This window comes from Delphinus delphis, chromosome 3 (assembly GCF_949987515.2).
Source record: "Delphinus delphis chromosome 3, mDelDel1.2, whole genome shotgun sequence".
In the NCBI taxonomy this organism is placed as follows: Eukaryota; Metazoa; Chordata; class Mammalia; order Artiodactyla; family Delphinidae; genus Delphinus; species Delphinus delphis.
The window spans coordinates 40,553,860-40,842,217 of NC_082685.1; the positions used below are offsets into that span (position 1 = coordinate 40,553,860).

Genomic DNA, 288,358 nt, shown 5'->3' on the forward strand with positions numbered 1-288,358 from the left:
GTGCTCAATAAAGGGCGATACATATATGTGGAATGAATGGGTGATACAAGCTTGGTAAATTGAATGAAAGAAGGAAATGAAGTAACTGGAGACCAAAATGAATCAAACATATTCCCTGTCCCCCAAGAACCTTATATATATTATTAATAGGGGAAACAAAATGGGATCAACTATCTAGAGACTGGTGTTTTCCAAATCACCATCAAAAAGAAAAATGGTGGTGGGGCTTCCCTGGTGGCGCAGTGGTTGAGAGTCCGCCTGCCGATGCAGGGGACACGGGTTCGTGCCCCGGTCCGGGAGGATCCCACGTGCCGCGGAGCGGCTGGGCCCGTGAGCCATGGCCGCTGAGCCTGCACGTCCGGAGCCTGTGCTCCGCAATGCGAGAGGCTACAACAGTGAGAGGCCCACGTACCGCAAAAAAAAAAAAAAAAATGGTGGTGATGGAAAGTATATTGGTTACTGTGGGTGCTAGTAAAACGAGTTCGAGAAACACTGAGCTGGACCTTAAAAACACTTGTGTATTGCTTGCTATAGGCCAGGCACAGCTGTTAGTGCTGAAAACTCCCAGTTCACTTAAACCTCATGACAAACTTACTTGTAGCTTTATGATTTATAGAAAGGAAACTGAGGCACAGAGTGATCTAGTAACTTGCCCCGGGGTCCTAGCTAGGAAGCAGAAGAGCCAAGATGAAATGCATGCTCCCAGCAACCACACCAAGCCTGGCATTTTAGGCTGAAATAACTCTGCTCCCAAGGAGTGAGGACTGCCAAGAAAGTAGTGGTGGGTGCCGAGAGGTCACTGGCCTTCTGGAGCAAGTAGCTTTTAAAAGTGGTTATTTACTGAGTCTTCACTCGGGGACAGATACTGTACTAAAGGCTTACAGGCATTATCTCATTTAAGCCTTCTGTGAGGCAGGTGCTAATCTCCATGGTACAGATGAGGGAAAACGGTATTAAAATTTTTTTGATTACGAAGTAATTTTGAATTTACAGAAGAGTTACAAAAATATTTCACAGAGTTCCCATATACCTGTCACCAGCTTCCCCTAATAACATTTTGTATAGGAATAGAAAAAGCCATATTTTAAATACTGATAAACTACCCCCGCCCCATCCCCACAAGGTCCCATAGCCAATAACTGAGGGCGCCAGGAGTAAACAGAGCTGCTATATCCTCACCCTGTCTCCCAAGCCACCACCCTCCACCCTCTGCTGGTGGCCTTCTAGCTGGGCCTCAAAGAGAGGGTCCTCGCAGCATGTGGCTTCCCTTAACTTGCTGGATGACTTTAAAAAGTCACCTTCTCTCCAGAAGGATCAGTTTCCTTATCTGTCAAATAAGACAGCCCTTCCTGCTCGTGTGTGTGTGTGTGTGTGTGTGTGTGTGTGTGTTCGTGTGTGTGTGTGTGTGTGTGTGTGTGTGTGTGTTCGTGTGTGTGTGTGTGTGTGTGTGTGTGTGTGTGTGTGTGTGTCTGTGAACCACCATGGGGTCCAGGGCGGGGTGGGTAGGGCAGAGGTTAGAAAGGAAAGGGAAGCCACAGGTCTTGCCCACATACCAGATCCAAGTTCATGTATCTTTACCCCTAACACTCAGGCCTGTCCCTAACCTTGGAGGGATGTGGCACCAGAGTTCAAATGGAGGTGAATACTTCCAAGACCAGCATGAGTTCTTTCAAGACACAAAGGAGCCAGAAACCGGAGATTGGCCCTACTGGGAAATGATACTTCGTTAGAGAAAAATGAATGTATCCATGCCACCAGGGAGGGACGACTTGACAAGGAATTTAGTTTGTCTTTTCTCTTACCTAAGCATTTCTGCTGCTCAGATCCCACTTGTGCTATAAAAGAGTGTCCACCTCTGAGGCTGGCCAAGGTACAACCCTCAAACTCTCACTGCATTCAAACTCCATCGCTTTTGTTCCAAGGACATAGGATGAGAGAGATGGAGCGCTTTGCTTTGGCCTGGGCTTTTTAAGTCACAAGAGAAGATGTTCGGTTATAGTTGCCTTGTGCCAGAGATGGGCCTGGATCTTGGGAGACTTTAATACATTAATTGTGTATGTGTTTGTGATCTGTGGAGCTGCTAAAGTTCAGGGTAGGGGGCAGGGGCCTCTTTGCCCAGGTTAAGGACAATACTGAGTTCACCCTGTGACTTGAGACAGGGCTTTTCAGAGTTAGGTGGATTTCATGTTTCAGGGCAGTGGGCTGAGGTGGAGGGAACTGGGATCTACTGGAGGGCCTTCTACACCTTCTCTGGGCCTCAGGGTCCCCATTTGTTCTAGGAGGGGGCGGGGCCTCCCCAGGGCTGGCATCGAGCATCCCAGCATCCCGGGAGTGCAGACATAAAGGGCCCCATTGAACTGCAGGCTCCTCGGCTGCTGTCCTGACAAAGCCCTTTTCTCCCTGAGCCACAAAAGCCCTGTCAGGTAGGCAGCAGGGCCTGCAGCATTGTCTCCCCAGAAAAGAACAACAGGGTTCACTGTCCACCCCGGGCTCAGTCTCCCAGGGGAGGGCGGATAGCTTTGGAAGAGTCTAACTAGCCAGAGACAGATGGGATCTGTCCTTAGCCAGCCAGGGACGGGTGAACCAGCCACATCTCATTTGGTCACTTATTCAGGGATGAGCAGGAAAACAAATTGACCAAAACCCAAATTCCTAAAAATTTGGCTTTTAAGTGCGTGTCCAAATGTTTTATGTTCTAGAGCTGCACTGTCCAATATGGTAGCCACCAGCTCCATGTGGCTACTGAGAACTTGGAAAGTGGCGAATCTGAACTGTGCCGTATGTGTAAAATAGGTACTGTTGACGTTTGGGGCCAGATAATCCTCTGTGGGGGGCTTTCCTGTGCACTGCAGGATGTTTAGCATCATCCCTGGTCTCTGCCCTCTAGACGCCGATAGTACACAAATACCTCTACCTGCCATCCTCTACCCCTCTTGGGTGTGATGACCAAAAACATCCCAGACAATTGCCCGAATCACCCCAGATCAAGAATCATCCAGATTTCAAACCTTAATAAGAAAAAAGCCGTAAAATATCTCATTAAATAATTTTCTAGTTTTGATTACATGTTGACGTGATTATTTCTTGGATACACTGGGTTAAGTAAAATATATTATTAAAATTAACTTTCTCTACTTCTTTTTACTTTTTATAAAGTGGCTGCTGAACAACTTACAACTACATATAGACTGTGGCTCACATTCTATTTATATTGGACAGTGCTCTTGTAGAGGAAGAGACTGAGGGCCAGAGAGGGAAGATGACCAGTGGCGGGTCACAGAGCAACAGAGAGGCAGAGTCAGGGTTCCAATCAGGTTTCCAGACTGGTACTCCAGACCAATGCTACTACTCTCACACACCTTCACAGCTGAAAAGAAATCCCAAAATCAGTGCACTGGGTGTTTCCAGGGTGGTATGGCCGAAAAGCACTGGGGGAGGAATATAGAGTAGAGACGTGAGTAACAGGAATGCTATTTATAGAGGGCTTGCTATATATTATATGCATGCTTGTTTCATCTTTGCAACAACCCTAGAAAGCAAAGGTTTATTATTATCCCCTTTTCCAGTCCAGTGAGGACACAGCCTGTTCCATGAGAAGCCAAGAATCAAATGCAGACACTCTCTTCAATACCACACAAACTACTTAGAATCCCAAGTCTAGAAACATCCCATGAGATTTGGGTAGGCCACTTCTCCTGGCATCCTACACCAGGTAAAAGGGCTGAAAAAGATGTAGCTTATGGTCCTTTCCAGTCCTAGAGAGCTGGTCTTCTGGGCAGGGAGGGGAAGGACAGAGGGCTCTCTCCTCCTTCAAGCCAACCATGGGATCTGGTCAGTATGAAGAGGCCAGCCTACTCTTCTCTTCCATGTGGTTCCCCAGGATGGCTGCTGTCCTCAAAAAGAACTTTACTGTCTTATGCTCATAAAGAGCGTTAAGAAATAATGCTTGGAATGGACACAAGTGCACTCAGACCGGCCCTAAGAAGAGCACCGTGCCCAGAGATGAGGTCTACACGCAACTGGCATCAATCATGATTATTAAAACAGCACACTGAGTCCTTCCTCTGTATGCTAAGAACTTTGCAGGCATTGGCTCACCTGGTCATTACAATCCCTTACTCTGGGTACCATTTTAAGTCCCAATTTATAGATGAAGGAACTGAGGTTCAGAGAAGTGAAGTGACTTTACCAAGGTCACACACAGTGGTAGGGACAGAATTCCAAGCTGGGCTTGAGCATCCCCAGAGTAGTGCTCTTAACCAAGGCACTGGTTTGAGGAGGCCAGGGTCTTCTTCCCAGACCTGCTCCTCATCCTCCTCTGTATGGGGTAGCTGGGAAGACTGGGACCATCCAGAAACTACATGGAGCGGCCATACGATCTTCTCATCAGCCATCCTTCAGAGTTAGAGCTGGAAGGGCTCAAGGAATCCAACCCTCTTAGTTGGCAGATGGGGAAACTGAGGCACAGACAGGGGTGAGTTCATGCCCAACATCACTCTGCTAATTTGTGGCAGAATCGGTACTTCACTCAAAGTCACTGGAATCCCAATCCAGCACTTTTATCTACTACTATGCTTTCTTTCTAGGCAGAAAGGGGCAACCTTAGGGCAAATAAGAGGTATTACTTTTCGGTCACTTTTTAAGGCTGAGCCAGTGCACTGAGAATTTTACACACATTATCCCACTTACTCCTCACAGTAAGCCTATGAGTTAGGTACTGCTATGATTCCTATTTCAGAGATGAGAAAACTGAGGCTCAGGAAGGTTAAGTAACTAGTCTGCAATTAAATAGTGGGACCATGATGAAATTCAGCAGCCTGATTCTGGGGCCATTTTTTGACCGCTCTTCTCAAGCTGATCATACCGTGTTTATGGGATCCTCCATCAGAATATCTGCCTACAGGTGGAAGGAGTTTCACATTACAACGGAGAGCAGAGCTCAATGAGGAATGTATGTGGAAGAGCAGCACTGCTTGGCCTTGGTGTGGGTGTGCAGAGAGCGTAAGGCACTTTGTGTATGGAAAAGAACTTCAGATCTTATCTAAAACCAGCTGGAGTTAAAATAATAATACTGATATGAACTCTTACTTGCTGCACAACTTCTGTGCTGCAGGTTCTTTGTGCGTATGAACCTCTAATCCTTACAGCAATCTCATGAGGTACATGAAGTTATCCTAGTTTTACAACTGATGACAGTGACTCTGACAAGTCTGGTGACTTGCTCAAGGTCACTCAGATAAGAAGTGGCTAAGCTGGGACTTGAGCGGGTTCTCAAAGCACTGATGCAGTCTCATCCTCATTCCTGCCTCTCGCTGGTCAGCAGCTGCAGGGTGGGGGACCGTGGGGATGCTGGTCCTCTACACCTCTTTGGATCTGCAGCATCTGGTATGTAGGAACAGGGAGGGGGCACAGTGAGCTTCACGGCCAGAGGGAAGACTGATCCTAAGATGGGAAGAGTCAACTAAAAAATGGAGGACAAATGTAGGCTGTTTTCCCTTTTGGATTTTAAAAAATAAGCCCATCTTGGACTCTGATGTCTGAGAGGCTGGTATTAAAAAGAGTCAGGCCTGACTTCCCTGGTGGTGCTGTGGTTAAGAATCAGTCTGCAAATGCAGGGGACATGGGTTCGAGCCCTGGTCCAGGAAGATCCCACATGCCGTGGAGCAATTAAGTCCATGAGCCACAACTACTGAGCCCACGTGCCACAACTACTGAAGCCCACGCACCTAACGCCGGTGCTCCACAACAAGAGAAGCCACTGCAATGAGAAGCCCGTGCACCTCAACGAAGAGGAGCCCCCGCTCTCCACAACTAGAGAAAGCCCGCACACAGCAATGAAGACCCAACGCGCAGTCAAAAAAAAAAAAAAAAAAAAGGAGAGTCAGGGCCATGTGAGTTGTGGGCCCCATTCTATCACTAACACTCTGGACCTGAGGCAGGTCTTTCTCACATAGGTCTCAGTTTCCTCACTATGTGCTGTGAAAATAAAGGATTTTTAATGATTTTTTTTCTATTTGATGGTGGGAGGGGGTAGGCATCAAAACCTTTTTTCCAAAGTTACATCAAAGGACAACACATAAACCTCTTTAAAAAGGAGCTTCTTTCATTGATTCAGGGAAAGAGCCTAGAAACTTGTGCCTCAGCCTCCACGCTGTCTCCCTGCTGGGGAGGGATGCCCGTGCGCTCAGGACCTTGTCAGTTCTCCAGGGCCAGCTGTCAGAGCCCTGGAACACAGGCATGATGCTGCCAAGTGGGTCTGAACACTTCTATGTAAGTGGACCCTCTGGGTCTCAGGGGCAGTGCCCACACACTCCGAAGTGGCATGCAATGAGCAGTGTGAGGTGGGAGAGGCATTTCACTTTCAAGCTTGGAACTAGCTCAGCCTCCTTTGGAGAGGAAGAGTAGGCTTGGGGTGGTGTATGGGCCTCACCTCAGCCACACACAGTAGCTGTGTGGCCTTAGGCAAGTGATTACCTTTCCTGGGCCTGAGTTGTCTTATCTGTAAAATAGAGATGATGATCAAGATAATGATAGTAATAAAGTTACCTCTTACTGAATACTTGCTCTATGCAAGTGCTTCTTAGGTATTATATCAGCAAACCCTCACAATACCCTTTTGAAGTAGGTGTCATATTATCCATTTTGTACATATGGAAACTGAGGCACAGAGAAGTTAGGGGGCTTGCACAAGTTCACATAGTTCCAGCTATCAAATGGCAGAGCTAAGAGGCAAACCAAACCCATTTTTGTTTGACTCCAAAGACAGCATTTTCACCTGCAGTATACCACCTTCTTAAATTAAACCTGCCCCAAAGGGCTGTTCTGAGAATCATGAAAGACAACCTAGGTCACAGTCACAGAACTGGCTTAGTAAATGTGTTTCCTTTCCTGTCTCCACACGAAATGCCCCAAAGGTCCCCTACAGGCCGGAAGGGGGTCCACGAATGTCTACACGTTCCTCTCTTCCCAGAAAATGAAAGTAAGGAAAGGGAAGAGAATTCTCTCTGATCTCAGGAAAAACTGCCTTTTCCTTTAAATAAGCATCTCTAATGAGTGCTTCCCAAATTGTATGCCATGAAACACTTCTCTACATTGTTCTGTGTTCAAAAAAGTTTGGGAAATGCTAATCCTCAAACTGCCTCTTAGAGATGCAAATTGCTTATTAGCATATTAAAGTCCCCGAGAAGTCCTGCTATAAAGTATTCTGCTTAACTTGGTTCAACCCAGAGTGTTCCAAATTCCACTGATCATGGAATCCACCCCTCACCCACACAGAACCCACATAATACTATTAACATCTGGTTCTAAGGAACACACTTGGGAAAGAAGCTGATTCTTGTCTGTTTATGCGGATAATACAACTAAGGGGCAGAGAGCCTGCATGGGTTGTCTAGGGTCACACAGCTACCTGGTGGTGGATTCTTTTGTAAATGAAGCCTTCTTCTCAAACTCACCACTGAGATGCAGGACGGAGTCGTGGTTAAAAGCAGGAACCTGGAGTTGGACAGGCTGGGCTTCTATCCTGCTCTACCATTCTCTAGCCAGGTGCTCTCGAGCAGGTTACTGAACCTCCTTGGGCCTTGATGATATGGGGACAATGTGGCATATATCTCATCAGGCTAATTGGGGGTGTCAGTGGGTTAATATATGGAACAGCACTTGGCATTAAGAAGTCAGTTAATTACCACTGTCCCTGCTGGAGTTTGTGCAAAACGAAGTTCACCCGAATGACGATGGCACTGCAGGTGAGGTCTGCTCCTTGAGAGAGCCTGCTGCAGGGGGTGGGGGGCAGGGATTGGTTGGTGGCTCTGAGGAGCCCTTTCTCCAGCCAAAGCTCCAGCCAAAGGAGAGGGGTGTTCCTACCACCTGCCCCTGGGGCCAGGCCTCTTGATGCCGCCAGACCAGACAGTGTCCACATGTCTGCCTCCCTGCCCTCTTGTCTAAGCTCAGAGAAAGTCTTGGAACAGCCAGTCTGTGACTCAGGAGCTGGAGTAAGCAGTATGCTTCATACAAGAGGCACCGGCTTTGATCCAGACAGTCCTGGCCTCAGACCCAGGCTCTGGACTTCCTACTTGTAGGAGTTTGGCCAAGTCACTTAACTTCTCTGAGTCTCAGTTCCTTCATTTGTAACATGAGGATAATAGTAGGACCTACTGCCTAAGTTTGCTCTGAGGTACCAAATAATGATCACTAATGGTTTTTTTTTTTTTAAAGAAGATGTTGGGGGTAGGAGTTTATTAATTAATTATTTTTTTGCTGTGTTGGGTCTTCGTTTCTGTGCGAGGGCTTTCTCTAGTTGGGGCAAGCGGGGGCCACTCTTCATCGCGGTGCGTGGGCCTCTCACTATCGCGGCCTCTCTTGTTGCGGAGCACAGGCTCCAGATGCGCAGGCCCAGGAGTTGTGGCTCACGGGCCTAGTTGCTCCGCAGCATGTGGGATCTTCCCAGACCACGGCTCTAACCCGTGTCCCCTGCATTAGCAGGCAGATTCTCAACCACCACGCCACCAGGGAAGCCCGATCACTAATGTTTAATAGATGCTTACTGCATGTCAGGCACTGTTCAAGCAACCGGGGATAGCTAGTGTCATGGTGGACAAGATCCTACTCTTCCTGGAGCTTACCTTCTAGACACGATAGATGTCCTACAAATATGCAAATAAATTTAAAAGTATTAAATCAGAATGTAATAATAGGTACAAAGAAAATGAAATAGGGTAAGAGGCAGGGAATGACTGATAAAATGGTCTGGGAAGGGCTTACTGAGGTGGTGATGTTTAAAGTGAGATGTGACTGACAAGGAGTGAACCATGGGACTATCTGGGGGGAGAGCCTTCCAGACAGAGGGGATAGCTAATACAAAGGCCCTGAGGTACAAGCAAGCTTGGTTTGTTTGAGGGATAGAAGGAAGGCCCTTTTGACAAGGAGCAGGAGAGTGATACAGGATAAAATCATTCACTCCTAGCACATACCCAAGAGAAGTGAAAACATACGTGCACGTAAAAACTTGTACACAAATGTTCATAGCAGCATTATTCACAATAGCCCCAAAGTGGAAAGACCCTAAATGTTCATCAACTGATAAATGGATAAACAAGGTGTGGTACATCCATTCAGTGGAATATTATTTGGCCATAAAAAGGAATGAGGGCCTGATACCTCCTGGTACAACATGCATGAATCCTGAAAACATTATGCAAGAGGTCACACACTAAAGGCCACATAGTACATGATTCCATTTATATGGAAGGTCCAGAAAAGGTCAATCCATAGAGACGAAAAGTAGATGAATGGCTTCCAGGGCTGGGGGCAGAGGGGGAGTCGGGAGTGACTGCCCATGTGTATGGGGTTTCTTTTTGGGGATGATGTAAATGTTTTGGAATTAGATATAGGCGATTGTTGCACAACTTTGTGAACATAAGAAAAACCACTGAATTGTACACTGGAAAGGATAAACTATGGTAAGTGGATTGTATCTCAATCAAAAAAAGGGGGAAAAAGTGAGAGGGCCAGGCGGGAGCCAGCCTAGAAGCTATGTGGAAAAGTTTAGGGTAGATACTCCTGTAACACCCATATTACAGAGGAGGGTCCAAGCACACAGACTGAGTAAGCGACTGGCCCTGGGGCCACACAGCTACAAAGTGACTGAGTTGGGATTCACCCCTAGGCTGTCAGGATCAGAGTCCATTCTTTTATGTAAAGTCTTTATATAGCACAGAGCCTGGCACTCATCCACTAAGCACTCAATACATTCAGTTTCTGCATTCCCACCCCATGCGGCTTTTACTCTCATTGCTGGCCTCCGTTCTCTGAGCTACACCCCTCCCATTTGCCTCTTATCACGGAGAGAGACAGAGGACCAGATGCCTTGCCCTGCCCCTTTGGATACATCCACTGAGGGGAGCACCCAGTCCTTGTGGGCTGCTTAATTAACGTACTGCCAACACAGTCACACTGGAAATTCTGGTTTGCAAGCTGGGCCTGGAAGAGAGGTTCCAACGGAATCCAGAGAGTGGGTTAAGGTTTCCTCATGGCTTGTCAGGTGGGGCAGGGGGCCAAGCCGCCATTCCACCTTGGAGGACCTCCGCCCTGATGGAGATGGGGATGCGAGGCAGTGGGGGGAAGGAGTGGGGACAGAGCTGTCCAACTCTGGATTGGCTGCAGCCTTTTTAAAACGGAGCTAAAAATCTACTGGAGATAATTATCTGCTTTTTGCTGCCCAAAGAAAAATGTCACTGTTTGTTTTGTGATAGGTCCAATAAATATATTTATGCCTCTCCAATTCCATCCTGCATTTCCAGAATGCCTGGTCTGTACAGAGTGGTCTGACCTTGAGTCAAACCCCAGCAGAGCCATGAGCGAGTGGTCCCCATCTTAGGGAAAGGCTTCACTGGTAATTTTTAACTTTTTAGGGGCCCCACATTGCTTTAAGAACCTAACACAAATTGTGCAACGCTTGACACAGAAAGATGCACACACCTACATACACACACCACTGTGCACTGAATTTCAGGGGGACTCAGGTTAACAATTCTTGGCTTTTGGCCACACAAAAAAAATCCTGAATTTTTAAATGTACATTTTTACTGAGGCAAGACTTCATAAAGAATAGTGCACAAATGTTAAAATGATGTGTGAAGATCGATGTAATTTTACATATGTATACGCCCTTGTAACTGCCATCCTCATAAGAATATAGAACATTTCCAGCCCTCACAATGACTCAAGGAAATTGTGACACCTTGATTTTAGCCTAGTGATTAAATCGGATGACTTTGGTGTTCTGATGTCCATAACTGTAAGAATAAATCTGTGCTGCTGTAAGCCACTAAATTCATGGTAGTTTTTTAAAGCAGCAATAACACAGGGCTATATACCCTCTTTCATTTGCACCGAGAGTAGGAAGGTGCTTGATTCCCCAAAACCCTGTGCTAAGGTAACGCATGCAGACTGTCATTTGATTATTGCAGTAACAGCAGAAATAGGTATTATCCCTACTATTACTCTTATCCATAAGGAACCTGACATGAAGAGAGATTAAGAATTTGCTAGTTCCTGGCAGAGCTGGGTTTTCAAGAACCCAACTTTTAATCAGTTACTCCTTTTTGCCCCCTTTCTTGGCTAAGGAGGATCCCAAGAGAGAGAAAACGAACACCACCATGAACTACTCCCAGCAGGCTCTGCCTCCATGCCTGCCCCCAGACTTCACGCCCATCCCTTACTCTGCTCCATTCTGGAGTTTGCCCCAGTCCCTCCTGCCTCTATCCCAACTCCAGGCCTCCCTACCACCCTATATAGTACAACCATCATGGCCGCAGTCAACGCCTGACAATTAGTCCTTTATTCTCTTCTCTTTTATGACAGCTGCTGTTTTAAGGCAGGCTAACTTGACACCAATTACATGGCAAACTTTTTCGAGGAGACAGGGAGATTGATGCCATCAGCAGACACAGATGGAACACTTTCGGTGTGTTACCTGCTGTGTAAGGCACAGGCTCTATGGTGGGTGAGCAAGACAGATGCAATCTCTATAGTCATGGACTGTATTCATGAAATAGTCACACAATGAACGTTGAATTATAATTCTGATAAACGGCAGGAAGGTCAAGTAGAGAATGCACAGAGAGTATTTGAACAGAGCAACTGGGACCTAGGTTTCCAGGAGGAAGGGTGTTTTAAGTGAAGCTTGAAGGATGATGGAAGGCCTGAGTCTGTGAAGGTAGGGAGGTGGAGGTGAGGTAGGGGCGCATTCCTGGCAGACAGGGGCAGGTGTGAGCATCTCGGAAGGGACAAGGGGGCCTGGGACCCCAGGATGAACTGAAAAGAGCCCTTGGTGTGGCTGTTTAACCTGTATTGCTTTCTGAGCCTGGATCTTTGAGTATAGGATGGGAATGTTGATGACAGGGGGAGCAAATTAAAGGAGACTACATGGCAGCTGCGGATGGGCTGAACCCAGGAGATCAGTCCCTTCCCCACTGCAGCCCCGATGAGTCCAGCGAGCTTTCAGCAGCTCAGGGCTGGGCTCCTTGCCAGAAGTGTCTAAGAAATGCCCCAACCAGGGGCTCTTTGATTTCCCCCTTTCCTGTTGGTCTGAAACACCAGAAGGCAGAAATCCCTGGGTTTTATTCTAACTAATGAGGGTGGAGCTTAGGGACCGTATATTTTTAGCTCTGATAGCATCTCACAGCATATTTTCCCAGGGAAACCCTCTGCCTTCCCCATTCTGCCGGAAGCTCCGGGCTGCCCAGACGAGCAGCATCTGGGAAGGTGGGGAACAGGCTGAGAGGGGAGCACAGACTGAGGAAATCAGAGTAAATCAAACCAGATGGGGAAGTGGGGACTGGCTTTGGGGGCTGGTTACTCTCCTCTCACCCAGAGGGAAGTGTGTCTTTGTCCCTTCCCACCTCTTGTTTATTCACTTTAGGGGAATTGAAGGCAGGATCTGAGCAGCCCCCTCCCAACGTCTGCAGGGTCAGGGGCAAAAGTACCACATACCAGATGTCTTTAAATAAGTAAGAGTTCTAAATCACACTATTAAACTGTTATGAAATACAATCTGTCTTCCTAAAGACAAAACACACTTTTAAAACACAAAATAAGGTATATATAAAGTCATGGGTTTTATATGGACTATAAGTTGGAAAAAATTCCAAAGATGACTGAATTTAATTACCATTGTGTATTTCTGGGTGTTCTGCTCTTGGGGCAGTGGTATTTGCTTGGCTAAAATAAAGAGATATATAATTCATACGTTAGTATGTATTTATTCTATAAAATTTATTTTTCTTGCCTTCATTTTAACATTATTATGGTTTTATAATCAAGATTTCCACACCCATGCACCTATGGTCAATTAATCTAAACAAAGGAGGTAAGAATACACAACGGAGAAAAGCCAGTCTCTTCAATAAGTGGTGCTGGGAAAACTGGACAATTCCATGTAAAACAGTGAGATTAGAACATTTCCTCACACCATATACAAAAATAAACTCAAAATGGATTAAAGACCTAAATATATATATTTAAGACCTGAAACCATAAAACCTCCTAGAAGAGAACAAAGGCAGAACACTCTTTGACATAAGTTGTAGCAGTATCTTTTTGGATCAGCCTCCTAAGGCAAAAGAAACAAAACCAAAAATAAATAAATGGGGCCTAATTAAACTTAAAAGCTTTTGTATAGCACATAAAACTGTCGACAAAACGAAAATATAACCTATGGAACAGAGAAAATATGTGCAAACAATATGACCGACAAGGGGTTAATATCCAAAATATATAAACAGCTCATACGAGTCAATATAAACAAACAAACAACCCAATCAAAAAATGAGCAGAAGACCTGAATAGACATGTTTCCAAAGAAGACATAACAGGTGACTAACAGGCACATTAAAAGATGCTCAACATCAATAATTATTGGAGAAATGCAAATCAAAACCACAGTGAGATATCACCTCACACCTGTCAGAATGGCTATCATCAAAAAGTCTACAAATAACAAAAGCTGGTGAGGATGTGGAGAAAAGGGAACCCTTGTACATTGTAGGTGGGAATGTACATTGGTGCAGCGACTACAGAAAACAGTACGCAGGTTCCTCAAAAAACTGAAAATAGAACTACCAGCAATTCCATTTCTGGGTATATATCCAGAAAAAAATGAAAACATCGAAAAGATATATGCACCCCAATGTTCACAGCAGCACTATTTACAATAGCCAAGATATGGAAGGAACACAAGTGTCCATCAACAGATGAATGGATAAAGATGTGGTACATACATACAATGGACCACTAAAAAAGAATGAAATTCTGCCATTTCCAGCAACATGGATAGACCTACAGAATATTATGCTTAGTGAAGTAAGTCAGACAGAGAAAGACAGCACTGTATGATATCACTTATATGTGGAATCTAGTAATGAAAACAAACAAATGTATATAGCAAAACAGAAAGAGACTCACAGATACAGAAAAAAAAACCCAAAAAACGGTAGTTACCAATGGGGAGAAGGAAGCAAGGAAGGGCAAAATAGGGTATGCGATTAAGACATATAAAGTACTATGTATAAAATAGATAAGCAACAAGGATATATTGTATAGCATAGGGAATTACAGCCATTAACTTGTAACAACTTTTAATGGAGTATAATGTAAAAATACTGAATCACTATGCTGTAAACCTGAAACTAATATAATATTGTTAATCAACTATACTTCAATTAAAAAAAAAAGATTCCCTCTGCTCCTGCCTTTATTGAGGTACAACTGAAAATAAAATTTTACATATTCAAGGTGTACAAAATGTTTTGATATATGAATGTACTGTGAAATGATCATCACGGTCAAGTTAATTAACACATCCATTACCTCACATAGTTACCTTTTTTGGGGGGGTGGGTGAGGTAAGAACACTTAAAATCTACTCTCTATCATCAAGATTTTTATATAATTTGTATTCTATTGCCAGTAATGTCAAATTAGACAACCTTCCTTGAGTCATTAAAACTCAGACTTTTTAAATTGATTTCAATATGAAGAAATTCTGTTCTGATAAGGGGTAGCACCTGAAATTATCAATAAGGTTTTTAAAGCAACACTTAGATTCAGAAAACGAACTATGCATTTTATACACATTCAACTACTCTTGGGGTCATGTATAATTATTATTACAGAAAATATTACACAACATTCGCATCTTATTAAATAAATTTATTATATAAATAATCCCTTACATTACAGTTTTCATTGCCTTTTAAAGCAGTATCTAGAGGGTACAGTATTTCCTGAATTGTTCTTTCAAATCTTTCAATTCTGGAATATTATGAGTAAACCTTCCTAAAAGCAGTACATGGCTCAGTTTGTTCCAACCTCCCTCAATCAAGACGATACTTTGACCTATAGTGGCCAAAAAGTAGTTTGTAAACAGGTTAGTTTGGAATTATTTGTATGTGAATCATCTTCTTCCTAGTCATGCAAAATATTTTTCTTTCATTGTTTGTGTATCTTTATATTTCATTGGAAGGCCATTCCTGTTGCATATTTCACATGCATTTTCATTTGGGAAAGCCAGCTTCTCTAAAATTTATAAAAATATGTTTTGACCCTCTTAGACAAATTTAGATGCCCTTGATTTTTTGTGATGTTAATAATAGTAAGCAATAGTTCACAGTGAGTGTATAGTGACTGTAAATTCAAAGTTAATTTTACTTCCCCCCAAGACCACAGCTCACTCTTTGAGGACTTCCGTGATCTTACTGAACTCTTTTAGTGCATTTTTTTTTACCTTGTCTAAACTAAATCTAATTACTTTAACAGTATTTTGTCAGCAATTTCATCGAGTGTGTAAAAGCGGTTTTAATGAAAAATCTGATATGTGTTTCATCAAATGTTCTATCTCTGAACAGCTCCATAAAATATTGTACACGACCTTTTTTGTTCCCCCCAAAACTGACATTAGAGACACAGTTGTAACCAAGTTTCCTAGTCACAAATTCAAACTATGTGCTGGATGAGGCACAAAAAAACGTTCATGGGTTTTCAGCTAAAAATGCCAATTCGGGGACTTCCCTGGTGGCGCAGTGGTTAAGCATCCGCCTGCCAACACAGGGGACACGGGTTTGAGCCCTGGCCTGGGTAGATCCCACATGCCGCAGAGCAACTAAGCCCGTGCGCCACAACTACTGAGCCTGCACTCTTGAGCCCGCGAGCCACAACTACTGAAGCCCATGCGCGGAGAGCCCGTGCTCCACAACAAGAGAAGCCACCGCAATGCGAAGCCCGTGCACCACAGCAAAGAGTAGCCCCTGATCGCCGCAACTAAAAGAAAGCCTGTGCACAGCAACGAAGACCCAACACAGCCAAAAATAAATAAATAAATAAATACATAAATTTATTAAAAAAAAAAAAGACAAATCGTAGGCTAGCCGTCTTTTCTCTTCCTACAAGCCTCTATGTGGAGGCTTGAAAATAGTTAGCATTCAAGAAGTGTTTCTCAAGCAATGGCATCCCAGCCTTCAAACAGTCCAGGGCCCCAGACACAGCACCTTTCCCAGATCTATTCTCTTCTCCATTGTTATGGGTTGAATTTCTCTCCCAACTCAACTCATATGTTGAAGCCCTAAATCCCAGTACCTCAGAATGGGATTCTATTTGGAGATAGAGTCTTTAATGAGGAAATTAAGGTAAAAGGAGGTCATATAAATGGGCCCTAATTCAATGTAACTGGTGTCCTTAGGAAATTATGACACAGACACAGAGGAAAGACCATGTAAAGACACAGGGAGAAGACAGCCATCTGTAAGCCAAGGAGAGAGATCTTAAAAGAGACTAACCCTGCTGACACCTTGATCTTGGACTTCTAGCCTCCAGAATGGTAAGAAAATAAATTTCTGTTGTTTCAGCCACCTGGTCTGTGGTATTTCGTTATGGCAACCCTAGCAAGCGAATCCACTCAACTACCCTATGCTCTCCTGTCATGAAAATGCTTCCTCTTTCCACCTGAATTCCTTCAGTACTTTGCCAAGTCCCTGCTTTCCCTAATTGTGCCCAAAGGTCAGGACTGCCCATGTGTAAGTGGTTCTTCTCCTGTGGGAATTTAAAAAACTATCTTAACATGGATTTCCACATCCTCAGTCCAAGAGTTTTCAAAGAATGTTTCATGAGGGAATCATTAGTGGTGCAGAGAAAGGAGTGTCCCAGGTCATAGCCATCTGGGAGACGTGGTGTTAATCCAGGCTGATTAAGCTCTGCAGGACGTCACAGCACTGCTGACCTTCAAGAGGGGAGAGAGCACAATGCATTCCCGCAATTTATTTGAACATGGAATCTTCTTTTCACTGTGCATTTCTCCAGACTCACAGTGCTCAATGGCACTAGATCAAATATACCAGCCCTAATGATGAGAACCCTTTGAGGTGGTGACACATGGCTGAGAAAGATTTTGAGCTTGTGAAGTAGTCAGCCTCCTCAAGGTACACCAGTAGGAAATGACCTAGAATTGGGAAACCAGAGCTTGAAGGGACCTTGGATTATTTTGTCCACCTTGAAGATGAGGAACCTGAGGCCCCAAGAGATTTGAGGGCTTCCCAGGCTGCAGCAGTGGGGGCCACTAATGCCCTAGAACTCATCTCTGTTGGCAGTCTTCAGGAAAGCAGGCGCTGTGTAACACAGGAGGCTCCAAGCACTGGTGCTGGTCTTAAACATATCCTTCTAGTGATCTTCTACTGCCATCCTTTCCGATGAGTGTGAGAGGTCTCCAGGTGCCTTCAGCCTGGGAACTTCCTTGCCACTATGCTGGGTCTCTCCTAATACCAGGCTTAGCTCAATCTTACTGACCCAAAGCCCCCCAGAAGTCCAGTAATCAAATTCCTAAGTCTAGTTTTGGGGTCCAGACTGGCAGATCAATTTACTATAGTGTAACAGCAAAAGCCCATCCTTTGGAACTGGGTTCATATTCCAGCTTTCACTTAGTAACTGTGTGAAAATAAACACACTGTATAGCCCCTTTGTCAAAGGTGGGATATAACACAAAAAGTGATGGTGGTTGATTCAAAGGAATGGATGGATGAATGGGATTTAGCATGGTGCCCACACACATTAGGCCTCATTAAATATTAGTTCCCATGCTTCCTCTTAAAACTAGGGATATATTGATAAATGATATATATGGAACAGGACAGAAAGCCCAGAAATAAACCCATGCACTTATGGTCAATTCATCTATGACAAAGGAGGCAAGAATATACAATGGAGAAAAGACAGTCTCTTCAGTAAGTGGTGCTGGGAAAACTGGACAGCTACAGGTAAAACGATGAAGTTACAACATTCTCTAACACCATATACAGACATAAACTCAAAATGGATTAAAGACCTAAATGTAAGACCAATAAACTGCTAGAGGAAAACACAGGCAGGACATTCTTTGACAGAAACTGCAGCAATATTTTTTTTGGCTCCGTCTCCTAAAGCAAAGGAAACAAAACCAAAAGTAGACAAATGGGACCTAATTAAACTTATAAGCTTTTGCACAGCAAAGGAAATCATCGACAAAACAAAAAGACAACGTACTGAATGGGAGAAGATATTTGCAAATGATACGACTCATAAGGGGTTAATATCCAACACACCTAAACAGCTCATACAACTCAACATCAAAAAAACAAACAACCCAATTAAAAAATGGGCAGAAGAACTGAACAGACATTTTTCCAAAGAGGACATGCCGATGGCCAACAGGCACATGAAGAGATGCTCAATATCGCTAATCATCAGGGAAATGCAAATCAAAGCCACAATGAGCTATCACCTCACACCTGTCAGAATGGTTATCATCAAAAAGAACACAAATAACATGTTGGCAAGGATGTGGAGAGAAGGGAACCCTCCTATGCTGTTGGTGGAAATGTAAATTGGTGCAGCCAATAAGGAAAACAGTATGGAGTTTCCTTAAAAAACTAAAAATAGAGTTACCATATGATCCAGCAATCCCACTTCTGGGCATATATCCGGAAAAGACAAAAACTCTAATTCGAAAAGACACATGCACCCCAATGTTCACAGCAGCACTATTTATAATCGCCAAGACATGGAAGCAACCTAAATGTCCATCAACAGATGAATGGATAAAAAAGATATTATATGTGTGTGTGTATATATATTGGGTTGGCCAAAAAGTTCGTTTGGGTTTTTCACATGATCTGATGGAAAAACCCGAATGAACTTTTTGGCCAACCTTACGCTCACCACCCCCCGCCCCCACACACAAAATGGAATATTACTCAACCGTAAAAAGAACAAAATAGTGCAATTTGCAGCAACATGGATGAACCAAGATATTTTCATACTAAGTGAAGTCAGAGAAAGACAAATATCATATGATTTCACTTATATGTGAAATCTAAAAAAAAGATACAAATGAACTTATTTACAAAACAGAAACAGACTCATAGACATAGAAAACAAATTTATGATTACCAATGTGGGGAGGGAGGAAGGAATAAATTAGGAGTTTGGGATTAACAGATACACACTACCATATATAAAACAGAAAAATAACAAACACCTGTATAGCACAGGGAACTATATTCAATACCTTGTAACACTCTATAATGGAAAAGAATCTGAAAAAGGATATATATGTATAACTGAATCACTTTGCTGTACACCTAAAACTAACACATTGTAAATCAACTACACTTCAATTAAAAAAATAGAAAACAAATAACAACAACAACAACAAAAAACCCAAAAAACAAAACTAGGGATATAGTTTGTAGAGTTACACTGTCAGACTATGAATCCCCTAGGCTCAGGCACCATCTCCGATATCTTGCCCAGTGCAAGTCAATTTGTAAAGATTTAATTCCTCCAGTGAGAAAGGAAAACAAGCCATTAGTTTAGGGCGCAATGTGCTTTGTCTTCTTTATCTTTATCTTCCTCCATTCTCTTTCAGGTTGTATCCTTAGTCATCAGTTTTCATGTGGCCTTCCACAGATCAACGACGACTAGAATATGACCCAGAATCAAGACAAGATGCTCATTTCACTAGTTTGGAAGCAGTTTTAATGGAGATGGAAATGTTTATCAACTCAACACAGGTACCCCAAAATACAAAGCAAAATATCATCTTCAGCTGCATAGCAAATATGATTTAAGAATTTAACATCATTATTTGATCACAAGCGTAAATATAAGTCACCATAAATAAATGTAAATTCATTGTACAAAAATCCCCAACAACTCTTAATACAAATATGGTACATTTGACAGTTTCTGAAACAGAATTTATTTTAACCTTTTAAAACCTAAGTTTTTATTTTTCCTGGTTCTTAGATACACAAAAAATCAAAAGTGGGGGTGGGCAGTAACACCAGGAAGGAAAGAATTATTAAACCCTTTCGGTGTTCGTAAATCGATGCTGCTGGTGAGCCAGGGAAATGAACCGTCTCTCTTAAAGGTGAAGACCTCAATTTACTGGGATCAAATCTCTTGAGGATAATAGGATTCTACCCAGAGGGTCAAATTCAGGGCTATGGATGCAGGGTGGGAGGGGTGAACTGTTGAAATAGCAATCTCATCCAACCGGTGATCCAAATCTCCGCAAAGCAATGGTCAAGGATTTAGAATGATCTCCAGGACTTAATAGCCAGACTTAATCTGAGAGAGTGAGCCAGCTACTGTTCCCAGACAGGAGTGAAGACTCGGAAGGCTCTGGAGCTTAGAAATTTTATGTGGGTTTTGAAGGTGAGTTTTACCTGGTGGTTCTCCCATGTCGTGTAATGCCTCACTTTTGCCTTTGGGATACATCTATGGTCATCAAGAAGAAAAAAATGAGAAATCAGAATAGGAAGTGGCAGCTCCAGACAGGAGGATCTGACAGCTTCCACCCTGACTCACTTTCCTTCCCAACAAATATTTTCTTTCATGGCTCAGAGGGAGCTCAAAGCCCAAGGGTAGCAGTGCAGGGGGCCTCTACAGCAGTGGTCCTCAGACTTTCATGTGCAACAGAACAATCCAGCTTGTGGCAAGTGCAGATTTCTTGACCCTGCTCCCAGAGCTGTAGAATCAATGGGTGTGAGATGGGGCCCAGGAATCTGCATTAAACGTGCTAATCTCAGGAGGTCCTGATGTATGTGGCCTTTGGACCATACTTTGGCGAGCCCCACCTCTCCTCCCTGGTGAGCATGAGTGGGTAACACAAACCTCTTGCTATGGACATTTCTTTGCTCTTGCCATGGGGTTGAAGTGGGCCATCTGGTTAATGGCAACCATTTCCATTCATCTGCCCTGAGGGAGGAGATCATTACTGTTCTATTTTCTCTCTTTCTTTTCCTTCCTGGGCCAGGGGAGAAATATTCAATGTCTCACTTTATATGTTCTTACAAGCTCAGGGTCACAGATTCCCTTTGATGATGAGGTGCTCTGCAATGAGAAATTCACTTCCCAAAGGCTTCCATCCTTCTAAACAGTCTCCCCATGCTTGGTAGGAGATTCTGCAGGGAACTTTGGTTCAGGGAAAAGGAAGTAGACACATCCCTTTGAGATATACCCCATACCTCAAAATCTAAGTTAAGGAACATCAAGGAAGTTGACAGCCAAAGATAAAATGTCTCCGGAATCTTTCAGCTTCTAGGACAACAAAAGTCCTGATTCACTAGAACAGGATTCCTCTTTGGGGTATATTTTGGTATTAAAAGCTCGTTGACAAGTATTATTTATATTCCTTACCTCCTTGACCCCAAGATGTTTCTGGCTTCTATTAAAATAACCCTTTAATATTTTCTTTCTTGTGACAGTTTTCCTTGATGAGAGATTCTGTGCCAAGAAGTGGCCCCTAATTTGGTCGCTGGCTAATGCTGTGGGCAGTGCATGCCTGGCCTGTTCAAAGCTGTAGCCCCAGTGTCCATTACCCTGTGCAACTTGGTGCTCACTGAGCATTTGCTCAATGAATAAAGGACCCTCTCACCATCAAGCAGATGAGGTGGTCTAATAGCTTTCTGTTTTGAACTATGGAATCCCTGGCTGTGTTCTTAAATACTGCTTCTACATAGCGGTTCTGACCATCTTCTTACCCCAATTCTACTCACCCATTCCAGTTGTGAATGCATTTCTGAATTCTCTCTAGGAGTGCCCTGAGAGGGGAGTCAGAATGTGGTTTTGGGAGTCCATGGAAGGTCAAAGGCAACACCACAACACCATCTACCATGGTACCAATACCAGGAACCTCGTCTCCCATTCACCATGGCTCTCAGCGCCTGGTCCAGGAGTATTCTTGGTGGTAGAATCCCTGGCGTCCAGAGCAGAAGAAGATGCCATCTTGGGAAGTGGAGGGAGGGAACCAGAGGAGGTGAAGATGCTAGGAAGTGGAAGCATGGCCAGGCTGACATCTTGGGGCATCACCACACTCTTTTCTCCATCTCTAAGACTTCAGTCCTGGGGTGGCACGTGGGCATTGGGTTGGAGGTCTCCATCTGAGGAGGAGGTCTTGGGAAGCAACCACAGATGTAGGGGACCACGAGATGGAGAAAGGGTAAAACTAGGGCTCTTAACACAGCTGAGGGAAAAAAAAGTAAAAAAGAAAAAAGCATACACTGCCCTGTTTCTTTTCTTTTCTTTTTTTTTTTTCCATTTACACTATGGAGAAACCACCATGGAGATGTTGTGGGAGAGCATGCACAGGTCCAGCCCTCAGGAGGTGCAGATGTGTTTGGGGAGGTTCTTGTTTCCTTCCAGGTCCATCCCACACACTGTCCAGTCAGACCCTGTTGCAGGCTGGTTGTGGCTTTCTCTCTCCTGCTTCTCCTCAAGGTCGAGGGTTTGCAGGACCTTCCGCCTAGCAGGTGGTGGCCAGGGACTGGTGGATGGGTGGTTGGAAGCAGCGCACATGCTCCACAGTGGAACTGTCCGTCTCCACGGACTTCATGTACTTATTCAGGATGGCAAAAACCTCATTGTTCAAGATCTGGTACTTCCTGATCCTGTCTGCCATCTTCTTCAGGGGCTGTAGAAGGACAGGGACGTGCAGGTTAGGGATGGGCGGAGGGGACAGAGAAATCAAGAGAAAGGGAAGAATTCAGTTGAGGGTGGGGTCCAGGGTCCTGATGCTTCAATGATCATGCCACTCTCTTGCTTAAAGGCCTTCTATGGGTGCCCAGAGCTTGACAGTGAAATGTGAACTTGACCATAAAACGCTTTGAGTTTCAAAACTTACCACAAAGCTGCAGTAATCAAAACATGTGGTTCTAGCATGAAGACAGACAAATGGACCAATGAAACAGACAGCCCAGATATAAACCCTTTCATATATGGTCAAATGATTTCTGACAAGGGTGCCCACAACATTCAATGGAAAAAGAATGGTCTTCTCAATAGACGGTGCTGGGAAAACTGGATATCCACACACAGAAGAAGTTGGATTCTTACTTTACACCATATACAAAACATTAGCTCAAAATGGATTAAAGACCTAAACATGAGAGTGAAAACTTTAAAACTCTTAGAAGAAAACAGAGGAAAAGCGTTACGACATTGAGTTTGGCAATGATTTCTTGGATATGACACCAAAGCACAGGTAATAAATAATAAATTGGAATACATCAAAATTAAAAACTTATTTGCATTAAAGGACACTATCAACAGAGTGAAAAGGTGACCCAAAGAATGAAAGAAAACATTTTCAAATCATATATCTGATAAGGGATTAATACCCAGAATATAGAAAGAACACCTGCAATTAAATAACAGCAAAACAAACAGACAAAAAAAAACAAGCCAAATGACCCAACTAAAAAGTGAGCAAAACACTTGAATAGACATTCCTCCAAAGAAGATAAACACATAGCCAATAAGCACATGAAAAGATGCTAATATCACTAATTGCTAAGGAAATGTGAATCAAAACCACAATGAGATACCACTTCACACACATTAAAATGGCTATTTCCAAAGATACACAGAAAATAACAAGTGCTGGGGAAGATACAGAGAAATTGGAACTCCTGTGCATTGCTGGTGGGAATGTAAAATGGTGTGGTCACTATGGAAAACAGTATGGTGGTCCTCAAAACATTAAAATCAGAATTACCACATGATCCAGCAATTCCAATTTTAGGTATATACCCCAAAGCAATGAAAGCAGGGTCTTGAACAGTTATTTGTACACTCATGATCACAGCAGCACGATTCACAACAGCCAAAATGCGGGAGCAACTCAAGCGTCCATCGACAGACGAATGGATAAACAAAATGCGGTGTATACGTACAATGGAATATTATTCAGCCTTTAAAGGAAGGAAATACTGACATGCTACAACAGGGTGAGCCTTGAACACATTATGCCGAGTGAGAATTCCACTTATACGAAGTACCTCTAGAGCAGTCAAACTCACAGAGAAAGAAGGTGGAAGGGTGGTTACCAGAGGCTGAGGGGAGGGAGAATGGCGAGTTACTGTTTCCTAGGCACAGAGTTTCAGCTGGGGAAGATGAAAAGTTCTGAAGATGGAGGTGGTGATGGTTGCGTAACAAGGTGAGTGAATTTAATGCAGTAAACAGTTAAAGATAGCTAAAACAGCAAATTTTATGTTACGTATGTTCTACCTCAAAGCAAACAAAAAACCTTTGAGGTGGCTCCTGCCTCTTTCTCCTCTCAGCAGGTCCTGCAGACCCACCCTCTGTTCCAGCCATACATCTTCATGCCTCTGTGCCTTTGCTCTAGCTGTTCCCTCTGCCTAGAACATTCTCCCCATCCCGCACCCCATTTTCTGCCTGGCTATTTGCAGCGGGTCATTCTGGACTTTGCCCAAGCATCGCCTCTAGGGGGAGCCTTCTGAGGCCCCTGCCCAGCCCCTCAGCCTGCTTTAGACAGCCCTTCTTGATGCTCCCGCAGCAGCCTTGCCTACCCGACACACGACAGCGGCGCTCATCCCATCCCCGTGGCTGCACAACTTTCGTGTTCAGTCAGAGTTTGTGCAGATGACGAAGCAGCATTAGCAGAGTCTGACTGGCACAGGGAAGGTGTGTTTCAGGTCTGGAGGCTGGCCCTGCCCTGCGGGGTGACGTGATTCATCCCAGTGGGTTACGAGCCAGTGACTCACGGCTTCTTACGAGAAGGTCACCAGCTGCTGAATGTCTCCGTACCTACCTGCTGCGGTGTGGGGAGCTGGCCTCCATAAGCAGCTCCCCCTCCTCTGCCGATGAAAGACCTGCTGGTCAGGCCTGGCCCCCACTCCCAGGACCCAGCCACGAGCTGCTTACCACATTCTTAATGATTTCATCCTTCCCGTCCTGCCTCTGTACTTTCAGCAGGTGGTAGCAGAAGTCGAACAGGTCGAAGCGACGCTGCTGGCCCAGCAGGACGATGATGGAGCAGCCAGCCCAGTTCAGGCCATCTCCGAAACACTGCCTGGGAGTGGGAGAGGAAGCAGCTGGAGTGAGAAGCAGGAGGCAGAGGGGGAAGGGACCCTCATCTTGGACCAGCAGTACAGCTAGTGAGCTGGCTCACCTCTGGGCCAATTCTCTTAATCTGTAGAAGGGGTACAAGGGAAGCTGTGAGTGTAGACTCATTTGTTCCTGGGACTGTGGTTATATTATGAGCCCTGCTAGCCATAAAGAGGTGTCAGTCTGTCACTCCACTAATGTAAGAAAAATCAGCTTTGAAGAAGACAAATTTGCAAGAAAAAAAATCCAACCAGTCTTTGAGATATATGTAGCCAGTTAGAATTCTGATGAAGCTCTGTCTTGGCTCTGGAAAGGAACCAGAGAACACCTGGGAGGGGAAGGGTGGTTTCAAACCAGGAGACCAGCTGGCCAGTGTAGGTGGAGAGGGCAGGGACTGGGGGTGGGGGAGGGACACGATGGGGCATGAACAGACGCTGCTGGTGTGCAGGGCTGCCAGTCCTCTTGGGTCTGGTGAAGCCCAGCCTGCACGCCCCCAACTCTCAACAGCCACCTGGGCAATCTGGGAGGCCGTGGGGCATCTCTTGGCTGGATCGCTCGCCCCTGAATGCAGCGCAGCCCACTGGGAAGGTTTCCCAGCTTCCCCACCGCTGTCGCGGAAAGTGCAGCTGCTCTGGAAACAGCCTTCCCGTCCCACTCCCAGCACCACTCTCTCGGGGAGGCCTCTCTGGCCCCTGTGCGTGTTTCCTCCAGAGCTCCTGGCTCCTGGAGGGCAGGCCTTGTCTGCCCTCTTCACCACTCTGCTCTTGCTGTGTAGCTGGGTGAGTGACGGGAGAATGGGGCTCTGCTTCTGTCTTCTCTGAGAACAGGACTGGGTTCCTCTCAAAGGCACCCCTGCTTTTTAGGAGCAGAGGCCTCATGAGCAAGGTGGGGCCCACCTTCTGCCAGGGGAGCCTGTCTCTGTTCTACGACCCCTGGAGCTCTGCTGGGGTGGGCGGTGAGATCTTAATACCAAGCCCTCGCCAGAGCTCCCCCCCCACCGCCCCTTCCATAGGCCCAGCTTCTAGTCCCGTGAAGACAGGCCCTGAGAGGTCCAAGGCCCCGATGTGCACACACTCCATGTCTGTCTTCAACCACTTGGAGCCTTCCCTGTGGGGTCCCCTTCTCCCCTCTAAGAGCTGAATCCTAAGCAGTGTTCCAGCTCAGCTGTCGTCTGTGAATTAAATTCCTATAATCCACTTGTCTCTCTTCATGGGCATCTGTTGTCCTTCCTGCCCTCGCTGCCAAGGGACCTCATTCGATGCACCTTATATCTATTTTCTAGTCTTCTCTTGGCCCTGTCAACCCCACATACCAGGAACTGTCTACTTTTGCTCTGCACAGATGCATGTCCGGCACCTAGAACCCTGATCGACATACAGCACGTGCTCAACAAACCGTTGTTGGACAACCCCGCCCCTGCCCTCCTTTCTGGTTGAGCTCTGGCTGCCTGATGGCTCTTCGGGTGGGGGATGAGCAGGTTGGAGGGGCGACCCCACCTTCCCTGGGGCTACTCACTCAGCTGTGAACTCGTTGGTCCCCACGGGGATGCAGTAGACGAACTGCATGGCACTCCACAGCCGGTGGAACTCCACGCACTCGTCGACGTGCATGACGCCGTTGGTGGGCGGGGGGCCCCGCCAGATGGGGTCCTGCAGGTAGCTCCGGATGCGGGTCAGGATGACCTCGAACATGGACAGGCCGCAGCACAGCCGCTCCTTGGTCAGGAGGTCACCCTCCCGAGCGATGGCGATTTGCTGGGAACGGGAGAGTACATACACCTGCCAGTCACACCTCAGACCCCATTTTCTACCTCTCACCCGATATTCCCAAACCCCAGAGCTGGCTGCATCTGTAATTCATTCACCAGAACTGAGGTCTTGCCCAGAGCAGGGCACTAACTTTATAAACCTGAGTTCAATCGCAGGGGGAAGTCTTGGGGTAAGTAAAATCGAGGAGCCATTGCTAGAGGAATAGTATAAAAAAATTTCAATCCACCTATATAATGAAATGCTAGGTAGCCTTTGAAAAGACTGAGATGATGCTACTACTAGTACTATTGCTACTACTGTACTGTTACGACTACTAGCACACACTCACTGTGTGTGTAACACACCAGGCCCTGTTCTATGCATTCGTTAAGTACTTACCTTATTTACTCCTTACATAAACCCCATGAAGAAGATGCCATTATTATCCCCATTTTATTGAAGAAGAAACTGAGGTTCAGAGAGGCAGTCAGTGAGTGGAAAAGTTGGGATTTGAATCCTAGTAGTCTAGAGCTGTGGATTAAATTGTTAAGTGAATAGAGCAAGTTGCAGAAGAGGACGTGTACTACAATCCTATTAAAAGACATCAGTAACACAATCCCACAGACAGACACACAAAACTGTACGCATGTATGTGTGTGGGGGGGTGAGAGTGTAAAACATTCTAGAAGGATTAACATCAGTTGTGGGAACAGATGGGCTTGGAGAAGCAGGTGGGGTTTTCACTTTTTACTATAAATACTTCTGTACAGTTGAATGTGCTACAATAAGCATATGTTACTCTTAAAAATTTGTCGCTGATTTTACAGGTTATTCCTCCAAGTTCTCTGACCACTGTTAACAATCTTCCTTAATAATTTAAACTGGCTTCTCATATGGCATCTGGTTACTACATCTCTAATAATCAGCCAGCTAGACTAGTACTTCAAAACACATTACTGTCTGCAGGAGCAGAAAATATCTAGGGGTAGAGGTCTCAAAGCCATGTGCAAGGATAACAGATATTAACATCTAAGGTCCAAGTACAATCTCCAAATCTAGGGACAAAGCTTAAGAGGGCCGGCTTCAGAGACAGGTTCACAGGGCACTCCTGGGATCAGTTCCCCAGAGGGCGGGCCCGCCCGAGAGCTCAGTGTACAGTGTGGCTGGGTGGAGTCTGCCTGCCTGCTCCCTGCACGCTCCCCACACCCTACAGCCCCTAGAAAGAGGGCGGCCTCAATTAAATTAATCCATGAAGGGAAGTAAATCAGGAAACACCAGCGCTGGAGCCCTGTAGGAATGTGGGTCAGGAGTGTAGCTGTCATGACAGCTATAAACCGAAAGAAGTCTAGGACGAAAAACGTGAATTGGGGAAGAAGAGCTTACGACCTGTGTTTCGAACACAAGAGGGAACCCTGATTCACGGTGACTCATCTTGATTCTGGTGGCAGAGAAAGATCGCTCCAGTGCAGAGAAGCTGCCACAGTTAGCTAGAAATACTTCTTTTCAAAAACCCTGACCCCAGTGCTTGACTCTGTTCTCACCAGGCAACTCCCTGTGGTAGTATCTGGATCCTGACAGGGCTCTCCACTTTAGAAAGAGAGTGCCTGGTACAGCGAAGATGCTCAGTAAATAAAGAACCCACGTCTGTTCTCGAGCCATGATTATTCTCCTTCAGAAATTAATACAGAGAGTTCTGGCTTACTAGTTAACCTGTGCATTTAGTTAGTCTGTATCAGTCCTCAGGGCCTGACAACTGTGGGAGGACCTAAAGAATTAGCAACAGGGTTTATAAACCTGCAGACAGATTTTGAACTCTAATGACCCCCCCCCCCAATCAGAGCCAACCAAAGGGCCTTGACTGAAATGGTTAGGGGCTTTGCCCCTTTCCTGAAAAACTGTTTACCTTTATGGGTTTTCCTATGAGCTACAAGAGTAAAATCTGGAAAAAAAATTGTAAAAATGTTATAAGAAAATAAAAATCTCCCATAAATCCCATCACCCACAGATGAGCTTTCTTAAAATACTTATGTATGATTTATTTGTGTTTATGTATGTGAGCGTGTATATGTATCTATTTTAACACAGTTTGGGTCACACTATCTACATTGTTTTTTTCTCTTAAGATACTGGTACTAAAAATAAATTTCCTTTAGTATATTCAGTAATATGGTTTTTTAATGGCTACATAAAATGGCCATTGACATACGTCATTTACTTAGTTCTCTATTCCTGTTGGTTATTTTAAATTGCTCGCAAGTTTTCATCATTATAGACAACTCGTAAGTAATTATCCTTATATATTACACTTTTTGAGCTTCTCTCTGGTTATCTTCTTAGGATAAAATCCTAGAACTGTTCAGTCAAAGAGTATAAGCAGTTTTAAAAGGCTTTTGTTACATAGTGACAAATTAGTCCCAAGAAAAGCTGAACCACTGTACACCTGTCTGTGTCAAGTCTGTTCCTTGTGCCTTTAGCAGTTACTTCATTATCATGAAGAAAAGTTCTTAGCCAACTTGCGAAATGAAGAGCTATATCCTTCCCTTTCACGTTTCATTGATCACTGGTAAAGCGGAACACTTTTTCTCCTGTTTGTTGGCATTTATATTTCTTAGGCTGTGAGTTTTCTTTCATGCCCTTTTTTCTTTCTTTTTGCTTTTAATTAATTATTTATTTATTTTTGGCTGCACTGGGTCTTCGTTGCTGCACGTGGGCTTTCTCTAGTTGCGGTGAGCGGGGGCTACTCTTCGTTGCGGTGCGTGGGCTTCTCATTGCAGTGGCTTCTCTTGTTGCAGAGCACGGGCTCTAGGCACTCAGGCTTCAGTAGCTGTGGCACACGGACTCAGTAGTTGTGGCTTAAGGGCTCTAGAGCGCTGGGTCAGTAGTTGCGGCACGCGGGCTTAGTTGCTCCATGGCATATGGGATCTTCCTGGACCAGGGCTCAAACCCGTGTCCCCTGCACTGGCAGGCGTATTCTTAACCACCGCGCCACCAGGGAAGCCCTCTTTTTTCTTTTGATATGAGTGTCCTTCTAATCTGAAAAAGTGCACTAAAGATTGTTTGTTGCATATACCCTCAATCTGTGACTTTGTGTTTCTCATATATATATATATATATATATATATATATATATATATATATACACACACACTATGTGTGTATGTTTAACATAAATTTTAGCCATTTCTGTTCCACTCAGTGGGGAATTTTTTTCTCTCTCTTCCTGCCATTCTTTTCTGAGTTAACAAGGGTATAGAAAAAGCGTCTGTGAAATCATGTGGAAACATATTTCTGCATGGAGTACTTTGATTACATTTAGGTTACTTTGGAGAAAAATATCTCCATGCTCGCTCTTTCCTTTCTGTTTTTTAGAAGCTTTTTACTTATTTGTTTATCACAGTGATTGTGAAAGGCAGCTCAGCTAAAAAGACAAAACAGCTATTCGCCCATTTTATAGATGGGAAAACAAAGACCAAGATATTAAATGTCTAGCACTAGATTATGCAACAATTCAGGGGTAAAGCTGGAAAGAGGAGTCCTTCAACTCCCTGACAGAACGTTAATTCATGATAGCACTGGGCAACAAACCAGGTCACCTCAATTTTTCCTAGAAACAAATACAAGCAATGCAATACAGTTAAACTCTCCCAACATTAAACATGTAGCAGAATTTCCCTGTCACCGACCTAGAAGTTATGTGAGTTCCCTGAACCCCAGCAAGCTTGGACGTTCATATTTTAAAAATGTTTCTCTGGTCTCCAGGAGGACTAAGTTTTGGACTATTTCTTAAGGGCTGGGAGACTTATAAAACGGGCATTTCCTCTCCGGCAGAATGTCTAGGCTTTTGTTTGTTAAACATCAGCATTTGACAAATTGAGATTTCTATCAGTCCCAAGGAAATAGTGTTCATCAGAACAGGGAAGGAATTCACAGACTTCTAAGTGGAAACACATGCCGAAGCCTGGGTGTGAGAGGCCAGATTCTTGTAGGATGACACCAACAGTGGAGCAGACACATTTATATGTCGCTGGCTTGGGGGATTTCTCCCTAGAAGGCAATCTTTAGAGGATCTCCTGTGTTCAGCCCCGGAAGGCCAAAAAAGAAAATGTGCACATTTTACAGTATCTACATTCTCTCTGTGGTGACTAAACAACCCAAATGTCACTAAGTGTTTAGTCACTGTTTTCAGTAGGAGGTGGGTGGCCTGCAGGGGGTGTGGCTGGGGCTGCTCATCAGTGTGACACCTGGGCAGACGGGGCCCTGTCATGGGCTCCAACACTTGCCACGTTTTTCGAGAGAAGAGGCCGCCTTCCGCCCTCTGCGGAGGATGAGAATTCTTCTGATTCATGAGCTTTTGTGATGATAGGAGAGAGGACCTTAGGGATGCTAGTCCAAGAGCGGATCTGAATCCTAAACCTTTTAAACAGTCGGTTTTGGGTTTTGTGGAACAGAACAAGCCATACTGGCTTGTCTCGCTGCAGTGCCCTGTTTTCTCTCCTTCCTGAATTCCTACCCTGATCCGTGCCCTGCCCCACCACCAAATGCTTGATTCAACTTGAATCAACTTGAAAGGAGACAGCACATGCTGTTTGTTTCATCCCTTTCCCCCTCCAAAGTGTCTTCTTTCCTGACTGCCTGCACGGTTTGTGAGTTCTCCAAAGGCAGGGGTCCTGTTTTACTCATCTCCAGGTTCAGGTTTGTAAAAATGAGCTTTAATTACAGATTTAACACCTGAGCTCATTCACCTTCAAAAATATTAGAACATTACAGATAAAGCTGCCTTCTTTGATCTCCCCACCCATCTCTGTCCCTTTCATCTTTCTTCAGAGGTTGCCACCATTATGAACTGGGTGTTTTTCATTTCCTAGGAAAAGTTTTACTTAATATGGTTTTTTGATATGTGTTTAAAAAAAATACAAATAGCATCACACTCCATGACCTGTAGTGCAACTTGCTTTATTCACCTAACCATGTGTTTATGGTCTGTCCACACTGATGCATCTAGATCTGATTTTTTTCTTTTCATTATTATGTAGCAGGTATTCATCATTTGAATGATTTTACCACATTTTATTTAGTCAACGCTCTACTGACTGACATTTAGGTTGTTTCCAGTTTTTTGCTTTAACAAACAATGCCGTGGTAAACATCTTGTGTTCCTGTAAGAGTTTTTTTTTAGCAAAGATACCCAGAGATGAACTGCCGGTTCACAGGGCGTGCGGTTCTAATTCTGAGAGATAACTCAGCAGAATTCTTCGTACCTAACGGGGAGTGACAGATACTTGTCTGACTTCCTTCTTTCTTGGCAGGATAGATGATACTGGGTGCAGGCCTGAGAGTCAGCAAAACTCATTCGAGACCTGCCCTTGCCACTAACAGGCTGTGTGCTGTTAGACTTTCTGTTTCTCTCTCTGGGCCTCAGTTTCCCCATCTGTACAATGAGGAGGTTGGACCAAATGCTCTCTCTCCCTCTAAAGTTCCTTTTGGTTCTCCGAGTCCGTGACAGGAGGATCGTACCTGAGGGGTCCCCAGCCGCTCTATCAGAGGGACCAGGTGAAGTGGCGCGTACTTGGCTTCCAGGCGTTTCATCCGGACCTCCAAACGCTCCCCCTCTGCAAAAGGAACAGTAGGCAGAAAATGAGATTCAGGGCACACCGGGGGAAATGGGGAAGGAAGAGCTCTCAGAGGACCTGGTGACGTATTTGTATTCCAACACTTGGATGGAGCGTGTAGAACTGTTTTCCCTGGTTCTGGCAAGTGTGATCAGGACTCACTACAAGGAAAATGTTCTATTATCTGTGCCCAACAGTGGAATCATCTACCTCATAGGGTGGTGAGTTCCCCATCACTTGAAGGATTTAGACCAACCAAGCTAGACAGCAACTTACTAGGGATGTTCTAGAAGGACCAAGGCCTGGAGCATTATTTCCAATTCTGTGACTGCCCAATAGCTGTCCAAAGCTCTCACCTTCTCCATTTCTGACCGCACATCTGAGTTTATTGGGATTAAGTGAGCATGAGGTGCAAATTCAGACCGGCCATTTAGCTGCTGTCAGTGGTTTCTTACCTTTGATGTAGACTCTAGGCAAGATGTTTTGGAAGGGTGCAGCATGGAGCAAATCACAGACTTCCTCCTGAGACTGAAAACAGAGAAGGAGGGAAAGAAAGAGAAAACCAGTTTTACTTTAAACCAGGAAGAATTTTCATTACTAAAAGCTTGAACACTGGAGTCAGCCAGACCTGGGTTCAAGTCCTAACACTTCTACTTAACTAGCTGTGGGATCTTATGCATGTTGCTTAACCTCTCTGAGCCTATTCATTTATCTGCAAAATGAGGATGAGAACAGTACCTATTTTAATGGGTTACTGTGAGGATGAAGTGAGAGAACGTATAGCCTCATAGCACAGACCCTGGACATAATGAGTGTGCAGTACATTTTCATTACAATCTTATAAGGAATTTGTTGAAAGAATTCAAAGTGGCAGTGGGATCAAATAGAGATGATGGACCCAGACTATGTTCATCTGGTTGGCTGTGAGGCCTATGGGCTCAAAGCAGGTAGCTAGACCAATCCTCCAATCCAGTAATACAGGATGCCTCTGTGTGAAGGCCTGGGTCTGGTTGCTTTTCTCCACCCCAGACTCCAACTGGTGAGGGAAGAGGGACTAGGACCCAGACAGGTTTTGATGGGGACTCTTTATGCATAAAAGTAAAGGCTAAAAGCAAACGTGTACTACAAAGCCTGGAGGAGAAAGTTTGGGGGAGGACAGGCCTGGAAGATATGGTCAAATGGGCTTACTGTACCAGGACCAGCTCATGATCACTGGATTTCAGTGACGGGGAAGGGGACCTACACGAGCCACCCTCCACGGGTCTTGGTTTCTCTTCTTTAAACTGTGTGGGGATCTGGATTAGGTAAGATCCAGCCTTCATTCAACTCTGATACTCTTGGCTTCTAAAGAATCTTGAGAAAATCAGGATTGTGAGGGCCCTTGGCTTCCTTAACCAGGCATGGGTAGAACATGGCCATCCTGGAAATCTAGCAGGCCAGCTGCTCAAGAAAGAAACCCCTAAACTCCCTCAGTCTTTGAAGTCAGGATGACAGAAGGAGGACAACTGAACTCTCCAGAGAGACCTGCTTGATCTGACTGTCATTCTCAGTTTCTTAGCCAGAGGGGAAATTTCCTCACTTTCTTAATTAATCTGTTCCTCCCCAAACCAGTAAATTAAGTAACTTGGTCTTTACTGCTATGTCTAAGCTTAGATCCTTTGATTCATCATATAATCTGAAAACTTGCCTATTGATTATTCAGGCTACTCTTCATTCATTAACATGGTGAATTACATGGATTGATTTTTTTTTTAATTTTTTAAATTTATTTTTGGCTGCATTGGGTCTTCATTGCTGCACGTGGGCTTGCTCTAGTTGCGGCGAGCAGGGGCTACTCTTCATTGTGGTGTGCAGGATTCTCATTGCCGTGGCTTCTCTTGTTGTGCAACACAGGCTCTAGGCACGCGGGCTTCAGTAGTTGTGGTGCGCTGGCTCAGTAGTGTGGCACACAGGCTTAGCTGCTCCGCGGCATGTGGGATCTTCCCGGACCAGGGCTCGAACCTGTGTCCCCTGCATTGGCAGGTGGATTCTTAATCACTGCACCACCAGGGAAGTCCCTATATGGATTGATTTTTGAATGATGAACCAGCCTTGCATTCTTGGGGTAAACTTCACTTGGTTGTGATGCATTATCCTTCTTATGTATTGGTGGATTTTATTTGCTAATAATTTTTTGGGGATTTTTACTCTATATCCATTAGAGACACTGATTTGGAGTTTTCAAGTGTCGTCGGTGTTGGCATTAGGGGGAAATGCCGACCTCATAAGTTGGAAAGAGTTCTATTTTTTCTATTTTCTGGAATTGTTATTATTTCTTCCTTAAATTTTTGGTATTCTACTTTCTGGAATTTCTATTTTCTGGAATTGTTATTATTTCTTCCTTAAATTTTTGGTAGAATTCACAAGTGAAACCAGCTGTATCTGGAGTTTTCTTTGTTGGAAGTCTTTTTTTTTTTTTTTTTTTAACTAGGTATACAATTTCTTTAGCACATATAGTACTGTTCAAGTTATCGATTTTTTTTTAAGTGAGTTTTGGGGTTTTCTGTGACTCAAAGACTTAATTCCTTTCATCTAAGTTTAATTTATGGGCTTAGGGTTGCTTGTAGTATGCCTTTATTATCCTTGTGATGTCTGTGAGATCTATAGTGATATCCCTATTTCATAACTGATACTGGTAATTTGTCTCTTCTCTTTTTTTTTCTTGGTCTGGCTAGAGGTTTATGAATTTTATCGATTTTTTTTTCCCAAAGAATCATCTTTTAGTTTCATTTATATTTCCCTATAGTGTTTCTGCTTTCAGTGTTGCTGATTTCTGTTCTTATCTTTATTATGTCCATTCTTCTGATTGCTTTGGGTTTAATTTGCTTTTCTTTCTCCAGTTTCTTATGGTGGAAGCCTAGACTACTGATTGAACACCTTACTCTTTGTTAATATACTATAACATTTAGGCTATTCTTCGATACCTCTAGTAATCAAGAGCTCAGTACTTCTGGAGGCAGCCCAACCCATTTTTGAACAATTCTAATGGTTACAAAGTTTTAAACCAAGGCAGCCTCCCAGTAGTTTCCATTCAAGATCCTTGTTCTGCTCTTTAGAGTATTACTGAATGTGTTTTTCTAGCCAGATTCTTCAGCTACCCTTCCATCTTTCTCCTCCTTTCAGGGCCGAGCACCTTACAAGAGCTTTCTACCTCTCTCTCCATTTCCCAGTCTTCACTTCCCTTCACAGCAAACAAAAATATCACGCCCAGCTATAACACGCCATGGCAATGGCTATGGAAAAGATTACTGAAGGCTGCTCTGTCACCAAGTTCAATGGATACCTTTCAGTCCTCGTACTATGGCATCTCTAATGTATCAGGCACTGTCTTCCCTTGGTTACTATGACAATGAGTTCTGTGGTTTCCATTATTTTGATTTCTCCTTTTTAGATTCTTTTGCAGGTTTGGCTTCTAACCACCCTTTGAATGTTGGTTTTCTCCAAGGTCCCTCTTTCTTTTTTTCTCCTCACTTCATTTTACCTACTTTGTCTCACCTACTCCCATGTCTACAAGCCCTGCCTTTGATTCACCAGCTCTGTATTTCCAGCCAGGCTTCTCTTTCAAGCTCAAGACTTGGATATCTACCTCCTTACTGGATATTTCCACTGGATATTCCACAGCTCCACATTTCTAAAGCTGACCTTCTTCTCCCCTTCTTATCTGAGGTTCCTTTGCTCCCAGAATGGCACAATAATCTCCTCACCTGCCCAAGTCTAAAACCCGGGGTTCATTTTTCGTCTCTCTTCCTCACGTCCCATGACCAGTAAGTCCTCATGTCTTGGATCCTCTCCACATTTCTCCACATTGACCACAACACTATGAGCTCCTTAAGGGTAGGGATGCCGCCTCTATTTTTACCTTTTATCCCCAGTGCCTAGGACATGATAGTCTCTCAATAATTATTTATTAATGAATGAATATGTGTTATCTCACGTTTCTTAGATGAATAAATGAATTTTTTTATCCACATGACTATCCTCCATATATGAGAATACTATTACATCCATTCATCCAACAAACATTTACTGAGTACCAGGCATTGTTCTAGGCTTTGCAGATATAATGTTGAACGAGATCGCTGTACTCACGTAAATTACATTGTAGTTGAGAGAGATAAAAACAAGTAAAACACACCAGAAAATTTCAGATAGCGGTAAGACACAATAGGGTACCAGGCTAGAGTGACTGGGAGTGGGGAAGGGACTACTTCAGAGAGCGTGGTTAGGGGAAACCCTTTTGAGGGGGTAGATATTTAAGTAGAGAACGGAATAAAGAAGGAGCCAACCATGCAGATAGGAGGTGAGTGCAATGGTGCTGAGGCAGAGAGTAAGCTGGAGTATAGTGACGCAGGTAGTCATAGTACAGTCTTAGTTCCTAACAGAAGGGAGGGGCCAGATCATGCGAGGTCTTGTAGTATGGTAGGAAGTCTGGAATTTAAGTGCAATGAGGAATTACGCAAGTATTCCAAGAAGAGGATTGGTACACATAGCCCTACTGCCAAGTTTTCTTATCTTTCTTGTTTACTTTTCTTCCAAAATTTTCAGTTGCACCTAGAAACGTCTTCTTACTAGGAAAGTTGCCCCCTTGCATGAATATCAACTTTCTATTTTGTTAATAAAACTGACCTTAGAAGCCACCTTAGGGGATGGAGAAAGGGGAAGAAGGTTCTGGGCCCCCTACAACAAGACCAATGTTGTTGCTTTATTCAGTTTACATGATGAGCTTCCACTTCAGATTTCCTTGGGGGAGACAGGAGTGTTCCATTTAGCCCCCCTCTGCACCCTGCGCCTCCCACTAGAGTTTGCAACCTGCAGGACCAGAGGTTCTTTGGGGGTGCTTCCTGTTGGCATGCTTCCTGTGTATTCTCTACCTTGTAATGCCATTTGTTACTGAAGGTGAAGAAAGAGAAGGATGTGGTTTCCTCATAGAGGTGGGAAAGCATTTGCCTGGAAGGTCCCCAAGGATGAGCTATGTGGCCATTTGCATGATGAGGTGTTTACATACCCTGCAACGCCTTTTGTGGAAGGTGCTTGTTTGGCATTCATGAGCTGAGGCCATGGCGGCTGATAAAAATGTCCAGTTCAGAGCACACAAAAGCCTGTGTCAGGGATCTGAACAGACTTCTCTGTGGGCACTCAGGCTAATGCACACCACCTTCTCATCCAACCTCTATCCTAAAGGATGGCATCTGGCCTTCCACTCTGCTAGGAACCCACCCAGCCCCTAGACTGTGAAGGCCACCTAGAGCGGGTTTCTTCCCCACTCCCTGTCAGCTCTTTCTGCTCCAGCCACAACAGCTTTCTGTTACTTGAATTCACCGTCTGCATATTCATCACGGAATTTCTGCCTTCTCTCTGGAATGCTCCCTAACCTATCTCTCCCACCCCGCCTCCTCTGCTTAGTAAATTCCCACTTTTTTTTTTTAATTAATTTATTTATTTTTGGCTGCATTGAGTCTTCGTTGCTGCACGTGGGCTTTTCTCTAGTTGCGGAGAGCGGGGGCTGCTCTTTATTGTGGTGTGCGGTCTTCTCATTGCAGTGGCTTCTCTTGTTGCGGAGCACGGGCTTTAGGCGCACAGGCTTCAGTAATTGTGGCACGCGGGCTTCAGTAGTTGTGGCGCACGGGCTTAGTTGCTCCATGGCATGTGGGATCTTCCTGGACCAGGGCTTGAACCCATGTCCCCTGCATTAGCAGGCGGATTCTTAACCACTGCACCACCAGGGAAGTCCTCCCACTCTTCTTTCAGATCTCAATTCAAGCATCATTCCTTCCAGGGAAACTTCCTGGACCACTGCAATACCTCCCTGTCCATGCGGTTCCTTTGTTATATGTCCTCAAAGAACCAAGCTCTTTTCCTTTCAGCATCTGAACTCAATTTGTATTATACATGCCCACATGTGACTATTTGATTAATATCTACCTCTCCCTACTGGAATGTAACCTTCAGGAAGGCAGGGACAATGATTATTTTTGACCATATTTTACTCGCAAGAGTAAGCACAGTGCCTGGCAGATAGCAAATGCTCAATAAGTATGTGGAATAAAAGTTGAAAGTCTGTGGCACATAAGGGAATTTTGACTTAGGACAGAATCCTTCCTATTTTCGGTTTGCTTATGTAGGCATAGATGTTTCCCCTTATCAATAAAGGAAGTATTTTCTCTTCAATGTACTGATTGCCCTGTATGAACACTATGTGAAGTATTTCTAGTAAATGCTCCATAAAGTTGGATTTTCAGGTGTCTTTTCATTTTCTATTCCTCTCCCTCTTCCTTCCTGTTTTTTCCTACTCGTATGTATTTACTACATTTTCTACATTAAATATATATATTACTTCAAAAAATTAATCTGGGAAAAAAATCTGAAAGTAATTCTTCTTAACTTTAAAGTAAGGAGCTTTTGGGGTCTTGATGCTGGAATCAGAGGGAAGGAAACAAAATCCTTGGTCATGACACTTGGCCCAGCAAGGAACAATATTTGCATAGGATTAATAACATGAAAAATACTGTTGTCTTTTCTCTCTTTTTTTTTTTAGGCTACACTTAAGGAACAAATCACAGATGCAGAACAAAATACAAATGTTACAAAAAAATACAGCTGTGCCAGTATAAAGGTAAAAGGGTAGCTGACAGGAGGTCGGAGGTAAAAGTCTAGGAGTGGAAACTAGGACTGTTAATTTCGAGTCAAAATACTAAATAATGTTACTGAAAGAAGCAACAGAGGTGTAAGTAGATTATCTCTGATTACAAGGGAAAACAACAGAAGTAATAGAATGTAACATGATCAAATACTGAGAGGAAGAGAGGGAACAGATGTAAATGAGCTAAAAGTCTTATCTTTCCAACTAGGGAGAAAATAAGTATTGTTTAAAGTTGCTCATGAAGAAATAGAGGTTAGCCTCATATTACGAAGCGTTATGGAGATAACAACTAAAAGAACTAGAAACAGAAAGGATTAAAGCAGGTTTCCCTGGGGATTGAGATGCAGGCAGGGAGATGCCCAGCGGAGGCAAGAATGATCTTTTTCACCATAAGCTCATCTGTACTATTTGATTTATTGTGTGCAATTACGAACAGTTTAAAAATGAAGAGGCTGGATTAAATGGTCGGTAAGGGTCCCTCCCCTAGACTCTGTGCCAGGTGCTTTGTACCCGTTACCTGCTTCACAGCTCTGAGCACCCTGTGACATAAGTCTTACAATTCCCATCCTACCTGTGAGGACGCTGAGACTCTTGGGGAGATGGAGTGTCCCAACCAGGTCCACAAAGTGATAAGGAAGCAGCAGGGCTGACACCGAGACCCAGGGCCACCTCACTTCCACACCCACTGCTTTCCCATAGTCGCCTATGCAGCCAAAGCCTTGGGAAGCTTGAAATATACCCCCCGCCCCCATTATATATACACACTTTATGAAAAACACATTCACTTATTAAAAATAGAGACAGGAGGAAATTACTTTAAAATCTCACTACATGCGAAATGTTTTAGCCTCACTCCTGTCTGATAGGATCACATCATTTGTTGCTTTATTTACTAGGCTTTTGGTCTTATCAACTAACATTCTTTAAACTTAAAAATTGTGACATACATATGCAGTTTGAAGAAGAAAGAAAAGAGTCTTGTGCCATCTTCTAGCTGAAAAACAGGCAATTACTGAAACCTCTGCTCCCCAAACTCCAGAGGTAATTTCTATCCTGAATTTGTGTAGACAATTTCTTCACAAGCAACTAATTTTTGAAGTTCTACTGGTGTGATTGCAAGGTAAATAACCAGACCACTCATGTGGTCAACCTATCCCTATAAATTCCTTCTTCCTCAACCCTCCCAAACCACATCATTCTTGTCCATCCTGCAAAGCCCCATTCGAGATTCACCTTCTAGGACTCTTCCAAGACCCTTCAGTCTACAGTAGTTTTCTTTTAAAAAACTGATCAGAGCCCTTATTCATTCAGGTCCCTCACCAAGCCGGTTGAGCTCTCTAATCCAGCCCCAGCCCAGGGTGCTTCATCCCATGCAAACACTGATCAAGAGTCTTTTCGGAGGGACTAGCCATACTCAGGACCTGCATTTTACCTGCTATGAAAGGCCAATAAGAGGAATATAGAGAACATGGGTATAATACTATGTAGAGACCAAACAAGGACGTCCCAAATTCTCAACACTTTCATTCTGACTAGGATATAGCCTGAGCAGAAATTAAACCGTTCATTTATTCATTCAGCAAATAGTACGCATCTGTCATACCAAGTCTCTCTGCAAGGTGCTGGAGATACAGCAGTAAGTGAGGCAGACCTAATGCATGGTCCTTACCAAGATGAGGAGGAAAACAGGTAAAATGGGTAGTTCTAGTTAAGTGCTACAATTGGGGTACTACAGGAATATATAATAGGGGTAATCATTCCAGACTTCTGGGGAGAATGATAGGGAAGACTTTCTGGAGAAGGAAATGCTAAGCTGAGACCTGAACAAGGGCTAAGTGTTGGACAGGTGAGGGTGAACAGCACCTGTCAAAGGCCCCAAAGCAGGAGGGACCACAGTGGGTGAGTGGGTGACAGCTGAATAAGACTGAAGCTTTCAGTGCTGGGGGAAGGTGGCATGAGGTGAGGAAGGAGGCGTGAACAGGAGGCAACAGCAGGATCTTGTAAGCCTTGCGCAGGTGTTTGGACTCTATCCTGATGGTTTTAATCAGGGAAGTGGCATGATCACATCTGCAGTTTCACCTTTTGGCTACAAGAGAGAAAGCACTGGGGAGGGCAAAAGGGGTGTTGGAATAGGCCAAGCGAGAGTTCGCAGGGCCTGAAGCAGTGGCAAAGGAGACAGAGAGCTGGGAGCAGATATCAAAGACCCAACTACAGACTGGATATGACAGCAGAGGGAGGGAAAGGACACCCATGCTGAGCTGTTCACAGGGTCAGAAGACACAGTGAGTTTGCAGGCAGGAGGAAGCTGAGATCAGATCCTGGCAAGGTGAATTTCTGTGGACATTCAAGAGAAGATGTCTAAAAGGCAACGAGACATAAGGCCTAGGGCCCCACAGGGTCCACAGAGTAGATCTGAACTTGGGGATCGTCAGCACGAGGATGGAAACTGACTCCAGGAAAAAGGAATACACAAGTGCGAGGGTAGATGTGAGTAGGTGCTTCTCCAGGTGACCAGACCTTTCCAGATATTTCAATTCCTCTGACTCTATGAGACCAAAGAAAGACAAGGTGCAAAGTGGTACCTGAGATGAAGGGGAGACTGATAAATTCTGGGCACGTCCATGTCTACCCATACACACCTGAACGGGGGTGGCAGGCCACCTTTCCAGCCAGGTGTGAGGCAGAATGCTACCCCTATGCACTTGATGCTCCCTCTTCCTTCCTTCCCTCAGCTCACCAAACATCCACTGAGTGCTTACTGTTTTCTGACTGGAGTGGGGCCTGGATGCTGCAGGAAACATGATGACAGATAAGACTGGAAAAACTAGTTTTTAATGAAGTTTATAATATAGCAGGGGAAGAGGTTAAAGATACCTGTGACTGGGAAATAAACAGAATCGCTAGGCGCAAAAGAAGTCTGCAACCAAGGGCTCTACAGACTTGTAGGAGGGAGAAATAACACCAGGTGTCTTGCAGAGAACAGGCATTCGATAAAATGTGTGCTGAACATGAGAACTGGGGGGAATGAGGTACTGATGGCCCTGAGATGGGCCTGGGAGGATGGGCAGGAAATGTGCAATCACAGACAGAGGGAAGATAAGATCGGAGATGAGATGGCTGGTGTGTAGAGAGCAGGAAATCATTTGCTCAGCGGGCGAGTAACGGAGGGGTGGGCTGACGGGGCTGTAGGCAGTCAGACCCCTCAGCTTTAGGCGACTTCCAGGGAAGGCGAGTCAAAGCATCCTTGCTGGGCTGTGGGAAGAGGAGGGAGGGGTCTCTGGTAACCTCATTTCACACAAAGGCTCTGGGAAGTAGGGACCTAGCCCCAGCATTTTGGGGCTATAGAAACTAAGGCTCAGGGATTCAATCATTTCCCCAGAGGCTCATAGCTGTCAAGCACGGAGGTAAGACCTGAATCCAGGATTTCTGAGTCCAAAGATATACCCTTTCCAGGAGAGTACCTGGGAATCGACCTGAAATTGGGCTGAGAGAGCCTGATGTAACACACCCTGGCCTTCCCCTCTGCCTCTTCATGCCTTTTTGGTCTTATTCTGTGTCATCGTCCCTAGACTCAGCAAAACAATTTCTTTAAGTATGAGGCACTGCATATTCTTTTGGATATAGGCAGGGTATACGGTAATACTTATCTAATAAAGAAACGTGTGATAAGCTGTAGCTGAGACCTCTCAGAATTCTCTTGCTGATCTAGGTCTGGCTGACCTGCACTGGGGCTATAGGACAATCATCTTTTCTAAAACCAACCTTACCCTGTTCTTTCATCCTGCTCTGCTGAATGGACATAGGTCTTTCTTGAGAGGGACAAAAGCACGAGGACTTCCGTGTGCCTGTACCAAGTCTCAAGTTGGGAATGCTGATTTAAAAACTCTAAGTGACCAGTTAGAACCTGCTGGGTGGAAGATGTCCTCATCATCTGAGTTCCCCTTACTCGTCATGAAGCCCAGCGGACTGTGCCACCCAGAACACCTCTTCAGAACCACTGGACTGCACACCTCAAATGCTGGGTGTTGGGAGGGAGAGGCTGGGCCTGCCATACGGCCAATGCAACAGCAAAGGCCCCAGGGAACTATGTTCATTGCAAATCACTGGAATGTGAAATTAGCAAATTCATGGACTGGGAAAAACATGGAATTAAGTCTGAGTTTTAATTGGAACAAAGACCCACAGTCTTCCTTCCATCTTACTGCCCTGAAACGGAAACAGCTGACTGGTTAATAATACCTCGTTAGCGTCCTATGTCTTGCCATATTGCCTTGCTATATGGACTGTACATCTGACCAAGAGGAAGTGGGTACTTTAGTTGCCTCCCAGATACCAAAGTAGGACAAACTCCAGTGCCAGAATGTCAGGACAACGAAGCAGTCTCCAGGGGTCTCAGACCACTCTTCTTTTTTGGGAGATAAGGATTTATTTTTTGGGGGGAGATAAGGATTTATTTTTGGGGGGGGGGGAAATCTCTAGCAGAGATGACAAAAAAGTATCACCCAGGGCTGCTGTGAATGGTTTATGCAGACAGTGTATTGTTCAAGGGTATCCCATCCTAGGGGGTGCCAAACATATCGTAGACATCAGAGATCGATTGTTTATAATGATTTTCCAGCAGATGTATTTTGTTCCATAAAAACATCAATATATTATGAAAATAATCAAAAGAAGGAGGTGGAAGATCTTGAGAAAGGATGATTTGCCTGAAGGCAACATATGTGCTAATGATGGCCCCGGGGTCATCTCACGTACCAACCATGACCAAGAGGCAGTGGCTGCTTCTAAGGTCCATCAACAACAACAACATTTTAATCTAACATTTTAATCACTTTACATGTGTTATTTGACTTGACATTTGTCATTTTCTTCTGGAAATGCACCCAATATTTAATTCACCCTCTAGGAAAAGACTATCCTTTGAAAAACTATTAATTTAGTGGACACAGCTTTTTTTCCCAGATATACTGAGATCATTGACATATAATATTGCCTAAGTTTAAGGTGTATGATGTGATGATTGATACCCGTACATACTGCTAAATGACTGCCGCGATAGGTTAGTTGATACATTCTTCACCTCACACAACTGCCATCTTTGTTCTTATCGTTGCGGTGAGAACATTTAAGATTTACTCTCCTAGCATCTTTCAAGTATATAATACAGTGCTGTTAAATACAGTCACTGTGCAATGTGTTAGATATATTTTTAAAACTGTCACTCTAGCCCCTTTCTTTCTGGCTATTTTTGAAAAAATAGAAGATGCAGATACATTTTTGTTTATAAAAGGAAAAATGTATAACCCCATCATCCAGGGGTCACCACTGATAACCTTTTGGGGTTTATCCTGCCAGGTTCTTCCATGCATAAAACATTTAAGCATATATTTTAAATAAGAATGGAATATAAAATATTATTCTTCTGTAATCTATTTCTATCACTTAGTGTATACTATCAACATCTCACCAAGCACAGTACAGAGTTTCTACTTCCGTGTTCTCCTTTGGTTTGTTTTTGTTTTTGCCTGGAGGTCTTTTAGTTCCCCCACACCTTTTCCTGAGTGATCTTCCTACTCCTCAAAACTATTTGACGGACTTCCCTGGTGGTGCAGTGGTTAAGAATCCGCCTGCTACTGCAGGGGACATGGGTTCCAGCCCTGGTCCGGGAGGATCCCACGTGCCGCGGAGCAACTAAGCCCTTGCACCACAACTACTGAGCCTGCGCTCTAGAGTCCGTGAGCCACAACTACTGAGCCCGTGAGCCATAACTACTGAAGCCCGCGCGCCTAGAGCCCGTGCTCCGCAATGAGAAGCCACCGCAATGAGAAGACCGTGCACCACAATGGAGAGTAGCTTCCCACTCGCCACAACTAGAGAAAGCCCGCACGCAGCAATGAAGACCCAATGCAGCCAAATATAAATAAATAAAATAAATAAAAATTTAAAAAAACACAATTATTTGATAAATGAATACCCACCAATGAACTGGCTTGCACAGCATTATCTTTCTCCCAAACAGTCTCAGCAGACTTTGTATTTTAGCGGGGCTTCTAAAGATCAGATAATATTTCAAATCAACAAATTAAGTCTCTAATAGGAGAATTTCATGTACTGTGATAGAAAGCAGAAGAGATGCTTTTGTTTTGGGGGTGCTCTTGGTGCCCCTTGAATTATAATGCCAAGGGGGTAAATGTGAGCAAGCAATAGGGTAGAAGCCAAGGATAGTAAGATTCAGCCTTGGTCCTGGTGCAGATCTTCAGGGTACCGCGGATTCCTTATCTCTAGCCTGACCTTCAAAGTCGGCCGTGTGCTTGATGTGGTTGGACCGTGCAGCCAGGGAGAGAGTGCTAATAAGAGATGAAGTCGGAGGAGAAGGTACAGCTGAATAATCTGGGCCTCACAGGCCAAAGCTGGGAGTTAGAATTTTAAGTACAATGACAGCAGAAATTAACAAAACATTATACATCAACTATACTTGAATGAAATAAATTAAAAGAAAAGATTTTTAAGTACACTGAGAAGCCACCTGTCAGTTTTAAGCTGGAGAGTTGCATGATCTGATTCACAATGGTATGAAGATCCTTTTTGCTGCTACATGGGCAAATCAGCTGTCTTTTATCCCCTAATGCTTTACCTACTAGTAAATTCCACCCAGAGCAAGAATGGAAAGGCAGTGACCCTCAGAGAAGCTCGATGGAAACATGTCTCTTAAGTTGAGCACAGGGAGAAGGCATTACTGTTTTCTTTTCTCTCAAAGACCTAGAAGCAGAGGGAAAGTCTCCCTACCACGGGCCCCTGGGAGGAGGGCAGCCGACAGTGGTGTCCTGCGTGCTCTCCCAGCAGTGCTCAGAAACCCGAGTGGCCTCCTTCTAATTTGGGCTGGCCAGCTTCCCCAGCTTTGGTTTTCTGTGATCTTGAACTGCTATTTCCTGCTCACAAATAAAACAGATGGGCAGCATGAGAGTCGTGGCTGAGTTCAGCACTAGCAGATGCCTCTATAAATTACAAAAATGAGGTCAGGGCTTCCCTGGTGGTGCACTGGTTGAGAGTCCACCTGCTGATGCAGGGGACACGGGTTCGTGCCCCGGTCCGGGAAGATCCCACATGCCGCGGAGCGGCTGGGCCCATGAGCCATAGCCGCTGAGCCTGCGTGTCCGGAGCCTGTGCTCCGCAACGGGAGAGGCCACAACAGTGAGAGGCCCGCGTACCGCAAAAAAAAAAAAAAAAAAAAAAAAAAATGAGGTCAGAAGTAGCTCTGGGGCATATGTTACCAAGAGTAAATCCCACCAACTAGCGCAAGTAGCTGAAAAAAAACAAAAGCCCTCATAACTTTTCTTCCTCTTTATACATCATGTGACCCTTTTTCATCTTAGCTTTCCAGATTCCATGATTCAGTTTCCTTCACACACCCCTCAAGTTTGTGTGATGAAAAATGTTAGACGTACAAAATATTTGAAAGAACAGTACTCTTGATGTAGAGTCCCAGTGAACATTTTGCCATATCTGCTTTGACTCTCTCTGATTTACTGAATCATCTGAAAGTAAGTTGAAGCCATTGCATCACTCAGCCTTAAATACTTCAGCATGCAATTCCTGAAAACAAGGACATCCTCCTACGTAACCTCAATGTTATGATCACCTATATTAAAAAGTTCTTGATATCATATAATACTAACATTTCCTGGTTGCTCTTAAGCTGTTTCTTTCATAGCCTTTTTTGGGGGATCTAGGATCCAACCACGATGAGTTTTCTAAAGTGTGAAGACGAAGCAATTTCTCTACCAAAAAAGTATTCCAGTGATTCCCTCCTTTGGGAACCTCTGTGTGTTCCTGCTTCAGTACAGGGTCCTCCCTGGGAGAAGCTAATGAGTGACAATTGCTACACTTACCAAGTGCCATTTACTATTACTATGGCTTAGGACAACCCCTAACATATTACGATTCTGAGAGTACTAGTCGTTAGAGGATTAGTAAGAGCTAAAATTGCTCTCTGTCAACAGAGCAGGTAAAAATGAAGAGATTTTTGAAGTCAGGATGCAAAAATACTGTATTGTAAGGAACCCACGTAAAAATTCAAGGAATGAGTATTTTATTTTTGTATTGCTTTCAGTCTTAAAATTTTCCTTTTCTATCTTACTTAATTTAAAACTGATGAACTATTAGGGATTTCCATGAAATACCACAAAACTTCATGTTCCCAACTCACTCACTCTAGGGGGCTAACTGGGCATCTGACTTCTCTTGGTTAACAGATAGATTCAGGATACATATTTAAAAAAACAGGGTCGGTGTGATCCTACGCGTGTCAGATTCCTGTAAAACAGCATTAGACTCTACCTTTAGGCTCTGTTTCTGGGTGAATGACTACATACCAGTTTTAGCTGATTTCCTAAGGGGAATCATGAAACCATTCTCAAAAACAGTATTTTCTTAAATAACATTCTGAGTCTTGAGGCAACAAAGACAATAACACTAACACTTCTTTTTTTTTTCTTGTCTTCGTCGAGTGAGTGTGGAGAAATGAGCTGGAAAACTAGAGGTGGGGCACCCCACAGGAATCCCCACCCTGGCTTTCCCGCAGGAAGGGGGTGGCGGGGGACAGGGCCTGACCAGAGAGCCCAGCGGTCTAAACATTCCCTTATATGGACGCACATAGATGTCAGTGTTTCCTGCGTACTGATGTTAAGCCCCAAGGATACAGGGCGTGTGGAACAGCCGTGAAATGAGGCTTCCCACATCCACCACGACCCTCCTTTGCACACAGGGTACGAGCTGCAGCTTCCAGCCCCTCAGTGGGGACTCCAGGTGCAGTGGAAAGTTCACCGAGGCATGCTCCATCTGGTCCTGCTCCGTGGGCCCCTCACTTCCAGGAGCTCTCTGTAGCCCTGGCTCAATAAATCAGTACTTTAATTTCGCGCGTGTGTGTGTGTGTGTGTGTGTGTGTGTGTGTGTGTGTGTGTGTGTGTGTGTGTGTGTGTGTGTGTCTGTCTGTCTTTCCCCACCGATCTGTGCCTCACTTGAATAACGCTATATATTACTTACTATGTCTCACCTCCACCCCCCGAATTGTCAAGGGGAAAATGAATTATTATTCTGGATCAGAATCATGTCTGGTCAACTAGGAAAGATCTACAGCCAAGAAACTGACCTCGATAGTAGCTTTTCCTTCCCTCAAATGCATGTCTATGTCAACTAAGGTGGGCATTTTCCAAAGGGTGGGAAATGCGGGTACAGTGCAATGGAATTTCATAATAGTGAGTCACAGCGAGAACATTTTTTCCTTTTCAGTTTCCTAGTAATCTTTCTCACAAGTTTAATGAGAAAGTCTCCACTTGGAACCAGCATGTCTTACTACTTCTGTAACATTTGCTGATCTCTGTTTTTAACAGACAGAGAGAGAGTGCAGGCCTCAAGCTCAGGGCCTAGGCACACAGCAACTGGAATTATATCATCGTGTTTTGTTTTCATGGAATTTATTATTCTGGTTGCTTTCTAATGACAGCAAGAGAATATTGTGTTTTAAATGGAAGTGATATGAAGTTTCCTTTTAAAATAAGTTTAAGGTAAAAAGTTACTTTAAATACCAATAGGACCAGTGGTCTGCAGATATGGCAAGAACTGTGCCGACAACACGTCAACGACGAAGCTTTGGCAATACTAGTTAAGAAGACGCCTTCTAGAACAGGGGTTCTCCACCCCGGCTGCACATTACAGTCAAGTGTGGAGCTTTTAGGCATTTCAGCCAGGGCCCCACTGGCGAAAATTTTGTTTTCCTTGGAGTGGGATGGGGCTCAGACATCAGGATATTTTAGGAGTTTGAGTGATTTTAACGAGACCATTACACTACCTCCTGGGTGTTTGAAGATCTGTAACACTTAGTAGAGCAAACTGTACCAAACGACCCCTGAACCCTCAGCTTCTAGGCATTCTGTCCACTGGGGTCTCGTCATAGAAAAGTCATCAATACAGAAGTGAGTAACCAAGGCCCTGATTTTGTGGCAACTACCGGCAAGGTTAATGACATCAGCATAGCATATTCCAAGGACAGAGGTGGCTTTGGACGAAGGTGACTGACCGCCTCTGTTGCCCATTGAATAGCGGTATCTTGAAGATTTTAGAGGACCAACAGGCATGTCTCTACTCATCATCTAGGACAGAGATGACATGTTCCTGCCCCCATTCATTGAGACTATAATTAATGAGCTCTGTATTTGGGGCTGAGGATGCAATAGGGACCCTCACCTGGGAAATCTTTCCTATCACCCCCACCCCTCCTCTGTGTTCCACAGATCAGTGCTTGTTTGATGCCACTTTTCACTCAGTTGTTCTGAAATAGGCTGGTCACTCTCCAAACTTATTTGACCACACACTTTCATTAGTAAAATTTGAGCAAACACTTCAACTAGCACGTATTTATTTGATCAACTCTAGACAGCTGTCACTGTTGAGCGCTGTGTTAATAAACAGGAGGGCTGAATTTATTTCCTGTTTTTTTAGTAAGTCAATAGTTAAAGGCCCTGAGATCATCCTGCCCACCCCGCAGAGGGCTAGCCCTCCATATTGAAAGGCAGAGGGTGTAGACGGTGAACAGTGCCGTCCAGGAAGTGATGGTGTCCAGTGATCGGTGAGCCCCGGAGTCCCACACGCTGCCTGGCCTGTTGGGGGGTCTCAGTCATGTCTGAAGAACCAAAGACTCTTACTGACAGACCATTTTTGCCAGGAATCTGATGAACCTAACAGGTGTGTTTCCCAGATTATGACAGGTCTGAAAGGATGTAAATATATTTAAAAACTGTAAAGCCACGGAAAGGAAAGGTATTACTGGGAGTCAAGATGCCTCCTTCCCACAAATCCTGGCTCGTCTCCAGTTGAGAAAAACACTGTGTTCTGGGTTTGGGCTGGAGGAACCACTCATACAGTCAGGCGGAGGGGAGCCACCTGATGGTGCCTGGGTGTGGGGACAGAATTCGTGTTCTGCGTAACTGGGGGCATCTTTTCTCAGGGTGAGGAGCAAAATAACCCTGGATCAAGTATAGGTGGAATATGGAGTGACAGTCTGAGGTGGGTGGTAGAGGGTGGGCTTTTGCTTTAACTTCCCATGCATCAGGGAGCGTGAACATTTGTTCAGCGTGGGAGTATTTCCTCTTAAAGGAAAAAAAAAAAAAAGCAATAAAGGCTTACTGCACTAAATTCAAACAATAATTGAGAGTGCAGAGTAAAAGTAGAAGATTCCTAACCCCTGTCTGTCCCGGTCTCCCTCAGACCCCACAGAGGTAATCATTCTTCTCAGCTTCCAACTAAACAAAGTAAAACACACACACACACACACACACACACACACGTATGTATACGTGGAAAATTAATATGTTGGAACATAAACACACTGGAATGTGAACAGTGGTTATCTTGGTGCGGCACTGTGCTTTTTGTTTTCTTCTTTCTGCACCTCTCTGTCTTCTAGCGAAGAATTTATTTCAGTGATGCAATAAGAAAAGCAAAATGAAAGAAAAGGGACTATAAAGTGGAAGCAGGAGTTAGAGGGGTCAGACATGGAGCTGGAACTAAAACAAAAATAGAAACAAAAGCCAACAGAGCAATCTGCAAAGCTCAGGAGAGCAGCTCTCTGGCCCTGAGTATGTGAACCGTGAGGATCTTGGGTTCTTGTTTCAACTCCTGTACTAGCTGAGTAGCTGTAGCTCTGAGAAGGTTATCTCCCTCGGCGGGACTCAGTTTCCTATCTGCTAAATGTGGAACTGGGATTGCACCAGATCAGTGGTACTCAACGGGGGAGGTTTTTATTAGGCAATATCTGGAGACATTTTTGGCTATCATAACTGGGGAGGTACTACTGGTATCTATGGGGCAGAGCCCAGAGATGCTGCTCAGCACCTTGCCACGCACACGACATGCCCCCCCCCCCCCACTACGGAGCATCTGGCCCCAAATGTCAGTGGTGGTGATGTAGACACACCTGCCCTGGATGGCCTCCGATAGCTCTCCCAAATCTGACCAGCATTCAGTTCTGTGAGTTTGGGCCTGAACCGTCCTCACGTCCTGTAAAGATAAGTAATTCTCTCATGACCGACCACTATAGCCATGGCTCACTCTGCTATACGGAGGAGAAAATAAATAAACAACAGGCCCAAAGGCAGGGAACACTCTCAAGCCCTGCGTGGGAGGCTCTGCAGACTGAAGGGCTGTCTCCACAGGGACTCAGGCCCTCCCTCGCTCCCATGAAAGAATAGGGCCCTCTCCTGGTGTGAGTTGGCATAACAAACAATGGGCCGATGGCTTGAAAACCACACAAAATTTGAACAAAAACCTGGTGATTGTGGAATAGTTCCCTTATGATTTCTCAGGGTAAAAGATACTAGAGGAAATTCTAGTCATTAGGAACAGAATTTCCTTTAAAAACACAACAGCCTTATAAATAGATACCTAACAAATATGGTCCATTTCAGATTCGATTCAACAAGTGTCTATTAAAAGCCTGCCATGACCAGCCCTTTGTGGACACTTGATAAATGACAGACACAGCACTACCACTGTGCACAGTGGGGAGAAAGAGGGCTTTTCAATCAGACGTGTGGAGACAACTTGGAAAGAAATGAAATTGAATTTCTACCTCTCACTCAACACAAACATCAATTCCAGGTGAATAATAGACTTAAAGGTCTGTTACGCCTGGAAAGGCTGAACTCTAAAACTCTGAGAAGATAACACATCTTCATGACTTAAGAGTAGGGGACACTTGTTTGAACAAGTCACAAGAGCATCAATCATACAGGAAAAAGAAAAGGTAAATACAATAAACCTGAAGAACTTCTGCTCATCAGAAGACATGCCACAGAAATATATTTGTAATACATGTATCTATAATATATAAATCATGTCTACCAATCAATAAGGAAAAGATAACTCAGTAATAAATAGGCAAAAATACTGAACAACATTTCACAAGAGAGGCTGTCCAAAGGGGAATGCCACATGGAAAGAGGCTCAGCATTATTAGCCATCAGGGAAATCAAAACTAGAGTGAGATATCGCAACATATCCACCAGAACGGCTATGACTGAAAAGACAGACAAATCCAACCGGTCATGAGCGTGTGACGATAAAACACTCTCATGCATTGCTGAACGGGAGTATGTACTGGTACAACCGCCTCGTATAGCTGTTTGGTAGTATCCACTGAAGCTAAACATATGTCTACACATTGATCCAACCATTCCACTACTAGGTATTGACCCAATAAAAATGAGAGCATACATCCACCAAAAGAAATGTGTAAGAACATTCATAGTATCTTTATTCATAATGGTATCAAGCTGTAAACAATCCAAACATACATCCACAGTAAGATGGATGACTCAACTAGTCTATGTAGTGGGAATACTGCATACTGCATACGCAGTTGGCCCTTGAACACATGGGTTTGAACTGTGTGGGTCCACTTATTCATGGATATTTTTCAATAGTAAATACTGCGGTACTACAAGACCCGTGGCTGGTTGAATCTGCAGATTGGAACCATGGATATGGAACGGCAGATATGGAGGGCCGACTGTAAAGTTACACACAGATTTTCAGCTATGCAGAGGGTAGGTACCTCTAACCCCCATGTTGTTCAAGGGTCAACTGTATTACTGTACGCTTGTTAGACCATCATTAAAAACACCAAGCAAACAAACAACCCATCCCATAGGGATATACATGTTCTTCTGTACTGCTATTGCACCCTGAATTTTTTATAAACACCAAACTTAAAGAAGAAAATATATCTTTGTCCAATCAATCTTTTCAATTTATATTCTCTCCATCCACAAATCAATGATATATTAATAATCTGTTAAAAAAAAAAAGGCAAGCCACAGAGTAAGAGAAGGTATTTGTAGCATATATACTGATATGGAACCCACAACAGGACAGAACCCTGCAAACATTAGACAAAGGCAACACGAGTGGGCAAAAGGCTTCTTACTTTGTACTTTTCAGAGTCCTTCCAGTTTTTCTGAAACTATGATATACTACTCATTTTTTTAAATTAATTTTTAGTTCAATGATAATCATGAATTTATTTCCCTTGTAAAAAATTCGACATTCCAGATACGGCGAAAGTTCCTGTTGACCTCTAATCCTAGCTCCCTCCCTGATACCTAGAGAAAAATGACTGAATTATTTGCGATGATTTTCCTAGATTTTTTTTCCAATGCAGGGTTATTTTGTGAGCTTTATTTTGTTTATTTTACTTTATGGCATCATAATGTGTGCCTTGTGTTGGAACTCACTTTTTTTTCCACTCAGTATTATGTCTTTCACCATTTTCTATGTTGTATGTGCAAAGCCACTTTCATTGACTGTTACGCAGCCCTCCAGAGCACAGATGTTCCAGTTTAAATCGCCCTTCCTCTACAGACATATATTAAGAGTATCTCCTTCCTCCCTCTCTCCCCTCTTCCTATCGTTTTTTTATTAGTCCTCCTATTTAATGAGATCAATATGTCATTTGAATATTTAATTCCAGCTTCATAAATTAAAAAGCTCCTGTCTCATTCTAATCTTGGAAAGCACTGTCTTAGCTTGGGGATTTCCCCAGATGTCTAAGTAGAAAGCAGAGCGCACAGCTTTGGGGAGTCCTGATTCTCTCTATGTCCCCTCCCCACCCCCATCCCCCCAAGGACTGGGATCAGTACCAGAAACCTTCGCTTTTGTTCTTTCACCTCTGCTGCTGATGTGCTGTGTGACCTCAGGCAAGTTGTGCCCTCTCTGGTTCTCCACTTCCTCACTTATGCATAGAGGGGGTTGGGACACATATACTGTTGGAGTCTCTCTCAGCTCTGAAGGTCTTTGATGTGAGTGTCCTGTTGTCCTCCGCGGTATATGCAACTGACCACCTAGGCAGGGATGCCTGAGACAGAATTTTCCTTTCCTTGTAGCCTCATCCACAGTCTGCCTCTTGGGGTCTATACAGGGGACGCTAACTGATGCTCCGCATGAAAGGCGGCGCTGACGAGAGACACTAGGAAGTGAGGCCTCAGACACCCGCCCTCCCCCACCTCCACGTCTCTTGGTGCTCCTCTTCCTGTGGCCTTGAGCGTTTTCGCCTTTGTATCCTTTTTATTTTTTATTTTTTTTGCGGTACGCGGGCCTCTCCCTGTTGTGGCCTCTCCCGTTGCGGAGCACAGGGTCCGGACGCGCAGGCTCAGCGGCCATGGCTCACGGGCCCAGCCGCTCCGCGGCATGTGGGATCTTCCCGGACCGGGGCACAAACCCGTGTCCCCTGCATCGGCAGGCGTACTCTCAACCACTGCGCCACCAGGGAAGCCCTCGCCTATGTATCTTATCCCTGTGACTTCTGACTGGCTACGTTGCCATAGCAACCAGGCCCACTGAACCATGTTAAAAACCAGTTAGCAGGAAGAGGAATACTTAGCTGTCTCGAGAGTCCATCTAAAGGGGCACAGAGAGGCTATTACTCCCCACAGAAGAAAAGCAAATCAGGCTGTGTTTCAGAGACCGTCAGGTGGGAAGGGTCTGAGAGAGCAGCGGGTCCACATCCCTGGCTGCAGAGCTCACTCGGTTCGAGGCAGGAATCCTCTTGGACTCTTATTCTAAGATCTTGCCCTTACTGCTTCCTTCCCACCTCTACCTTTGTTCCACCTCCTTCCGAATTCCTTCCTTCTCCTGCCCTTCTCCCTGTGCCTCCTGCCTCCAAGACGACCCCTGGACAGAACAGCTACAAATAGCCCTGCCCTTCACTCACCTTCCAGCTGCTGCTTCTCCCAACAGCCAAAGGGCCTTTAAGAAAGTAAATCAGACCCCCCCACTCTCCATCTCACAGCATCCTAAGGTTTCCCGCGGGGCCCACGCGGCCCAGGACTGAGGCCATCCACCTCTCTCACCTCAGCCCCCACCTGGGCGACATTACCTCTCCACTCCAGCTCACTCCAGGTTTCTCTCCATTTCTGAAAGACCTCAAGCTCCATCCTCTCCAAAAACAACACAGCCTTCCTGGCACCTGTGACTCTCTCTCTGTCCTGTTTCTCTGTTTATTCTTTCACAGCACGTACCATCTGCATTCACATCTCTGGTTGTTTACTGCTTCAGTCGCCACCCTCTCCAGAATAAAAATGGTAATAATTTGTCTCTCTCATTCATAGCCATTTACGCACCACTTAGGACTGCACCTGGCAACGAGCAGGCTCTCAATACCCTTTTGCTGAATGTGTGTGCGGACAGAGGAAGGCAGGAATGGATGCTGAAAGATGCTCCTGCTGCGTCCTGAGGATCAAGCAACACCCCTCTGCATTACCTTCCACTGCGCCGGCTGTACCAGTCACCCCGCGCCTGGAGGGCTGGGCCCACCTGTGGACGCCTCACGGGACCAGAGCCAAGTGGAGAGCGCTGGGAGTGTGTGAAGAACGCAGCCTCTGTGAATAAGCCATGAGGGCTGGCCCGGTGGAAGAGAGCGCGCTGGTTCCGTGTGGTCCCGAGAGGTGGAAGCACAGGGACTCGTGCTTTTGCCCATTACGCTAACTCTGACCAATTATGTGGTTCTTACTGTACTCACTTTATATGCCTTATCTCCTTTCAGCCTTTAAACTGCGCTGCAGGGTAGAATCACTGTCTTCCATCACAACAAAAGGAGACAACACTACATGCCCTTCCCTTAGCCTGAAACAGCTGTCTCTAGTTCTCCACCAGGCCAATTCCTGGTCATTTTCCAAGTCATCTCCTCAGAGAAGTCCTCCCTCACCCTCAAGACCACACCAGGTTTTAGGTTCCCAGCAGACCGGACCTGGCACTCATCCCTCGCAGCACTTGCTGTGACAGTAAACACACTGTTTCTGTGTAAACACTTGTTCAGTGCAGGTCTGCCCTCCACCATCCAGGACACGAGGTGGGGCCAGCTACCGCTGCATCCCCCAGTGCAGTGCCCAGACTGTGGCAGCCAGGAGTTAACCATGTGTCTAGGGAGTGAATGGAAAACCCAGGCTCCGAAGGACTGCTGAGGCCCTGCCGCTAGCGGAGGGGGTCTGGGATGGAACCCAGGCCTGTCTGACTCCCGGGCCTGCTTCCCCTCAGTGTCCGAATGGTCGGAGTGGTCTGAATGGAATGGAGAGGAGCGTGTGCCCGCCCTGGAAGAGCACAGAACTAAGCTGCAGGGCTCCTGGGCGGGGTGGCTAGAGGGGCCTCGGGCATCTGTTGAGGCGGCGGAAGGGGCGGGGGGGGTCCCTTCCATCCTCAAGACATGACAGTCCCTCGGGGTTCAGGACTCACCAGAGCTTGCTCGATAAGCAGGCAGAACAGGATGGCGTTTCCCACCTCCCTCAGACTCTGGAACACGTCGGTTTTGAGCTCTGCATACTCGATGATGTCCTTCAGCTGGTGGTGGAAGAACTCCAGGATCCCTGGGAGATGCAGGGGGATGGTCAGCTGGAGGTTCGTGCTAATCACTATCTGCAGGATCTCACGTAATACTCATAACAATACCATGGACTAGGCACAGTTACCCCCATTTTCAAATGCGGCTCAGAGAGGGTAAGTGGCGCGTCCACACTCACACAGCTAAGTGGCGCAGCTATGAACGAAAACTAGAGCTTTCGGCCCCAGCCCTTTCCTACTCTGATTCACACTGACCCAGGGCCGGACATCTTGGTATTCAGAAAAAACCCCTGGGGCCAAACTCATAGTCTCCACCTTTCCCCACCCCTCAGGCCCTAAATTCAGTCCACGTGCTTTCACTATTAGGAAAGGAAAGACTTATTTCTCTGCGCAGAGGTGGAGTGGCAAAAACTCCTATTTCCTGACTTACCTTAGAAATGTCACTTTATGCCACACCTGGGGCACCGGCCTCTTTCAAATAGACACATATGGAGGAAGGAATGTAGACGTGCTGAGCTAAGGAAGGCCTTTACAGCTATACCTCGCTATTCATGATTTAACTGTTCTCTCACTTGTGGACCTCTTCCAGCTTCCGGGCAGTGCTGTGAAGCAGGCCCAGTGGGCATCATTTACTTTCACTGATGGAAGATGATACTATTACTCAGGGGGATTAAAAATGGTCCAAGGTGATTCAGTGGCAGAGGTAGGGTGCAAACCCAGTGCTCTGACAGCTTGCTGCCATGTTAGAGAAGCAAATACTTCAAGGTAGATGGCCAGACTCTCCTTCCACAGTGGGATGGGTCTGGACTATTTTCCTATCACCGCACCCGGCCCCTGGTTCCCCTGGTCACCAACCTGGGGAGCCGTACTCATGCCGGGGCAGGCGGCATATCTTGGGCATGACCTCGATCAGTGTTTTCACATATTGGAGAATGGTCCCTTGGAGCTGACAAAAGAAGAGGACAAGATGAGTGAAATAATCCACCGCTGCTGCATATGTGTATCTTGGGGCTGAACACTGGGCTCCTGGGGCATATGGAGGTTCTGTTGAGACCCGTGGGTAAGTGCTACGGACTGAATATTTGTATTCCCCCCAAATTCATATGTTGAAACCCTAATCCCCAGTGTGATGGTATTTGGAGATGGGGCCTTTGGGAAGTAATTAGGTCATGAGGGTGGAGTCCCCATGATGGGATTAATGCCCTTATAAGAAGAGAGGGGAGAGAGAGACATCTCTCTCGCTCTGCCATGTGAGGACACAGGAGAAGGCAGCTGGCTGTGAAGTAGGAGGACGGTCCTCACATGTTGCCACTGTGATCTTGGACTTCCAGCCTCCGGAACTGTGGACAATAAACATTTGTGGATGAAGCCAAATGGTATATTTGTCACAGCAGCCCGAGCTGCCTAAGACAGCAGGGCACTGCTCCCTGAGAGGAGAGACAGGCTCTCTCCCAAAGGTGGGGGGCAGCCTCCTTGCCCTTTGTAAGGAAACATGGGCCTTTGTAAGACAGAAAAGGGAATGCTCTCAGTGTTACCTTGGGCTTATAGACTTCAAGGAGGGCAATTTCTAGGCATGGGGTCCCTTCTGGGGTTGGAGTACTTACATGAGATCCAAACTAAGATCTAAAATGAAATGGGGCCAGGGAGCTATGAAGACTGAGACAATATCTAATTTAAGCATGGAAAATTCATGGCACATTCATCCCTCCTGTTTCCCAGGCAGACATCGTTAATCAATTACCACATCTTCCTTCTTAAATTTAGCTTCACAACCTGGAACAATCCCTGGTTATACACAGCTGCTACCAGAGGACTGAGGTTAAGAGGTGAATCCTGTTTGCTATTCCTGACATGGATATGCATTAATCTGTTTCTCTTTTGTCATCTCAAAATTTTAAGAAAATTTGTTGAAATGTTTCAGCCTTGCTGCAGCAGTGTCCTGGGGAATTAAATGAAGGTTCAGATGGTCATACTTGGGGTGGGCATAGAATAGTGGCAAAGGTCTATGGAATTCCCTCGAGGCCAGTGGAGTATTGGTAGCACCAGTCATCAAGAAATTCCAAGGGGGAGAAGCGTGGTGCTTTATTAGAGATGTCTGCCATGGGCATAGGAGGGAAAATGGCAGCACATGTGTCATGGATTTGTCAAGCTCAAATTAGATAATGCAGCACAGGAGATGGGAATGAGCAGTCATTAGTAGGCCTTCAAGTCAAAATCAAGATTGCTGAGTTCAGTTAGTAAGTACTGGGAGTGAGCTCAGCGTCAGAAAAGGAGAGGCAAAGCCACAGGTCAGAAGATGCCCTGAAATGTTACACAGTGATAGGTAAGAGGAATCAGGGGATAAGGGCAAAGGATTCCCTGGGTGATTCCTATAGACAGAGCTGAAGAGCCTGTGACTCGATTTTCCAGGCCAGGTAAAAAGTGAAAGCAAGCCTCATTCCTCTCAACCCTAATGGCCTGTCCCAGGCCCCCTTCCTTACCAAGCTCTTGACGATCTTCAGCAGTTCCTCCATGACCACAGCAATGCCCTGGTAACCCAGGAGTCTGCAGATGGTCTTGAAATGAGGGGGTCCCACGAAGTTCCTATAGGAGCTGTAGATGTGGCTGTAGGCAATGTTGAGAGGCTGGAAAACAGAGGATGTGGCCAAGTCAGTGGCAGAGAACTGTGAGTCCTAGCAGGAGGTGTTTCAATCATAGAAAGGATAGAAACTTGATATCCTTGTTCTCTCACTGGGGACCCCTATGAATACATTTTGCAAGCTGCTCATAGAGAATGGTGGTCAGTGACCACAGGATCCAGCGAAGGTCATCAGATGGGGCAGCAGTTCCCTGACAGAAGAGGAGAAAAGGCCTCCAGGTAAATATGTTTTTAATAGGACTCATGCTACCCACAACCGTCCACACACAAACCAGGACTTTCACAATTGAGCTATGGGATGAGGGTGAAACAAATGACTTCCTTTCTCTAGGGGCATTTTCAGTACTAGGAACTGGCTGGAAAGACCATGTGAGAACTCAACAGCTGCTTCAACATTGCCTTCTTTCTACTCTGAGGCGCCTCCACCTATCACAGGGAGGCGTCTTGGGGACCAAGAGGCCTGGGAGGCAGGAGACCCTGCTGAGTGCATGGGAAAATCACGTCGGCTTTTTGAGCCTCAGTTTCTTCATCTGCGAAATAAGGGGGTTGGATTACAACAGTGGTTCTGTAGCTTTTCGATTAGCAATTAAAACAAAAAAGATGCCACGGAAGCAAGTACATGAAACAGACAGAAGCAGAGTTGTTCTGATTGGGTGCTGGTTGGGGGCCACCCTCATTGTCCTCTGGACCCCATGAGACACCATCGCTGAATGAGTGGAATCTCTTTAAGATCTTTCTGTCTGAGAATACAGGGCCAAAATAAAGGGCTCTGAATTGGTCTCACCTAGCTGGTGATGCACTAAGTTATCACTGACTTTGTTTTGAAATGCTGCCACTTACGGAGCACCTCACGCCAGGCTTCATGACGCCCTCCAAGTGCATTTTCATTTAATCCACACAACCAATGTATGTGATCCGTGACCCATACAATTCCTGGCCCTAATTCACAGATGAGGGAACTGAGGCTCAGGGTGGTAAGTAGCTTGCGCAAGGCCACACAGTTCATAGGTAACTGAGCCCTGATCTGAACCCAGGTGGCTGTGATTCCAAAGGCCATGTTCTTAACCTCTACCTACAATGGTGAACTTTGGAAGCTGAATTATTACGTAAACCATAACCTTTTTTTTTTTTTAAGAAAAAAACTTCACTTCTAACCTTAGTTCTGAGTATAGTTTTCCTATCAGGAATTGTAAAAATCTTGTACCCAGAACATGCAAATATGGAAAGACCACATCTGATATTCTATTAGCCGAAATTCTCTGTAAGCTGGCTAATTAGAAATCCTACATGAATTAAATAGGAACTGTAATGATGCTTTTGGAGTTCTGCAAGATTCTCAACTCTGGAGCCATCAAGGGAAGATTTAATTACGTTCAGTCTAGGTTTTGCATTAAGTACGTTTTACTCTACACGAATTATTCTAAACTTTACGAAACAAGCATCACAATTATAGTACCCTTGAATAATGAGGGTACACGAGGAACACAATTAGAGTGCCCACTAACAACAAGAATTCGTGAGGAATCAGAACACCCACTCATCCAGCAGGTTGAATAACAGTTCTCTTGGTAAGCTAATGCCTATATATGGGGAGGCCTGGAATGTGAGAAAGCAGCCTTCTGCACTCAACACTGGTGTGCTGTCACAGCAAAACTTTGCCTGAGCCTGGGGGAGGGATCCCTTGCAGGTAGTTACTAAAGATTTCTAAATGGTATGGGGCAGCAGTGGTTTATGTAAGGAGGGAAAATATAACTGATTACAAGCATGATGTTCACTGAGTTGATGGTCAGCAAATCCTGGAGTATATGAATTGTTGAGTTTGATTTAGTCAACCATGGGGCCAGCCCATGTAATTTTCTGTGTATGGAGCCAACCATTTTACTGTCTCTGTAACAGGCCACCCTGCCAAATAGGGCTGGGACCAGGGAGAGGTGAGTGAGGTGGCGCTAGGGCACACGTGGTACAAGGGGCTCACCCTCCCAAGTGAATGCATCTTAGTTCTGGCCCTGTAATCAAAGGCCCACTCTGTAGTCTCCTGTTTCCTCTCCAAGGATGAGGCGGGTATAAAACAAACACCAGATACACCATGGCTTACCTCTGGTCGGGGAAGGAGAGTGACTAGAAAGGGGCATGAGAGAACTTTCTAGATGATGGAAATGCCCTACATGTTGACTGGGTTCTTGACTACACACATGTATACATTTTTCAAAATTCATGAAAGTATATGTACACTTAAGATCTGTGCATGTTATTGACTGAATGGTTGTGTCCCTCCCAAATTCTTATGTTGAAATCTTAACCCCCTATTGTGATGGTATTAGGAGGTGGGACTTTTGGGAGGTAATTAAGTCATGAGGGTGGAGTAGTCATCAATGGGATTAGTGCCCTTGTAGGAAGACACATGAGAGAACTCTACGGCTCTCTTTTCTCCATCACGTGGAATACGATGAGTAGAAGGCTGTCTGTAAACCAGGAAGTAGGCTCTCAACAGACACTGGATCTGCTGGCACCTTGATCCTGGACTTCCCACCCTCTAGAACTGTGAGAGATCATTGCTGTTTAAGCCACCTAGTTACTGTATTCTTGTTATAGCAGCCTGAACTAGGACAGTGCATTTTATTGCTTACGATTATACATCAATAACAAAAGTAAATTAAGAAGCCCACTGGGCTATATCATAGCCTAATTTACTTCCCAACATTTGCTTTCAAAGATAAAAAAACATGATTTGAGTTTCATCCAAAAGAGGGCTGCAGCTTAAGCCTGCACAGGCATGTGAGAAGGATGACTGGGCTGTGCTCACAGCCCAAGGGGCCCCTCATGGACTCGTTCCCCCAAGAGAGCTGCCTCCTCACTCCCCACCCACACCAGGTGCTGCAGCCTCTCCTCTGAACCCAGTAAAGCTCTGGGCATGTTCAGTCTTCTTTCAAATATCCTGTGAAAGGAACTTTTGAGCAGCAGGCAGCTTTCAATGGATATCCCTGGAGGGGACGAAAAGCAATCAGCTACTTTTTTCCCCCTGTGTGATTCTCTGACTTATTTTCTTGCTTTGTCTGAGTCCAGAGTTATTTACTGGGGTGGGCACACCTGATTTCAAATTCCAGTTCCATCAGTTTACTAGCTAGATGAGCAAATTACTTAAACTCTCTTAGCCTTGGTCTTCCCTAAGTAAAGATAATAATACCAACTCCTGTAGGGTTGTTGGAGGTTTAAATGAGATGACATACATACAGCACTTGGCATGGTGCCTGGCACGCTGGAAGCACCCACTGAAATAACAGCCCTTCATATTCCTTCGTTTTGGTAATTTGGTAAGTAAAGACTACGAAAGTACAGCTTCCTGGTCAAATTTCCCCCAGCAGCTTTGGCTACAGTCATGATCCCCTGAATGTGGACAGTACATCTGTGGGGTACAATTTCATACAACACGGTGTATCCTACACAGTGATGTGACAGAGGGCAGAGCTGAGACCAGCTGACGGAACATACCCCAAAATGCAGATTTTGCTCAATATTTAGAACTTTATAAAAATAGGAGCTGTCCAACAACAGACTGTGCTGGGTAAGGACGGAGACACATGACATAGGGGTGTTAGAAGGGAGACCTGCCTGGAACAGAGGGTTGGAATAGTGTGTTATTAACTCCCCTCTGAAGTGCAAGCTCCAGTGTGGTCCTCCGGGTGCTCATCTTTCTTAGCGGTCTTCTTAACCCCCACTCCCACCCAAGGAGTTTCTAATATAAGTCTCCCTTAGCACTTCCTGGCAAGCACAAATAAAAATATATTTGGGTAGGTGGAAACTGTTCAGCAGCTCTCCCCAGTTCTAGGCAGAGAAGAAGAATTGTGGAATTGTTGTATCACACACAGGGCTTAAAAAAAAATCCCCCTTACAGACCCGCTCAATGCACATAGGAGGCCTCTTGTTGACATTCCTCCATCAGTCCTGGATTCTGGTCTGGACCATTCAGGCCTCAGTGGATGGCCCAAGGACCAGCACGAAATGAGCAGAATTCAAATCCTCCTTCTAAGTGAGCAAGCTCCCCTTATTCCCAACTCCCCCCACCAAAAACACACCACACCCATGCAGGAGGAAACACATACACATGCTGGAAAGTGCATGCACACACACCCACGCAGGGCACCCATCTGACCTGCTGGCTCAATAGGAGGCTGGGCCCTATTGAGAAAATGTGGGAATGTGGGAGCCGGGGCATTTTCTGAGGTTTGGCAAAGAAAAACAGGAATGCGACATGACTTCAGACATTGGACACTTGCTACAAATCTCTTAGACTGAACCAACCCTGCTAGCTGACTCAGGCTACAATCAATGTCTGCCTTTCGAAACTAATTATGTACCCTGTTTAGGATGTCTCACTTAAAATCAAGCTTGGTTAAATCGATCCTGCACAAAATAGATACCTTTATGAGATCTCAAGAAATCATCCTGATTCAGGAATTGGAGCATATTATTAATGTGTGACACTGATGCACATTTTTTTAAAGGCGAAACAGTGTGTGTGTGTGTGTGTGTGTGTGTGTGTGTGTGTGTTTTGGGTTTTTTTCCTGGCTGCACCATGAGATGTGTGGGATCTTAGTTCCCTGACCAGGGATTGAACCCGTGCCCCTTGCATTGGAAGTGCAGAGTCTTAACCACTGGACACCAGGGAAGTGCTGGTGTGTATGATGAATACCCCTGAGGTCGAATCAAGGCTCATACTAGGGCAATGTTTAGATACCGATGATGACACTAAACAAAAGACCAAACCCACAATCTCTAAAGACCAAAACATTACTGGGAAGTTATTGGTAAAATTTAAGGAATGATTTGTGCCACAATCTATATCACTTGCAAGGCTGTTTTATGATAGACTCTCTACAAGTTAATTACTCAGAGATATTTTTAAAGTTTCCACTCATATACTAATTTCAGTTACTAGACCAGTTGCTAAAGGCTTTTTACATTTAATATTAACCCTAAGTGACAGAGCTCTTAGGCAGGGGTACTTGGACTCCAAACTCCGGAAGAGGAAACACTTGCTGACTGAATTTCTCCAAAGGTAGTTGATGTTTTCACTGCTTCTGCTGGCTACCTTCGGGTGGCTGGGTGTTTCCTCTGAGGTCTTTTAATTCCTTGCCTGTTCCTGTCACCCTGGAACCCACCAAATTGCGAAGTCCTGCCTCTAGCTCTCTGACAAGTCAACCACAAGGCAAAGAGCTACTGCTGACCACCTATGACTGAAGGTCGACCCAGCAGCACGGCAGTGCATCGAAGAGGCTGGCCAGGAGGTTGGGCTCTGGACCGACAGACCTCAGCGTAGGGCCCTGCTCTGCCACAGCCTAGCTTTGTGATACTGGTCGAGTTACTTAATCCCTCTGAGCCTCAGTTTCTCCCTTTGTACAATGGTGATAAGACGGCCTACCTCAAAGAGCTCCCCCTGGGTAAAATGAGAAAACACTTTTTCTCACGCACTGAAATGTTCCCAGTGGTTATTTCTGAGTCATGGGATTTTGACTGCTGTCTTTGAACTTTCTGATACTCTTTATGTACAACGAGCGTGTACATTAAAAAAAAATAAAGCTGTTTTAAGGGGAGAGAAAAGGAAGGAAGCATCATGCAGAGTGCAAACCCTGTCCATTACAGTCTCTGGATGAAGCTATGACCAACTCAGGAAATGGCTCTGACCCACGGACATTTTCTTCTTAATAATAATGGCTACTATTCCTAAGCTCAGCACTACAGAGATGGGTTCGTCTCACTGCTACAACATTATCAGGTGGGTAGTATTGATATTTGCCTTTTACGGAAGAGTCAACCAAGGCCTAGGAAAGTCAGAAAATTTGTCCACAGAGTCAGGATTTGAACCTAGCCTGGGGACTTCAGCCCCTGGGTGCCAATCAGCTTTGGGACCAAGGTATGCTCTCTCACTGCCCCTTCACTGCCACCTTCAGGGAGGGAGCAGGGATCCCGCTCTTGGCTCGTTTCCTCTGGCAATGATTTACTACTGGTGTAAACCAACCAGGGACCACCTGGCCTGACAGCTGAAGAGGCTGCCACTCAGGTGACTGCAGAAGGGTCCTGCCTGAAGGTGAAGACAGTGAGCCTGGCTGGGGTGCGATCTCCTGAGCCAAGTGTCCCCAGATGATCCGTCTCATCCACAAGGGCTCACTGGCTTCTCTGGGTGCTGCTGGGGAACGGTGATGGCCCAAAGGAGCAGGATAAGCCCTGGACTTGGAGGCAGGGACCCGGGTTCCGCTCCTGGCTCTGCCACTAATCAGTCACCCGGCCTGAGGAAAGACATCCCTTCTCTCCGGATCTGCGAACCAGGAGGACTTCTAGGCCTTACATCCTCCAAGTGTCTCAACTTCTCAAATAAAAAGCTCAGGGTGAAAAATGGCATCCAGGAGCATTAAAAATAAATTCTTGTTTTCAGTGGCAAAGGCTTGAGCTCCATCTCGTCACTCCACAGGCCTCCTAACGCTGGTATTTTTATTCCCCTCAAAATAACCTTTTCAAAAGGCATCTGCAAACTACTGCATTGGCCTTTCTGTGGAGAGGACGCTTTCATGCTCTGCAGGGAGTCGCCATTAGCATGCATTACAGCAGATTCTAGACAGACCCCTGGGAAAACTGAATGCCACAGGAGGGAAGCACAGAGCAAGTGTCTAATTGAGGGACACCGGGCATTCCGAGACCCCACGCCCTCACAGAGACCCTTGGCCCAGGGAGGGTCTGTGACTCACCGGGCAACTCTATAACTTTTTGATTATCACTGATGTGAATCAAAAGGAGACCTTCCTGGGTCCACTTGGATACTTTGGCCAAGAACCAAGAAGAAAAAAGATGACTTTTAAAAATGCCTAATTTGTGTTATATGATTCAGGTCTAAATCCATCGGAGCTAGGGCTGCTGTAACAAATTACCACAAACATGGTGGCTTCAAATATTCGAATCTCTCACAGTTCTGGAGGCCTGAAATCAAGGTGCTGGAAGGGCCACGCTCCCTCCAAAGGCTCTAGGAGAGAATCCTTCCTTGCATCTTCCAGCTCCTGCAGGTCCCTGGCATTCCTTGGCTTATGGCAGCATCACTCCAATCTCTGCTTCTGTCTTCACATGGCTTCTACCCTTTGCATCTCTCTGTGTATGAACCTCCCTCTCCTTTCTCTTATAAAGACACCAGTCATTGGATTTAGGGCTCCCCCTAAATCCAGGATGATAACATTTCCAGATCCTTACCTAATTAAATTCACAAACTCCCTACCTCCAATTAAGGTCACATTCTGAGGTTCTGGGTGGACCTGAATTTGGTGAGGGGTAGGGCTGGGGAATGCTCAGACCAACTCAGTACGAGTGTCCTGGCGGTTCAGCAAGCCTCACATGGGTTCAGGCCTGGCCAGGGGGGTAGCACTCATGTTTTCTACCTGACATCCTGATCTAGCCCAAGCGATCAGCTTTACAGATGATGGAACTGAGGCCCAGAGAATAGAAGTGTCTTGACCAGTGGCATACAACTAGGTAATGCCACAGGAGGCAAGAATAAAGAAAGAAGAGGGTGTAGAGGTGGCTAAGGAGGTGCGGTGGCAGTGGGGTGGGAGGGGATGAGGATGTAATTACTGTTTTACTTGTGGGAAAACAAGAACGGCAGCTTTGCATTTGCAACCATTGTCCAAAGAAGGTCTAGATGGGGAAAAAAATGATAACTAGCTTATTAGAGACACAATTTAGGAGACTTTGAAGAATTAGTACCACTCTGAGGATCAGTGTGCAGGGGACTGTTTGCCTCTTTTTTCTGGCCCAAGGAATGAGAGCTCCTCTCACTGGGCAAAAGCCTTTCCAGACTGGTCCCTGAAACATCATGCGTACAGATGCCTGCTGGTTGCCATGGTGAATGATACTGATCTGAAGAAATGAATAATGTGAGCGTTGGGGGCGACAGTGGAATTACTCACACAGTGGTGAGAGAGACATCAAGTAGAGCCCAGAGCAGAGGAGGGAGAAGGCAACATCCTTCAGCTTTGGTCCACTCTGCCTCTGAGGGCTGCGTTCTAACCGGATCCACTGTGAGCATCAGGTAAGGGACACAAATGGCTCTTCTTGGAAATGGAAATGGCTTTTCCTTTCACACTGCTTGGAGGAGGGCCAGGCAATGGTAATACGAACAGCTAAAAATAGGGGGGATTTAAAAACAGAAGCAGTGGAAGAAAAATAAATAATGGGAGACATTTAGTCGTAAAAGCTGTGAATGCTGCATCTTGACAGAAAGCTCTTCAAAATGTCTGCTGTAGAAAACTCAGTCTGCAAAGACAGACAGCACAGATGTGAGGCAAACAGAAGAGATTCATGACAAGAAACAGCATTCCTGATCACTCCTGATGGGTTTATGAGGGCTATTGCCTCTGTATCGTAAGTAATGAATTAAGCTCTTTTCATTGTGGTCCCTATTTATACGGGTGTGGCGGGGTGGACGGGTGTGTATGAGAAGGAGACCCATGGAGGGAGCGCAGATACTCAGTGTCTCTGCAAAGACTCTCGCTGGAGGGATCTGAGCACACCTGCCTTGTCCCTTTCATCCCCCATTTTTCTGGGAGAAAATTTCCAGCCAAACGGAAAGGAACTCCCCTTCCTGAGCATTTTAGTTCATTGTCATCCATAGAGAAGAAAAACAAGGCCTGAAAAATCATTCACTGCTGGGCATCTTCCTGTAGCTCACTTCCTCTAGGAGCACGGGCACGAACACAGGTGGTTGGAGGGAAGCAGGGAGGAGAGAAAGCAGCTCGTAATCGAAATCCGTGTGGCTTAATGTCCAATTCAGGTTAAAATCTGATCGACTGTTTTTTACTCTGTCATTGCAATCTGAAATGAAACCTTCTGCATTTCGTGTGAGAGAGGAGGGGCAGAGAACTGAGCTGGGTGAGATCTATCCGTGAACATACACAGGTTGACTATGGCTGTCTCTGAATTTTAGCTCAGGGGAAATTCAGTAGAGGAGAACAATATCTCTCAAACACATAGAATTAAAAAGAAACGAAAAAGCTTGAAGATGGCGCACTTTTAGCAAAGCGAGAGGGCTGGCAATCTGAAGAGGGCTCATTTCACGTGTCAGGAAAAACGGCAACCCAGTCTTGGTACCAGCACCTCATTTTGCAATAACCTTCTACGACTAAACCCGGCAGCCTTGTCTTTGTAAATCCAGTGGTTACGTGGCTTTGGGTCTTGTACCTGTTAGCTGATGGCTCCTCTCAGATTGCTCATCTGTAGAATGGGAATCTAGTTCGGAGGGTGTGATGAACAAAGGATATTTACTCTTATATGTTGAGCTTCTAGTGACCTGTGACATAGCAACTGCTCGCTATTGCTGGTTATTACCATCATTAACAGTCACAGGACCAGCAGTTATCAAACAGCAGCAGTGATGCTTGGTATTCGGAGCTGATTATCTTGACCTGTGAAACTAATTTTCTGGGTAGTTCGGCTTTGAAAAAAGCTAACGAATGGACAAAACATGAGCAGAGACTTTGGGGAGAAATCAGCTCCTGCTGAGTGATGATGCAAATCTCCTCCGGCTACGGGCAACAGCACTTGGAAGCTAAAAACAGTGGCCAGAATGTTCTAGATGAATGAGCTCACAGCACTTGGGGCAGAAACAGGAGTTCCAGAGGGAAATTTTAGGTGAAACAACTGCCTGACCTGGAGGTCACAGGCCCGTGGGGACTCACGTGGGGACTCTGAGGCTGTGCTGCTTTGTCCTTTCACTGCCTTTTTTCCCCTTCTTTTTTTAAGGTTTGGGAACAATGTTGTATTTAAAGAATCTGAGCCGCGGCAGGATGAGGCTGGGGGATGTGCGTGCATCTCTTTGGGGCCTGACGGCCCCCAGCTTTGGCATGAGACAGCCCTGATTTGAACTGTGGTTCTGCCGTTTCTCGGCGCTGCCTAGCTGAGCACTGTCACCTCTTGGCCTCCATCTCTTTGTCTGTAAATCGGGGTCAATATTAGTCCCCATCTCGAATGCTCAATGAATGGTGGCTATGACTATCATAAATAAACACTTAAATGAGGAGATGACACTCTTCACTTTGATTCTGGTTTCAGAATCGAGATGAACATCGAGGTTGGGAACGTTTCTTATACGGGAGCCATCATTTCCTGGTCGTCCTCGGAGCCCTGCCTGGAGGACTATTACCATATTATGTATAGGCCCAATTGGAACAGCATCTTCTCTGGCTATCTTCGCTACAGCTTCCACCACGAGGAGAAGGTGCCTCGAACAATCAGCTCTGTGGTGCTGGAACACCTCACCCCTTCCACTCTCTACTTCCTGTGCATCAGCTGCAAGAAGATCCTCTTCCCCTACAGGCACTACTGCACCATGTTCCACACCCTGGATAAGAGTCCACTGGCTGCGGGAAGTTCCCTGGTGGACCCCCAGATCTCCCTTTGGGTGCTGATGGCCATTCTGCTGGCCTGCTTCACAGCAGTCTTAGCCTTCATCTGCCTCCAGTTCTGGTGTATCCGTTGCCATGAGCCTCGATGGTCCTACAGAGCCGGCCTCATGGAGGAAGCCAATGGCCTGGTGAGATGGCCAGAGGAGGCCCCGGGTCTGGGTCAGGGGGAGGAAGACCTGCAGGGGCTCCCCCTGGTGGAAGTGCCACGCAAGAACTCCAGAGCTGACGCGGAACCAGAAGCCGCAGTCGAAGTGGCCAAACAGGATGCCCCCGACGTGGGTGCCCTGAAGAGGGAGGGCGGTGTTCATCCTGCCGCACTGCCTCATTTTGGGGAGTGAGAGGTGGAGGGGAGGCAGCCCACATCAGGTAGCTTAAAGCCCTCCACGCAGCAGGTCTCTGGTAAAAACGCATCTGTAGACTACCCATTCGCCTCCCCTCAAATGTCAGAGCTCTGACACATGGACCACCTGGTTGGATGAATGCCCTTTGGCAAAGCTTCTCTAGCTGGAAAACATATAACCCCCTGGTGTGCAAAGGGAGTAACACGGCATCTCTTAGGAGTGTCCATTTAGGGTAGGGTGTCTCAGGAATTAAAAGCATTATTTCAATATTAAAACAAACATGAATATATTATGGTATAGAAAGTGAAATCTGCATGACTTAAATAAAATGCAAAACTTCCAGGAAATTTTTGAGTTGAAGATGGGCTCTTGAGTTATGCTTTCAGTCAGCTGAGGCAAACGTCCAGTCTCCTCTGCTGTTGAGGGGGATTATTTTGGAAAGATGTAAGAAGCCTTGCTCTAGAGTGTTTTCCACCTTTCAGCCAATCGCACACCATTTTGTACCCCATCTTCACCTTTTTTTAAACCACAGACTATCTTTACGATTATTAACAATACCTTTTCTTTAAATTGACTCAGTTTTTAAACTTATTTTAAAACATAGGCTTATGCTACTCCCCAAATGAAAAACCAGCACCCTCCTGCTATAAATAGAAGGGAAGATACATAATAAATAGAATGAAAACAAAACAATACTAAATTTGACTTGGATACTATTGCCTACTAAGGACTCTGAGCTCAGGGCCTGCTCTCTCATCTCTGACCTAAAGGGAGATTAGGGCTTCCCTGGTGGCGCAGTGGTTGCGAGTCCACCTGCTGATGCAGGGGATACGGGTTCATGCCCTGGTCCGGGAGGATCCCACGTGCCGTGGAGCGGCTGGGCCCGTGAGCCATGGCCGCTGGGCCTGCGCATCCGGAGCCTGTGCTCCGCAACGGGAGAGGCCACAACAGTGAGAGGCCCGCGTACCGCAAACATAAGACTTGCTCCTTGGTATAATCAGCAAGGTTTGAAAGAGTATTGCAAAGGGAGTTACTTTGTGAGTGACTGTTAATTCATGCCATGACTGTGACTGTCTACAGTGCTGTCTGTAAGGGTTCCCTGATTTGAGAGAGTTGCCTTGACCAGACTGGCTGCTCTGGAGAAGACACCTGGACTCTCTCAGCATCATCCTAAGACTTTCTAAGCCCCACATTCAGGCCCAAGTGAAGGGCACTCATCTTGGTTCCTCACACTTCCCAACCTAGGGCTCCCGGCCTAGAGAAGCACCTTTTCTAACCATGCTATATTTATCCAGTCACTTCTTCTTCTAAGTCCCTCTGTGCTTACTTTGTGAAAATGGGGTCAAAGGTGGCCATTTTTCATGCATCACACACACAAAAATCTTGGCTTTTTTGCCGTTGTTGAGCTATTGCACCCTTTCTGTAGCGTTCTCCCACACAAACCCGCAGGGTAAGAAACGATCTCCTACATATGTCATGGTGATGGTAAGACTTTGTGAAGGGTGTCCCCCAGTGCCCACCCCGGGTGTGGAAATGGAGCTGGAGGAGGGGGGAGATGCGTCTGTTTCAACCTCTGCTAAATCCCCAGCATGGAGAACCTGCCCAGCACCTGGCCTACAGTGGCGGCTTAAGGAATGTCTGTTTAACGAATGGCAAAGGACTGAAAGTTCAGAACAGGCACCACCTGGGAAGCTTTGTTAGTGTCAGGACTGGCACTGTGAACAAAGCAGCAAAGAGACAGGAGGAGACCCCTCAGCGCTAACTCCGGCCATCTGGGATTTCCTTCAAAGCTCCACCTTCCCAACTGCTTCCTATCTGCAAATCCCTCATCTTCACGGAGCACAAAATCCCAGAATCGCAGGATGATACCACAATGAATCAACCGAGAACAGGAGGCGATGGGACGCCGAGACAAGGAGACCCACAGGCCTATTTCCCTGCTTGCCTCATAAAGTCCTCCCCAGACTGTTCCTGCCCAGAATCCAGCCCCACCAGGTCTGCGCTCACCCTCACCCCTGCTAGTTGTGAACAAATAAAGATGAATATACGTGCAGTTGTTTCTGCCTGGATTTCACTGCTGCCTCTGTATCTCCATGCTTCTTGCTTTTCTGATTTGGGGAACACTCTTCTACCTGCTTTTGCTCACTAGTCCTCTTAGAAGTAGGACACAGGCAAGACCACTCACCTTGGACCCATAGAGGTAATAAGGCTGGACGTTGGCGGGTTTATCTCTTTGCGGTTCTTGGGTGAAAGGAATGGCAGTTCGGACAAAACTAGTAGAAGAAAAGAGATGGGGCAGGAGTTAACTGGGTCCCAATATTATTCTTCACGGGACTTGATATAGCGGGAGCCCTCCCTGATCAGGCACACCCACACTGTTTCTTAGGCCGTGGCCTATACAGGTACTTCTGACAGACTCCCGTTTAACTGTCTCCTTTTCATAGATGGGAACACTGTAATCCAGGTTCACAGGCTCAACTCTGGGCTTGCAGCTGCTCAGACAGTGGTCAAGAAAGTCGAGAACAGGGTGGGCCTGGAAACAGCCTTCTCCAGGGCTTGGACCCTCCACCCTCAGTTTGGTTTCCTCAAGAGTAGAGTGCTGCAAACTCTTTCTTTAAAGGCCCAGATAGCGAATATGTTCCGCTTTGCCAGCCAGATGGTCTCTGTCACAACTACTCAACTCTGCTGTAGCATAGAAGCACCCATAAACAAGCTCATAAACCGTAAATGAGTGAGCGCGGATGCCAGAGTTCCAGTAAAACTTCGTGAATTTCAAATTTCTACTTGTCACCAAGTTATAATTCTTTGGATTTTTTCCCTAGCCGTCTCAAAATATCAATACCATTCTTAGCTCACAGGCTGAACAAAAAGAGCTGGCAACTAGAGGTGCCTCGTGGGCTGGAGTGTGCAGATCTCTGCACAAGAGGATTGAAAGTCCCAAATCTTTAGAGAACCGGAAGTCCATCTTGCTAAGTGTGTGGATCCCTCCCAGACCCTTCCGTGACTCTGGCACATACTTATTCTACGCTGGCCGTGAGCCAGGCCCTGATGACACTGACAGGGCTTGTCTGGAGGAGACAGCTGGCTGCTTCTACTGCCACCCCCACTCTGCTTTGCACAGAGACTCCCTTACCGGTTGGTGGACCCATTGTAGCAGTAGTTGGGGAGGAAGTCGAAGTTCAGCTCCCAGAAGACGTGCAGGGTGATGCGGCCGTAGGGGGCAGACACGTTGTGATTGGCCTCCCGGAACATGGCATCGAAGCTGTCCAGGGTCATGTGCTTACACAGCAGCCGGTGGGTGAGCCGATTGATCTCCAGCAGCCACTCCAGCTCCTGCCCAGAGAGAGAGCCCGCGGCTGCTGAGGACTCACACACGCGCCTTGCACGCAGACACCATTATCCGACAGATGCCTTTCATGCAGGTGAGGGCCCCTCAGACAACTTTATAACGGCCAGCATGGGACTAGGACTGCTTACAGTCGTATGCGACGTTCCCTTCTTCTGAGTGAAGGAAGTACCAGACCATGCCCAGGGAGGCTGCGTGCCTGCCCAGAGAAGGGGACCACAGACCATGTGCAAATCCCTTGCCTGCAGCCCCCTGGGTAGAAAAGCATGACTACTTGCTCTCCAGTTTCTAGGTTAGTAAGGAAAAAGCTTGTCCCTCTGAGTTGCAAGTAAAGTAAAAGAAAGTTGTGAACATCCATCCATCACCAGAGGCTATCTCCACGCTGCCGAAAGCAATCAAAAGAGTTACCACCTACTAAGTACTTACAATTAGGTTGGACCATGCGAAACTACTGTTTTTTAGGTCAAACACCATCAATGTTAGTAATTTTTTATGGTTCAGGCTAATACATGCCAAGCAGTATTCTAAGCACTTTACATGTTTTAACTCACTTCATGCTCAAAACCCCCTATAAGGTCAGCATGATGGCTGTTCTTACTGTATACATATAGGAACTAGGCTTTAAGAAGTGCAGTAACTTGGCTTCAAATCCAGGAAGCTGGGCTCCAAAGTTCACATTCTTAACAGTTGTATACTATAGGAATTTTAAAAACAGCTGGGGTCAGAACATTCCCTCATCTGGACTCCTCCTGTGCCCCTCAGTCACACAGGGTTTGGTTACACATGTTGGCAAAGGTTTGGCTGCAAGCTATGGACGAAGGACGTGCATGAGCTGTGGGCCCTGGTCATTTGAAATCCAACCTTCAGGCAGAGAACAGGAGCAGAGTGGATAATATCTGGACAGAGCAGGTCACTGCACTTGCTAGGAAGTAAAAAGGATAAAATCCTTTGGGCTGGCTTTAGTTCCTTGCTGTATTGCTATCAGAGAGAATCAAAGCACAGTCCTGTGCAGAAAGCATCTCTGTGATGCTCTAGGACACTCCTATACCGTAGTGGTTAAGCCATCTTTTGAGATGGGTATGACTGCCCCTGTTTCATAGGGGGGAAAACCGAGGCTCAGAGGGTGAAGTAACTCGCTCAGGGTCATAGAGTGAAAACAGAACAGGGCTTAGGATGTGATCCCAGGTCTTATGACTCCAAGTCACGTGTGTTTGGCCCCTGTGACACAGCTGCCTGGAATAAAGAAGCAATGACTGAGAAAGCCCTTTGAAAAGTAAAGATGGCTTTACAACATAAAAGCTAAAAGAACGTCGGCAGAGGCAGTTCCCCAGAGTGTGGCCAGGAGGTGGGATGGTCAGAGGGCCAGCTGTGAGAGCTGGGCCTTGGAGCCCAGGTGTCTACAGTCATAGGAGGTGGCCTCATACCAGAGATTCAATTTTATTCTCATCAGCCACAAGAACCCTCTGACTCTGGTTGGGGTCTAGAGTGTGGTAGGCCCAGACCACGCTTCCAATCCTGGAGCTTCGTCTCTCTGAAACTCAGATTCTGTGGCTGTAAATCGGGAGCAAAATACTGTATCAAAGCAACCTTAACTGGCTGCAGGTAAGTGAGACAAGCAGGGGGAGGAGGGAGCCCCGGGCTGAGCTGTCCGTGGCAATTGGAGAGCCGCTGCCAGATAAAGGTGGAGCGGCTACTTCACGCCATCTGATTATTTGTTACTACGTCAGAATGGGGTTTAGTGATGGCAGATCTTGCCATCTCTTGAAAGAAGGCCAAAATCTGGATTGCAATTCTGGAATGGTAGCTGGAAGAATAAGTTTCCAGTCACTGTGCACCTTGAAATAAATGAAGGGTGGAAATACAGAATCAGCTGTCTGCTTCCATCTCTTGGGGCCTAGCTAGCTGGATGGTATTTTTGTTCCTATTCACTTAGGGTGGGTAAGTAAGTAAGTAAAAGTAAGTAAGTAAGTAAATAAATAAATGCAATGAATGTGCATGATTTTATTTCTAAGATCACTGAGTCCCTTAGCACATGGAGGTGCCCTGTTACCATGAAGAGAGCTACAGATGAGAAACTGGGATTGAACAATTTCTGTTCCAATGTTCTGTGATTTTAACGGTCTCACAGATGTGCATCAGAGACTGAAGGAGAGAGTGCTCAACTCTGCTGATATGGGGGTGCTGGAAATGTAGGTCCACATCTTCCGCCATGCCCCAGGAGTTTTTATTATGTAACACAAACTGTGTTTTGCATCAGCCGTGTACTTCCAGCCTTTCAATCAGAAGAGGGCACTTGCCCGAGGGATGCAGGGCTCAGTGCATCAAGGCACAGAGGTTTAGAAGGCCACAGGGGTGGTCCAGGTGCCTTCTGAGAGGATGTCAGCTCTCTATACTAAAGCGGGTTTACTGGGGGGCAACACAGAGAAGCAGCACTGGGGAAACAAAACACCCAAACGGGCAACTTCTGTGAAGTAGTGGAAAGGGCTTTTCCACGGGAACCGGAAAACTTGAGTGTCAGCCGCACTTGGCCGTTAAACCAGCTCTGTGGTCCAGGCGGGCCAGGAGAATAGGGGTCTCAAACTCAGGCACAGCAAGGCCTGGTAGGTCATCCCATGAATGAATCGTGCCACAGGGCCTGCGGCAAACCCAGGAGAGCCCAGCCCAGCCGATGGGAAAGTCTAGTCATTTCTAGGCAATTGCTGCTATCTGGGAAGGCTGGTCTGAGGTTGCCAGAGCTTCTGCAGTTTTATTCGAATTCTTCCAAGCGTTAAGTGTTGCCTCCAAATTTCAAATATGCTTCACAGCCTAAACAAAACACAGCCTGCAGGCTGCCAGCTCTCAACTTTGGCATCAGATCCCTCGGAGAATCTACTTGCTCAGCTGCGTATGATTAGGGCCACCGACCGATGAAATCTCTGCAACCCTCCCAACTGTGCACCAAGCCACCCCCTCCCCTATCTCAGGACGGAGCTTCTAAGGTGAAGGGAAGGGCTGCTTTGTTTCTCAGAAGAGGCAGAAGCCTTCTCAGCCAAGGCAGTGGGGGCCTCCTGACCCTACAGGAGACAGCCTCCTTGGGCTCTCCTCTTCATGGGCTTCAGGGGAAGTGGCTACTCTCCGGGGGGATGTTGCCCTCACCTGACAAACACAGGCTTTCACTGTTTGTTTTGATTTTGTTCACAGCTAAAAGAACATTCAGTGCCTTTTAAGGGCTGGGAAGAGGCCATAGATACCCATACACAACCCAAAACCAGTTTTTCCATAAGATATGCTCATTCATTACTGGAAAACTAGAAGATACAGATAAACAAAGAAGATAAAAACAAAAATCCCACCTCTTGGACATAATCACTGCTAACATTTGGCAAAGAAAAATATTTCTTAAAGTAGATCTCCCAGAAGAACTTGTGCTATATCATAGTCTCTCAAAGTCAGTGACCCAGTACTTTGGTGGGCAGTTGGGTCAAGTTCTCTTGGAAATGCTTCTGAGAATCTACCCTGAGAGCACCTCATTTGTAGCTCAAAATTTCTATGTTCCTCTCTTTTTTCATAAGCTATTTTCATTAAGGGCAAGGAACTATGCAAAGCTCTTTCCTGGCAGTATCTCATTTCACCCTTTCGACAAGTCTATGAGGTGGATTCTAATATTTCCTCCATTGTACTACAGGTTTGCAGTGTAAGATAAGCAACTCACCCAAGATCACCCAGCTAGTTAAGTGGCGGGGCCAGGACTGGGACCCCAAGGTCTTTCTGATGCTAGAGTCCTAGTTCTTAGTCCCTTTTTCTTTCTTTCTTTCTTCTTCTATTTAATTTATTTTAAACTTATTTTTTTGGCTGCATTGGGTCTTTGTTGCTGCACGGGCATTTTCTAGTTGGGGTGAGTGGGGGGGCTACATTTTGCTGTGGTGCACAGGCTTCCCATTGCGGTGGCTTCTCTTGTTGCGGTGGCTTCTCTTGTTACTAGGCATGCGGGCTTCAGTAGTTGCGGTGCACAGGCTTAGTTGCTCCGTGGCATGTGGGATCTTCCTGGAACAGGGATCGAACCCATGTCCCCTGCATTGGCAGGTGGATTCTTAACCACTGCACCACCAGGGAAGTCCCAGTCCCTTTTTAAAAAACCACTTTGTCCATTAAAAAAAAAAACAAAAAACGCTTTTTATTTTGAAATAATTTCTGACTTACAGAAAAGCTGTGAAAACTGCAGACTTCCTGCATATTCTTGACCCAGTTTCTCCAATGTTAACCTCTTACATAAGTTACCTAAAGTAGGAAACTAACATTGGTACAATTCTATGAACTAAATGACAGACCTTATTCAAATTTCACCATTTTTTTTTTTTCCCATTTTACGGTTCAATCCAGAATCCCACATTGCACTGAGTTGTCATGTCTCCTTAGCCTTTTCCAATCTCTAACAGATTTCAGTATCTCTTTGTCTTTTATGATCTGGATGCTTTTGAAAAGCATTGTTCCTTCTTTTTTTTTTTTTTTTCTTTTTTGCGGTACGCGGGCCTCTCACTGTTGTGGCCTCTCCCGTTGCGGAGCACAGGCTCCGGACGCGCAGGCTCAGCGGCCACGGCTCACGGGCCTAGCTGCTCTGCGGCATGTGGGATCTTCCCGGACCGGGGCACGAACCTGTGTCCCCTGCATCGGCAGGCGGACTCTCAACCACTGCACCACCAGGGAAGCCTGCATTGTTCATTTTTGAATGCCATGTGATTTGGGTTTATCTGATATATTCTCATGATTAGATTGAGATTATGCATTTTGCACTATGCATACATATCAGGGGATACATGAATATACCTTATTTCTGGTGATATTAACCTTTCATGCTTGGTTAAGATGGTGTCCGCTATGAATAGATAAAGAAGAGGTGGCATATATATACAGTGGAATATTACTCAGCCATAAAAAGAAATGAAATTGAGTTATTTGTAGTGAGGTGGATGGACCTAGAGTCTGTCATACAGAGTGAAGTAAGTCAGAAAAAGAAAAACAAATACCGTAGGCTAACACACATATATGGAATCTAAAAAAAGAAAAAAGAAAAAAGGTTCTGAAGAACCTAGGGGCAGAACAGGAATAATGACACAGACGTAGAGAGTGGACTTAAGGACACGGGGAGGGGTAAGCTGGGACGAAGTGAGAGAGTGGCATGGACATATATACACTACCAAATGTAAAATAGATAGCTAGTGGGAAGCAGCCGCATAGCATAGGGAGATCAGCTCGGTACTTTGTGACCACCTAGAGGGGTGGGATAGGGAGGGTGGGAGGGAGATGCAAGAGGGAGGGGATATGGGGATATATGTATACGTATAGCTGATTCACTTTGTTATACAGCAGAAACTAACACAACATTGTAAAGCAATTATACTCCAATAAAGATGTTAAAAAAAAAGAGAAAACATAAATATAATAACAAGTATTCTGCAAAAAAAGAAAAAAAAAGGTGGTGTCTGCTAGATTTCCCCATTGTAAAATTAGTATTCTTCCCTTTGCAATTAATAAATATCTTGAAGGAGATCGAGACTATGTAAGAATGCTTTTTCTTCTCTAAGTATTTTTAAAATTTTTGAGTAATCTGAGTAATTTTAAAACTTTGGTGAAATACAGATAACATAAAATTTACCATTTTAACCCTTTTTAAATTAGGGTTAGATACATTCATATTGTTGTGCCACCATCACTACCATCCACCTCCAGCACTTCTTAATCTCCCCAACTGAACCTCTGTACCCATTAAGCACTAACTCCCTATTCCTTGGCCAACACCACTGTACTTTCTGTCTCTATAAACCTCACTATTCTAGAAACCTCATAATAAGAAGAATCATAAAATACTCTTCACAAAGTTCTGCCCGCTAATTTTAGCATCTGTTACTGGATCCTGCCTGCAACCATTACTACTGTGGTGTTCTAATGGTGATTTTCTACTTCTCTCATTCCTTCTACTCATCTGCTTTTGAAGCGTTAAAAGCTTCCTTTGATTCACCGAAAGACTGATCAATCAAGTTATTCTAATTCTTGGAAAGAATTGGCAGAGAGTAGTTCAAATTGCTGATTAATAAAAGAAGGTAGCAGGCCTGTCCCATGCTTGTGCATCAAGAACAACTATATAATTTGCACGTCCCAGCACAAAATGAAAATGTGGGGACCCTTGCTAGAAAATGATTAAGAATTCCAAGATGGTGACAGCAGAGCATTAAACCAGTGAAGAGCCTCTGTGGGCTCTATACTACTGCACACCCACGAAGCTGACGCTGCTGTGTAACCTTCCCTGGTTTGTTAGGACCACCCAGCTACTTTACAGAGCTGTAGGATCCTAAAGGACAAGCAGCTGTGCCCCAGGGCTGGCCATTTCTAGAGATCTCAAGACGCCCCCTCCACTCCCATTCTCTAGGCAGCCAGGAAGGTAAGATTATTCTTATTCTTTTTAAATCTTTTTTTTTTTCCATCTCATTCAGATGAGAAAGAGACCCATTGCTTCTCTGTAACTAGCTCAGTACCAGGCTAACAACAACCCCCAATGAGGCTGCTAGTCTGAGGAGTCCCAGAGCAGAACTCACAAGGGCCCCCATCTCTTACCACGATGGAGGTCAGGTCCTCACTCTCAAAGCGGCTGATGGCCTGGTCCAAGGATTTATACATGGCGGCAGAGATGCGCTGGGTAATGAGTCTGTTCAAGTCAATTGATCTACCCAACAGCTGCATAGAAGAGAGAGAGACAGAGGGAGAGATACAAGGTTACTTATGGTTTGTTTGCACAGGCACATGACAACTAAATGCAATGCATTGATAGGAAATTGTACTAAAACTATAAACAACATGGCCAGGACAAATAGGGACTCTATGAAGAAAATAGTATTATTAAACTTCCTGAGTATGATAATTCTATTTGGATGATGAAAGAATGTCCTTGTTCTTAGGAGATACACGCTGAGGTATCAGCGGTAAAGTGTCATATGTGTCCAACTTACTCTCAACTGGCTAAGAAAAACGTATGTATATTAAAATATATATTTTATTATAGTGGGTTGGCCAAAAAGTTCATTTGGTATTTTTCCATAGGATGTTACAAACATTTTGGTCAACCTAATATTTATATATAAATATGTTTTTTAAATTATATATACTATAAACGTATATTTAAACTACACTTACTACATTTATGAGAGAGAAAAAACACATATATGAGAAAAAGAAAGTGAATCAAATGTGGTTAAAACATGAATAATCATGAATCTGGCTACAAAGTATATCTGTGTGTTTACTGTGTTATTCTTTGATAAACACAGATGTCAAAATCCTGAACAAAATACCAGCAAACAGAATCCAACAGCACATTAAAAGGCTCATACACCATGATCAACTGGGATTTATCCCAGGGATGCAAGGATTCTTCAATATACGCAAATCAATGTGATACACCTCATTAACAAATTAAGGAATAAAAAACATATGATCACCTCAATAGATGCAGAAAAAGCTTTTGACAAAATTCAACACCCATTTATGATAAAAACTCTCCAGAAAATGGGCATAGAGGGAACGTACCTCAACATAATAAAGGCCATATATGACAAACCCACAGCAAGCATCATACTCAATGGTGAAAAACTGAAAGCATTTCCACTAAGATCAGGAACAAGACAAGGATATCCACTCTCACCACCCTTATTCAATATAGTTTGGAGCAGTCAGAGAAGAAAAAGAAATAAAAGGAATCCAAATTGGAAAAGAAGAAGTAAAACTGTCACTGTTTGCCGATGACATGATACTATACACAGAAAATCCTAAAGATGCCACCAGAAAACTACTAGTGCTAATCAACGAATTTGGTAAGGTTGCAGGATACAAAATGAATGCACAGAAATCTCTGGCATTCCTATAGACCAACAATGAAAAATCAGAAAGAGAAATTAAGGAAACATTCCCATTTACCACTGCAACAAAAAGAGTAAAATACCTAGGAATAAACCTGCCTCAGGAGGCGAAAGACATGTACTCAGAAAACTATAAAACAGTGATGAAACAAATCAAAGATGAGATAAACAGATGGAGAAATATACCATGTTCTTGGATTGGAAGAATCAATATGGTGAAAATGATTAGACTACCCAAAGCAATCTACAGATTCAATGCAATCCCTATCAAACTACCAATGGCATTCTTCACAGAATTAGAACAAAAAAATTTACAATTGATATGGAAACACAAAAAACCCCAAACAGCCAAAGAAATCTTGAGAAAGAAAAACGGAGTTGGAGGAATCAGGCTCCCAACTTCAAACAGTACCACAAAGCTACAGTAATCAAGACAGTATGGTACTGGTACAAAAACAGAAAATTAGATCAATACTACAAGATAAAATGCCCAGAGATAAACCCACACACATAGGGGCATCGAATTTACAACAAAGGATGCAAGAACATACAATGGAGAAAAGATAGCCTCTTCAAAAAGTGGTGCTGGGCCACCAAACCAGCTTTGCAACAAACGCTAAAGGAACTTCTCTAGGCAGAAAACACAAGAGAAGGAAAACACCTACAATAAAAAACCCAAAACAGTTAAGAAAATGGTAATAGGAACATACATATTGATAATCATCTTAAATGTGAATGGATTAAATGCTCCAACCAAAAGACATAGACTGGCTGAATGGATACAAAAACAAGACCCATATATATGCTACCTACAAGAGACCCACTTCAGACCTAGGGACACACAGAGACTAAAAGTGAGGGGATGGAAACAGATATTCCATGCAAATGGAAATCAAAAGAAAGCTGGAGTAGCAATTCTCATATCTGACAAAACAGACTTTAAAATAAAGACTATTACAAGAGACAAAGAAGGACACTACATAATGATCAAGGGATCAATCCAAGAAGAAGGTATAACAATTGTAAATATTTATGCACCCAACATAGGAGCACCTCAATACATAAGGCAAATGCTAACAGCCATAAAAGGGAAAATCGACAGTAACACAATCATAGTAGGGGACGTTAACACCCCACTTTCACCAATGGGCAGATCATCCAAAATGAAAATAAATAAGGAAACACAAGCTTTAAATGACACGTTAAACAAGATGGACTTAATAGATATTTAAAGGACATTCCATCCAAAACAACAGAATACACTTTCTTCTCAAGTGCTCATGCAACATTCTCCAGGATAAATTGTATCTTGGGTCACAAATCAAGCCTTGGTAGATTTAAGAAAATTGAAATCATATCAAGTATCTCTTCTGACCACAATGCTATGAGACTAAATATCAATTACAGGAAAAAAATCTGTGGAAAAATACAAACACATGGAGGCTAAACAATACACTACTAAATAACCAAGAGATCACTGAAGAAATCAAAGAGGAAATCAAAAAATACATAGAAACAAATGACAATGAAAACACGACGACCCAAAACCTATGGGATGCAGCAAAAGCAGTTCTAAGAGGGAAGTTTATAGCAATACAATCCTACCTTAAGAAACAAGAAACATCTCAAATAAACAACCTAACCTTACAACTAAAGCAATTAGAGAAAGAAGAACAAAAAACCCCCAGTTAGCAGAAGGAAAGAGATCATAAAGATCAGATCAGAAATAAATGAAAAAGAAATGAAGGAAACAATAGCTAAGATCAATAAAACTAAAAGCTGGTTCTTTGAGAAGATAAACAAAATTGATAAACCAATAGCCAGACTCATCAAGAAAAAAAGGGAGAAGATTCAGATCAATAGAATCAGAAATGAAAAAGGAGAAGTAACAACTGACACTGCAGAAATACAAAGGATCCTGAGGGATTACCACAAGCAACTATGCCAATAAAATGGACAACCTGGAAGAAATGGACAAATTCTTAGAAAAGCACAACCTCCTGAGAATGAATCAGGAAGCAACAGAAAATATAAACAGACCAATCACAAGCACTGAAGTTGACACTGTGATTAAAAATCTTCCAAAAACAAAAGCCCAGGACCAGAGGGCTTCACAGGTGAATTCTATCAAACATTTAGAGAAGAGTTAACACATATCCTTCTCAAACTCTTCCAAAATATAGCAGAGGGAGGAACACTCCCAAACTTATTCTATGAGGCCACCATCACCCTGATACCAAAAGCAGACAAAGATGTCACAAAAAAGAAAACTACAGACCAATATCACTGATGAACATATATGCAAAGATCCTCGACAAAATACTAGCAAACAAAATCCAAAGCACATTAAAAGGATCATACACTGATCAAGTGGGGTTTATCCCAGGAATGCAAGGGTTCTTCAATATACGCAAATCAATCAATGTGATACACCATATTAACAAACTGAAGGATAAAAACCATGTGATCATCTCAATAGATGCAGAAAAAGCTTTCAACAAAATTCAACACCATTTATGATAAAAACCCTCCAGAAAGTAGCCATAGAGGGAACTTACCTCAACACAATAAAGGCCATATATGACAAACCCACAGCCAACATCATTCTCAATGGTGAAAAACTGAAACCATTTCCACTAAGATCAGGAATAAGACAAGGTTGCCCACTTTCAACACTACTATTCAACACAGTTTTGGAAGTTTTAGCAATCACAGAAGAAAAAGAAATGAAAGGAATCCAAATCGGAAAAGAAGAAGTAAAACTGTCACTGTTTGCAGATGACATGAAACCATACTTAAAGAATCCCAAAGATGCTACCAGAAAACTACTAGAGCTAATCAATGAATTTGGTAAAGCAGAAGGATACAAAATTAATGCACATAAATCTCTTGCATTCCTATACACTGATGATGAAAAATCAGAAAGAGAAATAAGGAAACACTCCCATTTACCATTGCAACCAAAAGAACAAAATACCTAGGAATAAACGTACCTAAGGGGACAAAAAACCTGTATGCAGAAAACTATAAGACACTGATGAAAGAAATTAAAGATGCTACAAACAGATGGAAAGATATACCATGTTCTTCAATTGGAAGAATCAACATTGTGAAAATCACTGTATACCCAAAGCAATCTACAGATTCAATGCAATCCCTATCAAACTACCACTGGCATTTTTCACAGAACTAGAACAAAAAATTTCACAGTTTGTATGGAAACACAAAAGACCCTGAATAGCCAAAGCAATCTTGAGAAAGAAAAACAGAGCTGGAGGAATCAGGCTCCCTGACTTCAGACTATACTACCAAGCTACAGTAATCAAGACAGTATGGTACTGGCACAAAAACAGAAGTATAGATCAATGGAACAGGATAGAAAGCCCAGAGATAAACCCACACACATATGGTCACGTTATCTTTGATACAGAAGGCGAGAATATACAATGGAGAAAAGACAGCCTCTTCAATAAATGGTGCTCGGAAAACTGGACAGCTACATGTAAAAGATGAAATTAGAACACACCCTAACACCATACAAAAAATAAACTCAAAATGGATTAAAGGCCTTGGTGTAAGGCCAGACACTATAAAACTCTCCGAGGAAAACATAGGCAGAACACTAGATGACATACATCACAGCAAGATCCTTTTTGACCCACCTACTAGAGAAATGGAAATAAAAACAAAAATAAACAAATGGGACCTAATGAAACTTAAAAAGCTTTTGCACAGCAAAGGAAACCATAAACAAGACAAAAAGACAACCCTCAGAATGGGAGAAAATATTTGCAAACGAAGCAACTGAGAAAGGATTAATCTCTAAAATATACAGGCAGCTCATGGAGTTCAATATCAAAAAAACAAACAACCCAACCCAAAAATGGGCACAAGACCTAAACAGACATTTCTCCAAAGAAGATATACAGACTGCCAACAAACACATGAAAGAATGCTCAACATCATTAATCATTAGAGAAATGCAAATCAAAACTACAATGAGGTATCACTTCACGCAGGTCAGAATGGTCATTATTAAAAAATCCAGAACCAATAAATGCTGGCAAGAGTGTGGTGAAAAGGGAACCCTCCTGCACAGTTGGTAGGAATGTATATTGATACAACCACTATGGAAAACAGTATGGTGGTTCCTTAAAAAACTAAAAATAGAACTGCCATATGACCCAGCAATCCCACTACTGGGCATATACCCGGGAAAACCATAATTTAAATAGAGACATGTACCACAATGTTCATGGCAGCACTATTTACAACAGCCAGGACATGGAACCAACCTAAATGTCTATTGACAGATGAATGGATAAGGATGTGGCACATATATACAATGGAATATTACTCAGCCATAAAAAGAAACGAAATTGAGTTATTTGTAGTGAGGTGGATGGACCTAGAGTCTGTCATACAGAGTGAAGTAAGTAAGTCAGAAAGAGAAAAACAAATACTGTATGCTAACACATTTATATGGAATCTAAAAAAAAAAAAAAAAGGTACTGATGAACCTACTTGCAGGGCAGGAATAAAGAGGTAGACACAGAAAACTGACTTGAGGACATGGGGTGGGAGGGTGAAGCTGGGGTGAAGTGAGAGTAGCATGGACATATATACACTACTGAATGTAATACAGTTGGCTAGTGGGAAGCAGCAGCATAGCACACGGAGATTGGCTCGGTGCTTTGCAGTGACCTAGAGGGGTGGGATAGGGAGGGTGGGAGGGAGGGGATATGGGGACATGTGTATGCATATGGCTGATTCGCCTTGTTGTGCAACAGGAACTAACACAGTATTGTGAAGCAATTATACTCCAATAAAGATATATTAAAAAAAAAAGTTGAGGAAAAATACGATGCATTCAGACTGTAGGAAGAGGCTCAGGATACACTCTGGTACCCCATGCATTGCTGACATCCTGAATCTACCCTTGAAGTTCTTCCTGTATCCGTCCTGTGCCCCAGTTCAGAATCACCAGGGAGTAGCAGTCCCCCCAGCAAGGGCCTACCGTGTACCTTTATGGCGATGAATTTAAAAGCATGAGGAGAAAGGCTGACTACAGGCTGGAAAATATAGCTTAGGATAATTTCCACTGGGATACATGTGGGCATTACTGCAGATGCTACATAGATAGCAATAAACATTTATTGAGTACCTGTTGTATGCACTGCACTTTGCTAGGTGCCCAAGGATTATTCTCAACTATTTTATTTTTTTCTGCTTCCCTTTTGGGAGAGATTTTCCACCAACTGACTAAGGCTCCTTATAGCACACACAGAGCCCTCAAGATTAATATCCTGTGACTAATTCTGGCTGCACTGGTAACTGATAGCTGTAATCTTCTGAGAGGCTGAAGGAAAAACTCTCTTTGAGCCCTTACTGTTGGCAGAGGTGAAAATGTTTTTTTCCTCTTACGATTCTCCATTTCTCTTAGATTTCTCAGAGCAATGGGAATATCCAGGGCTTCCAGGGTAAATCCTCTCCTCTTTATCCAGGGCATCTTCTCAGTCTCAGCCCTGCTTCCCTTCACCCAAGTCTTCTCCACAAACACGTGAACCACAGGATAAGCACACAGAGGTCACAGCATGAAGGCCCTTTCAACACTGTGTGGCTGACAGCAGGGCTTAGGAGTAGGATGCAAGGTCTGCTGGAGCATCTCTTATTTTTGTCTGCCAGGCTCACGTGAACATCTTTAAGCAGGGATATGTTTCTAGTTTCTGGCAGAATTTCCTCTACATCTGGGGTCAAATGTTAACAGAGACTAACTCCATAAAAACAAACCATAATGGGCCCTGTTCAGGGGTAGATTTACCCATTTCTGAACATTAGTCCCGACTGAAGGAGGTGGGCTGCAGCTTATGATGGGAGGACAAAGGTGGCCGCTACTCATCATAGGTGAATGGCAGCTGGGCTGAGAAGCCTAGAACTTGAACCAAAGGAAGCCCAATGCCTCTTGACTGTAAGATTCTGAGGAGGTGTTATATCCATGGTCAGCAGCCCACGCGGGGCAATACCCAGGGAAGATGGTAAGCAGTCCAGATTTCCAATCTCTAGGCTAACGTCACAGTTCCTCTCTCCTGCCCATTCCACCTCTGTCACCATACCTGGACATGTCTCTGCTTCAACAGCGTTTCGTAGCGGTTGGATGGTGGGTATGGAATGATGACTCCATAATTCTTACATTCAGCCCTAAAACGTTTATCCAACAGGACACTGGAAGGGATAAAAGTGAAATAAGGCCAGTAAACATGACGGTGAATGGTGATCAATCACCCAGCCATGTGTATTTCAAACGACAGAATCTACTCATGAAGTGCTATCTCATATTTTTTAAATATTTTTTTTCTGATCTAGAGCAAAGTTCTTCTAATTTTTTTCAGCCCAAAAAGCTCAATATGTGAAATAGAATTTCTGCGTTAAAGACAGGCAACACAGAAGTTGAGACGCCTTCTTGCTTTTATTCATTCACCATAAAAGCAATTGAGTCCCTGCTTAGTATATCCCAGGAAACATTCTAGGTACCGAGGATACAAAGTCCTTGTCCTTATGGAGCTTACGTTCTAGTAAAGAGAGACTGATACTAAATAGGCAGAGGAATAAAATAATTTCAGATAATAGTAAATACCTGCATGGTATTTACTATTCACCAGGCATACACGTACATGCAGAGAGTCATCTTGAATCTCACAACAATCCTATGAATTAGATGTTCTATTATGATCTTTTACACTGAGCCATGGATTGCTGAGTAATAACTGCTCTGAAAATAATAAAACAGGATCATTTGGTGTTAGGAGGTCAGGGAAAGCCTCTCTAAAGAGGTTCTGTTGGACAGAGACCTAAATGCTAAAAATGGAAAGATCTGGGGGAAGAATCTTTCAGGCATGATTAGCTTGGTACCTTGAGAAAAAGGAAAAATGGTCAGTGTAGATAAGGGGCAGGTGTGCTGGAGAGTATGGTGCAAAAATGAATTTATAAAGTTAGTCTAGGGGCCAGACCATGTGGGACGATATAAGCCACAGTAAGGAGGTTAGATGTTTCCTAGATGTAACTGAAGCCACGGAAAGTTTTTAAGCAGGAAAGCGACATCATCTAAACCTACACTGTCCAATACATCAGCCACCCACCAGGTGAGCCTACTAAGCACCTGAAACGTGGCGGGTCCAAGCTGAGATGTGCTATTAGTATGAAATACACACTAGATGTTGAAGACTTAGGAAAAAAACATTGAAAACTATTTCCTTAATAACTTCTTATTGGTTACATGTTGAAATTATAATATTTTATATATAATGGATTATATAAAATATAGTATTAATTTTTAAAATATGGCTACTAAAACATTTACAATTACATCTGTGACCCAACATTTGTGATTGCATTATATTTCTGATGGACAGCAATGATCTAGATCACTCTGTCCCTCCTGTGCTCTCTGACTCTCCCAACTTCTCGCAGTCTCCCCCAACTTCCCGTATCTTTGACAAACCACTGAAGGGATACAGATTAAGATTCCTATTTCAGATAAGGATATTTTGTAAATTAAATATATAGAGGACCCAGGGTTTGACAAGTCTGAGTTGGTTTCCACAGACAATGGACCAGCATATTTGAAAATTATCTTAGAGAAGCTGGAAGCCCAGCTCACTGTTAGAACCCCATGCAATTCAATCCAGACACTTGTGAAGTGACTCCTTTGTGAAAGGCTGTGTTCTCTGCGCTTTCCCTGAAACCCTATGCATATGCTTTCTATAGTTTACATCCTTAAGCGCCATTCACTTCATTTAATGCACATTCTGTGTTAACAGACACTTGTGCATCTGTATACCACCTCCTGTCTGAACTCCATCAGAACAACTCAAGTTGTTGAAAGCAAAACAAAGCAAATTTTTATTGTAGGGAAAAAAAGTAACAATCCTTGAAACTACTGGTTGGTACATTTGGATTTCCAATAAAAAGGGAAATCTCTCTCTCTCTCTCTCTCTCTCTCTCTCTATCTATCTATGTAGGCAGGGTGTTTTTGACCAGTACTATTATGGGTTCCTCAAACCCAGGAATTCTCAGGAGTCTAAATCAACCCATACTGACAATACCAATAAGCCTGTAAAACTTGGCATGCCCAGACCTCTCCTCTTCCTTGGCCTTCTGTCTGGCCTTCATACTCCCATTCTTGCTCACCTCCAATCCGTTCTCTACAGTTTAATGTTTTTAAAAGATCAAACTTCTAAAAATAAAAATCAAACTGGGTCACTGTCATACTGTGGAAACTATCCCGTGGTTCCACTCCTAGGACAAATGCCTACAGGGCCGCAAGACCTGGGCCCTGCCTACCTGCCCAGCTTTACCGTGCAGCCTGCCCACGCCGTGGTCCGTGAATGAGACATTTACGTGTCCTAATTCACATTAATCCTCTCAACAGCCCTACAAAGTAGGAGGAGGCATGCTCTTCATCTTATGCTTCAGCCACAGGGACTCTGCACAAGTAGTTTGTTTTGCCTGCAATTTCTAGCCCTACTCTTCACCCAGTTTTACTTAATCAAGTCCTATCAGCTTCAGATGTGAACTCAAAGGTTACTTTCTCGGGACAGCCCTTCCAGTTACCCATCCCAAAGACTAGTTCAGGTTTAACTGTCATATATTCCCATTAGCTTGTCCTTCGTAGGAACCTCCCTTGACACTGTGCAGTAGTTTTTATTAATGTCTGTTTTCCTCACTAGACTGTAAGCTCCATGAGATCTAGCACCACATCTGCCTATTTTCCTTTCTCCTACATTCTAGCACCAAATCCAGGCCCACGGAATCACTCAGATTTCCTTAGGTCCTAAAGGAGAAGGGAGGTTTTGCAACAGAGAACCTTGCCTTCCAGGTGGCAATCTTAGGAAGCTTTGCTGCACATAGCCCCGGGGCTCTCATACCTGCCAGCCATTGCTTTGTAGTAAGCAAAGATCTGGTCCGCCAGCTTGTAGACAAACTGATCAAAACACAGGTTCACCTGGTGAAGAAGAAGCAGGAAATGTCAATGGCGTCTGTCCGGCTTTATTAGAGAAATTTCAGCAACTGAAGGGGGCAGTGGTGCAGGACTGCCTGAAGTGTGAGGTGAAGCAAGATGCTTTGCAGGAAAAAAAAAGAAGATTCTGTGGCCAATTAAGTTTGGGAAGTCTGGTCTCTTGCTCTCAAGGTCCTCAACCAGGCACAAAGAAAGCAAAATTCAAAAAGCTGTTGAGGAACCACTGTCCCCACTGGTCCCCTCCTGGCTGTTACAAGGTGCCTGCCCAGGGGGAACGCCACAGATAGGGCTTCACATCCTGTAATTACATATATCAGTCCCCTCATCTCTCCCAATAGAATTTCTTGTCTTTTCCTTTTATTTTACTTTACCTTGCTTTGCAAATGAAGAAGTTGATGGTCATTAAAAATTTAAAAACCTTTTTAAAACCAGTTTGCTTAAAAATCTTTGGTTTTTAATGAATAAGAGACCGTCTTGCCTTTTCAGTGTTTCAACATGTCAGTGGAAGAATGTGATGCTGAGGTGAGAGGAAAGTTCACAGCAGACGTAGAGGATCGAAAGCAAATCCTCCAATGATGGCAAGAGCAGGGAACGGCCAAACGTGGGGTGATAAAGAGATGGGCTCTGATAGTACCAGGGTAACAGTATAACTTCAAAGGAAATAGACTGTATTTAGGTGATTAATCTTCAATCCTTTTTGCACCAATCTCCCAGTTCCATAAGGTTAACTCTTTATTCAAAGAGCTTTCATATCTTTTATTTAACACACTAAATGTTATTCTGAACATAAAAACACAGTGTTGTGTACAGTGTTGTCCTCACACGCACGTAGCCAAGGCCTCTGCCCTGGAGTCTGAGCTTCAAGGATCCCTAAGGGGGCCTCCTTCAGGCAAAGGACCCGTAGGATCCAGGGTGGGGTGCCCAACTCATGCCCCCCTTCTATAACCAGCTTTGAATATTCTTGCCCAAATAGCCCAAGTCCCTTCCAGGCCCTGTGTGCTCTTTTCCCTGGGTTCCTCCCTGAGGGTGCACTGCACTGCAGGTGTGTGTACCCCTAGGGCCTGGGGTTGGCCAAGGGGCCATCGTTTTGGGGCACAGGAGGGAGACAAAGCTTGGGTATCCACACATAGGCCCTTCCTGGTTCAGAACAGAGTCTGAAGATGGGAAGAGAAAGGGGGGCAGGCCATGAGCTCGGGGTCTCAATCTATACTTCTGCTCCACGGCCTCCAGTGTTATCCAGGGCTTATCTGTGTGCTTTCTTTACTATTTTTTGTTTTTTGTTTTTTTTAGTGGTACGTAGGCCTCTCACTGTTGTGGCCTTTCCCGTTGCGGAGCACAGGCTGCGGACGTGCAGGCTCAGTGGCCATGGCTCACGGGCCCAGCCACTCCGCAGCACGTGGGATCTTCCCGGACTGGGGCACGAACCCGCGTCCCCTGCATCGGCAGGCGGACTCTCAACCACTGCGCCACCAGGGAAGCCCCTACATTTATTTTTAAAATGTCACTTGGACATATGACACTCTAGATTTTTTGTTTTCAACCTGTTGGAGAACATGACTATCTAAAATCTTATTGGAAAATGGACCTGTCCAAGCTGCGATGCAACCAATTAACTTGTCTACTGGAATCTTTCTTTCCAAGTTTGTGTACTGCTCAGGAGACAAACAGGATAGATTTGCATTGGGGTCCATCAAGGTTTTCAACTCCCATAGCAACTGGAAGATTTAGAAAGAAAGCAGCATCTGTACTAGATTTTCTTTGAAATACATAAACTTTCAAACTAATTTGGTGGTAATGCTTGTCCTAAGACACTTACATCTTTCCTTTATAAATAAGAATGCCTTATATTTGTGTGACAATTGGCCTCATTCTACGTTTATATAATCCCATGTACTTAGGTGGAGCAGAGACTCTCATTCCAATTTCCAGATGACACAATTGAGATATTTCATAGTCCTTAGCCCTGCTGATCCCATTTCTGGTCCTTGCTGGCCCGTGGTAGGACTGCACTTCCTCGCTCCTCTTTGAAAGGAGGCACTGCCATGAGACTTGCTTTGACCAATGACATGTGTCACTTCCAGGTGGAAGCTTTAAGTATCAGAGTATGATTCACCCTGACACATCCCCCTGCCATGGCAACTAGTGAATATCACAGATGGGTCCCAGATTAAAGACTACATACAACAGAGCCTCCCGCCAACATGCAATGGAGAAATGAGCTTTTGGTCCCAAGCTACTAAGAAAGTGTGATTGTCTGTAACTGCAGCATATCCCAGCCTTTCCTGACGATTTCAGAAATAAAGCCCTTGAGCGACCATTCAACAGCTTCATAGGTGAGAGGGTGGCTATTTCCATCCTACCAGTACTAGAATGAGACTCTATAAGCTGTGTGATGTGGAGGTAATGATACTTGAGCACTCTAAGATTTATTATCTGTAAAATAGACAGTAGCATACACTTCTTAAATTACTGTAAAGACTATTTAAAATGTCCATAAAGTGCTTAGTACTATACCTGGCAAATGGTAAACATATAATAATTGATAGGTAGCATTACTGTTATTATTATTAGCCAATTAATCCAACTGTAAAGACCCATTAGAAATTAATTTTACCCATGCAGTTCTGAAGTTCGCCATCCCTGAACATCTGAAAAAGAAAGACTAACATCCTGTTCTAGGTCCCTTTTGATGATAATGATGTTTATAAAGGTCAGTGTCCAAAGCAAGTCACTGACCTCCCATGCTATGGTCTGAATGTTTGTGTCCCCCCAAAATTCATGTGTTGAAATCCTAACCCCCAAAGGTGATGGAATTAGGAGGTGGGGCCTTTGGGAGGTGATGAGGTCACGAGGATGGAGCCTTCATGAATGGGATCAGTGCTCTTATAAAAGAGACCCAGAGAGCTCCCTGGCCCCGTCCACCATACAAGGACATGACAAGAAGTCTGGGACCCAGAAGAGGGCCCTCCCCTGACCAGGTTGGCACCCTGATCTCAGACTTCTAGCCTCCAGAACTGTGAGAAATACATTCCTGTTGTTTATAGGCCCCGCAGTCTGTGGTATTTCATTACAGCAGCCCAAATGGACTAAGACACCCCACTTTGTGCCCAGCTAGAGACCTGCAAAGTCCAGACTCTTGGAACACGATTAGAAGAACAAAAGGAGAAGCAATCACTTGCCTCAGCTTCGATCTCATCGTACAGGAACTGCTTTTTAAACTTAGTCAGAGCATAGTAGGCGCTGTCGTTGTACAGATCCAAAGGGTAGAGGACGTATCTGAAGAGGGAAAAACAACGGCCAGTAGCTCACTAATGATCTCTCTTAAGGCAGGCAGATTTAAACTTGCTTAGGAAATATGAACAGCTGGGTGAACAAATTCAGAGTTAGGAAAAAGAGACCCTTTCAGGGTCTAGGATGTTTCCAGCCTCCACTTAGGAATGACTTACTTTACTGTCTGCCCACAGAAAGCAAAGTCCATGATGTTAATAAATGCAAGGCCTGACAAAAATCAGTCTGGGACTAAAAGAAATCTGGTGGCCGTTAAGGCCATTAGCTTCCCTATCCCCAGAGATGATAATTTTCCCAGCGTGGCTGTTATGAGCTTGGGAAGGGCAGATGGGCTGGTAGATTTCTGAACCTTTCTGCAAGGCTGAGTCGCATCTGGTGGTGATTTGATCCTGGGTGGGGCACACTGCCTCATCTGGAAAGTTCTGGAAAGAACAGGGCTTGCTGGCTGGCAAACTGCCCTCTACCTGCACCCCGGGAACCTCCTTGCTGGCCCAACCCTGCCTCTTACTCCATCATGGAAGGTTCTTTGGTTTCCAGGATATGGTCTGTTAGAATCCAGGGCATGGACATCTCAATAGGGAACTGGATTCGCCGGCCCATGGTTAACTCCAGGAAGAATTCTCGGAACCAGAGCTGGGAGAGGTCGCAACACTGCTGCAGGGCTTCTGGAAGCATAAGGGAGAGAGCCTTGGGTTACACATCAGAAGCACCCGAAGATCTTAGCTCTTACTGGGTTTTTTTAAACTTTTATTCTTCTTTCATTGTGCTAGGTACAGAGCAGGTACTGATGAAAATGACTCGATCAGTAGACCCTGCTCTCCTGTACCTGAAGGCCAGCCTAACGTCTATTTAGAAGACAGTGTTTGGGGAATTCCCTAGTGGTCCAGTGGTTAGGATCCCATGCTTTCATTGCCAAGGGCGTGAGTTCAATCCCTGGTCAGAGAACTAAGATCCCGCAAGCTGTGCAGTGTGGCCAAAAAAAAAATAGAAGACAATGTTTGTTCACCCAGCAGTGTGTGTGTGTCTGTGTGTGTGTGTGTGTGTGTGTGTGTGTGTGTGTGTGTGTGTGTGTGTGTGTGTGTGTGTGTGTGTGTGTGTCTGTGTCTGTGTCGGGGGGCAGTGATGTTTTAGAGCTTTAGATGCCCCTACAATTTCCATCGTGTCCTTACAAAGCCATCCTGAAAACATGCTAGCTAAGTGTCAAAGTGTGCTTGCTGTAAGTGTCAAGACAGATCCACAGGTGCCCGCTTTTAACTGCACTGCAGCCATGACCCTTGCTTGTGATAATTATGGGTCCCTTACAGAGGTCTTGAAGACCCTTCCTAGGCTGCTCCCTATGGAGAAGTTTGGGCTGTTTAAGATCACTCTTTTCAATACCAACAGACACATCGCCCCTCCCAGGACCCTGGGATGCTGCTCTCCCTCCACTCTCCACCCCTGTCCCACCTGCACGTGCATCCCACCAACAGGAGAGGTGGAGCAGGGGACTTGGGATCCAGGTGCGGTCCGGGAGCCTCCTTTGCTAGGAGCAATGGGCACTAATCAGCTCAGCGCTGCTGCTTAAAAACAAAAGGCTGACCTGGTCCCTGCGTGTGTCTGAGGGTGTCACCTGTTTGTGATCCCGCTTTACTGGGAACTTCATAACAAATTAGCTACGAATATCTACCAGATTTAGCTGAGTCAGAATAGCTGGACTGAGCCTGGCCTTTCCCAGAGTCTACTGGAAAGTGTGCCTTTTTTCTTTGGTGGCAAAATGTGCCCCTTTGGGTAGATGATCACGTCTCTTTGCAACTTCTGGCCCGACAGCCTTAGACGCTCTAGTCCCTAGGAGCCCTCCCCCTGCCCCCGACAGGGTGGCTCACCACTGATGTTGAGCAGGTGGGTGAAGAAGAAGGACTGCTTGTGGAAGTCCTCTATGGCGAGGACGATGGGTCCATCCAGGCTGCTCCGCAGGGTCTTCTTGGAGCCACTTTTGTCTGCGATGAGCGATTCAAGCATGGTCCGCACCATGTACAGCTTGAAAAAGAAAGGAAGATGGGAAGGTCAGGGGCTGGCCCTCCATCCAGGGGAAAAGGTTGCTTTGTGCTGTGTTTCTATTCTTTTTTTCTGAAGATATCTGCCCTTAAAAAGCACTGTCTTAAGGAAGCACCAGTTTAGGGTTGGAGAAGTAAATTTGGAATGTGTAACCTTCAAGAGGGAGACTGGCCAGCCTGGCAGGATGTTCTGCCTGGGGCCGGCGGCCTCCCGGGTGGGAGGACCTGCTAATACCAGGTCTTTCAAGGCCCAGGGTCCTGCCTGCTCTGCTTGGCCCAGGCCGTGGGCATCAGAGGAGAACCTCATTCCACGTCACCCTGGAGTCGCTCCCTGCTTTACTGGACAGCCACGGTGGCACCGGGGTAGAGCACTGAACTCAGAGTCAAAAGAATGGGGTTCAAGGCTAGGTACGCCCCTGACTTGCTGTGTGACCTTGGGCAACAAATTCCCACTCTGGGCCTCAGTTTTCTTATCTGCTAACGTGAGGAGGTTGCACCAGATGCTTTCTCCAACCAGTCCCTTTCAGCTCTGACATTCCAAGGAACTGTGAAATGGGGTAGGATCAGAGCAAGCCCCCCACCACCTCAGGTTTCCGACCCTCAAGACCGAGGGACAGCGCCTCTGCAGGTATCAGCTGCATGGTACAGCTTGCCGAAATGCTGGGTGGATAGCAGGTGAAGATCGGTACTTACACAGGAGGCCTACTAGACAATTAACTCCTGCTTACAGAGAGCCTTAAGTGCAAAGGGCGCAAGTGCTAATCTACATCTTTCCACATCATGTGTCTTTGAATCTTAGGGCTGGAAGGGGCCGTGAACAGCCAGGCTAGTCCATTCCTGCTGCCTCCTGGAGAAGGGTACCCAACCAACCCAGCCAGGCGGTGTTATACCAGGGATCGGCAGCCTCTTCGGCCCTGTGTGCCACCAGTGGGGTGAAACAAAGCCCGCGGGGACCACTGGCAGGCCTAAGACATAGATAGGAGAGAGGAGGAGGGAATGGGAGGGCAGGAGAGACAGGGAAGAGGGAGAGAGAGAAGAGAGAGAGAGAGAGAGAAAAGCAAGAGGTATTGTATACGGTGGGAAAGCCGCCACGACTGCTAGAGGCCATCTGCCGACCACCTCTGAGATGCTCCAACCTCCCTCTGCCACCACGTCCATGCTGGCCGCCTCTGATCTTCTCTAGGACCACACCCACCACGCGCCTGGCCTGGGCTGGGCAGCACGGCCACAGAAAGGAGTGGCACGCCATCCCTGGCACAGCACTTTCCTTTGTGGTGAAGGAACTCCGGGGCTGCTGGTTTATCATGCAGTCCACCCTCTGCAACCCTGTCGGTGGGCACGGCTGACCATCCCTAAGACTCGAGAGGCACTGCTCTAATGACGGCCTTTGGAGGCCTCCAAGAGAGGAGTCTTCAATCCAGTCTGTGCGGGTGTCGACTGATTGGTACCAAATTCTAACGATTTGAAAAACCATTTCATCCCTAAGAGGGGAAACGTTTTCCCCACCTACTTTTACTAAACAAAGCATTTAATTCACCAGAACAGTAACCTCCCAGCTCTGCCAGATGCCATGTCTACTGTGCTCCCAAGGCCCTAACAGAGCCCCAGGGTGGGAGTCAGGAGACCTGGTTCTCGTCCCACCTCCATCTAAACTCACCTTGTGACTTGGACAAGTCACTTCCCCTCTCTGGACCTCAGTTTCCCCATCTGCAAAATAGGGGGAGGAACTAGTTTGCGACTAGTTTGTCTCTAAGGGCTCTTCCAAGCTGACTGTCTCGGAGTCTATCAAGTGTGTCTGTGCCACCCTAACATGACTTGGGGGTGTCGGGGGGGCCTAACTGTTGGTGACACTCCTTCTCATATTATCTTTATAAATGCTCCGTTCTCCCTCCCTGCCCCCCACCCCTCTCTCATTCTCTGCCTGTTGGCCCCCTTTTGCGACCTCCTCCTTTCCAGTTTCTCTTTTGCCTCGCCTGGAAGCAACACCCAGAAGCCCTGCTCAGCCCCTCCAAGCCATTCTGGACTGGAAAGGTCTCTGGCCCTTGGCATGACACAGAACCGTCTGCAGAAGCTTCCTTGAGAAGTTCCATGTTTCTCGAGCAGGCAAGAAAAGTGCAAAGGGGTCTGTGAGCTGCGGGCCAAGGGAAGCTACGATGCCAGTGCTGAGAACCCAGCTGTCCCGGGTGCTGCCTCCTTGCCCCCACCCCGTGCCCAGACACAGACACACATACAGTGAGAAGCGTCAGGGGTGGGCCTCAGATGGCTCATCTCAGATGATTCAAGGAATCAGGATTTCAGAGATGAGAGAGGTTTAAAGGTCATGTGAAGCAGGAGTTCCCAGCCTGGGGCTTTGGGGGCCTGTAAGACCTTTAAAAGCTATAACGGGTCCATATGCTTTTTCTCAATAGCTCAAAAAGCCTACCAGAAACTATTTATCCTTAAGTAGGGGGCAAGGATTTAACTGAGATGCCTAGGTTCTTTACTTTTTTTTCTGTAATTCTACCGACTACTTTGGATAAGCCACAGACAACCTCTCGTTGTTGAAAAAGCTCCGGTTGGCAACTCTGAATATCTCTGATTATTAGACTTTCTCTAAGTGGTTGAGGGCTTTGGATACTTGTGATGTTGGTGGCGGGGGGTACGGGGAATAACAAAAGCAGTGTTTTGTCAGTAACGTGATCTCATCCAAAGTTTTCATTTAACAGAGAAGATAACCAGAGCTCAGAGAGGTCAAGGCACTTGCCCAAGATCCCGCAGCAAGTCAGAGGCAGAACTTAGGAATTCCCAAGCTAGGACATCACTACAGGGGAAGCGGGGGTCAGCGTTCATTAACCAGGGACAGGATAGATGCATACAGATTTCACTTTAAACTTCTCCTATACTTTGGAACCTGTACTTCACAGGGCTAGGACAGCCGGTCCTGGTATTACCCCCATTTGCCAGATTAGACAACTGAGGCACAAAGAGATCTGTGTAACGTGCCCGAGGTCACACAGGTATCTAGGACTAGAATCCAGGTCTCCTGAATCTTAAGTCAGTGGTCCTCCCTCTTATATCAAAACAAGATGGCAGAATAAGACTAGAGCAGCCGCTTGACCCTGCCCCTCCTGCCTGAGGACCCCCAGCCCCACTGCCCCATGGTCCAGCCAGGATGACCTACCATAGCCTGGCTGGCCTCTGAGTCAGCAGAGCTGGCCTGTGCCTGGAGCTGCTTACCTGTGTGCTGGAGGGCCCCACGGCACGCCGGGGCACCTTGATGTCAAATCCACCTTTGGGGTCCTTCTCTCCTCTCAAGCACGGGTCATTGGGGGGCTCTCGGCCTCCCTCCCAGTCACAGATGGTTTTCCGAATTGCCTGTAGGACACTGGGGAAGGAAGAACCTGGATTCAGACCAGCTGGAAAGAGGCACTGCAAGCCTGTTTCTAGAGGCCATGGTGTTCCAGGACCATGTGCCTTAGAACTCCTGGCATGCTTGTGAAACATGCTCACTCCAGGGCCCCATCCCCAGGGATGCTGGCTTAACAGATTGGAGGTGCAGCCCAGACGTCTGCATTTTACAAGTGCCCCGGTGATTCTGAGGCCCACTGGCTGTCTGAGAACTCAGCTCTGAGGCCACACAGTGGGAGAGAACCTGAGTGAAGGATGGCTAGTTTTCTTTTTGCTTACAGGACAGTTTCATTAGTCCATTTAAATCTCTGTATACTTAAAACTTGAATAATAGCTTATATCTGTGGCACACTTGCTCCATGCTGCTGTGTGCTTAGGTCTATACACGGATTATCTCATTTCATCATCCCAACAGCCTAGGGAGTAGGTACCATCATCATTCACAGTTTACAAATGAGGGAAACTGAGGTGCAGAGAAGGTAAGTAACATGACTAAGTTCACACAGCTAGACAGTGGTGGATATGGGCTCCAAACCCAGAGATGGAGGCTTAATTCATCCCAAATGTCCAATCTCCTGAAACGGCCTCATAGGACTTGCTGGAACTCACTGGAAGGTCCGTTTGTGTTCAGACACTTCCCTGGAAGCTGACTGATCTGGGAACGTCCTCTGTGGCCTGCACCCAGCACCCCCGATTTTGGATGTGGCCCCCTGAAAAAGGCCATCTGAAGACCCACCTGATGAGGACATTCTTCTTCTTCCGCACTGCCTGCCTGAGGGGTTCACGCAGGGTCACCTGGGCAAAGTCCTGCAGGGCTGCGTAGATGGTGTTCCTGATGGCCTGGTTGAAGACGCTCTCCATCCTGCCCATGAGCACCTGCAGGCCTTTGATCATGGCGATCACCTGGCCAGGCACAGATCGAGGTCAGGCTCACCGTGCCTTGGCATACCCGTCTGTCCGGTACCCTCACCACATCTCCGGGGGGGTGCTGGAGGAGACATCCTGAAGCACGAGGCCAGCGAGTGCTACTCAGAGTGTCAGTTCACGGCTGGGTGGAAACGTGTGCCAGAAGAGAAATCAGCACTCCGCCTCCCTCATCAAGGAAGCGCTGCTACAGAGCAGAGACGTCAGCCACATGCTGCGCGTGTGCCTCACCATCAGCTGACTTTCATTCTGGCACCGGCCCCCCATCTTGCCGCTGACTGGTGACGACTGGCAGCTGGTCCATGGACCATGTTTTGAGCAGCACTCTGACTTTGAGAGGTCTCTCCACATCCCATGTACCCACAGACAATATCAAATAGAACTTCTTTCTATAGAATTTTTACAATCTTTGCTTTTGAAGTGATTTGGCCAGTTGCTGCTTGAGTCCATAAAATAGGATTCCTATAGAAGTCTTGTGGGGAAAGGCTTCTGCCCTTCTATTTACCTCCTCCCTAGCCCCTTAACTCACTTATCTGTCTGCAGAGGTGGGGAGACAGGTAACTAGGATGCGTGTAGCGTCACTTTGACCTTGGCGCTCACTTGGGATCTGTCTGCCTGTGGGGTGTGTCCTCTCCTCTGGGTGCCTGTCTTGTCCTTGCGGTAATCACCCCTCCCCATCCCGAGGATGGGAGGTGTATATTTATGCAGCTGCTTTGCCTGTTTCCCAGTGGGAAGTTTCATGGGGTGCGGGAGGAATAGGAAGCCTGGTGTGGCCTTGAGTGAAGTCACATTCTCTGGTCCAGCTTTACCAAACCTGATCCTTTGGCCCCCGTCAGCCTCAAGTGCTAACTTCTAGATTAGCTCAGAATTCAGAGGGGAGGGAGATCAGCTCGGTGTTTTGTGACCACCTAGAGGGGTGGGATAGGGAGGGTGGGAGGGAGATGTAAGAGGGAGGAGATATGGGGATATAAGTATATGTATAGCTGATTCACTCTGTTATAAAGCAGAAACTAACACACCATCGTAAAGCAATTATACTCCAATAAAGATGTTAAAAAAAAAAAAAAGGAGTTCAGAGGGGAAAGCCTTGTCAAATCAGCCTCCTGACAACTGCCACACTTGTCACACCCCTCATGACACGGTCGATTTCCTCCCTCTGCACCAGACTGTAAGCACTGCAGGGGTGAGGCCTGGCATGCTGTGTAGGCTCCATCCCTGGGGCCCAGGGCCCTGGTGGGCCCTCAAGAGATTTTTCTTGAAAAGCAATGAGTAAATGAATGAATGAGCTTAGATGCTAAGTCTTTATGTTCCTCCAAACTGTAAATGAAGAAATACAACATTCGAGGCAGGAGAAATAGTGAGAATAGTTCAGAAGGTAAGAATTTTCACTAGAACCAACAGTCTAATGGTTTTGCGGAAGAGAACCTTTATAGTGCAGAAATAATGAGAGAGAAGCTCTAAAGGAATGTTAATTCATAAAAGAATCTGGGATCCTGGCTGGCAATGAAACCAGGAAATAAGGGACAAAGGAAGGACAAAATAATGAAGATTTTTCAGAATAACTCCAAACACAGAAGAGTATGCAGATCTGTTAGACCTAAGGGAAAATCTTTGCAACTTTGGGCTAGGCAGAGATTTCTTAGCTAGAACACAAAAAATCACAAACCACAGAATAATAAATAAGTTGAACTTCCTCAAAATTAAGAACAGGTGCCCAAAAAAATGAAAAGACAAAGTCACCGATTAGAAAAAATATTTGCAACGTATTTGTGAATAAGGACTTGTATCTAGAATACATAAAGATTCTCACAATTTAATAGTAAGAAGATGGAAAGCTAATTGTAAAAAATGGGCAAAAGATTTCAACAGACAACACTTCACAAAGGAAGATGTATGAATAGCCAATAAGCACATGAAAAGATGCTCAATATCATTAATCTTCAGGGAAATGCAAACTGAAACCTCAGTGAGATGTACCAAATATCCATTAAAATGGCTAAGATTAATAAGACTGACAGCACAAGCACTGTGAGGGTGTGTGCGACAGAACCCTCATATATAACTGGTGGGAATATAAAACGGTACACCCGCTTTGGAAAACTGTTTGGCAGTTTCTTAAAAAGTTAAACATACACCTCCAATATGACCATTCCAAGAGAAATAAAAACCTATGTCTACACAAACACTTATACTCAAATATTTAAAGCAACTTTGCTTACATTGGCCAAAAGCTGGAAATGGCCCAATGTTTATCAACAATTGAATAGATACACAAATTGTAGAATAGCCACGCAATGGAAAAATACTCAGCAATGAAACGAAACAAACTATTGATACAAGAAACAATGTGGATGAATCTCAAAATTATTATGCTGAGTGAAAAAGCCACACGCACAAAATACATACTATATGATTCCACTTAAATAAAATTCTAGAAAATGAAAACAAATCTATGGTGACAAAAAATGTGATTGTTTAGGGCCAAGGATGGAGGGAAGGATGGATTGCAAATGGCATATGAAGTCTTAAAGGGAGACGAAAATGTTCTGCATCTTGTGTTTTTGGTTTCACAGGTATATATACAACTGTCAAAACTTTGTGAATTATACACTTTAAATGGATGCAGCTTACCAAACGTAAATTATACCTTAGTAAAGCTCATTGAAAAAAACAATAATATTCTCGTGGAGAGAGCACATTCATGACACAAGAGTTGGGTGCGATTAAAAAAAAAGAAACATTCAGAGAACAAGATGGAGCTTTTGGACATTTAAAATATTATAGGCAAAATAAAAAATACTAACAGAGTTGAAAACTGAAATTAAGGAAATATCCCATAAAGCAGAACAAAAATAAGTGATATGCAATAAGACAGAAAAGATAGGAAAATTAGACACTAACTCCTGGGCATCCAACATCTGATAGATAGAAAACCTAGAAAGACAGAACAGAGAAAACAGAGAGGAGGAAATTATCAAAATTAAAATTCAAGAAAATTTCCCAGATCTACAGAACTTGTATTTCCACACTGCAATGGCCTATTTAGTGTCCCAAACAATGAATGCAAAAGGCCCTTATCATGATGCCTTACAGTGAAACTTCAGAAAAACTGTGATAAAGAGATGAGACTGTAAGATTCTACAGATGAAAATGAAAGAATAAAGTTAGACTCACATTTCCTAATTTCAAAACTTACTACAAAGTTACAGTAATCAAAATGGTATGGTATTGGCATATAGAAAGACATATAGATCAATGAAAGAGATCTGAAAGCCCAGAAATAAACCCTTACATTTAGAGTCAATTGATTTTTGACAAGAGTACCAAGGCAATTCAATGGAGAAAGAATACGCTTTCCAACAACTGGTGCTGGGACAACTGGACATCTGCATGCAAAAGAATGAAGTTGGACCCCTACTCACACCATATACAAAAATTAACTCAAAATGACCAAAGATCTAAATGTAAGAATTGAAACTATAAAAATCTCAGAAGAAAACATAGGAGTAAATCTTTGAGAACTTGGATTAGGCAATGGTTTCTTAGATATGACACCAAAAGCACAAGTGACAAAAGGAAAAATAAAAGGAACTTCATCAAAATTGAAAACTTTTGTGCTTCAAAGGATACCATATAGAAAGTAAAAAGACAATCCATGGAATGGAGGAAAATTTTTTCAAATTATATGTCTGATAAGGGACTTGTATCCAGAATATATAAAAACTCTTTCTTTTGGTGTTTGAATATTGATATATTTTTAAATATACCAGTTCTGGGAAACAAGATGCATAATAAAATTTTTTCCTCTTTTTCATTTTGGCTCATAAATGTGGCTGCATTTTAGAAAACAGTCCCTATTTTCCTGGTAACCATGGCAAATTAATTAGCTTTTTCTGATACAGAATATATAAAAACTCTTATACTTCAAAAATAAAAAGACAAATAACCTAAAATAAAATGGGCAAAGAATCTGAACAGACATTTCTCCAAAGAAGCTATGCAGACGGCCAATAAGCACATGAAAAGGTGCTCAATATCATTAGTTATTAGGGATATGCAAGTCAAAACCACCATGAGAAACTACTTCACAACTAGGATGGCTAAAATAAAAAAGACCATAAGTGATGACAAGGATATGAAGAAATTGCAACTCTCGCACACTGCTGATGAAAATGTAAAATGGTGCAGCTGCTTTGGAAAACAGTTTTTACAGTTCCTCAAATTTTTAAACGTAGAGTTACCACGTGACCCAGTAATTCTGCTTCTAGGTATATACACAAGAGAATGAAACATATTTCCACACAAATACTTGTACATGAATGTACATATCAGCATATTCATGATAGCCAAAAAGTTGAAACAACCCAAATTTGTGAATATATAAACAAATATGATATATTCATACAATGGAATATTATTCAATCATAAAGGAATGAAGTACTGATATATACTAGAACATGGATGAACCCTGAAAACATCATGCTAAGTGAAAGAAGCCAGTCACAAAGGATCACATATTATATGGCTCCATTTAAATATAATCTCCAGAAGAGGCAAAACTATGCAGACAGAAAGTAGATTAGTGGTTGCCAGAGGCTGGTGGGGAAAGGGATGAATGGCAAATGACCACTAATGGGTATGGGTTTTTTTGGGGGGATAACAAAAATGTTATAAAATTAGGCAGTGGTAATGGTTTCACAGCTCTGAATATACTAAAAATAAGTGTACACTTTAAAGGGTGAATTTGTTTATATATAAATTATACCTCAATAATGCGATTATTAAAAAATTATACAGAGGAAAAAATAACAAGGAAACAGGGATTAGACTAGAATCCAACTTTTCAGCAGCAACACTAAAAGCTAGAGAACAATGGAATAATACCTTCAAAATTCTGGGAAAAAATTATTTACAATTTAAAACTCTCTAGCCACTCACTATGAGTGAATTTAGAAGTAAAACATTTTCAGATATTCAAGATCTCAGAAATATTTTCCTCCATAATCCCTTTCTTAGAAAGCTTTGGAGGATATACTCCAACAATATAAAGAGAGAGTCAGCCCTGGGGTCCAATACAGGAGAGGGACAAAGGGAATCCCAGGGTAATGATGATGAGATATCTCAGATCAGTAACTGAACAACAGATCTAGAGACAAATCAGTTCAGATTGGAGAGAAGGAAAAGGGGCTTCAGCGGGAATGGCTCCAAGGAAAAAAAAGAGTAATAAAATTCATAAAATAATGATTGTGATTAGCTCTTTCGTAGGAAGTTTTACATTGGTATGTTTGAGGGCTCCTTTTTTATTGGATCATAGAAAACTTATCAAACAAAAAGGCAAAAGCTGTGCCAGAAAAGAGGTGTATTCATATTAGACCACATGACTCAGCAATGAACAGTTACTCAGTTATAGTGATACAGAGCAACTGTTAATTTAACCAAAAAGTGTTAAATTGCCACTTTGGGAAGATAGGAGAAAGGAATTGGGTGTATTGGGGGTGGAAATGGGAGGTAGAGATGAAAGAACTAAACTGTTTTCTCCCAAAGTACGAAATCAATAGAAAATGCCATAAATTGAAAAACCAGGGAACAGCCCCATCAGGCTGTTAGTGGAAGTACAGAGATAAATACCAGAAGAAATAGCTTGACAAGGTGAAAAGATGTTTCCTATTTTGGGACTCAGGGAGGAGTGAGGTGGTGCAGGTTACTGTAATATTTTTGCCTTGTTTTAGTGTTGTTTAATGCCACGTAAAATTACTTTTCTTTCTTTCTTTAAAATTTAATTTAATTAATTATTTTTATACAGCAGGTTCTTATTACTTATCTATTTTATACATATTAGTGTATATATGTCAATCCCAATCTCCCAATTCATCCCACCACCACCACCGCACCCCCCAGAATTACTTTTCTTAAATTTATTTTTACATGGTTTACTAACAAAATAAAAATTATAAAACCTCTCAATGTAAAGTAAGGACTAGAAGGAAATACAGAAAATGCCACTGGTGGTTGTAGTTGGATGATTTTCTGAGACTGTGGGAAGGTGAGTGTAGGAGTGGGGTTGAGAGGAGCATTTCCTAAACTACCTATGGTGCCTACGTATTGCTTTTATTAAAGAAAGAAAGGTATAAACAGTTTTACAAAGTTGTATGTCCTCTTTGACTGAAAGTCTCATTTTATATAAATAGGCTTGAGGAGGACTTTCTCGCCCAGTGATGACTGGGCAACTGTCTTCCAGGCTGACTATTTGCAATGGAAGTGCTAGGAGGTCAGGACCACTCAGCTCAATGCCAAGTGTGATTACAATCTGTCTGGGGAGAGAGGAGAGACCCACACGACCATCAGCGGGTGAACACATCAACCAAATGGGGTGAGTCCACGCAACGGACTATCACTCAGTCATAAAAGGGAATGCAGGCTTCCCTGGTGGCGCAGTGGTTGGGAGTCCGCCTGCCGATGCAGGGGATGCGGGTTCGTGCCCCGGTCCGGGAAGATCCCACATGCCACAGAGTGGCTGGGCCCGTGAGCCATGGCCACTAAGCCTGCGTGTCCAGAGCCTGTGCTCCGCAACGGGAAAGGCCACAGCAGTGAGAGGCCCGCGTACCGCAAAAAAAAAAAAAAAAAAAAAAGGAAATGCAGTACTGATTTGTGCTACAATGGAGGGACCTTGAAAACATGAAGTAAAAGAAGCCAGACACAAAAACCACATATGATACGATTCTCCTTATAGGAAACAGCCAAAATAGGGAACTCCATAGAGACAGAAGGAGACTGCTTAGGGCTGCAGGGATAGGGAATAGGGAGTGACTGTACCGGGTTCTTCTTGAGGTGGTGAAAATGTTCTAAATTTGACTGCAGCTGCCCAGCACTGGCGATATACTAAAACTTAATGAATTTACATTTTAAACTCACGGTACTCCTCATCCGACTTCTGGCTGTGCAGCCTGGAGCCCGTCACCACCTGGGGAACATCAGCTGTCACCCTCACTGTCGACGCACCTGGCACTTTTCTACCTTATTTCACTGATTCCCCCAAGAACACTGCAAGGGAGGTGCTATTATTATACCCCTTGACAGATACACTGAGGCTCAGACAAGTGCCTTCCTAAAGGCCACATGCCTTGTAATAGATCGAGGGTTCAAATTCAGGTGGTGTGACGCCCGGGGCCCACTCACAACGACCCTGGTTGACTGCAGCACAGCACCTTTCAGACTTTTGGGTCTGTGATTTACAGTAGGAATTGTATACTGTCTACTAACTCAGGAACACGTACCTGCCTTAAATGACCCCACTAAGCCTCAGTTCTTTAAAGTACAGCCTGGAGATCAGCTAAAGAGCAACTCTAACCCCTAATGTGTATGACGCTTTATAGCCTTCACTGCTCATCTACATCATTATCTCTGGTAATGACTCTTTGATTTTCAACAATAATGCTGGGATGGAAGTGGGTAAAGATAATCAGCTCCATCTTATAGATAAAGAGGCTGAGGCTCAGAGAGATGAAGGGTCCGGGGGCAGCATCCAGGTCTCTGACTTCTAGGTTTCAGAGAGTCATGAAAGAGGAAGCTGTCACTCATAACCCAGCAAGAATGAGCTCCGTCACCCTCACAGACATATCTTTTTGTAATCAGACAAACAAAAAAACCAAATCAGAAGGTTATAAAGCAGGAAGTAGAATCCTCCCTTTAGAAATTACTACTGTTAATGGTTTGGTATATATAAACATATACACTTATATCCTTTCATTTTGAGCAAATGTGCAAAAGTATATTAATTTTGGTAGAAATGGCATCATTTTACATGCTGCCCTTTAACCTGTTTCTTTTTTAACTTAACAATATACGGTGTATATCTTTTCATGTCAGTACATCCATTTTAGTAGCTGCATAGTATTCAATGATATAGCTGTACCTTTATTTATTTTACCTGGTCCGTACTGAAGGACATTTCAGTTGTTTCACATATTTTGGCATTATAAACAATACGGCAATAAATGTCTGTTATATATGTCTCGGCACCGTTGGCTTATTTCCCTGAGATATATATGTGCCAAACGGTATGCCCGTTAAAAATCCGAATACAGATGATCAGCTTGCCCTCATACAAAGCCTGTAAAATGTGGACTGGCCTGAGAAGGTCTACATCCCACTTCAACCAGCAACAGACATCACCAATCTACTAGATCTTTACTATCCTGACTGGTCAGCATTCTACCTCATCTTAGTTTCGATCTGAAGTTCTCCAACCACTCCTCAGTCTGGGCATTTGTTATATCTCTTTTGGCCACGTGTTTTGTCCCTGCTGTTTGGTCTAATAGAGTGCCTCTTTCTTTGGGATTCTAAGAACAGAATGCATTTCTCACCGCTTCTGAAAGAACAACTTGGGGCAGAGATGAATTCGGGTGGGAGGAGGGGGCAGGGAAGTGCATGCACAGGAGGTCCATGGCTGCCGCCCGGCCCAGCACCCCTCCAGGAAGCCCTACGGCTGCTGACACGGAGCAGCCTCGGGGGTGGGGGGGTGAGGAGAAGCAGGGAGTCAGCACCCACCTCGACGAAGGCAAACTTCTCCTCACTGGTGTAGTTGTAGCGGGTGGCTCGCTCATACTCCTCGGCCGTGCCCGGGCAGTCCTTGTTGCAGAACTTGTCCGTGGGGTGAACGAGCTTCCAGGAGTACTGGGGTGAGAGGAGAGACCCACGCGTCCATCAGCAGGTGAATGAATCAACCAAATTGGGTGAGTCCACACAACGGACTATCACTCAGTCATAAAAGGCAATGCAGTACTGATCTGTGCTACAATGGAGGGATCTTGAACATGTGAAGTAAAAGAAGCCAGACACAAAAACCACATATGATACGATTCTACTCATAGGAAACAGCCAAAATAGGGAACTCCATAGAGACAGAAGGAGACTGCTTAGGGCTGCAGGGATAGGGAATAGGGGGTGATTGTACCGGGTTCTTCTTGAGGTGATGAAAATGTTCTAAATTTGACTGCGGCTGCCCGGCACTGGCAATATACTAAAAATTAACAAATTTACATTTTAAATGGGTGAATGGTGTGGTGTGTGAATTATATCTTGATAAAGTTGTTTAAAAAATAGAGTGCCAGAGAGAGGCAGGCGCAGACAGATTCCAAGTGAACAGAGAGTTCAGGATGGAGGGGGCCGGGAAGGGGCAGACCCTCTGCCCTGCGACACCTACCACCTCCATGACGTGGGCGCTCCACTTGGACAAGAGCTGCAGGCCCCGCAGGGCCAGGTCAAAGAGTTCGCGGTACTCCTCGTCCGACTTCTGGCTGTCCAGCCCGGAGCCCGTCACCACCTGGGGAACATCAGCTGTCACCCTCACTGTCGACGCACCTGGCACTTTTCTACCTTATTTCACTGATTCCCCCAAGAACACTGCAAGGGAGGTGCTGTTATTATACCCCTTGACAGATAAACTGAGGCTCAGACAAATGCCTTGCTAAAGGCCACATGCCTTGTAAATGATTGAGGGTTCAAATTCAGGTAGTGTGACGCCCGGGGCCCACTCACAACGACCCTGGTTGACTGCAGCACAGCACCTTTCAGACTTTTGGGTCTGCGATATACAGTAGGAAGTGCATACTGTCTACTAACTCAGGAACACGTACCTACTTAGAGGTATTCAATACAGGCATGAACAGTTTTCACGAAACAACTTTATGCTCAATACTTGAGATTTCCTCTGATTTTTTATTCCATTTCATAACAAAATGCTAATTAGAAAGCAACTAAATTGATTTCACAACTCAATTAGAAATGACTCACGGACTGAAAAGCACTGGTGAAGATAAACATCTATTTGAACATGTAATATTCCACCGTGAAATACTGTATGTATGTATACTGTGCGTATGCATAGATATATGTGTATATATGTGTATGTGTATGTGTATAGATATACATATAGAGCCAGTCCTCATTATTTGTGGATTCTGTATCTGTGAATTTCCCTATTCACTAAAATTTATCTGTAACCTCAAGATCAATCCTTGCAGTGCTTTCATGGTCAGATTCAGACGTGTGCAGAGTGGGAAAAAATTTGAGTCATGTTCCCAGCTGAGGCTGAACAAGGCAACTCTCTGCTCTTGTTTCGGCTCCTACTGTACACAAGTGTCCCGTTTCTGGTCTATTTAGTGCCCCATTTTCCTCATTCTTATACTTTTTAATGGTGATTTCATTATTTTAAATGGCCCCCAAGCACAGGGCTGATGCTCTGTCTATGCCCCTATGAGAAAGGAGGCTGTGATGGGCATTATGGAGAAAATATGTATTTTAGATAAGCTTTGCTCAGGCATGAATTATAGTGTTGTTGGCTGTGATTTAACGCCAACAAATCAACAATATATATTATATAAGGCGTCTTTAAGCAGAAGCACATGTAAAATAAGGTTATATATTAAAAACCAGCTGATGGAAACACTGTGATCGGAAGCTCACAGGAACCTACCCCTGTATTTTCTCAAAGAGTGATGGTTCAGTACTTGCTGATTTAGTGTTGACGGCCACTTTATAGAATATAACTGCTGTGAATACTGAGAGTGGTCTGTACATACACATGTATAAGCTGTATAATTCTAAAAATAGCTTTGAGCCAGACTCATTCTCAGATCATACCAAAACTGGACAAGGAATGAAGGGGTCCCCAGCACTTAAATTATTCCCATAGCTTATGTTCAGTTCATTGTCACATACAGTTAAGGAAGTCAAAGGTTTGGGCTTGACCCTGGTCCATGTCCACCAGAAGCCCTCTTGAGAATGTGGGCCACTCATCTAATGACCACACCACCTGCATTTATCTGGCTGTTCTCATTTCAAATACGATGCCCTTGGATCAAAGACATTTCCCTAGTTTGGGTTTTGGAAAGCGTAACTATGGCCATCGGCCACATGGTGGAGCCAGTGGGCATATGCGTGGTAGTGCAGAGTCTTCCAGGAGCTCCAGGTAATAAGGGAATTCAAATTTGGAGACCTATATTTATTAAACCAACATATATATTCATTAGAAGGGTTTATACAGAAAGAGATCCAGAAGGATATATACATCCAAATGTTAATCATAGTTGTTCTTGGTGGAAGGATTTTACATGACTGATTTTCCCTCCTTCTGCCTATCTGTATTTTTCCTGAGGTTTGTGCACCGATCATGCTTCCCTACAAAAAAAAAAAGGAAGAAAAGAAAAATCCAGTGCCAGTAAAAATGTAATTAGTGGGATCATCACAGGAGATTTTTATGACCTTATTTTGCTGCTAACTGTATTTTCTGGCCTATTACAATGATTATTTATAATTGTAGTTTAAAAATATTTAGATGGTGTTATCACCATGATTGTTCAGAACTTTGTTTCTCTTGCCATCCAGGGTGGAGATGGTTTAGATCATGCACAGACTAACGATTACTGGGCTGTTACTAGTTGCTAGGCACAATGCATCTTCCATGCATCATATTGTTTAATCCTCTCAATGAACCTTTCCAGATACTATTAGCTCCATTTTGCAGATGAGGAAACTGAGGCTCAGGGACGTTGAATAACTTGTGAAGGTCAGCAGCAGAACCAGAATCACACCCAGTTCCATCTGCCTCTAAAATCCATGCCACCAGTGTGTATTCCCTTACTCCTCCACTCTCCATGATCTCACCTCTCTTCTGGCCGGTCCTCACCCCTCCCCACCCTGGGCCCACACGGGCCTCCATCCCAGCAGCCAGAGCGAACTCACCTCACTGTTGCTGTAGCGAGCGAGTTCGGAGATAAAGCGGATGTGGTCATCCCGGATCTGAACCATCTGCTCGCAGATATTGTACTGGGGGCTGATGCTGCTCTGGGTGCACGTCCACCTGGGCAGAAAATCAGGGGGGTCAGAGTGGGTCCTGGCCTTAGGCACCTGGGTGGGGCAGGCTCCTTCCATTCACTAGTTGCTCCTGGTGCTTGGCCAACGTGGCCGGCTCCCCTGGGTGGACCAAGAGGTGTCCCAGCTACCAGCAAGAGTGCCTGCTAAATCCCGCTGTGGGGACTGCAGGCTGAATGGAACAGCCTTTTCTCCTCCTGCTTGGGGCTGGCCTCCTCTAAGACCCAATCGCAGGCTTTTCCAGATAACGGGTGTCCACAGTACTTACCAGTCACGTGAGCGGGGAGGGACTTGCAGCCTCTCTAGGGCTGCAAAGGACTGGAATCCAAGCAAAGAAAAAGCAAGGTGGGCAACCTCCCAAACCTATCTACTGACCCCGGCAGCACTACGTCCTGTGGTTGAAGCTGTCGTTGGAGGGGGCCTATGGGCGGGACTGGGGAAAACTAAAGGGATTGTGCCTCTTTTTCAACAGCGAGCTGGCAACATGGAAGCTCTCTATGGAGAGGAAAACCACAGCCATTCTGAAAGTCTCTCTTTCTCATCTTCTCCCCCTTCCTCTCTTCTTTCTCCTCAACTCTTTCCTCAACTTTTTTGAAAGAGATCTTTGGGAGAACATCCTAAATTGGGGAGGAAATGAATGAATAAGAATCTTCACTCTCCTTCCCCAAGAGAAAAAAAGACAACCCCGTTCACTGTCCTCTGCCATCCGGTGCCGGGTGACCCAGTGGACAGATTAGCATGGACACCAAACAAAGCAGATATGCGTTGTGGAGAGAATTTACTATTTCAAAAGGAGCTCTGAAAGGGCGCTCCAGAGAATACTCAGAATGGTGACAGACTTCCTCATGCCTATACTTTGGCATGACTTTCCTTCTGAGGTCCTTGTGTAGGGATGGGGACACCATCACTTGAACCTCTGACCACCATCCTGGTCACATCACCACTCCCAGCCAACCTCAGGTGGCCGAGAATTCACGCAGGGAAAAGTGAAGAAATGAGTTCAGCATTCGGGACTCCATGCTTCTCCTGAAAGACCTCCTCATACACCAGCACCCACCGGGTTATGAAAAGACTTAAACCGGCTTTCCCTGGCAAGACTCACCTGCTGTGGCTCAAAGCTGGTGGAGTTCAAGGACACTCCAGTTACATACTTTTAAGGCCCTAATACCCTCACCCCTGACTAAAGGATGGTCGGCCCCACTCTGTATGGAAATGCAGGCAGAAACCTCCTTAACAAGGTCAGAGATCAAAGGGGTGGCCAAGACTGTAGCCGAATGTCCCCCAACTTCCACGAGGCGCTGACAGCCCAGATCTTAGCTCAGATCACCTAGAGTGGTGGTTTATAAAACAACATAAGGAGAGGTCATCAACCCGCTTCACAGTTGGAACCGTTGGAACAATACCCTCCATGGCATACTTACAGCATGGACACAAAACCTGAAGAGAGAACCAGTGTGATGAAGAACAAGGCCATCTCGCTCTGCCTGACCACTGAGGGCCGGTCACTCCTCCCCCTTCGCAGGGGAAGGAGGACTCCTGCCGTTCCCCTGCAGGCGGTGTGGGCCACCACGGGAACAGAGAAGGGGCGGGGCTGTGCTCTGAGCACTTTTGAACCCTGGCAGCAAAGGGCAGGTGCAAAAGGGCTCAGAGCACCATCCACTGCTCCCCTCTGCCAGGCGCCAGTGATTGGACAGAATCCACCTGCCCAGGGCTCTGGGGAGGGGGGAGGGGCTGAAGTGGCCCCTCGGCCCCCTGCCCGGGCTGGGCATCCTCGGGGGAGCCGAGAGACATTACGGCAGGCACTCACTTGGACTTGTTCTCTTCATAGTGAGCACTGGTCTTAATGTATCTGGCCAGCTCTATCTGCATGTCGCCGAAAAGGGGCACCACCTGCAGCTGCTGCAAAGGAAGCAAATACAGTGCGTGAGACACGGAGGGAGGGGCCAGGTGGCTGCCTTCTGCCGGGGGAGACAGGTCTCCGTGTGTGCCTCTGGGATGACCCCCAGTTTCTGCTTCCAAAGATGCTACTATGTGACCCTGGAACCACAAAGAGCCCCAGCCAGAGGAGAGGTCCTCCCGTGCCTCCAACCATCCCTATGTTCCAGCAACTGAGCCCAGAGAGGCAAAGTGACTTGTCTAAGGTTACCCAGCAGGCAGAACAGATGAAGAATGAGGACCAGATGGTCTGCCTCCCAGGGCAGGGTCTTTTCTGCTCTAACTTTCCTTGGATTCGAGGATCCTCGCTGCTTTGAGCTCTGCGAGTGGGTGCCCAGATGCCACTGGCTGGGCATGACCTTCTTGAGAAACTCCACAACGTGAAGTGATTGAAACCTTTAACACCTAACACCAAAGGGCAGACGATTCCCATCCGAAGACCAGGAGTAATGGCGAGGAGGCTGGTATATTCTGTCTGCTTCTTAGGCACTAGGAACTGTGCCAAGCCCTTCAAAACCAGAGGGTTTCTAAGGCAGTGAAACTATTCTGTATGATACCATAATGGTGGATATAGATCTTTATACATTTGTCAAAACTTACAGAATGCACAATGCCAAGAGTTACCCCTACTGCAAACCACGGACTTTGGGTGATAATGATGTGCCAACAATGTAGGTTCATGGACAAATGTACCCCTCTGCTGGGGAGTTTTGACAATGGGGGAGGTTGTGTATGAGTGGAGGCAGGGGGTATACGGGAAATCCCTGTTCATTCTGCTCAATTTTGCTGTGAACCTAAAACTGCTCTAAAAAATAGTCTATTAAGCAAATCAGAAAACAGTATTTCAATCCACAGAATAACTGGGTGAGGTCAGTACTAGTATCGTTCCCATTTAACAGATGGATAAACTGAAGCTTTGACAGCTGAAGTGACTGTTTTCAATCACTCCTAGAAGCTAAGGAGCTGGGATTATAACCCAGGGCTTTGACTGACCTATGTGAGCCCACTGAATCCTCAAGGGAACCCCATAAAGTAGACACCCTTAGCATTGCTGTTTTTCGAGCCAGGGAACTCAGTTTCAGAGAAGTTCTGTGACTTTCCCAAAGTCACCCAGCTATGAAATGGCAGAGCGAGACTAAAACCCAGGTCTTTGTGAGGCGAGATTGCGGTCTTCCACTCCACCCCCATCTCATTCATGCGGATTTAAGGCAGAGGCAGATTTGGCCAGTTCTCCCAAGATGAGCTCTGTTTTCACTATGGGCAGTTCCAGAGAAAAGTCAAAGTTTCAGCTTCAAAAAGAAGCCAAGCCCAGCCACAGGATGCCTTTGGGTGACTTATTTCCCTCTTAACCTCCAAGAGTCAGTGGGACGCAGGCTTGGCCACACCTTTGAGGGATTCCACTTTTAACTGAAGCCTGGTTTTCCCGTGTCTGACCTCAGAGGCTCCACTCCAGGCCTGAAATGCCTGATGCTAGAATACACCGACATCATGGAATTCACTTCCACAGGAGAAAACCCCTTTGCGAAAACCTCAAAGGCAAACCACAAGGTTTTATTGTTAAAGATTTGGGGCAGAAGATCAAATCTCTGAGGCACTGGGATGGACTGAGTGTCGGCTGGACGCTGATGAGGCATTCTGCCCAGAGGCACGGAGAGTGAGGGGCCTCTGGTGGGCCAGGAGAGGCTGTGCGTTTGCGAATGTGAATCAATGTAAAATCCAGTCTTTATTCCTCCTGCTTCTGTGGGCTCTAATATATACTGAAAAGTAAAGCAGGCTCTGTCTTCTGGGACGCACCTCTTTCTTTAGATGGCAAGGGATTTCAGAAAAGGGAAAAAGCAGTATGCGGAAAGAATCACAAAGCCTCCCGGCCGAATCCCAGCTGAATCCTGAGACTCAGGCACATGCCTTCTATAGTGTAGCTTCCTCTACCCAGGGCAGCTGGAGGCCCTAACATTCTATTCGCCTCCTCTTGGGGTCTTTAAAGCTACAGTTCAGTCAACAAGCCCCACTACTTGCTGGTTCATTTCATTCCTTTCCCCAGAGAGACCACCCCTTGGCCCCCTGCCCAACCCCAGCCGCAGGTGCTGACCTTAAAGAACTTATCGATTTTGCTGAGGTTGATCCTCTTCTTGGCATCCAGTTTGTAAATGTTACTGACATTTCCATCCATCAGGTAGAGACCAAAACCCATGACCTAGAGTGAGAAGAGGCAGAGCCAGAAGCCAGTCACATCCACTGGAAAAGTTTCAAAAAACCAAAAACAGCAGATCTGTGTCTGTGTTCACATCCCCTGTAGTTGACACACTGTGTGACAAAAACCCATGTGTCTTCAAAAAAAAAAAAGGTGGGGGGGGAAGAGACCCATAGGTCTACTTTCAACCAGAAATTTGATTTCTGTGAAGAAATGCAGAGGACTCTTTCATATATTACCATGGCGGCCACTTCTTGAGTCCTCCCCCATGGGCCAGAGTCTGTGCTTTGGGATTTAGCAGGCGTCATCCTTCATTCTCACAACAATCTTATGAGTCAAGTTCTACACAATAACCTTATTCTACGGACGAGGAATTGGAGACACAGAGAGGTTAGACAGCTTGCCAAGGTCACACAGCTAGTAAGCTGCAGAGACAGGATCTGAACCGGGATCTGACAACAACATGTGGGCACTTAGATCCTTCTTGAGAGGAAGGACTGAGTGGTGCTGTCGCTGCATCCCTGGGCCCCAGCACATCGCAGGCACTTGACGAATACTCACTAGATGGTAAATGGATGTGAAACTATTCACCCCTTTCTCCAAGGAAACTACAACAAAGATTCCCAAGGAATCTCATTGGTGACTTCATTAACAAAAAGACCACATTTTTGCCTGACAATGCCCTATAAGCAGGTCGACGGGCTGATTCTTGACATTCCAGTCCATATAATACTTTCCTGAATGCTGGCTTCTTTTGCTCTTTTTGTCAAATGTACAGCAAGCCTGAGGAGGCCTGAATAGCTAGGTTGAAAGCAGCTTCCCTCAGCACACAATTGCTATGTGACTGGGGATAAGTCACGTCTGACACCTACGGGAGTGGACTAGAGGATGGGCGTTTGCATTTTGCAGTTCCGCAGGGTGTGCACCAGACTTTTCCATTTAAGGCAGAAGGCGCTCCCTGGTGGCATCTGAGTTCACTAACAAACTGCAGAGACTGAGCAGTGCAGGAGTCCAGGTTGAGGAGGCAGAGAACTGAGAGGGAAGAAGGTTGGGAAGCTGAGGCGTGGGAGGATTAAAAGCAGGCAAGAGAAAAGAAGGGCCTGAGAATCTGATGGCAGCATCTAAGGATGCTTGGTGGACTGGGGTTTAGCAACCTACTTAGTGGAAGCAGCAATTCTGGGCGGAGCTATGGTAATTGCCCAGGCATAGCACTGGGGGTGAGAGAGACTGCTGAGCTCTGGGTGACTTCTCTGGATTTCTGACTGTGCAGAGCAAGCCAGAGTGAACAAGACACAAAGCCACACTGTCCTGCAAGCTTCTTCGAGATGTTATGGAAATGTTAAGAAGGGAACACCAACAGGGCTGGGATTCTTGAAATAGCAGGAGGCGACAGGGAGAGGAAAAAAAAGTCAAACCAGCATTGGAATTTTGAAAGGGGAGGTTCTGGGGAAAAGCGAATCAAAAGGGGTGATGCATATGAATATGGAGAAGATTATTCATTTCCGGGCTATTGTTGTCAGAGGGAAATTAGAAATAATCTAAGCAGCTAACGATAGAATAATGGCTAAAGAAATTAAAGCTCATCCATATAACATTATTTAAGGGCTGCATAATCTTCCAAATGCATTTAATGAAGTGGGATAAAAATTACACGTGCACAAAATTTATGTAAATTGCATATGTAAATTACATACAGATGAAAATATATCAGCACAGAAAAAACGAGAAAGATATACATCAAAATGCTAAAAGTGTTATCTCTGGATGGAAAGATTGTAAGAGATTCAATTTTTTAATGCTTTTCTGTATAGTCCAGATTTTCTACAATAATAAAAATTACTTGGCAATTAAAAAATGAAACTTGTAAACTGATGAAACAAATGTGACCCATTTGGCAAAATACAGCAAAAGTTTGAAGATTCTGCCTTCCCCTTGAGTTGGCAGTTTTCTCCTCCAGGATGTCTGGCTTAACAAGAGTATGGACACGAAGGTGTTCTACAGAGTTTCAATGCAGTTTAGCAAACAAATATCCAACCACAGGGGATCTGTTAAATAACAATGTCCCCATACAATGGAATACTTGGCAGCCATTAAAAAATCACATTGTACTGGCTTCCCTGGTGGCACAGTGGTTGAGAGTCCGCCTGCCGATGCAGGGGACACAGGTTCGTGCCCAGGTCCGGGAAGATCCCACATGCCGTGGAGCGGCTGGGCCCGTGAGCCATGGCCACTGAGCCTGCGCGTCCGGAGCCTGTGCTCTGCAACGGGAGAGGCCACAGCAGTGAGAGGCCCGCGTACCGAAAGAAAAAAAAAAAGAAAAGAAAAGAAAAAAAATCACATTGTAGAAAGAGCCTTAATGATGTCTGGAAAGGTGTATATGACATATTCAAGGCAAATAACAGGTTACAAAACACTATATGCAGTAAGATCTGTATCAGTGCTTAAGTAAGAAGAAAGAAATATTAAAAACAAATGATTTTAAATAAGAAGGAGGTGACAGGGCAAGCCCAGGCCCTGGGGTGTGTGACCAAGGGAGCTGTACCTTGAGGAGCATGTGCTTCTCACTGGGGGTCAGATACATCTTGTTCTCGTAGTAATCCACACAGATGTTGACAATGTCGGCCAGCAGCTCCTCATAGCCTGGGATCACTTCCAGTTGCTGGTGGAGACACTAAACAGCAGTGCCCCCCCCCCCCACCCGGTTAGCCACTGTCCTGCATCCTCACACACACACCACCCAGGATGGGCCACCGCTGGGCCCTGGGACAGTGCCCGGCCTCACTGACTGCCCCAGGTGGAGGGGAGCCTGCAGCCTCTCCTCAACGTGCCCACAGTGGCTGGTCAGAGTTCCTGCACATCCCCCATGGCAGGGACCTGCTCCCCTTGGGGCCTTCCATTGTATTTCCCGGCAGTTCTGATGGTTAGAAAGTGCTTTACTGGGCTGAGCTGAAAGCAGTTCAGCTAGGCCCGTGGTAATCTCAGCTTAGTTTTGACAGTGTGGACTGAGCCCAAGACGTCTTCTCAGATGATGGTGGGAAGACCAAGCCCAGTGGAGGAGAGCTGGGCCAGCAGGTGTCTCCCTCCTGGCAGGACACAGCAGTACAAAGACATTTCCTGTACAAGAAGGCCTGAGGTCTCCACCCCAGGCCCCTTGTCTCTAAAGGGACACACTGGCCCACAGCAGGGTGTGCATGGGGCTCAGGCGTGGGGCTGGGTCCCCGGGAAAAAACCTGAAGCCTCAACACTGAGGAGCCTTCTGCAGGTAACACAGAGCAGGGAAGGCCCAGTGAAGCCCTGAGAAAGATTTTAGCCGGGAAATCCTTTGAAGATTGAAGGCCCCTCTCAAGTTCAGGCCTGGGTCCTGCTGACATTCCTGCTGGTGCCTGTTTGTTGAATTGACAGATGCACAAGACAGGTTATTTTAAGTCAGGCAGAGCGTGAGAGCCACAGCTGCGTGGGAATACCCTGGCAACGCGGCGGCAGCAACTATGACTACGCCTTTTTATGTCCTTGTCTATCAGGCTCTACACGTTAAGGGCTTTTTACATAGTATCTCATTTATTTCTCACCACTGTCCTATGAGTGGCAAAACAACAGCCCCATTTTACAGTCGAGGAAACTGAGGCTTAGACCTTGCCCGAGGCCTCACAGTGGGTCAGTGGAGCGTCTAGGATGAGAAAACAAGGCGGTCTAACTCCAGAACCCAAGCTCTCAATCTACACCGATGCAGAGGCAGAACACTGGCTAGAAGGTTTTCAGAGAACAAACTCCGGAGAGGGTGAAAAGGGCCATCTGTGGTTGGGAGGGGAGACGTAAGTCTGCAGCTGAAAGCCTGAGTAGGGCAAAGGGGACGGATGATCTGGACAGAGCTCCTCTGCTCGTGGGCCCCCCGCCCCAACCTCCAGGCCCTGGCCTGCGTCACGGGATGCCAGCATGGGTTTGCCGTCACCTGGGTGATCCTGTTGTGGTTGGCCAGGAACATGGACAGGTTCTGTGACTCCTGGATAGACTGGGGGTCCGCCATCTTCCTCAGGAACTGCGCCGCCCTGGGACGGGGTGTTGCAGAGAGGGACGCTCAAGCACAGCCGGCCTCAGCCGGGCCTCATGGGCCCCACTTCTCAGCTAACCCGGATACACTGTCCCTGAGGTTAAGGGGCTCTGAACATCACAAGTGACTCTAACATCAAAGGAGAGCGTGTTCTGGAGTCATTTCATTAGGAGGTGCCTGCACCCTTGTAATAAGGGTATCTGAAATTAGGAGGCAAGAACGCGCTGAAGCTCAAAGACCAGGAAAGTTTAAGGGCAGCTAGCATCCCGTCAACCAGCTTGTGGTAGGACAGAGCGAAACGGGCATCCCTGTGCCTCACAGTGACCTCCAGTGAAACTGCACGGTAAGTCACGGAGAAGAGTCGCAGGCAGCAGGATGTTTTGTTTTCATTGCGTATTATGTTATTTGTAGGAAAACCTCAATGTTTCTAAACATTGTATGGAAAACCAAAGTCTATTTAACCTGACGGGATTACAGGTGAAGGGATGATGGGTGTGGGGAACACAGCGGGACTTAAAGGGAGAAAACCACAGCACTGGGACTTCTCTAGCCTGACCTGGAGGTGGAGGTGATGCAGCCCGTGTCACGATGGACCATGGAACACAGACAAGACACCTGTCTTGTTCGTGACCCTAGCCGGTCCACAGAGCATGTCGGCTGTGACCATGATGGAAGTAGTTGGCCATATCTGGGGAGAATTTGTGGGGAAGATACTGTACCATGAGCTAGCTGCCTATGGAATCTTTGTAAAATTGCCATTTCTGAATGGGGCTCTGTCTTCTAGGTACTCCCAGGTTTCAATTCACTCAGGAGGATAAAACGGTGAGGTATGTTGTCTGTTTTCTCCAGTTACCATGGAGCCCTGGGAGGATGTGGCTCCGGAGGGGGGCCCTCCTCAGCAGTGACACAGAAAATCCTTCCCAAGAGATGTGTACAGACACATTGGAGCATATCTGAGCCTCAACCAACACAAAGTATATTGGCTGCTTTCGCCTGCCCTCCCCCACTTTTGGGTGGCTGTATCCAAATTTCTGGAGAGGACGGACCCCTCCGCCTCCCTCAGTCCTTCTTTCTTGTGAGCTGACACTGACCTCCAACTGACCCCAAGGACGAGCACCCCTCCCATCAGCACCACCCCAACACACACATACATAGTATAGCGTCTGATGGAGGGATCAGCACATGACCCAAGCTGGAGCAATGACAACCCTCCTTGGGGCTTCTGCAAAAGTATTTGCAAGGAGGAGTATTCTTTCCATCCTTAGGAGCTGGGGTCGCTACATTGGCTGGCGGGACGCTTACAGCTGCTGGAGGCCACACAGGGCATGAGCCTGCCTGAGAATGAAGCTGATACTGAGGAAAGCTGAGCTGAGAGGTAGAGGGAACCAGACCAACAATATCACCTGAGTACCTGGATCAAGCTGACCAGGACTTTTCTGTCCTGGGAGCCAACGCAGTTTCTTCTTCTACATAAGCAGTTTGAACTAGCTTTCTGATCCTTGCAGAGAATGACTCCTGTGACCATTTGATGATTATATTAATCACAATATAATCTCAGACTGCATGGGACGCAGAAAATGCTGCTGCTCCACAGGTGGGGCAAACGAGGATTTGATTCCACCTTGAGACAGAAAACCCTGCCAAGACCCAGTTCTCCAAAACTCAGCTCTGCACCTTATTCCTTAACCTGCAGAAACAGAGGCAGGCCCCCAACCCCACTGTGTCTGTGGACTGGCTAGCTTGGTTCCGAGAAGGAGGCTCTTAGAAGGGCTCTGCCCTCTTCCTCCCACTGGCCACTGGCCAGCGGCCCAGGAAGATGGGGGAGGGGGAGGGGCCCTGACCTCTTGTAGGCAGAGTGATCGTTCTTGACGCTGCACTTCATGTTCTTCAGCTCGTCCAAGACTGCGAACATGTTGATGAACTTGCCCAGGGTCAGGAGGTAGGCCTCGGAGACAAAGTCTTTCCTCCGCTCAGCGTGGCACAGCCGTTTCACCTCACTGCAGAAGCGTTCGATGGCCTTGCGCTGCACGCAGAGGGGCAGCGGGTCAGGATGCGGCGGCCTGGTGGGGTGCCTCACTGCACTCTCTGGTGAGGTCGAGCCTCCCCTGGGGCCCTAGTCAGAGCCTGGACATTTAGAGAAAGGCAAATCTGCCCAGAGGTCTTTCTCAGAGGTGTGCTGAAATACTAAGCTGATTTCTAGAGGGAAGCCCAGAACCTGCCCCCAAGTGAGTCAAACCAATGAATTCTTTCACCACGCCCTTGCTAGGAAAACACTGTCTTGTTCATGTGCGTATCCCAAGACCTAGGGCAGTGCAGGCACCAGACAATAAGGGGGCAGAGATGGAGAGTGAGAAGGATCCTCAGAGAAAGAGGTCCATTCATCCAATAAACGGGTGTTTACTGAGCATCTTCCACGTGCCAGGCACCATTCTTGGCCCTGGTGTAAAGCAGGGAACAAAACGGAAGAAAAAGTCTCTACCAGAAGGAGCTCATATTCTAGTGATGGCTGACAGAAAACAAAATAAACAAATTCTCTCTATTAGAATGTGATAGGTGCTATGGAGAAAAATACAGCAAGGAAAGGAGATAGGGAGGCCTTCAAAGACCAGATCAAGCCACGCTTTCTCCTTCCAGAGTCTAACACAGCTTTCTGGGATGATGGACATGTTCCAAACCTGCTCTGTCCAATACAACAGCCACTCATCATATGTGGATACTGAATACTTGAAAAGGCGAGTGCAATGGAGGATCTGCATTTTAAATTTTATTTAACTTTAATTCATGTAGATAGCCGTATGTGGCTACCGGACAGCACAGCTCTAGATTGTCTCAGCTCCTCCCTTCTCTAAATACCTCCTGTCAGGAGGCCCTCAGTTTAGCACACACTTAGTTTTGGGGTAGCTGTTCTCTCTTGAACCTGCCTTCCCGAAGAGATTTTAGGTTCCTCGAGAGCAGGTGCATGACGCTAATAACAGCAGCTGCCCTTTGTTAAACCTGCTCTGTAAGGAGGGCTCTACAAACAGGGCACTTTACAAGCAGACCTTATTTATCCCTAGAGAAAATCTGTGAAATAGGCATTCTTTCCAAGGTAAGAAAACTGAAGTTGTCAGAGGTCTGAAATAACAGAACACAGTCAGAATGCGACAGAACCCCTGGGCTTCTCTGCCTGCGAGGCTCTATCTGCACCTTCCCCAAATGTTCCCATCTCCCTCCCCCAGAAGGCCAGCACAGAGCTGGGCACAGGGCAGACCCTGGGCCAGTGCTTGCAGGCCTACTTATGAGGCCATAAATACACGTGGAGGGCACAGAGTGTGTGGTAGGACTCCCCCACCCCGGGCAGAGGGTGGTCTTAAAGCCACCAGCCTGCATTCCTGAATGGCTTCCAAATAAGCATAATAACCAGCTTGCCCTCTTACCTTTCATTCAGAGGAGGCTTTGGCTGTCTTTTCTCTTTTCCTCCCTTAAATGCTCATTCTTCTTGGCTTCCCAACTGGTCTCCCTGCTGCCACCCTTCTGCCCTCCTGCCCCTGACACCTGTGCTGTCCCCCACTTCCCATCCATCAACCACAGAGCAGCCAGAACACCTCGATCAGATCATGTCACCGGAAATCTCCAGCGGCTTCCCGTGGTGCTTGAAGAAAATCCAGGTGTTCTTCCCCTGGCCTGCAGTGCCCTGTATGAGTAGGTCCCTGCCTACCCTGCTCACTATGCAGCCTCCCTGGCTTCGTTCCATTTCTTAAACATGTCACGCTCCTTGAGGCTTCAGGGCCTTTGCCTTTGCAGTTCCTTCTGCCTGAAACCCTCTGCCCCTGGATCATCACCTGCCAGCCTCTTTCACATCATACAGATCTCAGTTCAAACACCACCTCCGTGGAGGCCGTCCCTAAAGCTGCATCCATGTCGAAGGTTCTTTAATTGTATTTTATTCACAGCACTTGTTCTGTTGTGTATTGTTAATTGTCAGTCTCTCCTCCCACCCAGAACACATTCGTCTGCCCACTAGAATGTGAATTATATGGAGGGAGAGGCTTGTCTGTCTTGCTCACCCCAGGGTGGGGCAGGGGCACTAGAAAGTGTTTGCCGAATGAATAAATAACATGGCACAGAAATCCAGTACCAGTGTCTAGAAGCGTGGGGACCTACTCAGGTGTCCTGGTCCAGACCCACCCTGACTCCTCACCTGAAAGTACATGAACTTCATGAGCTTAGTGACCTCCGGCTCCAGCACCTCCACTGTCTTCTCATAGATCTCCACTCGGTTGGGCTGCTCGTTGCATTTCACCTGTGGGGAGACAGGGGGTTTCGCACACCCTGGTTTGCCCAGATGGTCCTGGTTCACACCTGCTGTCTTATTAACAGGGCCCGTTTTCACTGTTGAATGCACCTCATTTAGGATGATCAGTGGTATGGTTACCTAGTGAGAGGAGGCTGGGGTAGCCCCGTCTGACATTCTGATGGGGGCAGAAGTGCTCCCCAGACACTGGCTGCAAGAAAGAAACCAGCTGGTCCCCAGAACAGAACCCTCCTCCCCTTCAGTCTGTTCTGTGCCCCGCCCATGAGCTGTACACGTGACTACGTTGAGCTGCACAGTCTCCCTCCTGCCGCCTTTGCCCCACTCCTACCCCAGTACCCCCTACTCCTACGTGGGGGCCGCTGCCTGATCCTAAGCAGAGAAAAACGTTCTGTCCATGGCTCTGGATGCACTTGGGACAAAGTCCCCTGGCCATACTTGGGCCCATTAAGAAGCCCGTTTTCTCTGCCCGGTGGTTTTCAGCACATCAGAATCCCGTGGCAGATGTGTTCACAGCATGCACACCCAAGGCTGCTAACAGGTCACTGAAACTGGAGAGTGAGCAAAGGGTAGTGAACACAAGGACATTCTTCACACTGTTGTATAGAAATTCTTAAAATGGAAGCACCTAGCTAAACATCCAGAAGTCGATGATTAAATGGATGAAGTATGATGCATTCACACACTATCACTATGTAACTGTTAGGGGCAATGAGATACATCTCTGACCTGAGGTGGAAAGATTGCTACCATAAACTGATGGCTGGAAACAGCTGCAGGACAGGAAGGGTAATTTAATCCCGTTTTTATTCAACAAAACACAAAACAGTGTGTGTGTATCCATATATAATACAGGTATAGAGAATCTGAAAGGGTGCGAAAACCACGCTGTTAATAAGTAGTGAGCTCTTGGGGTTAGGATTGGGAGCAAGGTAGAGGAATGGTTTCTGTTTACACACCTGTGGCCTATTGATTTGGTTACAGTGGGACCAAAGAATAATATGATAACTATGATAATGGTAAAAATAATATCTGTGTGTGTCAACATGAAAAAAGTCAGTTATAAAGAATACAGTGTAGGGCTCCCCTGGTGGTGCAGTGGTTGAGAGTCCGCCTGCCGATGCAGGGGACACGGGTTCGTGCCCTGGTCCGGGAAGGTCCCACGTGCCGCGGAGAGGCCGGGCCCATGAGCCATGGCCGCTGAGTCTGCGCGTCCGGAGCCTGTGCTCCGCAACGGGAGAGGCCACAGCAGTGAGAGGCCCGCGTACCGCAAAAAAAAAAAAAAAAAAAAAAAAGAATACAGTGTAAAAAATTCAAGCGGCAGAACCGTATAAATAGGAAACTACACACTTTTGTAAATGACAATAATTTACAAAATAATAATCACAGAAATATTCATGATGTTTGAGGAAAGAGAGCCAGATGACTATGCAGTAAAGCGTCCACAGTGATTATGCTTTGGTGGGAGGTGGGGGATTTGGGTGGTGGAGGGAGGGGTGAGGATGTCTTGCTTTTTACTTTCTACCTTTCTGCAGTGGTTTGGGTGTTGTACAGTTAGCATATACTGCTTTCAAAAGAAAATAATACTGAGCAATTTTTAAAAGCTGGTGTCAGGTTTACGGGATGCTCTCTGAATGTTTTCAGCGCACCCCCTTGGGTAAGAGGCCCTGGAGAAGGTCAGTAATCTGGACGGGGGTGGGGTGCAGGGTGGAGGCACCCCCTGAAGGGGCAGGACTGTCTCACCTGGGGGATGGCCCGGGAACAGCTGCGCCAGGTGTATAGCATGACCGCATACTCGTGCCCTTCCTCCAGCATTTCATTCTGAAAAGCACAACATGCTCAGCAGGGAGAAACTGCTCCAGCGCCACAAGACTTTTCAACAGCCCCCCACTCCCAGTCGTCGCAACTCACAGTGTGGTCTATGGACCAGCAGTGTCAGCATCACCCGGTGGGGTGGGGTGGGGTGGGGGGGCTTATTAGAAATGCAGAGTCTCAGGCCCCTCCCTGGGCCTATGAAATCTGAATCTGCATTTCAATAAAATTCCCAGGGGACTCACACTCCCAGGTGCACAATAAGTTTGAGAAGCAATGGCCTAAATTATCCCCATCAGACACTCAAGGGCTCTACAAGCAGGACACATTTTTCAAAGACAGATGGCTACCTCAGAAAGGAGGGGCAGATCCACTAGCTCCAACAGCAAAAGCTGTCCCAGCTAAACAGTTAGCAAGAAAATAAGCAAAACAGTTTGTACAGCAGATAGGTTAAAAAACACAGAGTAATAATTATGAAAGTATATTATTGTGTATGGAAAAATATTTTGGTGGAATACATACCACAACTATGAATATCAAGCTCTCTGTGGGGATGGATAAACAGGGGCTTTCGCTTTTCACATCGCACGGTACTACAATGTCTGCTCTTTTATAAGAGCCCACTTTACTATTTCATAAGCAGGAAGACGGTTAAGATTAAGATTTTTAAAAATAATACAGAGCAGATGGCAAAACTAACAACAGCACGAAAAACAAATCTGATGACTCACCTCACCTAGTAAGTGCTTCACTGGAAAGAGCCCTAATCTCAGTGTCCAAATATCTGGGCTGAAATCCCAGCTTCACCACTTAGCCCTTTGGCCTTCAGGAAGTCACTTAACCTAAAATTCTCCATTTAGTCATCTGTTTAATAATAATGTTGTAAATAACAACCTCAGAGAATTTTATGAGAATTAAATACAATATAAACATACATACACACCAGGTAATCTGTAAAGGGAGTTAAGAGTATTACTAGGGAAAAGATAGTCTGGCAGCTCCTCAAAAAGTTAAACACACAGTTACCATATAACCCAGCAATCCTGCTCTGAGGTATGTATCCAAGAGAAATGAAAGCATATGTGCTCACAGGAACTTCCACACTTGTTCACAGCAACATTATTCTAATAGTCAAAAAAACAGAAACAACCCAACGGGTGAATGGATAAATAAAATGTGGTATAGCCATGCAATGGAATAGTACTCTTCTGTAAAAAGAAATGAAGTACTGATCCATGCTACAACATGGACGAACTCTGAAAACATTATGCTAAGTGAAAGAAGCCAGACACAAAAGGCCACCTATTATATGATCCATTTAGATGAACTGTTCAGAGTAGACAAATCCACAGAAACAGAAAGTAGATTAGCGGTTGGGGGAGAGCAGAACTGGGAGGGACTGCTAAAGGTTTGGGGGTTTCTCTTTGTGGTGACGGAAATTAGATAGTAGTGATAATTGTATAACACTGTGAATCTACTATGAAAACACTGAATTGTATACTTTAAGTGGTGAATTTTGTTATATGAAGGACGTCTCAAAAAATACAATAAAAAGAGTATTACTAGACCATCTCTTTTGTGAATGTTTGTATAGATACAAAAATGAACCTTTACTGATTTATCTTTTATCCCACACATATCATATCTATTTCATAATATCTTCCTAGCACAAGATCAGATTTAATTTGGAGCTTATTACTTTTTGAAGTTTTGTTTTCAACAGCAAACGTCACTGACGAGTCACACTTTCAATTCTTAATTTACAGAACTCTTTAAATCAGTAACATGTTGTGCTTGAGACCACAGAGAACCAAGAATCAAGCCTGTGGGTCTCCTGCTGCCATTGCTTCAGAACACGTGTCAGAAAAGGGAAGTGACAGTAATGCATAGGGAACATGTGTCTACTTATCAGCACTAAACTGCCCACTGGCAGGTATATTCCCATTCACTCATCCAGTGAACCTTTCACTGAGTGCTCACGGGTCCCTGGCTTGGTGCTACGTGCTGAAAACAGGCCAGTGAACAAGAATGATGTGGACTCTGCCTTGTGGACAGTTCAGCTGACCATCAGTCAGATTTGTTGTATAATCATGCCTGGAATGTAGAGGTCAGGATGGTGTGTAGGATGGAGCTTCAGGAAACTTGAGGTCTGGTCCTGGCTCTGCTTGGACCCAACTTTTATCTGCACAATGTCATGGTTTTCTCATTTAGAGGCAAAGAGTTGGCCTAAATCACTGGCTCTGAGTCCTGGCTGCACGTTAGTCACCTGGGCAACTTTGAAAACGCCTGATGCCCAGGCTGGGCTCCACTGGAACGAAATCGTTATCTCTGGGGGAGGGGCCCAGACATAAGTGTTTTTTAATGCTCTCCAGGTGATTCCAACGTGCAGCCTAGGTTGACAGCTGTAGGACTAAGGATCTCTCAGGTCCTTTACCTTGATAAGATTCTGTAAGTCCACGATTTAAACCCAATGTGAGTTCAGATCAAATTTCAGATAGTGACAGACGGTACCTCTCAGCACTTATTTGGACACTCAGCCCCCATCTCACCCCCCAGCAAAGAACCCTTGACTGTTCCTCATAGGTGGTCAATTACATGGTGGTCAATTACTCCTCTTTTCTCTGGCTATCCTGCCTTTTGAGAAATTCACCTTGCCCCAAAGTGGGCAGGAGAAATACAAGAAGATGAACATCTAATGAAGCCTCTTGCTGCTGATAAAGCTACTCTACAGAAAGATTTAGCAAGGTACAAGGAGGAAATTGTTGAGGAAGTGAAGTTTTGGCATTATCCACGAACATCATCAGTACACCCTATCTGAGACCCTGCCTAAAACCATATGAACACTATCCCTGTGTTGGTAGAATAGTGGCCCCAGAAAGACGTCTGCATCCTAATCCCCAGAACCTGTGAAAACAATACCTTACACAGCAAAAGGGACTTTGCAGATGTTACTAAGTTAGCAGCCTTGAGATGGGGAGGTCATCCTGGGGTATCTGGTGGACCCAGTGTAATGGCAAGGGTCCTAATAAGTGAGAGGGAGGTGAGAGAGTCAGACCAGGAGTCGTGAGGATGGAAGCAGAGATTGGAGTGGTGTGACTGCTGGATGCAAGGGGGCTGAGTCAAGGAATGCGGGCAGTCTCTAGAAGCTGGAAAAACAAGGCAACAGATTCTCCTCTAGAGCCTTCAGAAACGAATGCAGGCCTGCCCACACCTTGATTTTAACCCTGTAAGATCCCATGCCAGGCTTCTGACCAAAAACACGGTAAGCAGATAACTTTGTGTTGTTTTAGGTCACCGAATCTGTGATAATCTTCTGTTCCAGCAGCCACAGAAAACGAATACAATCTGCCTGCAAACCGGCCCTTCCTCTGACTTCCCTATTGGTGTCCCTGACCTGGTATTTCCAGGAAACCTCAGTCAGCATCGTTGTCACTCCCACGGGCCCCAGCACCCAGCACACTGTGAAGCCAGGTGGAGTCAACCTCCAGCGCCTCTCGTATCCATGTCCCCTTAGCCATCCCTCACACCATCGCCCTCATCCGGCCCTTGACGCCTCCAGTGTAGATAACTTTAACTATCGCCTCACTCATGCCTCCTTACCACTTGTTCTGCACAAAACTGACAAATGAAACTTATTCCTCCAGTGTATTTCTGTTCACATTTCTCCCATCAATGAAAAATTCCCATTGCTACTGATTTTTGATTAAATGAATTAAAGCCCTCTATTATGGGCTGACTTGTGTCCCCCCCGCGAAATTCATATGTTGAAGTCCTAACCTCAGGACCTCAGAATGTGACTATATTTGGAGACAGGGCCTTTAAAGAGATGATTAAGTTAACATGAGGCCATTAAGGACCCTCATCCAATCTGACAGAATTTGGACACACAGAGAGACACCTTACATGTGCCTGCACAGACAAAAGACCGTGTGAGGACATCGCCAGAAGGCGGCCGTCTGTAAGCCACGGAGTGGCCTCAGGAGAAAGCAACCCTGCTGACACCTTGATACTGGACTTCTGTCTCCAGAACTGGGAGAAAATAAATTTGTTATTTAAGCCACCCAGTCTGTGGTATTTTGTTATGGCAGCTCTATCAAACGAAGACAGCCTCTATGCACTGACCCTTATCTAATTTTTGATAAATACCACCAAGAATTTCCCTATATGTACTTCACAGTCCAAACCCAGGCAGTCTCTGTGCCTTTTGCCTCTGTGCCTTTCCTCATGCTGCTTCCACCAGCCAGATACTCTCCATCTCATCCCTGACAGATAAAATTCTAATTGTGTGAGACAGCAGAGGTCAGTGGAAAGAGATCAGGGCTGGGAATCTTAAGTCCTGGATTCTAGGTTCAACCCTGTGATTTACTAATTGTGGGATCATGAGCAACCTGCTTATTAACTTCTCTAGGTCTCAGTTTTCTCATCCCTAAAATGGGAATAATGATCTCTTTGCAAGTCACAGGGCTATTATAAGGTTCCAATGATACCACGTATAAGAAAACCTTATATAGTTTAAAGTACCATTTATATATGGTATATATATATATATAACATATATATTATGTATATATAATAACCATATATTATATATGTATGTGTGTGTGTGTGTGTGTATATATATATATAATATGTGGTTATAATGTGTGTGTGTATGTACAGTATACAAGCCTCTACTCAAAACCCACTTCCTTCATCAAGCTTTCTCTGAGCCTCTCAGGGCCCCTTAAAGACTTTGAACTTTCACCATGCCTTTTACCTTTAACTTTGTATATTTTTATTTGTTTGCAAAGAGCCATCTAGAGCACAGGTTTTGTAGTCAAACAGATTTAGCTTTAGCTCTGCCATTTGTCAGTGGCAGGACCCTGAGTAAGTTACTTAACTTTTCTGGACCTCAGTTTTCCCCACCCATAAAATGAGTATTGTAATAGAACCTTCTTCAGAGGGTTGAGGTGAGGATTAATTAAGACAATGCATTTAAAATATCTGCACATAAAATGTTCAATAAATGGTAAGCCTGTCTATTTCTACTTGACTCATTGAGAACCAAGACCAGCCCTATCTGTCCTTGCATATCCCCCTCTCCAGCATTTAGCAGGGTCTCTCCAGGTACCAGGTACACAACATTTATTGAATGAATGGGCAGGGTGTGGTGAGACAGGCTTTAGGCTATCGCTGATATAGTGAGAAAGGTCCACTGAGCCACAGGCAGAACCTGTGAATGAGAAATTTGGAATTCTTTAAATGTCAGCGATGCATGAGGATGAAATCAATGAAAGCCCAAGAAGGAAGGGTACCCTCACAGATGGGTCAGACCAAGATCCATCAAACAACGGGTCCCTCTTTGTGAATGATTTAGGCCACCAGTAATGTGTTACTCCAAACCTTTTTTGAGAAACTTTGTGCTTTGGTCAAGGGCCAAAATTCCACACAGCCAGTAATCTATCTATAAAGCATTAAAAAAGGCAGGATCTAATCAACTGTTAACCCCCAAAGCTAGAGCTCAGGGAAGTGAACAGTGGGAATAGAGTTCCGCCCCAAAGGTGAGCAGGATCTGCAAGGTTGGAAGATAGGAACAGTGGGCCTCCAGGCGCTGAGAGGGGATGGGTGGGGCATGAGGATGGGCTTGAGGAGATGGGTCTGAGGCAGAGTGTTCTTGGAACAGCTGAGCACAGGCCCCTGGCGAGAGAAGCTGCCCACAGCCCCGCCCCCACCAGCAGGGGGCACGTCTGTCCCTGAAGGTCACAGAGACTTACCATGCTGGAGTGGACTGTAGCCTGCTCAATGTACCTTGCAATGCCTGTGACAAACGCATTCCTGTCCTCGAAGTTTGTGTCAAAGTTAGCCTGCAGGAATTAGAGAACAGGAATACTTGGTGGTTGGAAAACAGGTTCAAGGTGTCTGGGTGTCCAGGGAATAAACTGCTGCCAACAAATGCCCGAGTGCTCTGTGGAAATCTATCCCCACATCACCCTCTCATCTTCCGCCAAGAAATCCCACCCTGAATCCCACTGGGCAGGAGCTGGCTACAGCCAGGGCCTGCATCTGCTTCCCATGGGTCATCAGGTTTACCCAGGGAGCCTCGGAAGTAAAGGCTTAAACCACACAAGCCTAAATAGCTCTTAAAAGTGAAGACTTGTTTTTTGTTTTTTGTTTTTTAGAAAGAAGCAGACTCACAGATATAGAGGAAAAACTAGCGGTTACCAGCGGTGGGCAAAGGGAGGTACAAACTAGTGGATGTAAAGTAGGCTCAAGGTTGTACTGTACAACACTGGCAATGTAGCCAATATTTTGTAATAACTTTAAAAATTGTATAAAATAAATTTTTGAAAGATGAAGATATTAAAACAAAAGGTGAAGAGGTACACTGCTTTGATCCAGCAGTTGCAAAAATACTTGCCTGAGGGTGCAGATACATCTGTACAAGAATAATAACTGCAGAATTTTCTTTTAATAAAAATACTGGAAGCCATCCAAATATCCATTAACAGCAAAAAGCTAAATAAATAATAGTATATCCATACAATGGGCTCATCTTATAAGTACTATGTGGTGGTTAAATACAGTGTGGTAGCATAGCAGTATTGTCAGGAAAAATACCCACAATAAATTTTAAGTTAAAAAAGCCAAATCATAGAGCAACATAATACAGTATCATTCTCTTTAGGTTAAAAAAAAAATTATATATATACGTGGTAAAAAGGTGTGTGGGTATATATATGTGTATATATATAGACACAGTTACAGGGAAATTTTTATTTGTTATAAATACTTTGCTGCATTGCTAATAATAAAAAAGATATTTACATAATTAAAATTTAATCTGGGTTAGAAAATGTGAATAAACCAAGTGGATGAGTTGAACCTCCAGGCATGTGCATAATAAATCTAGCCATTGAATGAAATTTAAAATAGACTATGCGCTTATATTCGGTCTCATTTAGCAGTCCAAGAACTTTCAAAAGGTCAAATACAGCTAAAAAGCTAAAAATTTCCAATTAACTAATTCTTTCATAACATGGTATACTTGCCCAGCACACCGAGACAGGGTCTATTTGCAAGGATGACTACAGCTGCACGGATGCCCTTCCCACCACGCCCAGGTGGGATCTCGGTTTTGAGCAATCCGATCACGGTTTGTCACAAGCTTGCCTCTCAGGCAAAAGCAAACAACTGTGACTGGCTTCCCAGAGCCATTATCGGCTGTGGGGAGTTGAAGACCTCTTGTCACATACATGAAGGAAAAGTAATTACCCAGGCAGGCTCTAGGGGTTGCTAAATTGCGATATTTAATTCATGAGGTCAGAGCTGCCAAAACCTTGGTTGGTGCTGCAGCAAGAACAGCCGGGAAGGTATTTGGGGTCAGAACGGATCAACAAGCCTTCCCCGAGGGAAGAGAAACAGCCCTGGTGTACATTTACTAGCTTATCTATTGCTTACACTCAGCTCCACCAGCGCAGCAGGGACTCCATCAGCTGACGACCCTTCACCTTCTAGATGCAGGCATCCCACTTCCCTCTGCCTTCAGGGCAAACCCTCTCAGGGGATCCCCAGAATTCCTGATCCCACCCCCCACCATCTGGCCCTGGTGCTCTGGGAGGACTTAACCTGGTACATGATGGAGGAAGGCGGGGGTTCGATGCATGGCTGCTGGTCAGGGAGGGGCAGCTCTTCCAGCAAGTCCACATTGGACAGGGCATCTTCCAGGGTGACGTGGGTGGTCATGGCGGCAGTTTCTGTTGTCTGCACTGGGGGGGATGGAAGAGAAAGAAACGGAGAGTTTCAGGGGCCTTCAAACACTTCTCCCAAGCTCACCCTGTCCAGGCTCCTTCCAGAGAACCCGGGGAGTTAAGAAACACGCACCGAGACCGCTTCCACTTGCTACTTCTTCCCGCGGTGCCCTCAACCCGTGCCTGATATCTGAGGATCTCTGTACAGTTTACGAAGTACTTTTTTATGTCTATTGCCTTGACTGAGCCTCACCACAACCCTCTGATGGCAAGTGGTCTCATATCCACATAACTGATGGAAAAACAAGGCTCAGAGAAGTTACGTTGACACTCATACAACCACAGTGACCAGGAGCAAAGGACCTCAAATTATGCTTGACGCTAGAACACGGGCCAAAGTCAGCCTCCAGTTTTTGTTATTCAAGAAGATATTTATCAGTTCCACTCTTAAATTATTGTATAACACAAACATCCATGACTGAGAGAGCCAAAGATTATCAGCTTGAAACCAGAGTGTGAAATTAAGCTGGGAGTCAAAGAATTCAGACTCCAGCAAATTTAACCTTATTTGCAAAAACATTAGAGCCACTGTCTTCCTTGGCCTGGACATATGGTATGTTTTGTGAGCCACACCAAACAAATCAGCCCAAAATGGACATTTTTGTGTCTCAGGCCCTGGCAGACTACAGCGGGTGTGATGAGAACTTTGCCAGGCAGTGAAGCTGAAGAGGTTCTAAACAGCACCTACCTAACAGGAGCTAACTGCTATTTTAAGAACTCAGCACTCAGCAAACAGAATACTCATTTTTTAAAGCATATGTGAAACATTAATTAAAAATCATCATGATTTAGAGCATAAAACAAGTTCTCACAAGTTCCCCTAAATATGACCTTCTAGAAGTCACATTCACTGACTACAGTGCAATAAACTTAGAAATCAATAATGTAAATTATAGCAAAGAAAAAACTCCGTATCTATGAAAATTTGTAAAAAACATACTGCTAGGTTATTCATAGCTGAAGAGGAATTCAAATAGAAATTGTAAAATATTTAGAACTGAATGCATTTCATAGGAAATAAGAAAGCAGAATTAAATGAACTGAATTTTCCACTCAAAAACCTAAAAAAGGATAAAAATCAACCCCCAAAAATGAGAATGCAGGGATTACTAATTACAAAAGCAGAAATAAATGAAGCAAAAAACAGCAAAACAAAACCAACAGTAGACTAGGTGAACACAAATCTGAAAACTGAGTTTTAAAAAAAGGTTAATAACATAATAATAAGGAGTGCAGCAACTTCTAACCCTTTAGCATATTCGAATGAGGAAACGCGGAGAAGGCTGCCTGTGCTCCGGAGAGCGCCCTCCCTCCCTCCCCATCCCTAATCCCAGGGAAGCCTGAGACCTGCTTCAGGGCTGGAGTCTCAGAGTGTCAGAGAATTTGCCTCACTCATTAGGAAATGTGGTGTCAGAGGCCAGGGCAGAAAAGGACCAGCGACAGCAGAGCTGGGCCCAGGCTGTGAAGGACTGACACAGTTGCAGAGTGCACCCCACGCAGGCTGCCCCTGTGTCTCCTTTAGGCCCGGCTGGGAGGGCAGATGGGGCTGAGCTGCTGACTACGGCTTCACACTTCACTGAGTTCTCAACTCACCTCCCTGTCACACGCTATGGCAACAGTGAAGGCCACATCCAATGAGGGCACGGCGGGGGGGGGGGGGGGGTGCTCAGAGGTGACTGCCTCCTCTGCCCTCTGCAGGTGCCTGGCCTCACGGAGGTGGTTTCAGGCCCTCTCCACACCTATGCTGCTTCCTCTGCTCTCTTCTCTGCCCTGAATTCTAAGTGCGGCATTCAGTTCTACAGCAAAACCATTTGCCAATCCACAGAAAAGATTGTCTTCTTTAGTACATTAATGTTAAGTCCATTTTGCAGGAAGGGTTAATGACTGTCCAGGGCATAATGATCTGTAAGCTCCAAAGCCCTAATAATTCTCTTCGTTAATTCAAATAATAATAAACCTAACATTTTAAAGCCATTACTCTGTGTCACTCTGCCAAGCACTCAGCTATTTTAATCTTGCATCAACCTTATAAAGGTAAGTACTATGATTATTCCCATTTTACAGATGAGCAAACAGAAGCTCAGAATTTAGGTCACTTTACAAGGTCAAGGGCTGGCAAGTGCTGGAGCTGGGCTTGGAACCTAGGTTTGAAAGGCCTGAAGGAGGGAGGGAGATGCAAGAGGGAAGAGATATGGGAACGTGTGTATGTGTATAGCTGATTCACTTTGTTATAGAGCAGAAACTAACACACCATTGTAAAGCAATTATACTCCAATAAAGATGTTAAAAATAAATAAATAAAATTAAAAAAAAAAAAAAAGGCCTAGAAGCGACTATTTATCTATGACTACCAGGGCTGTGTCAAAGGGACCCAGGGGCCAAATTGAGGCAGCCTCCATTGGCCAAAGATGGGGTGATCTGAGCACCAGTTAGCACAACTCAAGGGACTTGAAACAATATCAAATATATGTGAATCCATGAGATCATAAAGACACTTAACAAAAACTTGGTTTTATGCCTTTGTTACTGCTGGAGGATGCCTGTGAATCAACTTTTACGTTGAAAATCAATAAATAAAAGGAAAGAAGCAAACATTGAACCAATCTTTCCTATACCAACTGTACAACTGGATAAATGAATTGCAGGAGAGAGAGATGCTTCTCTTTATAAAGGTATTTCTTTTTTTCCCCCAGAAATAGTCACAGAATTAAAATATCCCTAGTTTCCAACCCCTAGTGAACAAATGGTTGTAGGCACTGATCACCAACTGCTGCTAAGATCACTACATGAGGGACAACCAGATATTATGTGCCTCCTGATGGAAAAACACACCATCACCTTACAAAGAGTGCTGAACTCAAAACAAAATATCTGAATCTAATCAAGCCTTTGATACAATCTGACAGGAAATACAGAGGACAGAACATGTTAAAACACACCACGGTGAGGTACTCAGTAAAATACAATCTATGGGAAAGTCTGCTGGACAAATGGCTGAGTATCTTTAACAAATAAAGTGCAAGGGAAAAAAAAAAGAGATGGAGGGGGAAGTTATAGATGATAAGAGACTTAGACTATCACATGATTTTACTTCATTTGGATCTTATTTCAAACAAACCACCATAAAGATGAAACTGTAACATATATGAGAAAACAGGAAAATTTCTCTGGCTAGTTTCTGACTCAATATTTGACAATATTAAGGAAACTGTTACTATTTTGTAGATGTGACAACAATATTGAGGTTATATTTTAAAATAGTCCTTACCTTCGACAAATACCTACTAAAATATGGATAAAAGGATACAGGGGTTTGCTTCCAAATCATATTAGATGGCGGAAGAGTGAGAAATAAATGAGACAAAATCAGCCAAAGTTAATAACTGTTGGGATTCCCTGGTGGCGCAGTGGTTGAGAGTCCGCCTGCCGATGCAGGGGACACGGGTTCGTGCCCCGGTCCGGGAGGATCCCATGTGCCGCAGAGCGGCTGGGCCCGTGAGCCATGGCCGCTGAGCCTGCGCGTCTGGAGCCTGTGATCCGCAACGGGAGAGGCCACAACAGTGAGAGGCCCGCGTACCGCAAAAAAAAAAAAAAAAAAAAAAAAAAAGTCAATCCTGTGTAATGCTTACACACAGAGATTTATGATAATTTTTTATCCAATTTTATGTTACTTTTATCTTTGGCCACGCCACGCAGCATGTGGGATCTTAGTTCCCTGACCAGGGCTTGAACCTGGGTCCCCTGCAATGGAAGCTCGGAGTCTTAACCACTGAACCTCCAGGGAAGTCCCTCCAATTTTAAATATGTCAGAAATGTTCCATAAAAACTCCCAGCTCAATGTATACAATCCCAGTTCTAATCTGTCTTCCCTTTCTTCATCTTCACTGACTCCTACTTATCTTTACCTTCTCCTTCCTCCTTTAACCTGGGTTTCTTCTAAGATTCTCAGATTCTAAAACTCATTTACCAGAATAACCCTTAAGATTTTCCCCTTTAACACAATAATACTCCCGTCCTTCCCCTGATCAGAATCAATAAGTGAATGACCTACAGAGCCAATAAATTAGGAGTCTTTATTTCCATTACAAATACAGCTTCTCTAATGGATTTCTCTGTTTCTTTGTAGATCATTCACTGCCTAAGGGAGAAGGAAATCAGACATTTTTAGCCCAAGTGCTAGAAGTCACTGCCAACTCCACATCAGTCAGAAAGAAAAAACATTCCGGAAATTTTATCAGAGGTATACATGAAAAGAAGTACTTCTTTTCCAGCGCAAATGTCCTGCCTGTTATGCAATCTTCCAAAGGAGGAGAATTCTTAATATTGAGTCTACCACCACGTGGTCATTTTGTCACTTTGCAAGAGAAATTAATAAAATATTAAAAAAACTAACACTGTTCTGGGAGCACCATTTACCAGACACAGCTGCAACCTGCAATGTGGGGCATTCATGGCAGATTTAAATTCAGCATCTTCATAACAAACGGAAACTCAGGGGCCTGGTTTCACCGAGTAGTAATAACACCGGGCTCTCGGGCAATCTGCTTCTGAGAAGGTCCTGTAGGCCCCGTGCCCGACCCCCTCCACCCCTCCACCCCTCCACCCCCCCACTGAGATGACTGACAGATCCTGAACAAGAAGCAAGGGGCCTCACAGACGCAGGATGGGCACTAAGAGAGCCTGGCTTTGGGAATGCAGGTTGCTATTCTCTAAGCAAAAGATCTGCATTGTTATTTTCTGACTGACTTTCTGGAAGAAAAACGAAAAAAGTCAGAAGGCTTAATGACATGGAAAACTAGGCTAAGTATGGTGGGTAAGCTCGAGTTCTGTGTTCATATCCGCCATCTGTTACTTCCTAGCTGCATAACCATAAGTATGTTCCTTAACCTCTCTGAGCCTCCGTTTCCTTATCTGTAAAAGGGCGATGATTAATAATAGTCCCTGCCCTCAGTGATTTATTATGAGGATTATATAACATTACAGCACGTGAAATGCTCAGCCCAACAGCAGGCACACAGCAAGCACTCGGGAAATATTAGCTAGTCGGATGGCCTCTTTTTAAGAGCGCGAATGGATGAATTAAACATTGCAACAACTCTCCTAAACAAGAGCAAGGCATCAGAAATATTACACTAATTCTTAACTCTACAGATCTTTCACTTTGATTTCCTCAATCATAACACCCTTGCAGGTTCGAGGGGACAGGTGTTATTTTTGCTGTTTTTCTAGGGAGGACACACTGTTGCTATGAAATGAAAACGTTCATTCACGGTCACATGGTCACTACTAGAGACTGAGTTAGGGCAGAAATGGGATATCTCGACTCCCAATTCTAAGCCCTTTCTTCTAGACTGCACCACTTTTGTACCTTTTTGAAAGGTACCAAGCACTTTACTTTCTTTTTTTTTCCAACTTGGCTGCCTTTTCCTTCCTCTGAAGAGTAAGACTCTGTCAAGCCATAAAGATTAGGTAACTGTCACCTTTGGGTTTCATGAGAGCCCAAGAAATATTCTCCTTGTCTGTAAATCTCTCCAGCTAGAAAGCAACTAAAACAAATAAATAAAAATAAAGTTTAAAAAAATAAATGCATATGTATATTTATATCTGCAAATAAAAAATAAATAAGTAAATAAATATATAAAAATAAATATAAGGGAGGCTTAGACTGTCCCCCTCAAAAAAAACATTTGGAGCAGCATTTGACTGAGCAAGGAAAAAATTCCAAAGTACTGCTACTTCCTCTTCCCATACCAAGGCAAATGCTGCTCATTGATAACGTCTCTATGTCTCAATGAGTCCACGGGTAGCCTCAGAATCCTTCTTGTGAAATAGAAAACTCCAAGTGGCCACTAGCACTCAATCTGAGTTTGCCCACGAAATAAAATATATGTTGCCCCCGAACCAGAGCAGAACGACGCGTGCATGTGCAAGCTCCCTGAAGCCAGAGACCATTTCTTACCCATCACTGAAAACCCTGGAGACCTTAGTAGGGTGCCAAGGAAAGATGAGGCACCGGGGAAGTACTAGATGGATGAAAGAATGCATGAACATACCTGAAATCCCCGACAACACGGGAGGAAAGAGATGACTTAGCATGTCCTCATTTCTAGTTTCCCATTCCTTCTCCTTCATTATTAATAACATAATTTAAATCAATACAGAATATGCAGTCATATCCATAAACTGCCTGTACAATTATTTACTTAGTATTTTTTCTAAATAGACTTTTTGTTTCCACTTTATAAACATATTTTAGAAGAAAGCTTTATATCATAATCACTAATAGAGAAGCAGAGGGAAACTACCAAAAAAAAAAAAACAATGAAAACAAACACAGGTCTGAGTGTCATGTGAAAATCACCTCACGTCCACCATTGACATGCTCACTAGAGGTGGTTTAGTGTGGTAGTGAACTAGAGTCCTGACTCTGCCGCTACCTGGCTGTGTGACCTTGGGAAGAAGGCATAATGTTTCTGAGCCTCACGTGCTTCATTTTGATATGAAGAATAATAATAGTTCCTACCTCATATGCTTTGAAAACTGGGTTATCCCATGTAAAAATAGTAGTTGGTAGGTAGAAAGTGCAACATAAATGTTAGTCCCCCCAACAAAATCTAAATCCAGCAACACATAAAAAGGATTATACACCAAGATCAAGTGAAATTCACCCTGGAATGTAAGACTGGTTTAACATTAACATCCAAAAATCAATGAATGTGATAAGCCATATCAATGCAATAAACGACAAATCCCACAGGATCATCTCAACACATACAGAAAAAGCATTTTACAAAACTCACACTTCTTCATAATAAAAGCACTCAACCAACTAGGAACAGAAGGTAACTTTCTCAACCTGATAAAGGGCAGCTACAAAAACAGCTACAGCCAACATCAGACTTAATGATGAAAGATTAAATGCTTTCCCCCAGGATTAGGAAGAAGACGAAGAGCTCCACTCTCTCCATTTCTATTCAACATTGTGCTGGAGGCTCTAGCCAGGATATCAGAATTAGGAAAGGCAATGAAATAAATAATGTCAACATTAGAAAGGAAGAAGTAAAATTATCTCTATTTGAAGATGATATGACCTTGTATGTAGAAAATCCAAAAATATCCACTAGAAAACTATTAGAATGAATAAACATGTCCAGCAAAGTTGCAGGATATAAGAATATAAGGAAAATCAATTCTATCTCTATTCATTAGCAATGCTCCATATAAAAATGAAATTAGGAAAGCAACTCTATATACCATAGCGTCAAAAATAATACAATACTTAGGAATAAATATAGCAAAAAGAATTGTAAAATGTATACTCTGAAAACTGTAGAGGACTGTTGAAAAAATGAAAAACAACCCAAATAAATGAAAATATATCCCATTTTCATAGATTGGAAGACTTACACTGTTAAAATGGCAACGCTTCCCAAACTGATATAAATCCAACGTAATCCCTATTCAAATGCCAGCTGGCTTCTGTGCAGAAATTGACAAACTGATCCTAAAATTCATATGGAAATTCAAGGGACCCACCTAGAATAGCCAAAACAATGTTGAAAAAGAACAAAACTGGAAGATGCACAGTTCTTGATGTAAAAATTTACTACAAAGCTATAGTAATCAAACAGTGTGGTGCTGGCATAAGGACAGAAATATAGATCAATGGAACAGAATTGAGAATCCAAAGATAACAGTTATGGTCAACTGATTTTTTGACAAGGTTGCCAAGACAATTCAATGGGGAAAAAAAACTCTTTTCAACAAATGGTTTTGGGACAGCTGGACATCCACATGCAAAAGAATGAAGTTTAACCTCTACCTCACACCACATAACGAATTAACTCAAAATGGATCAAAGACCTAAATGTAATACCTAAAACTATAAAACTCTTAGGAGAAAAACACAGGAGTAAACACTTGTGACTTTGGAATATGTAATGACACCAAAAGCACAAACAATGAAATAAAAAATAGATAAAACTACACATCATCAAAATTAAATTTAAAACTTTTGTACTTCAAGAGACATCATCAAAAAAGTGAAAACAGGGAATTCCCTGGAGGTCCAGTGGTTAGGACTTAGCGCTTTCACTGCTGGGGACCAGGTTCGATCCCAGGTTGGGGAGCTAAGATCCCACAAGCTGTGCAGTATGGCCAAAAAAAAAAAAAAAAAAGTGAAAAGACAATCCACAGAATGGGAGAAAATATTTGGAAAGCATGTATCTGCTAAACATGAGAATATATAAAGAACTCTTAAAATTAAATAATAAAAAGAAAACCCAATTTTAAAAATAGGCAAAGGATCTGAACAGACTTTTCTCCAAAGAAGATATACAAATGGCCGATAATCACATTAAAAGATGATTATTATTCCTAGTTATTAGGGAAATGCAAATCAAAATCACAATGAGATATTACTTCACATCTATTAAAATGGCTATAAGCAAAAAGACAGGTAAGTACAAGTGGTGAGGGTGTGAAATTGGAACCCCCATTCATTGCTGGTAGGAATGTAAAATAGTACAGCCACTTTGATAAACAGTACGGCAGTTCCTCACGTTTAAAAAAAAATTTTTTTAATTTTATTTATTTTTGGCTGCGTTGGGTCTTCGTGGCTGCACTCAGGCTTTCTCTAGTTGCAGCGAGTGGGGGCTACTCTTCGTTGCAGTGCGCAGGCTTCTCATTGCAGTAGCTTCTCTTGTTGCGGAGCACGGGCTCTAGGCGCATGGGCTTCAGTAGGTGTGGCACACAGGCTCAGTAGTTGTGGCTCGCAGGCTCTAGAGCACAGGCTCAGTAGTTACGGCGCATGGGCTTAGTTGCTCTGCGGCATGTGGGATCTTCCTGGACCAGGGATCGAACCCGTGTCCCCGGCACTGGCAAGCTGATTCCTAACCACTGTGCCACCAGGGAAGTCCCTCCTCACGTTTTTTTTTTGTTTTTTTTTTTGCGGTACGCAGGCCTCTCACTGTTGTGGCCTCTCCCATTGCAGAGCACAGGCTCTGGACGCGCAGGCTCAGAGGCCATGGCTCACGGGCCTAGCCACTCCGCGGCATGTGGGATCTTCCCGGACCAGGGCACGAACCCGTGTCCCCTGCATCGGCAGGCAGACTCTCAACCATTGCGCCACCAGGGAAGCCCCCTCCTCACGTTTTTAAACACAGAGTTACCATAAGACCCAGCAATTCCACTCCTAGGTATATTCCTAAGAAAACTAAAAATACATATTCACAAAAAAACTTGTACATGAATGCTCATAGTAGCATTATTTGTAATAGACAAAAAGGGGAAACAACTCAAATATCCATCAACGGATGAACAGATGAATAAAATATGGTATATCCATACCATGGAATATGACTCAGCCACAAAAAGGAATGAATTATGGATACATGCTACAATGTAGATGAACTCTGGAAATAATAAATTATATTAAGTGAAAGAAGCATAACATACCTTTTAAAGGAAATGCCCAAAATAGGCAAATCTATAGAGATATAAGGTTGATTAGTAATTGCCTAGCCTCAGGGTAGAGATTGAGGGAAATCCACCTGGTGTTGCTAAAGGGTATGAGGTTTCTTTCTGGGGTGATGAAAATGTTATGGAAATTAATCATGATGATGGTTGCACAACTCTGTGAATATACTAAAAGTCACTGAGCTGTATGCTTTAAATGGGTGAATTGTACAATATGTGAACTATATCTCAATAAAGCTTTTACCAAAAAATGTTAGTATTTGTATGACTACTTTTGGGGAACTTTGCGTATATGTAACATAAGTGGGAGTGGGGCAAAGAGAGCTGAAGCTGGGGCAGGAGCTTGGGGAGTCTGGGGAGTATGATGCTGCCCCTACACGCAGAGACTGTGGTGAATGAAAATGAACAGGGAAGAAAAAGCAAGAGACGCAGCCACACTACGCCAGGGAGCAGCCCCTAGACCGCAGGGTGAGCGGACCACCATGAGGCAAGGCCTGAACCAGGCCCGTCCCCGGCCTGTTTCTGTGGCACTGCCACCTGCCAGCGCCTGGGGTTGCCCCGCCCAGGAGCAGAGACTCCTCAGACATACAAATCTCTGAGGTGGGCTGATGGGCTTTGAGGTTTAGAATGAGGACAAGATGGGTCTCTAGCCTCCTACCTGAGCTCTCTTTTTACTATAAGGACACTGAGGTCGAGACACGAGAGGACTTGGGCAGGGTCCCTTGGCTAGTTCGGGGCTGAGCTGGGCTAACACTGCAACTTCCTGGGAAGACAAGGGGACCTGACACAACTGATATGACAGTGCCGCAAAAGAAAAAGAGGAATATTAGAAAGAAGGAAGGGAGGGAGGGAAGGAGGGAGGAAGAATTCTGCAGTAAAACAAAAATCCATGTAAGAAAGGAAATACTACAATCGAAGGATATTACTTGGTTCTCTCGTGGTCATCACTTACACGTCTCAATAAGGTAGATGCTTTAAACATGATTTGGGTTAAAACAGAGCTCTTACTATATTGGGAGATGAGGGCAGGGGAGAGAGGGGGATGGTGTCAGAAGGCAAAATCTTCATCCATCACAGCAGGAAGTGAACAGATGACACATAGAATAGATAAATCAAGAAATAGCAGCATAAGCATATCATTTAGAGATCTGGAGGCAACTACTGGAAGAAATGGTGAGTTAAAAGCAGCAGCCTCTGGGGGAGGTGGGCACTGGATGCTTGTTTTCACTGTGAGTCTTTCAATACTATTTGATTCTTTGAAGCATGTGCGGGTATTGCTTTGATCAAGAATTTAAAATTTACTTTAAAAGACAACAACTCAAGGCTTCCTTGCTGGCAGTCAGACAGCTGGCCAGTCCACTGCTCTGTCTCAGGCAGCCTTTGCTATGTAAGTCCCTCCCTGTGGGGCTCCTAGGCCCAGAGGCCCCTCACTTGCAGCCTCTCTCCACACAGGGGGCCTGAGGTCACAGCAGAGAAGTCCAAGTCAGCCTCGACTTGGGTCTCTGGAGAAGGCCTACCCTCCTGTTTGTTTACAGCAAAGAAGAAGACCCTGGCGGGGCTAAAGGGCTTGCCACTCCATTTGCCGTTTCACTCAGCTGCTTCCTGTGTTGCCAGGGTTGAGGAGGCCTTTGCGTTGACAACCCAACCCGGCAGATCCCACCCTCTTGGGAGGGGAGGTCATGCCACAGAAGGCAGCTTGCTGATTTGCTCCCGCTGGGGCCTGTGACAGGGCACCACAGGAGGGGCAGCAACGTGACTTGTATCTGGGGAGAGAAGCTGCCTTTCAGAGGCACCTGCTAAAACTCAGAAAGGGAAGCCATTCCATCTGCTGTGGAAACAAAGAGTGAGACTTCAGTTCGACCACCAGCTCGGGGCATGCAAACCTCAGCTTCATGGATGTGCAGTTGCAACTCGAATGTGGCTCAGCCTGAAGACTGACATAGACCCTCAAACCACACTTTCCCTCACTCTAAAAGGGCAATTTCTCTGTCTGTAAAATATGAAGGCTGGTCTAGCAGTGCTTCTCAACCATGACGGCAAAACCTCTGTTGCGAAGGTTATTGCGGCAACTTGTCCCAGTAACAGTTTGACTAGTGAGGTTTGCAAACAAGGTGCTTTTTATTATGTGTGAGGGAGGGTTCAAAGTCCTCCCATGGTATCATTGTTTTGCATGTTCATCTCTTTTCTTGAGTGGGAGAAAATGGGGTAGAGCTGGGGAGGGGAATGGCTGCTGGGTGTGATGTACTGAGTATGTAGATACTGTCCATCAAATGTACTCAGGAAAAAACAAAAGCAAACCCAAAAACAACTAGTTAGGAATCACTGAACTTGAACCTCTCTCAGAGTCATTCCAACTCAAAAGCAAATGACTGTGACTATAAATGGGACACTCCATCCAAAGGACGTCCTTCAAGACTATGCTTCCCAACAAGACCTGTCCACTGTGGCAAGAGTACTTACGGTGCCATAAACCTGCCCATGGACATTCTTGCCTTGTGCCTTTGCTCAAACTCCCTCTGCTCCCTAGTGGACTGTCCTCTCCCCTTCTCATATCCTACCTTTGACCACTGTCAAGGCCCAAGTCAAGACAGGCCCCCTCCATGAAGGTCTGACCAGCCAAACGCCACCACAACCTTCATTTCTTGGATTCCCATAGCACTCACAGTCTGGAGTCCATAATTTCCTATTGCATTATAAACTGCTTTATATTTTACTGATTCTTTGCACCACCAAAAATGACAAGGATAACTGTCATCTTTTGTGGGGGTCTGACCCATAGCAACTAGCACAGAGCTGGGCACATCCTAGGCATTACTAGCTTAATTAACACTTCATAAACTATTTGTTGAATACAAGAGCCAATGGCCAAAATTCATTATCTTCTGATTAAAAAAAAAAAATTTTAAACATCATGGTCCCCTAAGGTACCATATCTAAGTCAGCCTTATTACTGTAAGAATCTGAAGAGATATATTTAGAAAATTCTCCTGTCATACAGTTTCTACCTCAAAAAATAAAAAACAGAACTTCATTTCTCTTTCTCATATGAAGGTATAGCATACTTGGAGGTTGACGGCTGACCCTGAGTTTTGAATTCTTGTCTCACCATTCATACCTTGCCTGAATCGGTCTTAAGCCATCACAATTTAAAAGCACAAATAGAAAGTCATTCTCAGGTATCCCTTCACTTAACACTGAGTTACTGAGTGTCTTCTATGAGGGTCAGCCCTGCAGATTCTCTTTGATCTCAGCTGGGCCTTCAGTAAAGTTAGACAATGCTCTCATTCATCCCCATTTGATTTCTTATTCCACCCACAAAGACAGCTGTTCCAAATCTCCAGACATCTCCCGCACTTTCCTAACCAGTCCACCACCTTTTACTTCTGCAGAGGACCTCATCTCCTGCCTTATTTAGAAGACAGAGACCACACACCATGGACACACTAAACGTCTCTCTGTTCCACGGAGAGATGAACGTCTGAGAACCACTACCCTAAGATGGCCTAATGATAATGGAAACACAAAATCAAAAGACCTATTGATAAGTCATCGTTGGGTCTTTATCGCGAAGCTCTCCGGGTCACGTTTACTTTCCTCTCTGCTTGTACTGTTCCTGAGTTGCTGCAAGTCTATCAAAATGCCACTCAGCCAGAATGATCCCTGCAAGAAATTCTGCCTGAACCCAACCTCTGCCTTCTCAAAACAATTTCTTTCAAGAATTTGTACCCAATTTGTTTTTGCCTCTGTTGCCAGGGTCCAAGAAGTATGGCTTGAATGGTGGTCCTTTGAGGCACATCACACACAGTGCTTAGCATAGTGGCCATGGCTAGGCAGCCAGTACCCAACATCTTTGCATCCTGGGAGGCGTCCCACATGCACTGACCAAATTCTGAAGTGTCTTTGTACAGACAAGACCATCCACGGTCCTTGACAGAATCTGTGAATCACAAAGTGCCTTTCAGTGTCCCTTTCAGTTGGCTCAGTGGTGCAGAGAGACCACAGACTTGTCTTCTTAAGTTGACACACAGTATATAATTAATAAATTTTTCCTTTAGGAATGGAGGGCAGCCATCCAAAGGAGCCATACATTCAGGAACCTCCTTCTCTCCTCTGTTTCCAGGGCCTTTTCTTCTCAGCCTGAAGTTTACAAACATTATCTCATCCACAGGCTCCTGTGGCCAACAGGTAGGTAACAAGCTGCGCAGGCTGCTTTCGGTTCCCCAGTTTTCAAAGTCAGAGAGGTAGTGGCTGATTTAAAGGCACACAGCAAGTCAGGAGTAAATCTTGTGTCCAAAGACCACAGTACTGCTTTGTCCGCAGGGGGAAGCGAAGCATGCCTTCAACATTTTTGGTTGGGTTGCAAAATGCTGAATGTACACAGAGGAAGAGGTCCTTCCCGATCTGTGTTGAAATGTGAGAACTACCTCTGGGCTTCCGCTGGGCATATTCCCTCCCCCTTCTCTCTTCCTACTGCAGCTGTACCCACCTTCAGTGTGCTACTCAGGAGCACTTCCCAGCTGAGGCCCTTGCTGACACCACAGCTTACCACGCTTTCTTTGGCTACCTTCTGCAGGTCAACCTGGGGCTGGGTTCCTTGGTCACAGAGACCAACTCCCCTGGGAAAAGCAAAATCCAGGAAGGCTCTGGAGGTAGAAGAGTTGGTAAGAACTTGGGGTTGATGACACCTCCTCCCCCCAACTGGGACTCCTCTTAGCAGGGATCAAACTATCCCTCCTCATCCCCAGCAATGAAGACTTACACCAGCCAACTCGCAGGTGTGCTGTTCTTGGACATGGCCACCAGCGATGAGGTGTCTGCTGAGTGACCAGGGTGGAACCTTCACTGTGGGAGGCCTTCTAAGGTCACTGAATCCTTTAGCAGAGTCAACAATGACAACAATAAAAGATCTGTGTTCTTAAATTGACACACAATATATAATGTGGCATGAGCCATATTCTTAATGATTATGTAATTAATACATTATAATGATAAACATATAAATATAATAGTACTATGTGCTAGACGCTCTACAGAGCATTTGCATGCATCCCTGGTTTACTAGAGCATCCAATTAAGTACCAGCTCCTCCCCCACCACTGCGGGCGCACCGTGTCACTGCCCCAGGTGACAGTGTGCTCTACCCTCTTGCCCCACCTCCGCTACTAATGCAGGGTCCATCCTCTGGACCCTAGGCTTAGCTTTGCTCCTCAGAACAATAAGACCAAAGGCCTTTTACAAAGGCTCCAATGAGGTGACTGATGCCTGGTTTCATCAACTACAAGTGAATAATTAATACTTGCCAGTAAAGAAATAGACTCATTGTTACAGTGGCCACATGGAGGCTATAAAAGGCCATTTTGTGCAGCTCTTGGTGGAATCCTGGGGCCAACAGCGGCCAAAAGAAACCTCTTTGAGAGTGTAGGCTGATCCTCAAACATGGAGACTGGAGCTCGGCACTGTTTTCCAGGAGTGCGGTTCCCAATGTCAATTAGCTTGTTGCCTATTCATCACCTAATTCGGCTTGCTGATCAATGACGGCAGCGGAGGCCCACTGAATGTCCGAGAGGGCGTGATATATCACAGGGGGCATGTACTGTTCCCCCGAGACCCTTTTCCAGTTTTTAAATTCTTGCCTACTGCCTTCTCTGGGCCAGCCTCTGATTTGATTGGAGTAAAACTCTCCGATCCTGGTGGATTTTACACCCTACTATTGGCCTAATACCTAAAATGAGTTTTTCCTTTTCCATTACTAGCAGGGATTGAATAAGGCAGGCTTGGGTGCCTGCAGAACCAGTCAGAACTGGCCAGGAAATATAATAAAGAAGCTTAGTGAGCAGAGCGCTAATGCCCCCAGCCAGAGGCTCAGCCTGCAGAGCTAGCCAGAGGGACTGGCTTTGTGAGCAATAACACACTCTCCTTGTGGCCTCGGAGCTGCCCTGGCAGATGGTAGCCAGTGCCAACAAGTAACTCTCTATAGGAAAGTTTCACCTCCTCCAAGTGTACACTGGGCGCTCCACAATACCCTCTAGTGACAGTAACCCCTGACCAGTTACACACACACACACACACACACACACACACACACACACACACACACACACTACTCCTATGGTATTTTTGCCCTTAGGGCTGAAGCTGCCCCTGCAGACAGCAAACAGCTGCTAAATGTTGTCATTTCATCAAGCTGTTCCCCAAAATTGCTACCCAGCTCCCCACTCCCACTTCCAGCTCACTGCCTGAAATTCCACCATTAGAGATATCAAATATTATTTACTTAAAGCGTTGTTTCCCATTAAAATGCCTCTAAGCCTCTGTTTCCTTTCTGGTCAGATGACTTCTAAAACACCTCCTGGGTCTAATGGGAAGTTCTTGTATATTTAGCTCTTGAGGATAAATGTGTTCACTGGCTCCTTTCTTGAAAACAATTTTTGACACAGGAGAATGGGTGGGGGGATGGTGGAGCACAGGACAGTGTATGGAACTGGAGGTGGGCAGTCTCAGGGAGGGTCACAGAGAAGGAAGGTCTGATGGTGGAGAAAACAACCTTCAAGGCCTTCACCATCCTGCCAGGGATGTGAACCTAGATTTTTGCCCTCCAACATCTGTGATCTCATGGTTGCCAGAATGGCTTGCAACAGGGCCTGTGCCCCAGAGTAACGTAAGACACCCCCTGCCCTAAAGGGGACACAGGCAGGGGGTGCCCAGGAGCTGGCAAGAAAAGATACTTGTCCCCTTCTTGGCCTGGCTGTAAGAGCCCATCAGCCCTTGGTGAGTCTTTCTGCTGTGCTGGGGAAACTAGGCAAGCAGAGGTCAAATTCCCTCGGCTGGGGAGGGCACCGAGGCAGTCCCAGCGTCCTTCTCTGCCAGGTTCTCAATACAACCATACTCCTCTCGGACCATGCTTCCCGCCGCCGTCCCCACTGGCACACGGAGAGCACGCCCTTCTCTTCCTTTTTAGACGGTGTATACCCATGGAGGGGGAGGGCTGCCCTGAAAAGCAGAAGCCTACTACTGACAGGTAGGCATCTTCCCGATTGTTCAGAGCTCATGAAAACCCAACCTTTTCCCCAGGAGTCAGCCCACTCATCTCCTTTCCCCTACCTCCTCCCCCGCCCCCAGAAGCCGGGAGGGAGGGCGAGCTAGGCCGGAAGGTTTCAAAGCAGGTCAGGCGTGCCTCCTCTCTCATTAAAGCCCTCACCCCCAAACGCCGCCTCTTCGCCCCTCGCCCCACCCATCTCACGTTCACTGAAGGGCTCTGTGTGCCCGAGGCGGCTGCCAGGCGGGCCCAGGCGGTTCTTGCTGGCCCTGCGGGAGGCGATGGTGGCCGGAGCGGCAGAGGCGGCGGCCGGCGCTCTGCAGTACCTGAGCGCGGGGAGACCGCCGCCGCCGCCGCCGCCGCCGCCGCCGCCGGGCTCGCGGCCGCTGCAGGTGTCTCCGATGCTCGTGATGAGCGCCGCTTCCTCCCCGGCCGGCGGCTCCGGCCCAGGCCGCGCACCTGCTGCTGCTGCCACAGCCGCCGCGCCCCAGCTCCGCCGTGCGTCGGCGCCTCCCGCAGGGGGTACGCGCCGCCGGGCCCAAGGTGGGCCGGAGGGGGCAGGGAGCTGTTCCGGGCCGGAGGCCCAGCCTCCGGGGGCTTCGGGGGCCCCCAGGCCGCGCCAGCCCAGCCGCCGTGCTGAGCACACCCCCGGGGCTGGGAGAAGAGGTGCCGGCCCCTCGAGCATTCTTACGGCCGCGTCGCCATCCCCAGCAGCATCCCAGTCCCCACGCCGGCCCCAAGGCCTGCCAGCACCGCTTACCTGGGTCTGCGGCAGGTCTAGGGGAGCGGCCCGAGGCTACTGCGGTGGCCCGCGCCGGGGCGCAGGATGCTCTGCCCGGCTCCGCTCCGCTGCGGCTGCGCTGGGCCCCGCCCTCGGCCCCGCCCCTCCACCCGCCGCGGCTCCTCCTCCGCCCCCGGTATCCCGCCCCTTCGCCGTTGCGGCTGTCACACAAAGAGCAGGAAATGGCTGCGGCCAGGGTCTCTGGGCGCGCCCCTCTGCGCGGCCGGCGCATCCCGGACCTGCAACCCGGGCTCCTGCCCCGGGAGAGCCAGCCGCGCCGCTTAGGGAGAACTTGTCCCCAGGACCCCTCAGGCCTGGGAACCACACCTGCAGCAGTAGGAGGACTGAAGATTTGGACTCCTTTCGGACCTCATTGATCTCACATTATTTCCAAGTGCTCATTTATCTCCCTAATATTTATCGAGCACCTATTTTGTTCCAAGCACCGTGCCAGGAGCTGAGGTACTGGTGTACAAAAGACAGGCCCCGGCACTTTTGGAGCTTATCATCTATTAGGAGAGATGGAGAATAAATGTACCTAGCAAATGTCCAGTTCCAACTGAGAGACGTTCTGTGACGAAGAAGAACAGAGTGAAGTGATAGAAAATAAACCTGAGGGTTGGGGAGACGGGGCTTCCACCAATGGAGTCTGATCCCAAATGCTGTTCTCTGTTCAAAATTACCTTCTCACCCTCCGTTTCACTTCCCTGGGGCCAAATCTCTGAAGCTGCCCTCTTTGAAGCAGGGATCTCCCTCAGCTTCATTCAGGAAGAATTAATTGCCTCATGGACAAAAAGGCAAATACATGGTGACAGGAAGTATTTACCGGCAAAGCCCGGGAAAGAACTGAGAGGACAGGCACCTTTCTCCTCAAGACTTATCTGCTCTAAGTCTCCAAAGAAACGGTTCTCATGGAGATGCAGCCTGGTGAGCCCTCAAACCAGGTGAAAGTCAGGCAGCACCGAATTCCAACCTTGGGACCCCTGAGCAAGTCATTTCACCACGCTGTTCCAGAGGTGCCACCTTATCTACAATGTGGGGAATAAGAGTTGCCTTTCCTACTTCACAAGGTAAATAATTTGAAAGCATTTGAGACTTTTTAAAGTTAAGGGGTAAAAGTCTTGCTACAGGAGAACCTTTCTGAAATATTTCCAAAGGGCGCACAAATTTCTAGTTAATCACTCAGCTCTTCCCATCAGGGGCTATTTATAGAGGAGCCACATTACTCAACACTCAGCAAAGAACTTGTGGAAGTCTTTGCCCTCCCTGATCTCACATCATTTCCCTAGCACTCAGGATTCATGATCCTTTGTGGTTTGATGTTACCTCACTCATACTAATTTAAATTGCTATTTCAGAAAGGATGACATATATATATATATATATATATATATATATATATATATATATATATATATACATTCTGTCCCTGGTGCCATGTGAGAAAGCTGTGGGTGTGTTTGTGGAGGATGGCTTTAAAAACAGAAGTGAGGTTTCTTTTTTTTAATTTTTAATTTTCTGCTGTGATCCTTGGGATTTTGGGTGTCAGTGATTACAAATATCTAACAATGAGAGATTGGATTTTCATTCTATACGGCATATTATTTTAGATGCTGTAGATTTCTGGAAGACATATTTCTCCCTGTGGTTCCTTCCTTGTCTTTTCACCTTGCAGGAACACGTTGCTTAAAAACAAAAAGACAATTATGTATATGTTTGGTTAGATCTTGGGCAAAAATAATTCCCTGGCCCCTGAATTCTATTTGCTTGTAAGGGGAAGCAATATGGTTTTGTTGAAACCACTGTTTTGGAAATCCAGAGGCTTGCCTTTTGGTCCTGGTTTTGCAACTAAGTGATCTTAGATAAGTCACTTGACCTATGTTTCCCCATCTGTAGAGTGAAGTAGGTTGGATATACTCCAAGGTCCCCCTGCATGTGGAATACTGCATGAGTTAAAACAAAGGACATGCCCCTGCCATGCTTAAAGCATTCACTAGCTCCTCACTTCTCACAGGATGGAGCCAAACCTCCCTACTGTGGCCTCCATGATCTGGAGTCTACCTGTCCAGTCTCTTCTTCTGTGAACAAGCTTGCTGTGCTTCAGCTAAGAGGAATCTTTTAGTTCCCCAAACTTGCTGTGTTCTCTCTTGCATTTGGCCTTTGCACAAGCTAGGCTTTTTTGCTTGGACTGATCTCTCCTCCTTTCCCTACCCTTTCCACACTCTGCCCCTACAATGGTGCCTACCTTCTAATCATCCTTCTGGTATCCACTCAGTTGTTGTTTCCTCCATGACCCCTCCACGTTTGGGTTGGGTTAGGGTCAGCTGTCCATGCTCCCATAACTCCCTGGACTTCCTCTACCTTACCACTTGTTACGCTGTGTTGTAATTGTTGGCATACTTGCCTGAATACCACCATTTGAACATAAAATCTAACAGAGCAGAGATGTGTCTTGCTCTCCATTGCATCCTCAGTGCCTAGTACATAACAGGCGTTCTATTATGTAAAATAATAGAGATAATAGTAAAAGTGGGTTGAATGAATAATCGAAAGTGAAAGCTTACACGTTGCCATTGAAATTTGGAGCCATCTGTCTACTGCCTTCAGATATCCTTCCCGTCCATCCCCAGGCTGCACCATCAGCAATGAGAGGACCACAGCTATAAGGTGAGAATCGCTTCGCCCCTGACAAAGTTGTGGGCCACGCATTGCAGTTGTCTGTGTGGCAACATTGCCTTGTTTTTAGAAAAGCCCCAAGTCAGGACATCTACGTCTCCTTTTAAAATCCATCGGCAGACCCTGTTTCATAGAAACCGATAGTGGAGCATCTGAAATGGGCATAAGAACTGGTTCTGGAGAGAGAAAACATAAATATTAATATTAATAATAATGGCTAACATTTATCAAGTGCATTATCTCATTTAATATTTAAAATTATCCTATGAGGAAACTATAGCTGTTAGTCCCATTTTATAATTGAGGAAACTAAGGCAGGTTAAATAACTTGCTCAAGGTAGTGAAACCAAAACTTATGCTTTTAACTTTTAACCAAAATTATATATAGCCTCATTTCCCCCTCCCAAACAGAATCCATGTTTTCATTACTGTGTCACCTTATTCTAAAACCACATTTAATGCAAGCTATAGAGACACATTGTATTAAAAAGTTTTTAAATCAGTAATAATTTTTTTTGAAAGGAAAAGGGATATGAGATGGAGAGAAAATGTGAATGATATAAAAACTATCTCCATGTGCTTTGGGTTTGCTACAGTAGGCTCACACATTTGGTTTGTGTAGTTAAACATTCATGTAGTTAGCAGGAAAAGGGAAATTTGATGGTCAGTTACACAATTTACATTGTCCATTAGATAAAACCTGACCACTTGCTCAAAACTGCCTTATTTTACAGATGAAAGAACTGGGGCCCAGAGAGGGGAAGGGTTGCCCAAGGCTGGCTGGACCCACACTCAGGTCTTTCCATAGGAAACGGAGTTGCCTGTTTCCTTCTTTGAAAATTTGTTAAAGCAGATATTCTACACTAACATTTATTGGATGTTTATTTGGGATTAGTCTCTGTGCCAAGTACTGTGTATGGATGGGCAAATTTTATCTTCACAAAATCCTCAGAAGTGGCTCTGTTGTTTTATAGATGAAATATTGGGGGCTTTTTTGCTATTGAAATATTGCAGATCTGTCCTGGGTCATTGGGAAATGCATTCCCTGTCTTCTCTGCCGTCTTTTTCTCACTTTGCTCACTTCTGCGACTTCTAGAGAACTGGCCTCCCCGAAGGTCAGATATTTTACATAGAACTTGACAGCAAAGGACCTTTCATCTTTATTTAAACAAATACTATTTACCATAATTTTGGATGAGAATGGATGAGGAGAGTTTGAGCATATTCCAAACCAGATTTGGAATGCAACAACATAGCCGAGGTACAATGAGGTTGGTGCTGTGCTGCTGTATTCTCAGAGGCTGGCATAGTGGCCCTATAATCCACCCCACAGAATGGTTGGGAGCATGGAATTTCGGAACAACAGGTCTAGATTCAAGCCCGAATTCTGCCTGTTACTAATTATGGGACCATGAATGGTTTTCCTAAGTTACTGAGCACCGTACTCCTCATCTACAAAATTGAGATGATCATAATTGTTTCTATCCCTTGGGTTCTCGGAAGATTAAATGAAACAATCAATGTAACACAGTAAGCAGAGCCATCATGTATGCTCAAAAATGGGAGCTTTGGGAGGCATTCAAGATGGCGGAGGAGTAAGATGTGGAGATCACCTTCCTCCCCACAAATACATCAGAGATACATCTACATGTGGAACAACTCCTACAGAACACCTACTGAACGCTGGCAGAAGACCTCAGACTTCCCAAAATGCAAGAAACTCTCCACGTACCTGGGTAGGGCATAAGGAAAAAGAAAAAACAGAGACAAAAGAATAGGGACAGGACCTGAACCTCTGGCACTAGGAAGCCCCTTCACTGGAGGAGACGGGGGGAGGTGGGGGGAAGCTTCGGAACCACGGAGGAGAGCACAGCAACAGGGGTGCGGAGGGCAAAGCAGAGAGATTCCCACACAGAGAATCAGTGCCGACCAGCCCTCACCAGCCCGTGAGGCTTGAATGCTCACCCGCTGGGGAGGGCGGGGCTGGGAGCAGAGGCTCGGGCTTCGAAGGTAGGTCGGATTCCAGGGAGAGGACTGGGGTTGGCTGCGTGAACACAGCGTGAAGGGGGCTAGTGCGCCACAGCTAGCCGGGAGGGAGTCCGGAAAAAGGTCTGGAGCTGCCGAAGAGGCAAGAGACCATTGTTTCAGGGTGCACGAGGAGAGGGGATTCACAGCAACGCCTAAACGAGCTCCAGAGACAGGCGCGAGCCGCGGCTATCAGCACGGACCCCAGAGACAGGCATGAGACACTAAGGCTGCTGCTGCAGCCACCAAGAAGCCTGTGTGCAAGCACAGGTCACTCTCCACACCTCCCCTCCCGAGCGCCTGTGCAGCCCGCCACTGCCAGGGTCCCGTGATCCAGGGACAACTTCCCCGGGAGAACGCACGGTGCGCATCAGGCTGGTGCAACGTCCCCGCCGGCCTCTGCCGCCGCAGGCTCGCCCCGCACTCCGTACCCCTCCCTCCCCCGGCCTGAGTGAGCCAGAGCCCCCTAATCAGCCCTCCTTTGACCCAGTCATATCTGAGCGAAGAACAGACGCCCTCAGCCGACCTACACGCAGAGGCGGGGCCGAATCCAAAGCTGAACCCCGGGAGCTGTGCGAACAAAGAAGAGAAAGGGAAATTTCTCCCAGCAGCCTCAGGAGCAGCGGATTACACCTCCACAATCAACTTGATGTACCCTGCATCTCTGGAATACCTGAATAGACAACGAATCATCCCAAAACTGAGGCAGTGGACTTTGGGAGCAACTGTAGACTTGGGGTTTGCTGTATGGAACTGACTGGTTTCTGGTTTTATGTTTATCTTAGTTTAGTATTTAGAGTTTATTATCATTGGTAGATTTGTTTACTGATTTGGTTGCTCTCTTCCTTTTTTTAATATGTATATATATATATATTTTTTTTTCCTTTTACTCTTTCTGTGAGAGTGTATATGTATGCTTCATTGTGTGATTTTGTCTGTATAGCTTTGCTTTTACCATTTCTCCTAGGGTTCTGTCTCTCCTTTTTTTTTTAGTATAGTTTTTAGCACTTGTTATCATTGGTGGATTAGTTTTTTGGTTTGGTTGCTCTCTTCTTTCATTACTTTTTAATTGTAAAAATTTTTAATAATTTTCTTTTAGTTTTTATTTTAATAACTTTATTTATTTTTATTTATTTTTTATTTCTTTCTTTCTTTTTTTCTCCTGAGCCATGTGGCTGACAGGGTCTTGGTACTCTGGCCAGGTGTCAGGCCTGTGCCTCTGAGGTGGGAGAGCTGAGTTCAGGACATTGGTCCACCAGAGGCCTCCCAGCTCCATGTAATATCAAACGGCGAAAGCTCTCCCAGAGATCTCTATCTCAACGCTAAGACCCAGCTCCACTCAACAACCAGCTACAGTGCTGGACACCTTATGCCAAACAACTAGCAAGATAGGAACACAACCGCACCCATTAGCAGAGAGGCTACCTAACATAATAATAAGGTCACAGACACCCCAAAAACACACCACCGGTTGCAGTCCTGCCCACCAGAAAGACAAGATCCAGCCTCATCCACCAGAACACAGGCACTAGTCCCCTTCACTAGGAAGCCTACACTACCCACTGAACCAACCTTAGCCATTGGGGGCAGACACCAAAAAAAATGGGAACAACGAACCTGCAGCCTACGAAAAGGACACCCCAAACACAGTAAGTTAAGCAAAATGAGAAGACAAAGAAACAGACAGCAGTTGAAAGAGCAAGGTAAAAACCCACCAGTCCAAACAAGTGAAGAAGAAATAGGCAGTCTACCTGAAAAAGAATTCAGAGTAATGATAGTAAAGATGATCCAAAATCTGGGAAATAGAATGGAGAAAATACAAGAAACGTTTAACAAGGACCTAGGAGAACTAAAGAGCAAACAAACAATGATGAACAACACAATAAATGAAAGTAAAAATTCTCTAGAAGGAATCAAAAGCAGAATAACTGAGGCAGAAGAACGGATAAGTGACCTGGAAGATAAAATAGTTGAAATAACTACTGCAGAACAGAATAAAGAAAAAGGAATGAAAAGAGTTGAGGACAGTCTTAGAGACCTCTGGGACAGCATTAAACGCACCAATCTTCAAATTATAGGGGTCCCAGAAGAGGAAGAGAAAAAAAAGGGACTGAGAAAATATTTGAAGAGATTATAGTTGAAAATTTCCCTGACATGGGAAAAGAAAGAGTCAATCAAGTCCAGGAATTGCAGAGAATCCCATACAGGATAAATCCAAGGAGAAACATGCCAAGACACATATTAATCAAACTATCAAAAATTAAATACAAAGAAAAAATATTAAAAGCAACAAGGGAAAAACAACAAATAACACAAAAGGGAATCCCCATAAAGTTAACAGCTGATCTTTCAGCAGAAACGCTGCAAGCCAGAAGGGAGTGGCAAGACATATTTAAAGTGATGAAAGGGAAAACCTACAACCAAGATTACTCTACTCAGCAAGGATCTCGTTCACATTCGATGGAGAAATTAAAATATTTACAGACAAGCAAAAGATAAGAGAATTCAGCACCACCAAACCAGCTTTACAACAAATGCTAAAGGCACTTCTCTAGGCAGGAAACACAAGAAAAGGAAAAGACCTACAATAACAAACCCAAAACACTTAAGAAAATGGTAATAGGAGCATACATATCGATAATATCCTTAAATGTAAATGGATTAAATGCTCCCACCAAAAGACATAGACTGGCTGAATGGATACAAAAACAAGACCCATATATATGCTGTCTACAAGAGACCCACTTCAGACCTAGGGACACATACAGACTGAAAGTGAGGGGATGGAAAAAGATATTCCATGCAAATGGAAATCTAAAGAAAGCTGGAGTAGCAATTCTCATATCTGACAAAATAGACTTTAAAATAAAGACTACTACAGGAGACTAGGAAACTACATAATGATCAAGGGATCAGTCCAAGAAGAACATATAACAATTGTAAATATTTATGTACTCAACATAGGAGCACTTCAATACATAAGGCAAATGCTAACAGCCATAAAAGGGGAAATCGACAGTAACAAAATCATAGAAGGGGATGTTAACGCCCCACTTTCACCAATGGACAGATCATCCAAAATGAAAATAAATAAGGAAACACAGGCTTTAAATGATACATTAAACAAGATGGACTTGATTGATATTTATAGGACATTCCATCCAAAAACAACAGAATACACTTTCTTCTCAAGTGCTCATGGAACATTCTCCAGGATAGGTCATATCTTGGGTCACAAATCAAGCCTTGGTAAATTTAAGAAAATTAAAGTTATATCAAGTATTGTTTCCAACCAGGATGCTATGAGACTAGATATCAATTACAGGAAATATCTGTAAAAAATACAAACACATGGAGGCTAAACAATACACTACTAAATAACCAAGAGATCACAGAAGAAATCAAAGAGGAAATCAAAAAATACATAGAAACAAATGACAATGAAAACACGATGACCCAAAACCTATGGGATGCAGCAAAAGCAGTTCTAAGAGGGAAGTTTATAGCAATACAATCCTACCTCAAGAAACAAGAAACATCTCAAATAAACACCTAACCTTACACCTAAAGCAATTAGAGAAAGAAGAACAAAAAAACCCCAAAGTTAGCAGAAGGAAAGAGATCATAAAGATCAGATCAGAAATAAATGAAAAAGGAATGAAGGAAACAATAGCAAAGATCAATAAAACTAAAAGCTGGTTCTTTGAGAAGATAAACAAAATTGATAGACCATTAGCCAGACTCATCAAGAAAAAAAGGGAGGAGACTCAAATCAATAGAATTAGAAATGAAAAAGGAGAAGTAACAACTGACACTGCAGAAATACAAAGGATCCTGAGAGATTACTACAAGCAACTATATGCCAATAAAATGGACAACCTGGAAGAAATGGACAAATTCTTAGAAGAGCACAACCTTCTGAGACTGAACCAGGAAGAAATAGAAAATATGAACAGACCAATCACAAGCACTGAAATTGACACTGTGATTAAAAATCTTCCAAAAACAAAAGCCCAGGCCCAGATGGATTCACAGGTGAATTCTGTCAAACGTTTAGAGAAGAGCTCACACCTATCCTTCGCAAACTCTTCCAAAATATAGCAGAGGGAGGAACACTCCTAAACTCATTCTACGAGGCCACCATCACCCTGATACCAAAAGCAGACAAAGATGTCACAAAAAAAGAAAACTACAGACCAATATCACTGATGAACATAGATGCAAAGATCCTCGACAAAATACTAGCAAACAAAATCCAAAGCACATTAAAAGGATCATACACCATGATCAAGTGGGGTTTATCCCAGGAATGCAAGGATTCTTCAATATATGCAAATCAATCAATGTGATACACCATATTAACAAATTGAAGGATAAAAACCATGTGATCATCTCAATAGATGCAGGAAAAGCTTTTGACAAAATTCAACTCCCATTTATGATAAAAACCCTCCAGAAAGTAGGCGTAGAGGGAACTTACCTCAACATAATGAAGGCCATATTTGACAAATCCACAGTCAACATCGTTCTTGATGGTGAAAACCTGAAACCATTTCCACTAAGATCAAGAACAAGACAAGGTTGCCCACTTTCAACACTACTATTCAACATAGTTTTGGAAGTTTTAGCCACAGCAATCAGAGAAGAAACAGAAATGAAAGGAATCCAAATCAGAAGAGAAAAAGTAAAACTGTCACTGTTTGCAGATGACATGATACTATACATAGAAAATCCTAAAGATGCCACCAGAAAACTACTAGAGCTAATCAATGAATTTGGTAAAGTAGCAGGATACAAAATTAATGCTCAGAAATCTCTTTCATTCCTATATACTGATGATGAAAAATCAGAAAGAGAAATTAAGGAAACACTCCCATTTACCATTGCAAGCAAAAGAATAAAATACCTAGGAATAAACATACCTAAGGAGACAAAAGACCTATATGCACAAAACTATAAGACACTGATGAAAGCAATTAAAGATGATACAAACAGATGGAGAGATATACTGTGTTCCTAGATTGGAAGAATCAACATTGCGAAAATGACTATACTACCCAAAGCAATCTACAGATTCAATGCAATCCCTATCAAACTACCACTGGCATTTTTCACAGAACTAGAACAAAAAGTTTCACAATTTGTGTGGAAACACAAAACACCCCGAATAACCAAACAATCTTGAGAAGGAAAAATGGAGCTGTGGGAATCAGGCTCCCTGACTTCAGACTATACTACAAAGCTACAGTAATCAAGACAGTATGGTACTGGAACAAAAACAGAAACATAGCTCAATGGAACAGGATAGAAAGCCCAGAGATAAACCCACACACATATGGTCGCCTTATTTTTGATATAGGAGGCAAGAATATACACGAGAAAGGGCAGCCTTTTCAATAAAGTGGTGCTGGGGAAACTGGGCAACTACGTGTAAAAGAATGAAATTAGAACACTCCCTAACACCATACACAAAAATAAACTCAAAATGGATTAAAGACCTAAATGTAAGGCCAGATACTATAAAACTCTTAGAGGAAACATAGGCAGAACCCTCTATGACAAACATCACAGCAAGATCCTTTTTGACCCAACTCCTAGAGAAATGGCAATAGAAACAAAAATAAACAAATGAGATCTAACGAAACTTAAAAGCTTTTGCACAGCAAAGGAAACCATAAACAAGATGAAAAGACAACCCTCAGAATGGGAGAAAATATTTACAAAAGAAGCAAATGACAAAGGATTAATCTCCAAAATTTACAAACAGCTCATGCAGGTCAATATCAAAAAAAAAACCAAACAACCCAATCCAAAAATGGGCAGAAGACCTAAATAGACATTTCTCCAAAGAAGATATACAGATGGCCAACAAACACATGAAAGGTTGTTCAACATCACTAATCATTAGAGAAATGCAAATCAAAACTACAATGTGGTATCACCTCACACCAGTCAGAATGACCATCGTCAAAAAATCTACAAACAATAAATGCTGAAGAGGGTGTGGAGAAAAGGAGCCCTCTTGCACTGTTGGTGGGAATGTAAATTGATACAACCACTATGGAGAACAGTATGGAGGTTCTTTACGAAACTAAAAACAGGACTACCATACAACCCAGCAATCCCACTACTGGGCATATACCTGGAGAAAACCATAATTCAAAAAGACACATGTACCACGATGTTCATGGCAGCACTATTTACAATAGCCAGGACATGTAAGCAACGTAACTGTCCATCGACAGATGAATGGATAAGGAAGATGTGACACATATATACAATGGAATATTACTCAGCCATAAAAAGAAACGAAATTGAGTTATTTGTAGTGAGGGGGATGGACCTAGAATCTGTTATACAGAGTGAAGTAAGTCAGAAAGAGAAAAACAAATACCGTATGCTAACACATATATATGGAATCTAAAAAAAGAAAAGAAAAAAGGTTCTGAAGAACCTAGGGGCAAACTAGGAATAAAGACGCAGACGTAGAGAATGGACTTGAGGACACGAGAAGGGGGAAGGGTAAGCTGGGACGAAGTGAGATAGTGGCATGGACATATATACACTACCAAATGTAAAATAGATAGCTAGTGGGAAGCAGTCACATAGCTCAGGGAGATCAGCTCGGTGCTTTGTGACCACCTAGAGGGGTGGGGTAGGGAGGATGGGAGGGAGACGCAAAAAGAAAGGGATATGGTGATATATGTATATGTATAGCTGATTCACTTTGTTATAAAGCAGAAACTAACACACCATTGTAAAACAATTTTACTCCAATAAAGATGTTTAAAAAAATGGGAGCTTTTATTGTTTTTATTATTATTACCATGGTTTGAATTTGGGCGTGGTCTTTAGGAAGAATGCAGGACTTGGAATAAGATCTGAGTTCTATTCTCACTTGTGTTGTGTTGCTCTACAACCTCAGCATGCTGTGTTTCACTTCCCTTTTCTGTCAAGTGAGACCCCGTCACCCACCCTTCCATGTCAAAGCTGCTGGAGAGGTCAAACATCATCTTAAATGGGAAGGAGCTTTGAGATATACACAACAGAAAAGCAAGTAAATGTTTGTATAGCTTGTCTCAGCTTATAGACATTTGTAGTCAAAATGAATCTGAGAAAATGAAAAGGGATCAGGAACTCCTTGTTAGCTCTAGATGGTAGAGCGGGGTGTGGGTAGATGTGAACCTGGAGGGTGAGGAACCATAATCTACTAGGTTCCTTTAACTGATTCTCCAGCACCTGCTGGCTTTGGGCCCCAAGGTTCCCACTCCTAACATCCAATTAATGCAAGGGAAGAAGGTGGAATAAGATGTGTTTTTATGCATGCTGGTTTCTCTGGCCTGAAACGTTCTTCCAGACCTTCCCTTCCTTAGGAACTCCCATTTACCCTTTAAGACACAGCTCAAATATCATTTCCTCTGTGAAGCCCTCCCTGCTTCGTTGGGTATTTTCACTCTCTGTGCTCTCACTGGATCGTGACCATTGCTCCATCAGATGACCTACAGCAGTGCTCTGCAATCACAGTTGATTCTCATCATTCAGTGGTTATGTTTAATAAAGTCACCTGATTTACACATAACCTTGTTTTATGCACATTTCTGTTCAAAAACACCTTGTTTTGTATGTATTGTGGCTTCATTAACATTGAACTCACAGTCAACAGAACTATAACTCGTGCTGAGTGAAACTCATCTAACACATGTTTTCCTTGTAAGATACATCACAGCCTTCTTTCACTTACACGAGACAGCATCTCAGCTCTATGCTTGAGGGTCACTTTAAAGAGCAAAATGACCAATAAAATGTACACAAGTGCAAAAAATTTGGCACTAAATAGACCTCAAGAAGGACACTAGTTTATGGTATGAGCTGAAACGAGAAGGCAGGGCCTCGCCTTGTTCGACCTCAGCTGGGAATGTGCCTGTAGAGTGATAAATTTTTCTCTGCTCTGGGCATGGGCGTGTCATAAATGACTGTGAAAGGGCTGCAAGAATTGACTTTGGGGTTACAGATAGATTTTAGTGAGCAGGCAGTTTGCAAGTATAAAGTCTGCAAAGCATAAATCAACTGTATTTATTTATGTGTTGGACTTTTTTACTAGCCTGAGGCTTCTTACAGAAAGGTTGGCATGTGTACTGGATATCTTCTCTCTCTTTTTTTTTACATTTATTTATTTTATTTTTGGCTACATTGGTCTTTGTTGCTGTGCATGGGCTTTTCTCTAGTTGTGGCGAGCCAGGGATACTCTTCGTTGTGGTGCGCGGGCTTCTCATTGCGGTGGCTTCTCTTTGTTGCGGAACACGGGCTCTAGGCGCCCAGGCTTCAGTAGTCATGGCTCGCGGGCTCTAGAGCGCAGGCTCAGTAGTTGTGGCACACAGGCTTAGTGGCTCCGCGGCATGTGGGATCTTCTCGGACCAGGGCTCGAACCGGTGTCTCCTGCATCGGCAGGCGGATTCTTAACCACTGTGCCATCAGGGAAGCCCTGGATATCTTCTCTTGCTCCTCCAGACCTACTTCACTCTTCTCACCCTGCCCCTGCCCCTGCAGACTGACCTCTGTGGACTACTCTACTAGGATTTCTTCGTCCTCTGGCTTCCAGCTGGGTTCGGCCAACAAGAAACCCCAGCAGTTGATGGGGGGAAGGGAGGAGAGTGGGGCCACATATTTATTCCACAGCCTCCTCCTTGTGTTGCTGCCTTGGGCTTCCTCTGTTTCTCACTAAATGTGCTGTCCTCTCGAGGCACCTTTCTCCAGCTGACTCTCTGCTTCCACAAGCGAGTGACCACTCCCGTTCCTCATTTCTTTGGGCCTAGGCGTGGTAACTGTTCCTTGGCTGTTCTTTCCCTCTGTACTACTTACTATGGTTCTTCTAAACCCACACTGTGTTAAACAGTCCTTTTGAAATAGGCTTGCCTTGAATTATCATAATTTAACTGTGATGTGTTTAGTCCCCAACTGATATCTTATTCACCGTATACACCTGACACAGTGCCAAGTAATAGCAGGTGAATGTTAACAATGATCTCTAAAACTCCTCCTAACAGTATCTGTATGATTCAATTATCCCAGAAACCAACTATTCATGATGACTTGGGAAGAAATGCAAAGTCACTGAAGACACACTCATACACACACACACACACACACACACACACACACTGCCCATCTGGCTGAATGGGGTATGTTCTGCCTTTTCCTGAGTTTGGTGGTCTTGTGTGTTGGGAGGTTCCAGGCAGAGTAGGATCTGCAGGATAAATGCTCTCTGAGAAACCGATCTGTTCATCCGTCCTGCTCTAGAAGCTTCCTCTCTGGGTCATTTGCCAGGGGGAGTCAAGCCCAGAGGTGAGTCCCACAAAGGACTGTGTGGAAGCCACAGGCTTTCTCACTGGTACCTGATGGTCCTCTGGGTGCATGAGCTGGCTACAGCAGTGGATGTGGGCATTTGGTGAACTGAAAGGTACAGGGAGAGCTCAATACACCCAAACTATAATAACCCAGCCCTTATTTCACTGGGATTTTAAGAGGGAGGAGAACAGCTGTGCCTTGCTGTCCAACTGTGGCTTAAGAGCTCCGAATTACAGTTTCCACATGTCACCCACATAGCAGATGACAGAATGAGTATGAACAATAATTTGGTACTAGGAGCAAGTCAGAAATCATCTCCAGATTGGTTTCTCTTTCACCAGCTTTCGCTCTCTCAAATCCACTCTCCACACTGCTGCCACAATATATTTTTAAACACAAATTTGACCTTCTCTCCTTGTTCAATGACATTTTTCCTCTCTACAACGAGAGTTCCAACATTTTTTGTGTTTTAAAATCTAAGTCCTTGTCTACACACACACACACACACACACACACACAAACACACACACACAAACACACACACACACACACACACCCTTTGCCCCAGCAATGGTAAACTGATAATAGCTTCCCAATATGTTTTGTTTCCTCTATCCCTCTACCTGGAAAGTATTTCTGCCCATTGGCTTGCCTAAAAAAAGCATAATTCATCTTCAAAACTGAGTCAGAGATGATATCTTCTGTGACAGTGCTTCCCAAACTTTAATGTGCAGATGATCACCTGTAGATCTTGTTAAAATGCAGATTCTCATTCAGTGGATCTCAGGGTGGAGAGAGAATTTGCATTTCTCACAAGCTAGTAATGCTGCTGTTGCTGGTCCGGGGACCACACTTTCAGTAGCAGGTTTCTAAGAAGTTTCCACTGTTGTCACCCTTTGCCCAATAGATTCCATCACTTTTTCTGAGCTCTTCTCTACTTTGACCTTATTTCTGTTGTTGCTCTAATTGCTGTATTATAATTTTACTTGTTTATTTGTCTGCCTTCCCAACCATACCTGGAGTTTCTTAAAAGTAAAGACTGTGTCTTTTTCATCTTTGTTTCTGCAGCACTCAGTGCAGCATATCAGAGATCACAGGAAGCATTTGATATTTACCTGGTGAAACAATGTTGAACAATGTATAGTCTTTATTTGTCTGTGGAATGTGAAACTATGTAACCATTATTATTTATGGAAAACTTTTGGTTGTCTGACATTGGGATAAGTATGGACCCAGGCTATACATACCCTATTTACTAAAATGCACAGCTTTATTTGCTAGACCCAACCTTTAACTTGGTGTGATTTACAAAGCATAAGAGATATTTGTAACATTTTAATTGTGAACATTAGCAATCACTGTACACTAATAAATATTCAGTCTATCCAAATATAAATACATAGTCTCAAAAGGGCACAATGCAAAATCTATAAAATGCATCGAGAACTAAAACTTTGCATAAGGGGAATTCCCTGTGAGCACATGGCACCGTTTTCAAAATGTGAGAAGGAAAAAAAAAAAGCCAAAAACCAAACAGGCAGAAGTCTATTTTGCAGGACACTGAGAGGTAACCTCTTGACATATGTTAAGTTAAAGGCTCAATGATTCTGAGCTTGAACAAGATAATACCATGTAAGGGAGAATTTTTCTAAACCATACCACAGAAATCAGTCAATTCTGATGTTTTCCTTCTAGGCTGGATGTTCCCGAAATCATCTCTAATTAAAGGTTCCAAAAAAGAATGTACAAAATGCTAAAAAAGTAAACAGGGATGATTTTGGATAAGTTGAGAAATATCATCTTCTAAATGATAGTTTTTTTTTGAAGCTACCAGTTTCACAATAATTATACTTAAAAGTTGTACATCTGCATCTTCAGCCGGTCAAAATATCACATGATTTTTTAGAAAGAGCTGATTTCAACACCATCCAAAAAGAGTTTTCCCTGAACGCTGTATGAAAATTAAATCTCTCTTACATCAGGGAATACCCTTCCCCAGAAAGTGTCCAAGAAGACCGCAGCCGGCTCAAAGCTGAAGTGATAATTCAAGGAAGTATTTATACTTCTGCAGGAGAATCTTTTAAAGCTGCTTTGAAGCTCATCTACAAATTGTCTCATGCAATATGACTCTGGTGGGTTGAGTGAATCGAAGGGCTAATTACTCCTTTAGTAACTCCAACGTCATTAACTCTGATGAAGGTGAGGATACAGATGAGGAAAAAAAGATCCTATTCCAAGTTGGAGGGCTACACTGCCAGCCACCCTGGTCTATGCAGGAGCAGATTTACTTGCTGATGGTGCTGTGTTGGCTTCTTTATTGGCTCTCTAGGACTTTCCCCTCTACTGTACTTACCTCCTCAGCAATCCCTTTCACCCTCAGTAGAAGGCAGTGTTGAATAAAAATAGAGAAACTGTGCATTGCAGTCAGACAGAGGTGGGCTGTATTCTTCCTAGCTCTGTCACTTCAGGCCGGTGTCCAAGATTTTCAAAGCCTAAGTTCCATTATCTGTAAAATGGGAATAATAATAATATCTCACTGCACTGGTGTGAACTCAGGGTGAACTGAGATTCTGCAATTAAGGCTTGTAGCTCAGTACATATTCATTTTGCATATTCAAGTGCTCAATCAACAGTAGGCATCCCTGCGCATCTTGGAAGCCCCCCACTCGGTGCCTGACTCAGTTTCCATCCAGATGGCTTGAACAAGAACAGACCTCTTACTCCTCTCTTAGAATCTGGGGAGACTTGGAAGTCTCAACCTTAAAGTTGCAAATCTCTAGGGCCTAAACCAGCTTCAGTTTCTCTGCCAGGCCACACTCCCCAGCACAAGTCTGCACTCTGTTGATGAGGATAAAAGAATGCAGAGAGGGGACTGATTCCTGGAGGTCTCAGTAAGTCAGTGTTTACGGAAGCCATGATTTCCTCCCAGGATGCCTGTGGAAGCATTCGGCACAGAAGGGGACTCAGAGTCACTTGCTTGGCTTGGTAGTAAAGACGAGCATCCAAGTGGTTACAACCTAAGGCCTTTCCCTGTACCAGGTGTTTCCACCATCCGATGTCCTCTTTCTGCCCAGACACCAGATACCCAATACTCCAGCGGTGAGATCAGAATTGTTCACCCCAGTCCATTATGCTCCCTTCAAGGAGAGAGGTGGCAGTGTCTCTATGGGTAAAACCTCATAAAGCTGCTTCTCAGAATATCCGGCCTCTAATGTGAACAGCTGTTCCATCGTCCTCTAAGGCAGGAAGCTGTGGTTGACAGCATCACAGAGGCAGAGCTTACTCTTTGTGACTTTAATTAACTCACTAGTTCTCCTTGAAAAAGAGTCATGCTCCTTGTTCATCTTGCCCCATATCCTGGGATTCTGTGTTGTCAGGTCAAATAAAAAATCCCTTGACCATGAACTTCAGGTCCATGTTTAAAATAACAATAAGGGTAATAATCCAGGGTGCTGCCCCATCTCTCCCTTTCTCTAAGAAGTGCAAGAAATGTTGCTTGAAAGCTGTCGATTGAGGTTTGCGCTCCACACGAGATAAGAGGCTGGAGGAAGGGTACAGACTGCTCTGGCCCTGCTCCCAGTTCAGTGGCTGAGCCTCCTGCCTGTGGCCTGGTGCCCGCCTCTATCAGGCCGCTGCCTCCGTGGCAGCTTAGGGACTGGCGCCACAGGCCAGTTGCCTCTGAGGAGTCCTGGGATGGTGGCAGCTTTTAATGCTCTGTGGTGGGAAGACCTCCTTGCCTCACTCAGGATCTGCAGCCCATGGCCTGGCACTGAGTCTCTTTTAAAGTCCCGATTCTGCAATTTCAGCCAGTTGACTCAAGAGTCTGGAGAAAGGTGGCCGGTCTTCTGGTTTCTAGAGAAGGAAGAAAAGAACTCTGTGATTTCCTTGTACTTGTGTGTCATAGCTAATTCCAAAGCAAACCAGAGTTAAACAGCAATCCCCTCTGCTGAGTTTTAAATATGTTTCTATATATATTGTATTTGAGGCCATTATGTCTTAGTTGTTAACAGCAGGTATTTTGGAATCATATGGCCTGCTTTTGAATCACAGCTTTTCTACTCATTAGCTGTGTGACCTTTGAACAGGTTACTTAACCTTTTTGAACCTCAGTTTTGTCATCTGTAAAATGGGGATAATAATATTATCAATCTCATAAGATTGTTGTAAGAATTAAATAAAATTGTATATAAAAATGCAACATGAAATAAGCACTCAGTAAGACTAAAAAAGAAAATATTTAGGTATAAATCTCATAAAATATGTACAGGGTCTATTTTAGGAAAAATATAAAATTCTAAAGATAGAAATCAAAGGAGAGCTAAATATATCGAGAAATATTCCATGTTCATGGTTAGGAAGACTTGCTATTGCTAAGATGTCATTTCTTTTCAACTTGATGTATGGATTCAACACAATCACAAGAATCCCAGCAAGTTATTTTGTAGATACTGACAAACCAACTCTAAACTCCATATGGAAAGGCCAAAGACTCAGAATAGCCAACACAATACTGAAGAAGAACAAGTTTGGAGGACTGATACTTCCTGACTTCAAGACTTACTATAAAGCTATAGTAATCAAGAGAGCATGGTATTGGTGAAAGAATAGACAAATAGGTCAATGGAATAGAGTTGGGATCCCAGAAATAGACCCACACAAATGTAGTCAAATCTTTGACAGAGGAGCAAAGGCAATTCAATGGAGCAAGGGTAGTCTTTTCAACAAACGGTTCTAGAGCAATTGGACATCCACATGCAATACAATGACTCTAGACACAGGCCTGACACTCTTCACAAAAACTAACTCAAAATGGATCATAGAACTAAATGTAAAATGCAAAACTTATAAGACATCTAGAAGATAACATAGGAGAAAATCTGGGTGACCTTGGGTTTGGCAATGAGTTTTTAGATACAACACAAAAAGCACGATTCATAAAAGAAAAAAAATTGATGTTGAACTTTGTTAAAATTAACAACTTCTGCTCTGTAAAAGACTTCTGCTCTGTAAAAGGCACTGTTAAGTGAAAGAAAAGATAAGCCATAGGCTGGGAGAAAATGTTTTTAAAACACATATCTGATAAAGGACTTATATCCAAAATATGCAAAGACCTCTTAAAACTCAAAAGCAAGAAAACAAATAATCCTATTAAAAAATGGGCAAAGATCTAAGCAGTTACCTCATTTAAAAAGGTATACAAATGGAAAATACACATATGAAAAGATGCTCAACATCATATGTTAGGGATTTGCAAATTAAAATAACAATGAGATACCACTATATTCTTATTAAGATGGCTAAAATCAAAGCACTGACACCACCAAATGCTGGTGAGGATGTGGAGCAACAGGAACTCTCATTGCTGGTGGGAATGTGAAAATGGTAGCCATTTTGGAAGACAGTCTGGCAGTTTCTTACAAGGCTAAACATTTTCATATGCTAGTGTTATGAAACTATTCATTTCATATGATCCAGGAATGACACCACTAGATATTTACCCAATTGAGCTACAAATCTATGTTCATATAAAAACTTGCACACAAATGTTTATAGCAGCTTTATTCATAGCTGCCAAAAACTGGAAGCCACCAAGATGTCCTTTAGTAGGTGAATGGATAAAGAAACTATGGTATATCCATACAATGGAAATATTATTCAGTGATTAAAAAAAAAGTTAGCTTTTAAGCCATGAAGACATGGAGGAATCTTAAATGCATAGTTCTAAGTGGAAGAAGCCAATCTGAAAAGGCTACATACTGTATGATTCAACTATGTAACATTCTGGCAAAGGCAGAACTTGGACAATAAAAAGATCAATGGTTTCCAGGGATTTGGGAAGAAGAGGGGAAGAGATAAATAGGTGAACCACAGTGCACTTAAAGGCAGTGACACTATTCTGTATGATACTATAATGGTAGATACATGATATACATTTGTCAAAACTCACAGAACTGTACAAAAAAAGCAGTGAACCTTAATGTAAAACGTGGACTTTAGTTAATAATAATGTATCAGTGGTGGTAGAATAATTGTAACAAATGTACCACACTAATGCAAAATGTTATTTATAGGGCAGAACTCTCTGCACTCTTTGCTCAAATTTTCTATAAACCTAAAACTTCTAGACAAAGTCTATTAATTTAAAAAATTAATAAAAATTAAAAAAAGAAAAAAGTACTAAATGTCAGCTATCATATCATAATGATCCGAATTTGTGTTAATTCTCTATTCAGCAACTTTCAACTGTGGTTGAAATTTAAAATTTGCTAACTCACACAAGGACATCTCATGCTAATGTGGCTTAAGGCATACACTGCCACCCAAGGATAACTGAGATGTCTGGGAGGGTGCAGAGTAATTGGCTCCCATTCTGAATTGTTGTATGAATAAACATGAATTGTATGAATTTTGTATTTGTATGAACATGTTGTATGAATTTTAATTCAGTCATTTTAATAGTTTCACAGCACCAGTGAACTTCTGTTTACCAGTTTATAGAACTAACTTCATGTATATTTAATGGTTTTATGATGTTACAGATGCTTTTTTTCCTCAAAAAATTGACATAGGCCTTCCCCACTCTTCCTTTCTGACAGTATGTTGATGGCTTGTGACATTATATTACAAATCAAATAACATTTAAGGTCCCTGCCAGCTCTTCTAGGGATGAGTAACTCCTTTAGTTAATAGATGCTCAACGTCACTTTCTTGCTAATCTATTTTGTCATCCCTACTGCCTCATACTCTGAGAGGGTTCCTTTCTTCAGGGATGGGGGCAGACCCTGCAATTGCAGATTATAATGAGGTGGGGCGGGGGGAACCACTTCCTTTACTGACCTCTTTCCAGCAATGATTCATGATCTGGTAGATATGTGAGGAGGCCAGTCGAGGCTTGTATAACCGAAATCCAGTGGTGATGTCTTCCACCACTTCTGAGTTGCTTCGGTTTTCATACGGGATTTTTCCTTCACTGAAGACTTCCCACATCAGCACACCTATGAGTGTGAATAGGTGAATTGAAATGGTGAGTCGAAACAGCTAGTGATAAAGTTCCTAAATAGCGAACAAACCATCTTACCTCTAGAAATCACAGACTCCTTGACATTAAGATTCAAGTCCCTACCTCCAGAAAGTACAATATCAAAAGCCACCTGAGGCTTATTAGGCCTGTGCTATTTCTAAAGAGCGATTTCCCTACCTTTCTTTTTTTTTTTAATTTATTTTATTTATTTATAGCTGCATTGGGTCTTCATTGCTACGCGCGGGTTTTCTCTAGTTGCAGCAAGTGGGGGACCACTCTTCATTGCAGTGCACCGGCCCTCCACTGCAGTGGCTTCTCTTGTTGCAGAGCATGGGCTCCAGGTGCGTGGGCTCAGTAGTTGTGGCACACGGGCTCTAAAGCTCAGGCTCAGTAGTTGTGGCTCACGGACTTAGTTGCTCCGTGGCATGTGGGATCCTCCTGGACCAGGGCTTGAACTCGCGTCCCCTGCATTGGCAGGCGGATTCTCAACCACTGCGCCACCAGGGAAGTCCCTTCCCTACCTTTCTAGTGGTTAAGAATGTTCAAGCTCAGCCCTTTGTTATATCTAACTCAAATGCTACTACTAAAAGTTGCAGGCGATGTAAACTCAAATGTCTACACATGATATAGATGAATGGAGTGGATGAGGTCTGCATAATAGGGACTAGGGAGGACTATGAAAAACTGGAGGTCAAAAATTCTATCCCCAAAGGGGCAGCTGTGATTTAGCTCCAGCCAGCATAGGGCACATGGGAATGAAGGCTCTGAATTGCCACATTTTCTGATTTTTTAAAGATAAGTCATAAATTGGGAGTTTTAAAATATAAACTCAATTTTTTTTTTTTTTTTTTTGCTGTACGCCGGCCTCTCACTGCCGTGGCCTCTCCCGTTGCGGAGTACAGGCTCCGGACGCGCAGGCTCAGCGGCCATGGCTCACGGGCCCAGCCGCTGTGCGGCATGTGGGATCTTCCTGGACCGGGGCTCGAACCCGCGTCCCCTGCATCGGCAGGTGGACTCTCAATCACTGCGCCACCAGGGAAGCCCTAAACTCAATTTGATTTAAAAGAAATAATGTGTTAACCAAGCAAAAATCTTTAGGTTGTCCATTTTTGACCTCCGATTTAATCCCTTTTCCTTTTTTGCCCTCAGTAGAAATGTCACACCCAGCTTTATTATGTACTCATCTATTCATAGGTTGTCAGAGTGGGAACAGAGCTTGCAGATCACCTAATCCAGTGGTTTTCAAAGCATAGTCCAGAGATCCTGAGGGCAGAGTTTTCCAAAGTATGATCCCTAAAACATCTGAAGTTTTGAAAAATCAACTCAGAAATTTGTTCCAATGGCAGATCCTGGGCCCTAGCCCAGACAACTGGATTAGAATTTCTAAGCGATCCTCAGAAATGCCTCAGGAGTTTTGGAAATTCAGTAAATAAGACCAATTAGTACCCCAAGATGCCAGGATTTCCGGTGAGATTTCTTTGGAAAATGGGGGAAAGCTGGCTGGAAAACAATTGCTTTCATGCAAATCTTGTGATGCATTGAGGAACTGAGTAAGGCCCAAAGGGGTTAGTTGAACTTGTTTAAAATAGTGCAGTTCATACATATGGAATCTAAAAAAAGGCTCTGAAGAACCTAGGGGCAAGACAGGAATAAAGACGCAGACGTAGGGAATGGACTTGAGGTCATGGGGAAGCTGAGACGAAGTGAGAGAATGGCATTGACATATAAACACTACCAGATGTAAAACAGATAGTGGGAAGCAGCCGCATAGCGCAGGGAGATCAGCTCATGCTTTGTGGCCACCTAGAGGGGTGGGATAGGGAGGGTGGGAGGGAGACGCAAGAGGGAGGAGATATGGGGATATATGTATACGTATAGCTGATTCACTTTGTTATACAGCAGCAACTAACACAACAATGTAAAGCAATTATACTCCAATAAAGATGTTAAAAAAATAGTGCAGTTAATTAGGGGAAAAACCTCAAAATGCGTGACAAAGCCCAGTGGCCTTGAGGCAGGCAAAAGCTCTCCTCCATCCAGGTTTCTGTTTCTCAGGTTTGCCACCCCAGTTTTCTCATCCCTCTATTCTGCTTCCATCGGTCAATCTCATCCTTAGACACTTCAGATGACATATCCTAGGAAGGGATGGACTTTAGCTCAACCCTCTAATTATAAGATGCAGCAGCAAAGTCCTAGGCTGACAACCTGTGGCAGAATAAACCCCATTCCGAGTCAGCAGGTGAATGCGACAAAGTGGCCCTGGCTGCAAACATCTCTTTATGGGACACCTGGCTGGGTGCAGCATGACCCGCCGTACCGATAGAGAGTGGCCACACATCAGCCAGACCCTTCCTAGTTATATGCACTGGGGAAAAGAGAAGGTGAGGTTGCTCAAGCGCAGTTTGTTTTCTTCTAAGTTCATTCTGTACCTTAAATTTGACTAACAAAGTCATAGTTAGGCCTGTTGAACAGGGAAACTACTTTAAGGAATCATTCAGAAGGACTCAAAATCAAAACTCACTTGGTTGTTGGAAATGGATATTCTAAAATGCTGGAGAAGATTAGTTAGTTCTCCTCGTAAGAGATTTAATTAGTCATCTTCGCCCTGGTTTCTACTACTAGTCAATATATTTGGCAAACTTTCCCTTCACATAGAATGACAGCATCAAACTCCAAACTAGTCCTGTCCGAAGTAGAATCCTTACAATCCAAGTCAAAGAGGTTGTCCAGTATAGTTTTCTGTATACATTAATATGCAAAAACTATGGCTTAGAAAGACATGACACATCCAGCCAGAATATTTAGTACTTCTTGCCACACCGGCATCATTCATTTTGTCTTTTCATTCTTGCCCATTTGCACTTATAAGAAATTCTAATTCCTTACCATGGCCTGCCGTTTTCATTGCCTACTGTTCTCCCACTAAGTCAGTACCTCTTTTCTTTGGACACACCAAGCTTTGGCACTTGCCGCTTCCTTTGTTAGAGACACTGTTCCCTGGACCTTCAAATGGAGACAGCTCTGTCTCATCATTCAGCTCTCTGCTCAACAGTCACCTCCTCAGAGAGGCCTTCCCGGACCCTGCTATTTAAAACAGACCCTCCCTCCCTTCCAGTTACTCTCTTTCCCATTACTCTTTTGTTTTATTCATAGCACTTACCGCTACCTGACTTTATCTTATACACATATTTGTTAGCTTGTTTGCATGATTGTTACTGTCTCCCCTTACAACTCGGCTCCAAGAGAATAGGAGCCTTTTCTATCCTATGTACCACTGCTTTGTGAGCACCTAAATTAGCTCCTAGCATGTAGTAGATGCTCAATAAATCGTTGTTGAATGAATGGGTAAAATACTTTATTGAGAGTTAAATGTGGGAATAAATGTGAGAATAAATATAATGTTGGGAAAAAACATGATCCTTGCTCTCAAGGGCTCATATGCTAATCTCCTGACTCCAGCTTTTGATGTCACAGCAGCTATCACCAGCATCCTGTTTTCGCTTTTATTTTTGCCCCTATGTCAAAAATGTCCAAGACTAGATGCAATAATGAGGGCCCCTTCATTCCTTTCAGAGCTGTTTGTACAGACTCTCAGTGGGACGCCCTCACCATCCAGTGTTCAGGGCAAGTAAGGCTGCCTGAATTTGACAAATAAAACAGTTGGCCCACAGTCCCAGGTCATGTGGGAGTGGGGCCAGAATGACACTTACCAAATGACCACACATCCGACTTGCTGCTGTAGCGACTGAAAGAGAAGACTTCCGGGGACGCCCACTTCACCGGGAATTTGGTGCCTGAGGAACTGGTGTACTGGTCATCAAGGACGAACCTGGGGAGAGAGTGGAGAGAGATCGTCTGAGTGTCCTGGTGGCCTGCATCCCATTCCTGAGACTTTGCCGGCACCACAGGTCCGTATTACCTTGTCATCCCAAAGTCGGACACCTTGATGACTTGGTTTTCTCCAACCAGACAATTCCGGGCAGCCTGGAGCAGAGACAGGCAAACGAAAGGGAAAGGAAAACTTGGTGGGTAATCAGTAATTAAGGAGTCTCCTATAATCACAGTCCTTTGCTTTTCCATGTGCTGCTGTGCAGAAGCAATGAGGAGCTTCACAAATGCTAGTTAAGCTTCACTAGTGCCTGATGGAAAGTTGTATGTTAAAATCCTTTATCAGGATGAGTAAATCTGGTCTTTCATCTTCATTCCTGGGATCCTAATCAGAAGAAAAATCCATAGTGTTGTGTAACCAACTGTAAACTCCAGTGCAACCTGATGTTAACCTCAGGGATGATATGAAGAAGCTGTTACCCATTTGACTAAAATAAGAATGTGTTGAAGTTGCTAATTCTCTTAAAATTATTCCTCAGTAGGGATGGTACATGGTCCCTAATTCGATTGGAAGAGCCCTTACCAAGAAAAGACCCATGAGTCTCAAATTTTAATGTGCCTGCAAACCCCATGGGGGACATGTTAAAATGAATATTCCCAAACCTCAACCCCCAGAAATTCTGAGGCTGGTTCTAGGATTACTCCAATGTGATCCTGGTAGATCCTTGGATAACATTTTGAGAAACATGTGCTTGTCAATTTCTTTCATTTTACCAAGAGGAAAAGGAGGCACAGAGAGGTTAAAAAGGAGAGGCTGTTAGCTTTATTTAGAAAGAATGTAAACTCCAACTCAGAGGGTGAAAGTCAGAGGTGGGGCTGGACCCAGATCTGAGTCCCATGAGGACATCCCACAGTGGGTGGAGGAAGGAAGAGGTTGAGAGGGGAAGGAAGAGGGCTTATGCCTTGTCATTGATTCATGCATTCCCAGTCTTCGTAGCTCTACATTTCAGTGGGACATGTGCCTTCACCCTGGACCTGTAGGGGTTTGCTCTACGCCCTCTTACCAGGTCTCTGTGGATGACACACGCCTCTTCCAGGTAGGCCATGCCCTCACACACGTCCAGGCACATGCCCAGCAGGGTCTCAGCAGCAAAGAGCCCCCGCTGGCTGCGCAGGTAATCTGACAGGCAGCCGTGTTCCATGAACTCAAACACCAGGCAGATGGGGGCTTGCTCCAGGCACACTCCATAGAGCTGGACCAGCTTGGGGTGAGAGAGTTTCCTGGAGAAAAATGGCAAGGGGTGAGATGCTCTAAGTTTAGTCTCTCCAAAATACACTCCCTCCCCCAAACAAAAATGTCTCATTGAGCTGAGACCTGAAGAATGCAGGGACTCAGCTGGTGTACGCGAGAATGAACGAAGGCCAGTGTGGTTGGCATGTCATGGAACCAGAGGAAAGATGGGCAGGAGATGAGATTGGGGAACGGGCAGGGCCAGACCATGGTGGGCCTTTTAGACCACAGTGAGGAGCTTGGAGTTATTCTCCATACCATGGGAAGCCATTGCTGGACTTGAGCAGGGAGGTGGCACAAGATGGCATCAGAATGGTATTCAAAGAGCACAGCACAGAACATCCTTCCCAAGGTATCTCTGCATACTCTTGTCTTGGCCACTCACATCATGACTTCAGCCTCCTCGACGAAGTCCTCTTCCGACATAGCTCCTTCCTGAATGGTTTTGATGGCCACCTTGTCCCTGTTGAGCCAGTAGCCAAGATGCACCAACCCAAACTGCCCGCTGCCAATCTCCTGCACAAAAGTGAGCTCTGAGGGATCAATCACCCATTTCCCTGGAAGAGAAAGAGTTTTCCAGAGTTGGCAAGCAGTAGATATGAAGTATAGGACTCCCAGGAGACTATATAGCCCTATACAGAATGTTAGCCTATTGTTAATATAACTCAAAGATGGCAAATGGTATAAGCCTATATACTTAGAACTATAGATAGATAAAAGTATCTTTTTTCCCAAATAATAACATAGAATATGTATTGAAAGCCATGAAAAATGTGCATGGGGACGATTACATGGAAAGAGAAAGGAGGATGGCATTAGTTGAGATATTAAAGAAAGTCAATGACAGGGTTCTAAGGCCCCAACCATTTCCTATACCTGATTGAAAAATGTTTATTGTCATTTTTCACATAGAGCAAGTTTTATTTGAACTGGTCATTCATTCATTCATTCATTCATCCATCAAGAGCATCCATTATGTACATAGCACTTGCTAGGCCTTAGCAGGGGTTAGGGGTAAGGTGGTGGATTCCAAGAGGACTGGTACAGAGGTGCAAGCCAGCACACAGTCTCGCACATAGGTAGGCTTTCAGTAAATGCTCAAAAAAAGAATAAAAGCGATCCGAGTCTCAATTTTCACACTGGCAAAAATGAGTGGGTTCATAAAATACTCTCTGGGCTTCCATCCAGCATGGGCACATTCAGATTCCACAGGCATTAGAATTTTCTTATTTTTATAAGGAGCCTGAGGGGCATTAACCTTTCCTGATGCTTGGTCTAGTACCATAAACAGTTCAGTCTCTATCTCTTTGAGGCACAGACTCAACAGAAAACAGTACCGAGCACCTACTGTGTGCAGATATGGTGCTGGTTAGGGATGGAGAGCCCACACACTGTTTCTCAGAGTATCACCCTTTAACTCCTGTGTCAAAATCACCTAGGGCACTTGTTGAAAAGGCAACCCCAGGACCCCACTGTCTGGGACTGTGTTTTGGTAAATGTTGGGTCGGGGCTGGAAGTCAACACTTTTCTTAAGCATCCTATGTAACTCTGATGCACAGTGAAGCTTGAGAACCACCAATCTAGAAGATATAAAATGAAAGGTACACCAGCCTTCTCGACCAGCACAGTTTGGACCAGGGGAGGCAGGCAGAAAATCACAAGTGGGTGAAACGGTTCCATAGGACAAGAAGGAATAGTAGGGCCTATGGCCCTACAGATGCATGCCCTGCCTAAAAGCATTCAAAAAAATTTAACACAGTGCTATGCAGACAGACATTTCTGAATGCTGCTAGCTTACAGCACTTGCAATGGACCCATACCTAACAAACTAGATGATACAGAAGTTCTAGAAAATATGCAAGAACACAGTACTATAGCACTGGTTCCTAATATTTTTTTCTAATAGCATTTAGCAGAGTGCTCTGTACAAAGTAGGTGCTCAGTAAACACTTCATTGGTGAACTGTCATCTAAAACCAATAGACATTGATTCGACCTAGATAAATGTGCATACATATAGATGTAATCTTACACACATTGTAAATGTTCATTTGTGCACACCATCTCCAGAGATACAGTGTACCTGTTTAATGATCATTTTACGTCTGGGGAAGTCCATTCAGAATTTACCCCAGACCTCTAGGGATGTGAGTTAGTGCAAATGAATAACATTCCCAAATGCACTGCTTACCATATCTCAGCCCTGCCGTGACCGGGGCTTTCTGCCTCCAGGAACTAACTGGATACCGGAGTCTAGTGACTAGGCCTGTGTTGATTACAAAGTGAAAGGCAGTCATTAGAGTTTTACCATAGCAACCATCCAAGTCAAATCACCAGGAAAAAATATAATCCAATGCAAAAGCTATTTTTATTCTGGAAAACAAATTCCAAAGCCCAATCACTGATATTACATCTTCCCTGAGAAGAGGTATAATGTCACAGGTGGGCAGGTGGTGAAATCGCATGATTCCAGCAGCAGAATTTGCTAATGAAGATTATGTAATATAATCAAATATTTGGCATACTTTTCTATTTGTATAGTTATTACTTATAGTCAGTTTGTCTGAGATGAAGAAACCCAGCTGGGTGTTTGTCACTTTTCTCCAAGTTCCCCTGTGAGGCTTCCCCCTCTGGCCTTGTCCCTTAGAACTCACCTCCTCCATTGTGTTGGTGATAATTGACGAGGAGAGGGATGGAATCAAACACGTACTTTTCAGCCACGTAATATCGCTTGGGGTTGTCATTTGTTTCTTTGATGTGATAGTGCTTTATACAGGGGTTGTTCTCACTTAAACAAATTAAACATAAATGCAGTGATTATTAAAAGGCAATGTTTAGAGACAGAAATGTCTACTGGTAGCAGATTCCTATTAGCTTTGTTTTTTGCCCTCTTACAGGGATGGCAGATATATTTCAACTTGTGTATCAGTCTTGACAGGCTGACCTTGGGTGCTGTATTAAGAAGGACTCTGAGGCTGCATCTGGACTCAGGATTGGTGCCATGATGGATTGGTGATGTTTCTTCCAAAACCTCAAAATGGACAATCGTCTTGTATGTGCTACATGTTTGCCTTCCCTGCTGTGTGGATTTAACTAATCTTCAGCATATGTTAAGGAAGCATCTTGGCCCTTTCGTACTTATTTGGCTTTGTATAGCAGAGTTAACATAGCAGCCCTGACTGCTATCCTTAGAAAGGGCTGCTTGCAAGATTGGGCCTTGGCTGGCTTCTGAGAACTTAGATTTCAGGAGGGCTCTTGCCATTCTCTAACTGATAAGGATGGCTCCCTACACCTAAATTGTTGGTATAAACAATGTGGCTTATGCTCAATGCTTGCTTTTCTCCTGGGAGTCTGGAATTTTGCTCTGTGCTAGGCAGAGGGTACCCAGGTGACCAGCCCCCAGTGAAAGGATCTGTAAGGTTCTGGCATGTAGTAAGGACTCAGTAAATGGTGGATAGTTTTATTAGCAGAGCCAGAACTAGAATTCATATTTTCTCGCTTGCAGTCAAACGTATCTTTTCTGTTATTCTTTGGATTAAATTATAAATGCATCAAATACAGGACCAGGTATTTATTTCTTTAGGGCTTTGCAATCAGGGATGCCAACTGGGAAGTCAACCTGGCATCCGGCCCTAGCTCTGTCACTTTCTAGGTAAGTGACTTCAGTTATGTTTTTAATCTCCCTAGCCTTGGTTTTCTCAGAGGGATCAGGAAAACACAGTATTTTTAGAGACTCCTCTACCTCTTGCACTGTCTGACATTCCTGTGTGTGGGTCATCACTCACCCACCTCAGGACTGTCTCTCCCCACTTTGCTGAGTTAGCACCATACCTTACGATGGCCTTGGTGAAAACAGACACAGTGTATGTCCCTGGAGTCCTGGAATCTCGTACCATGAAGGCTCCTTCTTTGCCCTGGAAGGGTTAGAAAGAATGGAAAATCAGCGATCCCAGGAAACCAGGCTCATGCATCCAGTTTCACTTTCTTGCCTGTGAAAGGAGGAAATACTGTAGGCCAGCTTGGCACAGAGCAGCCTTTCAGCTATAAAGGCTACTGTTTCATTCATTCATTCCAGAGACATTTCTTGAGCTCCTACCGTGGTTCCAAGACTATTCTAGTGATGACATAAACAGTAAACGGAGGCAAACAGACACAAGCTCTGCCCTCTTGGAGCTCATTACAGATATTGCCCAGCCCGCACCACAACATTGCAGTCTAGATGTTATTATCTTCAATTTCCTGATGAGGATACTGAGTGCTGCAGAGCTGAAGTGACTCTCTCACGACCTACGAATATAGGTGGCAGACCTGGGATTTGAACCTTGAATGTGGCAGGTGAGCAAAACCTTTGCTCATTCTACTAGTCCGTGGTACCTCCATTCAACAAACGTTAGAAGCCATTTCTCTGTTCCCCACAAGGGCACAAAACTTCTGTCTTGGAAGCTTCATTAGTTTCTTAATGGGAATATATTTTGTAGGCCCTTTCTCAAGTGCTGATTTTGCTGCAGGGCAAAAGGAGAAAGAAAACGAAGCTGCTGGTTGCATGAGGGAAGTGGAGAGAAGGGGAAGCCCCCACATATACCCTGCACCCCACTGACAATTTTGCCAGTGCTGATGAAATAAGTACTAACAAACAGGGAGACCAGTTTTTTCAGTCCTGGTAGGAACTTGAAAGTCTTAACACTGTTTTTTGAGTACTTTGTGTCTAAGACTCTGTTCCTACCCACCTGTCAATCTGTGCTGGTGATATTTGCAAAATCTGTTGCTATGGTTTGCTTAACTTAGACACACTAAGGGCCATAAGTGAAAGCCAGAGAGAGAGGAACCTCGTGTGGTGGGCATACACTTGTTGTATATGGAGCAAAATATACACAGTTTAGAAGCTCTTCCACCCCCTAATCCCAAAGGTGGGTCCTCTACACATACAAATAATACACAGATGGCCATGCTAATTGTTTGCATCCTAGAATTTCAGGGTTAGAAAAGACCTTTTAGAAGAACCTAGAAAGGTTCTCTAGCTCAGGGTTATCCCAACCTCAGTACTATAGACGATTGGGGGGCAGTAATTCTTTGTCATGGGGGCTGCCCTGTCATCATAGGATGTTTAGCAGCATCCCTGGCCTCTATCAACTGGCTGCCAGACATTGTCACATGTTCCCTGGGGGACAAAATCACCCCTGGTTGGGAACCACTGATCTGGCCTGACTCCCTAAACCCCTGTGCCCCAAACTGCTGGTAATCACAATCACTTGAAGAATCTAAAGCACAGAACAAGACAAAACAAAACGACGACTACGAGCAGTTTACCATGCTCCCCCCCCTCCCACTGCCTCCCCATACCTACACACTTGGAATCTCCAGGACTGAGGCCCTGGGACCTGAACTTTTAAAAGGCTTATGGACATCCAGATTTGGTCTCCACTGACTCAACTGAAAATGCATTTCTTATTTATAACAGTCCTGAAGAGTAGTCCCTGTCGTCTGAAAGAGCACTAATAGTTAGAAAGTTCATCCTCATGTAGACACGTAACCTGCTTCCTCTGACTTGGCCCTAAACCCGCAGAGGGGAATTTGGGGGGGGACAGTTGGCCCTTACATCATTGTGCATTCTTGCCAAACTTAGAGGTTACCACAACAACTTTGTGAGACTCCCCAAACTCTTCTTCTCCCTGCTGGGAGATTCAAGAGTCTATTTTGAAATTTGAGGGAAGCAGAGGGTAGGGGAGTTGGATGAAGGTGGTCAAAAGGTACACATTTCCAGTTATAAGATATATTCTGGGGATGTAATGTACAGCATGGTGACTGCAGTTAACAATACCATATTGTATATTTGAAAGTTGCTCAGAGTAGATCTTAAAAGTTCTCATCACAAGAAAAAAAATTGTAACTATGTATAGAGATGGATGTTAACTAAAATTGTATTAATCATTTTACAATATATACATAAATCAAATCATTATGTGGCACACCTTCAAATTATACAATGTTATGGGTCAAGTATGTCTCACTAAAACTGGAAAAAGAAAGGAAGAAATTCAAAGCTGAGACCTGAATCTTCAGGTCTCTGTTGTCCACCCTTGACCTTCCTTTCTCAAGGTCGTGAGCTAGGGCTGCCCTAGCTGTTGCCTGAAAGCGGGGAAAGAATTGAGGAAAATACAGAAAGCTGTTACATTTCTTTTTCTAAGATGTCATAGTACTCTAGGACAGTCCTAGTATTCTGTCTTTGTACACACAGAATTTACTTTAATGATTTTGTATTTCATGAATTTTTTGAAATTTAAGAAAATGAGTTGTCAATCTTTCTGGACCAATAGTACAACCTTATGCCCATAGTTAGCCTCCCACATTCTCTACAGTGTGCTCTGTTCATGACCTTGGACATGGTGAGGACAACAGAGAACTAACCAGATTCTTATTTTCGTCTTCTCAGATATGAATGTAAACGGTTTATCCAGTGCAATAGTAAACACCCTTCTAACTTTTGCATGCAAATCGGCCTTTTAAAAAACTTGATTTTCCAAAAATTAGATTTTCCCCCCTTTGGGGTCAGTAGTTTATTCAGTTTCTGAAGTAAAGGTGATCTATGTGACACCAAAAACTCCCAGATTAGTTCATTAGATTTTAAAATAGCTTTTGAAGCCTAATTTAGAAAACTTGAAATTCTCCTCTTTTAAGTGTACAAATCAGTGATTTTTATCAAAACCACAGAGTTGTATAACCATCACCAGAATATAATTTTAGAATATTTCATCACTCCCAAAAGACACCTCAGTACCATTTGCACCCCTGCCACACTAATATGACTTCTCTATAGATTTGCCAATTCTAGAAATTTCATGTACATGAAATCATATAATATGTGGTCTCTTATGACTGGATTCTTCCTCTTAGCATATTGTTTGCAAGGTTCATCAAGTTGTAGCATGTATCAGTACTTCATTCCTTTTTATGGCTGCATAATATTCCATTGTATGGATTACACCACATTTTGTTTATCTATTCATCAATTGCTGGCCATTGGGGTTGTTTCAACCTTTGGCTGTTGTGAATAATGAATTTGTGTCTGGCTTCTTCTACTCAACATCATGTTTGTGATATTCATCCATGTATTACATGTACCATCACTTGTCTTCAAAATTCCTCCCCTTTTGCCAAATATCGAAGCTTTTGCTCTTGCCTCACTGAAATGTGATGGGTTAAGTTCAAGACAGGAAGAAACTAAACTTTAGTCGAGGCAGATATTATCTACATATGTAACTTATTCTAAAGGGAAGAAACATAGACCTTTATCCACTATCTGTGAAGAAGGGAGTGGTAATGTCTCTTTTATTTAATCAAGAATGTTTTGTTGTTTTATTCTTTCAAAGAAACCATTATTATTATTTTTTAATTTGTGATTAGAGAGGGGCCCAACTGTTAACAAGAGTAAACTGATCCAAAGACATCAGACAAAGTAGAGGTAAAGTTTTCAGTCAGCTCTGCCGAGGACGGGAGGCTGGCAGAGCTCTTCCTCCATTGTAGTTGCTCTAGGTGGCATTCAGTGCTGGTGACAGGAAACTCTGGTTTAGGGCTGAGGCAGCGCAGGGTTCTGAGGAAAAGGAGGCATCCGGCATGTGCCTTATCACCTACTTCCTGCAAGGGGCTCAGAGGAAGTCACAACCACCAAGAACGGTGGAGTCTAAAGGGTCTCTGCTCCTGTCATCACCATGCATAGGGGCACTGATCTGTGCAACGCAGCCAGGGTAGGTCGGGGAGGGGGCTTGTTCCCACGGGATATAGCCAAGGTCTCACTTTACCTTTTACTATTTTATCTAGAAAAATAAAGATGTAACAATAGAAAAAAAAATCATGCCAAGGGGGTAAAATACATGGATGGGAAGTATAGGGATGGGAGAATAGAACTTAACTCATATATTCCCTTACTAACTGTGTGTGCGTGCATGTGTGTATGTGTGTGTGTGCGTGTGCATGTGTGTGTGTGTGTCTATGAAGAAGCGTCCCTGCTCTAGTCCAGGCTATGCCACTGATTTACACTCAGTTTAGTCCCCTGTAGCACAAAGGGGATGGACCAGATGTTCTTTAAAAGGAATTCTAACTCAGCCTATAATTCTGTCAATACAGATGTTTCCTGATTAAATGTAGGAGCTTCAGTTTTCTCAGTTGTAAAATGACTTTTGCAAGATGGTTGGGAGAATTAAAGTATATAAAACAGTTCCTGGAATATAATACCAGAACAAGGACTATTGGGACTATCATTAGATGCTATGGTATACCATCTGTTAGAAGTATTAATGCCATTGTCTGCTTTCATCTGAGACATGTTGACTGTTAGGAATTTACTCCTTTCTTTCTGTCCATATGATTTGAAGGGCACCTTACAGAAGATAATCTTGCTGCACAGGGTAGGTTATTGTGAAAAAGATGGACTGATAACCTATAGCTTGTTCACACTGCATTATAATTTAAGAGTGTCTCTGACAGATAGCCACTCTTCATTCTGGAGGTGGTTCATTTCTTTTCTTGAAAAAATCCTGGTATGGAGTCAGTACCGTATCTTTAATAACATCTTAGAATCATGGAAATATGATAAACCAATGTCTTAGATAAGGCTTCTGCCCAAAATTCAGGCCACCCAACGTATGCAATGCTGTAAAGTATAGAGTACCTGCTTGCAAGGAATTTACCCTCTACCTAAATGTGTTACGACAGAAGAGAGACTGCTGAGGTCTGAGGCTGAAAACAAAGCCACTGGAGATGACATGACGTTGCACCACAAGAGTTCAAAGGTGTGGAAAACCCACATTCCACAGCTTGTGGGAGGGAAAGCATGAGTGGTTTCTTAGAGGAGGTGCTATCCGAAGAACTGATAGGACACAATAGGAGATATTTTCTGTGGTTCCCAAACTTGGGTAAGACCCAGAATCACCTGGGTACCACTTCCTAAGGTTCTGACTGGTGAGGGCTGGAGTACTGGAATTTGTATTTTTTAAAAGCTCCCCAATGATGCTCATGATTAGCCAGCTTCTCCTACAGCATATTTTTTAATTTAAAAACACTTCTTAAGTATTTGCTGTATTCATTCACTCAATAAATATTCATTGAGCAGCTATGTTATCATAGGTACAGTTCTGGGGTCCTGTGTACAGCAGGAACAAGGTAAAGTGTTTATATTCTAGTGGAGAAATATGCATGGGGCAGTATATCAGGAGATTTCATTAATAAAAATAAAATAAATCCATTTTTGGTCATAATAATGAATCAATCAATCTTTTAAGGGTCCTATAATTGTTAGATAAGGACACACTAAATTCACCCCTGAAACAGCTGATGAAAAGCTGATGTTTCAAAAATCATACAATATAGGGACCCACTGAAGTTTGCCCTTATATTACCTAAGAAGGCAAAGAGGATTTGGTGAAGTAGTCTAGAATATTAATAAGGAGGAATGTTTCAACTGCGCTAGCAAGTATTTGTGTCTCCAAAGAACTGCTATAAAATAGAAATCATCTTTTGCTAATCATTAATGTGGGCTGTTTTAGGTGTTCCATGGGCAATACTTCATTAACCAATGTGGGATTGAAAATAACAAAACTGCACTTGTTTAAACTCAGTATAATTCTTATTTAATTATAAGTTCTTTTTGGTTAATTTAATAATTTATTATGTTATCCAGTAACATAGGTGCTGAGTGGGCCACATATGCATCACAAGTTTGACTTGAAAAAATATAGATTCCCACAAACTAACCCTGGAGAGTCTGATTCTGTAGGTCTGGGCTTGGGGTCTGGAAGTCTGTAGTTTTAAAAATTTCCCAGTGATTCTAATGTGTGATATTGGGAACCACAGGAAATAATTAAGTGTGGAGTCGAGGTGGAACCAAGGAGAAACCAGAGTCTAGTAATGACTCAGCTTAATTCCTCTTCCTCCATGAAATCTTTCTAATTCTTCTAGAATATTCTCAGAACTCTGAGGCCACTGAAAGCCTGCTCCATATGCTCAGTTTTTCTTAGATTATCCTCTGTTTCTTCAGAGTTTGTCTTGTTTCTCAATAGAGTCTAAAGCTTATTGAGATCAAAGACCTTGTCTCAAGTATCTCTATAGCTTAGATCTGTGCTCAGCAACATGGTAAGGTATGTGAGTTTATACTGAGAAATCCTAATAAATGAAATGGTGCAGACGTCATAAAGGCAACAGATGCTGGAGACGGCTGACATCATACAGACTGCCTGTTTTGCATCTGTCACTGGTAAACACATATAGTCTTTTGGAAAATCCACAAACAACTGGACTTGCCCTCTTTGATGAGAACAAAACTGCCCAAGGGCAGAGCATCTCACCTTGTCCTCTTTGCCAGCTGCCTACTCACTGGCAACTTAACCAAAGGAGAAAAAGTTCACTGCTCCAAAATATGACTGTGGGCTCTCCTCCCGTCTCGATTTCCTCTTATAGAAATTATATGTTTGCCTTTGATAGAATGAATCAATCTATCATCAGTTTCCCTTGTGCAAAAGTAAATAGTATATTAATCAACTATATGCCTTTAGATTATTCTTTGACAATATTCATCATCCCTCCACCTTCCCATCGCAGACTTTCATTCCCTACCTGATATCTTCCCAGGTCTCCTTCTCTAAGCTCACCTCTAGCCACTGTCCAAACTGGTAATGCTTACCGGTTTGGGTGATCAACTGTCCCAGTTTGTCTGGGACTGAGGTGTGGGGGCTCTGGGGCCATAGGACTCTCAGTTTTAAAACTGGAACAGTTCCAGGCAAACCAGGATGAGTTGGTCACTCCAGCTTCATTCCATCCAGGAGAGGTTTGCAGTTTAAGATTCTTAAAGATAGGAAATACCTTCAAACCATAACTGGGAAATGGCAGGAACATGAAATGGCAGGAACAGGGCTAGCATTTTGGCACGGAGAGACTGATGCCTCCATCAACCCAGGCCTACTGTTTACTAGTCTCACTGGTGAGGCTTGTGTTGGGCGCGGGTCATTAACATAATTTGAATATTAGATTCACCTGGAGAGATTTTCCTCTAAATTACTAATGCCTGGACCCTACCCACTAGAGGTTTTCTTCTTTTTTAACATCTTTATTGGAGTATAGTTGCTTTACAATGGTGTGTTAGTTTCTGCTGTATAACAAAGTGAATCAGCTATACATATACATATATCCCCATATCCCCTCCCTCTTGCATCTCCCTCCCACCCTCCCTATCCCACCCCTCTAGCCCACTAGAGATTTTGATTTAATGAATCTGGGCTGGGACCTGGGCATTGGTATTTTGAAAATGTTTCCCAGGTGATTTTAATGTGCAGACAGGCCTGCGAACCACTGCTCTAAGCAAATACGCTGATAAATTGATTGATTTCCTTGTAGAAAGCTTTCTCTCAATACCTGCATGCATTGGGTTTCTCTGCAAGGGCCCTAAATGTACAATTTTCTGTGCTACTTTAAGTGTGGTGTATGGATGGGTGCCAGTTAGCAAATTGTTACTAAAAATTGAAAGTAAGCATTTAGAATCTTTTTATAGCAATCAGACAGAGTAATTTTATGTCTAATGAATCTAATACTCATAAAAAAATTGGACTTGCATTTTTTATGTCTTTGCTTCTTATTTTTGCTTTTTATTTTTTCTGATAATTCATTTTTATTGTATTTTACAAAATGTAAGTCTGTGACAGATTGGGAATTAAAAACCAACCACAAAAAGTAGTCCATCACCACGGGTACTTTGAGAGGCACTGTTTTAGAATCACAAATGATCTTCTAATCCAGGAAGAGAAGGTTTTACCTTGCATGCCAGTCAATTGATGGCAGCTTCCTGGAGCACTGTGTTGAGAAGGATCCCAAAGCCATGGACTCTGATCAACTGTGTCGGCCACAGGGCCAGGAGCAGAGAGTGGCAGTATGAGTCTGGGTAATTGTCATCCCTGATTCAGTCCAGTACTCCTCTTGTACTCATTGAGAAACCGAGGCCCAGAAGGAAGAAGAGATGTTTCCGAAGTCACACACTGAGTTGGAGCCAGAGCAGTGGCCAGGACCCAGTACTTTCCTCACCACACCATGCCTTCTCTCCCTTAATCCTGACACCCTTGTGTAAGCTCAGTCCCGCTCCCGACACCGTATGGCTCTCAAGAAGAACGGTTGCGTGAAAAATGAGTTAAAACAAGCGGTGTATTTCCTCTATATCCACACACAGCCCAACCAGGTGGAATCTGAGGCACAGGCACTCCTGACCCAGCCAGAGACGCAGGCAAGGAAGACCAGCAGCACAGCTCCCCAGGGCCAGCCATCACGGCCCGAAAGACCACCCACGGAAGCTGTGGTCATGGTCACACGTGAACACCAAGGCCTTTGATCCTCTCCAGGTTTCTTATACTGATGTATGCTAACCCTGTGAACCCCCAGAATACTTTTACCAGACATGGACACCACTGTTAATCCAATATGTCAACTCACTGCATTAGCACAAACCACAGCATGGCTGAAAAAAAGTAACACAATTCAGTTTATTTGAAGTTAAAAGACAGTTTAAGGAGACTTACTGTGTCCAAAAGAAGTTTCTCGGCTTTGTCTCGGCTGATACTCTTATTGTACCACCTGAAAGCAGGAAAAGTCATAGATCAATGACATTTTGAAAAACGTCATTATTTACTTACGAAAGAAAATGAATGCCAGAAAGTTTTTTGTTCTTTTTGTTTCTACCAATGCTTTCAAACTCAAAAGCAAAAGCATGAACCATTTCCAGGTAATAAAATATTTAATTGGAACAAATGAATCAGAATGGTGAAATGTTGATAATTGTTGAAGCTGGGTTTGGGGTACATGGAGGTTCATTATATTTTTCTCTCTACTTTTGTGCATGTTGGAAATTTTCCACATTAAAATTTTAGAAAACATTTATCTTCTGCTCTATTTTGTAAGTCAGTGGGTGGTTATTAGCAGGATGACGCTAGGGCAGCTATAAAAATTTAATATAAATTTGAAAGTGTAGCAAATATCCTTTTAAAACAATTGTAGTATTTTCCTCTGTAAGACTGGTTTTCAAGATCTTCTGCAAAATAATTACATTTTTTCCCCAGCTGCACAAAAGCTCTTGCACAAATGACATTGACAGTGTCTCATAAGGCTAGTTTATCTTTGTAAAAAATGCAAATGTAGAAAAACCTTATGCATCCCCCTGTTATTCCTTGTCAAAGGAATGCTAAATTTATTTGCTGAAAAAACTAAAAAATTTTAATGGGGCTTCCCTGGTGGTGCAGTGCTTGAGAGTCCGCCTGCCGATGCAGGGGACACGGGTTCGTGCCCCGGTCCGGGAGGATCCCACATGCCGCGGAGCGGCTAGGGCCGTGAGCCATGGCCGCTGAGCCTGCGCGTCCGGACCCTGTGCTCCGCAACGGGAGAGGACATAACAGTGAGAGGCCCGCGTACCGCAAAAAAAAAAAAAAAAAAAAAAAAATTTAATGGATGTAATCTGCTAAAAGTAAGGTAAACATTCACATATTTTCTACTTTTACAAAGTGAACTAAGCTGAGATTGAGCTTCAAAGTTGGTTTAAAAGGAAAATGTGTCACGGGGTTCATGTGATGACACGATATTGTTTAATTTTGTGTTTCTGATTTTATCATACAGCTGTTTTAATTTCTTAAGATTTCTGGCTAATTTTCTCAGGATAAGTGTCTCATTTCTTCTCTGGAGAAGTTTTAAAATCAAATTTTCTGTAAGCAATTTGAATAATAGATTAAATGTATAAATAAAAAAAGAAAGTAAAGATACTTCTTGATTTTTACTACCAAAGAATAGATCTTAACCTGAAATAATTCATGTCAGACACCTTTAGGAACCAATGCAGTGTGAAGGAATGATTTGGATAATGGGGAAAAGCAAATCTAAGTACACTATGGGTTCAATGTAATTTTTATAGTTTGATTTCATTAACATATGTAGTGCTGAAAGCTCTTCTTCATACATCTGAGCATTTGAAACTAGCAGTCCAGCTCCTTGCCTGGCTGGCCATTAATCTGTATGTGTGGCATATCGTACTCAAGCAAGCAACAACAGATGACATGTAACATAAATGCAGTGTAGTATCATTCTTGGAATTTTAATGACTGATGACGCTAAACTAGAATTATCCAAGTTATACAAAGATGCTAACTGACTTTTCATAAAGTTTCCATTAAGACAGCCTCGATATGAACTTTGGCTTCCTGAGTATGCCCTGATTAGTCTCTTTTGCATTAGCTGTAGCTAGGCTGACATCGTATCTCTGGTCAGTGGACTCTATCAAAGTTTGCTGCGGGGAAAGCTCCAGCCATACTCTGGTGAGAACTTTAAGACTGCAAAGAATATTTAGCTTATGTGTAGCTCACCTATCATGTGTCAGAAAGTGTTATCAGCAGGTTATGGGACTTGCCCAAGGTCAATAATGAGCTAGTAAGGTGTAGCCAGAAGTGAACCCAGCCAGTCTGGCTTCAGAGTCCATGCTCTTATCACCACCATAAAGAGCCTGTAACTATCATATACCAGGGACTTAAGGAAAAACATAACCAGGCTCCCTCTCTCCCCCCAGAAAATCCTAGTTTGCTATGCTGTAGCCCCCAACTCCACATCTTTCAGGGGTTACACCTGTCAGATACACTTCTTGCGATCTGCAAACTCCTAAGGAACGTAATTTTTGCACTATTTATCATGTGCATGTTCTCACATGGGTCCTTCTTTCCTTATCTATCTTTTAATACAGAAATTAAATGTGTAACATATAAGTTTGAAAGAGAAATGAAATGGAGTGAAATAATTTATATTCTTTTACTACCCCTACTCCCTGTATCTTCTAAAGTAGAGCTCTTCAAACTGGAGCATGTCCAAACAGGAGCATTATTTTTATAATTTTGTTGTCTGGTGAAAAAACAACTAAAAAGTGGTAAAAAAGAATGTGAGTGATTTTTTAGGGTTGAAGTTTTTCAGTGTTGTTAACACTTGAACCATATCCTGGCCTCCCTGTCCACTTATTAGGTTAGAGGAGATAGAATGATCATCAGTTAACAATCAGTTGTGGAAATTAATAAGCCCAGGGGGAGAGAAGTTCTGGGTGGGGAAGCAACACCACTTACCAAACTTGTTTGGTTATTTGAGAGTAGCCACGAATAAGGGAATTAGTGGATTCATCTGAGCTTTTTTAAAAAAAATTGTTCTAAATTAATTGGATTTACAATGTTGTGTTAGTTTCTGCTGTACAGCAAAGTGAGTCAGTCATACATATACATATATCTACTCTCTTCTAGACTCCATTCCCATATAGGTCATTGTAGAGCACCAAATAGAGTTCCCTGTGCTATACAGTAGGTTCTTATTAGTTATCTTTTATATATAGTAGTGTGTATATGTGAATCCCAATCTCCCAATTTATACCACACTTTCCCCCTTGGTAACCATAAGTTTCCTACATCTGTGACTCAATTTCTGTCCTTTAAATAAGTTCATTTGTGCCATGTTTTTAGATTCCCCATAAGAGTGATATCATACGATATTTCTTTCTCTGTCTGACTTACTTCACTTCATCTGAGCTTTTGAACACATGCAACTGGATGGTACTTTCCAACTCAGTGGGCTCTTAGAACTTATTTAGTTGAAGCCTGGCAAACATGCTTCATCTTATGTGTCAGCTCTGATCTGTCAGTACTGGCTTCCTGGAGCTGTGTGTTGCAAAGATAGAGGCCAGTCTGAGCTCAGGGAGTAAGAATGTCACTATCTAAGAGTGATGTCTGCCCTGAGTTCAGGCACAGGGAGGAAATGTCAGCAAGAGTGCCACGATTTGCTTTCCTTCATCTTACCCGACCCTTCAGTTTAAAGGCAAAGGGATCTGAGATCCAACCTGGTGAAGAAACTTGCCCAAAGTCATGTCCCCAAACCACGGCAGGAGACCTGAAGCCAATCAACTTACCAACCCATGATCATGTTCCCGGGGTACAATTTTGAGTTCTTATGCAGATATCTAGACAATGTTAAGTTCTAGGAAAAGAGTAATCATATTGGGCCGGTTTTTTTTTTTTTTTGGTATATCCAGATATAATAACTAACTATCTGGATGCTTGTTTATGAGTTATTTAATTCTCTAGCTACGATTCCATATCTGAAATGCAAACTGACAGAGTGCAGAATAAGTAGAGTTCACAGACTGTTTTGTTTGTATGCTGTAGTGTTTCATTTTAAAAGTGAATTAAAATATCTTCAAGAGGGGGAATATACCTTTTTTTTGCCCCCAAGCTCCATCATTCCCTATGGCCTTATACTTTGTTGGAAGTTTGAATGTGCCCCTTCTATCATAAATGAAGAAATTCTGATTAAAAGTAAAAAACCAAAACAAAAAGAAAACTTCCCATCCTAGTGATCATTTGAAATAAATACCTAATTTTTTCTAAAGGTGTTGACTGTAAAATAATAAAAGAATTTTATTTTTTAAGCATATCTCATATATTTCATTACAGTTTGAGTATTCTTGGAAGTGATGACTTCTGTTAGCTGAGGGAGGGGCTTCTCTTACCTACTTGATCAAAATGAATCTCAGGTTGAGAGACTCTTCAGAAAATGATAGTTCTTCACTCTAGAATCTATTAGAATTTCAGCAACAAATAACTTGACCACATTTGAACTAATAAGAACACAAATGAGTTAATAGAAGGTTTCATTAGCTATCATTCTTCAACCCTGGTATCTTAAGCTTGATAAGTACTTAAAATTTTATCCTTAAATGATTTTGAACTTACAGAAAAGTTGTAAAATACTGTAAAAGAACTCCCACATACAGATGAACCAATTGTTGATAATTTACACATTTGCTTTACCATTCTGTCCAGATAGATAGATATAGATAAATAGATTTTTTGAGCCATTTGAGAATAGAATTTTACCCCTAAGTACTTCAGTATGTATTTCTAATAAGTAGAATATACACTTGTATAACAATAGTACACTTACCAAAATCATGAAATTTAACATTCATACAATACTATTACCTAATTTTAGACCTTATTCAAATTTCATCAGTTGTCTCAGTAATATATTTTGTAACTTTTTTGGTTTGCTTTTTTATGGTTCAAGATTGATCCAGGATTACTGGTGCATTTAGTTACCCCATCTCTTCAGTTTTTTAACGTGGACCAATTTCTCAGCCTTTCATGTCTTTCATGATCTTAACATTTTTGTAGAGCACAGGGCAATTATTCTGTAGACTATCCTCAGTTTGGTTTTGTCTATTATTTCCTCATGAATAATTCAGGTTATGCATGTTTGGGCAGGACTATCACAGAAGTGATGTTGTGTCCTTCTCAGTGTATCACATCAGGAGATGCACGGTGTCTGCTTGCCCCATTATTGATGTGAACGTGGATCATTTAGTTAAGATGGGATCTACCAGATATTTCCTCTTTGTTATTAGTAAGTGATTTGTGAGAAGATACTTTGAAACTATGTAAATATCAAACCTTTCACCACCTATTTGTGACACTCATTGATGATTTTTGCCTGAATCAGTTGGTACTTTGAGTTATAAAATGGTGATTTTTAAACTTTATCATTCCTTCTACATTCATTAGTTGGCATTTTGCTGCAAGAAAGAGCTTTTCTCTCTTCTTGCCCATTTATTTATTTACTTACTTATCTATCAAGCTATTTATTTATTATTGATTTTTTTATTTTACTCAGTGGATTGTAGTCCCTTACTGTCCTTATTTATTTTGATACTCAAATTATCCCAGATTTAGTCAGAAGGAGCATTTTTAAGCTGACTTCTGTGATCATTCAATATGTTCACATTATTTAACAAAAAAATATTGGGGGGTACTTCTTTACTTTTTGATGCATCAAAATGTTCCAGTTTCATCGTTGTTCTTTCCCTGCCCCGACTCTGAATCCCCAAGCCATTTCTCCAAGAAGAAGTCCTAGTTCTTTTTAGTGGGAAGTGTTATTTAAAAACCAAGATCTGAGTGTACACATTGCTACTATAGTATTATTGTTTCTGGGCCTTCCAGCAGCTGAGCTAGGAAATACATGTACATGGTGAGTACACAGTACTCTACACTTGAATTTTATTAAACATTAAGTAATTCCATTAAAATTATATCCATGTGGGGCTTTCCTGGTGGCACCGTGATTAAGAATCCACCTGCCAATGCAGGGGACACAGATGCAAGCCCTGGGCCGGGAAGATCCCACATGCCGCGGAGCAACTAAGCCCATGCGCCACAACTACTGAGCCTGCAGTCTAGAGCCCGTGAGACACAACTACTGAAGCCCGTGCGCCTAGAGCCTGTGCTCCACAATAGGAAAAGCCACTGCAGTGAGAAGACTGCGCACTGCAACGAGGAGTGGCCCCCGCTCGCCGCAACTAGAGAAAGCCTGAACAGCAACGAAGACCCAGCACAGCCAAAAATAAATTAAAAAAAAACCCAAAAACTGGGCTTCCCTGGTGGCGCAGTGGTTGGGAGTCTGCCTGCTGATGCAGGGGACACGGGTTCGTGCCCCGGTCCGGGAAGATCCCACATGCCACGGAGCGGCTGGGCCCGTGAGCCATGGCCGCTGGGCCTGCGCATCCGGAGCCTGTGCTCCGCAGCGGGAGAGGCCGCAACAGTGAGAGGCCCACGTACTGCAGAAAAATAAAAATAAAAATAAAAATTATATCCATGTGAACTCTTCTTTTAAGTGCCATCTTGAAATAAACAACACAAGCTAAGCAGATATTTAATACCTATATTTTTGTCTGCTATCTTGGTATTGGAAGTATTGCATTAAACCATGTTTTAAGTCAGTTTGTATTTGATCCAGTGTTCATAGTGTTTTTTCCTTCTCAAGTAAGATAAATATTCCTGGGATTCCCAGAAGAACCTTTTCCTTTGACCACAGTTATGTGCAGGCATCTGAAAATCATCCCTTAGATTAAAGGGGAGATGAGAACACATACCCTCCCCCTTCTATTTAAAGTGACCCTCGGGATTTCCCTGGTGGTCCAGTGGTAAAGAATCCACCTTACAATGCAGGGGATGCGGGTTCAATCCCTGGTCAGGGAACTAAGATCCCACATGCTGCAGGGGCAACTAAGCCCATGCACCACAACTACTGGGCTCATGCGCCTCAACTAGAGAGCCTGCGGGCCACAAACTACAGAGCCCAAGCACTCTGGAACCCGTGCACCACAACTACAGAGCCCATGTGCCCTGGAGCCTGTGCGCCACAACTAGAGAGAGAAAAAACACCTGCACGCCACAACTAGAGAGAAGCCTGCACACTGCAACGTAAGATCCTGCATGCCGCAACTAAGACCCGATGCAGCCAAAAATAAATAAATAAAATAAAGTGACACTTGGGCTTCCCAGGTGGCGCAGTGGTTAAGAATCCTCCTGCCAATGTAGAGGACACAGGTTCGATCCCTGGCAGGGGTAGATCCCACATGCCGCGGAGCAACTAAGCCCATGCGCAACAACTACTGAGCCTGTGCTCTAGAGCCTGCGAGCCACAACTACTGAGCCTGCCCACCACAACTACTGAAGCCCGCATGCCTAGAGCCCATGCTCCACAGCAAGAGAAGCCACCGCAGTGTGAAGCCCGCGCACTGCAACGAAGAGTAGCCCCCCGCTCACCACAACTACAGAAAGCCTATGTGCAGCAATGAAGACCCAACGCAGCCAAAACAAATAAATTAAATAAATAAATAAATAAAAATACCTTTCTAATAAAAAAGAAAATAAATAAAGTGAAGTGACCCTCAACTGTTTACTTAGGGATCAGAGTATGGGGGGAGAAGAAAGCAGGTCAAGAAGAGAAAATGCCTGGTATTTTAATAATCAACCAATAATTCACTCCTAATGTAAGAGGACTCCTTAGCACCATATTTTTGGAAAACAAATAAAATATCTTACTCGTAGGTTTCCAGGTTATTTGGAGACTTTTCCACCAGATAACTGCTTGGTACGTATCCTTCATGCCTGTTAAAAGGGAAATTAGTGTTTAGATTAATGTAGAACTAATTTCACATCTCCATTTCATAGGTTTAATCAACCAAAAGTCATTTAAAGATGAAGTCTCATGTTATTAGCATTCGGGATAAGACATTTTAAAATTTTCAAATAAAAGAATTGCTAAAAATAACAACCTGCTATCTGTTAAAGGCTATGTAGATTTTACCACTAAAATATGAATCATAATAAATAAGAAGTGGTTACTTTAATAGCTCTGCTTGCTAATCTCTTCATTGTGAAATTTCCTCTGGAAATTTCCTCTAGAAAAAGATTAACGTTCAGTCTCTATTTTTTATTAGGAAACATTTGTGTTTGTGTGTGTAATAATCAGTATTTTTTCCGCTTTAGTGCTAGTGTTGTTTTACAGTCGGGAAACCAAAATAAATAAAACATAAAGAATTACTTTCCAACCACAGGTCCCAAAAGATACTGCCAGTCGAACTTGTGAGCTTTTAATTCAAGACCTCCCTAATATTTTTTGTTAAATGAACTCCTTCCAACATAAATGGTAAAACATGAGAAAAAAGGATAAAATTATGCTGGATTTGGGGTTGGGGGTTTCTTTTGAACAGGAATAAATTGTGTATAAACAAAGACATATGGATTAAGAGACTAATAAGAACACCAAAATACCTTACACCTGTGTGTAGCTTTGTACTTTTCAAAACACTATCGCATTTAATACTGCAAGGTGAGACCAGTGTCTCCTTCACTCTCTAGGCCTCTGACTCTGTACCTGTAAAATGAAGGACCTAAACTACATCACATGTAAAATCCCTCCAGACCCTGCAATCTATAAAAAGATGTCTCATAACTTCTTGCTGTTTACTCTATCACCTGTTTTAATTTTTGTACAAGGCCATTTTGTAATCTAGTGACTTATGTTTTTTCGTTTTGTTTTGTTTTTTAAGATTTTTTTTGATGTGGACCATTTTTAAAGTCTTTATTGAATTTGTTACAATATTGCTTCTGTTTTATGTTTTGGTTTTTCGGCCACTAGGCACGTGGGATCTTAGCTCCCTGACCAGGGATCGAAGCCGCACCCCCTGCATTGGAAGGCGAAGTCTTAACCACTGAACCGCCAGGGAAGTCCCTAGTGATTTATGTTTAATGGGGAATGTGTAATCTATTTCACATAATTGTTCTGAGGAGTGAAGAAATCAAGAATGGTGATGTCAAATACGGGATATCTCATATCTTGTACCCATGGCTGACCTGACCTTGCTAGTCAATTATGGCATGCTTTCTTTGGAGAACTGAACACCCAGCCTCAGAATCATTCTTAACCCAGTGCTCAAGGCAGTCAGTGCCAGCTGATGGGAGTCAGCTTATTCTCAAGTTTGCTATTTCTTTTATGTCTTTCTTTTGGCAATCCTTTTAATTACGTCTGTTTTTGCCACATCAAGTGTTTACAATTATATTAGTAGGTCAAATACTGTTTTCACTTTCATGTAGAATGACTGTGTTTTAATATGTCAGCCAAAGCTGGGTTATCTACAAAATGATGATAATTCTCTTCACCGGTTTGTTGGTCTAGAATTTACAAAGCCCTTTCACTTTCTTCATCTCACTGATTTTCTCAACACTCTGAGATGGAAAGCTGATATTATCATCTGCATTTTACAGATAAGGAAATGGATTCACAGAAGTTCAGTGACTTTTCCAAAGTCCTGTACAACAAAAGCAGCTGATACTCAAGTCCAAGTCTCCTTTTTCCCCATCTTGTGTACTTCCTGCTTCACCAGGCTATTACAAAGCAACCTGGGGAAATTCCCATATGCCCGACTGGCCGCTGGGGTGTCCTCTTCGATGGCCTTTGAAGTGCAGAGTTGAGCCTTTCCACAGGCCAATGAACAAAGGGTAAACTGTCATTTGGGGAAGTGAGACCTAGGAGAAGAAATTTCCTGGCACATTAGTTGTGCTAAAGAAATGTCAGTTGGGGCTTCCCTGGTGGCACAGTGGTTGAGAGTCCGCCTGCCGATGCAGGGGATGCGGGTTCGTGCCCCGGTCCGGGAAGATCCCACAGGCCGCGGAGCGGCTGGGCCCGTGAGCCAAGGTCGCTGGGCCTGCGCGTCCGGAGCCTGTGCTCCACAATGGGAGAGGCCACAGCAGTGAGAGGCCCGCATACCGCAAAAAAAAAAAAAAAGAAATGTCAGTTGATTGAAGGGATGAGTTTGTGAGTAAGTTCCCCTGGTGTTTGTAGAGCCAGGCAGTCTTGGACCTGTTTCTGCTATGGGCCTCCCCATAACAGGCAAAGAGAAGGTAAGGTGACTGGTCTTGTTTGTTTCCCCCAGTCAACTAGAGAGAGAGGTTCCAGATGAGGGGCTTTGGCGTCTGTTCTCAGCTAGCAAGAGACACTGCCTCCAAGATCACAGTTCTTGATCTAATCTTGTTTTATACCTCTCCCTCACTTCCCCTGCAGTGGAGTTGATACGGCTACTTAAAGAGATGGTGCCTTGAAAATGTAAGTTTTGATATATATGAAAAGTAAAGCCTTAACCCTAAAGATATTTGTGTACCTCTTTGTTTTTACTCAACGATTGGTCCTTTTTTTTTTGGTTAAGTTTAATGATACCCAGTGTTGGCACTCGAATACCCTGTTGGTGGGAATTTGGCAAAAGTTTTGAGGGATTTATCTTTCAAAATTAAGACTTCGCATAGTCTGACTCACCAGTTCCATAGTTAGAAATGTGAGATATATATTTTTTTCCCAAAGAAAAAAATATTTTTTCAGAAAAATATTTTTCAAAAATATATAAATTTCAAAAGATTACCAAGATACACGAACACGAGCAATACAAGATCTTCACTGAGCAAACTGGAAACTAAATGTCCCACTATAAAATATTGTCTAAATATTTATAATGCAAGGATACATTCTAAAACTATGCAATTATTTAAAGAATAAGGTAGATTTGTATGTGCTGATATGAAAGTATCTCTAAGATATATCATTAGAGGTTAAAAGCAAGGTGAAGACCAGAATGGACCACCGTAGTGCGAATGAAAAAAGGATGCATTTGTATACGTATAACTTTGTTGCTTAGGATGAACAAGTAACTTAATAATGAATACTTTTAGGACTGATGTGCGGGCAAATGGAGGGTGGCTTATTTTTATGTATACTTCTTGCTACTGTTAGTTTTTTTTTTTTATAAAGCATTGACATAGGCTATCCAGATGTTGCAATGATGGAGTGTTTTCTTTCTCTTTTTAAAATATTTTGAAACTAATAATAACCTCACACTTTGAAAATGTTTAAACCCTTAATATTAATATAGAAAAATGTTAATTGCAGTATTGTTAATATTTGCAAAATATTAGAAACAACCTAAGCATCCAAGAAGGGAATTTGCTAAATTATGGCACACTTTTATGTTGGATTTAGGCAATTACTGAAATCATCTTCTGGAGATGATTCTGGAGACTATTCCAGGGCATAGGTAAATACCTCTGATATTTAAAGGAAAAAAATAAAGCCTTATAAAGCAGTGTGAATCTGATAACTTTAAACTAAGCACTAGTATCTAAGTCATATACATCCCAGAGCATTCTGAAAGTCAATAACAGTAATTTTCCTATATTTCAGATCAGAGGAGGGGTCATACGATCTTTTTCATTCGGAAGTCCTATAGTGGGCAAACTGTATTTGCACAACTTTATTTTCTCCACGAACCGTTTGGATGGCTAGTTCAAAGGCTGTTGGTTTAATTAAATCTTTAGTATTTTTTTCCTGATGCTTCTTAATGTAACCACCAATCTGCACCATCTGTACGCACCTTTTCTTTCCACCAAAAATAAGACCCTCATAATGGGATGTACCTTCAACCTTCCTTAAACACTCAAGAACAATGGTGCTTTGTGGAACAAGTTGCCCTTCTCCCAAACTGTGGATGTCAGTGGAAGAACCCAGGAGATTTTTAGATGAGTTTGGAGGCTGGGAGTGCTTGATGGGGTGCAGGGAGCCAGTATAGCAAATGACTGCCTCCCAGCCACTTCTGAGAAGGGGAAAGACCCTCTTCAACTATTTCTTCCTTCCTTCTTCTGCCTCTGCTCTCCTCTCCTAACTCAGTGCCGTGGTCCTGCTGAGAGAGGTGGGACAATCGTTCCAGTATTTTCTTTGTTCCCACCTCACCTCAAAAACTGGGACAGCAAGCACGAAGGTACCTTACCCATTGCTGTCCTGAACTCTCCACCAGTGAATCTCGGAACTGTCCAGCAGGTAGTACTCCTCGTTGCGTTGTAGCGTGAGCTCCTGTGGGTCATTCGTTTGGTAGTCATACAAGGCAATGACCAAGGTTTCTTCAGGTTCTCGAAGTAACTGCTGGAGGAGGGACACAAAAAAATCAAGCAAAGATGCAGAAAGGAGGTAAACTGTGGAACGAGGTCAGCAAGTTCCCAAGCTGTAGCTTGCTCTTGGACCTATGCCAGGCCAGACAGACACCGGTTCCTACAGACCATTGTGGGTATTTGCTGTGGCCATTTGCCTGCCTAGTTGGCTTTCTTTATGAGTTAGGCTTATGGTGCTGAATAGGACACAAAGACATTCAATACCTGGAGTTCATTCTCTCTCCCATTCTATGTGGTAAATTCTGACCCCAGTGAATTCCCAGTGGCTGTGCTTTTCACAAAAGTCTGCTTGTTTCTTTCCTTGAACCATGTCACAATTCACAGCCTCTCTGCTAGAAGCATCACATTGTTCGCAAAGGGGATGAAGTCAACACTAAATCGTTCAGTCCATATGCTTTTCTGATTTTATTTGTGGGCTTGTCCTGATCCATAGAATCATAGACTATTGGAGCTGGAGTGCCTCTGAGAGATCATTTGATCCATTCTTTTGTTTAGAATAGGGAAACTGAGGCCCAGATGGAGAAATGGATGTGGCCAAGTTTAGCAATTGAATTAGCCTTATGCTTTCTCTACTATATCATGTGGGACCCCTTGTTCCTCTTGTGGGCTGCCTTGCCTATGTCTCTACTTTTCAGTGTGTTTCTTAGGAAGAGATATTGAGATGTGAAGAGGAGACTGTAAACAATCACAAGGGTTCAGGGTGGGCACACCTGCTACAGGTTGGCAGACTTTGTGAGACAGCAAACATGGGAAGAGATTGAGATTACTGGCTAGAATGAGATTTGGTGATGGGAAATCATAAGTTCTCTGAGTACATTGAAGCAATCGGTGGCATAAACATCCTGGAGATTTAAAAAAAATTGTCATACTGATACAGTGTGTCATCCCAGCTGAGCCCAGATTGGAATTTGAAGTCAAGATTATCTGTGGAGCTCGTGAGTTGATATATTTGGAACTACAGATAAGAGATGTTGGGCCTGAGGCTTTCACCCTAAGAGCCAGAGGAGGAAGGAGTTGTTCAAGGGCACCTGAAGATAAAGAAAGGATATGGTATGGTATTCATCTCATTATAGGCCCAACTGATTAATTATTATCAAGAGAAAGATCAGAGCAGGGTTCTCAAACCATGTGGAACCTTTCCATAGGGGGCATTTTGGACATCTATGGCAGTGTTTCAAAGGTCACAAAGGTTGAGGTGTGCTACTAGCATTGAATGGGAGAGGGTCAAGGATGCAAAACTCTCTGCAGCATCCCACATCCTGTACAACTTTTCAATGTCCTGTTAGACTTTCACGTGGTGAGCAGCCTGCTTACAGCAATAATGTACAATGACACTCTGAGCCTAGATCCTACTTCAACCCTATGAAGTACTTGGTTTCCTAGGAGTACAACCACCCTTTACATTGAGGGAATATTACACTTTATTTATTTAGTTCAGAACTTGACCAAGAGTTGTTTGCCATTTTGGAAAATCGTATCACAGATGGTAATACTAGTTTTGAGTCACTGATACTACATTCCTGTATCAGTTGCATTTGAGCTGCCAAATCCAACAGGATTCAAATACAGGTGCATTTTATTTTATTACGTTGTCCAGTATAGTCATGCCCCAATATTTGTATATAAAAACATATATGGGGACTTCCTTGGTGGCATAGTGGTTAAGAATCCTCCTGCCAATGCAGGGGACATGGGTTCGATCCCTGTTCCGGGAAGATCCCACATGCCACGGAGCAACTAAGCCTGTGCGCCACAGCTACTGAGCCCACGTGCCTAGAGTCCGTGCTCTGCAACAAGAGAAGCCACCGCAATGAGAAGCCTGCGCGCCACAACGAAGAGCAGCTCCCGCTCGCCGCAACTAGAGAAAGCCTGCACGTAGCAACGAAGACCCAATGCAGCCAAAAATAAATAAATAAATTTATTTTAGAAAAAATCAATAAAAGTATAGCTTCTCCAGATGCCAACTCAAGATGCCATCACTCATTAGAAGACAGAAGATGAAGGTGAAGGGAGAAGTGAATTCAAGTAATCCAAGATAAAAGAAATGTTACTGTGGATTTAGACGTATGGTTGAAGCTACAGCTATGATTCCAAAAGCCCTGTGGTTGGAGTGCTAGAGCAGTATAGAGGCTTCTCCTCCAAGAAATCTGAGAAGCCAAGTGGTAGCGTCCAAGGGGAGATGGATAGGCCCTGTTTTCTGACTTCCACCTTCACTGATAGTGCAAACCAGACAGGAGCAAACCAGTCTAAGGTGCAGAAGTGCGGGTTTAGGTGGGACTGTGGGGGGAACCCCCGACAAGCCAGGGCAGGGGGATTCCAAACCATGTTTTCCAGGGTGATCGTGAAATATTCTTTAGAAGATGAATGAAATAAAAAGGGGGAGAGCTCATTTTCTGCTACAATTTCAGTCCACTTCTTTCCTGTTGTGAGGAAGGGGGCTGACGACAAATCTGAAAGCCAGCCCGCTTTTGAGCGACGTAGAACTTCCCTTATGGGGAAGCTGCCAGTCTTTGAAATGTCACCATACTGGCTGGAGGGAAAAAGCGGAGCTCATTCTTCAGGAAGAAGCATGAGGAAGCTGAATCAGTAGGTTCTAGAATAAAGGGCAATTACTCAGATGTGGATATCGGTGCTGATGTTACCATAAAGTGAGGGCTTAGGTTGATTTTTCTCCTTTTTTTTTTTTTTTGTCTTCTTAACTAAATAGCTTCCCGAGAGTTGACTTGATATCACCTAAGTCTTGTAAGTCAGTACATTAGACCGATGTGTCTCAAACTCCAGTGTGCCTCAGGATCACCTGGAAGTTTATTAAAATGCAGATTACTGGGCTCCTCCCCTAGAATTTTGCATGTAGTAAGTCTGGGGTGGGGCCTGAGAATTTGCATTTCTAACAAGCTCCCAGGTGATGCGGATGCTGCTGGTCCCTGGACCACACTTTGAGAACCACCACGCGAGTTCAAGACCACCACACCAGAAACTGCATCCTACTAGCCTGACTACTAAGTTACTGAATGGCTTTGGGAGAACCTCTCATGGGACTTGCTTTCCCAAGCTTTCACACGCGAATAAAACTATAACCCCCTGAAGTGGCTAGAGAAGATAGTGAGTTTCGAAATAGCTGGTAAAAGTGTGGATGTGCTTTGAAGAATAAAAGGTATTCTCAGATGTATGCTTCCAAAATGATTGTATGTCAAAGGGTGGGGTAAATACACATTTTATATAGCTGTGAGCTGTTATTATGCCCCAACCTAGTCAGGTGCCTGGCTGCACACTTTGTTACCAATAAGTGTTTGCCGAGTGAAGGCAGTGGGGTGAAGATCTGGTGGCTTTTACCTGGACACATCCACGAGACAATTCAGGCCCGAGAAACCCATGGTGTTGAGTTCAGCTGCATCACCACAAATCTGCTGCATCTGCCTAGCATTTGAGAAACCTGGGCAGATGGGAAACACCAGAGCTGTAGCCCGTGGCGCCGCCAGCCCACCGCGCCCGGACCTCGTGCTCTCACTCACCCTGTTGTCTTCAGGAGTAGGAGGAAGAGGCTTCTTTGAAGCTGAAACGAGAAAAACAGAAAAAGAAAATGAGCATGAAACCGAATGTGCCCAACTAAAGGTGAGCGGCAGGGGGCTTTTCAGAGAAAAGGGGCCCCAAAGAGAACAGCAGGAGGGGAGGATGAGACACGGGGCCTGGGTTTTTTCTCTTTCAGCCTGCTCGTTCCCAATCTTGTTTTCCAGGAGACACCAGAGACTTCCAGAAGCCAATATCTGGGCCCCTCTTCCTGTATCCCCAGGAAAAGCCTCGCCCAAAGGGGCTGACGTCGGTTCTCAGTGTGTGTCCTTCCCAGTGGGCATGGAGCCTTCCACGAAGGCTCCTCCACCTGTTAAACCAAGACTTGGAATTGGTGACTCAGGGGGACAGTGACTCACTGGTTTCCTGATGCCCCTGTGGGCTTGAGCAGGGGGTGGGTGAGGTGAGAGGTCATCGCGCTGCTCGTTGAGAGGGCTGGAATCCACTTTCAGTTACTTATCTTAAGGACTCCGAGTATTTGTTCTTGCTGACTCCCCCAGACAACACCCCAACACCCCGCTCTGTTTATCTCTGTGTCTCCATGGCTCCTTCTCTCTGTGTCTCTTTCTTCTTTCCTCCTTTCTCTTCTCTTCTTTCTCTCCCTTTCCCTCTCTCTTCCCTTTCATCTCTCCATCTGTGTCTCTCAGCATTTGTCCTTTGAGGCACTAAAAAAGGTCAAGCCTGGAATCAACGGACCTGAGTTGTGTGTCTGTGTGTCTGGGAGGATGTGTGATATGGGAGGCAGTGCCCAGGCTTCTGCTCAGTTCAAGGACTTCTTTAACAATTAGAGGTAAACAGGGAGTGGGCTGCATCTACAGGCGGCAAGCGCCTCATCTCTGCAGGGGGTTGACTTGGAGGTGGGCAGCCTGTGTCAGGGATGTAGTAAGAAGGGATTCACACATTGACACTGGAGCCCAACCCTTGTGCTAACTCCTTAAGCAAGGGCAGGATTGGGTATTGGGTGTGCAGTTAACAGAGAAGGAGACATACATAATAGGAAACATGGTTCCTATTCGGCACTCAGCTTGGAGCCAGGAGCCAGGTGCCCTAACCCCAGGTCCACCACACACAAGCTGTGTGGACTTGAGCCCGTTCCAGCCCTGAGCATTCTGTGCCTGGTCTCTCTTTCTTCTTCCTCTGGCCTTGCTCTTGCCTTTCTTCCTCCCTCTCTGGGTGAAGTTCATATGTGGTGCGATCGGGGCCAGTTCTGGTTGCAGACGTTAAGTGCTGCTGTGCGTTGGGTATAGCAGAGTCTGTTTAAAACTCAACCACCTCTGCTACTTCCCAGACAGACACACACATACTATCTCGGCTTCAGATTCTTCTGTCCACAAATGAGAAAGGCTCGGAGACACAATTACCATTTATTGCAAGCTCACTAAGTGCCTGCAGCTGTGCTAAGAGTTTTCCCCACCCACACTGAGTCTCCCAGCACCCCCACAAAGTAGCTACTTATTCTCATAATCCCCATTTTACAGATGAGGAGACAGGCACAGAGACTCAGAAAGGTTAAGTAACATATACGAAGTCACAGAGCAAGGACGTGAGGGGGCTGGGACTCACACCAGGTGTTTCTCATCCTGAAGCCCTGTGCTCTTAGACCCTGCTTGGTGCATGTGCCCAACACTGGAAATTCTACAAGCCTTCACTCAGAGTAGATGATCATGTGCTACGTGCCCAGTGCAGTGTGCTTCTTCGAAAGGCTGCTCTCGATTCTGTCAAAACTATGGTGCATGACGTTATTTAAACCAAGTCAGAAGAAGGGGAAGTGAGGACAGGCTCAGATGAGGAGATGGTGGTAGACTGCAACTCAAAAGCAGGAGCAGCAGCAGGGTGCAGTGGTTAGACCCTGGCTTCATGTGGGGAGGAAATACTGTCTGCCTTGGATAGGAACAGCCGCTACATGCATGGTGGAAATTGCAAAACAGAAACATAGTTTCAAAGAATTTCAGAATTGGAAATGGGCTTAGAGAATATTTCATCTTAGGACCCCTAAAACTTCCCCTTCCATTTTAGAGATGAGGATATTAGGGTCCTTTATGGCAAAGTGACCCATCCAAGGACCTACAGCAAGGTGCTGGCAGGAATTTGGAGACCACTCTGGCCTCGGAAAGAGCTTTCAGTCACTGAGGCAAGCCCACACCATCCTGTTCTTGTGGTTGATTCCACTTATATAAAACCTTCCACTTCTTTTTCGTGAGATACTAACCTTCATGAGGATGGTCCACAGGGCTAATGCAGGGGATCACTGACCTCTAAAACTAGGTAGATATTCTTCTGGGCCAAGGGAGTGGTAACCTTGAACTTTCTCTCCCAAGGTAGAGGGTGAGAAGTAGTTGTTTTAAAAGTGGCACTAGGGGGCTTCCCTGGTGGTGCAGTGGTTGAGGGTCCGCCTGCCGATGCGGGGGACGCAGGTTCGTGCCCCGGTCCGGGAAGATCCCACATGCCGCGGAGTGGCTGGGCCCATGAGCCATGGCCGCTGAGCCTGCGCGTCCGGAGCCTGTGCTCCGCAACGGTAGGGGCCACAACAGTGAGAGACCCGCGTACCGCAAAAAAAAAAAAAAAAAAAGTGGCACTAAGAGGCGCTGCAACTCAGGAAGCCGCAGAAAACCCAGCCACGTTTTACATTTAGCACATCCGCCTTGGGCTGTCAATCTGAGGTATTAGGTTTTAGTGCAAAAAAGGAACTGATTGATGAGAAAAGTTAAGTACGGTAAGAGAGGTTGAGAGGAGAGGGCTATGGAAGCAAACAGTCCACATGATCCGTCATTCCTAGTCAACAATGGCTTTGCAGAGCACCTCCTCGCTGTATGACCTTGAGCATGTTGAAGTCCTCAAGCCTCCTCTTTCTTTAACATCATACCATCTACCCCAGATGGTTATGAGGAATGAGAGTGTAATGTACGTAAAAGTGCATCAGAGTGGAGTTGCCCTTCACTGGGGGTTCAGGTCCCAAAGTCATCACATAAGATAAAATCGAGGTGCACTCCGATCTCTAGGACCTGGGTCTTTGACCTCAAAGGCCAAAACCCAATATCTTTTGTTTTTGCTGTGCAGTTAGGCTGTGGCCTCCTTTTCTCTGAGACTGTGGAGGTCAAGGGCAAGTAAGTAGAGGTGGGGAGAAGCCACACTGTAAAATGAGCGGTTGTTTCGGTTTTACTTTCTTCCCCCTGCAAGTGTATAGAATTCAACTTGTGTGATTGAACACATGTGATATGATGCCACTGTAATAGATAATACTATGTATCTCTAGGGCTGTCTCTACAACTTCAGATTTGAGTAGACTGTGGCAATCAAATTTCCTAACTTGAAGGTATAGTGGTGCTATTCAAACTTTACTGTGCACACAGATCTCCTGGGGATCTTATCTTGTTAAAATACAAATTCTTATCCAGTAAACCTAGGAGGGGGCCTAGTATTTGCATTTCTAACTAGCTTCCAGGTGATGTTGATGCCGCTGGTCTAAGAACCACACTTTGAGTAGCAAGGAGTTAAAAAGATATCGGCCTTGAGATGAAAAAACATCAACAGGGCTTCCCTGGTGGCGCAGTGGTTGGGAGTCCGCCTGCCGATGCAGGGGACACGGGTTCGTGCCCCGGTCCAGGAGGATCCCACATGCCGCGGAGCGGCTGGGCCCGTGAGCCATGGTCGCTGAGCCTGCGCGTCTGGAGCCTGTGCTCCGTGACGGGAGAGGCCACAACAGTGAGAGGCCCGCGTACCACAAAAAACAAACAAACAAAAAAAACATCAACAGACTGGTGGTAGAGGCGGATGATTGCCTTCTGAAAATTTTGAAATTGTGGACTTTTGCATTCAATCCTGGACACCCCTGGTGATGGGAAGCAAAGAGCCTTTCCTTCCTACTAGTAGAGAGGCCAGTCACTGTACGAAGAAGAAAGGGAATTCATAGTCACTTACCATTCTTGGTGGGATCATACTGGGCACAGCCCACAGCAAGCTTCTCCAGTTGAGCACAGCATCTCCATCTCCCGTCCATCCAGAAATTAGGATGATACTTGGGCACCAAACTGTTGTTATTTCTGGTTTCTGAAAGGGGTTGGCACCGGCAGAAGAGTTATTTCCAGGTCGGTCTATCAAGGGCCACCAACTTTATAATTCCTTGAGATTGACCCTGCTGTGTGAGCTTGCATGAGTATTGCCTAGAATAGTCAGAAAAATGGCCTTTTTTCCGGGCATATACATCTACGGAGGAGTGCATATTGAATCTAGGCATCAGCAGATCCGGGTTCTTATCCGGCTCTGCCTTGAGTTAGTTGTGTGTCCTCAGGTTGGGCAAAACCCTCATCAGAGCCCCAGTTCCCACTGTGCCGTGATGTTGTTAGACTGGGACCATGGGCCCCACACAAGTGCCTTAGGGAACTTAGGGAAGGCTGAATAGGTAGGATTCTCACCACTCCATTTCTCCCACCTTCAACTATAGCAACTTTGCTTTTATCCTTTCTAGATTTGTGGCTTTAAAGTCAGATTTTGGTACAGGAAAAAAGAGGCTTTCCTCCTAAGGAAAAAAAAAAGTAAAAAAAAACAGAGGACTAGACAGATGATCTCTAATGCTTCTTTCAGCTTTAACATCCTGTGAGTAAAACCCCTCCACCGAGGTAGAGCGGCCAATGAGCATAGTTGGGGCCCTTTTGGTTACTTCGTACTCTAGGGTTTGTTCTCTGCCCGTTGACTGTTAAACTTGAGAGCCCTTCCCAGTTTATCTGGCACGTGCCGTTTGGGACTCACAACAACCTTGGAAGAAGATAAGACTTGTATGTTTAGTCTCATTTTTCAGATAGAGGCATCGTGGCTCCCGAGATTTCAAATGGCTTGCCTACCCTCAGTCCCCACAGCTACTTAGATTAATATTTGAACCCAGTTCTCCTGCAAATCCAGGGCTTCAGGCTAAATGACAATAAAATAATATTAAATAATAATAATAGTAGGATGGATTGAGTTCTTTCTTTGGGTATGATTCCAAGTCATGTCCTAACACTTTTTTTTTTAACATCTTTATTGGCGTATAATTGCTTTACAATGGTGTGTTAGTTTCTGCTTTATAACAAAGTGAATCAACGTCCTAACACTTTTAATTCTCACAATAACCCTATGACTGCCTGTTTCTAGTCAGAATTTATAGCTGAGGAAATGGAGACACTGAAAAGTCAAGGAATTTGCCCAAGGTCACACACTAATAGTTGGCAGAGCTGGAATTTTCTCCTTAGCAGCCTGGCTCCACAGCTCATGTTCATAAACGCTGTGCTGGTTCTGATTATGCTGTCGGGAAGGCGAGTCCTAAGAAGTACCCTTACAATGATCTGAAAACCTTTAAGGCTAGTTGACATTTGTTGGGTTCTGACTATGGACCTGGATAGTCCCAAGGGCCTTACTCTTAGCAGCTCTGGAGGCAGGTGCTTTTGAAAAAATTTATTTATTAAAGTATAGTTGGGACTTCCCAGGTGGCGCAGTGGTTAAGAATCCTCCTGCCAACGCGTGGGACACGGGTTCGAGCCCTGGTCCGGGAAGCTCCCACATGCGGCGGAGCAACTAAGCCCGTGTGCCACAGCTACTGAAGCCTGTGCACCTAGAGCCCGTGCTCCTCAACAAGAGAAGCTACTGCAATGAGCAGCCCTTGCACAACAACAAAGAGTAGCCCCCGCTCGCTGCAACTAGAGAAAGCCTGCATGTAGCAACGAAGACCCAACGCAGCCAAAAATAAATAAATAAATAAATTTATTAAAAAAAAGTATAGTTGACTTACGATATTAGTTTCAGGTACACAAGATAGTGATTCAGTGTTTTTGTAGATTACATACCATACAAAGTTATTATAAAATAGTGACTATATTCCCTGTGCTGTACATTACATTCCTGTGACTTATTTATTTTATGACTGGTAGTTTGTACCTCTTAATCCCCTTCTTTTTTTTGCCTCTCCTCCCACCCCTCTCTGCTCTGGAGACTGCTAGTTTGTTCTCCGTTTATGTGAGTCTGTTTCTGTTTTGTTATATTCATTTGTTTTATTTTTTAGATTCCACATATAAGTGAAAACATACAGCATTTGTCTTTCTCTGTCTGACTTATTCTACTTAGCATAATACCAGGAGGCAGGTACTATTATTTTTATTCCCTCCTCCTCCCCTTGTTAAAAACAGATGGAGAAACTGAAGCACAGAGCAGTTGAGGAAGTTGCCCAAGCACACGTGGCTAGTGAGTGGCAGAGCCAGGATTCAAACCCAGGTCATCTAACTCAAAGGCCCATGCTCTTATTCTTCATACTATACGAGGGGTCAGCAGACTTTTTCTTAAAAGACTAGGTAGTAAATATTTTAGGTTTTGCTCACTAGCAGGCACAATTGATATATTATGGAGGTATTTACATAACCCTTTTAAATAGAACCATTAAAAAAAATGTAAAAACATCCTTATCTCAGACCTTTACAAAAGCAGGTGGCAGAGAGGATTTGCCTGACCCTGTACTATACTGGTTGTTACCCAAGTTGAAAACGTGGGACCCTCCACCAGCACCAAAAGGGAGAAATGTTTGACCATCAGCTGCCCTTTAGTCTATCACGGAACTCAAGCCTTCTAGAGAATCTAGGCATCTCAGGGATTCAATTGCACAGGAGGTTCATTACCTTCTTTAAGGGCCAGCACCCAGCGCTGCCGGCTCTCACGATCTGGAGCAAACACATACAGGAGGTAGTTGTCATGCACAACCTGGAAACACACACACACAGTTCAAGGTGAACAATGCAGCCAGAGGTGTATGACTGACAGCAGGCCCACCTGGCTTACTGGGCCAAGAGTGGGGTCTCAAGTTGTCATCAAAGGCAAACATTTGGGTAATTTAAGGACTAGTGTCCTTTTTATCCAGGAGTTTGGATGCTGTGGAGATACAGGGTGAAACTCCACAGCTCATCTTCGAATACATGTCACCAGTATGCCATCACTAAATTCAAATCGCTGGAGAAAAGAGTTCTCCACTTACCTAGATAGGACGTTTACTTCTCATATTAATTTTTCAGTGATTAAAAAAAATTCTGGCATATGAAAGAGTAAGATATTAGATGATAAATATATAATCGAGATTTTTAAAACTTCTTAATTTGAAATAAGACACCCAAGAATTTCCAAAGATAGTACAGAGTTCCTGTATACTTTTCACCCACTTTTCTCCAATGATAACATCTTACATAACATAGTATGTTTTTAAAACCAGGAAATTGACATTGAGCAAATACTATTAATGTACTACACATCTTTGAATTTCACCAGGCTTTTTTTTTTTTTCCATGCACTCATTTGTAATTGGAATTTTAATGATGGGAAAAATATGTGTTATTCCTTTTACTTTTGGTACTAAAAATTCCAAGTTGTAGAGGTCATATTTCTAGTAGGAAAAAAGTCCTTTTTTATGCCACATTAAAAAGTGGAATATTAACTCCTCAGATTGGTAAACATGAACAGTACCCTAGGATGTGCAAGAAGATATCCACTCTTTCAGAACCATAAATGTCAAGAGTGGTAACGAGATTTAGATGATGTCATGACCTAAAGACTAAATATACTCTCCACCAGCTCTGTCCAATAGAACTTTCTGCAGTGATGGAAATGTTCTAAAATCTCTGCTGTCCAATAAATTAGCCACTAGCCAAGTGTGGCTATTGAAGGTGTGAAAAGTTTATTCATTGAATGTGGCTTAGTGTGACTCAGGAGCTGATTAATATTGTGTAATTTAAATTAATTTACATTTAAATGTAAACATCTGCATGTGGCTACTGGCTACTGTATTGGACAGCACAACTCCATATAGTTCTCAGATTATAAAATCTGAGTCTTTTTACTCCAGGACCTCCAAGCAATTTATAACCAAGTATTGTAATCTGTTGTCCCAAGTCATGAGTAAACCACCCTTATGGAATATTAGGCTTGGGACCCTTGATAGCTTTTTTCCTCCCCCCAGGAGTAGAGTACTTAGGACTTTCCTTGAGGTGGGGAAGACATGAGGGAAAGGGAAATGAATGACAACTTTTTCAAGATTTTGTGGTTAATCTTTGTTGAATGAATGAATGCATCATCAGTTGAAAGAAAACAGCAATTTCTTCTGGGCTTGGTCTAAGTTCTAACCCTTGAACAGAGTCATCTCTGTCCCACCTTCTTGTACAATGACTGAGCATTTTAACCATTGTCCCTGATGCACTTACCTGAAATGGATATTTATAGTGGCATGGGATGATAATGTCACTTTTCACAATCTCGACACATTTGATTCGGGAAAGTTCAATGGAGCCCTTCAAAGTGCGCTTTTTCTGTGGGGAGAAAAAGCACATTCCATTTAAGGAAGAAGGAAGACAATATTTTTGTCCAGACTGCTTCTAGAAATACATTACTAGATAAGATCCACTGTAAACCAACCCTCCAAATATCCAGAAGCTTCTTAGCCCTCAGTGCCTGAGAAGAACACTCTGAGCGGACTTCTGGGAGAACATGTTATTTGAATCATCTTTTTGATGGAGTGACTGACTTCTGTTCATTGAGCCACTGTGCCTTATATCCCAGTTACCTTGTGACAAACAGCAGCATTTGCAGAACTTACAGCTGGGATGGGTAGTGCAATCTGTGGGAAACCACACATGTGCCAGTTTTTTTCTGCTTTGTACCTGTTCATGGCCTTATTAGCATAGTAAATGAGCTCAGGCCTGACCTGGTTGGTGACAAATACCTTTAGTGGCACCTTTCTTTTCTATATCTTCCTCCTCTGTGTCCCTTAGTTATCCATGATCTCACAATGGCGCCCCTGTAGGACATTCCTGACTCTGTAACTATCCCTTCTCCACACCCCCATTAAATTTTACTGGCCCCATGTCTCATTTCCTTGGAAGCTGCTAGATGTATTCCTTGATAACTAATTCACATGATGGTCTTTGTGATTTATAACCGTGTCACATGTTACCCATTTCTAAGGGTCCTCGTCCTTGGATCCCAGGGCATGTTAGGTTGGTAGATGATAAGGGTCCATAGAAGGCTAGTTAGGGAAAAGCTTTTGGAGAGCAGGAGCCTTTCACAGGTGCCTGGAATTAGGCTTCCATTGAGAATAGAGTTTAATTCAGTTATGGAACCGGTTGCAAAACAATTCATCTTAGCTTATCCTTAAGAAAGAGGTAGCACAGATGGTGGTGAATCAGGCACAAGGTTGGAAAGGGCTAGGGACAAAGTTGGGCTCTGCTTCTAACCAGCTCTGTGACCTTGGGTCATTCATCTACCTCCCTGCACTTCAGTTTCCACGTCTGAGAAGTGAGGATAATAATGCCTACCCTTTAAGTGTTGATTGCAGAATAAGATGGGAGTATGTAAACAAATGACCTGGCCTATGATATGTGCCCTCAATAAAGGGTACCCTCCTAGTGAAAGAGGTTAAAGAAGTCCTAAGTATGGCAAGAGAGTTGTGATATATGAGGGTACTTGGTGGGTATTTGGGAAGTATGACATCATCAAATTCTCCAGAAATGAGCTCAGGCTTTACTCACCACTTCTTGATACTCAGCCTAATGGCTAGCATTTGCTTTAGTAGATGAGGCACAGAATTGAGAGGAAAAAAATTCAAGATGTGAGAAGTACTCTTTATTGAATACAGGGAAGTTTTGTGGTATTTCCTTTTTTTAAATTTTCTTTCTGAAAACAAATTTATTCATTTTTGAAAGTACAAAATCTATCCATGTTCATTGTAACAAATAAAACAATATGGAGGTATGTTGAGAAAATATTTCTAGTATTTCAGTATCCTATCCTTCTCCACAACTCTGAGCTAGCCAAGGTTAACCATTTGGAATGTATTTATCTTTCCCACACATATTTATAGGATATATAATACGAAAATGAGCATCTCTTCCACATAGTGGTCTCCAGTGTGCTTTTGTAATCTCAGGATGTATTAAGAGGTCAGTCTTCCCTTAAAAACCTCTGAAAACATGTGCCCTTTGGACCCAAACTCTCTTCTCATTTAGAGTCTTTCATAGCTAGAAATACGTGTCCTGATCCTGCCCATAATCATAGTCTTTCTATGTAATAGTAATCTGTTTTCAAAAGCAGAAGAGCACAAGACAGCTGTCTTCTCAAAAACCATCTGCAGTTACAGGTGATAAACAGGGAGTCTGAGCTTTGAGGTTATCTTGGTTTTCAACCTCTGTTGGGTTATTTCCTTAGTAGCGTACATGGTAAAATGCAACAGAAGGTTCATGGCAGTAACAGGACCACTCTGTTTGCAGACATTTTTGTCACTGGAACTCCTGCATTCCTGAGGGTAAAGACCAGGACATCTGTTACCCTATCCCCCAAGCCTGGTGGCTGGTCCACCATGGGTGCCCAGTTAGGATGATATAAACGAAGGGTGCCGAGTTGGAAGGCAGCTTAGATAGTCTCAATCAGACTTAAGGCTAATGCGTTTAGCCATTCAGGAATATTTATTGAGGGCCAGCTCTGAGCCAGGTGGTGTTCTGGGTGCAGGAAATAGAGAGATGAACATGGTAGACCTTCTCATGGAGCTCTAGTCTAGCTGGGAAGGCAGACAATACACACAAGTGCTCTAAGGAGAATAGGACAGGTTGATGTGGTCAACTGGTGGTCAGGGCAGCCCTCACTGGAGACAGGGCATTTGAGAAGAGATCAGAAAGTCAATAAAGGAGCCAGATAAGAGAAGGCCTGGGAGAGTGAGCCCTGAGGTAGAGTAAACAGCAAGAGCAAAAGCCCTGGGGTAGAAACGTTCTGGATAAGTATCAGTTGTTAATAACCTGGGATCATCATAATCAGGGCATCAGGTGGACGTAAACAGTAACTGGAGTTGTGACTAGGGATACAAATTCTATGTGAAGTTCTAAAGCAGTGCTAACCCACAGAAACATAATGTGAGCCATATATGGAATTTAAAATTTTCTAGTAGCCACACTAAAAATAGCAAAAAGAAACAAGTACAATTAATTTTAAGAGCACAGTATTTTGTTTAACCCAGTATTTCTAAATATTATCATTTCCACATGTTATCAACATAAAAAAATTGAGAGCTATTATGTTTAAGGACTAAGACTTTGTGTATTTTACAAGATGTCTCAATTTGGATTCTCCACACTGCAAGTGATCAGTAGCCACACATGACTGGTGGCTACCTTATTAGGCAGTGTGGCTTCAAGATTTCCAGGGAAGATTTCTCTAAACTCGGGTGATCTTCTTTGACTTCTTAATATTCATTGAGTTCCAACATGGATTTTAAGGGACTGTCGGGTGAGCCTTCGGTGGAAATGGATTTCACACTCTATCATCAAAGTTCACTCTCAGCCCCAGAGGAGTGATCAGGTTCCCCCCTCACCATGCGTCCTGCTTGGTCAGTCTCTCTGACACCCTAAGGCCAGTTCTCCTCAGATCTCCAAAGATCTGCTACGTGGTAAATTGCAGGGTCAGCTGTGCCTTCCCCAAGCTGGGCAGGGGGGGACAGTCGGTCAGTGAGCTAAACACAGCTTTGTCTCTGGGAGATGGTGACTGCCTGTAATCATCCCAAACAACTGCGCTATTTCTGAAAAATGCCAGCGTAAAACCTTCCAAGGAAGCCACATGAAAGCCACCAGAGAAAGAGAGACACCAAGTAAAGCAGGTCCTCATTCTTCCTCTTTATTCCATCTGCACCCCTTGAGGTGAAGATCACAGAACTTCACTTGGCCTTGTCTCTTTTCTTGGCCACATTCAAAGCTGTCCTCATATGGCAAAGCTTCACCCTGGACATTTGATATATGTCAAACACAATCTAAAAAGATGCTGATGCCCACATATTTGTACAAGGAAAGCTTGTGCAAGTGGCTTTTATATCGCCTTTCTTTTTATGTTAATGTATCCTATGAAATAGAATTTTGGATTGTGACTTTTAAAGAAGGCAGGAAAAAACTAAAAGACCATAACATTGGGGAGCATTTCCTATACTTCAGGCACTCAACAGGCCATCTCATTTAATCACAGTCCTACAGAGTAGTATTCCCCCATTTTGCAGGTGAGGACATTGAGGTTCAGAGGGACCAAGTCTCTTTATAAGTGAGCATACAAGCTCAACTCTGTGACTCCAGAGCCTGAGTGATTAATGACTGCTTCATGGCTTTGCACCTGCCCTGACTTAAGGTAGGAGGCTTTCATTCCCCAAACCCAACGCTGAATAATCAATTGCATGACCAATTTCTGTAAGCCGTGACCCAGTGGAGATTTGTTTCTGCCCCATTTGGTTGTGAAATGCTTATGTTGGATTTCAAAGCGGTAGCCCAGAGCTCCCTCTTCGCCTTGGTGCCTTGGCTGCTCAGCTAGTCCAGCAGATACATCAGTAAGAAGCTGTGTGTCGGTTACCCATGAAAGAGGACATCTCCACCCTTCTGAAAAACAGTAGAACTTCAGCCTTCTCCTCCAGTGAGGCTGAGTGAGAGAGAAATGGAACTTTCATATCAGGCAAACCCATGTCTGTCTGACCAGCTGTGCAACCTCAGGCAAATGTCTCAACTTCTCTGTTGCCTTGTGGTTTTTTTTAAGTGGAAATAATACCTGTCCCTGAATCAGTGGGTTAACTTAGAGGATTTAAAAGATCTACATAAACGTACTAGCAAAAGAAAATCATTCAAATGATAAACCACCCACCCAAGTGTTACTTCCTTTCCTTTCCTTCTCCAAATGCTGCCCAAATATCAAGACCTCACTCTCTTGTCTTTATGTGTCCACATTTTCTTTGGGGTTTTCTTTCAGGTAAATATGTAACTGAGAAGCACCATTTGGGAGGACAACATTAATATTTAACTGGTGATCCTGGTGATTTTGACATTCCGGAGTTATTTGTTTACTTTGCCAATTATTTGTAAAACCAGAGCAAAACCTTGAAAGGGGCCTGTTGCCTGGTCTTCCCATCTGCGTCACATTTGCTCTCATTTTAGCAAATGTGGGGACTTTAGCTCTCTGCTTCCCTTCCCCCTCGCCCGTCAAAACTTCGCCCAAATAGTCATTCACCTAAGATTTAACTTCCTGAGAGCTTAAGGCTTGATTTGTTTCACAGGAGTTTGGATTAGGACAGGTATTAGAGACTTAAACCTAGAGGGAGATCTGATAATCAAATTTCAAGCATCAACTGGGAGAGTGTTTTTCAAAGGGAAGCAGTATTTTTCAAAGGGGAGCGATGCGTTTAAGACTTTCTCGGGGACTTCCCTAGTGGCGCAGTGGTTAAGAATCCACCTGCCAATGCAGGGAACACGGGTCCGAGCCCTGGTCTGGTAAGATCCCACATGCCGGAGCAACTAAGCCTGTGCATCACAACTACTGAGCCTGCACTCTAGAGTCCAAGAGCCACAACTACTGAAGCCCGCGTGCCTAGAGCCCGTGCTCCACAACAAGAGAAGCCACCGCAATGAGAAGCCCGCGCACCGCAACTAGAGAAAGCTGCGCACAGCAACAAAGACCCAACACAGCCAAAAATAATAAAATAATAAAAAAAGGCTTTCTCGGATCACACTGTAAAAGGAGCCACATGCTGCTTTTATCAGTTTCTTTAAGATTAGGAAATACTTTTGATGATTTTAAGCAGGCATTTTGAATATTTTGTTCATTGCTTCTTCTGGCGTGTGGTACAGCCAGCCATTGTACCAATCTGAAACGGCACAATGATGAAATCGAAATGAAGACTGATGTCATGTGAGGTGAAACTTCAGTGACTGACTTGGGGGCTGCTTTCGCCCACCCCTACCAGAATTCCGACTATCAGTTCTAAGACTGGTTTTAGGAGCTTTCCTGGATTCTAGTCCCATCCCCTCTGCAAAACATGCTGGAGGTAACCCACGAGTTCCCTCCCAGTCTCCCAATGCAGCTTTCTGTCTTTTATGGCAAAGGGAACCCTCATGCTGAAGGCGAGACAAGCAGAAATTCGGAACTTGGAAAAGTCATGGTTGGAATCCCTATGAGAACAAGTATTATTGGGCAAGTTGTCTCAGTTCTCTGGGCTTACTTCTCTTAGGTCTTCTGAATCATTTAGTTCTTGGGGAGCAGGGATGCTGCTGACAGCTGCAACTCAGGGTTATAATGACCTGAGCTACTTGGTACCTAATAAAGATGTGATCTCAATGGAAAAAACAGCGTCTTCTAGAACACCAGTGTAATTTGTAATTAGCTGTTGCTGGTTCTTCCCTCTCCCAGTCCATGTTCCCCTGGACCTACCCCCACTAAACTTTCAAGTTCTGGGAAGATCTGGAGCTAAGGTAGCAGGTTTCGAGGCACCTAGACTGACTTAAAGCCAGGAAACTATGATCCATCCCACACCTGCCTCCTTTTCTTTCCACAAGACCTTTTCGTCATGGCCGAACCAGAGTAAACTGGCTTTCCTCACCTCAGCTTTTCACACCTTGGTTTACGATGAGGCTGGTTGTGCTGTGGGGAAAACACTCAAGCTTCCCTTGAAGTCCACCATCTCATTAGTAGTAGCACCCTGACTACCTGAAAATAACAGGATTTTACTCACCCTCTCCCCACCTCCCCACAAAAACAAAAACAAAAAAAACAAGAAGAAAGAAAGAAAGAAAAGAAACAGGACTATACTCTCATACAGTTTCCAGACTCAATTTGGGATCCTCTATTAAAATTATGAATGTGTTTTCTCACAAGAAGCTATTAAGAGCAGATACCCCTGGGAGTAGTTCTGGGGTTTGAGAGTAGGAAGTAGAGAGACTTTCTTTTCACCTCATATCCTTCTATACTGTTTCACTATTTTACCATGAACGTGTATTTCTTTTATTGTACTTAAAAGCAGTTAACTAAAATAAATAAATACATTTCCCTTATAGGATTTATCCTATGGAAACATTTGTTTAAAATATAAAGAAGTAGGAAAATCCTTGTGGCATTATTTATTACACTGAAAAGTCTAGAGAAACCTAAATACCCACCAATAGACAAATGGTCAGATTAGTTATGGTTCATCTGTCTTGTGACCACTCTGTAGCCATCAACAAAGAGTAAAGCTGGTCTATACGGAGGGGAAAAATATATATATATATATATAAAATGTAAAAAGTAGGTTTAGAGGGCTTCCCGGGTGGCGCAGTGGTTGAGAGTCCGCCTGCCGATGTGGGGGACGCGGGTTCGTGCCCCGGTTCGGGAGGATCCCACATGCCGCGGAGCGGCTGGGCCCGTGAGCCATGGCCGCTGAGCCTGCGTGTCCGGAGCCTGTGCTCCGCAGTGGGAGAGGCCACAACAGTGAGAGGCCCGCTTACCGCAAAAAAAAAAAAAAAAAAAAAAAAAGTAGGTTTAGAACAATAGGTGGAGCATCATCTCATTTTTGGGAAAAGACATAATAAAATATATATTAATATGTTCAATAATCAAAGAAATACTACAAGAAGTAACACTGCTATACTGGTTCTCCCTTGTGGATGACACTATGGAAGACTTTTGCAAGGTAAGTTATATATTATTATAATATCTGAAGTTTTTGCCGTGAGCATGTAAATTTACTAAGCAGAAAAATAAAAATACTATTTTAAAGCAGTCACCCATTTTAAAAACACCACACTGTAATACGGGTTTGGCAGATGACTATGGGAGAGGGCCAAGTGGTACACATCAAATGCTGGGTGTGCAAAATGTCGCAGCTCTTTGCTTTTATAACCTCATGACCCCTTTAGCAGTCAGTGGCAGCCAGGCAGCACCTGCCGCCTGCTCTTCTGTATCCATGGAGGTTCCAGTTCATGACATTTCCTCTCCTGCTCTCCTTGAGTGCTAGTCATTTTCTTTATAGATTAATAAACAGCTCTGTGTGCTTTTATGTGGTGTATTTGTCTTAGAGGTGAAGCAACAATTCAGGAATAATTGCAGCCTAATTCTTCTTAGCAATGATATTAGTGATCTTAGCCTTAAAAAAGCATTGTTCGTTTAAATTTGCTTACAAAAGTGGGTAGAGAGAAAAGGACTTAATGTGGAAATTAAGAGCAAGAACTAAGTGGTACAGAGTAGACCCTGAAGGTGTCCTGCACATTTTCTCTCTCAGCATCTCTGGTCTTTGAATGCTCTTTCAAAGCCCTCCTTCTTTCCAATATAGGGCATATTAGATTTCGAATGAGTTTGAAAGAATGTATTTTTGAATCTACCTTTCGAGCACTGGTGATTCAGTAGCCAAAGTATATAAATGGATAACAACTTCATTAGATTTCAGGAAATAACTCCTTGCACAGAGATGATGTTCAATTGATTATTTGTTACTTGGTTGATTGAGGGAACAGCAGGTAGGACCAAGTGTGCAGCAAAAAGTAGTATTTGTGGACTCCATGACAAAACTCTTAATAGAAATGATTTGAAAAAGACATCTAGAATGATTGGCAAGTGGATAACAATTTCTTGACAACGTAGAGGTAAGATAAAACTAGCCTGCCCAAAGGTTTTAGCTAATAGATAAAGAGCTCCTACAAATTATTAAGATAGATACTAACAACATTATAGAAAGATGGGCAAAAGGGATCTAAACTGCTCTTAAACATATGGAAAGATGCTCACTGACTATAAAATGGACGTGTAAATAAATTTTACTGATATACCATTTTTAAAGTCTATCAGACTTGCAAAGATCAAAACATATGATAATACTGTTGGTGAGGTTTTGAGAAAACAAGAATTTTACACGTGGCCCTGGAGAATGTTGATTGGTACAACTTCCGTGGAGAATAATTAGGTCATGTTCAGCAAAATAACAGATGCAGATATCCTTTGACACAGCAATCCCACTTCTAGAAATGTTTTCTATAGACCACAGCTTCCCAGCCTTGGCACTATTAACATTTTGGGCTGAATAATTCTTTGTTGTGAGTTTGTCCTGTGCATTGTAGGATACTTAACATCCTGGCTCTACCCACCAAAGGCAATAGCACCCCTTTCCCCAGTTATGACAACCAAAAATTTCCAGACATTGCCAATGGTGGACAATATTGCCCCTGGTTAAGACATATTCATACATATAGAAAGTGAGATACCTATAAGGTTATTCATTCCTCATTGTTTGTAATGACAAGAAAATTGGAAACAGACTAAATGGCCATCAAGATAGTTTTTTTATCCATACAACAACACATTATGCAACACCCCCCCAAAAAAATAAAGAATAAAGAAGCCCCTCGCATATCAGTATGTATTGATCTTCAAGAAGTATTGCTAATCAACCAAAAGAAAAGTTAGGAAGTGTATATAGCATATGCTACCCTTGTATAAAAAGAAGGGAAAGAAGAAAGTTTATTTGTATTTATATATATATGCATAAAGAATCATTGGAAGAGCTGATAAGTTGATTATGTTGGTTGCTTTCAGGCAAGGAAGCAGTGTGGGATCAAACTACAAGGAATCCCTAATCCTAAGGTAAGTTGTTGCTTTTGTACTTACAGCTGCTATTGTGACCTTGGGCAAATTGCTTAACTTCCCTGTGTCTCGATTGCTTCCTCTCTAGAACAGAATTTGACTTTTATCTTCTTCAAAGAATTGTGAGGATAAATGAGAAAAATCCATAGGAACGTGTTCAGTCCTGTCCTTGTGGTTATTGTTGCAGGCTGCTCTTGTTAATGCTGTTGTGTTGTCATTCAGGTAGGCCTGCTGAGCTAACAGGAGCATTCCTACTGGTCCCCACTCAGGACTTCATTAGACAGTGTTGGAAACTCACCAATGAGTCCTTGCCCCAACTCTCCCTTCTCAGTCACCATGGCTTCTATTATAAGACTTCTCAGACCCAAACAAGCCTAGATCTGAAAATATCCATTGTAGAACACTTAATTCCAACTTTAATATTTGTCCCAGATGTCTGACCTAAGAAAAGATACTTAGCCTTTCCAAGCCTCTGTTTTTCTCATCAATACAATGGGGATAACAATAGGACCTACTGCATGTGGTTATTGTGAATATTTTTGATACGATACATGTAAAGCTCTTAATCTGGTGTCCTGAAACGCAGCAAGGACTCATTAGGTATTGGCTCATATTATTCTAAATTTTATATTGGTTACATTTGAAATGACTGCCTTCTTTTTAGGGTGCATTCTTGGGTTCATGCGTGGATTTTGATAACATGGTTTTTTTATCAGCCATACAGTTATTAACCTTCTCTTAGCTGTATTACTTCCTGGAAAGATTTCCATATTTAACTAATCTCCATGTCTATTTGTAAATTCCTGATATCATTGGCAGTGAGATACAATCACATAGTTTCCACTTCTTTTGAGCTGGTGGGGTCTTTAGAGATCATTCAATCTAACTTTTTATGTTAGAGATGAGGCTTCAAGGTGAAATGAATTTCTAAACTAGCTGTTACCTTTTCATTTCTACTATTCAATTTACAGCCTGGGGAGACCGAGGTCATAGAATTGGAAGCATTTTTGTGATTATTGCAGGCCAAGGGTAAGGCCAAGAGTGTAGGGTTCTGGGCAGCCTCCTTGTTCTCTCTTCAACTAGAACACTTCTTCTGCTGCTTCACATATGGGAATGGGAATGACACGTGTAATTTTATACTAAAAGGGGGCTCCAGGCTTTAAAAAGTTGGAAAACTTTGATCTAGTCCAATCCCTTGATAGTATGGACAAGATAACCAAATCCCAGATAGAAGAAGGACTTGACCAAGGTCACCCAGATTAATCAGTACCAGGTCCCCATTCTGTTAAGCTGCTGTGCTGTTGCTTTCTCACCTTATCTCACTTTTCTAGAATTACAGAATTACAGTCTGCTTGAGACTTTCAGTCCCTGAGACCCTGTCTAAAGTTAGAGCTAACCTCTACAGAGCAGTGAAAAATGGCTTATGTCATACCTTTCTGTATTTCCTTTGCTTCTTGATAAAGAGGCTTGATGATCTAACCCAAAGAGCGCATTCACGTGAACATTTCAGACCCCCTAAGGTGATCATCTAGGGAGATGAATATTTTGCAGAGTAGGAGGCTTTTTGGCACCCCTTCAATCCTACTATGTAGGGTGGGTTCATCTACATATACATAAGACTGATTTTAAATCAAATTATCTTGCCCATGTATAAAATATTATAGTTTTGCCCTTTCTCTCACTATAACATTTAAAACCTATCAAAATAGTATTAGATATTTGAAGATCACCACCACAACAGCATTCTTTTGTTTTCTTATTAGTTTCTTCTTAGAAACATAATCTTCTCCAATGATTCTGGTAACTATTGGTGGCCCCAGGCATTGCTTCAATCTCTTTGGAAGATTATGTAGCAACAAATGGTAGAGATCAGAAAATGCTATCCCGTGACACAGTTATCCCACATAACTCTATCCTAAAGAGCCGATTTTAAAAAGCAGAAAGTTCTATATTAGGTATACTGTTACTTTTCAGCATTTTCACTACACCTGAAAACAACCTGAATGTCAAACAATAGATGATAGATAAGTTCGTCGATGTGTTCAGTACAGAAAATAGATAAGTACATCTCTGACATGAACCACTCGATTATTTAAAAAATCATATATTTGAGAAAATGATTACTTTGGAGTCCATGAATGGAAATGTATCTACAAAAGAATAATGGAAAAAGAATAAATGGAAAAGTATAAAATTGTCATGCATTATGATTAAAACTACACGAAATTTATGTCTGCATGAGAGTAAAGATCGTTCTCACAGAGGCAGTAAATTGATGTTTTTAGACAAAAGGGTTTTGGAGAACAATTGGGTGTAATTGTTTCATTAAGTTTTTTAACAGTATGGAGGTGTGAGGGTTCGCTGCTCTGTCTCTGGAGATTAATTGTGGATTTAACTGGATTCTAACTTGTTTTCAGTCTTTGCTGTTAAAGGCCACCCGAGCTCAGTGTGAGTCTGAGGTCCTCAGTGTTGGTACACCAGGTGCTTTTCCACCAAAACGTGGAGTAGGATGAGTCTAGACCAAGTATCCCTGGAAGAGGGATGCTGTAAGATATAAGAAAGGGGCTCTTGAACTCTGTGTGTTCAATTGTCTGTCCCTAACACAGGTCAAGGCTTTTTCTACCTTGAGGCTTCGTATTGGCAGTTCCTTTTGCCTGGAATGCTCTCCTCCATTTCTTAACTTGACTGTCTTTCTCATCCTTCAAGTTTTACCCTGGATAGAAATTTCTTCTCTGACCACTCTTCCCACTCAGCCCCAGCAACTGCTTAGTTTTTCCATAGAACCTACAGCAGTCTGTATCTGCTCTATATATTTATATACTTGCCTGTTGTCTGTTTCCCCCACTAGTGTGTAAGCATGAGGTCAGACACCTTGTCTCTATTACTTACCACTGTATTCCTAGTCTCTAACATAACACCCTGCACATAGTAGGTGCTCAGGAAATTTTGCTGAACAAATGAGTAAATCTATGTATATCAGAATAGAAACAGTTCCCTGATACAGTGTTAGGTTAATAATAATAATAGTAATAAAGCTTTGGCACAAATATATGTCATTTTAGAGAGAAAAGTCTTGTATTTGAATTTTTATAATATGCAGGTATAATTCTGTGACTTTTGAATATCAAAAAAGGGAAAATATAATGAGAAGTCTACTTATAAATAACTCTAGGTTAGTGGGAATTATATGGCAACATAAGAGTTTGGATCAGGTTCTTATTCCATTAAAATACTGACAACTTTCACTAAATTTCAAGGAACTGAATTTTCTGTGCATAGGAAACCATGTCAGACCTTCCATTCCCTCCTCTGGATAACTTTAAGTGAGGATCCTGGGTCTTGTGAAGGCAAACCCAGACGAACCTCTCAATGAAAATTAGGTCCTGGAAGATATACTATCTTCTGTAGGCCTAAAAACTCATTGATGAGTAGAAGAATTTACTACTAGTTAGTTAGGGAAATGGGGGGATGAGGACTACTATTTGGGCCTTGAAAATATGAGACGAGCTTTAAACTCGTTTTCCATAGGGTCCATTTCTGAGTTTGAGATATAGATATCATATATTACATGAACCTCATGGTTTAAGAAACTGAGCTCGTGTGCTTTCCAGTGAAACCTTTCTTCCAGACTGAGTCAGGAACTAAGCCCTTACATTTATGGTCTTACCCTGTGGCCTATTTTTACTGCAGAAACTGATTAATGGATGTACTAGACCCTGAGCAGTAGGAATTGAATCTAATTTTAACTTGGGAGTATTTGCCTCTAAAACAAGACTTCTCTATCCAATGGCTATCTCCATAAAACATCAACATCACATCAGACAAGCAAAAATCAATTCACAAAGAAATGCCATTAATGCAGACATCAAAACCACACATTCTTGGCTTTGAATGGCCTGAACTGCAAAGTACTTTGCTTTGGATTCTTACTTTTCTTTGCCTGGTTAGGCAAGGCCCACATTTTTAGCTCCCAGATACTCTTCTGAATTCAATTTGAGTTATGTGAACTTCATTCATTCCCTGGATATTTACTGACCACCTACGACGTGCCCAGCACCGTACTAGAGGTTACAGGGATGAGCGAGGCAGTCAGTCGCTCATGGAAGTGACCTTCCAGTGGACGTAAGACAGAAAATGAACAGGGAAGCACATCAATAAACCCAATAAATAAGTGCAGATATTGATTACTGAAGTGTCTATGGACTTTAAAAGAAAAGAAAAAGAAACAGGATTCTGGGAAAATACTTGAAGAGATGGGAAACAATAAAGAACCAACCCTACAAAAATCTGGGTTGTTGCAGACAGTGGGAACAGCCAATGCAAAGACCCTGCCCTTGCAGGACCTAAAAGTGAGCGGCCCCTTAAGTGTATCTCACCCTAGTCCTGCTCCTGTACAGAGGCCCTAGCGGGGGGCATGGCCCGGAGTGTTCAAGGTTCAGAAAGAAGTCAGATATGATGGATGAAGGGATCAGAATAAATGAATCTGAAAGGGACCATGGGTGAAGAGTCTTGTAGGCCATAGTTGAGGATTAACTTAAATACTCTAAACGGTCACGGAGGGCTTTACAGTAGGGCATAATATCTGATTTCTCATTTTAAAAGTCTATTCTAGGTGTTGCATGGATAGTAGATTGTAGGAAGCCTTGAGTGTCAGCGGGAGCTGAGCTGGAAGGCAACTCAGTCACGTAGGAATGAAGTGGAAAAAGATCACGAGTGGTGAAAGTCTCAAGCAAAAATGCTCAGGTAGCTCTGAGAATGTTATCTACCAAGGGTTTAGCTGTAAAAGGGAAGGAAGGAAGGGTAAGACAGGGTGGAGGGTAAAAGAGAACAGAGTTGCTTGGTTCTTTTAAAAAGAGTTGGAAGGGGGGACGGACTGGCCTACCTGCTGGTTTCTACGTGTGTCTCTGACCTAAATCTTAAGACTCCAACCTCCTGAATTCTCACGGCTAGCCATGATCTGCTGCCTCCAGGGAGTCCTAATTACTTACTCCTGCACCCAGGAATCTCCTGTTTGAAGTCCTTTATCACTTGCTTTGTTCTGAACTCTTTTGGTGTTGAACCTTGTTCTATTAGGGGTCCCTGTGTGTAACTCTGACCTCTCCAACTGTATCTACACATTCCTCCTTCCCTTCTTTTCTTTCTTTCGCAAATAATGAGTGAATAATATGTACCAGGCACTGTGGTAGACCCTGATGATGCCATCTTTAGCAAATTGGGCACCAACTCTTGTAAAGCTTACAGTCTAATGGAGGGGAATGACATCAGTACAATAATCACATTTATAACTAGGTAATTACAAATTTGGCATGCACTTTGAAGAAGCGTATGTGCCACTGTATCAGAGCGTAACAAGAGGAGATGACCTAGGCTAGGGAAATGAAGGAAGTCTTCCCCAAGCAAGTGACCTTCAAAATGGGGGGTCTTAAAGTTAAAGAAAATCTTATGTGTTTGGAGCTCAGTGAGATGGGAGGAAAAGGAGCATGAACTGAAATGGAGGAGACCGGGGGATAGATTTTGGCGTCCACTCTCAGGGTAAAGGGAGAACCACTGAAGGGACGTGCCAGCTTCTGATGAGGGTCATCAGGACATGATCAGAGTCACCATGTGAAAAGCTCACACTGGCTACTGTGTGGGGAATGGAGTGGTGGGGGGGTGGCGGAGTGGGTGCAGGGAGACCATTCCGAAGTGGTAGCAATCCCAGGTGAGAGATGCTGGCAGCTTCCACGAGGAAGGTGACTCTAGGAAATAGAGAGAAATGGACAGATCCTAGAGGAACTTTCAGTGCCAAAATTTGGACACATGGTGGAGGCTCCCAGAAGTGAATGGAGACAAAGATTTGTCCTGGAGTATATGTGGAAATGAGAGAACTCATAACACATTTCATTGCAGAAGACATATGTGGCATGGTTGCTGATTTTCAGGGCTGCCCTTTACATGGAGGGCTCTAGAGCCAGAAGGCATTACGTACTTTGTAATAACCCAGTGGAATCGCCAATTGCCTATGAGCAGCAACAGTTAATAGTAATAAGAACTGTTTGACAGGGAGGCTGTGTTGGCTCTGGAGACATGAGGGAGTTATTTAAATTCTCTTTGCCTCAGTTACATGCTCTGTAAATTGGGGTAATGATAGTTCCTAACTTACAGGGTAGGTGTAAGGATTAGATGAAATAATTCATTTAGCACAGTGACTGACACATAGTAAGTACTCGGTAAATATTAGTTACTATAATTATTAGAATAATGGTGACATTCATTTCATTAAAAAAAATAAAGAAGGAATGTTTGATCATTTTAAAACATGTAAATAGCTTTATAGAGGGTCACACGGCCTTCAGCAACCTTTGCAAAGCCACACAGCTCTTAAGTGGTAGAGCTGCTCTTTGACCCAAATCCATTGACACCAGAAGCTGTGTTTTTGACCACTATGCAATAATGTTGCCAAAAGCAAGGAAAGGGGATCCTCTTCCCACCTGCCATCTTTAATTTAGGAAGCATGCATATTATAAGAGATGTTTCTGCTGCTAGATCAGACTTGGGCTAAAGGGAAGTGTCCATGAGGAGTGGTGGCCCTATCCAGAAAATGACTAGAATGGTGATCTTGACTGTTTCTCCTGTCCTGTGTAAGTGGTAATGGCTCCCATGCTATGGTGACCATGGAAAACTTGTTTCCTAAGGTGCAAAGAGTCATTAAAATAGGGAAACCTTTCCATTTCTCCTTAGGGCCTTTCAGAAGATCAAGATGATCCTATTAGTACCAAGCTTATAGCATACTTTTCTCATGAAATACTCAGCATTGAGTAGTGTTGGGGTCCTTACTTTACAAATAGGAAACAGAGGCTTAAAGAGGTTAAATGTCTTGCCTGAGATCCCACAGCTAGAAAGTGATAGAAGCATTTGAATCCAGCTGTAGCAGACTATTCTGGCCTCACCATTCTGTGACACTTGTCTCCCCTCTGTGCTGTGCTGCCCCTCCCATCTCATGCTTACTCAAAGTGCCTGAGGCCCTGGACCCCCCACTTCTCTCTTTTACCCCTAAAAAGGATCTGATGTCAGTCCTGTACAACTAAGCACGTTGTTCAGGAAGTGACTACCTCTTCAGAGTTTATTTTTATTTAAGCCTGCCCCCGCCAGTGGTGTGCTTATGTTGGCCCACATAAGAGCTGATTGCTACATTTTCAGGAGTTCTTTGAGCCAGTAGACTTTACATTGGTAGTTTGACATTGGTCATGATGGGAGTATTTACTCTACAGAAATTGGCAAACACCACAAACAAAGGCTCTCCCATATCCTCTACTGCCATTACCACTACAATGATTGTTAGACATTTACCAGCATACCACTGGGCCCTCATCTTTCCTTGTCCTTTGTTAAAGAATGTCTGGCAACAGGGATCACTTTGCTGAGAAATTGGCAGGCACAGGGAGTGTCTGAAATCACGCCTGGTGGCCAGTCACCACCTGACAGCTCCACGCTTCTCTCTGGCCCACTGCTCCAGCATGACAAAGCAGCTTCCCGGCCCCAAGGAAAACACTTGCACATCTCAATACTTTGAACAGGCATCTGACATCAGATCTAAATCCATGTTAAAATAAAAGGCTCAGTCACTATGAATTATAATGACAATGGGCATGGAAATTTGAAATTAGATAAAAGCAGACTTATTTTGCAGAACTACAGTATTTGTTCCTGAATATGTAAAGGATTATTTTTATATGATATCATAAATCCACAGAATTTTAGAGCTGCAATGAACATAATTTTACAAATGAGAAAAGAGAAAAAGAAGCTGAGACCCTGAGAGGGGAAATGTTGGCCCAACATCACGCATCTCATGATGCATGTATGTCTCTACCCACACAGTTATATTTAGTCACAGAATAGAGGGAATCCAGAACCCTGATGTTAGCCACACTTTGAAGAATCCTTGAATGTTTCCCTTCATTTGAAAACGATTATGTTATGCCACCCTGCCAGCTCCTTCACAGATATAATGATGATACAAATAATAGCTAATTTTTACTAGGTGCTTACTAGGTGACAGGACTTATGTTAAGTGCTTTATATATTAAGTTGAACTACGTATATGAAATTGCCAACATTTGATCTTTTTTTAATCTATCAAATGGTAATTTCTAATAGGTCAATCTAAATATATTTTCTCTAAATATTCAACATTTTCCTATGAAGTGAATACTATTATCACACCCATTTTACAGATGGCAAGACTGAAGCTTTAATTTAAAAATAAATTTAAAAAAGCTTTCTTCCCACAAGTGTTATTCTTATTTATGGGCAATGAACAATGTACTCTTGTGTGCAAATCGATGGCCCTAAGCAATGGAATGTACATAGAACATAAACAATAATACCTGACATATCTTGCCTTTCTCAGTGACCTTGGAAAATTTTCTAATCGATAAATTTCTGTAATATTTAAAGAAATGCTTTTAAAAATGTTATTTATGAATATAAAGCATAGACATTAGAAAATAAGAAATTTGATGTCTGTGTGTTATATATCTGCTGTATCCCACGTGGAAATGTTAGAAACTATAGCTCAGGGCTCCCCAGAATGAATTAATTGTCCTAGAATTTTCATAATACTTGAATGAAGAAGCTGAGTTATTTTGCAACATTGTCTACATGCAGATTATAACCAACAAAATTCTGAATCAAGACCAGTTGGTTGTATGTCTATCTGCAAATAATATTGTACAGAATTCACAATCAAACAGTTCAAAACAAGCAGTTACACTCAGAAATGATCAGTACTACGTACATGGGATGATGCTATGTCAAGTGATGAGTCAGGAAAGAAAATTAGTGAAAACTGTAAAATGGGCTTTGAAAAAAATATTTAAACATAAATGACTACTCTTCACATATGAAACCAGAACTTCTAATGTCCCATTCACAATAGAAAAAAAATTGACCGATACCATGTGATTAATCAACTCTAAATGATGAATTCTCCAAGTTGAAAACTCGGCTATTGGCCCTCCCTTAAGTTAGTCAACAAATACTTATTAAATATCTACCACAGGGGCCTTGCGCATAAGTAATTCCATATTATTCCCAATTGATTGGCTGATTATTATCAGTAAGCATCTGCTTAAGATGAGCATGTCTTTTCACCTCTAAAAAAGAGGCAGTATTATCTCACCTGCAACTTAGAAGTTTAGGAGTCCATAGACTCCATACCCGGCCTGGCCTCTTTCAAGTCTCCATCTCATTGAACACTTCAAAGCCTCACTCTCAAAAGACCCCAAACTCATGCCTACACCTACGAAGTCGGACCCCAGCCAAGAATCAGAGTGCCTTTGTCTCTAAGGGGCCATCAAGCACCAACGTTATTTCCCCTACCTCCTTGATGATGGAAAAATAATATGATGATATAGTAAGGAGGCAAACATACTTCGAAAAATTGCTGAAAAGGGCTATACAAGTGCTACTTCATAGAAACAAGGAAAGAAGAAAGGAATGTTGTAGGTGGTATTTCCAGTCCTTTCATTTTATAAAGAATGAACCGGATGCAGAAGGTAGAGACATTTGCCCAGGCTAACTCACCCAGAGAGAAGTGGAGTTTGGTCTCCTGACCCCTCTTCCAGTGCTTTTCGTACCAAACTACATTGTTATGATTATTCACGTTGCACTTATTATTATTGATGTTATGGACTATAAGACTATCTTTAGATATATAAATACTGACTTAGCTAAGCAGCTGTAATCTTCTAGATAAGAACTACTGTTCTATACTGCATAACGTTTTGTGCGTGATAGTCTCCTGGGAAGTTCTCCTGGGGATGAAGAGGTTTACCACCGGGCTTTGCAAATTCTAGACAATTAAATGCCCAAGGACCATTGTTCCCTATGTCAGGTGAGTGATGACCATTGAGACAATTAAAACTGAATCCATAAAAATGTTGACATGGGACACATCACTTAACCATTCCATTTGCCACATAAAATATTATAATTTAAAAGTCAAACTTAACCTTGCAGGGGAAAGATAAGCTAATGAATAATAAACTTACTCTTTTACAGTTTTTAGAACTGAAATCACGTAATACAGTTAACCCATCTCTTGACTTTTCTCCATGCTCTCTTCCAATTGCTCTTACTGTACTTTTTAGGTTGTTATAACAAGTACATCTGTGTTTTCTGTGTTCTTATTTTATTCTCTCTTCATGAGTCAGCCCAGTCTAACTATAAAATACTGTTTTAAAAAGGACAAAACAAAGTGCTCACATACCCCATGACGGTCCTCAAAGTATGCCAGGCTGGTTTTGGTTAAAACAAAGAATCGAACTTTAAAGTTCGAAGGAGAAGTTCTTCTCTTTTGTTGGGATTTCTTGATGAGTTGTTCTTCCAGGAGGATAAAATTGTTCATGATCCAGTCCTTGAAAAGTGATGCACCTTGGGCATCACCCCTCAGCACAACCAGAGGAAACAGCTTCAGGGCAAGGAATGAGTTGGAGAGGCAGTTGATCTTCAGATAGTTGTTCAAAGGCAACTTGCCTCCAATGTTATCTCTCTACCAACATTCAGTCAACATTGCAGAGCTTCTCTTCTGATGTCAAAGCCCACAACCACATCCTTTCAAAATTCAGAAAACTAGAAGCATAAGTAAAAATTATACATACCCTTTGCTGTACGGTTTAGAAATGATATTTGAAGAACCTCAGACTCAAAATGATATGACAGATCAGAGTTTAATCTTCATAGTTCCTGCTTTAGCCCGTCTAACAGTTAAGGCATGTATTACAAGGGGTAGAAAGGTGGACTTTGGGGTCAATGGACAATAGTTTGTGTGTTAGTTTTCTGTTGGCTGCTGTAACAAATTATCCCAAGTTTAGATGCCTCACGAATTTATTATCTTACAGTTCTGTAGTTCAGAAATGCAAAATGGGTCTCACTGGGCTAAAATCAAGATGTCAGCAGGCTTGTGATCCTTTCTGGAGGATCTCTAGGGTAGAATCTGTTTCCTTGCCCTTTCCAGCTTCTAGGATCACCCGCATGCCTTGACTCTCAGCCCTCTTCCTCCATCTTCAAAGCCTACAACAGCAGGTCAAATTCTCTCATCTCATACAACTGTAACCTCTTCTTCTGCCTCCCTCTTCCATATTTAAGATTCCTTAAGATTACACTGGGCTTGCCTGGATAATCTAAAATAATCTCCCTATTTTAAGATCTGTTTATTAGCAACCTTAATTCCATATTCTACCTTAATTCCCCTTTGTCATGTAAGCGAACACATGCACAGGTTCTAGTGATTAGGACAAGGACATCTTTACCTACCACAGGTTGTCTTCTGGCTCCACCAGCTAACTAACTGTGAGACTATAAGCAAATTACTCAAGAGCTCTGAGCCTCAGCTTTTTTACCTGTGAAGGGGAATAATGGTGTCCCTACATGTGGGGCTAGTCTCCAGCTTCCTTGCCAGTCTCATCTCATACTTCTCTGCTCACACATTTTCACTTTAGCCCTCATGCGTGCTTCTCATGCTGCTTTGAACATCTGCTCCCTTTGCCTGAAAACATCTTCTCGCCCCGCTTTGCCTGCTTTAACTCTAAATTATACTGCTAGTCTCAGCCATGTCACTTCCTCAGGGAAGCCTTCCTGGCTTTACTAAGTCAAATCCGCCAATTATATATGTAGAGGACACCTTATGACATACCCCTTCATTGTACTTTTTGAAGGGTGATTTTTGGATTAATGTTTGTCTCCCCCACTAGTCTGGAAGCTCCCTAATGGTAAGGAGGACTATGTGTGGTTTTGCTCACCATTACATACTCAGCAACCATTACGGTGCCTGGCACATTAAAAGGATGTTTAGAAAAATGTGTTGAATGAGTAATCACCAAACTGGGTTGGACAGTTATAAGAGACAATGGGCATAAAACACTTAAGAGAAATATATCAAACTTTATTATTTTGTTAAATTTAAATAAAAGTCCATAGTAGTTTGTCTGTGCTACAGAGAAATGATTGCTTTTCCATCGCAAAACATAGTGGAAGAGCAGAAAATAATTAAATCCTTCAGAATGGCATAATAAAGTATACATGAGCTCTGAAGACAGACAAAATTACATTGGAATCCCAGCTCTGTCACTTACTAAGCTGTTTCTTTGAGTGAGCTACTTTCCCTCGCTGATCCTTGGTCTCTGTGAGGGTCCTTTTGAAGACAATCCCATAAGCTCTGTGAGTGGTGGATGCTAGTCATGTATCTGGCCTTAGAATTAAGGTATAAAGTATCGTGAGTCCTACTTCTAGCATGAAGTAAATAACCAAGAAATCTCAGTGTAAGGAGAGATGGCATATGCCAGACAGGGATAAATAATGAAACAGAACAATCATTATTGCTGTATAGGAGTGCAATGATCTAGAATTTATTTTTTTCATGTGAGTTACCAGACTGCAGCTTAATTTTGTCTCATATATTAGATGCCCCAGCATAATCAAGACACTCAAGATTGTTGGGGAGGGAATACTTTAAATGATTTCCCCACCTCCATTCTGAGATTTTAAGATAGATGTGTGGAAATACACTGCCCAAAAGAGGTAGTATTTCTTTTCTCTCCTGAATATGGGCTTGAGGCAGGGATTGCTATTTTCTCCAAGTATCTATTCTCCCCTTCTTCCCAGGTAACAGACTCCCTGAAGGTTATCAGGGCATCTGGCCAGCCAGAATAAAGATTACATTTTTCAGTCATGTTAACTGTATTCTAGCTAATTGAACAGGGCAGAAGTTATGAGCACAATTTCAAGGAAATGTCCTTAATGGCAGTCATCATACCCTTTTCATTCTCTTTTTCCTCCTTCCTGCTAACTAAAATGTGAATGTGAAAGTTGGAGCTAGAGCAGCTATCTTACACCTTGAAATAGAAATTGCATGTTGAGGTCAGTGGAGCATAAAATAGAAGGGTTCTGTGGTCCTGATGACCTTGGATCCTCCATGCAGCCTGGGAGCACTTTTTCTTTAATGTAAAAAGAAATAAAATTTTATTTTCTAAGCCCCTGTTATTTTGAGATTCTGTCACAAACAGTAAACCTAATTTTAACTAATACAGTGCATTTTCAAACTAGACTGTAAAGTCCTTTGAGAAGGGTAGATTTATACCTGGTTTGTTCAGGTTGAAAGATTTACAGACTTCACAAAGTATTCTCATGTGGGGAAGCAAAATGTCATCAGTAGCTGTTGTAATAGGAGCCTTTCCTTTGCCAAATCTCCATGGAGTGTAATTATAAGTAATTTTATTCTCTCTCTCTCATAGCACCTTCAAACCCACTCACTGGGATTGGTTTTTGTCCTCACCTAAACATAACCTTAAGAGACCCAATATTCTCCCCATCACTCTTAGGAAAACATGTGTAAAAATAATCCCTTTGTTTTGTTTTAAAGTCCTATTGGGAATTCCCTGGTGGCACAGTGGTTAAGAATCTGCCTGCCAAAGCAGGGGACACAGATTCGATCCCTGGTCCAGGAAGATCCCACATGCCGTGGAGCAACTAAGCCCGTGTGCCACAACTACTGAGCCTGTGTGCCACAACTATTGAAGCCCATGCACCCTAGAGCCCACACAGTGCAACTACTGAGCCCACACGCCGCAACTACTGAAGCCCACACGCCGCAACTACTGAAGCCCACGCGCTCTAGGGCCTGCGTGCCGCAACTACTGAGCCCGCACATCTAGAGCCTGTGCTCCGCAACAAGAGAAGCCACGGCAATGAGAAGCCTGTGCACCACAACGAAAAGTAGCCCCCACTCACTGCAACTAGAGAAAGCCCGTGCACAGCAACGAAGACCCAGTGCAGCCAAAAATAATAAATAAAACATTGAAAAAAAATTCTAAAAAAAACCCAAAGAAAAACAAAAAATACCTATTGATAACTTTTGGAGGATGCTGGAAAACCAATTTATTATTCTGTAAACTGCAAAACAAAGGGAAAGAATAAAATATATTTCCTATTTTTCCTGAAGAGCCGTATCTCAGTTTAGTAATCAAATATTTAATGGAGAGTCCTTCTTTACAGAAGAATTCCAATGAATAAATTAAGGAGTGATAGAATATCACCATTTTGCAATCCTAATAATGCATAACGGTTTTAGGCAATGCCCATCAATGGTTGCTATAATCATTACGTGAAGAGCCAGTAGGAAAATCTATAATTTATTTATTAGACTGATAGCATTGTAACACATTGATCAATCTTAACAGCAGGAAAAGAGAGACAATCAGACATTATGTATTTCTTGAAGTGGTGCAATAGGAAGTACACAGAAGCCTTGCCAAAGGAAAAAAAAAGAAAAAAATCAAACAATCTCATCCAACCTCTAGATCTAAATTCAAGTTTGCAGGAAATACAAGAGATAAAGGAACATGACAAACGACAGCACGGAGATAAGTTCAGAATACAGTGGACCCTCTATATCTGCCGGTTCTGCATCTGTGGATTCAACCAACTGTGGGTCAAAAAAAAAAAAAAATTCCAGAAAGTTCCAAAAAGCAAAACTTGAGTTTACTGTGCACCAGAAACTATTTACATAGCATTTACAGTATACTTACAACTATTTATATAGCTTTTATATTGTATTGGGTATTATAAGAAATCTAGAGATGTTTGAAAGTTTACAGGAGGAGATGAGTAAGTTGTATACAAATACTACGCCATTTTCTATAAGGGACTAGAGCATTTTGTATTTGGGGGGTCCTGGAACCAATCCACCATGGACACCTCGGATCTGTACCCAAATCGCTAAAGACAACTGACCCCATGTCTGTAACAAGTAAGTCAGAGGGAGAAAGAGACTTTGAGAGCCATATCAAGCATGTGCTGATTTTGTTTGGATTTATATTCAAACAAATCAATTATATAAAGACATTATGAGACAGTTGGGAAATCAGAACACTGCATATTTGATGACTAAGTTTTTTAATTTTTAAGGCATGATAATGGCACTGTTGTTATTATAAAAGAGTATTGTATACAGAAACATGCAGAAATAATTATTGATAAAATAACAAAATATATGAGATTTGCTTTGTTATAATCCAGTGGAGGGGGAGAAATAGGCAGGGCAAGAGATGACAAATGTTTGGCTGAGTTGACAGTTGAAGCTGGGTGATGGATGGGTTGGTGGTTCTTTATTCTCCTTATATTGCTATATGTTTGAAATTTTTCATAATAAAAGTTAAGAAAAAGGCCTGTCCAAGTCAGTCTAGTAACAAAACCTCCAAACACATATTGAATTTAATGCTTTTCCTCAACCTAAGCAGAGGTCTGGTACAGGCTTTGAAGCATGTTGCCTTTTCTACTATATCCTAACTCCTCCTCCTTCCCCATACACTAGCCTTGCTTCTGACGCACTCCTTCTGGCTCAGGCTTGGGGCAAGAAGGGAAACAGGCACTGAATTCAATGAGGTCACAGTTGTAATCTTAGGTTGATGCCCTCTGAATGTGGTGGATACACAATTGTTGCTTTTTCTTTCGTGGGAAAGTTTTGTCATGTGTGTTGTTGCCATTATTTTCAGAGGGCTCTGACAGCAGTTCTCTTGATATTGGAGATGCCAGTCTGACTCCCAGTGAGCCCAACCTTCAGCTCTTGGGCTTCTGCCGGTCCTCCTCCAGCGTGCCTCCCCTGCAACTCTGTTGGGATCCCTTTGCCCATCTTCGTTGTCCTCTTGGGTAAATGTTCCTTGAAAATGAACTGCATGCCACTTATTCCCTCCCATGGCTCTAGAGAAGACTCAGGTATCCATTGATGGATGTATGTACCATTTGCCCCAAGTTCAGCCTCTTCTCCCTCTGACACCAAACAAGGAGCTCTTCCGCGAGATTTAACCTTTGCCTTTCTCCAAATAGGATTTAGACAACAGTCCTCATAAACCCTATGAGACTTAGGTCAAGCTAGTGAGTAGTCCTTTAAAGTTCCTGTCACTTAGCTTCTGGTGGATGCAAACACCTGCCCCCTTTCCCCCTGAGTGGGTTGTGAGAGGAAACGCACAGTGCACCAAAAACTCTCCCTTGGTTTTTCAAGCTTTTGTTTTCTAAAAGCTGGAGGTGGGCAAAGACTATTACTGGCAGGACTTGTTTTGCTTCCTATTGTGTCAAGCACAGATGATAAGGTATTTTACTTTAGGACGGAAAGTCACTTGATTCCTTAAATTGTATTATTTTAGGTCTTTGAGGCCTCAACTGAAACTGAGTTGGAAAAGTGAGTTTAACATCCTCTCACAAAGAAAAAAACAATTCAGCCTGGCACTACTGGATCCAGCTACTTAGTGACATCAGAAAATTTGATTTTCATTTCTTAGTTTTGTGTCAGCTTCACGCTTAGGAAGGCTTTCCTCTGTGGCAGCAAAAGGCTGACATTTTGCCAGTGGAACTGGATTCTTTTTCCTAATAGTTCCAGCAGAAGTCTCAGAACTATGAATCATTGCCCTGGCCTGGGTCAGTTGCTAATATGTAGCTCAGTCATTACAGCCAAGGTGATAGCATGTTCTGTTGTCTATTTCTAGGTCTGCACCCTTTCCTGGATTTGGGGATGGGATACAGTCGGCCCTATCCAGCCACATGGGCTGAGAGTAGAGAGGGGTTTTCCTCTAAAGGAACACCAAGAGTGTTGCCACTAGAGGAAGTAGAACGGATGTCATCTCATCAGTAAATCATCTCACCTTTACTCTGCCCTGAAGCCCATCTTCATTGTTCTAGCATTTGAGGCCCTGCAAGTCCAATCCTCTTCTCTGGTCCAGGGAATAGCCATTTAGATAAGTGGAGATGCTTCTTACATAACTCCAGAGCCCTCCTGTGTCCGGGATGAAGAGATCCTTCAACTGCACCCTTAGGATGTGGCTTCCAGGGCCTTCATTATCCTTGTGGTTCTCATCCAAACTTGATCAGGTTTATATGGATCTGTTTAAGAGTGATACCCAGAATATTTTGGTAATTATATAGCTTCTATCTTCTGAAAAATTAAAAAAAAAACCTTATTCCTTCTAAAACTATTAATCCTAGAGAAAAAAAGTAACATAGAGGTATTTGTACTAAATGTTCATTGCAGTGTTTGTAATGGAAACAACCTGTACGTGCATCAGTGAGAAACTGATTAATCTATGGTGCATTCATCCAGTGGAACACTGAGATAACGAAAATGAATGAAGAATTTCTATAATGTATCACTCTAAAAAAGTACAAGATCTATTGTTAAGATAGAAAAGGTGCGGAAAAATATGTATGGCATAATCCCATTTTTACATAAAAGTATTTTGTGTTTGTATTAATATGTATGTATATGTGCAGGGCAATGTCAGAAAGTTTCTATATCAAACTTCCAGCAAGGAACTGGAAAGATAGAGAGTTGTTTTGCTTTTTAATTTATGTAATTTAAAAAGACCATATTGTGGGGGAATTTTTTACTTTCCAATTTAGTCCTTTGTCAGAAATAATTGGTTTGATTACTAGAAGATAGTGATAACTGAGGTGGCCAGTTAGACCTTAGAGCTGAGACCTAATTTTTGAACGATATATATATATATATATATATATATATATATATACACATACATACATATATATGTATTTCTGGTTACAGAAGTGAAATATATCTTGCTGGAAAGAGCCAACCATCAAATAGACAAAAATAATAATCACTTTTAGTCTCACCCCTCAGAGATAATCAATGTTAACAGTTATTTTACTTTATTCCAATATTTTTTCAGAATTAAATTTAATATTTATTCATTGCAATATAATTGCAATAATCATCTTATCCCAGCTCCTGGATCATTTACCATCTCCCACCTCTACAGTTTCTAATCTTTATTTTTATCTTAAATGTTAACTATTTTATTATTTGTATGTGTATTTAATTGTAAGCTTCTTCAATATAACATCAAAGAAATAAATATTTAGACCGAGATGGGATGTCTCACGGCTTATAAACGCAGCAAAATTGGAACCCAAGAGAGGGAAATTGTCATAAGAATTTTGGCTCTGAGTGGGGCTAAACATGTCTGAGGACAGAAACTAGAAGGGAGCAGAAAGCAAGTAGGTGGGGAAGAGAGGTGACACTTGTTGGACCATAATGCTGAGAAATAAAATTCTTTAGATCTCCTGTCTGGCTTCTTTCATCTATACCAGCTCATTTTCTTTTGAAACCTAAGGCAGAAGCAAACTGATTTGCATAATGGAACTTAGGGAGAGAGTCTAGGTGACTGTGGTCTTTTTCTGACAACCAGAAGGTGAGGTAGAAATCAGGTTGGCTTCCTGAAGTCCTAGGTGCCCGAGGCTCACCACACTTCATCCCACGCCACCTCGGTTTAACAGTGTTGACATATAAGGACTGTGGATTGTATTTTAGGCCAGGGGATTTACCCAGAAGATATATGCTGTGTACAGTATGGAAATCTCCCCACCCTCACATCCTGCCTAGCTCACTAGGCCCTCTCAGGTGGCATGCTCTTTGAAAAGGCTATATATAGCTGTCTGCTTGCCTTGCTTTACAAAGTGATAGGTGCGGAACAAAAGTTATTGACTTGAAACCTCTTCCCATGATAAACAGGTGGACTTCAGCCATCTATAATCTTGCATGTCTACCTATACTCAGTACATCATATACAGTATTTTGTGTTTTCACGCTTCACATCTCTTTAATCTTAGGCCAGTTAAAAATGTACAGGAAACTCTCCTTAGAATTGTGGTTCTGGCAGTTTCTCTTCTCACAAAACATTGTTGGTTTTAAATATTGAGATAAGTGTTATCAGGTCCATTCATTCAACTCATTCACTATTACTCTAGCATGTATTTAATTGTCCTCCTGTATTGCTCTCTGTCTCTTCAGGGTGTTCTCCTGTATTGTAAAGTTTCCGAAATTCGGGTGGTGGTTTATACATGCTTCACTATAGTCCTTGTTAAGAAGAATTACCAAAAACTTGTAAATAGAAAAAAATATAAAGCAGGTAACGTGTACTTTCTTTCTTTCTTTTTTTTTTTAAATAAATTTATTTATTTATTTTTGGCTGTGCTGGGTCTTCGTTGCTGCGTGAGGGCTTTCTCTAGTTGCGGTGAGGAGGGGCTACTCTTCGCAGCAGTGCTCGGACTTCTCATTGCGGTGGCTTCTCTTGCTGCGGAGCATGGGGTCTAGGCACGAGGGCTTCAGTAGCTGTGGCACGTGGGCTCAGTAGTTACAGCTCGTGGGCTCTAGAGCGCAGGCTCAGTAGTTGTGGCGCAAGGGCTTAGTTGCTCTGTGTCATGTGGGATCTTCCCGGACCAGGGCTCAAACCCGTGTCCCCTGCACTGGCAGGCGGATTCTTAACCATTGTGCCACCAGGGAAGTCCAGCATGTACTTTCAATGTCATATTAAAGCATTGTTTAAATACCTGCCCGAGAGGGGCTTCCCTGGTGGCGCAGTGGTTGAGAATCTGCCTGCCAATGCAGGGGACATGGGTTCGTGCCCCGGTCCGGGAAGATCCCACATGCCGTGGAGCGGCTGGGCCGCTGAGCCTGCGCGTCCGGAGCCTGTGCTCTGCAATGGGAGAGGCCACAACAGTGAGAGGCCCATGTACCGCAAAAAAACCCAAAAAAAACAAAAAAAAGGTATTCCATTTGTAAATACCTGCCCAAGGATTATGTGGTTATCTAACAGAAGGAAGTAAGACAATGGAATTGGATTAATAAATCAAGACTGAAGTATTGCTGTCTATTATTTTTAATAGCTTTATTGAGATACATTTCACATATCAAAACATTCATCCATTGAAGGTGTACAGTTCAGTGCTTTTTCATATATTCACAGTTGTGAAACTATCACAGTGTAACTTTGGAACATTTTCAGCACCCCAAGAAGACTATCTATTATTGATTAAAGTCTCAGATTCAGTGAAGTTCTCTAATAACTTATAGATTTTCATTCAGAAGAGGTGCAAATGATTTCTGTTTAGTAAAAAAGGTAGCCCCAAAGCTTATGTTTTTATTGTCCTGTAGACATTTAGCCAGTTTTGTATCTAACCTGGCAGTGTTAGTCCAATATTCCTTCTCCAATGCCAATGCCTATACCTTTAATTCTCCTTTGAACCAGCTTTACCATCATGCTGATTCCCTCATTGATGAGCTAATGAAATCTGTGACATGTTTTCATTGTATATTTGTGTGAGAGTCATGTTTTAAAGTTTTTGAAACTTATATTTGACAATCTGAATGCTCTTAGCTCAATGGTGGGCACATAGCTGGCAATCAATAAATATGTCTTGACTTACTGATCTCCATTTTTTTGATAGGGGATACATCAGACTTTTAAACTTTGGAAAGAGAGAATAAATTTTCAGAAAGTCTTTAAGAAAAGTCAGAAAATGAATTTGGAATGATATTTTGTATTTGGGTTCTCAAATTCTAAAATTTAAAGTATTATTTATTTTTGGGCAAGTAGTGTATAAGATAGAATAAAATCTGAAATGTATAGAAGAGAATGCCCTGGGAAGCTAAGTCCCCATCCCACCATTTCCTTCATCCAGTAAGTTTGCTCCTGGTACTGGTTTCCTGTGCATATTTTCACATACACACACAAACACACACACACACAAACACACATTTTTAAAATTTTTATTAAAAAATACATGGCATGCCTTATACGCTCTTTGCAACTTGCTTTTTTTACTTACTGATGTTTATTGAAAATTGTTCAACGTCCGTATACATAATAGTTGCCTCAGTCAAAACATGTCTGGTGGCTGATCACTTTTCACTACTTCCACTGCTTCCACACACATCTTCATCTCTTGCAGGAGCTACGCAGTCTCCGTTTCCATCCCTATTACACCTCTATGATCTCTTTGCAACATGGTGGCCAGAATGATTCTCCATATATGTAGGTCAGATCATCTCCCATTTAGAGCAGAGCTAAACACCTCACAATGTCCTACAAGGTCCTTCACACATGATCTGCTTCCCTACCATCACCACAGTTGCTTCTTGGCCTCAACTCCAATCTCTCTCCCTCACTCCACACTTGTCACTGTGGCCCCCTTGGTGTTCCTCTAACATATCAGGCACACTCCCACCTCAGGACTCCCACCCCTTGCTATTCCCTCTGACAAGAGGCTACTCGCCAGACATCTGCATGGCTTCCTCCCTGACCTCCTTGAGGTCTTTGCTTAAAAGTGGCTTCTCACTGAGCCTTCCTTGACCACCACCTCCAGCTCCTTCTCTCATGCACACACTCCCATCCCATTTGCCTACTTTATCTTTCTCCACAGCATCGGACATACCATATATTTTACTCATCTACATATAAGCTCCATGAAAGTGAGGATATTTGTTTCTTTTGTCCACTGCTGCATTCCTAGCACCTAGAACAGGGCCTGGCACAAAGTAGGTACCTAATAATATTAATTAAAAGAATTGATGAATTTATGCTGCATAGTACTTGTATATTTGTGTTCTACTTGTGTGACCCAGTGTAGTATAGTTTAACCATTGCCATATTTGGGGACTTATATATGCTTTTGGTACCTTTTGACATTGATAAAGTTGCCTAACTTCCCTGAGCCTTGATTTTCTCCCCTATAAAATGGGAATAGTAGTTGTACCTACGTTTTATAGCATTGTTTGGGAATTACATTTTTAAAAGAATGTAAAGTGTTTAGCACTATGCCTAATTTATAGTAAGTTATTTATAATATAATTATGATTTCTCTCATTAATCATTCATCAGAAATGGACTTACGAGAAGAAGAGATGATTGAGTATATAAAAACTTCTTGTTTAAAAACCCAATAGTGCTAACTTTTAGTGATTATCTCCTTACAATAGAATATAAGCCACTTTGTTCTTTTTTTGGAGAAATCATTTAACATCTTCAGAAAAAAAATTTTAGCTCTTCAGAAGTAGGGACCTTTATCTCTGCATTTTCCATTTTCTAGCTGGTCCTGAAAATAGTGCCTGCTCAATAAATTTTGTTGACTAAACAAATGGAAGAATGAATCTCAGTGGGTATAAGCAAGTTCATATTTACTGAAAAGCTGCTATTTGCCAGGTACTGCAATAGGCACTAGGGATATAAAAAAGAACATTTGGGGGATGAAGTTTATTTCAATACCTTCACATAGTAATCATTGAGTTTGGGAGATGTATTTTTACCTCAAAAGTAGTCTTCTAACTGGGGGAGGGGGAATTTGGATTCATCACCTTGTGCAAAGTACAAAAACTCCAGAAAGGCATCTTTGCCGTAATTTCTCTGAAGAGCTTTTCAAAGAAACAGAACATCAATGGTTTACCAGGTAGACATCAAGAGTGAAGAAGCAGGCAGACCAATATGGGAAATCCTATGGTGATTCAAGACTTTAGTGATTTCCTGGGGTCCCCACGTATCTTGCTAACCATGAGTGATTCTATATTTGGTGCAGAACGAGAGCACGATGGTGAGCCATGCAGCTTGAGACAGAGAAAAAGCCTGACCTGAAGTGCAAGACTGGGGATAGAATCCATCCAGCGCTACGTTCTGCCCCTGAGCAAGATAATCCTGAGCCTCAGTTCCTCACCATAAAATTATGGTTTTCAAAACCAGCTTCCTTTACAAGAATATACAATGGGAAAAAGACAGTCTCTTCAGCAAGTGGTGTTGGGAAAGTTGGACAGCTGCACGTAAATTAGTGAAGTTAGAACACACCCTCTCACCATATACAAAAATGAACTCAAAATGGCTTAAAGACTTAAATATAAGACATGACACCATAAAACTCCTAGAAGAGAACATAGACAAAACATTCTCTGACTTAAATCATACCAATGTTTTCTTAGGTCAGTCTCCCAAGGCAATAGAAATAAAAGCAAAAATAAACAAATGGGACCTGATCAAACTTGTAAGCTTTTGCATGGCAAAGAAAACCATAAACAAAACAAAAAGACAACCTGTGGAATAGGAGAACATATTTGCAAATGATACAATTGAGAAGAGCTTAATTTCCAAAATATACAAATGGCTCATACAGCTCAACAATAGAAAACAACCCAATCAAAAGATGGGCATAAGAACTAAATAGACATTACTCCAAAGAAGACATACAGATGGGCAATAGGCAAGTGAAAAGATGCTCAACATCGCTAATTATTAGAGAAACGCAAATCAGAACTACAGTGAGGTATCACCTCACACCAGTCAGAATGGCCATCATTAAAAAGTTTACAAATAACAAACGCTGGAGAGGGTATGGAGAAAAGGGAACCCTCCTACACTGTTGGAAATTAAATCGGTACAGCCACTGTGGGAAACAGTGTGGAGGTTCCTCAAAAAACTCAAAATAGAATTACCATATGATCCAGCAATCCCACTCCTCTCCTGGGCATACATCTGAACAAAACTATAGTTCAAAAAGACACATGCACCCCTATGTCCTAGCAGCACTATTCACAATAGCTAAGACATGGAAACAACCTAAATGTCCCTCAACAGATGAAGGGATATAGATAGAAGATGTGGTACATATATAAAATGGAGTACTACTCAGCCATAAAAGGAATGGAATAATGCCATTTGCAGCAACATGGATGGACCTAGAGATTATCACACTAAGGGAAGTACATCAGAAAGAGAAAGATAAATACCGTACGATATCACATTTGTGGAATCTAAAATATGACACAAATGAACTTATCTACGAAACAAAGAGACTCACAGACATAGAGAAAAGACTTGTGGTTGCCAAGGGGGTGGTAGGGGAGGGATGGATTGGGAGTTTGGGGTTAGCAGATGCAGATTATTATATATAGGATGGATAAACCACAAAGTCCTACCATATAACACAGGGAACTATATTCAATATCCTGTGATAAACCATAATGGAAAAGAATATGACAAAGAATATATATATATACATAAAATGGAATCAGAAATTAACAGAAGAAATTAACACAACATTGTAAATCAACTATACTTAAATAAAAAAGAAGAAGGAAAAGAGAAAAAATAGAAGCCAAGGTTGGGTTACCTTTGTGGGGAGGGAGCATGCAGAAGAGGGGCTGGCAGGGTTCTATTTCTTGCTCTGGGTAGCAGCTACAGGGGTGTTCACTTTCTTGTTACTCATTAATCTATATATTTATGGTTTGTGCACTTTCATGAATGTGTGTTATATTTCACAATAAAAACAGTTTCTAAAACTGTAAATATATATGTATATGTATATGTATATGTATATGTATGTGTGTGTATATATATATATATATATATATGTTAGCCTCCTTGAAATGAGAAAATGGGTGAGAAAATTCTCCATACCCTGGAAACAACAGTACCAATGGGACTCTGAGGGTAGCACTCTTTCTAAGTTCCTGCCAGCACTGTGCTATATACGCTGGGGGCACAGAGAACAGCAATCCCAATAGGATGCCTGCCCTTAGCAAGTACACAGTCCACTTCCAGGATTTTATCCCCAGGGCATCATTCAGCAGAAGCACGAAGATGATCCCTGCAGGGAGATTTGTAACAACAAGACTGGAAACCACCCAGATATTTACAAAAGCAGGATGGTTCTCTCAACATTTTGATTAGAAAGACTATCCAGCCTACACACACCTATACCCTGGCAGGGTCAGCCTGTTCCCTATGGATGTGGTGGTTGGTTTAGCGGGGAGGCTGGTGAGCCTGCCCCGAGTGGGTGGGGGCTTGGAGGCTCAACAAAGGGGTGTGTGATGGTGATGGGTCACAAAGGACTGTGCAGGGTAAATGAGGTCGGGTCAAGAGACTTAGGCAGAGCCCTGCAGGGAGGGGGCCAGTTGCCTTCGTTCCCTGTCTCTCCGAGACTCGATTTGTGGCTGGTGGCCGCTGTCTCAAATGAATAGAACCATGAGCAGTGAGCATTTGTTACCTCATTACACGGCCAACAGCTACCGTTCAGTAGGCGTGTTCTGTACCTCCATGGGGGACCTGCAACGACAACTGTACAAGGGAGGAGAGTATGACATTTTCAAGTATGCTCCCATGTTTGAGAGCGACTTTATACAGATCAGCAAGAAAGGAGAGGTGATTGACCTACACAACCACGTCCAAATGGTGACTGTGGGCATCGCATCTACCAGCCCCCTCCTCCCACTACCTGACGTCATGCTGCTGGCCCGGCCAACAAAAGCCTATGAAGAGCATGTCCGATACGCCCAGATCACCAAGAGAAGAGGTCGCGAGCCCGTGAAGACCCTAGAGCTTACCAGGCTGCTTCCCTTGAAGTTTGTCAAGATCTCCATCCATGACTGTGAGAAGCAGCGGCTGCGCCTGAAGCTTGCCACCGGCCGTACTTTTTATCTGCAGCTGTGCCCCTCTTCCGATGCTCGAGAAGACCTCTTTTTCTATTGGGTAAAGCTTGTCTATCTCCTGAGACCACCGGTAGAGAGTTGCAGCAGTACCCCGACGCTCCAAACTGGAGATTCAGCGACTATAGAGGATCCCAAAATCCTAGTGGTAAGTACCTACAGAGACTCAAGAACACAGGGCAGGGTGCTTTGGGAGAGCAGGGCAAAGCTGGTCCTTCAAGGCCTTTGGTGCTCTCTGAGACTCACCTGGGAAATACCTTCCATTGTTGAGAAGGGTCAGGGACAAATGAGCCATCACTATGGGATTCACCACACTGGAGAGGTTCCAAGTGCTTCTCCACACTGTCCCACAAGGCCGAATTTCAGAGAGACCTTAGGTATCATATCAGCTGCACTGCTCTCATCCCCAGGGCTGTAATCCCTTCTACAGCATCCTGATTGTCCGGTCTCTTCTTGAACACTTACCCTAGCCCAGGTAGTCTCATCAGTTGTGGAACATCATTCACAGTTAGGAAGTCCTTCCTTCATTCTGTCTCCCCGTGACTCTGACATGCTGATTAAAATCAGCCCAACCCGTGTAGTCACCAAAATGTAGAAGGTGTGCATCCCTTGACCCAGGAACCCCGCTTCTAGGAATCTGTCCTGCAGAGAGAGAAGCACAAGGGTATAAAATTAAAGTGTATATCGTGGAGAGTTGTATCAGTGCTTTCCCTGGCCCTGGGATTGTTCAAGCAAAATGGAGTGGCCATTTGACAGGGGTGCAGTAGATGGGATCTTGCATCCAATGGGAGCTTAGATTTGGTGATTTCAAAGGTTATTCTGAGTATAAGCCCTTGAGTTGCTCAGCTCCAGGATGAGAGAGGAGCGGACAGTTCTGATCTCACTTTCTGTCATCTCTATCTTATCTGTTTCTCCTCCCCTTGGCTCAGGCCACAGAGCTCCACAGAGAAAGGGATCAGGATGAGGCTGGGCTTCACAAGCTTCGTGACGTGTCTGGAGCCATGTGTCGTGATTATGTTGGGGGAGAGGGAATCCATCATGCCCCCCATGGCTCAACTGCAGCCGTGAAAAGTGCCGAAGGATCAGCTGCAGAGAAGACCACGGGCCAGGTCGCAGCAGAGACAGCATCAAGCCCTGGCGGAGGAGTGGCAGTCTCGGGGGTGGGAGCAGGCCCTGCAGGAGGTGCTGTGAGCTTGGCGGCAGCCAAGAGCACAGGCACCAGCCAGGTGAGCCAGGCCCTGGCGAGAGCCACCATCAGGGATCCAGGAGAAAGCAGATCCGGCAAGGCCATTGCAGGTGCTGCCAGCACATCCTCGACGGGGGCAGATAGTCCAGAGAGCAGCATGAACGTGGTGTTTGCAGGTGCAGCCACGAACAACAAGCCTGCTGCTGGAAGAGCTGAAGGGCAGGTCGCAGCCCCCCTGGTCTCCACCTTGCAGAGCGAAGACTACATGTCTAAACGGGATGGAAGCCAGATCTCCCCCCGCCCCAGGGATGAAGCCTGGAAGGAAAAAAAGAAAAGAAGGGAAAAGGACAAGTCTTCATCTAGGAAAAGTTCCCATCACCGCAGGACACGTGAAAGTCACCGCAGGACAGGAGGGGACAAGACCCAGAAATCATCCTCCCCCTGGTCCTCATCCAGCCATGGAAACTCAGAAGCTGACAAAAAAGAAAAAGGGCACAGTGGCACCAGGGGCAGAAGACACAGCTCTCAAAGGAGTGGCCGCCACAGCTCCTCTGCCAAGAACCGGTCCGCCACCAGTTCAGGGACTCCAAGTAAGAAATCCAGTAAGATCTACTCGTTTTTCTGGAGCTTGAGAGTCATTCCTGGTTCAAAAAGAACGGTCACACATGACAGAGAGGTAGACTTCGTGGCTAAGACGGTAGAGGAGCGCAACATAGAGGCCAAGGTGGAGAAAGCCCCAGCTGGCCGGGATCTGGAGACCAGTGGAACCATGACATCAGAGCCGATGGAGACCATCGTTATTGAAACCCAATCCGTTTAAATAGAAGCCAGGGCAGGAAGCTCTCCATGGAGACCCAGCTTCAGGGAAGGATCCCTAGAGAGGCAATTCCTGCTTTCTTTAATAAAGGAAACCATACAACTCCAAAAGAAATGCTATCTTCTGTTTTCTGTGTCCCCTCGCCTGGTAGTGACTTCACAGTGACTTCTGTGATGTGAATTGTGCTTCGGCCTGAGACCCTAGCCTCCAGTCGAGCAGGACCCCCACCTCCCACCCACGCCCAGCAGAGCCAGCATTAGAGCTCTGCCTTGCCTCCACCTCTTTCTGCCTTTGTTTTCCCCAAGACTATGGCTGCAAGTCACAGACTACGGGCTGGGAAGCATCACCACCAGCACGTCCCCAAGCCCTTCCTTTTCTCCCTGAAGGTCCCTGAACATGGTCATTCAGTCCAGTCCATAGACTAAGTGATGACAGCACTCATGTCTCCTCTAGGGATAATCAGGGAAGAAAAGAAGGGGTGCCTCAGCATTTGTAGGCAATCAGAATAGTGAAGTTTATCATCTTGATCAGGACTGACAGCCTGAGGGTCAAATCTTGCCAACTGCCTGGTTTTATGAATAAAGTTTTATTGGGCATAGCTACAGTCATTTATTTAAATATTGTCTAAGGCTGCTTTCACATGAAAATGACAGATTTGAGTAGCTGTATCAGAAACCACATGGCCTGCAGAGTCTAAAATATTTATTTTCTGTCACTTGGCAGAAAAGTTTTGCCCACCTGATTTTAATCTTAAAATTCTTCTTCCTCCTGGGTATGTACTCTGGGTAAATTCTCACAAACGCTTGCCAGGAGACAACTAGGAGGATGTTTGTAGTAAAACTGTAACAGCAAAACCCTGGAAACAGTCCACATGTTCATCAAATAGGAGAAATGAGCAATTGTGGCATATGCCTACAGTGCATATGATACAGCAGGAAAGATGAATAACAGCTGTACAGGGTAGCATGGGGGAGTCTCCCGTAATGTCGAATAAGAAAAGCAAGTCAGAAAAATACATGCAATATAGTTCCATTTGTAGAAAAGTTCAAAAACAAGATCAAACAATGTGAGTAGGGACACACATTTGCTAAAAGTGTAGAAAAAAACTAGGACATGATAAACACAAAATTCACAATAGTGGATTTCTGTAGGGTAAAAAGAAGGGAGGGATGGTCTGGGAGGAAAAGCTTCAACAGAGTGGGAATTTTTCTATTATGCAAAGGGGTATGTCCATGGGAATGTATTATTGTTTCCATTTTATTTTAACATCTCTGACATCAGGATGATTTTTATATTTCTGTCAGCCAAGTGTCAGTCTCTGCCTTAGAAATATCTTAACCAATTTGTTTCACTTTTGTTTTCCTTTCAATATACGCACAAGAGATGGATGACAAAGTCTGAAAGATATCTTTCAATAAATATAAGATAAAGAAACTAAGTGACATAAATACTCACTATCCAGGAACACAAGAAAGGTTTAGATATATCGTTAAGAAATAATAGAATAATCCAAAATGCTCTGTGCTAATGAACTATGTAAATTATGTATGCATGTGGAAAGCGATTCTAAAAATTAAAAAATCATAAATGAGATTATGAAATCTCATTTCATAATGAGATTATGCATTTTTAAATGTCCATTTTAAAAAAGTCTTTCCAATTTAAAAAGAGTTGTAAATAAATTTCATGAGTCCATGAAAATCATTAAATTGTTAACAACAGATGATAACAGTTGGATTAGAGGAAGTGTTGATAACAGTTAACAACACTTGGATTTGAGAAGAATGCCTCTGAGAGCCATGTGTGTTTGTATGAGCCAGGGAGTCATCTGCTAGCCTTGCAATTCTTTGCTCATTCTCTTCTGTGACAACAGGGTCTACTAGGACGGAAGTTGGGTTTCCAGTAAAACTTAGGGACTTTCTCTGCAGAGCAAATGTAAGTGGTAGAGGTGGAGGAGGTGAGAAATAAGATACGGATTCTGGGAGGAGTGGTAGCTTGGGAGGATGAGAGGAAGCCCTTCTCAGTTGATCTGGTGGGTGGCTGGAAAATCCCATCTTGTGATTTCCGATACACAAAGACCAATAGATGGTGGGGATCAATGTGTCCTTGGAGTTAACTCTTGAAGCAGTGGGTCTTGGTAAGAGGAGAGAAAGAGCCATGTTCTCTAAGACCTGAGAGGGATTTGGGGGAAGCCTTCTGGAAATGTGAGGAGTTATGGGGTAGAGGAGAGAGATAAAGGGGAGCTCTTTCCAAAGCCTTTGACTCAGAGCCCCAAATTTTCACTATGCCAGAGGCTGAATCAGCCTAGTTAAAACAGCTTAATCTTACGATTCTGTACCCTTGGCTTTACCTTTTGTCTTTCTTATCCTGTATTATGCATTCTCACTCCCTCACCCCAAAGGACTTCTTTAACGTGAACCTAGTTAGTCCACTATGCAGGGCGTTAGCTGAGCAGACCCACAGTTTACACAATTTACACCTCCACTGAAGTAAAGTGGAGGTGGGGACTTGCCCACCGCAACGTACCCTGCCTGGCACTTTCTCTGGATTTCCTTTTCTATCTTGACAGTTCATCAAGAGACGCATGCACAGATGCCTACGTATTTCAAAGCAACAGGCATCTTCCTCTGGAGGGAGACATCAATTTGGGTATCAAGTCAGTACACCCTATCAGATAAAGGCCAATATTTTTGACAGCAATATTCATCACCATGGTAGCGATTCTGCAGCTGCAAGTGCAATTAGGCAATGGATGGTTGATTACAAACTAACCAGTGTCCCAAACTTCAAGTCTGGCAACACACATACATACTAGAAAGGGGTTTTTTCCCTGCAGCAAAATAAGGGCATTCACAGGATTGTTGTGATCGACTGGAGTCTTTCAGACACAAGAAAGATGTGCTATGGTGGGAAGAAGCAAGTTGCCTCAAAATATTGAAGGCAGTGTCACGGCTGGCAGAGCAAGCGTGATGTGATGCTGGGGAACACAGCAGGGTCCAGGCCATGCAAGGCTTTGAGGTCCATTTAAAGGATTTTGATTTCTGACCTTGGAGTGATGCAAAGCCATGACATGTTTTAAATAGGGGAGTGGCCTGATCAAATGTGCCCTTTGTGGAGGGTACTGTGGTTTCTGTGAAAAGAAGTATTTGGCTAGGGGGTTGTTAATATGTGACTTTATGTTACTTCCTATCTTTGGCCACGGGATCTATATAATGAGGAGATTGGAGGGTATGTTTTGAAAGACACTATTCCATTTGAAATATCCACATGGGGTGGACATTTCTTCAACGAAGGACTTGTGGCCCCAGCTGCTGGGGGTGCTTCCCACAGAAAGCCTTCAGCTGGCAGTGAGTTTGGAAATTGCCTGGGTTCCTCACCCGAGGGGCACGGCAAGAAATGATTGATGTGGAGTGTGAAGGTCAGGTCATCGTAGCCCAACACAGACCCTCTCTGAAGGGTCACTCCAGTTCAAGAGCTCAGCTTCTCCCTCTGTGCACTCCTGCTTCTGTCCCTTCCCTTCCAGAGGTGATCCTAGGAGTACTTCTTAATAAACACCCTCCTCACAAAACTCTATCTCAAAATCTGCTTATTGGAGAATACAATCTGTGATACCATGTTAGTGTAATGTGCTGGGGTCACCCCCTCTGACTCAGGTGTCAGTTGGAGGACGATAATAAGGAGGCAAAGGAAAGCAGATTCAGAAGGAAGATAGCTAAATTCTGTGCAAGTCACAAAGACTGGCGTCTGCATGGGGTAAAGAAGCCCATAGGAACTTGAACACATGAAATCTGTTTCTGTCCTTTGGAGGCCCCATGTTCTAAGAGAAGCTCATTCTGGACCCCAAGCAGGTGGAACCAAGTGGGTAAAGACTTTCTCAGATAACTGCAGAGAAGCAGCATGTGGGCTTGCAATGGGTTGGACCAGTGTATCTGCAACCCCTAGGACGGTAGTTGGCATTTAGTAGATGAGCAATAAAAATGATGAGTCATCGCATTTATTAGAAAATGAATGCATCATTAAGCTCTAAAAACCTGTCTAAGTGTGTGTTGCCACCCATGCCTTCAGGAAAATAATTCCAATCTTTGAATGACAGAGTTCCATGGAAGGACCTCTCCTTTTTAAATGGTGGTATGTGAACTGCTAACCCTGTCTTTATTTAAAATTGTAATATTTTGTCCATCATGGACTTTTTGCCTTAACTGTTGTTTTTTAAATATTGCGTTTATTTATCTTTCTTACTGAGGTTTTCTCCCCCTCCTTACTTTTGCATCTGAGGCAAGTGCCTCACATACCTTACCTTGGTCCCAGCCCTGAAGTGATTCTGAAAGCAAGCAGCTCATATCTGTACACAACTGCCATTCAGGAAACTTGAAAATGTTCTCATTTCTTTTGATTGTGTTCAATACCCATCTTTCCACATGTTTTTTTTGTTTTTTGTTTTTGTTTTTTTTTGCCACACTGCGCGGCTTGCGGGGATCTCAGTTCCCTGACCAAGGAGTTGAACCTGGGCCACGGCAGTGAAAGCCTGGAATTCCAACCACTAGGCCACCACAGAACTCCCCATCAATACCCATCTTTCAGCAAAAATATATTCAGCACTGGCTATGTGTGAGGCAATGCTAGGAATTGTCAGAGCTGATGCACAGATAAGTTAGGAAGCTAGCTATAGCCACAGAAAGAAAGCAGGTGTGTAATTACAACTTAAGGCAGAGAAGGGCTGGAAGTGTAGAAAAGAGGCTACGAGTGGGTATGGAGGTAATTTTTATTTGGGTGAACTTGGAGAAACTTTTTGAAGAAGGTCACGTTTGAGATGGACTTTAAAAGGGTTGGATACAACCCAGATCTTTTGGGGAGTGTTTAGAAAATAAATCAAGCAGTCGATAAAATGGAAAGATTTTGTGATGATTCAAAAACACATATGATAGTGGCACAGCTATATAAAGTAAATGTAGACTTTAATGACAGTAATAGTGTCGACGAAAATTCAATTAACTATGAAGTTAAGAAGAAAAAAAGGGAATTTAATTTGAGCCAAACTGAGGATTGTAACCCGGTGGAGCAGATTCTCAGAAAGTTCTGAGAACCGTTCCACCTGTTAGAGGTCGAAGGCAGTCACATACATTTTTGAGACAAAGGATCATACATCAAAATGACATACAGATATTTTACATAAAATTCATCAGGGATACATGATCCAGGTAAACACATACAAAGTGAACAGCAAGTCACCATGACCCCCTACAGAGCTGGGAAAGAACACTATTCTTCTTTTTTTTTTTTTTTTTGGTACACGGGTCTCTCACTGTTGTGGCCTCTCCCGTTGCGGAGCACAGGCTCCGGACGCGCAGGCTAAGCGGCCATGGCTCACGGGCCCAGCCGCTCCGCGGCATGTGGGATCTTCCCGGACCGGGGCACAAACCCGTGTCCCCTGCATCGGCAGAAGGACTCCCAACCACTGCGCCACCAGGGAAGCCCAAGAACACTATTCTTTTAAGAAGTTACATTGCTAGCGTCAGAAGAAAGAAAAAATTTGATGTTTATGACTGAGCAGGCACCCGCATCTTTGAGGAGATCTGGTCAGTGTGTAATGCAGATGCATACTGCACATTAGGGAGGGAGAAGCCCCAAACAAACACAGAGAGAAAATTTTATGTTTAATTTTTTTTGTCCTGCCTTAAAAATACATTTTATTTCATTGGGAGGTACAACAAATAAATTAAAAGGGCTTACCTGCCTTTTTTTTGCAGGATTCTACATCCTTTTAAAGTTCTTCAGCCTGCAAGAGATAACTGACATTGTTTCTCAGTGGGACTCATATGCGGGGAACGCATCTTTCTGTTATAAAACTAAGTGTAAACTGGGGTTAGTTCCCCAATGCCAGGGTTACTGCTGCCGCCTGCTGCTACAGAAAGGTGTAGCAGGCAAAGCAAACTACCGACATCCTCCTGGCCCACCTGCTGCACACAGGTCTGGGTTGTTGAGATTATTATTAGTGATAAGGTCATTAGTACCCATGAGACAACAGCAACAGTGAAAACAGTGATTAGGAATTAAAACTACACAGCAGACTGCAGAGAACAGTGCATTAGAGATGATTCTCACTCAAAGTGCATTGTTTAAACAATATAGATGAGCTGATAAGTCTTTTGACAGAAATAAGCAGAGGCTGGAGATGAACGATTTAATTAGCTAGCTTCCATTGTTTTTCTGTCTGGGCTTTTTAACAAGCAGAGACACAATGTAATTTACTAATAAGAGTTCAGAGATTATTATTTATGAAGCTGTCTACCAATGACAAACATAGTAAGACCAAAAAAATCAATAGGGTAAATGTGCTGGAACATTTGGACTTTCGCATGCTAAAAAAAATCTTCTAGAAGAAAACACAAGGGAAAAAATCTTTGTGACCTTGGATAGGACACAAAAAGCATGACCCATAAAAAAGAAACAATTTATAACTAGGACTTCATCAAAACTAAAAAGCTCTGCTCTTTGAAAGACACTGATAAGAAAATGAAAAGATTAGCCACAGCTTGCAAGAAAATTAAATATAAATAACAAAACACATATCTGATAAGGGACTTTTGTCCTGTGTGTGTGTGTGTGTGTGTGTGTGTGTGTGTGTGTGTGTGCTCTTACAACTCAACAGTAAAAAAAACAAACAAGCCAATTAAAAAATGGGCAAAAACTTTGAACAGAGAGTTCACCAAGAAAAGATATGTGGGCTTCCCTGGTGGCGCAGTGGTTGAGAGTCCGCCTGCCGATGCAGGGGACACGGGTTCGTGCCCCGGTCCGGGAAGATCCCACATGCCGCGGAGAGGCTGGGCCCGTGAGCCATGGTCGCTGAGCCTGCGCGTCTGGGGCCTGTGCTCCACAACGGGAGAGGCCACAACAGTGAGAGGCCCGCGTACCGCCAAAAAAAAAAAAAAAAAAAAAAAAGCAAAGATATGTATGGCAAATAAGTACAAAAAAGATACTCAACACTAGAGAAATGCAAATTGAAACCACTACATAGCCATTATAATCGCAAAAAGGAAAATTGCAGAGGAGGGTACAGAGCAACTGCAACTCTTACAGTTTGCTGGTAGAAATGAAAAATGATATAGCCTCTTTAGAAAACTGCTTGACACTTTCTCATGTAGTGAAACATATACCTATTATAAGGACTTGCAATCCCTTTGCAGTGACTCGAAAAAAAAAATGAAAATCTTATGTCCATAAAGGATATGTATCTGAATGTTTATAGGACTGGAAACAGCTGAAATGTCCATCAACTGGTGAATAAATAAATGAATTATGGTGCATCCATACAATGGAATCCTCCTTCAGTGTAAAAAGGAACAAACTATTAATACACACAACAATGCTGATGGACCTCAAAACTTTTATGCTAAGTGAAAGAAGCCAGACACAAAAGTCTACATACTGCACGATTCCATTTATATGACATTCTGGAAAAGGCAAAACTATGTAAACAGAAATCAGATCAGTGGTTACCAAGGGGTAGGGGTGAGGACGGGGATTGAATACTAAGGGGGCACAAAAGGAATTGCTTGGGGTGAGGCAAATATTCTATATCTTAATTCTGGTGGTGGTGGTTAGATGACAGTATATATTAATCAAAACTCACTGAACTGTTCATTTGAGGTTAATTTTACTGTATGTAACCTATACCTCAATAAACCTAACCTTAAAAAATCGACAAGGTGGAGAAAAAGTGTGACTATTTCTGCTTGCCACTTAGGATCAAGTGATAAAAATGATGTTCTCTATAATGTGCCAAGCTCCTAAAACAGGCAAGATGCTAGTTATCATGTACTCCTGCCTGTTACTGCCCCCTCATCTCCTCCCACTCTCCCTTTGCTCGTTAGTTGTGGAGCACACAGGCTCCCTTCCTGTCTCTCTAACTCAGGAGGACCATGGCAGCCTCAGACTCTTTGCACTAGCTATCTCCAAGATATTTGCACAGTCGACTCCTTCTCATCACTCATGTCTTAGCTCCAAAGACAGCTCCTAGAAGAGGCTACCTTGATCACCTTCTAGAAAGAAGCTACCTGCCAACCCACCTAGCTACCGCATTATTTTGTATTATTTTTCTCCCGATAGCCCTTATCACTATTTGAAATTCTTATTTGCTTGCATGTTGTTGTCTGTGTCTCTCCATTAGAAGGCAAGGCTTTTGTCTGTCATTTTTACCATCTAGGGCAGTCTTTGGCACAGCAGATGCAATAAAGATTTGTTGAATAGATGTAGTCCTTGTTAAACTAGAGAAGACATCTTTTTTTTTTTTGGCCACGCCACGCAGCACATGGGATGTAGGATCTTAGTTCCTCAACCAGGGATCGAACCTGTGCTCCCTGCAGTGGAAGCGTGGAGTCTTAACCACTGGACTCCCAGAGAAGTCCCTAGGGAAGGCATCTTTAAGGAATAAACTTCCTATTCAGATTCCGGAAGTATAGCCACCTAAACAAATGTTTATTATACACCATATTTTCACTAGTCCCTCCCATGATGTGAATTTCATACCATTATTCATTTGTAGTTTATTGTAAAGAACACTAGACTGAGAGTCAAGGGTCCCAAATTCTAGCCTTGATCCTGCCACTAACTAAAACACTGAAAATTTGGGTCCAAAATTCCATTTCTAGAAATTTATATCAAGGAGAAAATTACAAACATATACACGTGCACCAGGAGCCAGGATGCTCATCCAATGTATTCACAATAGCAAAGTTGGGAAGAAGATAATTTCACACAATGGTTTTGGCTAAATATACCCTGGTTTATCCATCAATGTCACACTGTGAATTCATTTGAAAATGATGATTATTCAGTATTTATTTTGCTACTTATTCAATAGATGTACATGGCGTACTTGCCAATTTCAGGTACTGTTCTAGGTGCTGAGGATGTAGCAGTGAATGAAACAAAGGCCCTCTTCTCATGAATCTTGTATTTTAATGGGGAAGAAAGACAATGAAAATAAATCAACTACATAATATGATATCAGATGATAACACGTTCTATGAAGGAAGGATAATGCATAGTAAGGGGATTGGGGACATTCCCCAAGAGAATGACTGGGGCATGCCACTTGATATAGAGTGACCACAGAAGACCTCTCTGACAAGGTCACATTTGACCAGAGACCTGTATGAAGTGAGGAGGTGAGGCATGTGAATATCTGTGGAAACAGAGTTCCAGGCAAATGCAATGGGTCTAAGGCAGCAGTAGGCTTGAAAATTTCGAGGGAAAGAAATCCTGTAGCTGGAGAAGACTGAGCATGGAAAAAAATGGTAGGAAATATTATTATTGGAGAAGTAGCTAAGGACTAGATTTTGTAGTGCCTTATATAGGCCATGGTGAGGACATTAGATTTTATTATAAATGTGATGGAAAACCTTGGAGAACTTTGAATAGAGTGGTTAGATTTTTTTTTTAATTGGGGTATAGTTGCTTTACAGTGTTGTGTAAGTTTCTGCTGTACAGTGAAGTGAATCAGCTATATGTATACATGTATCACCTTTTTTTTGGATTTCCTTCCCATTTATGTCACCACAGAGCATTGAGTAGAGTTCCCTGTGCTGTAGGTTCTCATTAGTTATCTATTTTACACATAGTAGTGTGTATATGTCGATCCCAATCTCCCAATTCATCCCACCCCACCTTTCCCTCCATGGTGTCCATACTTTTGTTCTCTACGTCTGTGTCTCTACTTCTGCTTTGCGAATAGGTTCATCTGTACCATTTTTCTAGATTCCACATATATGCGTTATTATACGATATTTGTTCTTCTCTTTCTGACTTACTTCACTCTCTATGACAGTCTCTAGGTCCATCCACGTCTCTACAAATTACCCTGAGTAATATTGCATTCTATATATGTACCACATCTTCTTTATCCATTCATCTGTCAGTGGACATTTAGGTTGCTTCCATGTCCTGGCTATTGTAAATAGTGCTGCAATGAACATTGGGGTGCATGTGTGTTTTTGAATTATGGTTTTCTCAGGGTATATGCCCAGGAGTGGGATTGCTGGGTCATATGGTGATTCTATTTTTAGTTTTTTAAGGAACCTCCATAGTGTTCTCCGTAGTGGCTTTATCAATTTGCCTTCCCACCAACAGTGTAAGAGGGTTCCCTTTTCTCCACACCCTCTCCAGCATATTCTGTTTGTAGATTTTTTTGATGATGGCCATTCTGACCAGTGTGAGGTGATACCTCACTGTAGTTTTGATTTGCATTTCTCTAATAATTAGTGATGTTGAGCATCTTTTCAAGTGCTTCTTGGCCATCTGTATGTCTTCTTTGGAGAAATGTCTATTTAGGTCTCCCACCCCTTTTTTGACTGGGTTGTTCAGATCTGTCTTATATTTTAAGACAGTGTGGTAAATAGGCTAAGGAAGGACAAAAGTGGAAGCAAGGAAACTAGCCTATTTCATAAATCCAGGGGAGATTATGGTGGCATGGACTAGGACTGAGGCAGTGGAGATGGTGAAAATTAATTATATTTAGGACTTTTACTTATTCCCAAATAGAAGTAATACAAAAGGCCGGTATGGTAGTTTTGAATGGAGTACGTACGAGAGAAAGAAGAGTAAAGGTGAACCTTTAGATTTGAGCCTTTGCAATTGAATAAAGATGTGGGATAAGAGGGTCTGAATGCAAAGGAGAGGGTGTTTCCAGGGCCTGGATAGCATCTGGGTATTATCACCTGGATGACATCCCACTAAGAACTGATAACTGAGTCCTGGGGCAATTCAAAAGATCAAATGTGCCAAATGCTGCTAAGAGTAGAATAAGATGAGTACTAAGAATGCCCACTGGAGGTCACAGTGTATGTCACATTGGTCTCAGTGAAGGGAGAAAAGCCTGATTGGGGTATGCTCAAGAGTGAACAGATTTCTTCAACAAATAAACTGATGGTGGGGGGTGGGGATTGAGGTGGAGGAAGGAACCTATAGATTAAAGGATAATTAAATGATACATCATCCAGTTACAAAGGGGTGGACGTTATCGGATCCTCAGATAATTGGTATACAAATACTGACTTGATTTTGATGATATTAAATACTTATTAATTTATTTTAAAATGAGACAATGGTTCTCTGGTTCCACAAACAAACAAAACGAGTCCTTACTTTTTAGAAATGCTTGATGAACTGAAATAATGTCTATCGGTAGATAATTGTTGAAGTTGGGCGATGAATACACTATTCTCTCTACTTTCCTGTATGTTTGGGAAGTCTCCGTAATTAGTTTAAAAAAAATCAAATAATCTTAAAGAGTTAAAGTTGAGAACGTTTATCAGAATAACAACCTTATTTTTGTAAGCGCAACATGCTCTTGGAAGATTCCCATAAATTTAGAAATGTGTAACATTTCTTACGAAAATAACCTCCAAAAGAATTAAGTGTACTTTTTTTTTTACACTTGTAATTTGTTGCCTGGAAATAGAATCTGAATTCGTAAATGAAAATAAAAGTGAATAGATGGTAAAAAAAAAATGCAAAGTAAGAATATATTATTGATTCTCAATCATGTTCACAAGTATTTCCAGCTTACAAAATACTTAAACAGCGTATAGAGTCCAACCTCATATTTTTTAATGTTATTTTTGACAGTGGGGCTACAGTCGATATCATTTCTAAAAATATCTGCTTACTGTATTGTCTAACGTTTACGTAAGACGTATGGATGCCTCAATTTTAAGCGTTGAAAAAAAAAAAAGAAAAAGAAAGGAACGAGCTACCAGCTGCTGCTTTTATTGATACAAAGTACAGAAATCCTCCGCGGCTGCAAAAGCCGCAGCCGCAGCCAAATTGCCAGAAGGCGACAGGCTGCTCGGGGTCGGTGAGGGGGTGGGGGTTGGGGAGGGGGGCGTGCGCAGGCGCAATAGCAAGCCATCGGTCAGAGGCGGGCCTAGAGCCTCGGTTAAAGGACAGCTATTTCAGCCAATCAAGGGACAGCGTCAGAGGCTTCTTCCTGGAAGAGGAGGTTGGAAGTTGGGTCTCGGCGGTGGTGGAGAAGGCAGCTACCAGTGTAAACCCGGGGCTGAGGTGAGTGGGCGGCGACGGTTTGGTGCCCGTTCAGTGTGCATTTCTTCTTCCGGACCCCGCGACTTCCTCCGGGCGGGCTGGGAATGGGGGAGGCCTGGTGCAGCGTACGCTCGCCCGCTTTCCTTTCCCGCGCCGCTCGGGGAGCGCGGCCTCCCCGCCGCTCGCTGAGCCCCGGGGTGAACCGCTCGGCGGAAGGTGCCCTCCTTGCGGCGGGCTCTGGGCTTCCTTCGAGTGGGGAGGCCGAGCCCGGCCAGAGGTTGGCAGACCTCAGTTCTAGTCTCTCGCGGCTGGTTTGCTAAAGTGGGTGGCCTCGGCGAGTCCTTTGGCCTCTCCAGCCTTACGGGATAACCAGCCTTGCTCTTCCTCCTCAGGGAGCAGTCCTGAAATCAGAAGAATTAATGGGAGGCGGGGAAGGAGGTAGATGCCAAGCCTAATCATTAGATCATCTGGAGAGGTTTTAAAAACAACATACCAGCGGCCCCATTTACAGTAGACAAAACGAGTCAAAAGTCTGGGGATGGGACCCTAGAATACCTTTCTTTTTTTGGTGAAATACCGCAGAACGGAACAAACACTAGAAGATGGATCTTGAGTCTGATAACCGGCTATGATGCCTGGCGCTTGTTTTACTAAAAACCTCCATCGCCTTTGACAAGTTTAGTCTAGAGAAGTGATAGGGAGATAAGCAGGATTTCTGTAATACGTCAGTTTCCTTTTGTACTGTTAGAAGCTTCATAGTTTACTGATTTAAGGGAACTTGTACTGTGTACAAGAACCAAGGTTAAGAATTCCTGCAGTGCCATTTACTAGCCTTCTGATCTGGTTGCAGACACTTCCCCTTGGTGAGACAGACTTGGGATCCTCATCTCTAAAATGAAATTGAAAATACTACTTAACTCATAGAATTGGTTTGAAGATTAAGAGAGGATGTGAAACAATGGTACCTGTCACTTACTTGCCCTTTGGGGATTGGCAGCTAAAGTAGAGGATTACACATGGTGCTGGGAGGCACAAAACTGGGCTTCCAATCTAAAAAGGCTTGAGTGGGGTGAAACCTGGGCTGTCTGAAATTTATTTTGAAGTACCAGATCATTGCTAATTCTCTGATTTTGGTAATTATGTGGTCATAAGAGAACATTCTTATTTGGGGGATACCCACTGAAGTATTTGCGGGTGCGGAGATGAGAGACCAATAAGGCAAATGAGGGAAAATGTTAACATTTGGAGAGTCTGAGTGAAGAATATGGAATATTCTTTATACTATTCATACAGCTTTTCTATAAGTCTGAATTGATGTTTTTGGAAGTTTTAAAAAGTTGATTATAACTATTTGCAACTCGTGTGTTGTAAATAAATGAAATGGTACGCAGTATTTATAACCCTCCATCCCATGCACTTTCACCTCTTTTTTCTTAATGGCTGTGTTGTGTGTATATATAGACACTTTATCCAGCCCTCATATTGATGAAATTATGGGCTGTTTCCAGCTTTTCCTGCTCTTTTCAAACAATGTTGCGTTAAACATCCTTAAACACACTTTTGAGTACTTGTACCAATATTTTTGTAGGATAAATTTCTAGAAATAGAATTGTTGGGTCACACAACATTGTTGATCAACTATACTCCAGTATAAAATAAAAATTGAAAAAAAAGAATTGTTGGGTCAAAGAATATCAGCATTAAAAGTTTTGATACTGTCAGGTCAAATTCCAAATAAACATATTCGTTTCCTTTCCTGTCAGTTGTGTCTGAGGATTCCCCATATTCTCTTGGCGGTACTGGCCTGCCACCTGAGAGTGTTATGTGGCGGCTGTCATGGTGGCTTCTGTGAGAGCTGCGGGGAATGGATGCTCTCCACCGCAGTAGGCTTCCCTGCAGGGCCAGAGGAGCTAAGAGCCTGCTTCTAAAATTGGGATGGCCACTCTGAAGAAACTGAGAGGAAGGAGAGTGTGACCTGTGCTGGAATCCAGGGCTTGCCACATAGAAGGTGTTCTAACATTTGTCAGATGATGGAGTATGTGAAATCTTGATAGTCTGTTAGATGAAAAGAATCCTTTTTAAAATTTGCTTTTAACAGTGTGTTTGTCTGAATATTTTCCTGCCTTTATTCAGCATTTGCATTTTTCTCATCATCTTTTGCCTATTTTTCTATTATTTTTTTTAAAATATATAGGTTTAAAAAAAAACTCTTTCAGTGGATCTTTATTGAGGATTTAGCACCTTCTAGGCATTGTTTAAGGTGCTGGAGGTAGAGTTGTGAGTAAGACAGGCAACTGCTGAAGTCATAGTGCTTTTCTTGTGGGGATGGAATCAGAAAATATGTTTTAAAAAAATCAAAATTAAATTTCTAATATTTGCCCTTGTTAGCTTGCAGGCATTCTTCTCCCAGAAAAATGGGATTGTCTTTTAATTTTGCTTATGATATATTTTCCTATATGGAATTTTTAGATTTATCTTTGGTAGTCAGATCTGTTGGTCTTTTGTAGTAACCTTAAAACATGTAGTTAGCTATTTGTCTGTTTTCCTTTATAGATTGTAAGCAACGCAAGGATGGAGGCCATGTTTATCCTTGAAAGATAGTATGATGTAGTGTTTGAGATCTTTAGGCTCTGGCTCCTTCCTTTACTCTGTGACTTTACGCAGGTGGATCAACTTTTGTGAGCCACGGTGATGGTGATCTCATCTCTGAAATGGAAAGAGCACCTTTCTTTTCTCAGATTTCTCGCAACCATGAGAAAAGTATTTAGCACAGTGTCTGGCACATACTATGTACTCAAGTGTTGTCTGTCATTATAATCATCATTGCCGTATATTAGACAAAGAGTAAATATTTGAAAGAGTAAATAAACATTAAAGATGTTTATACCTACTTCCAAATTCCCATTGATTTGAAGCCTTCTTGAAATGAATGGAGCTATCAACAAATACTAGAAGACAATATGCTAGGATGTAAGGGGGAAGGAATGTGGTATGAGAATTAGGCTGGCTATTATGTAGAAGAACTGTAGTGAAATCAAAAAGATCCCTGGGAAGCCATTGTATTCCAGGTAAGAGGGAATGGTGTCTTGATCAGAACTGATGAACTTGAGATAGTGAGATAGCGAAGTTTTGGGACTTGATAAATTTGGCAGTGATGGTGAGGAGAGGAGATTGGTAAAAAAGGAGAATTAAGATAACCGTTAGGTTTCTGGCTTGAAATACTAGGTGGATAATGGGGACATTTTACTGAAACAGGAAAGAGTAGAAGCTGTGAGAGGAACAGGTTTAGTGTATGTGTATTTATGGTAGATGGACTCAAAAGAACTTTCTTTTTTTCTTTTTTTTTTTTTTAAGTTTGAATGCCCTGTGAGACATCCAGGAGCAGCCCAGACGCAGTCTGGACTGGAGATAAAAAGTCAAGAGTCAAGAAAAGAAAGACAAATACTATATCACTTATATGTGGAATCTAAAAATAATACAAACGAATCTATGTACAAAACAGACTCACAGACAGAAAACAAACTTATGGTTGCCAAAGGGGAGAGGGAGAGAGAGAGGGGCAAATTAGGAGTATGGGATTAACGGACAAACTACTATACATAACATAGGTAAGCAACAAGGATTTACTGTATAGCACAGGGAATTATATTCAATGTCTTGTAATAACCTATAATGGAATATAATCTGAAAAAAATAACTGAATCACTTTTCTGTACACCTGAAACTAACACAATATTGTAAATCAAGTATACTTAAATTAAAAAAAAAAGTCAAGAGTCATAAATATAGACCAGGGTTTCTCCACTTTGGCACAATCTGTTGACATTTCGGGCTGGATAATTCTTTGTTGCTGTGCATTGTATGTTTATAGCATCCCCAGCCTTTACTCATTAGAAGCCAGTAGCACCCCCTCCCTGGTTGTGGCAACTAAAGGTGTCTCCAGACCTTGCATATATCTTCTGGTTGGCAAAATGACACCTGGTTGAGAACCACGGATAGAAATGGTATTAAAAGCTATGGAATTGACTGAGAGCATCCCAGGGAGAACATAAAACAGAGGCCTAAAACTAGTGGCCAGCAGACCACAAAGATTGTTGGAGATAAATATTTTTTGACCTCACAGTATTTGACAATTTCTGCAATTAATTGCCAGTATTTTTAAAAATTGAGAAATTTCACATAAAAATCTGGATTTTTTTTGCCCTTGAAAAGTCAAGACAACGGAACAATGAATCTTCATTCGCACATGAATGCTAGTGGCTGGAGGCTTTGAGGTCTGGCTTGGAGATGCTCAGTTCTCCTTCGCTCTTTATGTTGCTTGCCTTTTCCCTTTGGGTTTTGAGTTTGTGAGTCTCTGAGGCATGCCAGCATTAAAATTTGGCTAGAAGAAGGAGGGGCAGTAAAGGAGACTGAGAGGCAGCGGCCAGTGTGGTAGGAGGAAGACGTAAATGTAGCATCACAGAAGCTGAGAGAGGAGGGGAGTGTGTTGAAAAGGAAGAAAATGCTGCTGAGAGATTAAGATCAGCTTAGAAAAATGTCCATTGGATTTGGTCACGTGGTGGTTGTTGATGGCCGTGATGAGCAGTTTCTGTGGAGGTCGGAGGTTGACGCCAGATCGGATAGTGACAAAAATGAATATGCAGAAGGCTAGTGAAGCAGTGAAGTGTGGGTTGATAGAGTAACTCATCATGTCCGTGGCCACTGACAGACTGATTCTCAGCAGCAGCCAGTTCACTGCTGTGGGTTGGTGGAAACTCAGGGCTGTCCCACAGCTGCCCTTATTACCTCACAAATTCCAAGTATAAAACTGCCTCCAGGGTATTACTTGCTATCTCTCATGTTGGATGGTGTTATGTTATATCTTGAAAATCTGGTAAGATCCATCTAAGTGAGCACTCGGGATATTCTCATTTTATGATATACCTAAGCTTCAAATGGAATAGATGGAGGTTATTGTGGCTATTGAAGGTATAGTTGAATTTGAAATTTCTGTAGTAGATGTAGAAAAGTTAATGAGTCTATAAAAAATTGTAGAGTATATTGTAGGAAAAAAGGGAATGGATGATGTGAGTTTGTCTGGAATATAGTAATTTTAATTTTGTCAGAGTGTTCCTTAGTTATAAGTGTTTGCTGTTGGAGATCAATCTATAATATAAAACGAGTGATTGTAACGTGAGATGGGAAGACAGCATGTGTAGTTTGGCTGTAGGGAGGGTAGAGAAGTGAGGCATAACTGGTGAGGGGTGTGGAATCCAGATGATTTAATTTATAGATGAAAATACAGTTGATCCTTGAACAACTGGGAGGTTAGGGGCGCCCACCCTCTGTGCAGTTGAAAATCTGAGTATAACTTAGAGTTGACCTTTCGTATCTGCAGTTCCTTCATATTTGCGGTTCTGCATCTGAGGGTTCAACCAACCATGGATCTTGTAGTACTCTAGTATTTACTATTGAAAAAAATCCACATGTAAGTGGACCCGTGCAAGTTCAAACCTGTGTTGCTCAGGGGTCAAGTGTATACTACAGTATATTTTTTGTGCCAATGAAAGTATTAAGTAGAGCAGGAAAAATACGATGATTGAGTATATATTGCTAATTAGAAAAGGATGCAGCCTTTCCCTGTTGTAAATGTTAGTTTTAGAGACCAGGGAGATCATTTTGTCCTGGGTGCCAAACTGCCAGGGGAGAAAAAGTAAAATGTTCTGTCATTAGTCGCTGAATGTGACAGGTTTGTTTTGTAGCTCCACTCTCAATCTTTGGTCTATTTCTGTGTGTGTGTGTGTGATTTTTTTTTCTTCTTATTTTTTGTCTGATGGTCCATTTCTGTAGGTTCTTGATCTTCCACAATGGGTGAGCCACAGCAAGTAAGCGCCCTCCCACCCCCTCCGATGCAGTACATCAAGGAGTATACAGATGAAAATATTCAGGAAGGCCTCGCTCCCAAGCCTCCACCTCCAATAAAGGACAGTTATATGATGTTCGGCAACCAGTTCCAGTGTGATGACCTTATCATCCGCCCTTTAGAAAGTCAGGGTATCGAACGGCTTCATCCTATGCAGTTTGATCACAAGAAAGAACTGAGAAAACTCAATATGTCTATCCTTATTAATTTCTTAGACCTCTTAGATATCTTGATAAGAAGCCCTGGGAGTATAAAACGGGAAGAGAAGCTAGAAGATCTTAAGCTGCTTTTTGTACATGTGCATCATCTCATAAATGAATACCGACCCCACCAAGCAAGAGAGACCTTGAGAGTCATGATGGAGGTACAGAAACGTCAACGCCTTGAGACAGCTGAGAGATTTCAGAAGCATCTGGAACGAGTCATTGAGATGATTCAGAATTGCTTGGCTTCTTTGCCTGATGATTTGCCCCATTCGGAAGCAGGGCTGAGAGTAAAAACTGAACCAATGGATGCTGATGATAGCAACAATTGTGCTGGACAGGATGAACAACAAAGAGAAAATTCAGGTCATAGGAGAGATCAGATTATAGAGAAAGATGCTGCTTTGTGTGTCCTAATTGACGAAATGAATGAAAGACCGTGAAGGATGTTTGTTTTTCTTCTTTTTTTTTTCCGTTTCAGTAAATAGCATATATATTAGTTAATTCACTTTTAGAGCACCTCAAAAGAGAGAGCACTAGAAGTCTTGCAAGCAGCTTGACTCTCCAACTTTCTCAATTGTTAGACGTCACAGGCAGTTTATGTCATTTCACTTTATGGCAAGCCTAGGTAAATGAGTACGCCTACATTAAGAGTAATCACCTTAATAAAAGCAGTGTTTGCCTCTATTGTGTGGAACATCCCTGTTTTCGGAGTTGCAGTAAACTTTGAAGATATCCTCAGTAATAGTGGGTTTTCATCCCTGAAAAGTAGATTTGTCATTGCTTTAAGAATGATAGATAATAAAGGATATCAAACTTTATAAATATGAAATTATGAAATCCTTAGATTTATTTCACTTAAAAATTTGGTTAATCTCTAAAAAAGAATAGTGTAACATGTTAAAAGAGAGGAACCCTGGAGAGTTATAAAACAGCAGTTTATTTTTCCTCTGGGCTGCTCCTGCAACAGTCTGTCTCAGCCTCTTGTCCCTATCCTGGATGGGTCCCAGAGCTTTTTTACAGTCACTAAGAAGTCCTTTGATCACTTTTAGTCACATTCATTTTAATAATTAAAATGTCTGTGTAATTACCTATACATTTCCTAAACTCAGACTTGCTTAAGGCTGGAAGCCTGCCCTGGGAAGGGGCTTTGGTGGCAGAGACTGCTGGATGTCCACCGAGATTCTTGCTCGCCTGAGATATGCTGCCCTGCTAGGGACTATGTTCCCCCATTCCTCTTGCATCTCTGTGAGGCCATGTAACTGAGTTCTTACCAGTGGAATGTGGTGTAAAAATCCAGGCCTGCCCCATAAAAATTTCTTATCTGCTGGTTTGATGGTCACACCCAGGAAAACTTTGGAAGCCACTTGAAGATGGCAAAAGTTCAATCACTTTGGGTCCTTGAAAGCCTGAAGACTAGGCCCTCCTTTCATTAACTCCACCCTCTCCCAGTCCCCATCCCCACCCCCACTGATGTGACTTCACCACATGAATAAGAAGTCAGCCTGTTTTGAGCACTGAGATTTCATTTCTGCACCTTCTCTTTTCTGTTCTCCAGCCTCTCTTCCGGCAAAATCTTGATGGACGAGTCTGCCTTGTATCTGAGGGTGGCTGCCAGCCTTTCTCTTAATAAAGGCCAGTGGTTCTCAAAGCGTAGTCCTGGACCAGCAGCATTGGTATCACTTGGGGACTGGTTAGAACTGCAAATTCTCAGGTGCACCCCAGACATCTTAAATCGAACTCTAGGGGTGGGGCTCAACAAACTGTGGTTTAAAGAGCCCTCAGGTGATTCCCATGCAGTCTCAAGATTGAGAATCACTGATAATGGTAAGGCCTTTTGCCAGATAAGCTGGCAAAGTCCAGTTTAAAGTGGCCACAGGCCAGTTCTATATGTGAAACATTCATGCATCCTTATCTTTAAAAATCTGGGGAGTGTAGGCTGTTTCCAAGTAGACAGCCCCTCTGTTAGGCACTTAGTTGGCAAGTCTCATTTGTTTTTTCCTGATATGTGTTTGGTATAGAGTTTTGGACTCCAGAGACTTCAGGAGACACAGTCCAGGCTCTCTCGAGCTTAAATTAAAGGGGGAGGGGAACCCCCTCATCTCCCGGTGGCGGGGCAAGGTAGACATTGCTCAACACTTGAGCGACTCCCCAAAGGAATCTCCTTTGTAAAGGAGACCTCAATCTTTTTACAACCTTGAGGAGGGTGCTGGGCTAAGAGGTACAAAACCAATTTTTGGCTGCCTTACAATTCGTTGCATGGAAAAAACTAACTGAATCACATTATCACATCCTTAAGAGAGTCACGACATCATTTGTATATAATGTGTGTTTGTTGGAGAGAAGGATTAAGAGATTAAAACTTCACGTGGAATCTTAAATTCTGATCTTGGGAGGACCCGATCTTGTAGGTCTGTGGGTGGGACCCGGCATAAACTCTAAAGAATTCTGACGTGAACTCCTGGTATTATAATGGGTTGAAGGAGCACTAGTGGTCTGATAGTTGTTACAAATTTCAAAGTTTATATAGAGATTCAGTCTATGAGGATGAAAATACATCTCTGCACACCTGGTCATAATGAATATTCCTGATAGATTGATTCCTCAAAGTGAAATATCTGGAAGAATAACCTGGGCAACTCTTGAGATTACCAATGCCTGGGCCCCAGACCACCAGGATTCTGGTTTCATTGTTCTGGACTGGGGCCCTGGTATTGGTTTTAAGAAATCTGTAGATGGCTCTACTGTGCAGTAGGATAAAGGAGGATTACATTAGTCAGTACTCTCTATTGAACTAGTTGAAGCAAAAGATGAATTTGTTGAAAGGATACTGTGTTACATAAGTTAAACATCCAAACCATGAAGGACTGGGAGGGTCTCTAGGGCAACTGGGACTCAAACCTGATCCAGAACCTTCTGTCTCTCCTTTCTGGCTTTTCTGTTAGCTTCATTCTCTACAAACCAAATTCTTTGATGGTATGGGTGCAGAACATGGCTGCTAACGATTCCCAAGTGTTAGGTCTTTCTATACCACTCTCTGGGAGTTGTCTCTCAAAAAGGAAAAAAAAAAAAGAAAGGTGAAAGGCTAATTAACCAGTTCGGAGGGAGGAGTTAGGGGTGGCACACCTGATTCCAACTGGGCCATTCAGCTGGGGGCAGATTCTGTAAGAATCTGACAGACCCCAGCATGTCAGTGTGTGTGGGGGAGGAGGTCCACCCCTCCCTTTAAGTTCATTTATTCCTTGCATTCATTTAGTGGATATTGTGTTCCTCTCTATTCCTGATACTGGTTTAGTTGCTGGGGGTATGAGGAGTGGGAAGGAAAATGGAAGAAAGATAAACAGGAAAACAAATAGGTTAATTTTTGAAGGTATAAGTTCTTGCTTTAACCATTCAGCCATTATAACAGAAGAATCTTGCTTCCAATTATATTCCTATTTCCTGCTCAAAATGCCTTGTCCACATTATCTTCTCTTTTCAAGTTATGTTTCTATGTTCACAGTTGTTAAGGGTGTTGGAAGGCCATTTCAACTGTGCTGTGTTGTATCTGAGAGAAAAGACGTGTCCTGGGTCCTGAGGTCACAGGAAACAGCAAGTGCAAGTGTCTCATGAGACAACTAGAAGTTGGCATGATTTGGGAGAAAAGGCTATTATGGCCGCAGCATAGGGAGGGAGGAGGTTGGAGCTAGAGAAGCAGATGGAGGTCAGGTTACAGGACTTAGAAGGCCAAGGGAAGGAGTTTGTTATATCCTAAATCTGACGGGAAGTGTTGGAGAGAGAGAAATTTCCCCCTCCACCCCTCTCGAGTTCTTGTGGTTGGACTAATAATAAAATTGACGCAAGACAAATTAACAGGAGAAGAGACATTTTAATTCTTATACAGGGAGGTCTCATAGAAATGGGACCTAAGAAGTAGCCAAAGCATATATATACTCTTTAGACAAACACTGAATTTCTGAGGAATTGACAGGACAAAGAAACTTAGGTTTTGGGTGCTCAATTAGTGAAGAATCTAAACAATTTGGGCTTGGGGTAGTAAATTAAAGAAGTAACAAGGTTTGTATAGGCTTCTTGGCTGAAATTCCTTCTCTCAGGCAATAAGGGTGTCCTTTTACCTTTACTGCAGGGAGTGCACCTTTCATGGGAGAGGTTTATTTTTTGCTTTGGGGGAAACAGAAAGTGGGGGTCAGAGTGTCCCTCTTGCATTGGCCATTTCTTAGTTCAGTATGCCGTCATAGCATATTTTGGGGCAGCCTGCTAGCACTTTGTTGGCACTGTTCTAATCACTTTATGTACAAAAAGCCATTTTTATCCTCAAAACAACCCATTGAAATCATTATGATTCTTACACCTATGTTACAGATGAGGAAGCAGAGGCTCAGAGAGGTGTCATTTACCCAAGGTCACCAAGCTAGTGAGTGGCAAAGCCTGGATTGAAACATTCTAGTTTCAAAGACTAAGCACTCAACCTTCATACTCTGTCACCTCTCTACTGCATCATATAGTTAATAAATCATAGGTAATAAGTAATGGAGTTGAGTGGAATCTGATATTTTGACCCTAAAATCCATACTCTTTTTTTTTTTTTTGCGGTACGCGGGCCTCTCACTGTTGTGGCCTCTCCCGTTGCAGAGCACAGGCTCCGGACGCGCAGGCTCAGCGGCCATGGCTCACGGGCCCAGCAGCTCTGCGGTACGTGGGATCTTCCCGGACCGGGGCACAAACCCGTGTCCCCTGCATCGGCAGGTGGACTCTCAACCACTGCGCCACGAGGGAAACCCCTAAAATCCATACTCTTATACATTACATGATACTGGACTGAGGAAGGAGATTTGTAGACAAAGATTATGAGCTCCCTTTGAACATTTTAAAGCATTTTTGTCAGAATTCTGCTGCTATCTTAAGGAGATGCTGTGCGTATAGCACTAAACTTCCTAAAACTCCCTCTTAGTAGATATCACCGCCACTTTATGAAAGTGGGGGTCAGTTTTGTGGTTTGCTCAGGTGGTGTTTCCAGATTAGAATCCAGGTCAGGAGTCAACAAACTTTTTCTGTAAAGAGCCAGTTAGTAAATATTTTAGGCATTATAAGTACTCTTTTATATGGTACAAAGGCAGCCATAGAAAATATGTAAACAAATGAGCACGGCTGTGTTCCAGCTTTAGATATGGACACTGAAACCTGAATTTAAATAATTTTCATGCTATGAAATATTATTATTTTGATTTTTTTCCCAATCATTTAAACATGTTAAAATAATTCTTAGCCTGTGGACTGTACCAAAAACAGGCAGCCAAATGAATTCGGCCAGAGGTTCTAATCTAGGTGATTGGCTTCTAAACCCTGGAGTGTTTTCACAAAACCACTTAATAACCACAAAATAAAAATTATAGGTTTGTTCTAGGGCCTAAGTGAGATTATGGCTACAAAGCACTAAGCCTAATTTCTGGTAGTTAGTAAGCTTTCAAAGGTTAACTGGTACCTTCCCTGCTAAGTCTTTTGCATTTGGCATTTAGAATCAAAGATTTAGGAACTGGTTTCAAACTGTAATGTGATGAGTCTAACAGTAAGTGGCAGTCTTACCTCAAGTTTAGAAGCTGCAGCCAGGTGGCAGAGGAGGAGATTAAGGTGGAGAAACTCACAGGTGCTGCTTGTAATACTGAGCTTTTTATTCAACAAGTGAGACTTGCTGCTTGTGTCTGACTGTGGCCTACAAACTCTTTTCTGATGGAGAGAATAGGGTGTAAATTTGTCAAAATAACCAGTACTATGTTGCAAATAAGAGATTTTTGGTAGAGCTTTTCTCCCAGGACTGCCTGGACAAGACCTGAGGAAGACCTCAGGCACTGTTGGTTAGTTCTGAGTACATGAGGACAGTAAGATGCTTCTCATATCTGCTTAGCACCAAGTCCTGTGAAGCTGCTGGTTCCCTGCCCCTGCTCTAGGTTTGGAGTAAGGGAAGACATTGAAAGGATGGGTGTCAGGTGGGGTGATGTGGCTGGCTAGGAATGTATCGTATCATAACTATAAGGAAAGATGCCTTTGGGGTCTTTATTGATTTTCACAATTATTCAGTCATTCAACAAACCTGAAGATCTATGAATACCATCGTTAAGAGCCATTAAGAATGAGAGTACTGATGTGGAAATACATTCTATATATAACAGAAGTTGCTGGGTATAGGCTGAGTCCACATTTGTGTCTCTCTGTCTCTCCATACCCAAATTGGAAAAATATATTAAAAACTATTTTATGGATGAGGAAATTGAGACTCAAAAATGTAACTTGCTACACACCGAGGACACTTGGGCTAGTAAATGGCTGTTAAAACTCAGATTTAAAAGAAAAGAAACAAAAAGAGTAATGCGTGGTAGAATTTGGGCTCCTGTGTTTACTAGTAGTTTCGCCTTGGTTTGACCTATTAACCTCCATGACACTCGATTTGCTTAACTATGATAATTATGGACCCATAGTATAGGGTAGGTACCATTTATGTTGGGAATGAAAGAGAAGGCCCATGCTGATTCTTTCTGAAACTTGTTTGTCCCCAGGCAACATACTCAGAATCATCTGTGCAGAAACATCTGATCTGGAAGGGCCGAGGGGGTATCTGAAAGGCTTAAGTGGTTCATAAGCCTGAGGGGTTCTGACTCACTACTACTTAAAGGGGAGAGTGGTTAAAAAAAAAAAAAGAAGCCACAAATAATCAGTAGCAGAAATGAAAAAGGGATATTACTACGGATTTTATAGACAGAAATAATAAAATATTATGAATAACTTTATACCAACAAATTTGAAAATTTAGATAAATTGGACAAATTCTTAAAAAATTACCAAGGTTTAAGAGTAGGAAACTTGAATAGCTTTCTGATGATTAAAAAAAGAAAAAGTTGTCAAAATCTTCTCAGAAAGAAAACTTCAAGTTCAAATAGCTTTGCTGACAAGTTCTACCAAGCACTGTTAGAAAAAAAAAAAATCTTATACAGACTCAGGGAATAGAAAAAGAGGGAACATTCCCCAGCTCTTTTTATGGGACTGGGATGGTGAGTGAGTACCCTCACTTGTTCAACAAGTTACAGTTTTGAGTCTCAATTTCCTCATCCATAAAATAGTTTTTAATATATTTTTCCAATTTGAGTATGGAGAGACAGAGAGACACAAATATGGACTCAGCCTATACCCTTCCCTTTGGGAGGTACAAAGGACCCAGAGAGTCAAGATACCCTTTTTTTGGCCATGCCACTCAACACATGGTATCCTAGTTTCCCAACCAGGGATCAAACCCATGACCCCTGCAGTAGAAGTGCAGAGTCTTAACCACTGGACCACCAGGGAAGTCCCAAGATACCCTTGATAAAAGAACTAAGGGGAGGATTTGCCCTGTGTGACATCAGCATTTCCTGTAAAGCTGCAATAATTAAAACGATGTATTATACTGACAAGAAAGATAGGAAAATATACTATTGGAACAGACTAGAAAGCCAAAAAATAGATCCATGCCTGTATGATTTTTGAAATATAACAGAGATGGCATTACAAAGTAATGGGAAAATGCTGGAATTTTCAATTGACAAAATATACAAAAATCAATTATGGGAAAATTAAAGGCCAACAGTGAAAGAAAGAACTATAAAGACTTAAAGCTAATGTAGGTGAATATCTTCATAATCTCTGGGTAAGAGAAGTCTTCTTAAATAAAATACAAAAAGTACAACCCACCAAAGAAAAGCCTAGTACATTTTACTACATTTGAATTAAGAAATTGTGTTCAAGAAAACATACCATAAATAAGTGAAAAGCAACGAAGTGGGAGAAAATATGACAGATTAAACCAGCAGAGGACTGGTATCCTGAGTATATAAATTATTCATATACAGCAATAAGAAAAACTGAGAAACCCAACAGAAAAATGGGCAAAAGTCTCAAACATTTGTGCTCCTCCCCTTCCCCAAATCCAAATGGTTCACAAACAAAAGAAAAGGTGCTCATTAACCTTGTTAGCAATGAGGAAAATGCAAAGTAAAGCTGTAGAGAGAGGCCATCATATCCTTTACCAGTTTGGCTAAAAAAAAAAAAGTCTGGCAATACTAAGTGTTAAGGAGGATGTGGAATACGAGAAACTTATACTCTGCTGGTAGATGTCTTGGAAGCAGGCATTATGTAATAAGGCTCAAAATATGTATACCCTCTGACCCAGTAATTGCACTGTCAGAAATATGCTCCAGAGAAACTCCTATATGTGTCCACCTGAATCCATGTATGAGAATGTCCAGGATGGCATTGTTCATGAAAACTGAAACAGAAGAAGAAATGTTCACCTGGAAATAAACAATTTGAGGCATATCCAGTCCCAGGAAAACTATTCAGTAATAAAAACAACCCACAGGGATACAAAGTAGCATGAATGGATCTCACAAATACACTGTTAAGTAAAAGAAACAAAACACAAAAGCTTATAGACAATTTGATTTCACTATATGATGTTCAAAAACAAGCAAAATTATATCTGTAACTTTAGGATGCATTACCTAGATGGTAAAACTATTAAAAAAAAAAAAGGAAGCAATTATTGCAAAATTTAGAATAGTGATTGCCTGTAGGACAGGGGGAAGGCTTTGTGATCAGGAAGGGACATGTGGTCTTGGAGTGGGGGTCAGAGGGACTTGAGGAGATAGGCCATGTTTTATTTTTTGTTTTGGGTCCTGGTTACTTGAGTGTTTGCTTTCCAAGTATTGGTAAACTATAAATTTAAGTATGCAATGTTCTGTACATCTGTGCCATTTTCCGTTAAACAGTAGTTTAACCTTAAAACCATATTGTGACATCATCATACACTCATATAGGAAAAAATTAAAAAGTGTGACAGTCCTGATACCGGCAAAGATGTGGGGGGCATCGTAAGAGTTCTTCTTACTGTCAGAATGTAAGCTGGAATAAACACTTGGAAAACTGCTTATCATTCTCGGGTAAAGCAGATGGCCGTGAGACGAGAGAAATGAGAATGTGCGTCAAGGACAAAGTGGGGAAATAGTAAAATGAAATAAAATAAGAGAGGGACCTCACTGGGATTGATGAGGAGTACGTCCGTCAAACTGAGGATGATTAGCTTCAGTATCTGAACCTAGAGCCAAAAACTAATAAACACAAAGAATCGCCATACAGGAGAACATGCTTGGGATGAGTGACCACTCACAGCTCCCCCACCAGCGTCGCCCTGGAGGAGACAGTGGGACTGCCATTTTCAACGCCGATAGGAGTTCCCACAGTGACTCACACATAGCTCAACAGAATTTTCTTGATGGTTTTCACCCTTTTCAGTTTCGTCACTGGGAGCCTCGATGAGTTATCAAGGGTAAGTTATTTCACACCCCTCCCATGTCCTCCACTCTGAAAGGTTTGATTACGTGAGCAGGAGCAGCACTGAGCTGGCTCTGGCCTTGGTTTGAGTGTGGCCTCAAGCTTAATCTCTCTGGCACTCATCCAGAGTTACTCAATATAAAGACTCTCTAAAGACACGAGAGCTCCTTGGCACCACCCCAGGGTTGTGACGAGGGCGTCCTTGTAAGTTAAAAAGCACCGTATTAGCTTCCCTGGTGGCGCAGTGGTTGAGAGTCCGCCTGCCGATACGGGGGACACGGGTTCGTGCCCCAGTCCGGGAAGATCCCACGTGCCGCGGAGCGGCTGGGCCCGTGAGCCATGGCCGCTGAGCCTGCGCGTCCGGAGCCTGTGCTCCGCAACGGGAGAGGCCGCAACAGTGAGAGGCCCGCGTACAGTAAAAAAAAAAAAAAAAAAAAAAAAAGCACCGTATTTGTAAAATGTCGTTTTTGTAAGAAAAAGAACCATCCATATTCGGAGGGGCAAGTTTTCTTTCCCCATCTCCCCACCCCTTCCCTTTCTGGGAGGGGGTCTGTACTGGATATTTGCTTCTTCTGCCCAGCATCCATTTCTCCTTCTAAAATGCACCATACTTTTTCTTTGGGGAAACCACCTTTCTCTCACTTTCAGAGCATGAGATTGGGGATGTGACCCAGGGCTCACCCAATTAGTCCTTTCTGAACCTATGGACACAGATTGTTCAGGAATAAGTCTGTAACCCCGCGTGGGTGTTTGAGGGGATGTGCATCTGTGGGCTTGTGTGGGAGTGGCCAAGAGATGTTCTTGGTGTGCAGATACGTGCTCTGCAGGGACAGGAGAAGGACACTGTGTGGAATCTGCAGAAGGTGCCAATGCCAGGACAGCCAGAAACCAGGTCCCTGCTGTCCTCACTGGGGCCACTGAACCAAGTCTTGCCTGAAGCTAGACTTTTCAATAATGTCGGTCAATAAATCTGTAGTTTAAGCTAGTTTGAGTTGGGTTTTCTGTCATCTGCAACATAAGTAAAGTATAGGGTTTTTGGTGAGAGAAGAAGTCTTTGTTGGCATAAGAACACCAAGATCATGCTGTGAGAGATGGGCAGTAGCAAGGGAGAAATTTATTCATCTTGTAAGTGACCCTGAGAACCTGGAGTTTTCCACAGGGATGAAGTAGCCCTCTCAGTGCTGGGACCCAGTGCAGAGGGCAATGCTGAAAGCAACTTGATGCAAATGAGAGCACTGAGACCACACAAATAAAAGTAAAATAAAAATAAAAAGACTTGGGGTGTGTACAGAAATGTTTTGTACCTTCTCCTGGATCCCACTGAGTTCATGATGTTCACAATCATCCATGAGTAAGACTTTCTTACTAGAGGTATACCCACCAGAGGTACTGGCATTAACACATTGTATATATAGAGAGGTTTATAGAAAAATATCTGAAAGGAGACCTGTTTTGGTGATAGTGGGTATTTCATGGTAGTGGGATCTGGCCTTTATTTTATTTATTTATTTTTATTCTTATTTTTTCAGAATTTTCTACAGTGACTATGACTTGTATAATAATAAAAAAAGTTTTCAAGTACTGTACAGGCACACAAGGTTACAAGCACTCTTAACGAAAGTCACATGGCTAGCTGTAATCTGTAGGTCAAGATTGAGCTCAAAGTTGCTTAACTTCTTACCCTTTATATCCAACCCCAGTGTCTACCTTTGCAAAATTTTGGGACTAATGATACATAGAACCTAACTGAGATGCTGTGATTTAAATGAGAGGATTTTTTATTCAAATTAAGTACATATAGGATTCCAGCTTTAGTGGACGTTATTGTCTCCCCCATATCCATTCCACTGTGGCTCCCCCATTGTACAGGGTAGATTCTAATTGAACTGAGTTTTTCCAGGTGATCCCATCTGTATCGCCCATGCTTTCCTGTCTCCTGAGTAAAATTCTCTCACTTCCATTTTATGAATTTTGTCAAGTGGCCCCTTAGTTATCTATAAATGTGTAATTCTAATTACACATAATTCCAGTGTTTCCATTTGGTGTTTGGAGGCTATCTTTAAGGAGTCTAAGATTTTCTCTCCCTTTTCCTGCTGACGAAGGGAGAAAAGCAAAACAATTTCTATAGTAGTATCATATGCAATAGTTTTTTTGTAGTTATCCCTCCACATAATTATAGCCAACACTCAACTGTCCCTTAAGAAAATTTATGATATGACTTTCTAAACAGAATTTAGAAACTAATTAATTACAATACAAAAGACTTCTTTACCAAAAATACATTCAAGGGCTCCTTTTAAAAAGCAAACTTCTGTTGCACATAATTAAAGAATCATAGACCTTGATGGGTCTTTTATGATCATCTTTACAAATAAATTGAGACATGAAGTATTCTTTTCAAGGGAATGATCACTTTGTTATTTTCACCCAGTGTTTTCACCCAATGGGATCTATGTAGCCATAATAAAGAACGAGGACATTCTATATGAGCTGAAATGGAGAGGTGCTCAGAATAGAATGTGAAGTTGAAAAAGAAAGTTGCAAGCTGATCAATCTTAGCATCTCTAGGTGTGGGGCAACCAGACAACTGTGATGGAATAGCACCAGCTGTGTATTCTTGCCAAAAAGTGGAACCTGAATCTAACCAAACCTCTAGAGCTAAGCTTCATTTATAGGAAATACAAAGAAAAGAGGAATACTTTAAATGATGCCACAAGGAAACAGACAAACCCAGAAAATGGAACAGTGCACAGGACAGTTGGTTTGTACAACTAGTTAATGGCAGGGGGAAAGGAGGGAAGACTGTCCTCAATTAAAAGAGACTTAAGTGTCATAACAACCAAATGCAATGTAGGGAGCTGTTTAGGTCTGGACTTAAACCTATAATAAAAGGACAATTTTGAGATAATCAGGGGAATTCGATTATGGACTGAAGAGTCAGGTGCTGCTAAAACATCATTATTAATTATGTCTTGTGTGATAATGATATTATGGTTATATATAGAGTGTCAATTTTTTGAAAACAAGATGCACACTGAAGTCTGTAAGGGTGAAATAACATGACATCTGGGATTTGTTTTAAAATGAAATTCTGATGATTTTAAATTTGTGTATTGGGAGTATGTACTATTCTCTGCTTTTGATATGTCAAAAATTTTTTTTTTTTTTGCGGTACGCGGGCCTCTCACCGTTGCAGCCTCTCCCGCCGCGGAGCACAAGCTCCGGACGCCCAGGCTCAGCGGCCATGGCTCACGGGCCCAGCCACTCCGCGGCATGCGGGATCCTCCTGAACTGGGGCACGAACCCGTGTCCCCTGCATCGGCAGGCGGACTGTCAACCACTGTGCCACCAGGGAAGCCCAATATGTCAGAAAATTTTTATATAAATTAGTAAATAGAAAATGCAAGGTGCAAAATGTATGTATGGTATGCTCTTTTGCTTAAGAAAGGAAGGAATAAGAATATATATTTTATTTTCTTGTGTTTGCATTGGGAGGATACACAAAAGACATGACAATAGAAACCTATAGGTTGGGTTGGGGAAATTAGTGGACTTGGAGGGGTGGGAATGAGGCTTCTTAATGTAAGCTTTTTATATTGCTTTAAACTTTAGCCATTTGGATGTATTACCTAAACAGTTTAAAAAAAACAAGAAATAAAAGTTAAATGAACATGACAATGTTCAGAAACAGTCCTTTATACACAGAATAAAAGAAAGGGGTTAGAGTAGATTTCTAGGCTCCTTCATGTCTAGACTTCAATGAATTAATACATTATTAATGTTTTATAAATTTGGACCCAGTAGCAATTCTAGAGATGAACAGAAAACAGAGTAATAATAATAAAAAAAACAAAAATCAGAACACAAAATCTGATGGCTAAAACTTTTAAGAGTGTTGCTTGAAGTCATGCTGTTAGTAAATCTAACATCTGACCCCGTGTTTAATCAAGTCTGCCTTACACTTGAATACGGGCATTTGTTGGTTGTTTTTAGATATGTGGGCAGACATATTAAGGGCAGATATGAAATTCATGAAACATGGTTTATAATGGAAAAAATCTGGAGCTTAGGGGACTCATGTTCTTATTTGAAATGACCAATCATGTACCTTTGGGCAAATCAATCTTTTCAGGTCTCAGTTTCCCTTATATATACAATGAAGAAATTGAACATGATCTCTTGAGTAACTGCTAGCTCTGTGGCACTATGGAAGTACACACATAGAACAAGCTGGATATTTATATTACATGCATTTAATAAGGTTTAAAGTGAATTACAAAGACTTCCCTGGTGGCGCAGTTGTTAAGAAGCCGCCTGCTAATGCAGGCGACACGGGTTCGAACCCTGGTCTGGGAAGATCCCACATGCCGTTGAGCAACTAAGCCCATGCGCCACACCTACTGAGCCTGCGCTCTAGAGCCCGCGAGCCACAACTACTGAGCCCACGTGCTACAACTACTGAAGCCCACGCACCTAGAGCCTGTGCTCTGCAACAAGAGAAGCCACCGCAACGAGAAGCCCGTGCACCACAACGAAGAGTAGCCCCTGCTCACCGCAACTAGAAAAAAATAAAATAAAATAAATAAAGTGAATGACAAGGAAATTCAGGCAGAGAAGACAGAGAAAGGCCACAGGGTTTTCAGAAACTATTTCATCGTGATCTCACTTCCCTTTTGTAAATAACCATTGGCTTTTAAGGTTTCCAGACAAAAGTTACTCTCCCAGGGCTGAGATTGTTTGGGTCTGAGATGTTACCTCAGTGATGGAGAGTGTGGCTGGAACTCAATACTTTCTGACAGTTAATGCCCGAAGCCTGTGGGGTGGGAGGAGAGGGGACATCTTGTGTATATGAGAGGAAATAGAACAGTGAGGTCCCCTCAGTTCCCCCCACAGGAGGGGGAAAGAAGCATTGCAGAAAGGAATGCATTTTTCCTAAGTGGAAGAGTTTGGAAGTTCAGGTCAAAGTCAGAATATTAGAGCAGGGAGCTGTGCATATATCACCTAGCACAATTTTCTCATTTTATAAACTTTATAAATGAGGAGGCAGACCTAACAAGGTTATATGACATAGCCCAATTCGTGTTAGAGCAAAGGCTAAGAATTAGGCTCATGACTGGAGTGGAAAGGGCACCTAAACATGAGTATAAGGAATAGAACATTCATGGTGGTATTTCCCACCTCCTAGTCCAGTGCCTGACACATAGTAGGTGCTTCATAAACATTGGTCACAGGACTCACCAGTTGGCTGACTTGACTGAATGAATGCATGAGTGATACGTTTCTACCTGTGTTTCCAATAAATACTGTCCATTTCAAACAGAGGACTATATATTATTTCACCGGAGACAGTAGAGGGCTCACTCTACTTGCCAAGAGACACTTGATGAAGTAATCCTTTTCTTCCTCTGATTGTTGCTTCCTCTTTGTTGATGCGGACAGAATAAATGTCAGAGTCCTCACAGGATGTGTGTGGTCTGGCATAGGAGAGAAGTAGGGTTTCCTTTGCCATCATCATAGACTTGACAGTGTTAATAGAGGAGTGATTGGTCGTCAGACATCTGGTGTGCTGGGCCTGCAGTTGGGAGAGTGGCCACTGCTCCTGTGACTGGGGAGGAGAGACAGTTCCAGGAAGTACCCAGTTCAGCTGGAGAATTAAAACGGCACCTAAACAGAGCCATTCTTTGCCTTTTCTTCTTCAGAACCCATGTTTTCACATTCTTCCTTTGACTGTGTCCTGCTCTTGCTGCTACTACTTACAAGTAAGTCTGGATTTTTGGAATTAGATAGTGCAAGATGCAGATGCAAGGATGGTCATCGTAATGCTAGCAAGAGCAAAAGTTTGGAAGCAACCTAAATGTCCACCAGTAGGGTAGAGGGTAAAGAAATTATGATATATCCATGATACAAACAGTGATGCTGACGAAACATAATGATATGAGATGTCTGTAAGTCATAAGGTGAATTGAAGAAAGCAAAGAACAGAATAATGGGTATATTGGACTTGTGTGTGTGTGTGTGTGTGTGTGTGTGTTGCAGGGCAGTGGGAATACATGAATGCTTCTTAATGAATAGACTCTGGGAAAGGGAGCTGGGAAATGGAAAAGAGCAGGGAGAGGGAGTAGAGTTTTCATATACTTTTTATGCTGTTTGAATATGTGTGTGTACATATATATATATAAAAATTAATTTTCAACCTCAGAACAGCCATACACTAACTTCTTATTCAGCCAAGGGTTTTTATTTATTATGTGCCTGGTGCTTGAAAAACAAAAGAGATTTGTGTTAGGATAACTGCGCTGTGTTGGTGAACAGACAACTAGCCCAGATGAGTGAGCTCTTTTCCTGGCCGACAATTACCCATTGTCTGATTGTCTGTTTCCATCAGCACTGCCCTTCGGTGTTCACAGGACCGGCCACAGTTCTCTCCTGGGGCACTGGTTTTCAAAGGGAGGTTTTGAGACCAGCCATATCAGCATGTCCTGGGAACTTGTTAGAAATACAAATTTTTGTCCCCCCACCCCCCGCCAAACTATTAAATCAGGAGCTCTGATTAGTATTTAATCAGATTAATTAACTCTAAACTCTGACTGTTGAGCCCAGCCGTCTGTGTTTGAACAAGGCTTCCTGGAGATTCCAGTGCCCCTCAAGTCTGAGAATCATTGCTGTAGTGAACTGTCCTCCAAACAGGATAGCAGTAGTGGTTTCCTCTTTATTCTGCAAGGCATTGCTTGCAGTTTTCTTGAAATGGAGCAGCCTCCCTCATTGCTCTCCTTCCCTCTTTCTGCAGGGTCTTTGGAAGGAGTATACGTGTCTGAGGTGGGTCAGGATGCTGATCTGCCCTGCGCCTACTCTCCACCCACCCCTGAGGATCTCATGCCTGTGTGTTGGGGCAAGGGACCCTGCCCTTTGTTTCAATGTCACAGTTTGGTACTCAGCACTGATGGAAGGAACTTGAGCTATTGGACATCCAGCAGATACCTACTAAAGAGGAATTTCCGCAAAGGAGACGTGACCTTGACCATAAAGAATGTGACTTTAGAGGACAGTGGGACCTATTGCTGCCGGATCCAATTCCCAGGCCTAATGAATGATCAAAAATCAAACCTGGAGTTGGTCATCAAACCAGGTGAGTGGACCTTTGCATACTTTCTTTCTGAATGAGATTTCCCTGTGGATCATATTAAATACACTGATTGGTCTCACCTCTGGTCTTCCCAATTAAAGCCCTCAGGTTGGGCCCCTAAGACCTAAAGTTTAACAGGCCTCACCAGCAATGCCCAGTCATGTTTAATTCCCTCCATCTATTTTGAACCTCATGGCCAGGATCTAGAGAATGGAGGAAAGGCCTAGATCAGCGGTCTGAGTACCTGAGTGGTCATTAAAATCACCTGGGGAACCTTTTAACTCCCACAGATGCTTGGGCTCCACCCCACAACCAGAAAAATCACCATCTCTGGAGGTAGAGCCTGAGTGCGGGGGTTTTACAAAGTCTACCCCTGATGATTCTCCCCCATGTGCAGCCAGGATTGAGAACCACTGGACTCCGCATGTGTCGGGGAGAGGGGGCATGTGTACTTGCATGTTTTAACATTTATAGAGCATGTACTTGGTGGCTGATGGAGCTAAGTTCCAATCTGACACTGCTTCTTACCAGCTATGTAATCTTGGGCAAGTTATTTAAACTCTGTGACCTCCTCCTCTGTAAAATATGATACTGCCGACCCTATAGGCCACTGGAAGGATTTTATGAGGTGTTTGATGAAAAACATTTACTGTGGCTGTAAGTTCCATTATTAACAATTAGACTGTGATAATGATGACTGTAACACACCTCTGTCAGACATTTGGATTGTCATACACTCTCAACAAAGGTGTGTTCAGGTAGGTTTGGAAGTTGAGCATGTGTTTCTCTTCTTTTGTTGTGTTTACAGTAATTTCTGCTGCCCCTTTGATTCCCTGCAACAAGCTCTCTGCTCTCAGAGAAGCCTCATCCTTACGTTGGTTTCTGTCTTTAGCCAAGGTCACCCCTGCTGGGACTCCATGGAGGGACATCACTGCAGCCTTTCCAAGGATGCTCACCACCGAGGGACCTGGCTCAGGTAATTACATATGGGGTCTAGGAGGAAGCCTTTAGTTGGTTTCTGAGTTAAGAGGATTTTGAATATGGGGAAAACATGAGAAAACAGTTTGAGTTTTCTCAAACTGTGCACCCAAGATAGTGTTTGAGGTGAGGGAGGTGGTGGAAGTAAATTTGTGCTGGGAAAAAGGAGCCCTGGGCTAGGGTTCTAAATTAGTCAGGAGTAGCCCTCAGACCTGGGCCGAAGCCTTTCGCTTCTCTGGAAAGCAACTGCCTCTTCTGTCTGAGGTATGGGTTCAGAGACTTTTGGATCTCACCACCCAGTATAATTCCCAACCCCCAAAAAAGAATTTTGATGAGCTATGTATTTTGCCAAACAAGGAAAGAAAAATTTCTACTATTGGCACCCCTGCATTAAAAAAAAGGGACACTTTTAAAGTAAATAAGTTTAATCTAATGAAAAACTCATTACGCTGTCCTTATTATTTTCTGATTTACTCCTGGACTGGTGATGTTTTCATGAACTGACCCCAGTCCATGTTTGGTGTAATCTGGATTAGGTGATTTCAAGAATCCCTTTTAACTGGAATAAAGTCCATCATCTTCCTCAGATTTTGACCTCAGAAGGAGCAGCTAAATTCTTCAACTAATTCAACAAGGACTTTTCCCTGCTGCTTTGGAAGAGAAGATAGGGTCGAAAGAGCAGACCTCAGGTCACGTTGATCAGGGAGGTTAATCTTAAATATTTCCTGTCAGAGTCCTGGTCTCCCTAAACTCTCTGGAGCTCAGTCTTTCATTCTGTAAAATGAGGTTAATAATAGGTAAATTCCAAATCCTAATCTCATAAATCTCAGATTTAAATAAGGAAGCGTGTCTAAAGTGCTTAGCCCAGTGTCTGATCATGGTACCTACTCAATACATGTTAGTTATTGTCATTATCGGTAAGATCCAGAGGCAGAATGAGATTGTGGTTAAGTATGTCAGTGACAGGCAGGATGGGTTCTAATGTCAGCTTTTTGTATTAGTTTCATGAACTCAGTTATGTTGCTCAAACTCTGTGAGGCTCAATTTCCTTACCTCTACAATGAGGGTAATTCCAGTGCCTATGTCATAAGATTGTTGTAAAGATTGATGTGATCATGTATGTAAAGCACTCAGCATAGTGCCTGGCCCAGAGAAAGCACTCAAATATTAATTATTATTATAGATATTAACATCAGCTCTCTAGAGGTTCAATCTTTGGTGGTTCTTTAGTCACTGGTAGCCAACATCTCTTATGAAATTAGTGAGGAAATTAAATATGGTGGAAACAGATGATCGCCCACGTAGTGGGCTAACCAAAACATACATGTGTTCATCATATGCCATTGTTATATTTTAAAGAATCCTACAACTATAGACCTAGAAGAGACTTGAAGGATCCCACTTTCCCATCTCGTGTTTCAAGGTTCTTTACAACATCACTCCCAAGCTGGCATTCGCTGTATGCTTACACACCTCCTGAGATGGAGAGGTAGCTTCGTCACAACACAGTGCATGTTTTTTTAGAAGTGTCTATACCATAACCAGAAGTGTCCTTCCTTTCAGTTTTTACTTGTTTGTTCCTTCCCTTTAGGGCAACAGAAATGGAGCCATCTTTTGCATCTGAGAATATAGGCAGAGTACCTACAATCTCTGAGCTTTTCAAAGGCCTGAGAAAATACTTAAACAAAGAAAGGCAATGGCTCCAGACTATGAAAATCAAATGGAAAATTGAAATTAATTAGTATTTAATGACATGACTATAATATGTAATATTATTTCAGTTAGTTACATGCAAGTCAACTTGTGTGTAGTTACACCTTTTCTTTAGTGTGTAATGTGGGTACTTTTTTTTTCAGTTTTGCAATTCTTTTTTTTTTAAAATTTTTTATAACATCTTTATTGCAGTATAATTGCTTTACAATGTTGTGATAGTTTCTGCTGTATAACAAAGTGAATCGGCTATACCTATACATATATCCCCATCTTCCCTCCCTCTTGTGTCTCCCTCCTGCCCTCCCTATCCCATCCCTCTAGGTGGACACAAAGCAGCAAGCTGATCTCCCTGTGCTATGCGGCTGCTTCCCACTAGCTATCTATTTTACGTTTGGTAGTGTATATATGTCCATGCCACTCTCTCACTTCATCCCAGTTTACCCTTCCCCCTCCCCGTGTCCTCAAGTCCATTCTCTACATCTGTGTCTTTATTCCTGTCCTGCCCCTAGGTTCTTCAGAACCATTTTTTTTTCCTTTAGGTTCTATATATGTGTTAGCATACGGTATTTGTTTTTCTCTTTCTGACTTACTTCACTCAGTATGACAGACTCTAAGTCCATCCACCTCACTTCAAATAACTCAATTTCATTTCTTTTTATGGCTGAGTAATATTCCATTGTATATATGTGCCACATCTTCTTTATCCATTCATCTGTCGATGGACACTTAGGTTGCTTCTGTGTCCTGGCTATTGTAAATAGAGCTGCAATGAACATTGTGGTACACGACTCTTTTTGAATTATGGTTTTCTCAGGATATATGCCCAGTAGTGGGATTGCTGGGTCGAATGGTAGTTCCATTTTTAGTTTTTTAAGGAACCTCCATACTGTTCTCCATAGTGGCTGTATCAATTTACATTCCCACCAACAGTGCAAGAGGGTTCCCTTTTCTCCACACCCTCTTCAGCATTTATTGTTTGTAGATTGTTTGATGATGGTCATTCTGACTGGTGTGAGGTGATACCTCATTGTAGGTTTGATTTGCATTTCTCTAATGATTGGTGATGTTGAGCATTCTTTTATGTGCTTGTTGGCAATCTGTATATCTTCTTTGGAGAAATGTCTATTTAGGTCTTCTGCCCGTTTTTGGATTGGGTTGTTTGTTTTGTTGATATTGAGCTGCATGAGCTACTTGTAAATTTTGGAGATTAATCCTTTGTCAGTTGCTTCATTTGCAAGTATTTTCTCACATTCTGAGGGTTGTCTTTTTGTCTTGTTTATGGTTTCCTTTGCTGTGAAAAAGCTTTTACGTTTTTTTTTTTTTTTTTTTTTTTTTTTTT

The 288,358-nt window shown here is 43.4% G+C and overlaps 6 protein-coding genes across 8 annotated transcripts in view; 4 read left to right on the forward strand and 2 right to left on the reverse strand.

Annotated features, from left to right (window-relative positions):
• Positions 1-18,978: 18,978 nt before the first annotated feature.
• Positions 18,979-150,952, reverse strand: CYFIP2 (cytoplasmic FMR1 interacting protein 2). Of its 2 annotated transcripts, XM_060008452.1 has the most exons (31): positions 150,861-150,952; positions 133,406-133,545; positions 131,554-131,643; positions 125,732-125,809; positions 123,878-123,979; positions 121,539-121,720; positions 119,599-119,695; positions 118,192-118,320; positions 115,548-115,652; positions 113,331-113,422; positions 111,395-111,512; positions 108,855-108,974; positions 108,200-108,325; positions 99,465-99,631; positions 98,558-98,705; positions 95,171-95,324; positions 93,817-93,973; positions 93,200-93,296; positions 89,929-90,005; positions 87,118-87,226; positions 79,707-79,826; positions 72,906-73,105; positions 71,958-72,045; positions 58,835-58,978; positions 57,210-57,300; positions 56,250-56,380; positions 32,746-32,818; positions 32,196-32,290; positions 26,449-26,687; positions 24,751-24,898; positions 18,979-22,498 (listed from the first exon to the last, which is right to left on the reverse strand). In XM_060008452.1, the coding sequence occupies exons 2-31, from the start codon at positions 133,520-133,522 to the stop codon at positions 22,331-22,333; spliced, it is 3,762 nt and encodes a 1,253-aa protein (XP_059864435.1). In that variant the 5' UTR covers positions 133,523-133,545; positions 150,861-150,952; the 3' UTR covers positions 18,979-22,330. The 2 variants fall into 2 exon arrangements, with proteins under 2 accessions (XP_059864435.1, XP_059864436.1); XM_060008453.2 differs by lacking the exons at positions 113,331-113,422; positions 115,548-115,652; positions 118,192-118,320; ... (5 more) ...; positions 133,406-133,545; positions 150,861-150,952 and adding an exon at positions 112,945-113,100 and having other exon boundaries at positions 18,981-22,498.
• On the forward strand, positions 66,958-70,995 carry FNDC9 (fibronectin type III domain containing 9). Of its 2 annotated transcripts, none has more exons than XM_060006832.1 (2): positions 66,958-67,060; positions 68,770-70,995. In XM_060006832.1, exon 2 carries the CDS (start codon positions 69,086-69,088, stop codon positions 69,767-69,769), a length of 684 nt encoding a protein of 227 aa, XP_059862815.1. In that variant the 5' UTR covers positions 66,958-67,060; positions 68,770-69,085; the 3' UTR covers positions 69,770-70,995. The 2 variants fall into 2 exon arrangements, with proteins under 2 accessions (XP_059862815.1, XP_059862814.1); XM_060006831.1 differs by having other exon boundaries at positions 66,964-67,060; positions 69,079-70,995.
• A 17,755-nt stretch (positions 150,953-168,707) lies between the features above and the next one.
• Positions 168,708-232,798, reverse strand: ITK (IL2 inducible T cell kinase). Its single transcript, XM_060006833.2, has 17 exons — positions 232,657-232,798; positions 213,209-213,313; positions 211,640-211,721; positions 208,920-209,048; positions 204,947-204,987; positions 201,257-201,408; positions 196,986-197,051; positions 189,618-189,672; positions 180,898-180,980; positions 179,721-179,854; positions 179,258-179,332; positions 177,453-177,624; positions 176,841-177,057; positions 175,868-175,932; positions 175,659-175,777; positions 171,765-171,922; positions 168,708-168,779 (listed from the first exon to the last, which is right to left on the reverse strand). Exons 1-17 carry the CDS (start codon positions 232,792-232,794, stop codon positions 168,708-168,710), a joined length of 1,863 nt encoding a protein of 620 aa, XP_059862816.1. The 5' UTR covers positions 232,795-232,798.
• Positions 232,799-247,228: 14,430 nt separating this feature from the next.
• On the forward strand, positions 247,229-249,707 carry GARIN3 (golgi associated RAB2 interactor family member 3). Its single transcript, XM_060006835.1, has 2 exons — positions 247,229-247,849; positions 248,631-249,707. Exons 1-2 carry the CDS (start codon positions 247,229-247,231, stop codon positions 249,705-249,707), a joined length of 1,698 nt encoding a protein of 565 aa, XP_059862818.1.
• Positions 249,708-261,682: 11,975 nt separating this feature from the next.
• On the forward strand, positions 261,683-268,663 carry MED7 (mediator complex subunit 7). The gene is made up of 2 exons (XM_060006836.1): positions 261,683-261,764; positions 267,573-268,663. The coding sequence occupies exon 2, from the start codon at positions 267,590-267,592 to the stop codon at positions 268,289-268,291; it is 702 nt and encodes a 233-aa protein (XP_059862819.1). The 5' UTR covers positions 261,683-261,764; positions 267,573-267,589; the 3' UTR covers positions 268,292-268,663.
• Positions 268,664-282,909: 14,246 nt separating this feature from the next.
• HAVCR2 (hepatitis A virus cellular receptor 2) overlaps positions 282,910-288,358 on the forward strand; it is an 18,175-nt gene continuing 12,726 nt past the window's right edge. The window contains exons 1-3 of the mRNA XM_060006837.1: positions 282,910-282,964; positions 283,993-284,331; positions 285,137-285,304. Of these exons, the coding sequence (XP_059862820.1) occupies positions 282,910-282,964; positions 283,993-284,331; positions 285,137-285,304 (562 nt within the window). The remainder of the gene's footprint in view (positions 282,965-283,992; positions 284,332-285,136; positions 285,305-288,358) is intronic.

Excerpts from the sequence above, each read along its gene's own strand:
- GARIN3 (XM_060006835.1), top strand. The coding sequence starts at position 247,229 with ATGAATAGAACCATGAGCAGTGAGCATTTGTTACCTCATTACACGGCC. Across the intron at positions 247,850-248,630 it reads AGGATCCCAAAATCCTAGTG|GCCACAGAGCTCCACAGAGA; the intron begins GTAAGTACCTAC and ends CCCTTGGCTCAG.
- ITK (XM_060006833.2), bottom strand. The coding sequence starts at position 232,794 with ATGAACAATTTTATCCTCCTGGAAGAACAACTCATCAAGAAATCCCAA. Across the intron at positions 179,855-180,897 it reads TTCACCAAGGCCATCGTAAG|TGAGAACAACCCCTGTATAA; the intron begins GTATGGTGCTAA and ends AATTTGTTTAAG. Across the intron at positions 177,058-177,452 it reads GAGGAGGCTGAAGTCATGAT|GAAACTCTCTCACCCCAAGC; the intron begins GTGAGTGGCCAA and ends ATTTTTCTCCAG.
- MED7 (XM_060006836.1), top strand. The coding sequence starts at position 267,590 with ATGGGTGAGCCACAGCAAGTAAGCGCCCTCCCACCCCCTCCGATGCAG.
- FNDC9 (XM_060006832.1), top strand. The coding sequence starts at position 69,086 with ATGAACATCGAGGTTGGGAACGTTTCTTATACGGGAGCCATCATTTCC.
- CYFIP2 (XM_060008452.1), bottom strand. The coding sequence starts at position 133,522 with ATGACCACCCACGTCACCCTGGAAGATGCCCTGTCCAATGTGGACTTG. Across the intron at positions 123,980-125,731 it reads GTTCCCGGGCCATCCCCCAG|GTGAAATGCAACGAGCAGCC; the intron begins GTGAGACAGTCC and ends GTCTCCCCACAG. Across the intron at positions 111,513-113,330 it reads TATGAAGAGAACAAGTCCAA|GTGGACGTGCACCCAGAGCA; the intron begins GTGAGTGCCTGC and ends TTTTCTGCCCAG.